Source organism: Hypomesus transpacificus, chromosome 26 (assembly GCF_021917145.1).
Source record: "Hypomesus transpacificus isolate Combined female chromosome 26, fHypTra1, whole genome shotgun sequence".
Classification (NCBI taxonomy): domain Eukaryota; kingdom Metazoa; phylum Chordata; class Actinopteri; order Osmeriformes; family Osmeridae; genus Hypomesus; species Hypomesus transpacificus.
The window spans coordinates 3,868,769-4,125,410 of NC_061085.1; the positions used below are offsets into that span (position 1 = coordinate 3,868,769).

Here is a 256,642-nt window from a genome sequence, read left to right on the forward strand (position 1 = left end):
CCGTTACACCTGTAATAACTTTCTGCAGCCTGCATTTCTGGAAATTAACGAGGGTAAAACCTTTTTAATACCTGACTAAATGAAATGTAATACCTTGGATGAAAATATGGACGTTTTTAAGACGTTTACATTTAAAGTTCAGAATTTAAGACTTTTTAAGACCCCGCGGGAACCCTGTAATAACGATATGCCTCGTGCACGCTTGCAACTAGCTGTACACGTCATACTTTGCGACAACCAGTTGCGAGCATAGATTTATATGGTTACGAGCGTGTGAGCTTATAGGCATTGCAGAGGCAGAATCTATGGGCAAAAGTCCGATAAGAATCAGAGACATGATGCAAACTTAACGGAAATGTATTCTGTCACTGTATAGTATTCCTTCCACTTGTTTTTTAGAAATAGGCTATAGGGCTAAATATAGGGCTATTCTAGATGGAACTCATCACATATGTTGCTTTTTTAATTCGTGATGAGTATTATTTCCAACACATTGTATCGGATGAAATAAACTGTTAACATGAACAGCTCCGTCGTTGTTCTCGCCAGGCAAAGAAAGCTTAGTTATTTTGGTAACCGAAATCTTCCATAATGCAGATTTACCATAGCTTACTGTCAACTTTATATTCAAACAAAATGCCACAAAATTCACACTGCCTTCAATTTATCATCAGTGTAGAAATGTGGCCAGTGTTGTATATGTTCATCCTACAAAACCAAACGCCTATTAATGGATATAACGTGATCTAACAAGAGAATAATGTAATAAATAAAAGCTTGAGAACTGTGTCTAAAATATACTTTATTGAACATTTGCCTTTGAAAGGGTCTTATTCACAGAACCATATCAGGGTTTTTCCTACATGAAGAAAATGTTGGCGCGCGCCAAAGCCGTTTTCCCAAGCGCCAATGACAAATCCCGAGCGCCAAAGGCAAAAAAAGTCAGCAATGAAGAAAAGAAAAAACCTGTGTTCATCACGCGTGCAATGCATGTCAGCGAATATGTTCTCAATAGTATGTTTCAAGTAGGCTACAGCCAAACCCTCATTCTGTTTAGATCAATAATAATCCAGTTGAAAAGCGTGTCTTCTCTCGTCTGATCAATACGCAACTGTGAGGTGCGCGAATGGACAAAGCGGCTACTAAACTGTCGTTCCGCTGCGAGGGCCAGCCCGACGTGCACGAATAGTACACCTGTAGCCTACAAATGCAAATTACATTTCCACTCAAAATGCTGACAAAAGTTTGAATTACGATTTCAAACGCAGCCTCCATTGGTATTCTTAACCTGGAATTATAACATATAGTGCAGTGTTTCCTCTATGGCTAAATTCCTGCCGCCACGGTATTAGAAATCAGGCTGTACAAAGATTTAGTCCGTATAGCCTATCAACAGTGATTGTTAGAGTGCATGTCGGAGAATAGCACGGACACGCGCTTCACACCGCAGTTGAGATTCCGTGTGTGCATCCTTGAGAACTGTAAATCGTATAACTTATGTTGTCAGTTCTTAAGCCCGTTATTCTATAAGTCTATAGTTCTTGCAAATTTAAATCAAGTTAACTGGTGATTTTCGTTGTTTGTATTCTTCCCCTGCAATAGCATCTGCTATTGCACATGTCTGTTGATTTGATAGAGATTGCTGCCCTTTCTCAGGTCTGTATTTCAGGTGCATTATTATGCTGAAGTAGTTTTAATTGATAAAAAGTGGGTTTATTGTTAATATTTGCTACAGAATGCTTAGCCTATCAAGATCAAATGAAGCAGGCAGTGTACATGCTTCAGAGTGGCCTACCTTAATCGATAGGCTAGGCTACTGACCATTTACAATAAGTTGTTACGTCAATTAATAATTGGCAGCATTTATGCCATTTAGAACATACTTTATAACTTTATTGCTTTAGGGGAAATAGGACGAAAATATGTGTGTGTGTGTGTGTGTGGGGGGGGGGGGGGGTGCAAAACACTTGGGAATAAATACATTGATTAGAAATAAGAAAAACAAAGAATATATACAGTGCCCTCCAAAAGTATTGGAACAGTGAGGCGAATTCCTTTATTTTTGCTGTAGACTGAAAACATTTGGGCTTGACATCAAATAATGAACGTGAGACCAGAGATCAACGTTTCAGCTTTTATTTCCAGGTATTTACATCAGGATCTGATGCACAACTAAGAAAATATCACATTTTGTTTGAATCCACCCATTTGTCATGTGAGCAAAAGTATTGGAACAGATATACTTAAAACATATTTAAGTGAATAAGACTTAATATTTAGTTGCAAATCCTTTGCTTTCAATAACTGCAGCAAGTCTGTGACCCATTGACGTCACCAAACCTTTGCATTCTTCCTTTTTGATGCTTTCCCAGGCTTTTACTGCAGCCTCTTTCAGTTGTTGTTTGTTTTGTGGGGTTCCTCCCTTCAGTCTCCTCTTAAGCAGGTAAAATGCATGCTCTATAGGGTTTAAGTCTGGAGATTGACTTGGCCAGTCTAATACCTTCCATTTCTTGCCCCTGATGAACTCCTTTGTTGTTTTGGCAGTGTGTTTTGGGTCGTTATCTTGCTGCATGATGAAGGCTCTGCCAATCAGTTTGGTTGCATCTTTCCTTAAATTGGCAGACAAAATGTTTCTGTAGACTTCCGAGTTCATTTTGCTGCTGCCATCATGTGTTACATCCTCAATGAAGATTAATGAGCCCGTCCTAGAAGAAGCCATGCAAGCCCAAGCCATGACATTACCTCCACCGTGTTTCACAGATGAGCTTGTGTGTTTGGGATCATGAGCAGTTCCTTTCTTTCTCCAAACTTTAGCCTTTCCATCACTTTGGTAAAAGTTAATCTTTGTCTCATCAGTCCATAAAACTTTGTCCCAGAATTTTTGAGGTTCATCTCTGTACTTTTTGGCAAATTCCAGCCTGGCCTTCCTATTCTTCTTGCTAATGAGTGGTTTGCATCTTCTGGTGTAGCCCTTGTACTTTTGTTCATGAAGTCTTCTGCGAACAGTAGATAGTGATACCTTCACTCCTGCCATCTGGAGGTTGTTGCTGATCTCACTAACAGTTGTTTTAGGGTCTTTCTTTACAGCTCTCACAATGTTTCTGTCATCAACTGCTGATGTTTTCCTTGGTCTACCTGTTCGACGTCTGTTACTTAGTACACCAGTAGTTTTCTTCTTCTTCAGGACATTCCAAATGGTTGTACTGGCTATGGCCAATGTTTCTGCAATGGCTCTGATTGATTTTCCATCTTCTCTAAGACTCACAATTGCTTGTTTTTCACCCAAAGACAGCGCTCCGGTTTTCATGTTGTTTTCACCTCTGAATACAGTCTGCATAGACAAAACCTATCTTACCCAATCTGAACCTGAGTGTAGACATTCAGTGGTATTTATTGATTGAATAATGTATGTAATAGGACACACCTGGGCAACAAAACACACCTGTCAGTCATATGTTCCAATACTTTTGCTCACGTGACAAATGGGTGGGTTCGAACAAAAAGGTGATATTTTCTAATTTGTGCATCAGATCCTGATGTAAATACCTGGAAATAAAAGCTGAAACGTTGATCTCTGGTTTCACATTCATCGTTTGATGTCAAGCCCAAATGTTTTCAGTCTACAGCAAAAATAAAGGAATTGGCCTCACTGTTCCAATACTTTTGGAGGGCACTGTATATACATATATTTTTTTTTTTTTGCACCAAAGACCCATTTTGACCCTGCATATAGGCTACAAAACGTTTCCATTAGATGTAAGTGGGAAGAGGCCCCAGGGAAGACCCAGGACACGCTGGAGGGACTATGTCTCTCGGCTGGCCTGGGAATATGGAGTTAGATTAGTTTCATAATTCAAACAAACAAACGCAACACGATTCAAACAAACTAAAAATTGGAAGAGACGATCTGATAGGCTGCTGAGGATATCTTTTAGAAAAAATGCATTTGTGGATCAAAGCGCGTCAGGAAAGTTCCAAAAATCCACACGAACGAATGCAAGGATTCACACCAACGAATGCAGGGATTTGTAACTTGTGTTTGTCAGGTTACAAACGAATGTAAAAGGGTCATTTATTTGTGAATTGCGTTACATTTGTGAATCACGAAATACATTTGTGAATCGTGTTACATTTGTTTGAATCGTGTTACGTTTGTTTGTTTGAATCGTGTTATGTTTGTATGAATCGTGTTACGTTTGTTTGGATCGTGTTAAATTTGTTTGAATCGTGTTGCGTTTGTTTGTTTGAATTATGAAACTAATCTAACTCCATATGGGAACACCTCGGGGTCCCCCAGGAAGAGCTGGTGGAAGTGGCTGGGGGGAGGGAAGTCTGGGCCTCCCTGCTTAGGTCGCTGCCCCAGCGACCCGATCCCCGGACAAGCGGCAGATGACGGACGGACGGACGGAAGTGGGGGTGAAACATAATCACTGAGGACCTTCATTGTCCCACAAAAGCAGTCTGGCTTGATGACACGATCAAATAAAGAATAATGGGTGTGTTTAACAAAAGCTTCTGAAGGCAAGACTATTATCATTTAAATATATATCATTTCCGATTGTGGTTAACAGTTAACGTATTAATCTTCGTCTTTCCTCCAGATACACATGTCAACAATATGCTCGCGCTTAACATCATATATTTGCCATCATGTCATGAACCTTTTTACGAAATATCAAATCTTTTTTTAAATAACTGGAATAAACTAGGCCTATATTAGCAACATTTCATGTATGTGTGACAATCATTTGCTAAACTTGCTACAACAAGGCAGTCAACTCAAGCCATTTCTCCCTGTGCTCTGCTATGGAAGAATTCGAATGGCACTGTGTAGATCTGAATAGTCAAAGGATATGGTTTCAAATACAATTTATTTAGATTATACAATTACATATGATTTAAACAAAGTACTTAAGTCTATGGCTCATTCAGCTCAATGTAAATCGGCTATCGGCCAATGTGAACTTTTGTGCTCGTGCCCTGTTAGTATCCGCAAGCACATTTGCAGACAATTTTTATTGACGTAGGCAAATAAATGGGGTGCTAGTCTACCCATTTCGGAGTGGTTTCAAACTTAGCAAAAATCAGGAACAATTATTCTATGAAAAAGCAAGTAGTATGAGCCAGGTTCGAGAATGGAACAAAAATTATTGGGGGAGATAGTTTTGTAAATGTTAACTGGAGTTAATAGAATAAAAACGACCGGAAGACACGGGAACCTAACCGTAAATGCAATACCACCTACATCCACCGGGGCCGTTGCTTCAAGCTGAGGGGCGAGGGGTGGGAGTCTGACTTCTCCCCAGTCTATTACACTTGGTGTCGATCAGGTCATCATATATCTCTGGCCACTGGATTGCATGGCTTGATGTTAACTTTTTAAGGCTCTTGGCATTTGGACAAATACATTTACGTTTCACTTGTCTATGCACAAAAGTCACTTGACCCCGGATACCCTTAAATAGCCTGACCAAGTGATCGGGCAAAACTAGCCTGGCTAACCGAGGTCGCTTTCTCAGGCAAATGACGAATGAAACAGGCTCAGTTAAAGAAATCCAAGATGCTGGCCATATTCATCAGGCTCATATCTACATTAGGCAGTCTATGGAGCTAAATCAGGGCTAAATGTTTTGTTAATTCGAAAAAGAAATCTTTAGTCGATTTTTAGATTCCAAACTTTTTTTTTACGGCTTCAATTTTTTTTGTTGAGTTTCACTTTATTTTATTTTTCAGTTTCATTTTTATTTAATTTTTTCAGACTTTTTGCCCCGATTTTGCGTAGGGGGCGTGGCTTCAACTCAGAGGCGGGAATTATTAGTGACAGCCAAACAAAGAGGCAGAAGACTCGGCAGTCGGCATGGCGTCCGCTCCGCCAACACAGTCTCACAGTGCGTGTCCACTGCAGCGACGCGAATTGCTTGCCATCGCTCGCCTTCCCACAGTTCACCATGCTCGGGGGCTTTTCAAACAGATTAATGTAGAATGTAGTTCTCCAAAGTCACTGTTGTAGTTGTCATAGCCAAGTGTGCATACTTGGGTTTACGTAGTTGCAACATCGATCAAAATACAACTTGTATACAAAATTCATAACTGTTTAATAGACATACACGTTGGCATGTGTAATTTTTTTTTAGTATATTCCTCAGTCTCTGCTAATCTGTCGATACGACAGGGAGTTCCAGTCGGGCTAGCTAGCTAGTTACCACAGAACGAAGTTACGTAATGTGACTAAACTGAATTTGAAAGCACAAGCACCCACAACTTCGGCAAACCTTGCACCATGCATCGTTTTTTGGTATTAACATCTCTGTACGAATACAGCTATGTATCGTACAGGGCTGGGTAAGCGGCCACACAAACGATTAGTTTCTCCTCCAACTTGAAACATAGAAAGCTAGAAATGTTTCCCATGGTTGCTACTTTACGAGAAACAAGAAAACATTCCGATTGGCCATCGCTAGCAAAAATCGCTCCTCATTTGCATAAAGCTGAGAAAATCTCAACTCTGTCGCGTCGCTACCCACAATGCACCACGCAAGCGATTCGCCTGGCTCCATAGAAAATGACTGGAAAACATGTTGTCGCTCGCATCGCGTCGCTGCAGTGGACACTCACTGTCATACTTCTGCGTATCCATGACACGGGTTTACACATCTATTTTGCGTGCCATATATACGCCAAATCGCTGTTTTGCGTGCAGTTTATACTCAAATTCCTAAAATCATTTCTATCAACAGAAACTGCGTCTCTATCACACGCAGAACTTTATTATCTCTTTATCCATTATACGTCATCCTTCAGACTCGGATTTTACGGAGGTTCACGATATCGAAGCTTCCAAATGTATTTTGAATACGTTTTTTGGGGGTAATTTTCACCTCAACCACCTTTAAATAACAACCAATAATTATTATTTGCCACCAACACCAAGCAGCATTCTTGTAAATATAAATAAGAAAAAAAGATAGGCACACAAACACAGGAAATATAAGATGTAGTCTATACAGGCCAGGTTCTTGCCAGCTATGAAGGGTGGGCTGTGGAGATTTTTAAAAATGATTTCTGATTTAACTCTTTATAACTCGAGACAACTATCATCTCAATATTTACCACACACGTCTAATTAGTGATTTCCGATTTGGCGTACATATGGCACGAAAAATAAATGTGTAAACCGGTGTCATAGATACGCAGAAGTATGAGACTGTGTTGGTGGAGCGGACGCCATGCCGACTGCCGAGTCTTCTGCCTCTTTGTTAGGCTGTCACTCATAATTCCCGCCTCTGAGTTGAAGCCACGCCCCCTACGCAAAATCGGGGCCAAAAGTCTGAAACTGAAAGAAAGAAAAACCTGAAACTGAAAATAAAAATAAGTGAAACTCAAAAAAAAAAAAAAGTCGTAAAAAAAGTTTTGAATCTGAAAACATGAAATTTGAACCTATGTGAAAATATGAAAGTGAAAAATGAAAATTAATAACTTATTAAAAATTTTGCCAAAATGTCACCGAAATTGTATTCAACCTGAGAAAGATATTGATACACTTATTTTTTCTTGGAATACATGGTTTTATTTGTAAAGTTTTCGACCAAAACGTACATTTTCAATGTCAAGCTTTAGTTTTTCGACTAAAGATTTATTTTTCGAATTAACAAAACATTTGGCCCTGATTTAGCTCCATACCAGTCCTCCCTGACGTTTCTGGTGTAGAATGGAGGGAAATACAACATTGTGCACACTGCCAGTGAGCGAGTCTGACTGAGGCTAACGTCAAAACAGTGTAATGGGGACACAGTCTCACTCAGATTGCCAGTTTTAAATAATCGGACCAGCTGGCTAAAAGCAGAATTCCCAAATCTCTTGAAAGCTGCCCTGCTTGACTTTTTAGATGTACAATTGACTGTAAAACTGTAAAATTATGAACTTTGTGACATGACGTGGGTGAAGATATGGTTGCCGCTCGACTATGCGGTCTGTACCGGGCGACATCCCCACTCAAATTTCAAGACTTTTGTGACCCAAATTAAAATTCTGATGCGAGAAATCAATGTGTAATCGCTTTCTCTCTTAAAGGCTGTCCTCTTCGACCTTTTTAAATCTAACTATTTGTATTATCCGTGTGGTCCTTTTGCCATTTTAAATGCTATCCTTTCCCGGTTTTCTGCAACCACGTTGCGGTCGCATCCCGAATGTTTACAAACAAATAATTGGTCTATAGGCGGTCACCTAGGGCGCCACTCAGAGGCCACTCAACAATATACACCGCGTTCCACATTATTATTTAAATTACACTTTGCTCAGATTTTCCTAAATAGTAATGCACAGTCAGTCAGTATCATTTTCAAGTCATCAACTGTTAGAGTATAATTCGAATTCTATTGAACAAACCTCCTAATGATAACAGTATTTTTTTCAAAAATAAAAAACTCAAAATGCAGTGTTCCAAATTATTATGCAGAATTTCAGAGTTTCAAGATTGTTGAAACTCTGTAGGTTGTAAAGAACAAAAAATTGTCATTTGTTGAATTTGCAGCATTAGGAGGTCATATTTACTGAAATCAAGAAAAGTTTGAATCAAAAACATCTTAACAGGTCAAGTTACATGTTAACATAGGACCCCTTCTTTGATATCAACTTCACAATTCTTGCATCCATTGAATTTGTGAGTTCTTTGATAGTTTCTGCTTTAATGTCTTTGCAGGATGCCATAATAGCCTCCCAAGGCACCTGCTTGGATGTGAACTGCCTTCCACCCACATAGATCTTTTGCTTGATGATGCTCCAAAGGTTCTCAATAGGGTTAAGGTCAGGGGAAGATGGGGGCCACAACATGAGTTTCTCTCCTTTTATGCCCATAGCAGCCAATGCCCCAGAGGTATTCTTTGCAGCATTACATGGTGCATTGTCATGCATGAATATGATTTTGCTACGGAAGGCACGGTTCTTCTTTTTGTACCACAGAAGAAAGTGGTCAGTCAGAAACTCTACATACTTTGCCGAGGTCATTTTCACACCGTCAGGGACCCTGAAGGGGCCTACCAGCTCTCTCCTCATGATTCCGGCCCAAAACATGACTCCGCCACCTCCTTGTTGACGTCTCAGCCTTGTTGGGACATGGTGGCCATTCACCAACCATCCACTACTCCATCCATCAGGACCATCAAGGGTTGCACGGCACTCATCTGTAAACAAAACAGTTTGAAAGTTAGTCTTCATGTAGTCCTGAGCCCACTGCAACCTTTTTTGCCACTTGCAAACCTCTTGAGCATCCTACATCTTGAAGTTTGCGAGACTCCAGAGGCACCAGCGGCTTCAAACACCTGTTTGCTGCTATTCAATGGCATTTTAGTGGCTGCTCTCTTAACCCTACGCATTTGTTTGGCAGAAATCTTCCTTATTTTGCCTTTGTCTGAACGAACCCGATTGTGCTGTGAATCGGTGACAAATTTCTTCACCGTCCGATGATCACGCGCAATTCTTTTGGAAATATCCAATGTTGTGATACCTTCACCAAGGTATTGCACTAGTTGCCGCTTTTCAGCAGCAGAGAGATCCTTTTTCTTCCCTATTTTGCCTGAAACATTTAGCTTGCTTAATAATGTGGAACATCCTTCTTAAGTAGTTTTCCTTTGATTGGGCTCACCTGGCAAACTAATTGTCACCGGTGTCTGGGATTGATTTCAATCATCCAAATAGCCCTGAGACACAATACCATCCATGAGTTTAATTGAAAAACCAAAAAATGAATGTTTATGATCCTTAAATACAATCTTTATCTCCAAAAATCGAAAACGGAAGAGGTACGTACCTCCTTGGTGTTATCAGAACATGCTAGCACAGTGAAGCGTTTGGTTAGAGTGTGTGTGTTCAAGAACTTTGAAGAACTAAATAATGAAGAGGCAAAAGCCATCTGGGGCGGAATTTAAGAAGAAAAGAAAGGAAGCGAAACGTGCAAAGGCGAAAGGTAAATCCTTAAATTCTGTTCTTAGCCTAGAATGAATTCCAGATAAGAAAACGTTCATGAATGCGTGAATTGCCCCGGGCACTTTAGTGGAGTTAAGAAGAAAAGATGTACCTTATCATTGAAAGTTTTCCTACTCCCTGTCACATAGTACTTTAAGGATACAAAAAATACATTAATAAAAGGGGGACCACGAGTGAAGCTCGCCTATCGCGCCAAATGTGCTAGGGGCCGGCGCTGCCTGCAAGGGTGGGAAAAATGTGTTTTCTCAAAAGCCCCGAATCTTTCAGGTAAAAATGTGGGTTGTAATTTCCGGAAAATCTAACAATATGAGTTCAACATAATGTTTATAGGCTGTTACATAAATCTCTAAAACAATTTTGCACTGAAATGAATGCAAAAATCTTGATTGAGCGCTATGTGTGCACGCATTAATGTGAAGTTCCGATTCACCTCACATAAAAACCTTGACTAGCTCCTAGTTTCGGGATAAGCCTCGAATGTTCCACAAATGGCTCGGCCACTGGTGGGTATGGGATGGTTTTGGCCATTACACTCCCGGGCGGAAAATGGGCCCCACTCCGGCCCTGACTGGGCTTATTCCTGTTGTGAATTAAAAACGGTTGTAGTGTGTAAGGGCATGATTAAACAATAGCTACCATAGTTTAAAAGTATTTTTGTGTTTGTTTTGTTAAAGCCATTCACATATAGGGATTCCCATGTAACGTTACCCATGCCACCCTGGCAAGACCTCTTGCCACCCCATGTAACATTTTCTAGATCCGCCACTGGTGGGGAGAGGTGAGGCGAGGAGAGGAGAGAAGAGGAGTGAGCAGAAGCGGGGTGAAGTGAGAAGAGAGGAAAGGAACAGTGAGGAGAGGAGGGGTGAGGAGAAGGGGAGTCAGCAGGAGAGGAGGTTTACAGGAGCCAATCTGATAGAGTTTTTAGGGGTCAGGGGTCTGTAAGGATGATTGGATCTCTGGTCCATGAAGGCCAGTGAAGACAGGTTTGACATAAAATTGATTGATTATTCAATAACTGCGTTGTGGAATTGATCCTAATGATTCTAAGGCAACATCAATGTATGCATTGCCCATGAGATGACATGCTAATAAAACATTTAGACACTAAGATCTGCTTCCATGTTGGCCAAGCAGTGTGACACTGACATGCACTCTTACAGGTCACGGTTTGAAAATTATTTTCCATCTCTGTTGATTAAAAATGTCACAGGACTATAAGAGCCTGACTGTAGATAATATAATAGCACTCAGCTTCTTTTTTCTCAGCTTAAACCTCGGCTTTGCTGGACAAAAACATTTGATCGGATTGTTTGTCTTCTGAGACATTCCATGACGATGATCCTGCTTTAACCCTGATCTCACTCAAGGTCACAGCATAGGGTCCCCTGCACTTCAATCCCTAGCCATTCCTTCAACTTCCAGCCCATCTTTGGGTGTGGCTTCCCTTAATCGGCCTTATTAGAAGACAGAGTGCTGCACCACGATATCTGATCCTCAGCCTGCTGCCTCAGCATTCCCCAGAGAGAGAGAGAGAGAGATGGCCAGTTGGAGAAAAAGCTCAGGTTTTTTGAGCACACGCTGGGATTTATGGTCAATTTTCATGTAAAAAAAACACCCAAGGTCAGACATTTTCAGCTGTGCAAACACCTATTTCCTGGTGACACAATAGCACAGAATGACATAAAATCTTGGAACCTTGAAGATGAGACAAAAAGGATGGGCATAGATTTACCCCCTTCACCACCCCTGATTTCCCTCGCTCCTGGCAGAGCTGGTATAAACTGGACTGCATTCACACCCCACTCCTCCTCTCATCGTCTCTCTACAACTGGTGGAAAACATACAGATGACTGTCCGCCACAGACGTTAGTAATGAGTCTGGATGAAGCCTGTGCCACTTTATTCTCTATCATCTCCAGGCGTCTGCCTTGCGTCTCGTTTTTTAAGTGCTGCAGGGCTACACCAGCATGTACTGCCTGTTACTGAGAGCACTTTGAAATGGTTGAGCAATGCCACCTCTGCACAATCAGAGCCAGTCTTCATCTGCAGCGTGGATCCAGGCCAAGCACCACTCCAGCCTGTCCTTCTGGCTGGATCCAGCACCACCAAGCCCCTGGCCACGGCACTTTATTGACTTATAGCTTCTATACACAGGGACAACTTCCTGGAGAGAAAACATACAAAACTTGATCACAACATGCAATTTTTGTAAACAAATATAATTAAAAAAAAATAATGTTGCAGTTCAGTGGCTGTATTGTGAGCCAAAACTTAGAAACCATTAGCTGCTACAATGGAAACTACATCAGATGCTCACTTCTCAAAAGGAATATGTCAGTATATACATCTATTTATTGTTGGTTGTGTAGTAGTCCATCATCTATTGTCAGGTTGGGCTAGGAACAGGCCATGTGCTTAACATTGCATCTCCTCTTGGAAGATTGGAGCAACAGCTCTCAGCTGGTCTCACATCCTGTCAACAAAGACACCTTGATGCAAGTCCTAAACGGTGACAGAAGCTCAAGCTACAACTCTACAGAAAACAACAGTGAGTAAACGTTTTAATAAATGTTTCACAATTAAAATGGCTGTTCACATGATTAGCGTGTTCAGAATCATTGGATTGCAGTTTTATATATGACTTTATGGCATTCTCATACAGACACAACATTTTAAAGGTCCCTTAATTGTAATACAAATGTGCAATTTAACCTTTGAGTTAGATGAACTTTCTTAAAATTCACCATATTATCTTAACAATAAAAACAAGGAATATTTGTTTTTAGATCATATTCAATCCACACTTTTAGAAAAGGGTCTACCAGTACAAAAGAGAACATTGCTTTAATCATCATAGTATTTCAAAGTACTAAGCATCCATAGGGATGTCCACACATAGTATTTCAAGATAGATATTCAATTAAATAAGTGATACAGTGATAGCAAAGCAAGCAAGTGCATTTACAAAAATATATTCCTATCGGAAGTAAACAGATAAAACAGGATCTATAGATGTGGAGTGTGGAAGAGGCATTTCTCCATTTCATGTCCTCTAAGAATCTTGTTCTTTTCGTGAGTGAGATATTTCTCTTTGAAACTGGTCGTGTTTTTCCCCATGTTTTCCATTTGTTATATTCGGCCATTTTCTCTCTTTTACGCTCCCTCTCTCCTTGTTTTTTCAGTGCCAGTCCTCATCATCTTCATCTTCAGCCTCTGAAGACTCCTCGCGGCTGCTGGCCTCTGGCCTTTCTGCCTCTCTAACTCTGTCTCTGGTCTGTCCCTCCTCTGCAGCCTCCCTCAGCGTAGCCTCCCTCACCTTGGCCTCATCTGTGGCCTCCCTCATCCTGGCCTCCTCCGCAGCCACCCTCACTCTGGCCTCCTCTTCCTCTCTCAGGCGCAGGGCGGCAGCCTTCTTCTCCTGCTCCGCGTGGCTCTTCATGTGGGCGCTGCGGCTCTTCACCTTGTAGAACACCCTGGATGGCCCCAAGGAACAAAAGTCAAATCAATCATGATAAAAAGGACAACAAGGAAATATATTTCTGTATATTTGACCATCTTTAATGAGTTATGCTCCAACAAAGGCTCCACACAATCAAATATCAATACTGTGCATTAATACTAGGAGTGTACATTTTGTTTTCAAATGTGAGTGGGACAGCTTTTTGGATGCAGCCATAAAATGTAATTTTATGAATAAATAGTGGGGGGGGGGAACAGGTTTGTCGTTTTCAAAAAGTGGTTGGGACATGTCCCATGTATAATGAAACCTATGCACCCGATTAACACATACAATGAGGAAAAAAACTTTATCCCCTGCTGATTTTGTACATTTGCCCACTGACAAAGAAATTAATAAGTCTATAATTTTAATGGTAGGTTTACTTGAACAGTGAGAGACAGAATAACAACAACAAAATCTGGAAAAACGCATGTCAAAATTGTTATAAAATTATTTGCATCTTAATGAGTGAAATAAGTATTTGAACCCTCTCAATCAGAAAGATTTCTGTCTCCCAGGTGTCTTTTATACAGGTAACGAGCTGAGATTAGGAGCACATTTACCTGTATAAAAGACACCTATCCACAGAAGCAATCAATCAATCAGATTCCAAACTCTCCACCATGGCCAAGACAAAAGAGCTGTCCAAGGATGTCAAGGACAAGATTGCTACAACTCGCTTCTCGCTGGTCTCCCTGCATGCGCAACCCGCCCTCTCCAGAGGATTCAGAATGCAGCAGCCCACCTGTCTTCAACACACCCAGACACATGTCACCCCGCTCCTCATCTCCCTTCACTGGTTACCAATCACAGCCCGCATCAGATTCAAGACCCTGGTACTGACCTTCCGAGCGGTGAATGGGACTACAGCTGCCTACATCCAGTCTCTCCTCCAGCCTTACACCCCCACCCGCCACCTATGGTCTTCTTTTGACAACCGCCTGGTGGTCCTCACCACGCCCGCTCCCAACCCAAGCTCTTCTCCTGTCCCCCCAATGGTGGAATCATTTCCCCACCTCCATCAGAGACACTGTCTCCCCACCTTCAAGAAAAAGCTTAAGACGCACTTGTTCTGGGAGTACAACAGTACTTCAAGATTTGTTGGATACGATGTTAGTTTATTTCCTCCAGGAACACAATGACACTTACTGAGGGTCTTGTTGCACTTGTTGGATAGTTGTAACTTGTTGGCTAGTTGTTGGATAGTTGTAACTTGTTGGTGTAGCAGAGCCAACAGACAAACCACGTACCGTCACACCTTTCCCCTACCCCTGACAAGGAGAAAGGGGGTTTTCCTCCTTGTCCTTATCTCCAGAGCAGGAGCTTCAAAACGTCTGGCCCAGCATGGGGTCAGAATGTAGACCAAAATGGCCTTACAGTATGGAGACAAAGGATTTTAAGGAAGAACTAACTTTTCTGGATTTACAAACATATTCTCAAGGACTACATGGCTCATGGACACTATTTCAATGACAGTAGTTGATTTGTTATAATGTATGCTTTCCCCTAAATGCTGTGTTGATATAATTTGATGTTTTAATGTAACTTCCTTTCCTGTTATGATAAATCAGTCAATCTTGATATCAAAATAATTTTAATCTACAAACTAAGCCATTTATTAATGTTGTATTGTTATATTTTGAAGTATAAGAAATACATGGACATTTGAAATAGCTGAACTCTGAAAAGTTATCAACTACATCATACCCATACGTCAATCTCAGGATGAACGCCCAGGTAGGAGAAACTGACCAATCAAAGAGTTCACTTATAAAAGGATACCCTTTCGCAAGGATTATAAAACCCTGACGTACAAGCAAACCTTGCTTTTTCGCAAGGAATCACCGGATGTGTTCGCGACACATCTGACCTATCCTTCTCTATCAGCAACTCACTGGACCACCAGGAACTTTAACGAAAGATTCCTTTGCTCTAATCGTTTGACAACGACGAACGGAACTTTGATTCTTCTTCTACAAACTGACAACAGTAACTTCGATATTGTTAAATTTCTTGTGAACATTGGCATATTGTGATTTATTTAGTTACGTTTAATTTTAGTTTGCAAATGATTTAACCTAACTTTCGTTAGGATTAGTTAACATAGACTCCCTCCATTGTTCTCCAGAAGCCTATCTCTCTCTCTCCCCTTCCCCACGCGCTCTCAACCCACCATCTTGTATTCCGCTCTCATCATAGTTTAGGACCTACTGTATACTGTTCAACTCAATTAACCTATAACTTCTCTGGTATTTGTTCATATTTACATTTTCTTAATTAATCATTGTTTATAATACTCGCGTTATCCCTCACGTTATCTGATCTGCTCTACTTTCATGGAATTCACTACTTAAGATTAGACTGATTATTACAAGTGCTATTATTCAATATTATTCAATAAGGTTTCCTCTGTCCCTTAAACAAATCAGAGGTGGTGCCCCTAAGAACTAGATACTTTATTATAAATTAAGTATTGCTAATCTTAACCGTGCATACCCTGCTACATTGGCTAGTTGTAACTGAGTTAACTACTTGTACTCGCTGTAGATTTTATTATTATTGCTTGCTTTCCTACAGGTACACTCTGGCACTTTTGGGGCTCATGTTGTTTAATTTGTAACTTGTTTAACTACTTGCTCTTACGTTTCTTCCCATTGGCACTTGGTTGATTATCACAGTGTATACTTCCTTCCTGCAATGTTTTTTCTAGCTATCTCGTTGTTTATGATCATTGACCAATGCACTTTTTAATTTTTATTTATATTGGGAAACCACAAAGACTGTGGCTCGAGATACCGCAAAGACTGTGGCTGGAAATACAGCAAAGACTGCAGCTTGTGTGTTTTGGATTCCCGCAAAGACTGCGGCTTGAATTTTGTTGAGTTACATTTTTATTTATATTGGGAAACCACAAAGACTGGGTCGAGATACCGCAAAGACTGTGGCTCAGTGTTCAGAAGGGTTTTATTTTGAGTTTTTCTACCTTTTCTTATTATTATTGGTGGCCACGCAGCGAAGCTGCGGAGCCACTTAAGTGTTTCTACCTTTTCTTATTATTATTTATCATCTTCCTCTCCCATTGGAGTCAATGGCAGCCCCTCGAACCGTATGGTCATGTTTTGTGCAATTTGGCACATTCATTAAGGACAGGCCCCTCTTTATCTACACCAAGTTTCATGTCTTCCATTTGAGGAATCGCCACCAACTGGTCAAAGTTGGACTTGTGTTTACACACGCAACCTTTGAACCGTATGACAGATTTTCAAAAATGAGGTACTGTTGGATTCCCTGGATCAAGACGGGTTCAATAGACCCTATGACATCAATTTACGGTTATATACATTTTCCGCCATTTTGAATTTTAAGGAAACACGTTTTTTCGCTTCTCCTCCAATTTTTGTCCTATCTTCCCCAGATTTGCACACATCATCGTCAAAACAACCCTCACTATAAATGTCGGAAGGATGTTTGATTTTCAAAACCGTTGGTCCGGTACAGCCAAACACAATCAGCAACAAAGCAACCAAACAGGAAGTTGGGTCAAATCTCAGCAAATCTTTTAGATATCAACACCAAACTTGGTGTGTCACGTGGAAGACACTACAACATGTTCCCATGTGCAAAGGCAATTTCATATCTTCAAAAATGATTGAAATGAAGGAAATATAATTTATCGCTAACGCTAAAATAATGCTTTACACATTTGCCGGTCCAAAACTAAAACTCTGATTCAATCACAAGTTCATATGAAGACTCTTGAGAATGTTTAGTACACAAATCTGACAAAAAGTTGACTGTAAGATGTAAAGTAGATTTTCGCGAATATTTTAAATATGCATGCTTGGCACATTTCTAGGGCTTTTTCCCCAAATCCTCTGTCCCTCTAGTCCTCACCGCGCATGCTCCAAATTCTCAAACACAAGGGGCCAGAGTCCCTTGACACACGCGTGAGCTTGGCGAGACGCACACACAACATTTCAGGAGATTGTGGACTGACCAAGCCCCCACTCATTCCATGGCCTAGTAGCCGTTCTAAGCCCCCACTCATTCCATGGCCTAGTAGCCGTTCTAGACTAGTAGCCATTCTGTGGCTTTTTTGGCCACAGCTAATTCTACTGTTAAAAGAAACAGAAGGTCTTCTTGTTCAGATCTATAAAGTTGAATCAACAAAACACAGCTTGGTCATTTTATCGTCTTCTTTGGCACAATTAAACTAAGGACTAGACTTTTAAGATAGCATGACCAAAGCAATTTGGTGAGGGAGGGTTCCTCCATAGACAGTTGGTGACAGAGAATTTCATACAATAACTTAAACAGTCTTGCATTAAGAGTAGAGTCAAAGAAATTGAATAAATGTGCTAATGGTTGTTGAAACTAATTGCTCTGAGTTGGTGCATGTCAATTTAGGCAAAAGTCCATGATTGGTGATATTTGACAACCTCAAACAGCATGAGTCTGCCACTGGCCCTAATGAAAAGGCTCTTGTCTTGATTTGCAATGTAGCCAGGGTTGGACTGGCCATCGGGAGACTTGGGAGATTTCCCGAACGGCCAGTCAAACAAACGGCCGCTACAGCCACGGCACTATTCAAGAAAACAAAATCCTAATAGTTTAGGCTCACTTTGAGGACGGCCTTAATACCATTCAACTGTTTAACTGTAGCAATCCAAAATCCAAAGGGTGGTGGTGGGCATTTCCCCTGTGTAAACTTGAACGGTGCAATTGTCCGTCCATTTTCCAGATCACGATTGGTAAAAAAATCAATCGTTTTCCGAGAAAAGCCAATTCGTTGGAGCTATTTTAGCTAACATCGTTGTTTCTTTAGCAAAGAAATGGAAAGGAAAAGAAAAGGAGAAAAACAACGGGCACTGCAAGCAAATGCTGCACAATGTATAGGTATAGAATACATGTTCACACCGTCAAAAGACGGAGATAGTTTGCAGCCCGAAGATGTGGCTGTGCCAGAGGCGCCAGGTGCAAGCTGCTGTATTTTCGACATTTAGAAAATTCTAATATCATTCCAAACCATATTGTTAAAAATGTTCTAAAAAAATTATACATTTGGTAATACTGTTACCCAATATATAGGCTATACATTTTAAATGAAGTAAAAGAAATGGCCAAGAGAAAAAGGCACTAATCTAAATATGCACAACATGTTTTGGGCTTTAAATAATAAATGTGGCTCAAATGCAATTGTCTTGATTTTTTGTTCTGTGTATTAAAGCAGGCACAGGTGACACAGGGAAAGAGATGGAGGCTGCTGTGGTGACAGGGTCCAGTGGAGAGACTATGACAGGTGCAGCACTGCAACTGTACACAAGAGTCAGTCTGTTAACTGACAGCACTACTAAAATCTAATATTTTCTGCCCATTCTGCACAGTTTCCACATCAGCACCCATTTCCCAGTTCCTCTATTCTGCACTACTACACTTTGAAACTTTCATGTAGGCCCATACTATAGCAGTTACAGATATACAACACAGATGAGAATGAATAAGAGATCATTTACATTTAGTCATTTAGCAGACGTTCTTATCCAGAGCGATTTACAGCAAGTACATTCTCCCCCGAGGCAAGTAGGGTGAAGTGTCTTGCCCAAGGATACAACGTAATTTGTCACAGCCGGGAATCGAACCAACAACCTTATGATTAGTAGCGCGACTCCCTAACCACTCAGCCATCTGATCTAATGGTATTGGGATGGTGTTCCACTGTTCTGCTTCTCTTTTTGGCTACTCATATTAAACATTTCTGGGCACCAGTGCTTTTGCCTGTTAGTGCCTGCAATGTGGGGAAGAAAACTAGGACAACAATAATGTTTAATGGAACTGGCCTTTCTAACAGTACAACTGGCCCCAGCTTGGCACCCTAATGGTCTAGAACAGGGGTTTTCAAAGTGTAAGACAGTGAGCCTCCCTTGAGAGAACATCAAGTCACGGGGCCTCCCCCATGTTAACGGGGTCATAGAATAATTTTTATAGGGTATTTCACACTGTTCCTTAAGGTGTCCAAATAGGGTATGTAACATTGGTTGGGCTGAAAATGTCCCGGGTGCTGTTCTATGCGCCCTAATGCACCCTGTGAAATAGCCTTTGAATAAAACGAGAGGGTTTCTTCTTTCCATGGTATGCGCATGAATATATAGATGAGCTGCGCGCTGATTGGTTGGTTTACAACGAGTGAAGCTGCGGAATCAAAGCGCAACATGGCCAACAGTAGGCCTACTCACTGAAACATCGAAGGTGGAGACTTGAAATAAAAACGTATAAATAAACCTATTGTGTCTGCACAACACTGTTTTCAACAGACTGACTAGACATCATTTGAAAGGATAACATTAGTTGTTTCCACTTCTGTTGTCGAGCAAAAGGGATTCACATAGGCAGTGCCGCCGCTCCCGCCACGCGCATTGCGCATAGGGCACCAAGTGCTGAGGGGGCACCAAAAATAGCATCAGTCATAATAATTATAATAGGCCTACAGATATTATTTTAGTATAGAAATATTAAGCTCTTTTTAGGCATGTATATCACAAAACAGCCAGAACAAGAGATATATTTAATTGCTCAAGAAAGTAACGAGGGTGCCCCCCCCAAAAAAACACTAAACTTCCCACGCTCCCCGTGGGTGCTCTTCCAGTGGTCATCAGTGGTCTGTTGGATTGCGCCTGACGAGGTTTGACAGTAGGCAAAAAGTCAACTGTTTGGGAAATGGCCTTGAAAAGACAGCAGGAGTAAGGAGCAGAGAAAAGAAAAAATAAACTGCAAGATGATGCCCATGCATCACTTGCAGGTAAGTCCTTTTAATCATTCTTAAATACGGGAACTGTGCTGCTAATGTAATGCTACACTTCGAACTAGCTGACGTTATTGCTAATGTTAGCAAACTCAAATAGGCCTGTTATAACTTAGCTAAATTGAGATTTTACTCTTAAACATGATATATGCATTTTTCAAGTAACTGACGCCAGCTAGCTGTTACTTTACATTATATTATGCTTTTATATAAGACATATCAAATAGTTTATAAATAGCCCCTAAGAAATAAAGGTGGAGAGCACCTTGGCTGCATGCTTTTAGTTTTGAATGTTTATAATTTTTTTGGGTATAAGATTCTTTGTTTGAATATTTGGTCTCTTTCTTTACTGATCCTTTTTCTTTGTATTTCTAAATTAATGCAGGGTAAAATCGTGAGATATGTAGGCTACAAGGAAGAGCACGTGGCCAAGGTAACTACAGTATAGCAACCAAACTATCGTGATTAGATATGGATATTAATTTCATTAATAATAAGAACACTGTGTTAAAAAAAATAGTTGCAAAGGGTTTGAAAAAGTTTATTTTGAACAGAAGTCCTAATACATTTACCCTACATTTAGTCATTTAGGGAGCCACTACTCTCTTACACTCAGACTCTCTTTATACAATCTCTCATTTTAATACAAATCAATAGGCTAATATGATTGATAATTAATTAGCCTACACGTCTATGCTATTTGTGCATGTTTCTGAAGTAAAAAAAAACGAACAAAAAGAACATTTATCTCATATCTATCACTTTACAAAACACATGTTAATGTTCCACCTCTAGGCTGGCTCTCTCTACTTAGGCTAGGCTAATGGGAGCAGTGAGTCTGCGTCTTCGCTGCACACAGCCGGTGGATGCGGGGCTGTAGTGACGACAGGAACAAGCGCATGTCGCCCTCGACCTGCAGCCTTGACCGGTACTTGGTTTTGATCATGGTCAAGGCAGAAAATCCGCACTCACACAAGTAAGTGGACGTGAATGGGATAAGTACTTGCATAGCCTTTATGGAGAGTGACGGTAACTCTGTCTCCACAGACAGCCAAAAGTGTGCAAGCGACACTTCACGGATCTTCTGTTGCAACTCCATGTTAGAGCTTAGGTCAAGTAGGGCCTCCTCCTCTTGGATGCTTAATCCATCACGGAGCTCTGCTGGGAAGATGAATGGATTTCCAACCCATTGATTCGCCTTGGTGTCTCCAAAATATTCCCGAAACTGCTCGAGATGCGCCCATCTCATCGCAGAGGATGGAAAACAGACGCGCATTCAGGGCGCAGGATTTGATCAAGTTGACTATTTTTGCAGCAGGTAGGAGTAAGGTTTCGCCGATGCTGTGGGGCTTACCCGCCTTTGCAATACGTAATGCTACCAGATATGATGCCTCAGTTGCCTTGCTATTGGTGGTGCTGAATGTTTCGACTGTCTTCTTCTGTTTGTTTAGTTCCTTTAACTTATTAGAAAAAAAACTCCAGCGGCTTTAACACCAAACCTTTGTGCTTGGTTTCCAGATGCCTGCGGAGTTTGCAGGGTCTCATGCTATCATTAGCCAGAACCTCTTTGCAGACCACACATTGTGGTTTTTGAACATCGGCTGGCCCTATCCAAGAAAATCCCAACTTTAAATATTCCTCATCATATTTCCTGCGCTTTCTGCTGGGTTCAGACATTTTTTTATCGGTAAAGTTGATGTCACTGCTAGCTAAAAATGTTTTGTGTCAAGTAGGCTATATGTCAGGACTGAGAGACTGATTAAATGACAATAAAATATGTATATATATTTGTGTATTCTATTCCATACATCTACAAAATGATTATTTTCCTGATAAAAAAGAAAAAAATATATATATATAATTTAAAAAATATATATTTGCCGCCTCCCCTGAGACGCATTGGCGCGCCTTCCCTGAAACTCTCTGGCGCCCCCCCTGGGGAGGCGCGCCTCACACTTTGAAAACCCCTGGTCTAGAACCTCCCATAGCTGCATTCAGGGTCGGACTGGGACTGAAAAACAGCCCGGAACTTTGAAACACAGACCGGCCCACCCCCCCACACACACACACACACACTTTCTGCCTCACTTTCTTTTTCCATACTTGTCTCTGTTTCTGCATCTGCTATTTGATGTTGCAAAAGAACAACAGTTAACTATATTCAATAATAACAATCAATTCAACAAACTAATTTCCATGTAATAACCCTGTTAAACGCATTATTAACGGCATTAACGCAAACCCATTTTAATGGCGTAAATTTTTTTAATCGCAAGATTAACATTCTTTTGGGCCTAGCAAACTTTTTCGTTTTTTTCACATGCTGTTGCGACAACTAATGACGTTAGAAAAACTACAACACCACACCGGATCTAGCTAGACCGGAAACAAAACAACAGGCACGCCGCACGCACTTGTTTGGGTTTGCGAGGCTAAGGAGTAGTAGGCTAACTTTACGTTTGAGTGGATGGCGAGGGCGAGACGCCGAAATGGATGCCAATAAGATCCTGAATGGAAAGTTTACTTTTAAAATGTTGCCAAATGGTTCCATTGACAAGACCAAAGTCATCTGTGTGTTTTGTCGTTGTGAACTGAGCTGTCATCGCAGTACGTCCAGTCTGAAATACCACTTGATGCCCAAGCACACAGCTGGTGCGAAATCTCCGTCCCCTCGTCAAAGCCAGGCGATTGCAATGTTGTTTTAAATTTAAAAAAAACATTTGCACTAAGCAATCCGATCCACTTTTCCATGTTGATAAGAGCATTAAAATGAGAAAAAAAAATGGGACAAAAGAGAAATGGGGACAAGGGAAAAGGGACATTTAGAATAGATAAAAATGTGCGATTAATCGCGAGTATTGATCAATACTGATACCAACGTTGGTATTGATACTATTGATACTTTAGATACTTGATTGATCCGCCCACCCCCAGAGCCTGTTTAAGGAGAGCCTGCCCACTCCCTATTAAGCCCCATTGTACCGAATTTTGTTGCAGTTCCACCAGAGTTCCACTGGGAGTGATCGCGGTCGAGTGCAAAATGAATGGGAGTCTATGCAGCTAAACGACTAAATTTGTCTTTTTCGCCTGATTGTCGTTGATAAATCTCAGATTTGATTGTAGTTTTTGTATGTTCAACATAGATTACAGGTCAAAAGTTGAATGAACGAGTACTTATGTCCTTTCAATTTCTTACAGGGTGAGTCTTTGTTGCCCATAACACGCTAGCATTCTGCTAACGAATGCTGTTAGTTAGTGAAGGACTGACTACGACCAGTGATCCCGCTTGATGGCATCCGAAGCAGAACCAGAATGTCAGAGCATTAGCAACATTAGCAACAACATTAGCAACAGGGCTCCCGACTAACTTTTTCCCTTGGTTGCACTGGTGTGCCTAACTTTTTTATTTAGGTGCACCAGCACAAAATTTAGGTGCACCCACATTTTTCCTTGCGTCGCCACAATTTCAAGGTCACCTTTTTTTCACGCTCCATATACATTCATGTATATATTCTGTAACTGATCTTAAACAAGAATAAGGTGTAGGTAAATATTGGTTTTATTTGAAGCACAATTAAAATAAAATTATTTTAAGTGCTTCACTGAGCTGCCAAACTAAAACATTGCAAGCAAAATAAAACATTTCAAAATAGAAAGTGCTACTGACCTAACAATTTCATGGCTCAAAGTCTTATAGCGGGTCCCTCCCTTGCTGTAGCATGCCCTTCAGATGGCCAACACCTGTAATTTGGCTTTCTTGCCCTTTGGCCTCGGCTAAACCAGCTTGCCACACTCTTCCCTAGCATCAAAATCCTAGCTCCATGGGTTAGCTCCATGGCCCAGCTCCGTAACTCAGGGGTGGACAATTAATTTTGACAAGGTGCCACATGACAAACTTGAAATGTATTGGAGGGCCGCATCAACAATAACTTGAACTTAATTCTGCTCACTATTCATTTTCCCCCATTGTAAAAAGCAGTAAAGTATATATTTTGATTAGCTGCTACTGGTTATCAGAAGAATAAGGATATTCTGTAAATAGTTATCTAAATATTTTACATGTTGGTCAACTAGGAAAAGACTATCTAAGTAACATTAAAAACTAAAATAATCATTACATCAGTGTTTCATTTTATTTGTAAATAGTTAATCTTCAAAAACACTGAAAAGTTGTTTTGAAGTATGTTAAAGATATGCAATTGATCAACTTTATACAAAAAAACTACTTTTTTTCAGTTCATTTTGTTCTGTGAGAGGAATCCAGTGGGTTTGACAAGTGCATCGAAATCTGGCTGAATGTCTGAGGTGGATATGCGAAGGACAGCTGACAGGTGATGATCCGGGTCTGCTATTTAACTAGCAAACCATCAGCCCGCGCCCACTGAATCAGTCAAGTTCTTATTATGTCCGCGTTAGTTTTTTTCTTTAGTCCCTTAGTGCAGATTCAAATTATAATCCTTCAACACAGCGACCTTAGCGAACTAAGGACACAGCTTTGACTTTGACCTCAGTAAACAGATACTTAGAAGTCCATGTCTTGTTAAAAACTCGACATTCTGTATCAACATTTCGCAGGGCTCTCAAGTTTTGAAGACAGGTGTGACATTCCCCCCCCCCCCGTCAAGGGGTCAAAATTAATTATTTGCTTTTTACCTGACGTCTTTGAAAGACAGCAATGATTAATGCATCCATGGCCAGGATATAATAATAAAATATTACATTATTTTAAAAGTCAAAAGAATCTGGCCTAATTACGTCCCGCACTGGGTTCGATCTTGCCACTAGTGACATCCCAAGGGCCGCCACTACCAACTACACCAACGAAAAGCTAGATATCTGGTGATGCGGGTGGCCTATTACTTACCTGAGGAGTGAGTTTCACCGATACACACCGGCTACATCTATGAACTACTTGTTCTGAGCAGCTGTTGTCAGTGAACAGGCTGTAAAACTGTTGGTTAAGAGACTTGTGAAAAACTAATGCTAATTATCTGGGATTTTTTTTTTAACAGCAGTCAAGTTGTCATTGTTTGTGTCAAACAAGTTGTGAATTTGTTGTAACATTAAAACAGGAGATCATGACTGTGCTCAAAGTGATGCTCCAGCGGTTTGCTTTGTAGGTGAACAAAACTTTCGGAAGACGTAGCAGAATCACGAAAAATGACAGGATATGCTTTTTTCCATTGGTTGTTGCATTAAATCTTACCGAGATACAATGGTGCTATTTTCCGATTGGGTATTGTATAGACCCTTTCTTTTTTTTGATTGGCTGATAGTGGCAGGCTCGACTAAGAACTCCAGGGGAGACGCGCTTGACTGCCGGTTCCATAGTGAGAGTGGGGCGGCCAGAGGAATTTTGGTTGGGTGCTGCGGCATATTAATTATATTATAAATAATTTTTTCTGTGACTTAAGACCGAAATAAGTGACTGTCACTCTCAATGCGTGACACTTGAGAGCCCTGCTTTCAATTTTCATTTTCTAGGGCTAACCAACAGCTAACTTTCCTGTCGGTAAGGTTACGCAAACGCACATATGTAAATCGCCTGATCACTAGTATTTCAGGACTACATATTTACTAGCTCTCAACACATTAATTTATTTTACATTTTTGATTTACCTCAGGCGGGCCGGATTGGGACAGCCTGTGGGCCGGTTGTGTATAATGTTCAGGTCTGCCATAACTGATTCTCTGGTGCTCAGGTCGTTATTTCAATCACACAGCACGGAGCAGTGTAGGCCTACAGGAATATCTGGACCACAGCCAATCAAACGCAAAGACCCGCCCCATCTCTGTCTCTGATTAGTTTAGACCACGATATGATCCAACCATGAGTGTGAGTTCCGTCAAAGAAGAAACAAACGCTTTGTTCCTGGAAAGGCAGCGGATGCGAGGAGGTTAGGTGCACCGGTGCGACCTCGGAACATTTTTAGTCGCACCCGTTCAAATTTTGGTCGCACTCGAGAGCCCTGAGCAAGCCAAAACTCTTTCTAGCATGTGTATTGACAGGGAGAACCTGTCAGCTGTGTTGTCGATGCCTTGAAAGAAAAGTAGAAGTAACCAGTCAAGCAGTAGCTCTGGTCGTACAATGTGTATGACGTCAATTACATTTTCAAAGGCTTTTTAGAACGGAAAGGCGACTTTAAAAAAATCTAACACTCAGCGGTGTGTATTTTTTTTGCCTCCCCTTTCGAATTCAGAATAAAAATTACTAGACAAAAGATGATATCCAGAGAAAAGTGGATTTTGAGGGGTATAGCCCCATAGACCTCCATTCATTCTGCACTCAACCGTTAGCGCTCCCATATGGAACTTGAGTGGAACTGCAACCAGTTCAGAACCCGGAAGTTTCCCGAGAGTAGGAGTTCTCCCTTTATTAGACATTCTTTGCCACCCCTACTGACTATGTAAAAGTATTGTCAGGCTGCTGTACCATCACAACCCTTACAAAAAAGAAGTATATTAAAGTATACTATAATATGGATAGTACACTTTTAGTTCACTTTTGATATACTTTTAAGTATGCTTAGAAAATAGTTCACTTTTGATGTACGTTTAAGTATGCTTTGAAAATAGTTCACTTTTGTAAGAAATATACTTAGAAAATAGTTCACTTTTTATGTACGTTTAAGTATGCTTTGAAAATAGTTCACTTCTGATATACTTTAAGAAGTATGCTTAGAACATTTTATAAATTTCTTCTGGAGTAGGATTTAAGTTTTCTATTATTATACAGCAAAAACAGTCCAAATAATTTTAAAGTACATTACAGGTTACATTTTTTAGATCCATCTCATTATAATTATTAATGTCTATGAAAATCTATTATGCATTGCACATTGAATCTTTTTTGGTATTGAAGCTGTAACCTTAATTACTGCCAAAACATTCTGAAGCCCTATAATCTTATACTAATTATTATCAATTGGAGTATTAATGGAAAAAACGGAAAAAGCTACTTGAGAAAGAAGCAGACAGAAGGGTTGCATTATGCATTGGAAGGTTATACTGTCAAACGGACTGTGGCTCATTGGCTAGTCAATTCTCATGATGCAGGGCGGTAAATCGTGTTAAATTTGCTGATAAGTTTGCTGTTTGTTAGAAATACAAACGTAACTTCATGAATTTAATTTTTTAAATGTGTCTGCTTAGAATGTAGTGTTTGGTTGCGTGGTAATTGTCATTGTTGTGCTGGTTTACCATTGTAACCATGAGTTAAATGATTGTTACATTTCATAAGAACAGCTGGATTCTTACTTCGTTAACACTTACCCAGTGAATAGCTTCTTTCAGCTTAAGGCCGAAATATGCTTCTGCGTCTCCGTATTCGTATGGGCGGGCGCACGGATACGGACGGATAGACTGTGTTTATGGTTCAGGCAGGAGGACTCAGTATAGTATTTACTTGATACTTAATTCACACGGTACACAACACATCATTTTTACAACTGATTTGGCATTATGATTCTGCTTGCATCGGCTCCCTGCCGCACCCAACGGAGACACAGTCTCGACCTCCGAGCAGAGACGCATTCCCCCTACAACAGGAAACACAGAACCAAGGGTGGAGGCCGGGGAGGCGGAGGCACCAGATTAACAGAAGCAACCTGTGTCGCACTATTAAGCAGAGTGCAGCAATATCCTGATTAAATAGCCCGCCCTGCTAAGAAGGTGTGCCCCTACTGAGTGATGACGCGCTGCCAGTGACGCGCTGCTAATGAGGCGCTATGTCTCGCGTCCCCCTGCATGAACCAGCTCCGCTTGTTTCCCTCGTAGGCTGTGGGTGCCGAAAACAATTCACCGCCAGAAGAGTAGGTGGCGCAACGTTTTTTTGTGTAGACGTCGTTGAGTGTTTATATACCTAGGTTACCGAGAAGTCGGAGCAAATTTACAAATTAGCCTTTTCATCAATAAAATACGCACATTTTCAGCAACTACACTGCCCATTTCTCGTCACATTTTAATTCAGATGCTGTAAAAACGTTACAAGCAATGGCAGTCAAAGGATTCTGTTCATCTTGCTATCACGGCATCCCCGCCCCTGACGCAAGCGGTACTTAATACTGACCAATCACAGCCAAGGGGGTCTCCGTAGCTCTCCATAGCTCTCCGTAGCTCTCCGTAGTTACGACGGATAGTTAGAAAATTCAGGAGGTGCACGTCAAGCTCTCCGAGGCTCTCTGAGGGCTGACGGAGAGCTCGTAGAGGGCGTTCCAATGTGTCCGTTTTTGAAAAACGCAGAAGCATATATCGGCCTTAAGAATCTGCAGTGACATTTTGCGAGGGCTCCGTTCTCGCTAAGTGACTTAAGATCTGAGGCGTTTAAGGGGCCCCTAAACATTTTAATACATTAGTCAGTAATGGTAAAATTAAATTTAGGAGTTTACTTCTTGAAGTACTTACATTAAATTAAAGTGCACTTGAAAGTATTGCAAAGTATACTTTGAGGCTCTTTATGAAGTATACTTCATGAAGTGAAAGTGCACTACACAGGTTACTTTAGAGTATTCCAAGATATACTTTTAAGTACTTGAGGAAGAATACTTGATGAACTGAAAGTGCACTACACAGGCTACTTTAGAGTATTCCAAAGTATACTTTGAAGTACTTGAGGAAGTATACTTGATGAACTGAAAGTGCACTACACAGACTACTTTGCAGTATTCAAAAGAAAACCTTGAAATACCCTATAAGTGTACTTTAGGGCTGTCCCCACTCAGTCGACTAGTCGATTTTCTGGTCGATATGCTCTTGGTCGACTAAGATTTTTTTAGTCGTGCCGTATGGCAGTGTGAGATCTGATTCCTGCTTGTGTCATCATTGCTGAATTAACGAAATGTTCTACCGAAATTGTAGATTATACGTATTATTTTAGACAAATAAAGCAACTCTCAAAATATATTATTTAAAGAAAAGGTGTTACTATTTACCCTTTCGTTAATCTGCGCTTTGTTTTGGTTTGGTATTTTGCACATGGCACGAGCACAATTGGCTGCAGAACTACAAACTCTACCATAGCCTACTTTGTTGGTGTTATTAGACAAAATGGCAAAGAAATCTGTGGAATTGGCAGCATTTCATTAAAGTACATTTACAAACTACCGGGTGACTCGAAAAACTTTGAATTCAAACTCTTCCAACGACGGTTTATTTTTCATAGTTCGACTTCGAATATGGTGTAGCCTAACACCTGAAAAACGTAAGTTGGCCTAGCCCTACTTCGCTCATGCTAACGCGCTGGATTGAAAAATGAATATGCCTATTATAAGATCCAAATCGAATGACATTAACTTCTCTGGCCAAGACAACAAAATCTTTCTCTGTTGCACCGTTCCCCACTCAGCTTCTACGTAAATTTGCATGCTGCAAGTTCATGCAGTGATAAGCGCGCTCTGATGATTTGCATGTTAAACAAACAATATTTTTTATTTGTAGTACATTGTAAGAGATACTAAATACCATCGGCATTCGGTTACAACAGGACTGGTGATACGAGTCTTATTATTACTAGGCTATTAGCGGCTGAATCTGCAATGTCCAGCAGCCATTGAGTCAAATCGCGAAAATGTTTGTATATGGTTTTTTGTGTGAAAAAAAAAAGCATTTCATATTTTGATTAGTCGATTTTCAGACGTTTTAGTCGAGTCTTGGTCAACCAAGGAAAATCTTAGTCGGGGACAGCCCTACTGTACTTTAAAGTGTACTAAATGACCTAAAAAGTGGGCCAATTCAGTTTACTTAGTACAAAAAAAGTATATAAATAAGTACACTGCTAGTATACTTTAAGTAACATGATAATAGTATACTTTTTATACTAAGTATACTTACAAAATAAACTTGAAGTATACTTCTTTTTTGTAAGGGATGTAGGGGTGGGCGATATGGCCAAAATCTCCTATCACGGTATGAGTAATTTTATATCACGGTTACGGTATATATCACGGTATAGTAATTGCAATAGTAAATATAGTCAATTTAATTAAGAAATTGTACTATATTACCATACCGTACTTCATCATCACACTTGATTATTTATTACAAACAAAAACAACTGCCTCACATGAGACAACACTTGAGTTAAAAACAAGACTCAAAGTTACTAGTACGAGCATTCCGATTGGCTGATGCGCAGTCATGCCATCCGCGTGGTGACCTAGTACTCACAGCGCAATATGGATCCGTAATGCCCTCAGAAAAACGAGGGGGGTTCAAAATAATTCCTTCGTTAATAATTTGTTACACAGAATTTTATTATATTAAATATTCATCCAAAATTATTCACACCTTCACAAAATCAACCACAAACAAATAATTTCTGCATATGCAAGTAGCAACGCTAGTGCTAAATAACTATTTAACTGGTCGGCTCCATAACGCCAGGTATGTAGCTAGTTCCTAAGACTTCTCCCCAAAAGAACGAAGGGCAACCTTCGATAAAGACATGTTCGTAGGTACCTAGCGAAAAGTAGCCTGAACTTTCCTAGATCTTAAGCTAATGCTGAATGCTCGCTGATATAGCTGTCTGTCTTATTAGAACGGCGAATGTATGCATCGTTGCTAACGTGTGCTGACGTTGTGACTATGTATGTGAGAAAGACGCGTAAGTGACAGAGAGGAGGAGGGAGAACAGGGAAAGGAAATGCAGCTGAAAGAATTCGCTGCATGTTTAACCTAAATAGTGTTAAAAAAAAATTACGCAATGCAATACGTGGCGGCCGGTGTTGATTCTGTGGCTCACCGCCATAAATTAGTCTGTGTGGGAAACACTGAAAAGTATACCGCGGTTGAAACGATATAGCCAAATCTCTCCCGGTAGACACATTTCTACCGTTGCACGGTATATACCGTCATACCGCCCAGCCCTAAAGGGAAGGTACACTTGCAAGCAGCTGGACATAAGCTCTACCTTGGTCCAGTTGACCGCATGTCTCGTCAGTTGTGTTTGACTGAGATTCTAGAGAGAGGTCAATTCAGAGTTCCAATATCCATGGTTTTTCTAACCAGTCCTGGGGAACTTTGAAAACACTGTTTCCGCATGTGGTATGTTTTTTGGGCTACTTCTAAACCTCATGCGGCCGCCGCATTTATGCCTTGGCGTAACCTGCGCTGGGAAAGAGCCAAAGGACATTATAGCAGTGGGGAACCTTCAGGGCCTTCTACGCCTTCAGGGAAGGCCTAAACAAATTATAAATAATAATATATTTAATTCTACTAATAAAGTATTCAATAAATAATTTTTAACAATTATATCTCATTTAATTTAATACAATACATTTTCTCTCATCTATGTTCTATAGTTAAGCTTACTGTCAAGTTCATGTCCTGAAAACATGTTATCCAATCAGAATCGTCTGTCTATATTAAGGCCCAGTTAGCTGTCTCATTCATTGGTTAGGACTTCTGGAGGATCCTGGAGAAGGCCAAGCTATGTTTTCTGGTGTGAAGAGTGACGGGCAAATTGACCAATCACGCTTTGATTTCAAGTGGGCGGGAGCAAAACAAAACATTTTAGGCCTTCATGAAGTCCTAATCTCTTGCAGAGTGGTGAGAGCGGTTGAGAGACAGAGGCAACGTCCACACTAGCCCGGATACATTTAGAAACGCATACATGTCTGCGTTTGCACCTCCCGTCCACACTAATACGGCGTATTCGGACACTGAAAACTGAGCTTTTCGAATATGCTCCCCTAGCCGGAGACGTTTGAAAACGCCGGGTTCGCGTAGTAGTGTGGAGGGGGTCGTCGGAGCTTTTCAGATACGATGATGTTCAGTTGCCATGACACTGGGGTTAGCTTGCGCTCTATAGCTATAGCTAATGTCAAGATGAACATGGAAGGTGAAAGAAATATGCTGCTCCATCTCTATAATTTATTTACCAGTTTAGTTAGTGTACTACTTCAGATACAAGTATTATCACTTAATAGATACGCGTTACTCCTACGCAGAAGGCGAGCGTTGTACTCGGTGTGCCTGAACAGATGTTATTGACGTTACAGTATGGTCTATTTGTTTACATCCGTGTCATCGTTAGCTACAGTAATTAAAGGATTGCACTTGTTTAACCCATTCAATTAATCGTATTGTAGCTTTTTTCCGCGATGATTTTTTTCTCGGCGGTGATGGCCGAGGTGAAGGCCCAGCTGTAGTACTCACGGTTCGCCACTGCATTATAGAATCTGTTGGATGATTCTATGAAAAGTCTAAGCCTCAGACTTTTGCCTGCAGCCTTGAGTAAAATGAAAGTTAACCTTAGCTAGGCATACTGGTATATAGCACTGTGAGATTCATACATCCTGTTTGTGGTCATGTGGCCAGTGGACAAATGAGGCACAAACATGCACACATACCTGGTACACTTCTTGCAGGGAAACACGCCCTCTGGTTCCTGTGGAGGTTTTGGGGGTGCTCGTCTTTTCTTTCCTACAGACTCTGGCCGAGGTTTGCATGGAGGAGGGGACTGGGAAGAGACCTTATTCACCAAACCCCTTTCTTTGAGCACTACCACCATTCCAGTCTAAATAAAAAGTGTTGTTCACCAACCTTTGTGCTTGCTACAGTACATTTTACAAACTGTTGAAGGTTTCACAAACTTTAAGCAGAACATACATTTAAGTCAAAACTGGGAAAATAATAACAAGTGGTAATAAAAATGACTTACGTTCTCATGGGCCTGTAGTGTGTCAGAAACTACTGTGCCATCTTGACTCTGCTCACATGACCCTTCCCACTTTCTGCTGTCCCCCTCTTGATGAGTCAGCATGGGATGCTGAGAGCTCTGGAACGTTAATTAAAATTATTATTATTAGGGTATGAGAAAGCCTATTATTATTGGTGGTATTATTATTATGTTGGTGCAATGGGAGTCAATGGCAGCCCCTAGACCAGTAATGTAAAAAGTTGTGAAATTTGGCTTGTTGAAACTGCAGAGAATTAGTAACTACCATACCAAACATGGCCCACGAGAGACAATAAGTGGCGCTACAGGCCATGTCCCAATATGTCAATTTTCAAAGTGATGCCATAAGTCCCAAAATTCTGAAACTTAGTAGATCATGAGGAACACAAGCCTCAAGAACCTATAACGGCCACCATATTCGAATTTTCTGTACAATAAAGATTTGTCCAAAACTACTTAATTGTTCTCCTCATGAACCGTAGCTCCGATTGACTTGAAGAACGGCCCTGATTTGTAGGACATGTGTTTTCCTATAGGGTGCAAAGCCATAAGGAATGTATAACAAAATTACCAAATTATTAATATAAGGGTTAATTTCAGCTTGTGGCACATATTTCATGTCTCCATAAATAAGTGCCATATTGACCTAGGGACTTGATGTGTTCCACACACGAGATAGACACCACAAATTGTTACCATGTGCAAAGGCAACGTCATATCTCCAAAATGATTGAATTAAAGGGAAATATACGTTTTTGCTAACGCTAAAATATTGCTTTACACATCCACTTTTCATTAACTGATTAACTAAAGTTCAGTGGAAGACTCTTGACAATGTTTAGTATACAAATCTGAGAAATAGATGAATGTAAGATGAAAAGTAGATTCATTGTGAGTATTTGAAATATGCAATGATTGGCTAATTGCTAGGGCTTCTTCCAATAAACTGTCTCTCTTGCTCCACAGCGCACACGTCAAAATTCTCACAGACACATCCTGGCCCCTGACACACACGCAAGCTTAGGGAGACGCAAACACAAGGCTTCTGAAAAGGGTGGGCCGACCAAGCCCCCACCCTCACTTCTTGGCTTTTAGCAAAAGCCCTTGTGGATCTTGGTGTTATTGCATTTCCGATTCTGTATGCAATGGTAAAAAGCTGGCCTGGCTGCCAGCCCAACTTCTCCCCGCCCACAAAAAAATTTGGTCGGGAAGTTGGGTCTGGAGGGTCTCGTTTTGGGGAACAACTGCAGAAAACCAGAATCTGGGCGTACCAATGAAATTGCCAGGGCGGGCTTTATACAATGATGGACAGATGATCAACAGTAACGTAATCAACAACGTCACGAAAGAGCTAGTAAAAAGCAATCAAAATCCTGAAACATTGATAGTATAGGCCATGAGTAACTACCACACCACAAATGGCCCACCATTGCCGATAGATTATGGCATTTCCACCCCATGAGTCTAAAATGTCTGAAACTTGCTATACATGCCTTATTTATCATGGGAAACCATACAGTGGTGACCCATACAGTCCGCCATGTACAGTGAACATTTTCAAAAACGTACTAATATCTTTTTATGAACCGTGACTCCAATTGACTTCAAATTCGGTGTGCATGTGTAGGCCACATGTGTAGTTATGCTAATTTGAGACCACAATAGACCAATTATCACCCTGTCAAACTTCTCCCTGGTCTTTACACTTGGAGTGTCGATCAGGTCATCATATATCTCTGGACACTGGATTGCAGGGCTTGATATTAACTTTTTGAGGCTCTTGGCCTTTGGACAAATACATTTACGTTTCACTTGTCTATGCACAAAAATCACTTGACCCCGATACCCTTAAAAAGCCTGACCAAGTGATCGGGCAAAACTAGCCTGGCTGACGAATGAAACGGGCTCGGTTAAAGAAATCCGAGATGCTGGCTATCTTCATCAGGCTCGTATCTACGCTCAGCAACCCAGTGCAGCTGTTCTTCGAAGCCATAGCAAGCCTAAAAAAGAATAGACTTTTCTATGTAACTGTAATCTGAAACCCCTAGGGTAAGAGACCAATAGTGTGAGAAATGCATAATGCATCTGTGACAAACAGTATTGTACCAATAGAAAAATTACAGAACTGATAAGGTTTTAATATATAAGACAAATGTTTGGAGAAAAATTCCAGTCTACTCCCGGGAACACACTCACTTGTTTACATTTACATTTAGTTATTTAGCAGACGCTCTTATCCAGAGTGACTTACAGTAAGTACAGGGACATTCCCCCCGAGGCAAGTAGGGTGAAGTGCCTTGCCCAAGGACACAGCGTCATTTGGCACGGCGGTAAATCGATCCGGCAACCTTCTGATTACTAGCCCGACTACCTCACCCCTTAGCCATCTGACACCCTTCGTTTAGTTAAGTTTGTGTCTGCATGGACGGATGAAGAAACAATGGGCCCCTGGGCCTGGAAGGGTCAAGGGCCCCCCCCTCACCGCAAAAAAAAAAAAAACATTTCTCTTGGCAATATTTTGTTGTTGTCAGGAATAATATTGATATTGTTGTTTAAAAACGCAAAAGTACTCGAGTAATCAACAAAATAAACATTTATATTACAAAAATATTTGATAGTTGTAACCATAGACTAGAGTGTACATTTGTAGCCCACATAACCCTTTCTCTTTCTTGAAAAATTACCATCATAGGCTTAACAATATTATATCTTCAATAAATAATGTGTGTTGGGTTAATAACAGTTAATAACAGTGACGATACGCCGAGGCTCTGGGTTATGGGCCCCGTGAGCTCATGGGCCCCTGGGCCCTGTAGGCCCGTTGGTTAATCCATCCCTGTGTGTCTGAATAAACTTTTGCATCAGACTGAGTTCCAGTTTGGACTTAGGATCTAGCCCTTCGCGACATTTAGAATTATTCTTCACTTCAAGACTTAGTATATTTCACAATAAAAGGGAACTTACAAAAGTATTTACATCATTTCAAACGTTGAGAAATTGATCAAACGTAGTACATATTTATCCACTCTTTCTTCCCACTACCATTATCTCTAATTCACTTTCCTGAGTCTCATGTGTGTTGTATGTATGCAAACTACTATAGTATGGGCCTACACATAAGTTATAAAATCATTGGACTTGTGTGGGGAAGGTTTGACAAGTGTGATGACTGTATTCTTCCGCAGATGCCATGGGCTTGGACATGGAGTTGGACCAGTTACTATTCACTGTGACTTGATGGGTGTGATCTGTGAAGAATGAATGGCACCATGCAATGGTGAAGGGTTGATTGTAACTGGTGTTGGAAAACATGTAGAATGAGCAGAAAATATTAGATGGCATTGTATCCTGTTGCCTCGCAACTGGTGGCGCATACACACGTAGCGGCTGGGGGCTCTCCAGACTGAGATTCTGTTTTTGTTTTTAGTAATTGTTTTAGTTGTAGTTTTAGTTTAGTTTTTAATGAAATAGCTGCTCAGGGTTGTCCCAATTATAAGATGTCATTGTTTGTAACTGTTTAGTTGTAGTTTAGTTTTAGTGCTACCGCTTAATTGGTTGCCATGGCGACATGTACACAGCTTGTACACAGCTTGACTGTCTACAGTAGCCAGGATCTCCTAAATATTGGAGTATGGATCGAACAATCCGTAAACAACGACTTTGCCCAAACACACAGCATACCGAAGGATATAGCCCGGACAGCGGGCTCTCCGTGGATCGTCATTCCCACGGGCAGGAGTAGGGCTTAAGAGGCGGCTAAATGAGAGGAGACAAAAGCGAGGCTGCCGAGTTGGCGTTTTCGCGCAGCTGAGAAGACGACCACACAAACTGCCACTTCTCAGTATCTTTGTCTCAAATGCCAGATCCATCGTAAATAAAATGGATGAGCTGAAGCTACAGATGGCAGCAAACAGACTGGTACAGGACTGTTGCACACTGTTGATAATGGAGACCTGGCTCCACTCATCCATTCCAGATACGGCTATCGAGTCTATATTTAGTGGCCAAGCCGCGAAGTGGCGAAGCCACCTTAAGGGTTTCTATGTATTCTTATTATTATTATTTGCTAATCTGCTAAATGACTAAATGTATTATTACACATCTGTCATGGAAGTCTATGGCAGCCCCAACCACATAGTCAGAAGTTGTGAAATTTGGCACACTCTTTGGGACCAGTCCCCTCATCAATTTCACCAAGTTTCATGTCTCCCATTCCAACCATCTAGCGCCACCAATGGGTCAAAGTTGAAGGTGTGTTTACACATGTTACTTTTGAACCATATGCCCCATTGTCCAAAATGAGGTATCGTTGGATTCCCTGGATCAAGACGAGTTCAACGCACTCTATGAAGTCATACCCAGTCATATAGAATCTCTGCCATTTTGAATGTTAAGGAGAAATGTTTTTTCGCTACTCCTCCTACAATTCTTTTTGAATCTTCTTCATAATTGCCACAGATGATCTTCAGACCAAGCCTCACAAAAGTTATCTCCTGGAGCTTAGATTTTCACAACTGTTTGTTAGTTACAGCCAATCAAATATAGCAACTGATATGGTTAAAGGGAAGTGAGGTCATATTTTAACGAATCTTTGATGCATTGACTCCAAACTTGGTGTATGCATTCATGACCCTGTTGTTAGAGGTCCAAAAAAGGTAGTGTCATTTGAGCTCTAGGGGGCGCTACAATAGGCAAAATTGTGTTTTGACCACTAACTGTTGATTTGTTTGGCGTATTTAAGTCATTCCTATGTCTCGTGATATCTTAGGAGATCCCGCGTCTGACGCATGTTACCGCGTGATACCAGACGAATTGATGAGGCCGCCATTTTGAATGAATCAATAAAACTTTTTTCCTTACTCCTACACAATGTATCCAATATTCACCAGATTTGGCACAGATTATCTTCAGACCACAATTACCTTGCCATGTAAAAATAGGACTGAATTACAGCTGTTTAAACTTGGGCCAAATCTGACCATGTGTGCCACAGGAGAAACGTCTTCCTTTTTGTATTCAGTAACTGTACACAGCAATTCCCAGCGCTGACAATGGCTCACTGGGATAAGACGGGCTCCGTTGAAGTGCAAGGTCGTAGGTTCGAATCCAGCCAAAGTCTCAGGCATGTCATGATACTGGTTTATCTGTTTAGTGAAGCCAGGTATTCGACAGTAGCTGTCGAGCAGTATAATCATAATGGCCACGATAATGTTTCATTCTCAGGGGATGTATACTCTTGAAGAGTCCGATTTATTGTGCTTTGTAGATATAGTGAATCTACATCTAGCCAGTGCATCGGATTTCTTGCATCATAACTTCTGAACAGATTTGTCATAAATCACAAGATTGGTCTTTTCTGATTCTACGTGGCATACCAAGTCGAAATATATCACATTGTCCCGTGTCCACCATTATGGGCGTCGGCCATTTGGAATTTTCATAAAAACATACTTTTTTGAACTCCTTGTTCGCCGTTGCTTCTATTTTCATGGACACGTAATCAAATCATTTTCACACTACAATCACCTTGATTTGTCAAAATATGACTGAATTACAGTTTTTTTATACTTGGGTCAAATCTGACAACGCTTCCCACAGGAAAAACGGCTTACTTTTTTTATACAGTAACTGAACACAGTAATTCCTAGCACTGAGAATAGCTCACTGGGATAAGACGGGTTCCTCTGAAGTGCAAGGTCATAGGTTTGAATCCAGCCACAGTCATCACGCATGTCATGATACTTGTTTATCTGTTTAGTGAAGCCAGGTATGCCACAGTAGCTGTCTAACAGTGGTAATGATAATGTTTCAATCTCAGGGGATCTATACTCAAGAAGAGTCAGATTTATTGTGCTTTACAGATGTGTTCTCTAACCTCTAGGGGGGCGATCCCATGTCTGACACATGTTAACTTGTGAAACCAGCCAAATTGATGCCGCCATTTTGAATTAATTAATAAAACGTTTTTGTCCTGCTACAAAATGTATCAAATATTCACCAACTTTAACACAGATTATCTTCAGACCACAATCACATTGACATATCAAAATAGGACTGAATTACAGCTGTTTAAACTTGGGACAAATCTGACAACCGCTTGCCACAGGAAAAATTCCTTTCTTCCTTATTTTTACGCAGTCACGGAAATCTGATTTCCAGCACTGAGAATAGCTCACTAGGATAAATTGGTGTCCTGGCAACGTCAACGTCAGAGGTTCAAATCCAGCCAAAGCTGACAAGCTTGTCACGTCTCTGATTCTCTGTTTAGCGAGACTATAAGCCACTGCAAAGAAAGCCAGGTAAACCGCAGTCACTAGATGTCGAAAGTTTCTTCTGGGTCATCTGACCTGCTTGGCCACCACATTACTGCTTGCAGCTATATTTTTTATTGTTTTTGTTTTATACTTTTCAACTGCACTGAGTCTGAGTTGCTACCTCAATTTCGTTGTACTTGTGCAATGACAAATAAAGATATTCTATTCTATCAAGGCCCAATTGGAGAAGAAGCCATAGGATATTTACAATTGTAGTAGGCCAATAGATCTGTTTTAAAAGTTCAAGGGGTGGAATTTGTTGGATATAAAGCCTGCACCCCCCACTCCAGAGACAGTTGGTGACAGAGAGGTGAAGACCATAAGTGAAACATAGTTTATTAAGAGTAGAGTAAAAAAAATAGAGGCTAAATGTGGATGCTGAAATTTAGTGCTCTGAGTTGGTGCAGGTCAGTTTAGGCAGAGGTATCCTTTTAAACCTCAAAGTTAAAAAAAAAATCTGATTTGAACAGACATTGGGAAAGTATGTGGGCAGAGCGAGCAGTAGTTCATAACCTATACACACTTCCTTTAGTAATGTGTCTCCTTACTTTCATAAAGTAATTGTTGTAAACTGTAAAAAGTAAACTGTGTCACTGTTCGGTGGCAGAAATAGCAGAAAACCAGGAAATATTCATCCACAAGTCATTTTTAAATTTTTAAAACTATGGAGGCATCTATTGCATAAACGTGTACACCCAAAAAATATTGGGCTAGTTTGAGCACTCGTTGGGCTGGACATTTTTGACGGACCTGGCAACCCTGAACACAGGTCTGATATTCCCAGTCAAAGCTTTTAAAGAATGGATCTCTGCACGATGGGCCTGACCAGAGCACAGGTGGCCGTACAGAACACCCTTCAAAGTTGTCACTTTTAAAAGGGTGGCATTTTGACCCCATTAGGCCAAGATGTCTGAAGGTTGGTATGCATGCCTTATTGCTCATGGGGAACAAAAAAGTATCAAGAACCCATAATGGATTTTTCTCTACAGTGACAATTTGTGAATCATCAAAAATGACTTAATCTGCCATTGCTCCAATTGTCTTGAAATGTTGTGTACATGTATGAAATACATGTATCATGTCAAGTTTGCAATGTTGAGGAGGAAACCACAATTTCTGCCTGCAGCTATATTTGTATTTTTACTTTTTAATTAAACATACTGAATAAAAGAACACATTTCTTACCATCTTAGCTTTTTCAAATAAAAACATGAAAAAGGTTAAAAACATTATTGAACCAATTACCTTGACATCCAAAGTTGCCTCTGTGATTTTCTCTGCTGGGGATTCAGGGGGGCCGTAGGTCAGACTTCCGTTGCGGCCAATCTTCACCTGCTTCTTATAAGTGTAGTAAAACTCCACACATTGTGTCACGCTTTTTGTCTGCACCTGTAAATACACACAAGCTTAGTTACCTCATACTGGCCTCTAAAGAGTTTAGTCAGGCTGCCAGGTGCAATACATGTGGCTATTATATGGCGTACCAGTTTCTGCACCATAAAGAAGTCCTTCCTGTAGGCAGATATACCTTTGTTGAAGTAGCGCTTCTCTGCTGGAGTCCAACTATCTGACCCTGAGGGTACATGAGTCACAGTACACTATGATTAAATCACATTACGGGTGTCTGAGTGTGTGTTTGTGAGAGTGAGTCAGTGAATGAGTGAGTGAGTAAAACACTGAGACACAGGGAGAAAGAGACATACAGTGCTTCCGGAAAGTATTCACAGAGCTTCACTTTTTCCACAGGGTGTTATTCCAAAATTGATTAAATTCATATTTTTCGTCCATTTTTTAATATATATTTTTTCGCAAATCTATTCAAAATAGAATGTATGCAAGTACTCACAGCCTTTGCCATGACACTCAAAATTGAGCTCAGGTCCATCCTGTTTCCACTGATCATCCTTGAGATGTTTCTACAACTTGATTGGAGTACACTTGTGGTAAATTCAGATGAATGGACATTATTTGGAAAGACACACACCTTTCTATATAAGGTCCCACAGTTGAAAGTGCATGTCAGAGCACAAACCAAGCCATGAAGTCCAAAGAATTGTTTGTAGACCTCCAAGTCAGAATTGTATTGAGTCACAGATCTAGGGAAGGGTACAGAAAATGTTCTGCAGCATTGAAGGTCCCAATGAGCACAGTGGCCTCTATTATCCGTAAATGGAAGAATTTTAGAACCACCAGGATTCTTCCAGGAGTTGGCTGCCTGGCCAAACTGAGTGATCGGGGGACAAGGGCCTTTGTCAGGGAGGTGCCCAATAACCCAATGGTCACTCTGACAAAGCTCCAGCATTGCAGTGTAAAGAGAGGAGAACCTTCCAGAAGGACAACGACATCTCTGCAGCACTCCACCAATCAGGCCAGTATGGCAGAGTGGTCAGACTGAAGCCACTTTTCAGTAAAAGGCACATGACAGCCCACCTGGAGTTTGCCAAAAGGCACCTGAAGGACGCTCAGACCATGAGAAACAAAATTATCTGGTCTTATGAAACAAAGATTGAACTCATGGCCCAGGGCCGGGGTGGAGAATCGGGAGAGTTCCCGGTGGGCCGCTTCACATTTGGGCCGGTCGAGGATTTTTTGTTGTTGACATTTGTCACGTTAATCTATCTCTTCTCTTAAAGTAGGCTACACACGTTCCGCATTCTGACACCTCAGCCTCTGCATGGGTTGTACTATGTGAGGGAGTTCTCCCCTCCCAAATAGAGTTGGTTGAGTCCATAGCCCGTCTTTTCCAAAAAGTATTCTCAGATAGGCTACCGATAGCTGGGCCGGGCGGCCCTACCGTAACGATACGCGTCAGGGAGGATGGATGGGAGCAGGGCCGGAGTGATGGCATCACTACACAAGGTTTTACCAATTGAAAAACGTCTGTTTATTTTACATAAAGCTCAAAAACGATTTTGCGCTCAAATAATGGCTCAAAGATGCTACCTGCTATGGCCTGAATGCCAAGCATCATGTCTGAAGGAAACCAGGCACCACTCATCACCTGGCCAATACCATCCCTGCAGCGAAACATGGCATCATGTGGTGGGGATGATTTTCAGCGGCAAGAACTGGAGTCAAGATTGAGGGAAGATGAATGTAGCAATGTACAGAGACATCCTTGATGAAAATCTGCACCAGAGCGCTCTGGACCTCAGACTGGAGCGAAGGTTCATCTTCCAACAGGACAACAACCCTAAGTACACAGCGAAGATGACAAAGGAGTGGCCCAGCCACAGCCCAGACTTGAACCCGATTGAACATCTCTGGAGAGATTTGAAAATGGCTGTGCACCGATGCTCCCCATCCAACCTGATGGAGCTTGAGGTCCTGCAAAGCAGAATGGGAGAAACTGCCCAAAAATAGGTGTGCCAAGCTTGTAGCATCATACGCAAAAAGATTTGAGGCAGTAATTGCTGCCAAGGTGCTTCAACAAAGTATTGAGCAAAGGCTGTGAATTCTTATGTACATGTTATATTTTCGCAATTTTTTGCAAATCTATTACAAATATTAAACAAAATGTTAGCACTTTTGTTGTGGGGTATTGTGTGTAGAATGTTTAGCAAAAAAATGAATTGAATCCATTTTAGAATAATGCTGTAACAACAAAATGTGGAAAAAGTGAAGCGCTGTGAATACTTTCCAGATGCACTGTACAGAGAGAACAAGAGATGTGGACAGAGAGAGACAGAGTTGGAAAGACGTGGGTTGTAATGATGTAGTCTGAACTGTTATTGTAACTGACATAGCATCTCCCCTTTCAGATAGCTTCCTTGTTCCTCATACACGTTTCACACTTAAAAACCGAGTTTCTCTACCTGAGTAGTGATAGTCAGCCAGGTGATGGCCTTCGGAGAAAACAGGTTCTTTGAAGAGCAAGAGAGCCAGTGCCTCCTGGGGAAACACAGTTCATCATCGGGAGCTAATCCGTTACAACAGTCAAGCTGTCATGTAACACAGGTGACATCAACATCAGTCGCCATGTCAGTCGGTTGAGGGTGAGCGACTGTACTTACAAGGACTTCTCCCCCACATTCATGCAGACAGTGTAGTGCTAGTTCCTGATTTGTGCCTCCACCGTAGAAAACACTTGAACATGCCAAGTTCATCAAATTGTCCACTAGAGGGGGAAAGTGAGCAGGGCAATGTTAGACTGCTGGTCAGGAAAGGTATGACAGGAACACCAAAAAAGGGTGTGGGGGAAAGAGGGAAGAGGTCAAAACTTTCTGAGCGTTGAAACTCCATGTCCCATGATTTCTGAGATAAGTTTACCTCTGTGCTGCTCCACGTGTGTGGTGTGAAGCTTCTCCATGGGAACCCAGACCAGGTCAGCCTTGGGCTGGTCCATCTGGGGGAGGCAGCGCTCACACAGCTCTGGAACCTCTGCTTGGTACTGCAGTCCAATGTTAATACGCCTGGAGAGTTACACACAGAAACACAGAGAGCAGGTAGGAAGAGTCTGAGGTACAAACATTATAGAAACCGCAATATTTCCCTGGTGTCTTCTACTTTGACGATTCAACACGTTAAGTGTGTAGGTGTTCATGCTACTATTTGTAGTGTGTATGAGGGCACTGATTGTGATGCCAAGAAAGCGCTCCAGCACCACAAGATTGGTTTCTAACACTCACGGCTCAAAGCTGACAGGTGTGGGGTCGGTAATCAAAGGTAGGACTGGAGGCGTGATGTCTGAGCTGCCTGGAAAACACAATGGACACAATGGACTTCTTTAGGACTTCTTCTGGCAAGTCCAGCAAGCCAAATATGAGGAAATAACAAAAGCAGGAAAATTGACACCCTGAAGATTAAGGAATCCTTAAATATTTTGGGGGGCTGACTACTTTATAAGGACAGTATGCAAACAGAAAAAAAACTGTTAAAACCCCACACTGATGGAACACAGTGTGATGAGATCTCAAACGCAGACATAACATACTGCTAAATGACTAAATGTAAACATACAGATAACTTGTACAGAAAGACAGAAGCCGAGGAGAATGCTATATTGTGAAAAAAGAGTAGCGTGACAATTAATAAATGGATTTGGCCTCATTATAATACTTTGGTCAGGGAACTTACAAGAACGCAGAAGACTGCGTGAGGTTGACTTGGGCAGGGGTGGTGGGGGCAGGCTCTGGTTGCCAGCAGCGATTGAGGACAGAAAGGTGGAGAAGTAAAGTCCTGAGCCATCGCGCACGGGGGAGAGGATAGGTGGCGGGGTGTAGGGGGGTAGAACGAGAGGGTGTTCCATCATACGAATTGGTGAGCGCAGGTGGCTCTGGTAGGGGGTTATGCTGGAGTAGACGGAAGGGGCAATGAAGGTGACCGGTTTGGGAGGTGGGATGAAAAGGGGCTCGGGGCGGGGCCGCCGTTTGGACTTGGACAATTTCCCATTGTCGTCCTGCCCTGCGTCACTCTCCGCATCCTGGTTGAGTGAAACAATGAGACAGGGGAATTCAAAAATTATTCCAGGAATGACAGCAGACAATGTGAAAACAAATATAACAGTTGAGTGGCAGCAGGAGTGAGTAGAGTTAAGGTGATTGGGGGGTAAACTGTTGCGTACTGCTGGCTTTACATCATCAACCAGTCAAGCTATGATAAAATGACTATAATTTTCATCACAATCATCAAAAAGTCTCACTGTTTTGTTGAAAAAAGCTAGTTATTCTATGGTGATTAGTTGGTCCCTGGTCCTGCTGCAGTCTTGTACATACCTGACCGAAGATATCAGACAGAGAGTTCCTAAGTGAGCGACGACGAGCCACAATGACGGACGGCTTGTGTTCAGGCTGGGGGGGAAACGGGTCCCGCTGGGCCGTACGGCTATTGTGCCAGGAGACTGGGGGGTCAGTCTGACCCACTGGCACAGAGACGGGGATAACCAGGGGCACCATGCCAGGCTGCCGGCCATAGGCACCATCCTCCTGCTGCACACATAAAGGAGATATAGTTAAACACAAGGTGAGGTGAAAGACCAAACTAAGATGAGCTACAGAAGAGGAAAAAGAATGGGGAGATGAAGATGTTGCATAATCACAGGCAAACACCACTTTTTATGAATGTATTTTGCAATCTAAACACAAAATGATAACATCTTCTCAAATGTCATTAAACATTTTAAATTGAAACCTTATTTACATAAGTATTCTGTTATATTCACTTATTTCAGTACTTTGTAAAAGCTCTTTATAAAAGCCAAGAAAAAACTACTTTGAATGTAGCTACAGATTCAGCTGGGATGAGCTAACCTGACTCGTCAGATAGATTGTTACACATCCATCTGAGAAGTTGTCCTTGGAAACTGTTTAGAAAAGGCTAGGCACTCAAAGAATACTTGGTAAGTGACTGGATGTTTGTCACCGTCTATCACAGGTGCCAGTATTTCCTCATGGGACACTGATTGGTAGAGATGTGCCTACCAGACCAATATATCCCATTCTGTATTTTTAAGAAGAATATTCCTCAGATCTTCTCAAGCTCTGTCAGATGGGGGTGGAGAGTTCTGGTGAACTAAAATTTCCCGGGCTCTCCATTGATATATATGAAATAACTGTGCAGGTTTTGGCTGGGCCACTTATGGAAATTGAAACTTGTGATGAAGGCATTCCAGCATTGTTTTGGCTGTGAACTTCAAGTTGTTCTCATTCTTAATCTGTGCCCTTGCCTGATAGTGTGTGTGCTGGCTTTCTTCAAGGATTTCTCAGTTTGGTTAATATCACTCCCTCAATCCTGACAAGTCGCCTAGTCCCTGTCCTGGTAAACATTTCATAGCAGGATGTTTCCACCATCACACTGCATCGTACCGATGTTCTTGGGTGATAAGTAGTAGCTGGGTTTAGCCAGATATGCATCGATTTTGCAGATATCGCTCTGCATTTTTTTTATTAGACAGGATCATTTTTTCTTTTTGTTCTCAGAGTCCTTTAACTGCCAGAGAATAATTTCCCTCTGGCTCTTAGATCTTTAAGTGTTGTTTTGGCTAACTTCAAGCAGGCTATAATTTGTCTTTGAGTCAGAAATGGCTTCTGTCTAGCCACTCTACTATAAAACCTGGTTGATGGAGAGTTACAGTACAGAGATACTCACCTGGCATATTGGTTAATAAATCTCAACCATCACTGCAAAGGAACTCTGAATGTCGGTTTGAATAGTCTTTGTATTTTTGGTCACATTACTGATAAAAAGCCTCTCTTTTGCCCAAGCCATACTGCCAACTCAAGTAAGAATCTTGATGATTCAAAATGTTCTCCATTTCACAGTGTTGGAGACTCTTCATATGAATTTACTTTCAAGGAACTGGTGCAGTGTTTTGTTTTTTTTACCTTCGCAAGTTTTATGGCCAGACACAATTGTCTCCTGCAGGTGAATGAGGAGTTTTTGAACTTCATGGCTTTGTCTGACATGCACTGTGGTCTGTGGGGCCTTATTTAGATAGTGTGTGCCTTTTTAAATGTCAAATTGCTCCAGAGACAACATGGTTTGTCAAAGGAAATAAGGAAAATATATAGTTTAAGTTATTTGGAGAGTCATTGCAAATGATCACAGTATTAAATAAGGCATTTCCTTATTTTTTTATTAATTTGAAGACATTTCAGAAAAATTCTGAATTCTGTTCATATTGTGGTGTATATTGCATAAATGGACAGGATTAATTTTACACTATAACACAACAAAATAGAAAGTGGTAAAGGGGAGGTGTTTCTTTCACCCTCAAACTAGTCCAGTAGGCCAGCATAGCACTGGTGATTCAGGCCTGGATTGTGAACAAACAGTTGTAGGCCTGTTAGGAGCCAGTTGTGTCAGTCAGGGAGTATGAGCCTGCCTCTGCAGCCCCTCCCTAGTTCTGCTGAACTAGGGAGGGGTTGGGGAGGATGTAAGGAATGTGGAGGTGTGGAGACATGCAGCTGTTCAACATTGTACCCAGCACGGCCTCTCTCTGCACACAGTTCAGTTCCTTACCTCCCTCCCTAAGGTGAATTGTTACTGGACAAACATGAAATTGCAATTTATTTATTGGACTCAGGCCGAAAGTATTGCAAAGCAGCTATTGTGTTTTTGTTAAAGAGAATGCAAACTACATATGTAGACTAACTACTGATTCGAATGGATGCATTCATTGTGTTGGGTAGATTTGACTTTCCTTAAATCCTGGTTCGCAAGGTCAGGCAACTCCTGTCTCTTAGCAAAAAAAGTAAGGAAGTAAGCAAATTAATATACCCTCCCAAAAGTGAGATTTATCTAATAGAAAAGCTGTTTTTCAGGTTGCACCAGTTGGCTTTCCAGTGAATAGGGAACTCACTGTGTACGACCATGTAAATCCACTCATGCATGCAGATGTTTAACACCACTAGTTAGCTAACTGTAAACATCTCTGACTTAACACCACCAGTCTGCTATATAATCTGTAAACTTCTCTGATTTACCAAAAAGTCAAGAAAACAGACCTCACAAAATATGTTATAAATCATGGGGAAGTCCTGCATTGAAACCATGTTCTTCCTTATGTAGGAGGAACAGAGCTTTGTATGCAAGCTGCCATATTTAAGTGTGACACAATCACTTGCATGGTTACAGGACCCAACAACTCTTCAGGAAAAAAAATTGAAAACGTAAAAATATGCCAAATATGCTATTTGTGTAAAAACATAAATGACGGAAATTAGTACTTAAGCTAAGTCTGATTCGATTAGCATAAGCATAACAGCAACAAGGTGACGTTACTCTTAGAAATAAAAATGACAACTAAAGACTTTGGATTTACCTTGGCCATTTTGGCAGGCTCCATCTCTGAGGCCTTCTGAGCGAGAGTTTCCAGATTGATTTCTTTCGATGCCCTCCTCCTCCTGCGTGTGCTCTGAATAACGCCCCGTGGTGCTGCATGTGCCTCCCCAGCATTTACCCCGTCTCCCCCCCCAGCCACCTGGCCATTCTGGGGGGCCAGAAGCTCCCTGGAAGCCTGGGTCCAGGGGGCCATAGTGGGCTGGCCACCCAGTGGGGATAGCCCATCCCTGGACAGTCGGCGAGAACGACGAGGGAGAACCTGATGGGCATCAGAGGGCTCTGCAGAGTCTGGGGACACCTTCTGAGGGATTGAATCAAATGTGACTGAGGAGTCACTAAACTGGTTCTCCGTCTCTATTGCCTGCTCCTGGGTGTCAAGTAACTGAACATTCTGAGGGGGTGGGCTGGTGCTAGTGAGGCAGCTCTCAGGGGACTGATAACTCATAAAGTGTTGGTTTTGGTGCTGTTTTTGCTGAAACTGTGGTTGCGGTACTTCCTGTTGTGGTACATTGTGTGGTTGTTGTTGTTGCTGCAATTGATGCGCCTGTTGTCTTTGCTCGTGCATTTCCTGCTGACGATATTGTTGCATTTGTTGCAGCTGCTGCTTTTGCATTTGTTGCTGTTGTATTTGGTGTTGTAACTGTTGATGCTGCTGTTGTTGATGGTGATGCTGCTCCTGCAACTGTTGTTGCTGCTGCTGGATTTGGTGCTGTTGCATCTGTTGCTGAAGCTGTAGCATGTGGTGTTGGGTTTTAGGTGGATCACTGTAACTTAGGTTTGGCATACCCTTGTTGCCCTGGTACACCTGATAGTATGCAGATGGAAGGTGCTGCTTCGTAGGTCCAAATGCCAGCTGGAAGGGCTGCAGCATGGACCCAGGCATGTGAGGCTGAGCCTGAATGTCCACACCCTTATGGCCCTGTTGGAAGGCCTGAAGATGGGCTTGTCGCATTGCTGCATTGGCTTGCTCCCACTCCAGACCTCTTGCCTGGGCCTGGGCAGCCTCTCTGTACACCTCCAGGGATCCTGAGGCTTGCTTTTCTCCCCCAATCTGCAGAGCTCCACCATCATGCCCCCCCTTTGGGAATGCCATCTGGGTCCTGATGTTGTTCATCCCTCCCATGTAAGAGCCAAAGTTTTGGCCCCAGGTCTGCACAGGGGCTTCCTGAGACCAGCCAGGGGCCTGTGTAGGGTCTTGGTGCATCCATTTGGCAGTGGACTGGTAGTGTACACGCCCTTGGGGCCCCTTCTCTGGGTTGAAGACAGCTGTGCTGCCTCCAGAATCCACGTGAGTTGAGTCCAGAGCAGGAGGGCCCATGCCGTAGAAGACGTCCCCTGCATGTTGCATGGGTTCCTTCACAGCTGTAGCCCTCTGTTTAACACCCTTGTCCATATTCAACTTCTGCTGAGGAGGAAGACTCATAATGTCACTAAGAAACAACCACCAACAAACAAGTGATGGAGGGGCCTTTTCAGCCTTTATCACTTGATTAAAGAGGTGAAAGACCAATACAATCTATGAGCCTATACTGCCCCTGTCTGAACAAGAATATATTGGTTTCTTTGCTTAATTGTGTGAACAGTGAGATTCAGGAGGAAGTCCAACAGGAAAAGGCAGAGGGTGGGCCCACACACCCCGCCTCCCGAGGTCAGATCTGTAGGCTGCAGCAGTGCTTGATCCTCCTGTGACCCTCATTCGTCTACAGCACCCTGAGAGAGAAAATGAAAATACATTAGTATGGAAGCACCAATATGTTTAATGCCATGGCCTTTGCAGAGACACATGCCACAAACATGGAAATCATAATGAAAGTAAAAGAAAAATATATGTATACATTACTCCAGCCTAAAAGTTGTTTTCAAACTGTAGAACACAAAAGCCAAAATAAACAAAGTGGATATAGATATGTAACGCTACAGCTATATAGCCAAACATAGAATACAATGCTTCCTGACAAATGGTAACAGAATCATTGCATAGGTTTAGATACTTATTTAACAGGTTTCAAATGCTTATTGTGTATGTTTGCGAATGCACGTGCCCCCGAAAAAACATTTGTATTTTGGTCAACACATACCATGTCAATGTCGCATTGTGCATTTGACAGCGAGTTCCTTGAAACTACTTAGCTCGATCGGCCAAACTCGACTGCATGCGACTCCATAATGAGATCATGCGCAACAGATGACATACTTCGACAACTTTCTTCGGCTGAGTCTAGAGTAAATACATTTTTCACTGAGAGCATTAAACGCAGGGCATGGTCCCTCGAAAATGTAAGATCCGAAAACCAGTTTAAAAAAAATGTGTACAACTACAATGTTGCAAAGTTGCACATTTCCAGGAAAACATGTCCACAACTTTTGTCCTCGCAACAATTTACAGCACGTACATAAACCAGTGATGTCGTCATAAGTATGAAAAGTGCGACTTGTTTAAGCGAAGACACATTTGATCACAGATTTGAGTGCTGTGTGCACCAGTTCTTACTGTATTGAGCAATCGATTTGATCTATTCAGAGCTTTTGTAAATCTAACATGCTGCGGAAATACTTTGAAGTTCTAATGCCCATGAATACGATATGCCTCACCCTTCAACTGTTCAACTTCCGTCCTTCTGTTATCCAATCCGGTTGTGTTAAGCCAAGCTCATCTCCATATCCGTGTAACAAATTATCTTTTACAACGTGTCTACTTGACTCCACAGAAGAAGCACTGTAGCTTACAAAGTACTGCTGAGTCGTGGCTTGTTACACTGTTTGCAATTATTAAAATCAGAGGGCCACATTTGCTACAATTGTTGAACCAGTGCGGGGAGGATCTCTTGGAATGGATGGTTAAGTTCTGGGGGCTTCCCAACATGTACCCTGGGACTTTCCCCAATGCAGTGGCATTACTATTGAAGTGACATTTCATAGGGACCCTAAGATAAGGGTAGTCTATAGTCCCTATTGATTAAGTTACCGAACATTAACGGTCGAACAGTGTCAAAATGAACTACCTCAATTTACCAACGTGTCAATGCGCCAAGCGTTGCAGCGGTACTGGACTTGCATATAGGATCCAATCCCCATCCGTCGCAGTTTTTTTTTATGAGATGAGGTAGGCATATCTCACTATTACGTAGACTCTCTATTTGGTTAAACATTGTGCATGGTGACAAACCAGGCGTGGGCATCCTCTCAAATTCTGCATGGATCTCATCATGCAAGGTACTTTATGGCATGCAGAGTGATCAGTCAATGCAAGGAGGAGTTTTTGCTCGTGACGTAACCGTTGCTGTGTGAATGAGAGAAATATCCCATTCTGTAGCCTGCAATAGAGCTATTAGCTAGTTAGCTAACTAGCTAAACATTGTATTGACACATACTATGGACATTTCAATTAATTTACATTTTGGTTATTCCGCTAGCCCAAACAGTTGCAATGGTCCAATATAGCAAGGTAGGTACCTAGTCCTGAGGTCTTCATGGCATTTTTGTCTTGCCAATGCCAGTTCAGTTACTACACAGCTGGCTGAATGGTACTGTACAGTAGACTATATCGACTGAAAATACCTAGCTAGCTATGTACTGTGACGTTAACAATACCACATTGCCCTCGTCAAGGAATTTACAGACATAGCTCTAACATGTTAGTTACTATTCGATATAATATTAGACAAGTAACTCGTTATAATTGGCCGACTAGCTATCGTTTGGCTAGGCTACCTAGTTAGCTACTGTAGCATAGGTTTGCTAGCTAGCCAATCCATCTAGTTTGCAACCTAATAAAGTGACAATTAGGTTTCTCGCTATTCAACATCGGCTAGCGTTTTGCTAAATAACAAGCAACTGACTTACGGTAGTGTCTTTGTATTTGATCAACCTAGATTGAGGCAACATCGAGAGTACAGTACTATTAGTACAAGTTAGCTGACAAATAGATACCTAGCGTGTCAGTTAGCTAACGAGCTAGCTAATTTGCTATGAATATAAGAGGTAGATCTCAGTTGTAAAGTCAAAATAACGTAAACTTTTATGAAATCCATGTGTTCCTCCTTGTGTATGACATATATATTAATCATGCTGTTTAGGTTTAGCAGTAGTGTATAAATCAAACTATTGTGTCAATGCAGTAAATAAGCACAGCATTGACTTGTATTAAATCCAGCCAGCAGCCTTTATTTTAGCTGAACGATGGGGCTGTTCATCGTGTTCTCTAGACTAGTTCATATTTTACAAAGGAGAATGATTTATTGTATTGATTTATTATGCAATGATTAGACACTAAATTGTTAATATTTCCATTTGTACTCAATTGTCTGCTTTTCCCCTGTTTTCAGTGAGAAGCCTGCCTCACTAATGCCAGGTGCAGGCCATTGTTGGGAGCACTCGAAGCACTCAGGATGAGTGGGGCTGTAGAGCAAACAGACATCCTGTCAGTGGCAGACGTGGTCCGGGAGAGATGGAGGGTGGTACGTACATGGCACCGCCATGGTATGATTTCACTCTTGACACATCTTTCTTCTTATCCAGTTTGCAAACTTCCTGCTCTCCTTGGTGTTTTGCAGGTGAAGAAGATTGGGGGAGGAGGGTTTGGGGAGATCTACGAGGTTCTGGATCAGCTGAACCAAACCAACGTGGCCTTGAAGGTGGAGTCTGCTCAGCAGCCCAAGCAGGTCTTGAAGATGGAGGTGGCCGTGCTCAAAAAGCTTCAAGGTAAAAACGATGTGCTATCTCCAAACACTGTGTAGCATACAAATTCATGTCTTATTATGCTTTTTTCTCCCTCTTGTGTGCAGGCAAAGATCATGTGTGCCGCTTTGTTGGTTGTGGACGCAATGACCAATTCAACTATGTGGTAATGGAACTCCAGGTAGGAACTCTATAACTATAGCTGTCTCTCTAGACATGGCTAGTTTGTTGTTACCAGACAGGGTAATGGTGGTATGGCAAGTGGCAGGTTTGTTTACTTGCATATCCAAAATCTGCAAAGGATGAGCAATATTCATATAAAGTAAATGAGATCTCCTCACTCAACATAATGATTTGGTGCTGAAGGGGCGGAATTTAGCAGACCTGCGCCGAACCATGACCCGTGGTACCTTCTCAGTCTCCACCACACTGCGACTGGGCTGGCAGATGCTGGAGGCCATCGAAAGCATCCATTCAGTGGGTTTCCTACATCGTGACATAAAACCGGTAAGCAGATAAGAGTTTAGACAGTGGGGAGACAAGGGGCTGATGACTTCTTCAGCAGCTGAGACTAGAGTGACCTTTTCCCTGCTTATATAAAACCCCAGTCAAACTTTGCTATGGGACGACTGGCCAGCACATGCAGATGCTGCTACATGCTTGACTTTGGCCTGGCTCGTCAATTTACCAACTCCTGTCAGGAAGTCCGTCCTGTAAGTATTTCAACTTGGCTTTGAGGATTGTCCGTTTAATTGTTGCCATTTTGTGGGTGACTAATAGAAATAAAAGTACATTTAAACTTTTTTTCATGATTTTTATTTCTCAAGACAATAGTCTCTGCTTCTCTTTTAGCCTCGTCCTGTGGCAGGGTTCAGAGGAACCGTGCGCTATGCCTCGGTCAATGCACATAAAAATAAGGTAAGTCTGGGTAATTTACACATCTCACCATTAAAACTGCCACAACATTAAATGAGAAACGGCGTCCGAAATTCTTGTCTGAACATCTGTGCTTTCTTGCCTTCGTCAAGCTCAAATTTGATTGACAGTAGTTTCACAATATAAGCCAAGGAGGAAAACCTGTCTCCCACAATTGGCTAGAACAGGAGTGCTTTAAGTAGCAGGCTGCTCCAAAGACGATGTTGAAAAATATAAAGTGGCGGGCTGTGCATTTCACGCCTAGGTCTTCAGAGACGTCATACTTAAATACATACTTACCTAAATTAATACACCTCATAATAGCATCAATATCACACCACAGCTCGAGAATCCATTCAGAATCACACTTACACATTACATAACCTTAATAGTCGAGCAACACTTAATTTCCAGAGCATTTAAAATCAATAAGCTTGCATTCACAAGTAAGAGTAGGAAACTAAGATCACGGATACCGTCAAAACTCAAAAATAAAAGGTTATTTTAAGAGATGAGTCAAAAAGTTTGTCCACCAAAAGTACGCTATGTGAGCTTAAACAAATTTGTCCAATAAACTGCGCATTGTCGCCGTTTCATATGTCACAAACGAGACGAAAATAAAACAAACTATTAATTGAAAATCTAAGTAAACAGATTATTTGTTTCTGAGAATATATGCAACAGCAAAACAATTTAACATGTTATGCGCCACGTTATTTACATTATGAATTGCAGATGATGCAAATTTATGTATTTATTTTTAGAGTGCTTATCCAATCACAGGATGCGTACATGTAAAGTTCAGCGTATGACCTTCTAGCTGGTATTGGTTTACGCAGACTTGAGATCTGATTGGCTATCGCAATTGACCGTCTTCATTCACCCTGCAGCGCACGGGAGCCTGCTCTGTTGATTCTTAAGGCCTCAGGCAGATTTCATAGAACCTGACAACACAAGCTAGCTGAATTATGATTGGATAAAAACTCTACCGTAATATACAACACTGTCAGCAGCTCAACCAAGTGGATATAATGAAGAGAACAGACTACAGAGAATATGTGTTGTTATTAGCGTCAATGTATTTATTGAATTACATTAAGATGGGGGGGAATTATGAAGAAAAACATTTTTTGTTTAGGCCAGCAGAGAAGGCCTTGCAGGCCCTGACGACCCGCCACTGAAAATATATATATTTCGATTTTAACTTGGGTAATTATTGAATCCCCCCTTACCATTCCACTCTCTGAAACACTGTGCTGGTACCATTTCAATGCTATGACAAAGTTCAAAGTTACGTGCCCCTAGATAGTTTAGTTCGTTAGCTATGGTTGTTGTTGAAATGTCGGTAGTCATACAAAAAATTATATCACTGGGACAATTGGCATGCCTCAAGAAAGAGGCAGTAGACACGCTTGTGTTCCATGCAACAACAAAAAACGCATTTGAAAGACATCACGAGCACCTCCCAGTAAGGAAATGCATCTTTATTTGTTTGCTTTTGTTAATCATTTTATTATCATGAAACAAAATGTTTTTTAATAATGTCTTGTCTTTTGTTTGTTTGGTTTCAAGCGGGAAAAAAAACAGATTAGAATATAAAATCGGGTGTGGTGTGAAAAATTCACGTTTGATTTTTTAGACCAAATTTCCCTGCCCTAGCTTACACAACATGTTTATAGTGGACAAAACTTACCTTCTGTACCTTTTTAAGGAGAGATCTTTGAAGAGAGACTGGGAGTGCACATCTGTGTTCTCAACTGTACATTATCTGGTTTCGCAGGAGATGGGCCGCCATGATGACCTCTGGTCTCTCTTCTACATGCTGGTGGAGTTCATGGTGGGACAGCTACCATGGAGGAAGGTCAAAGACAAGGTAAGAATTGGTGAAAAAAATACTTAGGCCGAATCCCAATATTCCCCCTTACCCCTTCCCCTTAATTTACCCCTAGCCCTTGGCCCTCGAAAGTAAGGGGTAAGGGCTACATAGCCCTAGGAAATGGGACGCCACTTGGTTACAGGTACGTCGTCTAGCACGTATCGATATCTCCAAAGCAAGTAGTGTTTTGCACTGATATTAAACGAAATTCGCTGCTAATGGAGTTTACTTAAAACTGTAGACATGCTAGTCAGAGAAATGCGGGACTGTTGTGCAATTCAAACCTGTAGCATTAGCGTACCAAACTAGCGATTTTTTGAACGTTTCGATTTGGAAAATGGTTGCAAATATATATGTTCAGGACTGTGTATAACACAAAACAAGACTTTCATAATTTTGTTATCAATTAATTAAGCCGAAAATATTACATTTATCGGATTCTCTGGATGATCTGGCCGCCATTTTTTGCCGGTCGCGCACGATTCACATAGCCCTAGGTTTCAAGTAAGCTCCCGATCATACTTGGTTTTAAGGGGTTGGTTTTAAGGGGGCTTTACATTAAGGGGTTACCCCTTAGTCTTAGCCCCTACCCCTAGCTCCAAAAGAGTATTGGGACACCACTAGCTCTCACGGGAATGCACAAAACTAAGGGGAAGGGGTAAGGGGAAGTATTGGGATTTGGCCTTACTCTTGGTAAATGTGCTCAGCAGATTGTTTGTGTTTATCTTTTTCATCTTTCTTGTCCTTATTTGACCTGTCCTCCTCCTAATTAGGAGCAAGTGGGTAATCTAAAGGAGACCTATGACCATCGCCTCATGCTGAAACATCTCCCGTCAGAGTTTAGCATCTTCCTCGATCATATCCTGACCCTGGATTACTTCACCAAGCCAGACTATCAGGTACTTTATCAGTCACGCGTAATTCATTAATTCCCAATCTGTTAGCCAAAAAAGTCTGTTTTATCTACAGTTGCAGGTAGAAGTATGTGAACCGTTTGGAAAGACCTGGATTTCTTTATAAATTGGTCATGAAACATAATCCTGTCACAGTCACAAGGGGCCTCATGTATAAAAGATTGCGCGGCTTTCATACCAGAAGATGGCGTACGGCTGTTGTCGATCTGCGTCTGATGAGTATCATCTTAATTTCGTACCAGGGTCAATTCTACATCAAAATGGAGAGCAGTGTTTGAAAGATATGGCGATTGCAAAAACAGCCAGCGGGTCAGCATATTTTTGTGATTTGTGTAGAACTTGGAATTTGAGTGAGACCGCGTCTTGTTTTGACGTTAGCCTCAGAGTCACAGACTCGGCTCACCCTCTGGCAGCGTGTAGTAGTAGGCTACGCAGTGGTTCTCAATCCTCGGGACCCCCTGCCCTGCACGTTTTAGATGTTTCCCTCCTCAAACACACCTGATTCAAATGAATGGGTCAATATCAGGCCAATTTATTTGAATCAGGTGTTTTGGAGCAGGGAAATATCTAAAACATGCTCTCAAAAGAAACGTTCTCATTTCTGGCGCTTTCAAACAATCAGTGAAGTGTGGCTAGCAACAGCAGCTAGCTTGCCTCAAGCAAACTGCTTTTGAATTAGCCATGTCCCCCTAAATTGATGTCAAACTTTTTTACGTTTTGGGGGGCTTATTTTCAGTTAGCAGACGGTACTGTTTGAATCGCAATTCAATCTGAAATGCTGCCAGTGACAACGTTGTTACAGTAGCTTGTTTCAAAGGGTGTTCGCTTGTTTCAAAGGGTGTTCTTAATGAATGATGCAATATGAGTAGGCTAAATGCTTGAAAATATCACTAGAAGGGAAAACGGACCCACATGCAACCGACGCAAACAAGCACACCTGTACCCTCTCTAGTTTAAATTCTAATTTTACTTAGTATTGCTAGTTTATGTACCCTTAGTATAGTTAGACCACATATTTAAATCTAAGATTCCTATATGTTTATTGTATGCACAGTGTTTCTTCTAGGATTTTTTGGGGGGCAGTGGGGGCAAGTCTTTTCAAACCCCCCCCCCTATATTTCGGAGCAGGTTAATGTAATAGTCTAATAGCTAATGTAATATTACACATATTGTTGTCCTATTTCCCTTAAAAACATTAAGTTAGGCTACTTAAAGACACCTTACACTCATGAAGTATGTTCTAAATGGCATAAATGCTGCCAATTAATAATTGATGTAACAATCTATTGTAAATGGTCAGTAGCCTAGCCTATTGATTAAGGTAGGCCACTCGGAAGCATGTACACTGTCTGCTTCATTTGATCTAGATAGGCTAAGCATTCTGTAGCAAATAATAACAATATACCCACTATTTATTAATTAAAACTACTTGAGCATAATAATGCACCTGAAATACAAACTTGAGCAAGGGCTGAAGTCGCTTTCGAATCGACATGTGCAATTCTGCTAGTAAGGGAAGGATACAAACAACGAAAATCACCAGTTAACTGAATTTATTTGCAAGAACTATAGACTAATACAATAACAAGCTTAAATGAACTGACAACATAAATTATACGACTTACAGTTCTCAAGGACGCACACACGCAATCTCAACTGCGCTGTGAAGCGCGTGTCCGTGCTATTCTCCGACATGCACTTTAACAATCACTGCTGATAGACGGCCTAAAATTTTGTACTGCCCGATTTCTGATACCGTGGCGGCAGAAATGTAGCCGTCAACATTGCGGAAACACTGATGCACCTTCCTGCCAAAGCAAATTCCTTGTCTCTGCAAACTTTCATGGCGAATAAATCCCTTTCTGATTCAATGGAATAAAATGTACCTTCTGAAGTGGCCTAGTCAGTCCTGACCTCAGCCCGATTGAGATGCTGTCATAACCTCAAGAGTGCAGAAACTGTTTTGTGAGGAAGAATGTTCCAAAGTTCCTTCTGACTGTTGTAGAGGTCACATCTACAACTGAAGGAAATGTTTACTTGATGTTATTGCTGCATAAAAGGGTCAACTAGTTATTGAATCCAAGGGTTCACATACCTTTTCCAGCCTGCCCATTGAATGTTTACATGGTATGTTGTATAAATACAATAACATTTATAATGAGCTTATCAGTAGTTTAGTAGTGTAAAGTAGTTTGTCTACTATGACTTTGTTGAATATCAGATAAATGTAATCGCCAAGTTATGCAGAAATAGAGGTAGGTTTAAAGGGTTCAAATACTTTTTCTTGCAGCTGTACTGGCATTTACTTTGTACTATCCGTGCTCAACGCTGTTTATTTTGCCTGTTCTTGATGCAGCTTTTGATGTCCTTGTTTGAGAATGCTATGAAAAGCCACAGCGTGTTGGAGAATGACCCCTATGACTGGGAGAAAGGTGATACTGAGGATATACTGACCATTACTGCCTCAGTCACCACGGCCCAGCAACTCACCCGCCTCACACCAGCATACCTGGGGTCAGTACTGACACTATCACACACAAGTAGACCTGGGGTCAATAGTGATACAATCACTATGAGTATACAGAAATTGGATGGATTTGTTTTGAGGCTAAAGAGATTTGTAACAGTGTATCTAGCTCACTTTTTCCAAGAGCAATGCATTGTTTGGAATCTTAACTAAATTCCTTAAAAAAAGTTTGGAAACGTTTTTTCGGTCGATTATTCCTCAAGTTCAATAATACCAATTGGTTTTGTATTTTATATCATTGGAAAGCCTGATTAGTCACCTTTAGAATGAGGCACAACTTGTAAGGATTGTGAATTCGTGAAATGAGCAACACAGCTAACCATGTGGGTAGGAGCCCAAAAAAGTGCCAAAATCCTCTGCAATATTCTTCTGTTGGTATTCACTCTCGTTTTGAGTTGCTTGGTGGATTGTATGACTGCACTCTCCCACAGTAATAAGGAAAGAACAACACATATTGGCAATTTTTACACTTTATTCATTATACACTGTCAGGGACCTCAGTAGCGTGTGGAAGATCCATACGCAGCCACAACAGCTTGGCACCTCCTCCTCATGCTGGTCACCAGCCTGGTCACACACTGCTGTGGGATGGCATCACATTCCTCAAACAGGATTTGTCGTAAGTCAGCCAACATGTTTGCGTTGGTCACTCTGACACATACAGCACGCCCAAGCTGATCCCACTTGAAGCTCAAAACGAGAGTGAATACCAACAGAAGAATAATGCATGGGATTTTGGTAAATTTCTTTGGGCCGCTATCCACACGGTTAGCTGTGTTGCTCATTCCACGAATGCACGATCCTTACAAGTTGTACCTCGTTGTAAAGGTGACTAATCAGGCTTTCCAACTATATAAAATATAGTACCAATTGGTATTATTGAAGGGAAGGAATAATCGACCAAAATGTGTCAGAACTTTTTTTGAGGGGTTTATTTGATTACTTTACCTCCTGAAAGTGATGCCACTGGTCAACTTTAGCTGAATCAGCTGCCATCTTTTCCTTAATTGACTGGTTTCAAATGTTTTTCAGTTTCATCATTGGCCAAATCTCTTCTGTCATTGGTTAAATCCTTAGAACAATACAGTTGAATCCACATTTTCTTCAGACCAACTGTCTCTTTCCCCCAGGTGACAAGAACTCTTTCAGGTCACCCAGACTTCACGTTTCCTAGACTTCATGTCTCCTAGTTAGGTGTTATAAAACTACAGGTGGCATCTCTACCAAATGAGTCGAATCAACATACATTGTATCAAGCTTATTAACCAACTGTAAACTTCTCCTAAAACACATTCATTGTACATAGGCCCAACATTTCTTTCACAGATGTGTGTCAAGTAGGGCTGTCCCCACCAATGTTGTAGTACTCGAGACCGGTCTTGGTCTCGAGACCACATTTTGAAGGTCTTGTCTCGGAATCGGACAAAGAGGACTCTTATTTCAGGACCACAATAATGGGAATATCACTAAATTTCTTGTGCATTGTTTAATTTATTTGTTAATAGGCCTATCATTACTGTTAGTGGATTCAAAACGTCACGCTTCAAATGCAACCAATAACTTAACTAATTTCTCATTTGAAATGACCCATCACCCCTCCTTGCACATAAAAAATGAATGAGGGAGATAGGTGAAACAGTGGCTGTCTGGAGATGCTGGCCAAATCTGTTAGAATTAGATTTGGTTACCTGAACCACAAAGAGTTTACAATAACTTCCAAAAGAAAACACAGCTTGTGTAAATTCTGCAAAGAGACACTCACTGAGACGGCTGGGACTAGGCCTACATCAAACTTGTACCGGCATTTAGAAAGAAAACATAAAAAAAAAGGTAAGCTAGGCGTAATTGGCGCCTGCAAAGATAGCTACCTAACGTTTGCAATCTGCCTCTGTACCAAAACTTTTCCGAAATATCTTCCCCCATTACACAAAGAGATTTAGCGAGTATTAATACTGAATGTTTCAGGGCGTTAGTTTCAGTTGCTTGCCAGATTTAGTTTGTGATAACGAGCCAGGCCACATAAAGCTATGTAGCTAATAATGCATATAACGTTTAGTTACACCAACGTTAAGTCATGTCAGCTTCATACCTCTCCCGACTTAATAATGTTAAGTTAAACGCTGCTGTACTGCGCTCCTTCACTTGGGTGAGAGAGACGTGAAAGCAGAAACCGAGTAGCCAACTAATGCGCCTCTAAGAAAGAAAAAAAAACACAACATATTAAATAGGCTGTTTTGCCTGGCCATAAGCACATGGCACAACTTTAAGAGTGCACATTTTTTGTTTATAGTAACTTACAGATCAGATCTGCAACTTTTTACCTCGTCAAACCCTACTGCTTGTGTATTTTGAGTGGTCTGGTCTTGACCCGGTCTTGACCTGCCTTGGTCTTGTCTCAGTTTCGATACACTCTCTGTCATCATGACTTGGTCTCGGTTTAGTTGGTCTTGACCACAATACTGGTCCCCACTCAGTCGACTAGTCGATTGTTTGGTCAATATGCTCTTGCATGGTCGACCTAAGAAGTAAGTTGGCCTACTTTGCTAATGCTTGCAAACACTCATGCACACAAGTATTTTTTATTATATCGGCATTTGGTAACAACAGGACTGGTGACACAAGGCTTATTATTAGTAATAGCTAATTTTATTGCGGCTGAATCTGGAATGTCCAGCAGCTAGCTCAACATTGAGACAGATCTGAAAAATGTCTGTACATTTGTTTGTCTAGTTGTCAATCACCCTTCTTACGTATGTATTTCTTTCAGATTATTTCTTAAAACAGTGAGGTAAAACATCACACAAAATGGTTTGATGAAAAACATTGTGACATTTATAGAATAAGAAAAAACATTTAAAATTTAGATTAGTCGATTTTCGGAAGTGTTCAGTCGAGTCTTGGTCAACCAAAGATAATCTTAGTCGGGGACAGCCCTACTGTCAAGCCAGCTAAGCCTTTTCTAGAACAAAAACCTGCAGTGTCAGCCAGATCCCTCAAATGCTTGCTACTCTAATTTACACCAAAGGAAGCCGCGGAATGACCTTTGTCCGTGTGTGTGTGTGCGCGTGCCCCCAGCATGGCCAATGCGTCTGTGCTCCCTGGGGAGCTGCAGAGGGAGAACACAGAGGACGTCCTGCAGGGTGAGCGGCTCAGCGACGCAGACAACTGCCCCCCCATCCCCGCCCAGAACACCCAGGGGGTAGACGTGTGGGAGGAGATGGACCGCAACCGCAACCACAATCAGACCCAACCTATCGCCAGAAAGGTTAGAAAGTGCACCGACAGAGGGCAGTTAACACACCAGATGTTTTTAGTCCGGTTTACCCCCCTCACCATGGTGAAACACAACATCTGAACCAGGAAGCTATTTAGTTCTCTGGAGGGACTAGTTCAGCTGCAATACCTTGGCCATGCTCAACACTCCTGGGACCAAACTGGATTACTACACTGTTTAATTTCTGCCATCTAGTTAATTACATTTCTCATTTTTGTGGCTAAATTATTTAGGGAATAGGAGATACAATTTGACTTGACAGATCCATGGAAACTGAAAACAACCCCTGCAGATGGATGCCCAAACCTGCAGTTTTTTTTGTTAGAGTTACTGTTGTTTTCCAACACATTTCTATGAGCTGGTCTTTCTCACAGGGTGTGAGTGAAGATGAGCACAGTCAGAACCAGGGGAACCAGAGCCCCAACACAGGCTCCATCCAGAGCTCTCCTCGCCGGGTGCGCTCTGAGACCATGTTCCTGGACCGGGCAGCCCCGCTCCTCAGGAGGATGAGGCACAGCCAGAGCCTGGCGTTTGAGAAGAGGCTGGCCCCCGAGCCCAAACCCACCATCGAACGCTTCTTGGAGGCCTAGTCAGTACCAGAATTGCTCCCTCCTCTGATATACTCCACAGCTTCTCTGAAGCCATTGTCTTCTGCTGCTTAAACAGCTCTAGTTAACACATTTGTTTACTGCAAAGCTGTTTTTATTGAGGCCTGCAGCAAGTAAAGGCTCAAAAAAGTATTGTCAGTAGCAGTAATGATGATTAATATTGTGCTAATGTATGGTGTTGGACTGCAAATGGACTGGTAACACAACTGGATTGTGTGTTTCATATAATCGCTGGTCTCGTTAATGGACCTAACTTGACCTGTCGTGCGATTTGTTTCTCCAGTCTTGGTAAGCAGCGACTGAGGCTGTCCCAGGAGAGAGAGAAGTCCATCCCTGAGAGGACTGTAGGGGAGCAAGCAACCTTCTGTAATGAGGACCGTCCAGTGGCAGGGACCCCCGCTCTGGAGGAGGATGTGGGCCCCGTACCCCTGGAGGGAGACTCCCAGGAGTGGGTGATGCTGGAGCTGGAGCAGAAGCCCCAAGGAGAAGCCCTGGGAGAGGACCCGCCTTGCCTCCCGGAGGCAGCTCCTTGCAGCCCCGTCCTGTCCCACATGGCCATGCCCTGCACCTGGTTGCTGGGCCACCGCAGGCTGCCAGGCATGCTGGGACAGATGCCCTCCGTCCTCCCTCGAGGACGAGCCCAGCTGGAGCAGGTGAGAGCATGCGTCACGCAGTGTGATAATGCTTCCAAACAACACCTTGTTTGGGTGATCCTTTGTGTTCTTCTTTCCCCTTGTTAATCTCTGGGGATGTGTTTCATCCCCAGTCTCCACACACTCATCTTCCCCAGTCCCCAGTACAGGAAAAGAGCGCTGCCATACCTCTGGAGGCCCCATTCATGGAAGCAGCCCCAGCAGAAGGACCAGGGGAGGGAGAGGTGGTGGTGCCAGCCCCTAGCCCAGTGCCAAGCCTGGCCACAACCACCCCAGCTCACCTGCCCACAGACCAAGAGAGTGACTCGGGCCTACCCGACCGCTCCTCCGAGCCCAACCAGCACCCCAGGGCCAAGCCATCTGGAGAGGCTGCCTCCCCTCCTCCCCCCCTGCTCAGGTGCAGGGACTCCCCTGCCTCCCCGAGGTCGAGCCGTATCCCGGTACGGGACGCCCACGCCCCCCCTGACCCCCTCGCCCGGGAGCTCACAGCCGAGAAGCGCCATCGCTGGAGCAGCCCCCTCCCTGGCTCTCCTACCCACTCCCCCTCGCCGTCCCTGTCGTGTGACAACCTGCCCTGCGCCCTGCCCCGGGACCGGCTCTCCTGCTCCGACTGGCTGGGAGAGGAGCCCCTGTCCTTCTCCTCCTCCTCCGGCAGCAGGAGCAAGATCCCGCGCCCCGTCAGTTCTCCCCTTGCTCCAGAGCTGGCGGGCCGCTTCCTGCCTCACCCCCCTCCTGGGAAACCTCCCACCCGGCCAGCTGTAGACACCAGGTAGGAGCACCACTGGACAGCTCTGCTTTTATATCGTTTCCACCTCATCAGAAGGCGCATCTACAACTGTTATTATGATTTGTAGTTAATGATTGTCCTGGTCCAAGTTTGTTAATGCGTAAACCCCCCCCCTTCATTAGGCGTCGCCGGTTCCGGGTTCGTGCCAGCAGCACCAGCGATGCAGACTTCCTGGCTAGCCTAACCCAGCTGATGCAGGAGCGGGCCGTGTTCAGCCCTCCGCCTCGCCCCCGCAGCTCCTTCAATGCCCTGCAGCGATCCCTCAGCTCCTCCCCCTCCCGCCAGGAGCTCCACCAGGGAGGGGCCTTCCCGGGGCGGAGCCACTCCCCCTCTAGCCTCTCAGGGTCCCCCCCTCCCAGGGGCTTGTGGGGGGCCGCACTGGGTCACCGAGGGGGGGGGGGCAGCCACGAGGGGAAGGGCTCTGGCAAAGTGAGCCGATGACTGGATAGATGGAGGGGGGGTTGTAGTACAGCAACTAACATGATGCTGTATCTTGTCCATGTATGTACAGAAGGCCGTTTCTGGCCCAGCCTCATGGAAGCATGTGTAAATACCTTATCTACTCAAGGGAATGTACTGTATGAATTGTAAAATGTATGATAAAAAAATTATTTATTTATTTATTTGATGGATGTTTCTCAAAAGTACTTGACAATGTGGCTTGATTCAAGGAATGACTCAAACCTGCAAATTGCCAACTCTTCTTTATCCCTGTTATCTTAACACTACATACTGTAAGACCAAAAAGATCTGTACTCTACAATATTTGAGGGATGTAAAAAAAATATTATAACAACTGCTGCGGTGTAGATATGTATCATTAGAACTAAAGAAAAACTGTAGAAGGAGAACTGAAGGGCAAGTAAGTTGCATTCCATATGAACTTCACTATACAAACATCAGCATTATTATTAAGGATCAGGGCATGTAGTCTAATCTAAACTTAATTAGTTTACGCAGAAACTAGTAGGTAGAATGTAATGTATTATTCTGACGTATCTAGAAATATATCACACATTCTAGCGTATTAGCAATGTATTTGTATGGTTTTATTTGCTAGCAAAAGATAAGTCATCAAAACACTCGTGCTGAAGTGTAAGTGCATGGATATCATTGCAAATGACTTTGATTTTGTTTTTAAAAAAAAATATCATTTGTACAGTGTTGGCTTTATCTGTGTATTTTTTATCAACTGGTCCATATCAAATATATTATCATGCAGACCAGCGAACGATGAGTCTTTTTCTAATCATCTTATGAAATTCTTATGACATTCAGAATACACTATGTTTAAATGTATTAAATCCTCTAGAAAAAGTTCTGGCCCTAACATACATAACATGTCCAGTCCTGTCTGCCCTGTATATAACCTCTTTATCTTGAGTCCGAGCCTATGGAATAACCGCCATTTATTTAGCTGGACTGTTATTTTTACCATTTCAGTATGAGCGGAGTGTTAAGTACCAGAGCAGTGATGTCTGGAAGTGTTGTTGACTGCATTTTTGAGGAACAATGCTTAAGGTAGTGAGTATGTAGTTCCTGTTGGATCATGGTTCCAGTCTTAGCTGGTAGTAGCCTGACGGAATCATTACTGACAAAGAAAATAAGAGGACGTACAACCCAGTCTAAACTTCAAGGCTGCAGAATTTCAGACAAAGACATACTATTTCATGTGTGAACCGGTAATCATTGAGCTCCACATAAATATGATGCATACAAAGAGCATGAATATTGATGCCAAGGACTTTGTAAATGTTGGCTGGTAGTGTATTTGTTTTGTACTTATTTATTTTGTTCTACTTATAAGATCAAAAATACAGACCAGTAACTGTTTAGATTTTGTATTTCTCATACAATACTACATGAAAAAAAGTTAATTTTATACAATTATTTTTGCTTCCCATTGTTACAGCTGGATTGACACAAACTGACATTTGTATTCCAAGATTAAACAATTCATACAAAACCTTTCTTTCTCAGAAGTTCAATAGACACATTTCCCCAAAATGTATTCACTGACATAATGACATCACTGACTGAGCTTGGCAACATGATAGATGTCCAGACTGTAGCTCTGCATGTGATCTGGATTCTCCTTGGCTCCAAATCTTGTTAAAGAAGTTACCAATTTCACACTCACTGATATTTTCACCACATACTAAATCTGAAAATGGATACTATCTCTAGTGTAGATATAGAGATAACCAAAGCAGTGTGGTCTGTGATGCGATACTTGCACAGCCTTCTTAAGGTGAGATGCTGCTGGTTTGTCTTTGCTGTAAGCTTTCTGAGCTGCAGGTCTAGAAGAGAGGGGCAGACTGTCTGGGATCGTCTGGCAGCACACTGATGGAGTCTTCTGCCTTCCCACAAAGCAAGCAGAGCATTGTGTACTCCTGGAAGAACAACACATTATTTACAACGTCATCCATTTTTGTGGTAAAAGCATCCATGGCTAAATGGAACAGTACAGGATATTGAAAAATGTATACCGTATACATGAAGTGGCTTCAGAAAGTATTTGCACCTAATCACTTTTAGCACCTTTAATTGTGTAATATTTATTTTCCCCACAGTCATATACACTCAATTACCCATAATGACATAGTGAAAACATGTTTTTAGACATCCATCCATCATCTGCCGCTTTTCCGGGGGTCGGGTCGCGGGGGCAGCAACCTAAGCAGGGAGGCCCAGACTTCCCTCTCCCCGGCCACTTCCACCAGCTCTTCCTGGGGGACCCCGAGGCGTTCCCAGGACAGCCGAGAGACATAGTCCCTCCAGCGTGTCCTGGGTCTTCCCCGGGGCCTCTTCCCAGTGGGACGTGCCCAGAACACCTCACCAGGGAGGTGTCCAGGAGGCATCCTTATCAGATGCCCGAGCCACCTCAACTGGCCCCTTTTGATGCGGAGGAGCAGCGGTTCTACTCTGAGCCCCTCCCGGATGACCAAGCTTCTCACCCTATCTATAAGGGAGAGCCCGGACACCCTGCGGAGAAATCTAATTTTGGCCGCTTGTATTCTTAATCTCGTTCTTTCGGTCACTACCCTCAGTTCATGACCATAGGTGAGGGTAGGAACGTAGATCGACTGGTAAATAAAGAGCTTCGCCTTTCGACTCAGCTCCTTCTTCACCACGGCGGACCGATGCAGAGCCTGCATCACTACAGCCGTTCCCAGCAGACCCTCACATTACATTTGGGCCTGCCAGGCCTGACTGGCGTCTTCCCCCACCATCGTAGCCAACTCACCACCAGGTGGTGATCAGTTGACAGCTCCGCCCCTCTCCTCACCCGAGTGTCCAAGACATTCGGCCTCAGATCCAACGACATGACTACAAAGTCTATCATCGAACTGAGGTGTCCTGGTGCCAAGTGCACATATTGACACCCTTATGCTTGAACATGGTGTTTGTTATGGAAAAACCAAGTCTGGCACAGAAGTCCAACAACAAAACGCCGCTCGGGTTCAGATCGGGGGAGCCGTTCCTCCCAATCACGCCCCCTCCATGTCTCACTGTCATTGCCCACATGAGCATTGAAGTCCCCCAGGAGGACGAGGGTATCTCCGGGAGGAGCGCTTTCCAGCACCCCCCCCCCAGAGACTCCAAAAAGGGTGGGTATTCTGCGCTGCCGTTTGGTGCGTAAGCACAAACAACAGTGAGGACCCGTCCCCCCACCCGAAGGCGGAGGGAGGCTACCCTCTCGTCCACCGGGGTGAGCCCCCAACGTACAGGCGCCGAAACGAGGGAAAACAAGTATTCCCACCCCAGCTTGACGCCTCTCACCGAGGGCAACTCCAGAGGAAGAGAGTCCAGCCCCTCTCAAGGAGACTGGTTCCGGAGCCGATGCTGTGCGTTGAGGCGAGGCCGACTATATCTAGCCGGAACTTCTCTACCTCGCGCACCAGCTCCGGCTCCTTTCCCGCCAGAGAGGTGACGTTCCACGTCCCTAGAGCTAGCTTCTGCAGCCGATGATCGGACCACCAAGGCCCCCGCCTTCGGCCGCGGCCCGTCTCACACTGCACCCGACCCCCATGACCCCTCCTGCGGATGGTGAGCCCACTGGAAGGGGGTCCCACGTTGTCTCTTCGAGCTGTGCCTGTTTTTAGACATTTCAACTATTCATGAAAAATCTGAAACAAGTCTCTCATTACATAAGTATGCAGACTTCTTGCTGTGGCACAATTATGGTCGACTGCATCTTGTTTGCTTTACTTATTGTTGAGATTTATCTAGAACTGGATTGAAATCCACCTATGGCAAATGGAATTGTTTGGCTATAGTTTACAGAGTCACACACCTGTGTATAAGGTCCAACAATTAACATTGCATGTCAGACAGGACCAGAACCAAAACAAAGTCCAAGGAACTCTGTAGTCCTCCACAATCAAACTGTAGTGATGCATAGATCAGGGCAAAATATATAAAACCATTTCTAAAGTTTTAAGTTTTCCCAGGAGCATAGAGGCCTCAATAATAGTATCATTGAAAAAGGTTTTAAACAGAAGATTAGAGCCACCAGGAAACTGAGTAACCGTGCAAGAATGGCCTTGGTCAGCGAGGTGACCAATAACACAAGTCCTTCTAAGACAGTTTTAGAGGTTCTCTGCAGAGATGGAGGAACCTGCTGTAAATCTCAGCACTTTTGTCAAACAGCAAGCAGCAAGTTTGTCAAACAGCATTTAAATAATTCACGAGGAAAATTATTCTCTGGTCTTTGGGCAGAACCATGTCTGGAAAACTCAGGCACTACGCATCACCTGGCTAACACCATCCCTATGATGAAGCATGGTGGGGGCAGCATCATTCTATGGGGTTGCTTCTCAGCACTAGGGACGCTGGTCAGAACTGAGGGAAGGATAAACACATCCAAACATAAAGAGGTCCTTAAAGAAAACTAGCTTGAGGGTGCCCGTAACCTTAGACTGTGGCAATGATTCACTACAGCTCGAGAGTGACCTGAAGCACGCAGCCAAGACAACACTGTGGCTTTGGGACTAGTCTCTGACTGTCCTTGAGTGGTCAAAACCCAGACCTAATAGGTAATGGAGTGTAGATTGATAGACAATTGTACAATTATTATTATTTATTACATTAATAAAATTGCAATTTTATCAATGTATAATTTAATCTCACATATAAATGTGCTGAAGTGAAAGGGTCAAAACACTTTCTGACTTCCACTGTGTGCATGTGTCATATGTAGTACAGTGTTGTTGTTACACTACGTCTTGTAGCAGACCGTTCCTTGGCATTCATTATTAATTTGGCACTGTTATACAGTTAGAACTGTGCACTTCCAGCCTTTGATTTATCTAGTGCACTTACTTCATCCACTTCTGATTCTTACTTAAATGATCGCAACTTTTCTGTGGAGGTTGGCAACTATTTATTGTCTAATGCACCAGTTCTGTATGGGGTTCCAGAGGGCTAAATTCTGGGTCCTGTTTTATTTTCTTTATACATGCTTCCTCTGTATAATTTTTGGGGAAATATAATGACTCATGTCACTGCTACGCAGATGATACTCAGTGTTATGTTCTTTTACATCCAACGGATGTTTCAAGTCTACGGTGTTTGTTGGATTGTTTTAGAGATGTCAAGAATTGGATGTCAAGACAATTTCTTTGAGTTAAACAAAGCAAAGTCTTAATCTTTGGCCCCTCTGCTTCTACAGAGATGGTTGCCAGTAAACTAGGACCTCTATCTGGGAACTTTCATACACATGTTATGTAGGTGTTACTTTTGATTCTGCTTTGACTTTTGATAAACAGATCAATGCTGTGGTCAGAAGCTGTTTCCATCAACTAAAGAATATAGCTGTAAACAAAGTCATTTTTACCATCCAAAAATATGGAGTCTGTAATACATGCTTTCATTTAATCCAGATTGGACTATTGCAATGTGCTGCTCCACAGCTCTGGAATAATTTGCCACTTAACATAAAAACTGCATCAACATATGATGGTTTTAAATCTCTTCTTAAAACTCATGTATTTATTGTTGCATATGGCCATAGGTAGGTACAGTGATAAAATGTTTGTGCAATGTCTGTGATTGTGTCTTGTGTCCTATTGTGTTTTAATTATTCGTTATTGTACAGCACTTTGGCTAACAGCTTTTATTTTTAAATGTGCTTTATAAATCAAATTGACTGACTGTGTTACACTGCATGAAAGCTGCAAAATGTACATTTGGTATTAATGTTGTAATGTTTGAGTAAGAGAATCTGTCTGTCCTGTGACAGGTTTGCCTTTCCATACTGTGCAACTGTCCTTACCTGATATTCGTCAACCACAGAGAATGTGTACTCATGCCGAGCTATCACGTGTTCACAATTCTTACACACATCTGTAAGACAGAAAAGGGTTATGCAAAGATAATAGTATCATATATAACCATTTTAATACAATAAGGTAAGTATTTGCTGCCGGCACTACATGACTACAAGACTCACGGTCATAAGTGACAATCTCCTCTCCATCCTCTTCTTCTGTGGACTTATTACTGATCAAGACAAAGTCCCTCTGGTGGCAGTTGGCACAGGCCAGGTAATTCATCAGATAGGAACCATTCTCCAAACAGATGCTTCCCTGTGTTTGTGATAAAGATAGTCAAGCTGGTGAACTGATACAGTAGGCCTATATTATGTCCCAGAGTTATAAATTGTAAGTTTATACACAAAGTAGGCTTTTAGAATTGACCTAATCAGTGCTGGGGAAGATCCCATGATATTCTGATATTTTACGATCTACGAATATTGTAGTGGAGCTATTGAATGAGTTCTAGCACTGGGCACGAGCACTGTATTATCTCTGTGTTCCCCCCTGTGTGTCGGCCAGAACACCACTAAAGGCCATGTAAGAATAAATGAGCTCAGAGGGTTTATTACTTTCTTTCTTATTCTTCCTTGTTGCATCCGTATGTGTATGCCTGTCTGTCTGTCTGTCTGTCTGTCTGTCTGTCTGTCTGTCTGTCTGTCTGTCTGTCTGTCTGTCTGTCTGTCTGTCTGTCTGTATGTATGTATGTATGTGTGTATGTGTGTATGTGTGTGTGTGTGTGTGTGTGTGTGTGTGTGGTCTCCTATAGAAAAGGATAACAAAGATACACTGAAAAATAGCACAACATGCTGTATATGTCCATATGCATTATATTATCAGCTTACTTTTAACGTTAATCATAAACTAAGAAATACAAAATGGCTTCAATTATAACTTAGCCTAAAACAGGTTTACAATCTAACACGGAGAGCTAATGAAATAACTCACCCTGTCAGGGTATTCTTTCTGTACACAACCATTGCACATATCCCCCCTTTAGCGGAATAATTAATTAAAAAGATCTGTGAGTCGGCTACGGTGTGACAGTTTGTATTATTACTAGTCTAGCAGAATAATCATCACTAAGTAGTATTCACTTCCGCAATGTAACGATCCGTTCTTCTTCTCAGGCTCTGGCATAGATTATATCGGGAGTCGGTCACACCCTGCTGAAGGTACCTATGCCGCCACCTACAGTTCAGTGAGTGTGCGGCCAGCAGCCGATCACACCCATAGAGTTAATGTAACTAGAGCAGTGGTTCTCAAACTGTGGTACGCGTACCAATGGTGCAGAGCCATAGACAAAGAGAGTTGCGACACTTCCATAGACTCCCATTGTTATCGAGGAATGCGGAAGTAAAGCGTGTCCCACGCAACCTATAGTTCCAAACATTGTATTTTCCACCGTTGAACCCCATTCATTTTCAGTGTCTCCGAAGTAAGTTAGCTAGTAAATTGATGAAAATCATGAATTTTTTCATATTTCAACCACCACATATCATTTGTTATTAGTAGTATTTCATATAGCCAGCTGTAGAGAAAATGTATCGTAAGATTATAGCTTGTTAGATTCTAAATGCAGTTTGCGCTAGACTATGGGTCTAGTATCTAGAGCTAAGCAACACTTTTACTGTAGCTACCTAGAGAGCACGTGTATCATAACCAGAAGATCGTTGGTTTATAGTCTGTCAAATTAGTTATAGTTATTGGTGTTCTTTGGCATACAGAGTTTACAGAATCTGCTCTTATTAGCCTATAGTACATCTGATTAGAGCTAGCAACAATGAATTGCAGATTAAAGCCTTGGGTCCCATATTGTCTAGCAACGCTCGGCAGGAATTTCAGGTCCACTCAATAGCTAGCTAGTTAGCTCAACTAGATGCATCTACTACTGCGGTCTAGGGTTTGTGAAAAGCAGACATTTAGATCACCTGCTCACTACAAACAAAAGGAGTGGAAGAACACTGGACATATTGTACAATAAAATGTTTTATTGAATTGCAGTTGGTTGCCTTGTAAATTCTGTTCTATTTTTTTCTATTGAACAGTTGCTGGTGATCATGGTTAGATTCAACTTGCATCAAGTACTACAAACATAAGTGTTGTTAATGTGGTAAATTGTAGGTGGGCTGATGAAGAAGAAAAAAAACAGTCGAAGGTTAAACGTTAAGTGGAACAATATAGGCTACTGCTAGCATAGCCATTTCTAGCTCTGCTTCACAATATTGCGTTATGTACTTTAAGTTAATGTTATACATACATGTTAATAAAGTAGCATACATACATGATACAACACACCAGTAACCAATTGACATTGTGTTAATATACCGAAAATATCCGTGAATCGAGATGGTGCTGCTGTCTGTCCCGCCGAAAACCATTCACACAGGTTGACAGCAGTGTTGTTGTTTTTTTTACCACAGCGAGCTACCGGAACCACGTGACAAAAAAGCTCTAGCTTTTTTCCTGCGTTTCACTGGCAGTGAGTGTTCACAATGTTGTAGTTCACTCTATTTTACACCAAAAACGTCAGGGAGGACTGCCTTATGTAGATACGAGTCAGCTGAAGATAGCCAGAATATCAGATTTCTTCAACCGAGCCTGTTTCATTTGTCATTTGCCTAAAAAAGCGACTTCCGTTGGCCAGCTCCATTGAAAACCATTCAAAAAAGTTGACAGCAGTGGGGCTTTTTGGAACTACAGCGAGCTACATGAACCACGTGATCACGTGTCGGCGAGATCAAAGCGTGTCGCAACTCTCTTTTTCTATGGCTCTGCACTGGTGGTACGCGGAGGAATATCAGAAATATTTAAATACCTTAACTATGATATCATTGTAATGTGATTTTAAAAAGTTTTGCCTTCCCTATAATATTTTTGTTTCGAAAACAAAAATAAATGTTGCGCTACCTGACGGTTCTCGCGTAGTGGCGCATGCAAACATCCACGATAGTTGCTGCGCGAACTGTGTAGCTCAATAGGGCAGGGCTCCAGACTGCGACCAAATGGTTGCATTTTGCGACCAGTTTTGAGACAGTGCAAGCATTGTACACAAGCATTCACGCATGTGTGACCTACAAATTTGGAATTTATTGAGTGTGCTCAACGTCAGCACACGGTAGCAACAATGCATGGATACGACGTCCTTGTACAGCGATATCAACGAGCCCCCAGCATTAGTTGCCTACCGTAGCTAAAAGTCTTGGAAAGTTTAGGCAATTTTTCACTAGGTTCCTACGAACATGTCTTACGTAATCTGCCAAACTGGTGGGTTTCCCATCGTTCTTTTGGTGAGCAGTCTCACCAGCCCTTCTCATGGAGCCGAGAAGCTAATACTTATTTAGCATTAGCGTTGTTAGCTACTGTTTCCCTGCCTGTGTTTGCCTGTGTTATATTAACTCTATGGTGTTTGTGCTGTTACGCTGTTATACTCAGAAAGTATCGTGTCGTGGTGTAGGAGGACTGTTCGAAAAGCGCTGCATCATACATTTAAGTTATTTAGCTAAGACTTGCATGTACAGTACGTAATGTCACATTAATTAATGTATTTAAACTCAAGTTTGTGTGGTGCGTCGCTGTATATCAGTTGTAAAACTGTCAGTAAAAAAACTGACCCATATGCAACCGACCCAAGCACACACCACAATTTCCCCAGAAATTGGGTACAATTTCCCCCTCTCTACATTAATAATTGCATTGCAGATTGATATAAGGTGTACCCCAAAATGTTCTGCTTGCGCTCCAAAGATATTCAGTCCGGGGCTACTGTAATCCTAGTAAAAAAAGTTTGTCTGGATCCCAATAAGGTATAGCCTACGCTACTGGATATTAACGTTGGTCATGAAGGTGGTACTTGGAGAGTCAAATATTTTCTGAGGTGGTACGGGGTCTAAAAAGTTTGAGAACCACTGAACTAGAGTAAGCTACTTTTGTCTTCCAAGATGGCGTCCCCATTCATTTCTATGAAAAGTGCTCAGTGGCGCAGTGAGGCGAGATCGCGAGACTGGACGCGGCCATCTTTCCACTTCCGTGTCTTCCTGTCTAACTTTAAACAGTGGCTCTTTTTTTCCCTAGCTCCGAGAGCTCATGTAAATCGTCTATCGGCCAATGTGAACTTTTGTGCTCGTGCCCTGTTAGTATCCACCAGCACATTTGCAGGCAACTTTCATTGACTAAGCAAATAAATGGGTTGCTAGTTTACCCATTTCGGATTGGTTTCAAACTTAGCAAAAGTCGGGAAAAATTATTCTATGAAAAAGCTAGTAGTATGAGGCAGGTTCGAGAATCAAACAAAAATTATTGGGGGAGATAGTTTTGTAAATGTTGAATGTAGTTAATAGAATAAAAACGACCGGAAGAGTCGGAAACCTAACCGTACATGCAATACCACCTACATCCACCGGGGCCGTTGCTTCAAGCCGAGGGGCGAGGGGTGGGGGCTTGATCACACCCCGTCAACCCGAGGGTTTTCACTGACGCGTCATCAGACCGGAAGTCGCCATCTTGGAGGCACTCCGCATCACAACAAAGCATTGGGACTGAAGTATATCCCGAACGTCGTCAAGGAAAATTGTGAATTATTGCCGTGTTTCAGGTTGTACAAATAGGACACATCGTGAAAAACATTTGGTATATTATAGACTTCCAAAAGTTATTAAAAACCAGGGAAAGGAATGCCAGAGATTGTCAGAGGAAAGGAGGCGCTTGTGGTTGGCAAAGCTCAACCAATATCTATGAGGGAAAAATCTTGACAACATACGGATTTGTTCGGCACATTTCTTGTCAGGTATTGTGAAATGTTTATTTCAGCGGCTCAAAACACATTTTCTATTGTAATGATAATATTTTTAATAGTAAATAGTCAAAACAATGACTGCTTTTATTGTTTTTACTGTGCGCTTATTTTACTGTAAAGCTGACATTTACATAATATAATTCATATCAAACTACTGCATGTGTATGGGTTCGGCGAGAAAACCATGTAGTTAACAGTATCGGGATATCCAACTGAAGGCAGAATCACCGGGTCGTCACGGATCCAAGTAGAGGGAGCTAACTGGTAGGGATCTGCACCGCCAATAAATCCTAATTTCTCAAAATATCGACCCTTTTCTTGTGGTCCATGTCCTTCCCAATATGCCTTTGGATCTTGGACGCGTTTTGATGACCATTTCGGTCGTTTAGACATGGCTAAAGTTGTACCAAAGAGTATACAATATACGTTATTTGGTTGTACTCCGTTCAGTTGTTTAGGCCTACACCGAGTGCCTCCAATATGGCCGCGCATCAGGGTTAGGTTACCACCCAGAACGTGACGTCGGTGAAAACCCTCTATTTATTAATGGAATAGACCAATTATTTGTTTGTAAACAATCGGGATGCGCGCGCACTGTGGCTGCAGAAAACCGGGAAAGGATAGCATTTTAAATGGCAAAAGGACCACACGGATAATACAAATAGTTAGATTTAAAAAGACCAAAAGCGTTGAGGAGGACATGCCTTTAGGAGAGAAAGCGATTACCCAATGATCTGTCGCATCAGAATTTTTATTTGGGTCACGAAAGTCTTGAAATTTGAGTGAGAATGTCGCCCGGTACAGACCGCATATAGTCGAGCGGCAACCATGTCTTCACGTCAAGTCACAAAGTTCATAATTTTACACTTTTACAGTCAATTCTACATTCCACAAAAAGTCGAGCAGGGCAGCTTTCAAGAGATATGGGAATTCTGCTTTTAGTCAGCTGGTCCGATTCTTTTTCTGATTTGTTTAAACTGGCAATCTGAGTGAGACTACATCCCAGTTACACTGTTTTGACGTTAGCCTCAGTCAGACTCGCTCACTGGCAGTGTGCACATGTTGTATTTCACTCCATTCTACACCAGAAACGTCAGGGAGGACTGCCTAATGTAGATACGAGTCTGGTGAAGATAGCCAGAATCTCGGATTTCTTTAACCTGTCTGTTTCATTCGTCATTTGCCTGAGAAAGCGACCTCCGTTAGCCAGGCTAGTTTTGCCCGATCACTTGGACAGGCTATTTCAGGGTATCGGGGTCAAGTGACTTTTGTGCATAGACAAGTGAACGTAAATGTATTTGTCCAAAGGCCAAGAGCCTCAAAAAGTTAATATAAAGCCCTGCAATCCAGTGGCCAGAGATATATGATGACCTGAAGGACACTCCAAGAGTAATAGAACGGGGAGAAGTTCGTCTTTTGCAACCCACATGCGCAGTTGAGCCTGCTTGACAGTTGTGTGACGTAGGGTGATAATTGGTCTATAGCCTACACCTAAACGGTTGATGGGGCCCGGCAGGCCGACGGTCCCCAAAATATGGGATGCCAGTTTCCTCATTTCCAATTTGTTTAAAACAAATGGGTAATTTGACATATTTTGACCTGCAGAAATTGAATAAAATGACCGGGATAAGCCGGGTGCCACAACGGAAATGCAATACCGCCAAGCTGCAAAGGGTTGGCCTGATTACCTTAGATTTTGTTGATGATGGAATCAAATAATTGTGGTGTTTTCTACTTGTTTTTTTCTTGATATTGGTCTAAAGGAATGTAGCCTTTTATGAAGAGATAAACCTTACAGTTATAGAGGGTTTTCACGGACGTCACATTCTGGGCAGTAACCCGGATGCGCGGCCATCTTGGAGGCACTCGATGTAAACAACTCAACGGAGTACAACAAAAATAACGTATATTCTACACTCTTTGGTACAACTGGAGCCATGTCTAAACGACCGAAAAGATCACCAAAACGTGTCCAAGATAATGACATGTAGGCTTATCTTATCTTATGAAACTAACTCAGATAGTGTACAGTGTACATGGCAAACTGGGGGTCTTTGAAATGAAAAGAAAAACACGATTGAGTGTCACTTGGCTACACCTTGAGTATTGCAATGATATCATACAGTTAGGTTGATTTAAGACGCTATTGCATTACTTACTTTGGCCTTCCCAACACAACGGTCGTTGAGGACTTGGTACTGCATCTCCCTCACCCATCCACACACCATCTGATTGTAGGCCTCCAAACCTTTGTAAGCTTTAAGATCTTCCGCTGTATAAGGGCTCGGCGAGAAAACCAGGTAGTTCACAATATCTGGATATCCGACTGAAGGCAGAATCACAGGGTCGTCACAGATCTAAGAAGAGGGAGCTAACTGGTAGGGATCTGCACCGCCAATAAATCCAATTTTGTCAACTTATCGACGGTTTTATTGCGGTCCAAGGCCTTCCCTGTATGCCTTTGGAACTTGGACACGTTTTGGTGACCTTTTCGGTCGTTTAGACATGGCTCCAGTTGTACCAAAGAGTGTAGAATTTACGTTATTTTCGTTGTACTCCGTTGAGTTGTTTACATCGAGTGCCTCCAAGATGGCCGCGCATCCGGGTTACTGCCCAGAATGTGACGTCCGTGAAAACCCTCTATTGCTCCAAACCATAGCCTGCTTACGTTGAACAGAAAGGGGTGGAGTTATACTGTCAACCATGGCGCTGATCTAGTTGAGCATGTGCGGTTTAGCTAAACGGGTAATGTATTATTTTTGGTTTGTCAAGTAACCAGTGTCTATTATTTACATGTCAACAAGACTAGGAAAAGTTATAATTGAGACACAACTGAACATTTGTAAGCACATTTTGCAATCTATCCTTGCAATCCAAGTTATTCAAAATAAGACTGAAACTTAGCGTTAGCTAACGTAAGGTTTGTGAGGTATGTTTTGGATGTGCCTTTCTTGCAATGATTCAATTGTATTTCAACATGTTTGTCATTCAACCATAACAAGTCGCTCTAAATGTTTCTCTACAACCTTGTCAATGTTACAGATGACCTTTTAGAGTTAAGAATGGCTAACGTTACCATGAAAAATCCTGCCGCAAAGAGCTACTGTATGCTGTGCAGAATGTCTTTCAACAAAACAGTAAGAAGGCAGCTAACTACTTCACCCAGTTGGAAGTAGTATTGTTGTTATTTAAGTGAAAGACTAAACTTTATGAATAATAAAAAATATGTTTGTATCTTACAGAAAGCACATAAGCATATGCAGAGCCTGAAACACCACCGGGAACTTGAGGCTGTGACGGGCACGTAAGCTCCTGCGTTTGTTTCCATCCTCAATTTCCATTAACATCTAGGCCGTTTTTTCACTGTCAGCTGTAAACATATTAATGATTTTTTTGGGCAACTGAATTATGAGTTAATGTTGACTGTTTGATGGTGGGAAATGCATCCTTCCTTCTCCTTAACTTCTACAGGGACTATACTCATGAGTGCCAGGCTTGTGGGACAAGCCACATTGGCCTGAAGTGCTATGCAAGACACATATCTACACCCAAACACAAAGCCAACATGAAAAGGTTGTTTCTGAAAAATAAAAAGCCCATCTTTGTTGAGTGGACCCTGGACAATGACACCCTTTCAAGAATCAGGATACGCAACAAAAAACTCAGACTTTCACAGTAGGGGCATGGTTTTTCATATGTTCATACAGAGCTAGTTATGTGGTTTTGTATTTTGTCCGTCAAGGCATTTTGTTTAATTTGAAAACAAGTTGTGATTCATTGTTTGTCTTTTACTCCAGGAAAAAGAAAAGAAACAAGACAAAGAAGCACAACTTGCAGCAACAAAAGACAATGAAACCGGCATCAGCAGAGGAGCGACAGAAGAACATTAACCCTGGACAGAATCAAAAGCAGGTGAAAAGACAGCAACCTCTGGTAAAGACCCAACCCAAAACTGCAACAAGTCAGCCTGAGCCGAAGGGTCAGAATAAGGAGAACAGGTTAGCTGGAAGACTTGGGTGGCTGCTGCCTGGATACCCCAGCACAAACCAGCATCATGGTGGTGGAAAGTCTGTTAAACCGGAGAGTCTTAGCCGCAATAAGCAATCCCAGGCCACCCAATCAACAAGCTCAAAACGAAAGGGCCATAATAAATCCATTACTTCAGGTTCTTGCAACAACAAGTACCAGAATAAATTCACCAGAGATGACGACAATGAGAGGTTTTCATTAGCAGGCAAGCTTGAAAAAGAAAAAAAGAACCCCCAAGGAGCTAAACCAGTCAACCACACTCCAAACAAGTCAACTATGTCCATCAGCAGAGACATGTGTCATTATAGTAGCTTTACTGGTAGTGGCACAGACCTGGACTACACCAATGATGACTTGCCTGAAGCTGGGTCCATAACATTTCATACGTGGCCCGTGCCGAACATTCCGGAAAGAGCCCCGGACTCGGGGGAGAGTGCACTCAACACCCCTGTGTCTACCTGTAGATTACATGACCCTAACCCAGGCCATTCCCAGGTTGAAGACAAAAACATGGGTCCCATACGGAGTGAGGATGTCACTGTGATGCTCCACCAGATCAGGAGGGCCCTGGGGAGGAGGGATCCAGCCAGGGCCTCCAGTGAAGCACAGACTCAGCCGCACAGAGAAACGAATACAGAGCTGTCAAAGGCAACTGTGGACCCCATGTCTGACACAAAAAGGCAGATTAGCGGGGATAGTGCAGCCCAGGGCAGGGTGCCAAGATGCCGTACCCTGGAGCTGCCCCCCTCCCTTAGCAGACATATTAGTGAAGCAGGGCCTCAGCCCAACCTCAACACGGCTTGTAGGATCCGGAACGCCAACGAATCATGGAAGGGCCGGGCAGAGAAGGAGGCGGCGCTGAAGCCCACCATGCAGAAACTGCTGAGCTCGTCAGGCTCCCAGAGGAAGGTCAACTGTAAGATGTACCAGGAGGCCACCAGAAAAAACCAGGAGACTGTCAAAGGCATTCCCAGGTGAATAAGTCAATCGGTCTGCCTCACAGTTGGCTGAGAAGCTTTCATAGACTGAACCAGTGAACTGAGTGTGTGAACAGCAAAAAAGGGATTCAACTTAATTTCACTTCAATCTTGTTTCAGGTTTTGTATTGAGCTGGTACATCATCTCTCCAACTCAGAGGGCTTGACTGTTGACGAGGAAATTCCCCTGTCTCGGCACTATGACCTGTCTCCTCCCCCTGCCCAGACATCACCTGACGGAGAGGGAGAATCCGGGGCCCAGAGAGTGGAACAGCCCAGCGTAGCCTCAGGGTTCCCTGTCTCTCTGAAGGCAGAGTCTAGCTGGGGTCATGGTGACGATGGAGTAGTGGTCCACAGAGCTAGGAAGAGGTGTAACACTGTGGGCAGGATGGTGTGTGTGTATAGAAATATATATGTGTGTGTGTGTGTATAGGCCCACAGCAACATTTACAACAGAAACGTTTTTTGCCCGTTTGCAACAGGATAGCGAACTACCTGGTGTATCTGCTGACCACAGCGCAAAAAGACAGAAAGGGAAATTAAGGAAGGGTATGTCCATATAATGTTTCCCTATTGTTGCTAATGTTAGTTAGACATGTCTTTAGGTTAGGCCATTAGGACAGTGCTAGAAGTATTGCCTACAGTTACTTGGTGTTTAGACTGTAGTTGTAGCAGCACAAGCTGCATCTGTCTAGAACAGTGTGTGAGACTGTCCCTGGTGGCTGTAACTGATGAACTATACTGTGCAGCAGACTCTGGCCAGGTGGATCAGCTCTTAGCCGTGTCTCTGAAGGAGGAGGAGCTGAGCCGGTCCATGCTGGCTGTGGACGTTTCTCTCATCCAGGCCCGCAGCGCACTGCAGGCCGCCTACACGGAAGTTCAGCGGCTCCTGTTGGTCAAACAGCAGGTGCGCACAAACCTCCTTTCATTTAGCAGATGCTCTTATCTTATCCTTTCAAGGTCACAGCAGTGTGACCTGTGTTTTGGCACAAATGTTTTTTATTCATTCAGTTTATCTAAACGGAAGCCCTTCCTCCAGGTGATTGGGGAGGTCAGTGGTCTGCGAGCCAGGCGTATTGAGATCCTGCAGGGGATGCAAGGTGAGTGTTGGGAAGGCAGGAACATTTTCTGGGAAGCACCGTCTTTTAAAATGTATTTTTCAAAAAAGAATGACAACGAGGCACGATGGTGATTTCTTGTCTTCCACCTCTGATCTGCAGTTGGATACTCTGTGGTGACTAGCAACGACGACACCGCTACAGCACTGTCGACCCACAACTCCCCTGCTCCTGTGCTGTCAAACCCCTACATGGTCTCCTCCATCCTGCCCCCCATTGCTTTCTCTCCTCCCCTTTCCACCCTGACCGCGTCCCTGCACCCGCTGGGCCCCTTGCCCCTATCCTTGCCCCCCACAATCAACCCTGACCCCCAAAACCTTTCCCTCGACAGCTTGCCAAGTCAGATATTGAAACAGGCGAATGTTTTCCCACCAAGTCTGGAAACAGGTAGGAGCTGTGGATTATTTCTGCTCACATCTCTATGCTAATAAAACTGAATCCATAATCTTCTTATTTAATCACGTGTGGTTTCAGTTGCTGTCATTCCGAACCTCCAGAGGGCTATCCAGTCTCCGTCAGCACCCATAACCACACCGGTTCCACCCAGTGTTGCCCAGCAGATGCCTCCCACTGCCCCATCAGACCCAGCCTCCCCGCTAGTCAATCTGCCTGCAGTGTCACCCCCTAACAACCAGAGGGAGGTAAATGTCACCGCTGCACCAACTGTCTCTAAGTCTGTGGATGTTCGAGATGACAAGTTGAGGCTGGAGATTAAGAGAAGTTTGGAGGATTCAAGTTCAAGCGACTCCGAGGAAGACCTCGAGGGGCCCATCAAGGACTCTGTGGCCTCAGAGTCGCTAGAGGACAGCGACTGTTCTATCCAGATTGTGGAGACAACCTCAGCAAGCCGCATGGAGGAGGTAGTCGCCATCGAAGACTCCGACAGCGAGGATGACCGTGGTTCCCCTGCTCCTCCCCAGGCTAGCTCCACCCCTCGCGGGCCCCTGGAACTGTCCATTGTGGAAGTGAGCTCCTCCAGCACCCAGACCAGAGCCCCTCCAGGACTCCTTAACAGTATCAAGCAAGACCCCCACAAGACGGGACCTTCAGATGGAGAACCTTCTCTGGGTTTTTTTGAAGGCCACACAGGTCCTGTCCATGGACTCCAGATTCACGAAGGTTTGCTATACACATGCTCCGGAGACAACACAGCACGGGCCTTCAACTTACAGGTACTGTCCCCCACCCCTGCCATGTATCCCAGTCTAAAAGTATGGAACTTTGTATTACTGAATAATGTTGATGAAATGAACTGAATGGATGGATGAATTGAAATGGTCTTTTCAGAGCAGGCAGTGCCAGGCTGTGTTCGAGGGCCACACCAACAAGATCAACTGCCTGCTAGTGTCGTCTCTGCCTGGTCTTCCGTCTCGCCTCTACACGGGCTCCAGTGACCAGACCGTCCGCTGCTACAGCATCAAAGTACACAATCAGCACGCCATTGTGCCTGATATTTCTGTCAGAGTTTAGCGTGTTCAGTGTTTTTGCATAATTCCCATCTTTCGGTGACCCGGACTGCCTTTTCTGTTTTCGGCTCCTCCCAGTCTATGAAGTGTCTGGAGCAGATTTCACTGCCTGACCGGGTGCTATGTCTGCACACGGCCTGGAAGATTCTCTACGTGGGGCTTGCCAATGGATCTGTGGTCAACTTCGAGTTAAAGGTCAGCTCGAAGCCTCGGTGCCCATTTCAAATCTCATCAAAATGGGGGGTTTCTTTCAAAACTCTTGTCCTCTCTCGTGTTCTCCTTCCTTTCCTGTCCTTATTCCTCTCCCTGCCCCCCTCTCCATCCCTGTGTCCCTTGTCCCCCCTCCCCTCATTGGGCCGTAGACGCAGAGGGAGCTGGATGTGTTTGAGTGCCACGGCCCCCGGGGGGTGAGCTGCCTGGGCACAGCGCAGGAGGGCTCTCGCCGAGTGCTGCTGGTGGGCTCCTACGACAGCAGCATCAGTGTCCGCGACGCCCACAGTGGCCTGCTGCTCCGCTCCCTGCAGGGACACACCAAGACGGTTCTCTGCATGAAGGTAATGGGCATGACCTTGAATGTACTCTGAACTATTAGTCTGACTGGGGGAGGACAAGTTGTCGTATTCTTAATTAATGTTTTTATTGATGCTAGAAACGACACCCAGGTACCTCCTGTGGTACTGTAGGGGGATGTTAAGGATATCCTATACACATTTGAATTATCTTGTAAAACTAAACTCTAAAACTCAAGTGTTTTGTTTCAGGTGGTGAACGATCTGGTCTTCAGCGGCTCTAGTGACACGTCGGTCCACGCCCACAACATCCACGTAAGGCTCTTCTAAACGCCTCTTACTTTTCCTCTCAATTCCTGCCCCTTCCCCTCTCAACCCCTCCTCCTCTCAACCCCTCCTTTTCTCCTGTCAACCCCTTCCCCTCTCCTGCTGGTGGGTTGAAGGACATTCTCACATAAATACACTTCTGATATCATATGCTGCAAAATGTTACCCTGTCAAGATGGGTTTGTCCATTTTTTATTTTCTGTGGTTAGAATGGAGAGCTGGTACGCATCTACAAGGGTCATGGCCATGCAGTGACGGCATTAGCCATCTTGGGGAAAGTGATGGTCACAGCCTCTCTGGACAAGCTGGTGCGAGTGTATGAGTTACAGGTAAGAGCCTTGTGATGGTTTGTTCACATAGCATCCAGAGGTGCACACTAAACAAAACCTATGTTGAGAAGCCAAGCCCTGTTTGGACAGTCACAAACCAGTCTGACCAACAGTTTTTGCATTTTTCTCACTGTTGGTATGAATGTGATCTCACTAAATCCACATTGCCCACCACTCATTTAGCAGATGAATACACTTATAAGTGTTGGAGAATGATTAAATTGTTGTGTGCGTGTGTGTGTTCCTCCCCCTCTCCTTGTCTAACCTTTTCCCTCTCTACCCTCTCCCTGTCTCCTCCCAGTCCCATGACCGCCTGCAGGTGTACGGAGGCCACACAGACATGGTGATGTGTATGGCCATCCATAAGAGTGTAGTAAGTTAATGAAAGGAACTACCCCCCCCCCCCCCCTTATTATTAGGATTATGGTTATTAGTATTGTTTTCTTTGTTATATAAAATTGTCATTGACACAGAGTGCTCCTACATGCTGCTAGAATATGGATCTTATGTACAGCCAATGTTTTTGTGTACTCTAGATCTATACGGGCTGCTACAATGGGACTGTACAGGCGGTGAAACTCAACCTGATCGAGAACTATCGTTGCTGGGTAAGACGCTCTAATCTGTCCCTTCCCTCCACTTCTCTCTTAATATCCTGATGTGTATGGTCCCCGCTTGTCCAAAAAACAAACTGGTCACTCCAATGAAATGGGTACATTCGGGATAGAACTTTGAGGTGTTTCAGAAGAAAGCGTTAAAGGAACCACCACAGTTGATAATATGTTCAACGTTGTCGTCCTGACCGTGGCAGTGGCAGGGCTGCTCTCTGATCTTTGCCGTGGCGGACCATCTCGTTCAGCACCTGCTCTCTGACCACAGTAATGCACAGCTGCAGAATGTCAAGTGCCGCTGGAAGTCCTGTGACGCCTTCTTTTCTGCCAAACAATCCTCGCTGAAAGTAAGGCGCCTGGTTTCATTTATTGTGAAAACAAGGGGATACAAGTATTTGAGTTCTCTGGTGCTGTATGTTGTCATAGCTCAGTAGCACATCTCTGGCCTGTCCCACTTACAGGAGCTGCCTGGACACATGCAGAGCCATGTGAAAAAGGACAGCAAGCTGGAGACCTGACCAGGCCAGAAGGGCTGTCCCTGGGAGGGTGGGGATAGAGAGGGAATAACACAAGTTTTATTATACAAATTGTAAATGATATATCCAGTTGTCAAGTTCAATAACTTTCTTTTGAATATTCATTTGGAAATAAAGAATGCTAGTGCTTTAATTTGATCAAATTCCAAGACATTGTTTCCATTATCATTGCTTAATTTGAAAATAAATTGGAATTTTGGAATATTTAAACAAGGAATTGGAGTTATCTGACTGCATCAGAAATGAGTTCACTTATCAACTGTACCTCTCCAGCTGACACACAATGCTGCAGCAACTTACTGGCAATGTTGCTACAACGCTGGCTGTCATATAAGGAGTTAACTTACGTTGGTATGTCGCATAACCTGCTTTCTGGAATACCCCCCTGGTTATAATGAAGTTGAGCCTAAATATCAAGACCTACACCATCTGTTCTAACTCAACACATAACAGACCCAACACACCGGCACGGAAACACACTAGATCTAGTGATAACAACTGGACTAAATATCAATAACATCTCTATAACTGATCTACCCCTCTCAAACCATCATTGTGTACTTTTTAATGTGGAAATTATCCTAACAAAAACCACAAAAGAATTCTTAGTCCAAAGAAGATATTTAGACGATACAGCTATGATTACATTTTCTGAACAATTTGCTCTATATGAACAAACTAATCATGATTGCTCTCTGAATGAAATGGTAGAGAACCTCAATGATGCACTATTATCTGTGTTAGACTCTGTTGCACCACTGAAAACCAAAAAGAAGTCCACAAGCAGAACCTCCCCATGGCTGAGAAATAAACATGTTAGTGAAACTAAAAGAAAATGCCGTGCAGCAGAAAGAAAATGGAGGAAAACAAAGATCACTATTCACTACAATATCTATAAAGATACACTAACCACCTACAACAAAACCATCCGTCTAGTGAGGAGAGAATATTTCTCCAACATTATTACAGAAAATGCCAGAAACTCCAGAGTTCTTTTCTCCACCATTGACCAGCTGCTAAAAACTGTCCCTGCCCCCCCGCCATCCTCAGCAGTTAAATGTGAAGAGCTTGCTTTGTTCTTCAAGAACAAATTAACTTTGATCAGAGCTAGTACTAGTAATAGTGGGGTCGAAACTGACATCAGTAGATTCTGCAACATAACCATGAGCACATTTACCTGTATCACACTAAGTGAACTTTCAAAAATTGTCAGTGAATCTAACTCCGCAAACTCAGATATTGATCCTATACCCACAACATTCTTTAAGCGAGTGTTTGATAGTGTCTCATGTCCGGTGCTAGAGATTATAAACACATCCCTTAGAATTGGCGTCTTCCCAGATGCCTTCAAAACAGCTGTTGTAAATCCCCTATTAAAGAAACCCAAATTGGATTGCAAACAGTCTACTTGCAAATTACAGACCAATATCAAACCTTCCATTTATTAGTAAAGTACTTGAAAAGATCGTTTCAGTCCAACTAAATTCTTTTCTTGAAGAAAATAACATTCTGGAAGTCTCGCAGTCAAGTTTCAGGAAATATCACAGTACTGAAACTGCGCTCACTAAAATAATTAGCGACCTCAGACTAAACTCTGATGCAAATAAAGTCTCTATCCTTATCCTTTTAGATCTCAGTGCAGCATTTGATACCATTGATCACAACATCTTAATCAATAGACTGGAAAAACTTATTGGGTTCACGGATAGTGTATTGAACTGGATGAAATCACATATCACAGGAAGGAAGTTTTATGTTAGTTTAGGAGACCATAGATCTAAGAAACATGAGAACTGCTACGGGGTTGCTCAAGGAAGCTGCCTAAGTCCATTACTTTTTTCTCTTTATATGTTACCACTCGTGAAGTTAATTCATGCTTTTATATCCAGCCGGCTGGACTACTGTAACGCACTTTTCACTGGTCTTCCCCAAAAGAACACTGAAAGACTACAGCTCATTCAAAATTCTGCAGCTAGATTATTAACCAAAACTAAAAGGAGAGAACACATTAGTCCTGTCCTAGCTACTTTACACTGGCTCCCTGTTACCTTCAGAATTGACTAAGATCCTATTCCTCACATGCAAAGCTCTACACGGACAAGGACCTAGCTACATTGCTAACTCTCTTATAAACTACACACCAGCTAGAACACTGCGATCATCAAATGCAGGCCTATTAGAGGTCGCCGGAAGCAGCCATAAGAAGATTGGTGATGCTGCCTTTGCCAATTACGCCCCATAACTATGGAACAAATTACCCATAAATAACAGAGAAGCAAATACGCTAGACATTTTTAAAAGACAGCTTAAAACCTACCTTTTTACCAAAGCATTTAACAAATTTTTATCTCAGAAGGGCCTTACAACTGGTAGTAGTTATATTATTGTTTTTATAGATTTGCTTTGTATTCCCGCGAAGATTGCGGCTTGTGTTTGACTTGCACTATTGCATATGTGTTACATTTTATCAATCCGGTTGAGTTATTGTATTTTTTTTATTCTGTAATTTTTATTATTATTATTATAATTTTACTTTATTTTAGTTTTTTATTTTATTTTAATTGAGAAACCACAAAGACTGTGCAAGAGTGCATGTGTTTTGTTATATGGTTGAAAACTGCAAGTGCAGCTCAGATCTAAGACGGATTCGAGAGACCGCAGATAGAGTGCGGCTTGTCTGGGTTGTTATGTGTGGAAACTGCAAGTGGCAGCTCGGGTCTAAGACAGATTCGAGAGACCGCAGATAGAGTGCGGCTTGTCTGGTTTGTTATATGTTTGGAAACTGCACGAGGCAGCTCGGATCCAAGACGGATTCGAGAGACTGCAGATAGAGTGCGGCTTGTCTGGGTTGTTATATGTTTGGAAACTGCACGAGGCAGCTCGGATCCAAGACGGATTCGAGAGACCGCAGATAGAGTGCGGCTAGTCTGGTTTGTTATATGTTTTAGATCTATTAATTTTATCACTTGTATTATTGTTTTTGTTGATTTTATGTAAAGCACCTTGAGCTGCAATTCCTGTATGAAATGTGCTATATAAATAAAGTCTTTCTTACTTACTTACTTCAGTGGTGTAGTCTACGTGATACGCAGGTATACACCGTATACCCACTAGAAAAGTCAAGGATTTCCGTATACCCACGTACAAAGGCGCGATGATACGTAACAACATCGTTTTGTGACAGAACCTTCTCGCTTTTATTCATGCAGTCTCCCCGTCTGTATTGTGAATCTGTGAAAATTGGATATTTGGGATTTTCGTTGCCGTGCCCTGGACCTGACGTGAAGTCACTTAAAGATACTATGCAAAGTTTTGGCTTAAAAAAATACGTTGTTTGGCTGTCATTCTTTGTGCGTTCTTTCATTTCTCGCAACTACGTACAGTTTGAACCACGTTTTACGAGATATGAAACGTAAACAGACCCAAATAACTCTACTTCAGTGATTTCAAAAGTATGTCGGGTCGGGTGATACTGCAGCTCCCACAGTCTGAGATCATGATGACCCGATCGTAAACGTTACCACAGAAAACCAGCCAGAAAATTCTACCGCAACGTTACTGTTACCTTGTAGGCTAAATATCAGTAACTTACATATGATATCGTATGTGTGTGCGTGTGCCTTAGTACAGCAGTAAACAGAATACAACGTTTATATTTCCTTGTTTCAGATGATGAGAGAGATGGTGAGAACTCCTGGCCAGCATTGTGGACTAAAAGTCAGGCTAGAGTTTAAAAACAAGCATCCTTGGTGACATTTAGTCATTTAGCAGACGCTCTTATCCAGAGCGACTTACAGTAAGTACAGGGACATGGTTAGAGTGGAGGGACGGAAAGTTAGGAACAGTAGATATCAGCACACACATGCTGACATACAACCGCAGTTTGTCTATGGAAACGTCACAGTTCTTAGTGTGTGGGGTCAGGGGCGATTCTAGGATCAGACCTTTAGGGGTGCCCAATGAGAATGTGACATGAATACAGTGCCTTGCAAAAGTGCTAAACGCCCCTGCTAATATAAATCCCTAATTTCACTGGATAACAATTAATACATTTATGTATTATTATGCAAAATATTGAATTAATTAAAAAAACTAATGATGTCCCTTTCTTCATGACCTACCAGCATCAAATGATAAAAAACATTTAGTATCATTTTTAGGGGTGCTGAGATGAAATTTAAAATGGTCTAATATCGCACTGTGTGGGGTGTCGCTCTGGGACAGGTGAGTATGAGATTGGGAGGGGAAAATCACAGCATACTCACTACAAAAACATAGACTATACCACTGAGTCTGTTCCAAAGAAGAAAATATCTAAAATAGCCCTGCGTCTACCATTTCCGTCTTGAATTTGGGAACCAACAGATATGGTGTCTTGGGATTGTAATGTACTTGTAGGCCCAGTTTTCCAGAAATGGATTTAAGCCTAGTCCTAAAGTAAGACAATTCAATGAAGATCTTGGTTGAAAAGGTTTTTAGTTTAGGACTAGGCTTAATCCATGTCTGGAAAACTGGGCCATAGAGTGCAAGAAGGAACAGAAGGCTTGTTCTAATCTATGGAGAGAGATTTGTTAGGAGTAAAACTTTAGTTGAAGTTTCCTCCGCATTTTGCATACTCACACATTCCTTGTGCCTCTAAGAAAGGTGGTGGTGTTGCTATGATTTTAATCCAGATTCAACCTCAGCCTGAAATCTATGAACACCTTCAAAACATTGGAAATAATCAGCATGAAACCATTACAAACCAAGGTTTATAAAATACCTTTGTTATTGTTTGCTCTGTAGGTAGCGTTTGTTTCTGTTTTGATTTTGTTACATTGTCATAAAGTATTGATTATCTTACTATTTTGATCATAAACGATGTTTTCGCATTTAAAGTTCCTTGTCTTTGTGCCTGCTTTCTGTCACGGCTGGCTGCAAGGAGGACCCAAAAGCGGGGTGCGGAACTGAAAGTTTATTAAAGGATAACCGAAATCTCACAAGTTAAGTTCTGGAACAAAGACAGAAAACAATCCGCAGAAGTCAACTCAAAAGGGATGATCCGAAATACGTATACTTTGTAGTAGCGGAAGAATGACGGTTTATTATTAAACTATTTTGTTTCTGATTGTTTTTATTGATGAAACCATATCAAATATATGTAGTAACAATTTTAGAAAAGCAATAAGCCCCGCGAGTCCGTGGTTTACGCTGATTTTAGAACAGGTAAGGGTTTACGCTGATTTTAGAACAGGTAAGGGGTTCCTACCTGTTCTAAAATCAGCGTAAACCACGGCCTCTTGGGGCTTATTGCTTAAACAAATACCGACGGGCCGAAAAGGACCCAGACGCGATAAACGGAACTTTTTGGAACATTCTGAGAGCCTTATAATAAATGCACAATATCAAAACTCAAGCTTGTCTTGTGAGGCAAATTTATTCAATCAGAAAAAAACGTTTGGCGCACGCATGGCTCTCCCTTATCCTCTTTCACAGAATATGATTTAAGTGTAAACGGTGAATGGGACTTCTACTTTGATGCCCATAGAGATTGGGAAAGCAAAGGAAGTTTGGAACGTACACAAACCGGGCATCGTTGACATAGCATCTGTCAAATAGATACAGCTGTCAAAGTATAACGTTAGTTAGCTATTTTCCTGATCTTAGCAGTTAGCCAGGGGGTCCCATTATCATCCACCCAACCACTTTCAATGGAGAAATGTCAGTTTGACGCTGCGCAAGGCAGATGCTACATACGGTTTGAGAGCGTATTTAGATACTCAAATCTCAAAGTAAGAAGATGTAATTTGGTGTGCAGCAATATAAGATGTGTAAATATCGATAAGTTACTTTCTTTTGTTGCTGCTGCATATAGGGTTGCCACCTCCAATGTGGTCAAATAAGGGACGCCTTGGCTGTGGCCAATGTCGGGGGGAAATATTTAAGCGGGGGTCTGGGGGTTGTCCCCCAGGAGATTTTCGGTGTTAAATACTTCATTTCTTGCATTCTGGTGATTGTTTTCTTAACCAAATTGTGCCTTTTAATGCATCAACTTAAATTCCTCTGCCACTCTAAACATAACATTAATGCAGACGCTCTTATCCAGAGCAACTTAAAGTAAGTACAGGGACATTCCCCCTGAGTAAGTAGGGTGAAGTGCTTTGCCTAAGAACACAACGTCAATTTGCACGGCCTGGAATCGAACCAACGACCTTCTGATTAATAGCCCAACGCCCTAACTGCTCAGCCATCTGACCCATGACTAAACATAATAATAAACTGGCATCTGTGCAATTTGAAGAGTTTTCTTTCACAATCCTATACTGAATCCTATACTGGAAGTCTACTGTTGAACAAAATATGAATCACAGTTAAGTTTTTTTGGATTGTTTGTGGGGGCTTTAAGGATTAAAACACCAGATCCTGGACATGTGAAATTTGTTTGGTCTGTCAAAATGTACTATTTAGTTTGGAAGAAGCAAGAAACCATTGATAAACTCAAAAATAGCAAATGACCTGGTTGACCACCAAAGACCACTATGATGGATATTTAATTTATTTGTGAAATTAAATTAACAATACAATTAGTTGTGAAGATAAATGCATCAAGCTGATCAGAACAACTGTTAAAAGAGCAGGGCTCCTTTAAGAGATCGAGGCAGGAACTTGATTATTAGAATGCCAAGTCATTACAATCATCATCGACGTGCTACACGTGGGACTATCTTATTTTGATTATCAGAATGACAGGCAGTCACTGTTACTCAACGTCATTGTTACCATGTCTCGTGAAACTCTTGGTTTTATGATATTATTTCTCATGTAGGAGCATGTGAAAACGTAACATAAGCATTAGAGTAGGTTTAGCACGAAAATACGGGACATATTGCGTCCCGTATTGACTCAGTACGGGACGGTAAATTGTATTGTTCAATACGGGACGGTCCCGTATTATACGGGACGGGTGGCAACCCTAGCTGCATGTCTTCTTTCAGAAATTAACGGAAGAAACGGTTGTGGACGATAATGGGGCCCCTTAAACTGCGTGGTACAGTAATGCATTGTTAGCTATACCCAGATAGCACACATACGTCGGGCCGACGTCGGCTTAAGATCGAAACGTCGTGTTCTATTCATAACGTCGGATAAGCATCGGCAAATGGTCGGATTTATTCTCATCTCTGTGCTCTATTTCAAACGTCGCAGATACGTCGGCTCATCGTCGGCTCATCACTGACTGTTTCAGGAAGAACGTTCCATTATGCTCATTCCGTGTTGTATTGCAAACATATCTAGAACCAGAGACTCGCGAGTCAGAGGCGTTCACTTTTTAAACCGTCATTTATCTTCTCAAAGAAGGAGCAGTCGTCGTTAGGTAAGTAAATGTAAGTAGAAAAATATCAAAACGTTATGCGATAAGTGGCCTATGCCTACAACAATGTGTAAAGTTACTGTAATGAGCTAGGTTTGAGTGAACGTTGTGCTACAGAGCTAGCGCAAAGGGACCCCAACCGGCCAGGCTAGTTCGACACTGGTCAGACATTTTACAAACATTTACCCACTAACTAGAGCAAAATAAACATACACTATACATGTTATGTCAAAGTGTTGTATTGTAATAAGTAACCTAGGCATACAGACACATAGGCTAATACATTCTGGTTTAACAGTGATATGTCGGATTTTGTTTCTTCTAATTTCGGCAGTTAGCTACTGTAACCATGGCAGTCAAGACAGTCAGAGGGCGGCGCAGACCAATGGAAGACGCAGAACTGTAGGCAAAGCTGTATATTTATGTTTCTCTGTTCCGTTGATCTCTCTTTTATGTGTTGGAGTTCTTTTAAGAGCTTGATGACAACATCCAATCTGATAATAAAAGATCGTTAACTTGAATTGTGTCTCTTCATTACCCACACACAGAAAATCCAGGTTGAATGAAGTAGCTAGCTACTGCTAATAGCCTATTGTATGTTCATTTGCTAAGTGACATTTCCAACCGTCTCATACTTCTGCGTATCTATGACACGGGTTGACGCATCTATTTCGCGTGCCATAGATACGCCAAATCGCTTTTTTGCGTGCATGAATGGGATGTGCGTGCAGTTTATACGCAAATTCCTCCCATTCATTTCTATCAGCAGAAAATGCGTCTATATCACACGCAGAACTTCAACAACTCTTTATCCATTTTACGTCATCATCCAGACTCGGATTTTACGGAGAGTCACGATATCGAAGCATCCAAATGTATTTTTTAAACGTTTTTGTGGGGGAATTTTCACCTCAAACACCTTTAAATAACAAACAGTAATTTGTATTTGCCACTAACGCCAAGCAGCATTCTTGTAGCCTAAATATAAATAAAAAAAATAGCCTATGGGCACACACAGGCAATATAAGCTGTAGCCTATACAGGCCAGGTTCTTGCCAGCCATGGAAGAGTGGGCTGTGGAGATTTAAAATAAGGTTTCTGATTTAACTCTGTTTAACTCAAGACAACTATCATCTCAATATTCACCACACACGTCTATATCGATTTGTGATCTTGGTCAAATCCGACTCTGGGTGATGACGTAAAATGATAAGAGTTCATGAAGTTCTGCGTGTAATAGAGACGCATTTTCTCTTGATCGACATGAATGGGAAGATGTGCGTGCAGTTTATACGCGAATTCCTCCCATTTATTTCTATCGGCTGAAAATGCGGAAAAATGCGGAAGAATTTTCTTATATCCTTGAATATTGTTCAACCCCATTGATTCCTATCATTGATAATTCACCAATAAGATGGGTTAATGTTATGTCCATCCAGTTTTTTGAAATTCTGCATTGATTCTGAAAAAAATAATGAAAAAAGTTTCGAATTTGTATCGGAAAATCTTCAGTCACCGTGGTTAGACGATCTATGATTTATGTATTTATTAAATAGGATTTTCTTGTATTTATTTATACTTATACACTGTTAATATGAAGAATTTATATCTCAAAATGAACGTGAACCTGACCGGAAGGTGAAGAAATTAGTTTTACTAGCTGATTATAATTATACAATTGCCTGTTTTAATCTTGCCTTTATGCATGCACTGTACAGCACCGGAGAGAGATTAGTTGTAGTAAGTATATAATTATGGGGAATTATAGTTATGGGGAAATGCACTTAATTAGCGAAGTATTAAAAAAGGTAGGACAAGGACACGAGAAAGGATCAACGCATTCGTATTGGAACAACCCCCAGAGGCTGCCCTGTGAATTTTACCGCGGTAATTCTTCAGTGCGTTTTCATCCCTCTCCCGGCAAGTTAACACAAATATCTTGCTCTGATTCTGGCATGCAAAATTGTGTTTTGAGGATCGTGCATGTTTTATCTTTAATATCAAAAGGAACAGTGAGTGTTTGTCAATGTTAAGATTATTCGCATTTATGTATATTTATTTACAATCAAAATGGGATATTAGCTAGTGCTAGCCAGGCTAGCTAGCTTGCCAGTTTCCCCTTTAGTTTATTTGAGCGGGCTAATCTCCTTTTGAGCGGGCTGATCTCCTGGAATATACAATTGTAGGCCATCTCAATTGGCAGATCCAGGCTAGGGTTTACCTTCCTTTTCAATAATACCGTATCTTACTCGCAAATCAGTAATGGAACTTGTAGATTTTAAATCAATTTAATCAGTGAAGAACATCTTAAGGTCTGATCTTTAGATTAGTTTGCTATATCCATTGCAGCACACTTTGTAATCACTTGTTTTTACCTTTCTTTGCAGCTCCAGTACACTTACCTTGTCCCTACACCTTACCTTTGACCTCCCATACAAAACCCAACGGCTCTTTTAAGAGCCAAACATCTCATCTTTCTCATCGTTTTGAGTGAGTCTGGGCCAGGTTTTTATTTATTATTGCAGTAGTCTAAACAATTCATTTTCTAAAGTTCCCTTTACCTGGCTAAAGGACTAACAATATATATTTTTTTAAACGTCTACATGCATGCATGCTGTCCCATGTTACTGTTGCTATAATATTTCACCCAATTTGAGTGTTAGCCTTTTGAGTTATGGACAATAGGCATTTATTAAAAGACATATATCCCATGGGTATGGGTTAGTAGAGGCCTACTAAAGCTACCATTAGGTTCCGACGGCTTTTATCACCCATTTCGGCTAACGAATGTTGGTATAGCCCTTTGAAGCAGCGGGGTGAGGAGACACCCCTTTGAATCACCCAGAAAATACTTGTTTTCTGATGATGACCGCTTCTTACATGGCTACTTCCAAATGTGTAATGTGATACACTAAGTGAAAGCAGACCTCTCAAATGAGGTCCACTAAAAAATGTCAACCAAATGAATATAAATTATATATAATGTATACTCAACTTAATGCATTTTACAAATACAATTACACAACTGGCAATGTGAATTTTATGCACACACAAAATGACACATTATTATTGGGTTATTTCGCTGCCTAGAAATTAATATTCTAATCACTTAAAAAGAAATAGTCTAGAAATAATTCCTACTTTCTTTCTTTTTTGCAGAAACACCTAGAATGTCCAATAACTCGCTAGAAGCGGCACTTCTTCTTGGTGATGTGTTCCTTAACCAGATACAGGTAAACTGAATGCGTCTTTAAACATTATATTATATCATTATATTTTTTGGGTTTGGCGAGATTGAAAAATTGTACTCCCCAACACGTACACACACTCACCAAACATGAAAGGATACTTTCTAGTACATGTGTTCCAACGTTAGTGTGTCATAACCTAAATCAAGTCTATTATAATTTTAGGAACAAAACCAAATCCCGCCTGCTAAAAAGGGCAAACCATGTCGCACAACTGTCCAGTGGACGGAAAGGGACAGCAGTGTAAATGTTGGAAGGCCTCAACGGAAAGGAACCACAAAATCTTCTGGGAATGAAAGGCAGGCCTTGAATCCTGGTGAGGTGGTCATTTGGGCATTAACATTTTGTGTAAAGTTCCATGTGTTTTAAAACACAGCCCTAAAACACATACATATTACAAAGTAAAAACACATGTGGTTAGCAGTCAATCAATTTCATGCAATAGTCTATATTGGATGTACCCCTATAGTATTAGAACCTGATGTAAAACATCTACTCATTGTTCATAGATTGACTAAATGTACTGTACTTCTGTCATTGTATTTTGTTTCCAGTTTACGACACCAGTGTGGCCACCTTTCAGAAAGATTTTATTCTTCAAACAGAGATCGGTAACTACTAACTATACTTAAACAGGCTGGCTGTGGACTGTGTGTTGTTGTGCCCAAGCTTACTGTGTGTGTTGATCTGTGTGTATTTGCTCCCCTCTGCCGCATGCAATACAAATACAAATATTTGCTATAAATGAGATCCTGGTTATCAGCCAGCATTAGTTGTTCTATAAAATATTGAAAACAATATCTGTGATCTTAATCTTGTTTTTTCCTTAAATGAAGCTTCACTCATTGAAGAACTGGGGCATATTTTAAACAATGAGCCAGAAGAATTATCTTCAGCCATGACCTGGCAAAAAAGGCAGGCTATGAGCCATGAGAGATGGCAGATGGCGAGGGAGGCCATGGTTGGAAATGTATTGGCAGCTGAGCATGTGAAGGACTGCATCTGCCAACACTGCCAAACTGAAGAGGCTGTTATAAGGTGCAGAGACTGTCTACCTAGGCAGTATCTCTGCACCAAATGTGATGGAGAAGTTCACCATCACCTACCTCTCCACAACAGGGACTCCATGGTTTGTGGGTTTTACAAGCCATTGAGTCCAACCACTGCAGTCAAGAGGCATTCACAGGCCTATCATTATTCTGAGCAGGGTATTTGTCTTATGTGTGTCATACTTTGCAAGTGAACATTTCCCATACTGTAAATATTATTTGTTTATGAATGTAAAAAGCAACTGATAATTGTGTTCTATTTGTAGTCCGACTTCTCCCGGTACTTTTGCCCCAGAGCATTTGCGCTTGCCCAGCAAGTTCATGCCGGATGATCAGTGGCAAGTCCATCATTCTGATAGGAATGAATGGTAAGGTGGTTGTTTTCAAGCAACTTGTTGTTCCTTAAGGCTTGTCTATGGTGTATGGTATATAATGCATACTTAACAGATTTTCTAACTCTTCCATCAGGACGCTACAACCTCACCCTTCCAGCTATGGAGTGCTCCGTCTGTTTGGCAACATGGGCAGTTGGGCTGAGTGATCTCCTTATGTCTGGGTACTGGCCAGCCTCTGTACATTTTGAGACCGTGTACGAGGCTGGGCTCTTCAGGTCTTTCTTGGACTTAAAGCTTTTGGCTCCAGGAGTCTTACGTCAAGCATTCCTAGGGATTTCTGTGTACGGCAAAAAAAGTAGGTAGGCCTTTAGCCTCAGTCGTAATAGATATGTACAGCTGTAATATACGGTTTTGTTAGTCATCATGTGTAATTTCACATAATTAAACACATATTATACGAAACTATACGATTACTTCGTTCTACTAATGTTCGGAATCTCGTCTATTTTAAAGAACGACAGTTAGCTATCTGTGACAAGTGGCCTTATATTAGAATATAGTATATATTATATATTTGAATTAAGTAGGCTATTCAATAAAGCAGTAACTACTGTATATGATTACTGTGCGATTTGGAAACCTTAATATGTAAGCCTACAGTAAGAACAGACTTTGAATGCTTGTCAAAATGGCCAGCAAGTAATGATCCAAAACAGCTGTCAGCACACTTGACTGCATTGTAGTATTATTGTCAAGATGTGCAACTTATATGTCAATGGCAATAATGCAATAGAAACATTCATTTTAAATGCATATTTTCCCTACTCACCCACCATTATACTTACAATGTAATTGTTTAGTTCAGTGTTTCAGATACAGTATTGTTTCACATTTCTGAAGCATTTGACAAATCCTTAACCTGGCCATGGTCTTCTCATGACCTGTGTCAAGGCTCTATCCAGCAAGAAACTCGTCCACCAGGGCCACATAAAACCTTTTGGAACATGCCACAAGACTGTTGTAGACTTCTCTGCTAGATGTCAAATGGTTTACAGTCTCTGTCTTGCCCATCTGGATGTCTGTCAGCAGAACACTTTTCCTACGATATATGAATATAGACCTTACCAATGCAGTTATAGGCTATACAGTCTGTCTACTTTACAAGCAAGTGTAAAAGCATATAAGTATGTGGTCATGTATGTAATGGTAAGAATAATGTGGTATTGGAAGCCATTGACCGGCTCCACTTCTTCAACACAGGAGGCACTAGATTAAGCTCCATCCTGGGTTCTGCTGTTCCATCTAACCGCAATAATATTGGCGTTAACTGTCTTAAATTGTTTGAGCACATTGTATGGCCCTTTGCCAGGTTTAGGCACTTAAAACAAACAACATTGCAGTGTGGATTATTGCCTTTTTTTTAACTTGTATTTTACTACAGTGGTCGCTGTTTTAGTTAAGCCTATGTTGTTGGTAACACATGATCAGGTAAAAGTCAGGTAAACAGACGCACAATTGAGTTTTCTGCCAAAACTATGTTTGGCTCCATTACAAAACTAGATAGTTCATTGTGGTATTGCATTCTTTATCAAAGAACAGACTTTAGCTAGACTGCTCCTTTGGTAAATGTTCTTATTTCTTAAGTTGCCCTATCTTGTCAGTGTAATGTTAGTCACAACATATCTTAACCATGAAACCAAGTTTATTACGAGAAAGGTAACATCTGGAACTTCAGTCATCCATGCCACATTAACAGACAGTTAGGGTCATCTGGACATTACCCTCAGGCTCCCAAGTGGGTGGCCAAGTCTTCTTACTGAAAATAAAATACACAATTAGAAATTGAAGAATAAATAAATTGGTAGGATAAAATAATAATTGAAAGTCCAAAAATTGTATCTTACCATGATGGACAAGGCAACCAATGCACCTTAACCTCTTTGTGCCCCTTAGAAATGAGTGAAACACAGAATAAACAAGACATTTTATGGATAATGAATGGCTAAATTACATTACATTTTGTAATTGTAAGCAACTGTAAACATAACATCATTGTATATACATTAGGGTATAAAACATTAAAAGATATATTTGGTTGTATGAAATGCAACTCGGAATCCATGCCAAGCCCCCCCCCCTCCCCCCCACACCTGAAGCAGAGTCAGCGTGACTTTTTATAAGCACACACACCTGAAGCTATGTTCTTTTTTATTTGTTTGTCAGTCATCTACCTCATCCATCACACCAAACTACTTTCATCTATCAAAATATAATTTGTAAGGACAAAGACCAGGGAAATGCAAAACCCTAATGTGTTTAAAGGACAGATCAGCTGATGCACTGGCAGGGCAGTAATTTGGTTCTTTCACAAAAGTACCAACACCTTAATATGTTAATTGAGACATTAAAGAACTGAATACAATACAGGTTAGACAGAGCTCCATCTACGGCAGTGGTCACCAACCTTTTTAGGCCAAAGATCACCGACCTTTGCCTTGGTGACCCGAAGATCTACCTATTGAGGCGTTGAGAGACAGAACAGACTCCAGACTGAACTTACAACTTAACTTTATATTTGGCCTTATTGTAATTGAATGAAATCAAACACTTTGTGAACAATATGAACAAGAAAAAACACTTTTGCAATGAGCAGGCTGGATATGAACGGTTTTATTTATAAACTGAAGTTACAACACAACACTGACAAATTTCTCATGTGACAAGTCAGTGTGATGGCTGTGACTGAACACTGTCTGTGAGTGCCTTGTAGTTTGGCTCATAAGCAGAGACAGCCAGTCTGAGGCAGTCTGTGAGGTGTCTGTCAGTAAGCCGGCTCCTGTACTTGGATTTGGTGATTTTCATCTGTGAAAATGCCATTTCACAGAGGTAGGTCGATCCAAAGTAGGCACTCACTTTTAGTGCACATGCACTGAGGAGAGGAAACTTCTCTCGGCTGACAAGTCCCCAAAAGTCACTGTCCCTTGACCTGGCTTTCAGCTCAATGTCATTTTGCAAATCAAGCATCTCCATGTCCACTCCACTTGGCAAAGCAAATGCTTTCTCGAATTGGTCTGCAACCTCCTCTGTATTAATAGGCAGGAATGGGTTTGAAAGAAATACAGCAATATCCTTCATGATTTCTAACTCACCAAAACGTCGACTGAACTCCGCTGCCAGTTTGTCCAGGTGCACACAGTACTGCTCAGGGTGAAAGTCAGAAGAGTCTTTGATGGACTGTGACATTTTTTCCAGGTTTGTAAAGTGTGTCAGCGTCCCTTTCCTCAGATTCGTGGTCCAGACACAGAGTTTGGCCTTGAACGCATTCACTGCGCTGATCATGTGGAGGAGGTGCCGGTCTTTTCCCTGGAGTTCGTGGTTGAGCGAGTTCAGTTTTCCGGTTAGGTCCGTCAGAAACCCCAGGTCCAGTAGCCACGCATCCGTTGAAAGTTCCTCGTGCTCCTCGTTCCTTTTCGACAGAAACGTCTTAATCTCAGGCAGCAAGTCAACAAATCGCTGCAGCACTTTTCCGCGACTCAACCACCTGACATCAGCATGCAGAAGCAGGTCTCCATACGCCGAATCGAGCTCATCCAATAACGCCTTGAATAAGCGATGCTGAAGCGCTTTTGCTCGAATCGAGTTTACCACTTTGACCACCAGTGACATGACATGAGAAAAGTCCACAACTTTCCCAGCCAAGGCTTGCTGATGAATCACACAGTGATACTTCATGAAGTCGGGGAAATCCGGATCATTACGGCACAGTGCTATAAAACCAGCGTGCACACCGCACATTGCCGGTGCCCCATCGGTAGTGATTGCCACCAGTTTCTGAATGGGGATGTTCTTTTCACGGACATAGCTTTGTGGATAGCAGTCTTTGAATTTCGGATGGTTAGTGTTGTGGTGCCGCTCCAAATTCCCTCGCTTAGACAGTGCCTGTGGCTGGTGGCACAACATACACACACTCTTGTCTTTTACCAAGGTAAAGATGAATTCCTCCTCCCATTCATGATGGAAACTGTAGTTTTTCGCCCTCTTTCGTGGTGCCTCTGCCATGCTTGCTAACACTATGTGGACAACACGGCCGGGTAAATAAACAAACCAACGGCAACCACGCCCACAGGTATCCTGGGATAGCAGGTCTCTCAAAGGTCGTCTTCGGGAAAAAACGCCCATTTATTCTGTCGGTGAATTGCTTTGCAACACGCACAGGCCAATATGCAAATCCAGGTACAAGAGAACGCGCGTTCAGTTTAAGAATCCTCCGCGTTCATGAATTAGTCGGAGATCAGTATTTCTGAAATTATTTTGGAGATCGACAGGGAAAGTCTCCGAGATCGACACGTCGATCGCGATCGACAGGTTGGCGACCTCTGATCTACGGCATCTGATGTCAGGCAGTCAAGTTCTTGTGCTTTTCACTACCATATAAAAATATTTTGAGCATCAACTGTATCTTTGTGAATTAACCAAACATCAAAAAGGTAATGAACAGTATTTCAGTTTTAATGTGGGATTGGTGTCTTTTGATTTGTGTTTTTTTACTAACCTTTCTTATACGACTCATCGACACAGATTCCACTGGGAAAACGTCCAGTGATCCATGGAATTGGCACTCTGTCAAAAAAATTATACAATAAACATACATATACTCCACACACAGTAATTAATAATGCATGAATACAAATATGTTTTATATGGCTTTATTGCTTATACAGTCTTTTTCCTACCTTTGACTTTTATGTCCCTCTTAGTTTTGCCCTGTTTTTTGGCAGAAACATTTACAGGTGACTTCCTGTAAAGAAAAGTATAATTGACACCTAAATTATAGCAAATCGAACTAAAGTTTTTCGAAATTGTACTTATGCACACTAGGGTATATTACACTTTAACATTGGGCCCATGACTTGAGATGTCTAAATATAATTATTCTTTGTTCTTCTGTAGACTGACGATATTTCCTATTTTGGCACTCACCACTCATCCTTTTGTCCTCTCTCTTCCTCTATATCTTTCTCTGCAGCTCCTGACTCTTTTATATCCGTCTGTCTCTTTTCCTCTACATGTGTATGTGTCCCTCCAGCTTCCTCTACATTCCTCACCACCATAATCTCTTTTCTTTCTCTCTGTCTTATTTCTCCCTTTGCCTCTACATTCCATTCTAAACCCAACTCTGTCTGTACATTGTTTCTTTGTTTATCGTCCTCGATTGTCATCTGTTCTCCCATCTCCCCCTTTTCTGCCTGTCTTCCCTCCTCTACATCCTTATCTGTGACAATCTTTTCAACCTCTCTTTCCTGCTGTCTTCCACCTTCCTGTACATCCATTTCTATTCCAGTCTGTATCTCTTTCTCTTGCTGTTCTCTCCCCTCCTCTAAATCTATCTCCATCTCCACCACCTCCCCACTCTCAACTACATCTCCCCTTCTGTCGTCCTGTCCTGTTTCTTTGTCTGTTTCCAGAGTAACACCTTTGAAGAATGATTTAACAGTGTAAATAATATACAAATAACTAGAATGATAGATTTTCTCAGAAAAAATGCTATGCTAAAGCTTGTGTATCTCTTATGCTTTCACATGACCATATACTTATAAATGATCGATTACTAAATGTAACAAAGTGCCAATACAATACCTTGTAAAATATGCTCGAATAGGATTAACACCTTTTCCAACACCCCATGAGCTGCAGCTGGCATCTCAAACGGAATGTGGAATTGTGCTCTCCATTTTGAACGGCTGTATTTCCCCCATAGCAGGAGAGGGAAGTAGCCAAGGGCCTTAAGTTTTTCCATCTGAAACATAAGAAAAATGTCAAAAACATAAACTGTCTTTCGAGGTAGAGGAATGTTTGGCATGCCTTTGCCATGCACACAAATTGGGAATGCAGAGACACATGTATAGTTACACTATTGCCTGTCATGCAAGTACAAACTGGAAAACCGTGACAGACATTTTGCACATTAGCATATTCAGTAACAACCCATAACCATATTTGGCATATTACAGATAACTTTCTTACCATGATAAATGAATTGTCCAACACCTTTGTTTGGTTCCTTGATTTTTTTGTTGTTTGTGCCCATTCTTTGGCTTGAGCACGGAACTTTAATAGCCGGACGGTATGCCGCAGCTTGAAATCAAGCAGCTTCCCACACTGTAAGAGAAACAGGAAGACAGTGAGGCAGGAGGGTTAAAACCAAAAGGCATCTTAACTATTAAACATGATGAGAAGAGTGTAGATTGTGTACACAATCACCTTGACACAACGCCGGTTGCCACAATTCACACTAATGTGACAATGAGGGCACTTACGCAAAGTTGAACCAGGCATTCTAAGAACTGCAAAGGACAATAAAAAAAAAGTTAAAGGTATCAAACATAAACTTTGAGATAGTCTCTGCTAACCCATGGGATATATGTCTTATAATAAATGTCTATTGTCCATAACTCAAAAGGCTAACAGTCAAATTGGGTGAAATATTATAGCAACAGTAACATGGGACAGCATGCATGCATGTAGACGTTTAAAAAAATATATATTGTTAGTCCTTTAGCCAGGTAAAGGGAACTTTAGAAAATGAATTGTTTAGACTACTGCAATAATAAATAAAAACCTGGCCCAGACTCACTCAAAACGATGAGAAAGATGAGATGTTTGGCTCTTAAAAGAGCCGTTGGGTTTTGTATGGGAGGTCAAAGGTAAGGTGTAGGGACAAGGTAAGTGTACTGGAGCTGCAAAGAAAGGTAAAAACAAGTGATTACAAAGTGTGCTGCATGGTTATAGCAAACTAATCTAAAGATCAGACCTTAAGATGTTCTTCACTGATTAAATTGATTTAAAATCTACAAGTTCCATTACTGATTTGCGAGTAAGATATGGTATTATTGAAAAGGAAGGTAAACCCTAGCCTGGATCTGCCAATTGAGATGGCCTACTATTGTATATTCCAGGAGATCAGCCCGCTCAAAAGGAGATTAGCCCGCTCAAATAAACTAAAGGGGAAACTGGCAAACTAGCTAGCCTGGCTAGCACTAGCTAATATCCCATTTTGATTGTAAATAAATATACATAAATGCGAATAATCTTAACATTGACAAACACTCACTGTCCCTTTTGATATTAAAGATAAAACATGCACGATCCTCAAAACACAATTTTGCATGCCAGAATCAGAGCAAGATATTTGTGTTAACTTGCCGGGAGAGGGATGAAAACGCACTGAAGAATTACCGCGGTAAAATTCACAGGGCAGCCTCTGGGGGTTGTTCCAATACGAATGCGTTGATCCTTTCTCGTGTCCTTGTCCTACCTTTTTTAATACTTCGCTAATTAAGTGCATTTCCCCATAACTATAATTCCCCATAATTATATACTTACTACAACTAATCTCTCTCCGGTGCTGTACAGTGCATGCATAAAGGCAAGATTAAAACAGGCAATTTTATAATTATAATCAGCTAGTAAAACTAATTTCTTCACCTTCCGGTCAGGTTCACGTTCATTTTGAGATACAAATTCTTCATATTAACAGTGTATAAGTATAAATAAATACAAGAAAATCCTATTTAATAAATACATAAATCATAGATCGTCTTGCCACGGTGACTGAAGATTTTCCGATACAAATTCGAAACTTTTTTCATTATTTTTTTCAGAATCTATGCAGAATTTCTAAAAACTGGATGGACATAACATTAACCCATCTTATTGGTGAATTATCAATGATAGGAATCAATGGGGTTGAACAATATTCAAGGATATAAGAAAATTCTTCCGCATTCTTCCGCATTTTCAGCCGATAGAAATAAATGGGAGGAATTCGCGTATAAACTGCACGCACATCTTCCCATTCATGTCGATCAAGAGAAAATGCGTCTCTATTACACGCAGAACTTCATGAACTCTTATCATTTTACGTCATCACCCAGAGTCGGATTTGACCAAGATCACAAATCGATATAGACGTGTGTGGTGAATATTGAGATGATAGTTGTCTTGAGTTAAACAGAGTTAAATCAGAAACCTTATTTTAAATCTCCACAGCCCACTCTTCCATGGCTGGCAAGAACCTGGCCTGTATAGGCTACAGCTTATATTGCCTGTGTGTGCCCATAGGCTATTTTTTCTTATTTATATTTAGGCTACAAGAATGCTGCTTGGCGTTGGTGGCAAATAAAAATTACTGTTTGTTATTTAAAGGTGTTTGAGGTGAAAATTCCCCCACAAAAACGTAAAAACGTAAAAAATACATTTGGATGCTTCGATATCGTGACTCTCCGTAAAATCCGAGTCTGGATGATGACGTATGAATGGGAATGAAATGAATGGAAGGAATTTGCGTATAAACTGCACGCAAAACAGCGATTTGGCGTATCTATGGCACGCAAAATAGATGCGTCAACCCGTGTCATAGATACGCAGAAGTATGAGACTGGGTTGGACATTTCAGATAGATAGTGAAATATTTGCTGTCTGAGAGATCCAAACTAAATAAATAAATGTATAGTTAAGTCGAAATATCTGCGAACGGCCGGTTGGTACAGTTTTGATTCATCGTCCAGACATCGTCTGGAGGTCGGTTTCGATCAATTGCCGACGTCTCGGCGACGTCTTGCCAATGTGCAAACGATGTCCATACGACGTTGGGCCAACGATTATTGTATACGTCGGCCCGACGTCGGCCCGACGTATGTGTGCTATCTGGGTAGCAAACAGTACAATACCTGTCTCTTCTGTGCACCCTCCTTCACCGGCTGGTCGTAAAAGACTAGTAAGTTTTGTAAGTTTGGCATTTAATTCAGATTTTTTTGGGGGGGAATGCCGATTTTGGGCACCGCTTTCAAATGTGCGTTTCATTTTTCCTATAGTTAGCTACCTATTTGCAGCGGGCTCGCCGGTCTGTTTGACCACCTGACCTGCTTCGTCATGTCACTTACCTAGCTAACAAAGAAAGCACAATTAAATATACTTTTCTTCATTTTCATATCACCTCTGGAAACACAGACAAGACAATAAGAACATAGTGTGCATCCCATGTAATTCAAATTGGATAAAAAAAAATAAAAAACTGGAGACCTCCCATGAGGCCCCCCGTCCCTGCGAGGCCCCCCCGCGGTGCGGGGGCTGCGGGGGTATAGACCAATTATATGTTTGTAAACATTCGGGATGCGCGCGCAGCGTGGTTGCAGAAAACCGGGAAAGGATAGCATTTACAATGGCAAAAGGACCACACGGATAATACAAATAGTTAGATTTAAAAAGACCTAAAAGGTCGAGGAGGACAGCCTATAGGAGAGAAAGCGATTACCCATTGATCTGTCGCATCAGAATTTTGATTTGGCTCACGAAAGTCTTGAGATTTGAGTGAGAATGTCGCCCGGTACAGACTGCATAGTCGAGGGGCAACCATGTCACAAAGTTCATCATTTTACAGTTTTAAAGTCAATTTTACATCTAAAAAGTCGAGCAGGGCAGCTTTCAAGAGATATGCGAATTCTGTTTTTAGCCAGCTGGTCCGATTATTTTTCTGATTTGTTTAAACTGGCGATCTGAGTGAGACTGCGTCCCCGTTACATTGTTTTGACGTTAGCCTCAGTCAGACTCGCTCACTGGCAGTGTGCACAATGTTGTATTTCACTCCATTATACACCAGAAACGTCAGGGAGGACTGCTTAATGTAGATACGAGCCTGATGAAGATAGCCAGCTTCTCGGATTTCTTTAACCGAGCCTGTTTCATTCATTTGCCTGAGAAAGCGACCTCCATTAGCCAGGTTAGTTTTGCCCGATCACTTGGTCAGGCTATTTAAGGGTATCGGGGTCAAGTGACTTTTGTGTATCGACAAGTGAAACGTAAATGTATTTGTCCAAAGGCCAAGAGCCTCAAAAAGTTAATATCAAGCCCTGCAATCCAGTGGGCAGAGATATATGATGACCTGATAGACATTCCAAGTGTAATAGACCGGGGAGAAGTTCGTCTTTTGCAACCGACATGCGCAGTGTAGCCTGCTTGACAGTTGTGTGACGTAGGGTGATAATTGGTCTAATTCTTTACGTCCAGGGAAGGGTAAAATGGATTGGAAGCAGTGGCAGCTGGTGAAAATTATTCTAGGTGGGGCTGTGAAATATTCAGTCAATTCGGTAACCATCCTAATACAATTGAACACAAACTGCATGATACAAGTTCTCTGAGAAATAGTAATTATGTAATTAATGCACACCGGTAGAGGCAAATGTCCACATTTGTGGACTATAAATATCATTACACTCATTTCAGAAATATTGAAAACCATGGACATCTGGGCACTTGAGCCACTCTGCCTGGTATTATTAGGAAACACAACTATTACTGTAAAACTAAATATTAAGGATTTATAAATGAATTTAACACAATCAATTATCTTTGATAGAACGTGCCTGTTCTTATCCACTTCTTCGTTGTTTCTCCTCACCTCAATCCGGTGACCTTCGTCCAGTTGCAAGCGATTGTCTGTGCCTAGCATGGCTATCTTGATTGTATACTCCATGGCTGTGTCTACTACCGCGCACTTTATGAAGTACACTGCAATACAGTGCCCTGCAAAACAATGCACTTACATATTCAGTGCACTCTGTTGCTGATAAGTGCTGTCTCGAATGTAACACTGCTACGTTAAACACTTGGTGGAAGTGACGGACGCAAATCTGCTCGCCACACCCGCAAAACCTGCCAAAATGAACGCGCCTCTCCACTTAAGTGGAAAAAGCTGCCGAAAGGGCTCTTCCTTTTCCGCTACATAGCCAAGATGGCGCCCGTTTAGGGCGAGTAGTGTCCATCGTTGTACACTGTTTTTTTGGACCGTTTGCAGTGCGCCATCCAGGTACTTTCAGTGCACTGAATTATTCTGGTTTTGTGAGTGAAGTGCCCTAAGCACTGAAAGTCAGTGCTCAAAGTGCACAAGTGCGCGGTAGTAGACACAGCCCATGTGTGCCTTTGTGCGCTTGTTTTGTTTTCTCAGATAAATGTTCAATATCCTTAACTCCTGTAACAGTCCATGCTGTATCTGTTCCGAATGTTATAAAAAGCAAATACGGGAAGCAAAATAAGGCATTGACATGACTGCATCCAGCTAGCCAGGCCTTCCTGTTGTAGCTTACCAATCGTGGGAGAAACCTCTGTGTATGATTTACCTTTACCCTTTTCGCTTGCCTGTTGTGTAATTTTGATGTCAGGTTGGGCCAATCTTTAATTTTTATTTTCTCCACTAAAGTTCTCCTCTCGAAAGGATTTTGGAGAGGATATCTGACAGAATTTGAGAAATGAAAACGTCTGAAGTCCGGTCCGGAGTCATTCATTTTCAATAACATTAAGTAGGCCCTACAGTCGCAAAATCACTTATATAGCTACTTAACTCTGCTTGGGGCGCTAATTACAGAGCCCTTTATGCATAATTTTTGAGGACGCTGATTGGCTAAATATGTGTTTCTTGTTAGCAATGGTCAGCAATTCACCTATCACCAGCAGGTTGCTAGGCGTTTCGAGGGCGCTTTTCTAGCGCCCCAGGGGCCTGTACTACGAATCAAAGTTTTGGCGTTAGCGAGGTAACTTCAGATTCAACCCAGGGTTTTCTGTACTACGACGGTGGATCACTTGGTACCGGGGTAGATCGCCATGGTAACACATGCTGAACGGCTAACCTGGTCGGGAGCAGGATAAATTGGAGATCAGAGATCAACCGGTATAAAAACCCTGCCCATTAACTAATTCTTATGGAGTTAGATTAGTTTCATAATTCAAACAAACAAACGCAACACGATACAAACAAACTTAACACGATCCAAACAAACGCAACACGATTCATACAAACATAACACGATTCAAACCAACAAACGTAACACGATTCATACAAACATAACACGATTCAAACCAACAAACGTAACACGATTCAAACAAATGTAACACAATTCACAAATGTATTTTGTGATTCACAAATGTAACGCGATTCACAAATAAATGACCCTATTACATTCGTTTGCGACCTGACAAACACAAGTTACAAATCCCTGCATTGGTTGGTGTGAATCCCTGCATTCGTTGGTGTGAATCCCTGCATTCGTTGGTGTGGATTTTTGGAACTTTCCTGACACGCTTAGATTCACAAATGCATTTTTTCTAAAGATATCCTCTGCAGCCTATCACTTGTTACCGGGGTAGATCGCCATGGTAACACATGCTGAACGGCTAACCTGGTCGGGAGCAGGATAAATTGGAGATCAGAGATCAACCGGTATAAAAACCCTGCCCATTAACTAATTCTTATGGAGTTAGATTAGTTTCATAATTCAAACAAACAAACGCAACACGATACAAACAAACTTAACACGATCCAAACAAACGCAACACGATTCATACAAACATAACACGATTCAAACCAACAAACGTAACACGATTCATACAAACATAACACGATTCAAACCAACAAACGTAACACGATTCAAACAAATGTAACACAATTCACAAATGTATTTTGTGATTCACAAATGTAACGCGATTCACAAATAAATGACCCTATTACATTCGTTTGCGACCTGACAAACACAAGTTACAAATCCCTGCATTGGTTGGTGTGAATCCCTGCATTTGTTGGTGTGAATCCCTGCATTCGTTTGTGAGGATTTTTGGAACTTTCCTGACATGCTTAGATTCACAAATGCATTTTTTCTAAAGATATCCTCTGCAGCCTATCAGATGTCTCCAATTTTAGCCAATCACCGGAGAATGTCTAATATGGGTAGACGGGCTCTGCGTTAGCCTAGGAAACACGGAAAATGACTAAACATGAATCCTGCCATTCTCAACAATATTCAATCACGTATGATCATCGGTTTAATAAGATTAAAAAGCAATATTTCACCTACATGCTACCAGACGACATTGCTCGTGATCTGAAGGAGACGATGTCCGTCATTAGGGCAGGTTGTTGAAGTCCACATAGACACGTTAATGTGATTGGCTACAATTGGAAGAGACGATCTGATAGGCTGCAGAGGATATCTTTTAGAAAAAATGCATTTGTGAATCTAAGCGCGTCAGGAAAGTTCCAAAAATCCACACCAACGAATGCAGGGATTCACACCAACGAATGCAGGGATTCTATGGCAAGCCGTTTTAACATTTAATCACTGAATTCTTGATATCCAAAATTTGAATTTTGGATATCAAGAATTCAATTTTGGATATCAAGAATTCAATTTTGGATGTCAAGAATTCCAATTTTGGATATCAACTATTCGAATTTTGGATATCCAGAATAGCATTTTGGATATCAAGAATTCAAATTTTGGATATCAAGAATTGCATTTTGGATATCCAGAATTGCATTTTGGATATCCAGAATTCGAATTCTGGATATCCAGAATTGCATTTTTGGATATCAACAATGTATGCTAATGACTTTCATGTGGGCGGTAGTAGGCAGGCTACGTAAATTCTGTTTGCGAAGGCGTAACATTTTCTACGCTAAGAGCGTTGCCCACTGCGGCCATTTTAGACTTTGCCATCCGTTGGCGTTCGGTTTAGTTCAACATTGATTTTGAAAATGCATGAAGTTGGATGTTTTGAGACTCCAAAAAACGTAACCATTGTCCTAATCTTTATGAATGCATTGTACGTGTAACATACTTATCTGGGTTTAGTTTAAATTCCACTAAATTGGCAGAACTACGCCATCTACTGTTCAAATGTGGATATCAACACGAGTAACATACGCTCGAAAATGTATGAGACTATACCACCCAATACTTTGAAGCACTACTGGCATACATTAAGCTTTCAATTATTTGTAATAAAACTACTAAACTTTCCTCTTGGAGCTATAGATGCTAAACCATCCAACACAATCCAAAACCAGCTCATTTGACATAAGTAGGCCTATGTTGTTCATGTGGGAGGGAAAAGGCAGGCATTGTGTTTTGTTATTTCACAAATATGTTGAAATGATGCAGTTCATAACAAAAGATGCAGTCATTAATTCATAGGACTGGCATTTCCAATGGATGTTATTAAGTGCTTTGAGCGGCTAGTCAAATCATTCATCTGCTCTTCGCTGCCCCCCACCCTGGACCCTATGCAGTTTGCACACCGGTCCAACAGGTCTACAGACGATGCCATCGCTCTGACTATGCACACCGCTCTCTCCCACCTGGACAAAGGGAATACGTATGTGAGGATGCTGCTGTTCATTGACTACAGCTCAGCATTCAACACCATCATCCCCTCCAGACTGGTCTCCAAGCTTTGGTGGACCCGGAACTAAGCACCTCCCTCTGCAAGTGGATCTTCCACTTCCTGACGGGGAGGCCACAGGTGGTGAGAATCGGTGACCGCAACTCATCCGTACTGATCTCCAACACAGGCGCCCCCCAGGGCTGTGTGCTCAGCCATATCCTGTTCACTCACGACTGTGCGGCAACGCACAGCTCCAACCTCCTTGTTAAGTTTGCTGACGACACAACCATCGTGGGCCCCATCTCTGACAGTGACGAGTCAGCCTACAGAGAGGAGGTTGACACCCTGACATCATGGTGCCAGGACAATAACCTCTCTCTCAACATCAGCAAGACCAAGGAGATGATGGTGGAGTATAGGAGGCGGCAGGAGGAGGAGCATGCACCCCTACTCATCAACGGATCTGAAGTGGAGAAGTCAGCTGGTTCAAGTTCCTCGGGGTGAACATCAGCAACGACCTCACCTGGTCTGTTCACACGGACAAGGTGGTCAAAGCGGCCCGTAAACGCCTCTTCTTCCTGAGGAGACTGAAGAAGTTTGGTATGGACTAACTTTTACAGATGCACTATTGAGAGTATTCTGACTGGTTGCATTACAGTGTGGTATGGGAGCTGCACAGACAGGGACCGCAAGGCCCTACAAAGTGTGGTCCGTTCCGCTGAGTTCATCATCTGCAGGAAGCTCCCAGCCCTACAGGACACCTACCACACACAATGCCTCAGGGAAGTTGGCAGGATTCTAAGAGACTGTTACCACCTATACTTCAGTTTCTTTACCCCGTTGCATTCTGGCAGGCGTTACCGCAGCATTCGGTCGCGCACACGCAGACTGGACAACAGTTTCTATCCAAGGGCCATCAGGCTTCTGAATGGACATTGATATGGACATTGATTCACTTCATAATAGTCACTTTACACACACTTCAGCTACTGTTTGCACTATCAGTAACATTGCATGACTGCATTTCACTGTACTTCGCCATCGGCTCCTGAATGGACATTGACATGGTCATTGATTCATTTTTACTAGCTACTTACACACTGTCATTTTCAGCTACTGGTTGCACTATCAGTAATATTGCACTATTGTACTTCACTTAGTTTAGAATAGGTTTATAGGGTTAGCAATAGGTTATTATGTGTATTTAGGGTTTAGTATATTGTATTTTTATATTTAGGAGGTTTACTTATTGAAGCTAAGCATAGATGTAATTTATGTTCTGTGCTATGCTAGGTGCTTACGTTGTCTTGTCTTAAGAATTTCAGTGCCCAGTCTGACCTTGTGTTGTTCTGTGCATTTGACAATAAAATACACATGAACAAGTTACACTGGTCCAGGTTAAAACCGCTGCCCAGATTTGAAAATGCAGTCTGGTATTCATCTTTCTCACAAGCAACAGAAAATGCCTTGCTTTTGCCTTTGCCATAAATGTCAATGAAACGCCTGTAGCAAGTGGAGTGAAACCCAGTGTCTTCAGGAACACTGTCAAACTCATCTTCAAGACAACGTTTGTATGTTTCCGCTGATTCTCACCCTGCGAGCCAAGCCACCGTATGGCCCCGTTTCTGAATGTATCCCACCGTGTGCAGGTAAAATACTTAATTTTTCTTTCTTTATGGACGTGAGATACATATCGCATTGTTTAAAATCCTTACCACATAGTTTTGAAGGTCTGCCCTTAATTTCCTCGTTTTCGCTACTTGATATTGACGAGATTGATTGAGAAAACATCTTGGACCCTTTAAATGTTGCCACTTAATCGGTCTAGCGGTAAGCATGTGATGATTTCCTCATCACCCTGTACACCAACAGCTGCACCTCCAGTCATCCGTCCGTGAAACTCCTGAAGTTTGCAGACGACACCACCCTCATTGGGCTCATCTCTGGTGGAGACAAGTCTGATTATAGGTGGGAAGCAGACAACCTGGTGACCTGGTGCAGCCAGAACAACCTAGAGCTTAATGCTCTCAAGACAGTGGAGATGGTTGTGGACTTCAGGAAGAACACAGCCCCACTCACCCCCATCACCCTGTGTGACTCCCCAGTCAACACTGTGGAGTCCTTCCGCTTCCTGGGCACTATCCTCTCCCAGGACCTCAAGTGGAAACTGAACATTAGCTCCCTCACCAAGAAAGCACAACAAAGGATGTACTTCCTATGGCAGCTGAAGAAATTCAACCTCCCAAAGACAGTGATGGTGCACTTCTACACAGCCATCATTGAGTCCATCCTCAATTCCTCAATATTTGTATTTTATATTGTATTTTAGATTGTAAATTGGCAACTTATATTTTACTTATTGTATATTTAATTTTAATTGTATTCCACTTATTATTGCTAGTTTATGTATCCTTAGTATAGTTAGACCACATTTTTAAATTTAAGATTCCTATATGTTTACTGTATATGTTTACTTTCATGGCGAATAAATCCCATTCTGATTCTGATTCACTCATCATCAAAATATAATTACGCGATGAAAGAACTAGTGCTGACTTTAAACATTAATAAAAAATTAACTGCAGGATTCCACATGGAAAACTTTTTTTCTCTTGCTCAAAACCAATAGGTGTTTTTATCAGAATCAAAGGAATATAGTGCCCCATATATGGGAACGGAATGAAACAAAAAACAAACTTTTTTTCTCTTGCTCAAAACCAATAGGTGTTTTTATCAGAATCAAAGGAATGTAGTGCCCCATATATGGGAACGGAATGAAACGAAAAACGGCTTCACCTTACGGCCTAAATGCCTCTTCGCTCAATTGGATAGACCTACAACCAATCAGAGCAATGTCATATGTTGTTTGTGGAAAACGAATTCAACCCAAGCGCTCTTTCGTGATGTTGTTGATTACGTTACAGTTGATCATTTGTCCATCATCGTATAAAGCCCGCCATGGCAATTTCATTGGTCCGACCAGCTCCTGGTCTTATATAGGCTGTTTATCAATCCACGTTTTTTTTCCGTTCTTGTGTTCTTGCAAACTCGTTTGACGTCATCTTTTATTGCCCAAGTACGGTTCCGATCCAAAGAACACAAGTCACCAAGAAAGCCAAAAATATCCGGTAATGTTCCTGATCCGCCCCTTTTATCGAGGATGCATCGGATGGTGACTTGACCAGCGAGAACGCTTCTGATTCCCCAGAAGTCATTGCAAGATGTCAAGCGAGGCAGACAAACCTCACAACTGTAATTTTTTACTTTTCATATTTCAGCTAAACGGTACTTGTAAATCAGCATCTGAATTAAAATGTGACGAGAAATCGTCAGTGTAGTCGCTGAAAATGTTCTTATTTTATTGATGAAACGGCTAATTTGTAAATTTGTTCCGACTTTTCGATAACCTAGCTAGCATCTCAGTGCAGACACTAGTTAACATTAGGTACTGTAAGTTAGCAAGGGCTACAGAAAATGTAAAATTACAGGTAGAGGGACCATTTTTTAGCTTTGTTATTTAGTTTAGTCTAGGAAAACCCTAACCATCTCAATTCACTCTCCGTCCTTACGTCCTTGCAAGACCATTCTCGCAAGGACGATGGCAAGAACTTTCTTCAAAAGAATGTACTTGCGTTCTCAGCGTTTTTCGGATTGATAAATAGCCATAGTTTGTCCCCAATACGAGCCCCTCCAGACCCAACTTCCCGACCAATTTTCTTTGTGGGCGGGGCTAAATTGGGCTAGCAGCCAGGCTAGTAACCTTATGCTCATGAGTTCAAATCCCCAGTCAGCCTATTGTTGTTGGCCAACTACATGAAGTAGTTTTGCTCTCTTGTCCAACTCTTAATCTTCAACAATGTACATTTTAATAATATTTTCCCATCTTGCGGAGGAACCCGCATCGCTGCTTGCGGCTATATTTTTCTTGTTGTTCTTTGAATTAGTGAATTATTTTAAATACAATTAAAATCATTCATTATTTCATTATTACACAATCATTTAATTTATATAGTCTATAGAAGTTATAGCTAGTGCCGCCCATGTTGAGATATCAACACCAAACTTGGTATGGAAGGTTTTTGGAAAAGGGTGGGCTGACCAAGCCCCCACCATCACTCCTTGGTTTTTAGCTTAGGCCCTGGTGGACCTTGGTGCAGTTGCATTTCCGATTTTGTATGCAATGGTAAAAAGTTGTCAAAGTTCTGAAACATTGAAAGTATAGGCCATAAGTAACTACCACGCCACAAATGGCCCACCATGGCCTATAGGTGGCGCTACAGGCCATCCCCCTATGGTCCATTTTCAAGATGATAGAATTTCCACCCCATCAGTTTAAAATGTCTAAAACTTGCTATACATGCTTATTTATCATGGGAAACCATACAGTGGTGACCCATACAGTCTGTCATGTACGGTGAACATTTTGAAAACTTACAAATATCTTCTTATGAACCATGACTCCAATTGACTTAAAATGTGGTATGTATGTGTAGGCCACATATGCAGTTATGCTAGTTTGGGACCACAAGAGCTATGGAAATACATGTCTGTGTCAAGTAAATTTTGAAATAGTTTGCAATGTTGAGGAGGCACCTGCCATTGCTGCCCGCAGCTATATTTATTATTATTAAACGTTATTACAGGCTCAAGGCCCACATGGTAAAAAGTTAACACAAAAAAACAAACAATACATACAAACAATTCATTAAATAGAAATATGCAAGGAAAGAAGACTCATAAACTTAAAAGTAAGATTCCTCAACAAGGCCATGAAGGTGGTTAGACCCACAGAACAGCTCAATGGCTGAAGTACTCCTGGGTTTCTTCAGGAGTATCCTAAGACAGTCATTATAGGCTACTTTCAATTTACGCAAGCTCTCTTTCTTGTAATTCACCCAGAATGGAGCTGTATAGAGAGGGTTGCAGTAGGCTCTAAACAAATTAATTTTAACGTTGAGTGTACAGTGGTGGAATTTTCTAACCAGCATGTTAGCTTGGACATAGAGCAATCTCCTCTGTCTGAACATGTCGGCATCGTCCTCCAATGTGTCTGTAATAATGTGCCTTAAGTATTTGGTACTATTGGACACCCCCAGAGTTTGCCCAGAAAGTTGAAAGGCAGGGAACTTATTTCCGCCTAGATTTTGTTTTGAAAACAGAGGCCTGAAGAGGTAGAGGTGGTAGGTATTAGCAGGAAGACAGAATTGGACCACAGGTTGAAGCCTTACCCAATTCAAATCAAAAGTCAAACATAATACCACAATATATTCATATTTGACACATGTTCTTATAAAAGTAAATCCAGGCGTTTTCTAAAAGGGCCTTTTGGAGACTCCGGAATGACCCTTGAAACCAAGGTCAAATTCTTAGTTGGATTTTTCTAAACTTTATGTAAATGAGGAGCATGAAAACGCCAGCGATGGCCAATCGGGTTGGTTTCTTGTTTCTTGTAACGTAGCAACTGTTGGTCATGGTAAACTTTTCTAGGTTTGACAATTTCAAGATGGAAGAGCAAATCATCGTATGTGTGTCTTCATACCCAGTATTGCAGGGCTCTCAAGTGTCACACATTGAGAGTGAAAGTCACTCATTTTGGTCTTTAGTCACGCCCTCACGCCACACATTGTATTTGTCACGCAGATTTTTTTTTTTTATAATATATTTTTTATGCTGCAGCACCCAACCAAAATTCCTCTGGCCGCCCCACTTCAGTTCTTAGTCGAGCCTGCCACTTATCAGCCAATCAAAAAAAAGAAAGGGTCCATACAATAGCCAATCGGAAAATAGCACCATTGTATCTGGGTGAGATTTAATGCAACAACCAATGAAAAAAAAGCATATCCTGTAATTTTTTGTGATTCTGCTACATCTTCCGAAAGTTTTGTTCACCTACAAAGCAAACCGCTGGAGCTCGAGCATCACTTTGAGCACAGTCATGATCTCCTGTTTTACAGCATGTTACAACAAATTCACAACTTGTTTGACACAAACAATGACAACTTGACTGCTGTTAAAAAATGTTTCCCAGATAATTAGCATCAGTTTTTCACGAGTCTCTTAACCAACAGTTTTACAGCCTGTTCACTGACAACACCTGCTCAGAACAAGTAGTTCATAGATGTAGCTGGTGTATATCGATGAAACTCACTCCTCTGGTACGTAAGTAAAACGCCACCCGCATCATCTATTATCCAGCTTTTCGTTGGCGTAGTTGGCAGTGGCGGCGCTTGGGATGCCAGAAGTGGCAGGATCTAACCCAGTGGGGGACGTAAAGAAGACCGGTTCCTTTGACTTTTAAAATAATGTAATGTTTTATTAGTATATCCTGGCCACAGATGTATTAGGGCCTAATCATTGCTGCCTTTCAAAGATGTCAGGCAAAAAGCAATTAATTAATTAATTTTGACCCCCCGACGAGGGGGGGGGGGGATTGAGAGAGAATGTCACTCTTGCCTGTCTTCAAAACTTGAGAGCCCTGATTGTATGATACGTCTATGTTCGATTACAGAGACGTAAACAAAAAAATTATGCCTGGTGCAGGGTTGCTGAGGTTGTCGGCGTCCCTGCTGTGTTGTATTTTGTACTTTAATTTAGTTTCTTTACATTACGTAACTTTTTTCTGTGCTAGCTGCATAGTCTAGCTAGCTCACCCGGCACACGATTGACATTCAACGCTGAAATGCTGGCTGGCAGCCACTCGCTATCCATACAGTGAATGTGTAAAGGCAAGTCATAATCTAGCGATTGATTTGCAGAGATCTTTCACTCGGCCTAAAAAAAGTGTGGAAAAAGATAAGCTATTGTGTGCTGAAGATAAGATCATGTCAGATCTAGAAAGCGTATCGGATTTTTGCTTAATGTGTGTAAAAGTTGTATTTTGTCTCCACATTTGCCATGACATTATACGAACTACAACAGTGATTTAAGAGAATAACAGCTCTGAATGAATCTTTCTGAAACGCCCCCGAGCGTGGTGCACTGTGGGAAGGCCGGCGGTGCAGAGCGGTAAAAAACGCTGCAGTGTGAACGCACCACTGCAGCAGGGCGCGCAGAGCGGGGTGTCGGCTTCCAATTCATTTTCAATTAAACCAGGCGTTGACGCCCGCGTAGGGCATTGTGGGAAGGCGAGCGGGGCGTCGACGCTCGCGTAGTGCATTGTGGGAAGGCGAGCGGGGTGGCAAAAGTTATATTTTTCTCAACTTTATGTAAAAATGAGGAGCGTGAAAACGCCAGCGATGGCCAATCGGGTTGGTTTCTTGTAACGTAGCAACTGTTGGTCATGGTAAACTTTTCTAGGTTTGACAATTTCAAGATGAAAGAGCAACTCATCGTATGTGTGTCTTCATATCCAGTATTGTATGATACGTGTATGTTCGATTACAGAGACGTAAACAAAAAAAATGATGCCTGGCGCAGGGTTGCTGAGGTTGTCGGCGTCCCGTTGTATTTTGTACTTTAATTCAGTTTCTTCACATTACGTAACTTTCTTCTGTGCTAGCTGCATAGTCTAGCTAGCTCACCCGGCACACGATTGACATTCAACGCTGAAATGCTGGCTGGCAGCCACTCGCTATCCATACAGTGAATGTGTAGTGGCAAGTCATAATCTAGCGATTGATTTGCAGAGATTTTGAGTAATATAATAAAAGGTTACACATGTCAACGTTTATGTCTGATGCATCTTTTTTCCAATCGGAACAAGACCCGTTACATAGAGTGCGGGTGGCATTTAATATTTCACTCGGCCTAAAAAAAGTGTGGAAAAAGATAATCTATTGTGTGCTGTAGACAAAATCATGTCAGGTCTAGAAAGCGTGTCGGATTTTTGCTTAATGTGTGTAAAAGTTGTATTTTGTCTGCACATTTGCCATGACATTCTACAAACTACAACAGTGATTTAAGAGAACTACAGCTCTGAATGAATCTGTCTGACACGCCCACGAGCATGGTGCACTGTGGGAAGGCCGGCGGTGCAGAGCGGTAAAAAAGGCTGCAGTGTGAACGCACCGTTAGTTCTACAGACCATTACGACGCTCTTCTTGGCATTATATTGAACATCAAAATCAACCCCATAATTAGAGCAGATGTTAAGCAGCTGTTGAAACCCACTGCTACTAGGGGATAGTAAAGCTAGGTCATCAGCATACATAAAGTGGTTGACCAGGGAATCACAACCTGTTCTGCATCCCCCCAGCTGCCTGGAAAGGTCGTCCATATAGATATTAAACAGGGCTGGGGATAATATACTGCCCTGCCGGACCCTGTTACCAACTTTAAAAGGGGTAGATAAGATGCTCCCCCATCTTAGTCTCATGCTCTGGTTTGCGTACCAGTAAGCTAGGATGCGTACTAAGCTACTGGGCACACCCCTAATCTTGAGCTTATTAAACAGCTTAAAGTGGTGGATGCAGTCAAATGCTTCGGATGCATCAATAAACCCTACAAGCATAGTAGAGCCCTGCCTTCTATATGTGTCAACTACCTCTTTAAAATCATAAATACATAGGTCGTTACTACGCTTGGGCTTAAAACCAAACTGTCAGTGGTGGTTAAGTATTCACTCATTCTGTCAAGGACTAATCTTTCTAGCACTTTTGAGAGAATACTGGCAAGTGCTATGGGTCAATTGGTTATCAATACTGACTTTTTCCAGCCTTGTCTTTGATAACTGGGAGAAGAACTACTGACAGCATAGAGCCTGGCAAAATACCATGAATCACCATCCCAGTAAAGCAAACAGACAATAGCACTGCCAACATGGGGCCAGCTAACTTTAGGTGCTCTGCTGGGATGTTGTCCAGGCCACTAGCTTTCTTTCCTGCAAGTTGCCCAATGGCACTGAGAACCTCATCGGGGTGAAAACAAATACTTTCCTCATCTATTTTGCCAACATGATAAGGCTCATATTTAATACAATTGAACAGTTCTGCATAATGCTGCCTCCATAGGTCAGCTATTGCCACTACATCAGTTACCCCCTCTATGCTGCATGGAAGAGCTGCTGTAGCCCTATTAAGGGTTTTTACCTCTTTCCAGAAGCTATTGATGTCCTTCTTAAGCAAATTATCAGCCATAGAATGAGCACTCAGCACATGCTCTTGTCTGTTTATATAGTGCAGAGCGTATTTGGACTTAGCATTCATTTTCTTTTTATAATTAAGGTCCGGTCCCTGCCTGGGCCTACCAGCTCCCTACCAGCATTGGCCTCATTATGATGGCTAGCTACAAATGTATTCCACCCTGGCTTGATGTTTCTTCTTCTTATTTTCCCACCCTTAAAAAAGTATCAAAATGTTCGTCTTGGTCCCGATTGAGTTGCTTGTATTCGTGCAAACGTTCTGTTTGACGGTTTAGGCTTGAATTATTTTGTTTGTGGCAAAAAATGCCTTGTGGGGCCAAAGGGAACTTGACGTTAGCAACAACGCGTTAGCAATGACGCATTAAGGCGGAATTATACTACTCCGACTCCGTTACGGACAGACAGGATTAGTTGAATTTATAGTACTCCGAAGGCTGTGGGTGCTGAAAACAATTCACCGCCAGAAGAGTAGGTGGCGCTGCACTGTGATTTTGGCTAAGTTATCGAAAAGTCGGAGCAAATTGACAAATTAGCCGTTTCATCAGTAAAATAAGAACATTTTCAGCAACTACGCTGCCCATTTCTCGTCTAATTTTAATTCAGATGCTGATTTACTTGTACTGTTTAGTTGAAATATGAATTGTAAAAACTTACAGCAATGGCGGTCAAAGGATTCTATTCGTCTTGTTGGTCACGGCAACGGCAACCCTTCCCCCGCCCCTTACGCAAGCGGTAATACGGAGAAATCACAGCCAAAGGGTATCCGTAAAATGACGGACGGACAGTCAGGAAAATCAGGAGGTGCACATAGAGCTTTCTGAGGGGCTTGGAGAGGGCGTTCCACATCGGACAGGGCGTTCCCTGTGTCCGTGACCGTGAAAACGGAGTAGTATATTTCCGCCTTTAGCAACGACGCATAGATACGCCGTTCCAATAAGACAGACAGTCACAGCGATATCAGCAAGCCCTCAGCCTTAGTACCGTAGCTAAAAGTCAAGGAAAGTTGAGGCAACATGTCACCTGTTAGACAAGTGGGTTCCCCTTCCTTCTTTTGGTGAGCAGTCTCACAAGCCCTACTTACCCGGCGTCATGGAGCCGACCAGGTAAATCGTTATTTAGCACTAGCATTGCTACCTGCATATACCTACAGATGGCAGCTGTGCTCCGACTAGATTCAGACCTAGCCCCGGTAAATTGTAGAGCTAGCTAACTACTACACTTCTGCTGTGTGGGAATCGAATCGCAGGAGCAAACCAGTCGAAGGGGGCACAAAAATACAAGAGCACACTGTTGGAAATGTTTGAGCAACATTGTTATACAGTCTGAAAAGAATATTGCTTAGTGTGACATTTTTGTGCTTAGGGAGAGAAGCACTGCACGTCCGGTGACAACCATGAGACGGAAAGGTGACGAAATCCTAGAGTAACCAGTGCCACAGTATCGTTGGATTCAGGGTAAGAATAAAATTTTCCTATCCACTCTTCTCTACAACAAGTCAGCAAAAAGTGTAATATCTACTGAGACCTGTGATGTATCATTGAAGTAAATTGATATTTACCATAGTCTGTTACACATTACAGTGACGTTAATAGGATATTTTCTACCGACCACTGAAGTTCCAGTGAAGTAAATATTGATACTCTGGCGACAGTCTGTGAGTAAAGACTATAGGAATAAATAAACTCTGTGTACACGTTAAAGATAAAATAGTTTGTAGAACTATCGTATACTTGTTGTGAAGGGGGAAGGGGGGAATTTGAAAAACACGTTAAAAATAAAACAGTACTAACATAGTCAATAGAGAATAATATACCCAATGAGGATTAATTGTAAAATAATAAATATTGCGATTCTTTTGTAAATATGAGTAATTGTTTTACATATTGTAAAAGGAAAATGTGAAATACTTAAAGATATGGATTTTTTGGGGGGGTTAAATGGTGAAATTAAAGTTTTTGTTTGAATCTGAATTCCGTTAAAAGAAAAAGTGAGGAAATGGTATCATTGTTTTTGTTTTGCAACTTTGTTATACGTTTGTTTTGAAACATTAGGAGTAAAAGATGAGACAAGAACAAAATAAAATACACTGGGATAATATAGTGAGGAGAATGTTGTCGCTTATGTCTCAAAAGTGTCTTGAAGAAGGCTGACATGATTCTAGTTGCAAATTTGCCAGTCCGCTGTCTGTTGAACAATGTCTGCTACAATTGCCGGAAAGACAGCTGTTGGATCGGAGAGATCCAGGGTGCAGGTTCGTTGGATGAATTTCCTCCTGTAAATACAGAGAAGGGGCCTTCTGCTCTTTCTTTTGCAGAAATCTCTGATGTCCCACTGATGAAAGAGCATTCAGTAAGTTAACGTTTTCCTGTTATTATTCTTTCAATTGGTGAAAAGAAAGAAATTGATGAAACTACAATGTTGTTGATACTTGGAGCCTGGTCTTTGAGTGACATTCTTAGGACAGCACATGAGATATGAGAGGAGAAAGGAAACTAGAGAGGGTACAATTTCTGGGGAAATTGTAGGGTGTACTTGTTTGCGTTGGTTGCAGGTGGGTCCGTTTTCCCTTCTAGTGATATTTTCAAGCATTTAGCCTACTCGTATTGCATAATTCATTAAGAACACCCTTTGAAACAAGCAAGCCCCCTTTGAAACAAGCTACTGCAACAAAGTTGTCACTGGCAGCAAGGCTGTAGCCATGGAGTCAACATTGGGGGGGACAAATATTTTTTTTTTATGATAATTTTGGACAGCATGGGTGGTTGCCTGTCGTATCGTAGCACATTTATATTTTTATATCAGTACATTGGGGGGGACATTTTGACCAGATTTGAATATTGGGGGGGATGTGTGTCCCTCAATATGTATTATGATTACGGCCTTGACTGGCAGTATTTCAGATGGAATTGCGATTCAAACAGTACCGTCTGCTAACTGAAAATAAGCCCCCCAAAACGTAAATAAGTTTGATATTAATTTAGAGGGACATGGCTAATTCAAAAGCAGTTTGCTAGAAGCAAGCAAGCTGCTGTTGCTAGCCACACTTCATTGATTGTTTGAAAGCGCTGTAAATGAGAATTTCTTTTGACATATTTGCGAGATGGGTATGGCTGCAGCCTGCCGCCTCCCGTCTCATGCCCTCCTGTCTCATGCTCTCCCGTCTCATGCCCAAGATGGAGTTAAAGGTAAGTTCGTGAGCACGTTTGTTGCAATAAATTGAAAAACTTGAATTTGATTTTTTTTTTATCAATATATTATTTGCTGATTTCTGGATGTTAGTGTTCTGTCCCTGATGTCAACGTATATTTGATGAAACCTGCGATGACCTTCATTTAAAACTGCATCAGCATTTTATGTTGACATTTCTTAGCGAATATTAGCTAACGTAACCTAGAGCAATTTATGGTTGCAGACTTTGATGGTTTCTTTTTGTGATTTTCCTTAAGGTACACATCAGAGTCTTTAAAAATAAAGAACACACCGCAGGTGACAAAATGCACGGTGTGCTGTACCGACCATCATTGTCCCCCAACCGTCGTGGTTGTGCCTAACCTTAACCTCGACCTCTGCTACAACTCCTGGCCATTTAAAAGAAGGGTAACAGTGATACTAGTCTGTAGTTCTGGAGGATGGCAGGGTAAAGGGAGGGTTTGAGTAGAGGGTTTTTCAGTTCTTCGTTTTGATGCAACTTTTCAACTTTGTGAGGTTGCTATATAGCCTTTCAACATTCCCTCTTGCAGGGGAAATGAGAAGAGAACCGTTTCATTCTACACTTCACTCTTATTTTTTTGAAGTGTAAATGAGCAGAAACAAATGTGTGCTTTAATATTTATGCAATATTCATGAATAATAAGTATGCATTTTAAAATGTGTAAAATTGAAGTAAAATATCTGACCCATCTGCAACCGATGCAAGCACACCCCATAATTTCCCCCAAAATTGTACCCTCTAGTTTACAAGTATATTAGTAAAGAAAATAAACAAAGAGCAAACCCCCCCCCCAAAAATGTAAATACTTATTACTAATAACAGCACGATCAGACCAATCTGATAATGCATCAACATTAACAATACATTTCCAACAGTAAATTGAACAGTATACATTTGAAGGTATGGGAGAGGAACACCCCGCCCCCTTCAAAAGGCCTATTTTTAGGTCTGGTATATGAGAGAAGTGAAGGCAAAAGTGTGTGTGTGTGCAAGGGGTTCGGTTTCAGTGTGTTCCCAGCATGTACCGGAACTGAGAGTAAGAAGGAAGACCAAGTGAGGCGATTCAAAGTCAAAGCTGTTTGGCAAGCCCAGTCTCTGCAGTTTTTGCTTTGCACTTTAATTCATTATACTTTGAACTAACTCTTAAGGTAGAACTGGGAAAGCTGAGGGCTCACCCAAATAAAAGTGCTGGCTCCAATAGAAAATTTTACAATGTCAATGGCACTGGAAACCCAGGCATCACCTGAGACTAAGCAAGACTATCTTACCACATCCACCAACTACTCTGCCATTCTGAGCAGAAATGAAGCTGTTAAAGATGCCAAGAGGTTGAAGAACTTCTTGGAATTGCGTGACAAATATGTGAGAAAGAAGGTGCTGTTTGAGGACCCTCTGTTCCCAACAAATGACTCTTCTCTTTCCCCTACTTGCAAATTCCCACTCAAAATTGAGTGGAAGCGCCCTTCGGTGAGTACCTGAATTGTACTTTGCAAATGGCAAATAAATGTAAGAGTAAGACTTGTACTTGAGTAAGAATGCCTCTAATTGTATCATGGCATCTGTACACCGATTTAGAGAAGAAAAGTGTTCAGTTGTTCTTTACCTGGATTAATCAAGGTGTGGCATATAGCATCACACATCTACCCTAACAGTAACTATCTATACAGCTATCTATACAACAATGAAGGGAACTGCCAGGAGCCTATTTAGCAGTAAACCATGCAACCAACATATTCTTAAAGAATAAATTCACTAGTATTGAGCGGGATTTACCTGCCAGACCAAAAGACAGCATATGAGAAATTATAGAAAATACTTTTATTTACCCATCAATTGCCCCATAAGACACTGGGAGTGTTTATGCTGAATGTCTATCAGGACATAGTTGTGGATTATCACATTCTAGACTTGCAGGCAGCTGACTTTCCTTTTCCTTTGGGCAGTAGCCAGGAAGCTGACAGTAGGAGATCTGGGATAACCAGTCACACAATGATCAGTGTTTTCAGATAGTGTCCTTAACCAGGCTTTTCCTTTGGTATGCCAGTGTGGTTTCTCCAGTTGGCCACATTAGTATGACATTAGTCAACACATACAGTATAGTGTCTGTGATGAAAACAACATGGAAGATTTTTGACAGCCAAGTTGGACAACAATGTCGAAAGGTTCCAACCAAAGAGTTTTAGTCAGAGCTAAATCCAGCCAACGATTTTGCCAGTTTGCTCTCCTGTCCCTAAGTGACTTCTCAACTTCAGCTTCTCAGCCACAGCTGACATGAGTGCTGCTGACTCAACAAAATACCGTGTCACTGATCCTATCCATTAAGAAATGCACTGCTTATGCTAACATTTAGTAGACTGTCATGGCTTTGGCTTCTTGCATACAAAGAGTTGATGCTAAACTTCACATAGTATTCACAAGATTGTTAATCAATTAGCCATAAGGTTGATCAGTCAGCTATTGGTCAGATGTATGATTTGGGACATTTCAAAAGCAAAGTTTTGGCAGAGTTTCATGGTGTGAAGAAATGATCCGTTGCAAGAGGATCTTGATCAAGTGCTGACTCACAAGTAAAACCTAATTGAAACCTAAGCATATTACTGAATGCAGTTAAGACTGACATATTTCTAATTGACACATTTCTAATTGATTTGTTGCCCAGACACCTGTCACCCTGGTACAGTAGCACCGCAGCTGTCATTGGTCAAAAGTCAGTGGCCTGTGGGCTGAATACATTTAGCCCAAGCAGCAAATCAAGGGGGCATGCCTCAAAACACACATCATACACACTATGAAGATGAATGGTAGCTGATGCATTTGGGCTGGAAAAAGTGAGCATATATTTTTTGTTTTTTGGTGACTATTTGGTGTTGCTGCTCTTGGTGCCACCAACATTTTAAGCAATCTGTTGTAGGTTTTTTAACAATAATTTTCAATAAAAGATAAGGAGGGCTTAGCCCTCTTAGCCCATTTACACCAGCTGCCCCTGCCTATATGCTACCATGAACAGGATCCAATCTAATGACCATAATTAAGCCGATTAGACGTATCTAATTCAGACCTTATTTTGTCTATCAGGTTCAAATGTAAACTAACTTTTGAAGAGTTTAGCGTATCTGGCAAAAATGGCAAAAACTGTGAGAAGGGTCATCTCTATATTAATGTCATGTTTCTGGGTCTTGAATACTCCATGGATTCTGACTAGCAACAGGTGCTTGCAAAAAAAGAGATCCCCTGCAGTTGCCTTGGTTGCACATACTACATACTCTTCTGTGCAGAGAGGGCAGCTGGCCCGAGGTCGACACAGCAGTAACGGTCAAGTTCCCTTCTCCTTTTTCAGCTGCAATGCTATAGTTTGCTCCTTAAGGACGACAAATAATGCAGTCCCCTTCAGGGTGAATACATTATGTGCCAGGCTACACATAATATGTTGTGCCAGCCCCTCCTCATATTCTTTATAGAGCTAACACTGTTGGCATGAGGGTCTCAATCTGTCAAGCAGATCTTTTAATAGTGTGAGACGATGACTGTCGACAGTGTTTGTGGCTTCATCATAACCTATTCTATGAAGTTGGTGTGGTAAGGCCTTGTGTTGTATGCCTTGTGTTGTATACCTCCCGAGCCCCCAAACATAACTACACATAAAGGCTGTAGCTATCACTAAATGGATAAATGCTGTATATCAATTTCTATGCTATTTTACCCAGCTATATTTGTTCACATGTATGGGTTGCAGAAATAGATCACCCTACATCCAATGTATATATTGTAGGAAAATTATCTACGCCCAAAACAAACTTCAATCATTAAGCTTATGTACGTTAATGCAGTAAAGCGTATGATTTTGTAACTATTATGCTTTTATGTGCCAGGGCATTACCTGTGTGGAAGAAAGTCGACCATTTCCACCAATAACAGAGAATAATGAGGCTCTGGGATTTAATGGGGGCCAAGCAGCGAAGCTGCAAAGCCACCTATTGTGTTTCTACCTTTTCTTATTATTAGTGGCCAGCAGCAAAGCATACATGTAATGCTGCCTGGATTTAAAACACTTTTGTTGTTGTTCTGGTTTTAATGAATGTGTTTTCAGGAAATTTGTGACAACCCCCAGTTCATCATTGATGGAGCCAATAGGATAGACATCTGTCAAGGAGACCTTGGTAAGTATTATGCTTTACTGTGATTAAAAGCTGAAGCTTCATGCAGGCACTGACAATACATGCATACATAAACATCAGCATATAGAACAGCTACCATTAAACTGTGAGAACTTTGCTTTGAGGTACTATGTTCTGTAATAATCCTTGAATAAAAACAGAAAAGGCAATCATGTAAAATAGGAAACAAGACAGTTTGTAATTGTAGGAGGTTTAATTATTGTCCAAACAACCAAAACGATTCCCCATTTGACACCATGGGTTAAATCAGAGCAAGAATGGTCAAAGTGAGTTAAATGAAATAGATATTACAACATTTCAAATAAATGAAATCAATTACAAGGCAAACATGTTACAAAGTTAAGGTTTACAATCTTACCTCTTCTACCTTGATTACAGCTCAGGAGAAAAAATTGAGACCAGTGCACACTGAGACAATTCTCAACTTACAGAATTCTCGTCAGAAAGACGTCACCCAGTGCTTTTCTGAAAAGACGTAGGACGTGTTCACACTCGACTTCTTTTTTGTTGTTGAAAAAAGCGCTGCCTTCAGCGCCTTTGAGTGCCTTTTGAGCGCTTTCAGTGCGAGAATTCAGTAACCTGAACGGGAATCATACATTCTAGAGATACATTATTATCCATTATTTTTCGTTGGATACTTATTGATAGCTAACTACCATGGCGAATAAAATGCAATTACTTGCTTTAGCTTTGGCATTTGAGGAGCCATAGCCTGGTAACTATGGTAGAAGGTTACTAGGGAAGGTACACGCGTACCCACTCTCCTCGTCCTGATTGGTCAGCTGTCAGAAAGGCACTTGACGTCACCCAGCGCTTTTCTGAAAAGTTGAGAAAATTTTACTCAAAAAGGCGTCGGACTCTGCACTTTTTTAGAAGTTTTTGAAAGGTGGCCGCTTTTTAAAAAGGCGTCCGCCTTTTTCCTTTTCCCATAGGGTTGCATGTAAAAAAGGTGCTGGCAGTTGAAAAAATAAGTCAAGTGTGAACACGTCCTTACGCCGTGGCTACACCAAGTGCGGAAATTCTGCCTTGCGGACGCGGTGTGGACTCAGCAGAGTTCTAATCCGTTGTAAGCAATGAGAGTGGCTACACGAGACGCGGAAACTGAATGTACCCGCCGACAAAAAAATTGAGAAAGAGACTTGCTTCTATTTTTATTATATTCCGCGAGGTTTGCGTGGCCCTGTTTACATAGTCTGCTAATACATCTATGAAATGTTATGAAAATTATTATATATTTTTATGTAAATAATGAAGGAAGCAATAAATCTGATTATTTCCCAAACCCTCGAGAGCTGTTTCCATAGAGATTTAACGTTTCTAACCATTTTAAAGTTGCTTTTTCTATTTGAAGATACAGATACAGTGATAGTAAGTAGATTTTCAAGTGTTAAATAGTAGCCTAAGTAAGATAGTTAACAGTGTTTATAAAATGAATAAAGACAGCAAAACGTATTCATCTTCAGTGTAGCCGGTTAAACAAAAGATCCGCTCCGTGAACGTTCTATTTCCGCACGGCAGAATTTCTGCACTTGGTGTAGCCGTAGCGTTAAAGGGAACAAATAGTGACGTGGAAGACTCGACAGGGTTTTCCATAGTAACAAGGGAGTCATTTATCAACATAAATACTTTTATTTGTCTGTTACATTAAGGCGACGTGTGAATAGCTTTTTCCTTTAATCTAGGCTACCTCCATCTTTTAATCTAGGGCTACATCCATCTGTCCATTCTCTGCGGGTGTGGTCTGACAAGGATGCCCCGTCTTTGCTAACATCTCCCTCCCTGCCCTCTAACGTGATTTCTGTTTTCATTTAATTTAGTTTAAAATGGCTTTTCAATTAACCACTTTGTTCACCTGTCTACCATATGAGTTACAGAGGGGATCCACATTATCAGGACGTTTTTTTCACCTGATATAATGTGTACCCCCTCCCCTAACATGCAAAGGGTCTGTCCTGCCATCGTGCTATTATATATATGTGCATAAAGTTAAAAGATTGAAAATAATGAAACAAGTTCTGAAAAAGAGACAGTTTCCTTTGATTCAATTTTATATGATGGAATTTGCAGAAAGAATAGAATTAGGCTCAAAGGTCTATTGCTTTATAGCGTATTCAGGTTGTGCATCATGTTTTTGAAAAGTAACTAAGTAAAGTAACTAATTACTTTTGAAAATAAGTAGTCAGTAAAGTAACTGGATTACCTTCTTGGAAAAGTAATCAGTAACAAATTACTTTTTCCAAGTAACTTGACCAACACTGGGTGTGAGACCCATCAAGTAGAGAGTATGTCCAGCAACTCAAGATTTTAGAATATGAGAGGTGGGGCAGGATGACATCCAGCCTTACCCAATGAATAAAACATTTTACTTTAACTTATTCTACACAATTTCACTATGGTATTGTTTGTGGAAACATTGGAACCAATGTCTATATGTGTCAATCACTGTAAACTTGTGAAATGCTGAGATTGTGTGCATATTTATGTTTCTGTACTGTATTTTATTCTATATGGATGTGTCTGAAATTAAGTTAGATTGACTCAACTGGAGGATCGAGGAGCTTGAGGCATTCCTGAAGGGTGGATGTGAAAATTGAGACGAGTCTACTCATCAAAGTAGCTTATGTACCGTTGAGGGAGTAGTCTCCTGCCAAAGTAAATTCCTTGTCTGTGCAAACTTTCATGGCGAATAAACACCAATTCTAATTCTGATTCTTATGCAGTAAAGTGCGTGTGATGCAACTGGTGGTTAAGTAGTTGGTTGATTCGGTGACACATACAGATTCCTGGAATTATAGACAGAATGATATTCCCATTGTGGCTCACTCATGCAGTATTATTTGGTCCTTTGGAGCTTTGCATTATTTTGTACTGTTCATTGCCTACATCACTGACAACGGTGTTCAACCTGAGACCAAACTAGTGCACAGTGCCCATGATGCAGTTGGTGATTAAGATGCCAGTGAAACACACAAACACAAATTACTTGAACTAGAGAGAGTGAACAGTGCCCTTGATCAAATTGGTGGCACACACACAAAGATCCTTGGAATTACTGTATAGATACGGCACAGTGCCCATGATAATGTCAGTGACACACAGATTTATGGAATTATATAGTGCATGCCCGTGATGCAGCTGGTGATGACAGTTATTCTCAGTGGCTTTGGTACCTATATTTCTCAGAATTTTATTCAACATTTAATAGCCAATTCCCTGGCCTGAATTCATCCACTGCAAACATTTACCATATTCTCATATATATGTATCTTTTACATACTATTTGAAAATAAAAGTCCCGCTTTAAAATAATGCATCTTGACAGTTTGGATGATTTCAAATGGTCATTTATTATCACACTAGCATTTAATTATCACGGCGAACAATTACACTGCACTGAACACTGTATGATTTTGGCCACAATTTGGTTGTCTTTTGGTTAATTTAGTAGTTTTAGAATATGTTAAGGATTGTGTAACTGGGTAGTGGAGAATAATACAAGGTTAAATATTGGACCAAGTTATTTGTAGTTTAATGTAATTAATGATGCAATCACAAGATACACAATGAAAACAACACACCAGGATGTTCGTTGTCTAATACAATGAATCAGTCGATGATGCAACAGCAGTCTCACAGAAATAGTCTCAGAATAGAACAAACGAAGGCCTTCGTTGAGAAAGTGGTTGTGACAGAGAGGGAGTGACTTTGATAGATGATTGGTCAGAAGACCATAGGGCGGGGATGAGATAGTCCAATTAAATGTCCAGAGTGTTGGGGTGGCACAACGTGGGCAGTCCAAGGATCTGGTGATGTTTGGAGAGGGAGGGGGGCGGAGAAGACCCACAGGTCCACTCAGGGAGGGGGGCAGACAAGACCCACAGGTCTGAGGTAATCAAAGGGAGGGGGGGGTCGTGTCTCCAGGAGAAGGGGTGAGGCAGACCAGGCCAGGGTCAATGATGGATGGGGGAAGGTGGGGCAGGGTCTCCAAGGGAAGGGAGGCCAGGGTCGATGATGTATGGGGAAAGGTTGGGCAGGGTCTTCAAGGGAATGCAGGTGGGGCAGGGTCGATGATGCATGGGGGAAGGCGGGGTAGGGTCTCCAAGGGGAAGGGGGCCTCAGAACAGAGTATATCCAAAGATAAAATGTCGGGTCAGACCGGCTGGCCTTAAGCAGAGAAGAGTTACAGTCCCAGCATTACCTTATCTCCCAAGTTGACACTCTTACTCCCAAGAGCAGAGAGGCCCTATTGTGCTCGCAACAGTCTCCCCTATTGTGCTCGCAACAGTCTCTGAGTGTCTCAAGCTTGCCTCCTGTCTGACCTTAGCATGCTTGCACACACACCAGAGTTACATTGACGCACAAACTTGCTGCACAGATACATCTCAGCACGGCCCCACTTGCACAGAAGGAATCCTGTTGCATGATCTCATAGGTTCTTTATTAAACAATTGATCACAATTGGATACATGTTTTAGTACTAAGCATTACGTGACATGTGTATACATACATATAAGAGGTTGTGATTGGTATGGCAGCATTTATTAGCAGTATGTTATCATTCCTTCACAAATCCTAAAAGATAATTAAAATCCTAAAAGATTCCTATAATCCTAGGATAAAATCCTAGTCATTGATCGCTAGTTTGATATGTTCCTCCGACCCCCGATAAATGGCCGTTGTGATCAAATTTAGCCTCCGATTAAATTCTGACAGTGTTAGAAGATGTTCTTCTCCTACGACAATTGTCAAATCAAAAACCAATAGGAATGCAGAACCTGTTGACGCACTTGGTGCGACAACATCAAACCACCACAGGCAAATAACTTATATTGACAAGAAGTGAAAGCCAATAGAACGTTCCATTCCGGTAAAGATCCGGGGCAAGATGGCGGAGTGAGCGGCTGTACTTTTTGGAGCTCGTCATTACTAGTCCAAATATCTAACAGGGCTTGACATTAACTTTTTGAGGCATTCGTCCTTTGGACAAGTACATTAACATTTCACTTGTCCATACACAAAAGTCACTTGTCAGGGTAAAGATGTATCATTTTATTTAAAAAAAATTATTGTGTTGACGTTTCTAGTTAGCTAGCGTCGGCAGTGATGTACCTAGCAAGTGTTAGCAGCATTTGTATTGGTTAAATGTACATAGTTAAATATCTGCTAATATTCAACTGTAAAGTAGGCTATACACCAGTGGCGATTTTTAGGTCAAGCACCCCTAAAAAAATAATAAATACAAAAATATATTATTCTTTATTATCATTTGAAGCTGGTAGTTCATGAAGAAAGGGACATCCTTAGTTTTTTCATTAATTCAATATTTTGAATAATAATACATAAATCTATTAATTGTTATCAAGTGAAATTAGGGATTCATAGTAGCAAGGGGGTGTAGCACTTTTGCAAGGCACTGTATTCATGTCACATTCTAATTGGGGGCTGAGCACCCCTAGAGGTCTGATCCTAGAATCGCCCCTGCTCACTGGCTATCACGCCAAACCTTGTACTTCTCACGCTGAGAAGGCAGCCAACCAAGTAGTCCTGCTAACAATGTAAACAGTAATAGACAAGGTGCAAACACTTGAACCCCGTTCAAGTGTTTAGCATTAAATTAGCTGCACGGTCTGTAGAGATTTTGGGGCAAAGCCACTTATTTTGTGTTTTGCTGATGCAGAATTCGGTAAAATGAAATCGGTAAAATAGACGTACTGATTGGAACATAACGTGAAGTAACATAGCATTTTATTTTGTTTGAGTTTTAACTTCAACTCTCCAGTGGGACAACTTGCCCTACAAAAAATCAATTTGTCCCGGAAAAGCGGACAAGCCTTAATGTAGAGCCCTGTCTAATTTGACATTGTTGATTGCCCACTTTATATCATTAGAATGAATGCACAAAAAATTATGAAGCTGGCTAAATTGAAACTGGACCTCAAAGGTCATAAATTGTTGCCCCAACGTCAAAAGAACAGAGGAAAGTAGCGAAAAAGAGCATGGCTATTCAATGGATGCAACAATGCTAAGCAAAAGGGAGCGTGGTAGCGACTTGGCGCCATCGACACCAAGTAAGACACCTGTGGGAAAGAAGGCGAAGTCAATTGAGGAAGAAGGGAGTAATGATGTCTCTAATAAGGCTATATCGGAGGCTATTTTAAGCCTTGAAAAGAGACTGGATAGGCAGTTGGCCGAATTAAGCGAGCGGACAAAACAAAGTACCGCCAGGATGGCTAGTTTAGCGAAGGCAGTCCAGTTTAACGCGGAAGAGTTGAAATACTGTAAAAATAAAGTTAGAGACTTGGAGTACAAAATCACCGACTTCAAACAGAATGTTGACTTGATGAGAGTTAAGGAACAGGAAAGATACAGAATGAGGTGGTGTCTCCGGGCAAAAGGCTTGGAAGAAAAAAAGGATGAAAACATCAGAGCTCAAATTGTCCAAATCCTGGGAAAGATCGTGCCAGAGCTGGGGGCTACAATGGAAGATGCAGTTGACATGCAGTGCATAGAGTTGGAAAGAAGATGGACAATAAGACCAGACAAGTCATCATTCTGTTTGGCCAAGGACGGATGCTGCTCTCCAGACTCTCTGAGATGGGCATCACTGGCACTGCACTCCAGTGGATCTCATCCTACCTGTCGGGAAGATCCTACCAGGTCTCCTGGGGAGGCAAACTGTCAGTCCAGCTCTCCACTGGCGTCCACAGGGCTCCGTCCTTGGACCCCTCCTCTTCTCTCTGTACACTACCTCACTTGGACCAATCATCACCTCCCATGGCTTCTCCTACCACTGTTACGCTGACGACACGCAGCTGTACCTGTCGTTCCCCCCCGACCGATCCGAGGATCTCAGCTAGGATTGAGGCCTGCCTCACAGACATCTCCGCCTGGATGACCGAGCACCACCTCCAGCTGAACCTCGCCAAAACAGAACTTCTCATCATCCCGGCTAAACCCTCCATCTCCCACGATCTCTCAATCACCCTGGGATTGACAGTCACAATGACTCTTGCTTAGAGACTTGTAGGGCTGTCAACGAATATTCTAAATTCGAATATATATTTGAATGTAAAAAAAACAAAAACACAACCGCAGCGCGTCTGTCTGCTTTGCGGGTGGGCGCGCGCCTCAGCGTCACTGCTGACAGTTGACTTGCGTGGAAAATGGCAGAAAGTGCAGAACCCAGCTTGACCACAGAGAAAGTGATTGTAACCCAAATAAATCTAAAGAGTGATGTCTGGAAATATTTCGGATTTAGGTCAGTTGATGGTACACTTGTTGAGCCTACAGCTAAAGTAGTGTGTAAACTATGTAAGCTAGAGTTAGCTTACCATTCAACAACTAGCAACTTGAGGCTACATCTTCATGTTTACCACAGCACAGCTCGCTCGGAGCGTTCAATGTCAGTTCTATACTGTAAAACTTTAATGTTAAATGTAGCTGCAAGCAGCAATGATGTGTCCAAGCCGGTTAAGCAGGTAAAATGAACGAAAAACATTTTTGACATCCTCAGAACAGGGTTCTGAGTAAATGCAGCTTTGAATCCATCAAAGATTTGCTGATATACGACCCAACTTCCTGTTTGCCGCAGATTTTGATTGGCTGTACCGATCAAACCGTTTCGAAAATTTAAAATAATTTTGATAGTTTGTGGGGATGAGATAAGATTAAAAAAATTCAGATTCCTTTTAAATTTCTGCTTATCAATTTGATTCCTTATTGATTCTCTTATCGATTCTTTGTGGGCAAGGGGGAAAGCACAACCGGGTTTATTGTTGGAATACTGTTTCAGCTTTCAAAGTACTGTTCTTTGAATCTTTATTCAACTTCTTCTATGAAAAGAATTCATTTCAGCCTAGACCGTACAACGGATGTAACGTTAAATCGAATTCAACCAACGCAATCGCTACAGTACCAAGACGAACAGTCTAGTATGTAGTACAATCTACCGGGGCAGCTTCTCCACACAGGGCTTATCGCATTCTGCCTTGTTACTGACAATGATCGCTACCAATGACATTTTTATGAATGAGGGATTTCCCCCTAAATAAATGTCAAGCTTATTTACGTTAAAGGGGGCATATTTTCAGTTAGCAGATGGTACTATTTGAATCGCGATTCCATCTGAGATAGCTACTGCTGGTACAGTACAGTAACGTTTTTTAAAAGAAGCTTATGAATCAATGCAATGAGTAGGCTACTAATGCCTGAAAATATCACGAGAAGGGAAAAACTTACAATGATGTTTAAATCATAGAGATTAGGTAATTTTTTACACCGGTATATTTAGCCAATTTAAAACCTGCATGTAAGTAGCCTAATGTGTCACATTAAAGAGTTGTCTTAATAACAGCCAGCTAGACCATATACTAGACGCTTAGCAGAAGTTTGTAGCCATATAGGCCTATCTATATATATAGGCTACTTGATTTGGCTGCAAGATTCGCTGATTTTGGGTGTCCAAGATATGAAGGATTCTGATCTGTAGCAATAGTCTAGCCATGTAGCTAAGCCTTCTCCGGGAAGAGTGGATTTTCGAAGTCTGGAAGAGAAATTTAGGCTAGTGCTACTTGCCCCACTGCACTGGACAAGTTATTAAAACTCAAATAAAATGAAATGCAATGTTAGGCCTACTTCACGTTATGTGCCACTCATAGGCGACGTCTATCGATTTTATTTGACCGAATTCTGCATCAGTAAAACACCCAAAAAGTGGTTTCGTCCCAAGATCTCTACAGACCGGCTAATTCAATCAAGCAGCGCTGCAAGACCCAGTGAAATTTATATCCTAGCTAGCGGTTTAGGCTGAAATGAAGTATTTTCATGAACAGACAAAGTTTTGACATTGACAAAGTTGAGGCTGTGGCAATGAAGTTAAGTAACAACTTTGTTGCAGGAGCATTCTTTGTCTACGTTGCGAGCTAACAGTGTCCGGTAGGCTTCTTCGCTATAAATAATGATGACGCTATAAATAATGATGTTAAACCGAGACCATAAGCCCTCAAAGAAAATGTAAGGTCAAAGAAACAAAAGAAAGGTTTGAGGTTACTCTGAAAATTATCAATACTTATCAATAGTTTTTTAAGTAGTCTAATCAATGAGCCTGCGCTTGCCATCATTACTCAAATGATGCCATTTAGGGCAGTAAAATTACAAAATAGAACGGAAGTGTCTCAGAAATAATAGAGAGCTATTTGTCTTCAAGGCCAACCAATGGGAATATTGTGAATAAAAACAACACAGACACAGGGAGCAAATAAACAGGCAGATGTTAGCCTTGCATTGTTTGAAAAAGAAGAAGCGGGAAGCCAGCTAGTATATAATAGGCAGATGTTGGATGTTGGATCATATCACACCATGGAAAACCAAAGTCGTCCCCACGTCTGGATCGTTGGCAGCTCGTTGATCTACTGGCTTGCGCGGCACGCGGAGGAGGTCGGACTATACCCCGACCTTGCACTGGAGTGCCATATTGAATGGGTAGGGGTGAGGGGCATGAGGTGGGCAGACCTTGTGCCTAAGCTCCGTGAGAAGCGTGGCATGCTTCCCAGCCCGGACATAATGGTGCTCCACGTCGGTGGAAACGACCTCAGCCAAGTGACCAGGCTGGACCTGACGAGGCGAATGAAGCGAGACCTGGGGGCCATCATGGAGATGATCCCAAACACTCTGCTGGTGTTTTCGGATATCCTGGAACGCTGCGTCTGGAGGTATCAGAGGAGCACCAGCGCTTCTGGTATCGACAGGGCAAGACGTCGAGTCAACGCAGCGGTGTCTAGCTTCCTGGCCGACCGTGGGATGGGGAGCATTCAACACCCCCAAATACGACACGGTTTCGTGGGGATGTACCGACCCGACGGTGTCCACCTTGATCACGTTGGAAACAATGTGTTCTTGGGAAACATCCAAGAGGTCTCCGACGACTCCTGTGCTAGCCACAGCACACACAACAACGGCTCTTTTAAGAGCCACCCATAATGTAAAAAAAAGAGCTATTAGACCGTTCAAAGTGCCATTGTAATTTTACAACCATGGGGTCTTACAGGGTTAAATGGTACCATCTTTACATCTTTGAAGTGTGTCATAAAAAGCGGCGTCACGTAGGCTAGGCATTGCGAGCTCAGCTCACGGTGTAGGCCATACGGTAGGCTACTCCATATAGCGAGCAACTCTACATTCATACGTCTCTGAGCTTGCTTTAAAATAACAGAAAACATTAATATATTGACGTTGATAGGCTACATTTAGATGCTCTTATGAATCAAAACGTCCTACCACTTGAGAAATACGGTCCTACACATAATTAGACAAATGCAATATTAGATGTCCCATAGCCTACAACCTCATAACCAGGTGCAACAGTTGCCTCGAGAGGATTAAGGAGTTGAAGAAGCAAATGCTGTGTCTTCCTCTTGTTGGGCAACCAACAAGTTGTTTATATCTGATTACAATTTAATAAGTTACCTAGCGCTGCATCTTCATGAGCTACATTTGGCCTCCTCCTTACCAGTATCACCTCACCTCCATCTGAGTGATACATGTAATTTTTACTAAATTATTATCAAGGGAACACAATGGTCAGAACTGCAGTCATACATTTAAATGCTTTTTGAAATATTTAAACACCAGGAGACTATGGGCAGCTGGGGCAGCCACAAGCACACCCTCACAATTTCCCCAGAAATTGTATGCTCTCTAGTTATTATTAGGGGCCAAGCAGCAGCGAAGCTGCTGTGGCACCTATTGTTTTTGTTAGTTTTATTATTATTAGGGGCCAAGCAGCAGCGAAGCTGCTGTGGCACCTATTGTTTTTGTGATTTTTATTATTATTATTAGGGGCCAAGCAGCAGCGAAGCTGCTGTGGCACCTATTGTTTTTGTGATTTTTATTATTATTATTATTATACTTAGGACTAGGAGTCTATGGCAGCCCATAGAACCGATTGGTGCGAAGTTTTGAAATTTGGCACACTGATTTGGAACGGTCTCCTGATTATCGTCACCAAGTTTCATGTTGATCCCTGAAGCTCTATAGCGCCACCAAGGCGTCAAAGTTGGAGGTGCGTTTACGCCCACAACTTTTGAACTGTGAGACCATTTTTCTTAATTGAGGTATCATTGGATTCCTTGGATGCAGACGATTCGATTGAACCCTGTGACGTCATTGTCGTCATGATGGTTTTTACGTCATTTGTATTTTAAGAAATTGCTACTTTTTCAAACTCGTCCTAGGCTGTTGCTCCGATTTTCATGAAAATTGCAACAGATCATCTTCAGACCATGCCGACAAAAAGTTATCAAAATGTCATCGATGAGTCAAACCGTTCACGAATAACGCACAAACGATTTTGACAAAGAGGACGCCAAAGCGGACTTGAGGCCTTGACTCTGCGACGGTTTACCGTATGGAGTCGAAACTTTGGAAATGTCATCACGAGCATGCAATCTAATCATTTTCTTACCACAATAACCTTTATATGTCAAAATATGTTTGATTTACAGCTGTTTATACTTGGGTCAAATCTGACAAAGCTTGCCACGGGAGAAACGGCTTCCTTTTTTTTATAAAGTAACCGAACACAGCATTTTCCAGCAACGAGAATAGCTCACTGGGATAAGACGTGCTGCTTTGGAACGCAAGGTCGTAGGATCGAATCCAGCCACCGTCGTCAAGCATGTAGTGACACTGGATTATCTGTTTAGCGAAGCCAGGTATGCTACACTAGCTGTCTAGCAGTATAATCATAATGGTAACGATAACGTTTCATTGTCAGGGGATTTTTGGTCAAGAAGAAGCGGATTTATTGTGCTTTGTAGATATAACGCTGCTACATGTAGCCAGCGCATTCTGTCTCAAAATGACATGAATGTTATTTATGAAAATGTTGCTTTTTAGCTACTGAATTTCCATATCGAATGATGCTTGGCCCCTTTGAATGCTGCTTGCAGCTATATTTATTATTATTATTATTATTATTATTAGGGGCCAAGCAGCGAAGCTGCGAGGCACCTATTGTTATTGTTAGTATTATTAGGGGCCAAGCAGCGAAGCTGCGAGGCACCTATTGTAATTGTTAGTATTATTAGGGGCCAAGCAGCGAAGCTGCGAGGCACCTATTGTAATTGGTAGTATTATTAGGATTCCTCCGTCAGGAGGAAACCTATTGTTATTGTTAGTTTTATTAGGATTCCTCCGTCAGGAGGAAACCTATTGTTATTGTTAGTTTTATTATTATTATTATTCTTGTTCCATGGAAGTCAATGGCAGCCCCTAGAACACTTCGACAACTTTTTGTGAAATTTGGCACACTCATTAAGGACAGTTGATTCTATACCTACACCAAGTTTCATGTCTCCCATTAGACCACTCCAGCGCCACCAATGGGTCAAAGTTGGACTTGTGTTTACACACGCAACTTTTGAACCGTATGACCCATTTTCAAAAATGAGGTACCATTGGATTCCCTGGTTCAAGCCGAGTTCAACGCACCCCATGGCGTCAATTTCCGGTTATATAGATTTTCCGCTACTTCCGGTTTTATCAAAAACCTTTGAAAGCCTACTCCTCCTACAATTTTTGTCATATCTTCTTCAAAGTTACCAGAGATGATCTTCAGACCAAGCGTCACAAAAGTTATCGAAAAGAATTTTGATCCTCACAACCGTTTGTCCGGTACAGCCAATCAAATTCATCAGAAAAGCCGCCAAACAGGATGTGAAGTCCTGTCTCAGCAAATCTTTGAGATATCAACACGAAACTTGGTATATCGATGGAAGACACTACAACATGTTACCGTGTGCAAAGGCAACTTCATATCTCCAAAAATGATTGATATAAAGCAAATTGAACTTATCGCTAACGCTAAAATAATGCTTTACACATCAGCCAGTCAAAAACTGATACTCTGATTCAATCACAAGTTCATATGAAGACTCTTGAGAATGTTTATAACACAAATCTGTGAAAAAGTTGACTGTAAGATCAAAGGTCGATTTTTGGTGAATATTTGAAACATGCTTGCTTGGCTAATTTCTAGCCAAATTTCCAATGAATGTCTCCCCTCCTCCTGCCCGCGCGTGCTCCACATCCTCACACACTCAGCCTTAACTTACACACGCGCGGGCTTGGCAAGACGCACACGCAACATTTCAGGAGAGTGTGGGCTGACCAAGCCCCCACTCATTCCTTGGTTTCTAGCCAAGGCCTTGTGGATCTTGTAATCTTGGATCTCTTAACAAAAGCTGATCTTTTTAGTATTGCATTTCCGATTTTGTATGCAATGGTAAAAAGTTATACAAATCCTGAAACATTGATATATATATATGTATTTATATATATATAAATCTTTATTTCAGACGCCAAGTTCCACATAAAATAACAGACATAGAGCTATAAAAAAGAGAGTAAAACGAAAACATAAAACATAGATAATACAGTGCATAAAAAGTATGAAGACTTTTGTGCCAATGTAGTCTTAAGTTCCAAGTAATCGATAGCAGCTCTTTAGAGGGTTGACCAGGGCCTCTACTATTCAGTTCTCAGACTTGTCCAGTCGACACATGAAACCATACATCAGTTGTCTCAGGAGTGCCTTACAGGTTGGTACGTGCTTAGACAGAAACAACTGACCAGCACTATGCCACCTAGGCACATTAAGTAGCAATCTAAAAGCATCATTGAAACCATACATCAGTTGTCTCAGGATTGCCTTACAGGTTGGTACGTGCTTAGACACAAACAACTGACTAGCACTATGCCACCTTGGCACATTAAGTAGCAATCTAAAAGCATCATTGTAGGCTACTTTCAGTATCTGTATACTCCTTTACCTGTACATAGACCACAAATGAGCAGTGTACAATGGTGTTATGTAGGTTCTAAACAGGGAACATTTAACTGAATCTGAGCACATAGAAAACGTCCTTAATAACATACTGGCCTGAGAATATATTTGACAGCGCTGTTGATACATATCGTTGTCATCTGTCCAATCATCAGAAATGACATGGCAGATATTTTATTTCCTCACAAACACCAAGGGGACTGCCAGATAAATAAAAGGTAGGGAAGGTTAATTTCCTGTCCTGATTACTTCTGACTATCATTATGTGGCTTTTCTTTGCATTATATTTTATATCATGATCTAAGCCATACTGAGAGCACACCCATAGCATCTGTTGCAACAGGCTGAGTGGAACCAGATAATCTGCGTACATCAGATGATTGACAATAGATTCACCAACAAGACAGCCTGTATTTGTCTTATTCAGCTGGCTTGATAAGTCGTCCATATCCATATTAAACAAAAAGGGAAATCAAATTCCTCCTTGTCGAACTCCGTTACCAACATGGAAAGCAGCTGATACAACATTGTCCCATTTAACATGAAAAGTTTGATTTGCATACCAGAACACCAAAATCCTCACAAGAGGTTTAGGGAAACCTCTCGCTATTAGCTTCATAAACAGTTTTTCATGACAAATTCGATCGAAAGCTTTGTAAGCATCAATAAAGCATAAAAATACAGATGAATTAAGACTTGTGTACCTGAGACAATCTCCTTCAGAGCATAGATACAGAGATCAGTACCATGTTTTCTTTTAAAACCAAACTGATTTTCTGCAGTCAGAATATACATTTCCAATTTCAATCAAATAATTCTCTCAAACACTTTAGACAAGATACTGGCCAATGCAATGGGTCGATAGTTGTGTAGCCCGGGTGGTAAACATTTCTGTTGAAACAATCCTATTACATAAATATAAAAGTTTGAATACATAATACTTAAGTTCATAGTTTAATAAATAGACTTTAAGGTTTGAGAGTATGATTTTGATTTGATGAGAAATGCATATTGTTCATGTTTTACTGAATACAGCATTTGGAAATGTATATCTGTTGTTTAAAAAACGCATGTTAAAATGTACCGGTTACAAATATGAAGAGAGTAAGATGAATGTTTTGTGAATCTATGTTGTTGCTTTAATTTTGATTATGATGTTAAGCCAATCCGGTTTGAGGTCAAAGGGCAGGGTAACACGGGAAGTTGGGGTAGATGAGGTTGGAGTAGAAAAAGACAGAGCGAGCGGAGGAGTTGGAGGGAGAAGAAAATTGTAGCGTACGGTAAAATACCAAGAGTGAAGATTTTATATTATCATTAGTGGTGTTATGTTTATATTGTTGGGTGAATATCTCAACCAACAACAATAACCCAGAAAGAGGAGTTTGGCTGTTGGCGGTTTTGGATAAAGCACGGGCTTTGCCGCCAGACTAGCGACAGCGAGTGCCAGGTTGGAGCCGGTGGAGGTCGGGATTGTCGTCGTCCTCAGTCTTCTTCCTGAGTTGGTTCGTCTCGTAAATCCACGAGAGTATTTGGTCGGTCTCTCCTTCACCTGCTGCCGCCCTTCTGCCGCAGTGCGTGTGCTACCGCACTGCTGATCCGAGGTACCAGCTCCTTGTTATTTTGTGCCATCCTGGCGAAACAGCCATTTTGTTTACGGCTACAACGCACACGAGCTACACTCAGGCCTGCACCGTAGAACTGTACTGAATTAAGGTATTCGTGTAGTTAGCATTGCCGGCTAGTTTGTATTGTGTGTCCATGTGCATTACGATGTCATGTAAATGTTGAACCAATAACTGAAGAACTGATTTTTTGTCTGAAGTAAATCTTTCCTGTTTTTGTTTAACAGTTGGTTGTATTGTTTTTTTCATATGTTAAATTGGTTTAAGTTAGTAACAATTACTAACGAACTCAGGTTAGCCACCTCTCATTACAAATCCACCAAACTAGAGAGGCGCTACAGTTGTCTATGCTGTTCAGTTTACCAGCCTTATCTTTAACAACAGGCACTAACAGTACTGACATAATAGAGTTCGGTAGAACACCATGAACCATAATTCCAGTGAGACACATGGCTAGAAATGGACTGAGTCTATAACTGGCATTTTTTAGATGCTCTGCAGAAATGGAATCCATACCACAAGCTTTGTTGTTGTCTAGCATGTGGATGGCATCATAAATATCTACTGATCTAACTATCAAGTCTGCAGAGATACCTTTATATTGATTATCAATTCTCACTGTGTTACTTTGAACACAATTAAATAGTTTACTGTAGTGCTCATGCCATAGATCAGCAATCTTCTCTGGACAACTAACCCCTTTGATATCAGAAGGGAGGGGAGTTCTGTTATTATTTATGATCTTGACCTCCTTCCAGAAGTCAGTAAGATTGTTATTCTGCATCTTTCTGGCCAGCGAGTCTACTCTCATTGTGTTTTCATTTCTCTTAATGAAACGAGTGCATATTTAAATCTAGCATTTGTGAGGTTTTTGTTATCAAGCAGCACTCCCTGTCTGGGTCTGCCTGCCTCTGACCAGACTCTAAAGGCTTCTCTAGCAGCAGCATGTTGCTCAGACACAAACTCATTCCAGACAGGCCGTGCGTTAGGGACCTTACTCTTGTGATTAATAAAAGGTTCACTGGAAGCATAAAGACATTTGACAATATCATCATACATGGCACAGAGCTTTTCAGCATGATGTTAATCCTTGCAGTTCATATCCGTGCACATTAGGGCATCCCTAGAAAATGCAACATCACTATGTAAGCTGTCAGTTAATAGAGAATATCTGTGCCGAACCTCTTTGGTCAATTTTGACCAGTCCAGTTTTCTTGGGGGGCCAGCAACAAGGGTACAATCTCAACATTTAGCAGCATAGCAACTGGTATGTGATCAGTGGTGGCCAGCCCATAACACATCTCTATACTTTCCAGTGAGTCATGAGCATCGGCTGTGGTTACAATATGGTCTAGCCAGGAAGTTGTGTGCCACGTTTCACTTATATAGGTAAAACTTGTATCAGGCAATAACGCTTGATATAATTAATTTAGTTTCATTACAGAACTGCTGCAGATGTTGTGCGAATAAACGCTTATCTGACATTTCAGCATTAAAATCACCCATGACATAGACACAACATGAACTATTGTCCTCTATGAAGGACTGAATAAAAGCTAACCTGTTCTGAAATTCATCCTCATGGTCATAGGATTCATATGGTGTGTACACATTTACAATAGTAAATTTATTTTCATTGTGATTAAACTCCAACCCAATAGCCCAGTCAACGTTAAGCCACACCACCTTTACCGTTGGGTCATATTTTATGTTCCACAGTATAGCTACACCACCAGCTATCCTCCCACAAACCATTCTCATGCTGAGATTGGTAGTGGACTCTCCAGCACTATGAAACATCTTGTGTAGGGAGTTCAATTTGTCCAGATCTTGCTTGGCCATCCAGGTTTCTTGAAGGCAGACAATGTCACTCTCGTCCAGCAATGTGTCCACCACCAAACGTCTTGATCTATCAGCAGCAGTATGTCCTACTCGGAGGCCACGAGCGTTGTAGGATACAACCCGCATTAATGATCTACCACGGACCCATCAGGGCAGCTGGCCGGTGTGTCTGTCTCCCTGGTCTCTACATATAGGCCTACATTCATCCCAGCATCATGACTGAGCTGAAGCTCGGTACCCTGAGAGTGGGGGGTATGCTCTGGTCGAGCTTTTTTGAAAGTATAGACCAAGGGTAATTACCACACCACAACTGTCCCACCATTACCCATAGGTGGCGCTACATTCCACGCCCTAAAGCACAAAGGCTTTCTGGAATGGATAGGCTAACCAAGCCCCCTCCCTTCACTCCTTGGGTTGAAATAAAGGCCCTTGTGGATCTTGATGGTATTATATTTCAGATTTGGTATCCCATTGGTAATTCTGCAGCATAGATTTTTCTATACAGTTCCAATTTGTCAAGAATATACATTTTTCAATGGTTCGCAATGTTTGGAGGAATCCGCCATTACTGCTTGCAGTTATATTTAGGATTCCTCCGTCAGGAGGAAACCTATTGTTATTGTTAGTTTTATTATTATTATTATTCTTGTTCCATGGAAGTCAATGGCAGCCCCTAGAACCCTTCGACAACTTTTTGTGAAATTTGGCACACTCATTAAGGACAGTTGATTCTATACCTACACCAAGTTTCATGTCTCCCATTAGACCACTCCAGCGCCACCAACGGGTCAAAGTTGGACTTGTGTTTACACACACAACTTTTGAACCGTATGACCCATTTTCAAAAATGAGGCACCATTGGATTCCCTGGATCAAGCCGAGTTCAACGCACCCCATGGCGTCAATTTCCGGTTATATAGATTTTCCGCTATTTCCGGTTTTATAAAAAACCTTTGAAAGCCTACTCCTCCTACAATTTTTGTCATATCTTCTTCAAAGTTACCAGAGATGATCTTCAGACCAAGCCTCACAAAAGTTATCGAAAAGAATTTTGATCCTCACAACCGTTTGTCCGGTACAGCCAATCAAATTCATCAGAAAAGCCGCCAAACAGGATGTGAAGTCATGTCTCAGCAAATCTTTGAGATATCAACACGAAACTTGGTATATCGATGGAAGACACTACAACATGTTACCGTGTGCAAAGGCAACTTCATATCTCCAAAAATGATTGATATAAAGCAAATTGAACTTATCGCTAACGCTAAAATAATGCTTTACACATCAGCCAGTCAAAAACTGATACTCTGATTCAATCACAAGTTCATATGAAGACTCTTGAGAATGTTTATAACACAAATCTGTGAAAAAGTTGACTGTAAGATCAAAGGTCGATTTTTGGTGAATATTTGAAACATGCTTGCTTGGCTAATTTCTAGCCAAATTTCCAATGAATGTCTCCCCTCCTCCTGCCCGCGCGTGCTCCACATCCTCACACACTCAGCCTTAACTTACACACGCGCGGGCTTGGCAAGACGCACACGCAACATTTCAGGAGAGTGTGGGCTGACCAAGCCCCCACTCATTCCGTAGTCTCTAGCAAAGGCCTTGTGGATCTTGTAATCTTGGATCTCTTAACAAAAGCTGATCTTTTTGGTATTGCATTTCCAATTTGTATGCAATGGTAAAAAGTTATACAAATCCTGAAACATTGATATATATATATATATATATATGTGTTTATATATATATAAATCTTTATTTCAGACGCCAAGTTCCACATAAAATAACAGACATAGAGCTATAAAAAAGGGAGTAAAACAAAAACATAAAACATAGATAATACAGTGCATAAAAAGTATGAAGACTTTTGTGCCAATGTAGTCTTAAGTTCCAAGTAATCGATAGCAGCTCTTTAGAGGGTTGACCAGAGCTTCTACTATTCAGTTCTCAGACTTGTCCAGTCGACACATGAAACCATACATCAGTTGTCTCAGGAGTGCCTTACAGGTTGGTACGTGCTTAGACAGAAACAACTGACCAGCACTATGCCACCTAGGCACATTAAGTAGCAATCTAAAAGCATCATTGAAACCATACATCAGTTGTCTCAGGATTGCCTTACAGGTTGGTACGTGCTTAGACACAAACAACTGACTAGCACTATGCCACCTTGGCACATTAAGTAGCAATCTAAAAGCATCATTGTAGGCTACTTTCAGTATCTGTATACTCCTTTTCCTGTACATAGACCACAAATGAGCAGTGTACAATGGTGTTATGTAGGTTCTAAACAGGGAACATTTAACTGAATCTGAGCACATAGAAAACGTCCTTAATAACATACTGGCCTGAGAATATATTTGACAGCGCTGTTGATACATACCGTTGTCATCTGTCCAATCATCAGAAATGACATGGCAGATATTTTATTTCCTCACAAACACCAAGGGGACTGCCAGATAAATAAAAGGTAGGGAAGGTTAATTTCCTGTCCTGATTACTTCTGACTATCATTATGTGGCTTTTCTTTGCATTATATTTTATATCATGATCTAAGCCATACTGAGAGCACACCCATAGCATCTGTTGCAACAGGCTGAGTGGAACCAGATAATCTGCGTACATCAGATGATTGACAATAGATTCACCAACAAGACAGCCTGTATTTGTCTTATTCAGCTGACTTGATAAGTCGTCCATATCCATATTAAACAAAAAGGGAAATCAAATTCCTCCTTGTCGAACTTCGTTACCAACATGGAAAGGAGCTGATACAACATTGTCCCATTTAACATGAAAAGTTTGATTGGCATACGAGAACACCAAAATCCTCACAAGAGGTTTAGGGACACCTCTCGCTATTAGCTTCATAAACGGTTTTCATGACAAATTCGATCGAAAGCTTTGTAAGCATCAATAAAGCATAAAAATACAGATAAATTAAGACTTGTGTACCTGAGACAATCTCCTTCAGAGCATAGATACAGAGATCAGTACCATGTTTTCTTTTAAAACCAAACTGATTTTCTGCAGTCAGAATATACATTTCCAATTTCAATCAAATAATTCTCTCAAACACTTTAGACAAGATACTGGCCAATGCAATGGGTCGATAGTTGTCTATGCTGTTCAGTTTACCAGCCTTATCTTTAACAACAGGCACTAACAGTACTGACATAATAGAGTTCGGTAGAACACCATGAACCATAATTCCAGTGAGACACATGGCTAGAAATGGACTGAGTCTATAACTGGCATTTTTTAGATGCTCTGCAGAAATATAATCCATACCACAAGCTTTGTTGTTGTCTAGCATGTGGATGGCATCATAAATATCTACTGGTCTAACTATCAAGTCTGCAGAGATACCTTTATATTGATTATCAATTCTCACTGTGTTACTTTGAACACAATTATATAGTTTACTGTAGTGCTCATGCCATATATCAGCAATCTTCTCTGGACAACTAACCCCTTTGATAACAGAAGGGAGGGGAGTTCTGTTATTATTTATGATCTTGACCTCCTTCCAGAAGTCAGTAAGATTGTTATTCTGCATCTTTCTGGCCAGCGAGTCTGCTCTCATTGTGTTTTCATTTCTCTAAATGAAACGAGTGCATATTTAAATCTAGCATTTGTGAGGTTTTTGTTATCAAGCAGCACTCCCTGTCTGGGTCTGCCTGCCTCTGACCAGACTCTAAAGGCTTCTCTAGCAGCAGCATGTTGCTCAGACACAAACTCATTCCAGACAGGCCGTGCGTTAGGGACCTTACTCTTGTGATTAATAAAAGGTTCACTGGAAGCATAAAGACATTTGACAATATCATCATACATGGCACAGAGCTTTTCAGCATGATGTTTATCCTTGCAGTTCATATTCGTGCACATTAGGGCATCCCTACAAAATGCAACATCACTATGTAAGCTGTCAGTTAATAGAGAATATCTGTGCATAACCTCTTTGGTCAATTTTGACCAGTCCAGTTTTCTTGGGGGGCCAGCAACAAGGGTACACTCTCAACATTTAGCAGCATAGCAACTGGTATGTGATCAGTGGTGGCCGGCCCATAACACATCTCTATACTTTCCAGTGAGTCATGAGCATCGGCTGTGGTTACAATATGGTCTAGCCAGGAAGTTGTGTGCCACGTTTCACTTATATAGGTAAAACTTGTATCAGGCAATAACGCTTGATATAATTAATTTAGTTTCATTACAGAACTGCTGCAGATGTTGTGCGAATAAACGCTTATCTGACATGTCAGCATTAAAATCACCCATGACATAGACACAACATGAACTATTGTCCTCTATGAAGGACTGAATAAAAGCTAACCTGTTCTGAAATTCATCCTCATGGTCAGAGGATTCATATGGTGTGTACACATTTACAATAGTCAATTTATTTTCATTGTGATTAAACTCCAACCCAATAGCCCAGTCAACGTTAAGCCACACCACCTTTACCGTTGGGTCATATTTTATGTTCCACAGTATAGCTACACCACCAGCTATCCTCCCACAAACCATTCTCATGCTGAGATCGGTAGTGGACTCTCCAGCACCATGAAAGTTCTTGTGTAGGGAGTTCAATTTGTCCAGATCTTGCTTGGCCATCCAGGTTTCTTGAAGGCAGACAATGTCACTCTCGTCCAGCAATGTGTCCACCACCAAACGTCTTGATCTATCAGCAGCAGTATGTCCTACTCGGAGGCCACGAGCGTTGTAGGATACAATCCGCATTAATGATCTACCACGGACCCATCAGGGCAGCTGGCCGGTGTGTCTGTCTCCCTGGTCTCTACATATAGGCCTACATTCATCCCAGCATCATGACTGAGCTGAAGCTCGGTAACCTGAGAGCGGGGGGTATGCTCTGGTCGAGCTTTTTTGAAAGTATAGACCAAGGGTAATTACCACACCACAACTGTCCCACCATTACCCATAGGTGGCGCTACATTCCACGCCCTAAAGCACAAAGGCTTTCTGGAATGGATAGGCTAACCAAGCCCCCGCCCTTCACTCCTTGGGTTGAAATAAAGGCCCTTGTGGATCTTGATGGTATTATATTTCAGATTTGGTATCCCATTGGTAATTCTGCAGCATAGATTTTTCTATACAGTTCCAATTTGTCAAGAATATACATTTTTCAATGGTTCGCAATGTTTGGAGGAATCCGCCATTACTGCTTGCAGTTATATTTATTATTATTATTCTTGTTCCATGGAAGTCAATGGCAGCCCCTAGAACCCTTCGACAACTTTTTGTGAAATTTGGCACACTCATTAAGGACAGTTGATTCTATACCTACACCAAGTTTCATGTCTCCCATTAGACCACTCCAGCGCCACCAACGGGTCAAAGTTGGACTTGTGTTTACACACGCAACTTTTGAACCGTATGACCGATTTTCAAAAATGAGGTACCTTTGGATTCCCTGGATCAAGCCGAGTTCAATGCACACCATGGCGTCAATTTCCGGTTATATAGATTTTCCGCTATTTCCGGTTTTATCAAAAACCTTTGAAAGCCTACTCCTCCTACAATTTTTGTCATATCTTTTTCAAAGTTACCAGAGATGATCTTCAGACCAAGCCTCACAAAAGTTATCGAAAATAATTTTGATCCTCACAACCGTTTGTCCGTTACAGCCAATCAAATTCATCAGAAAAGCCGCCAAACAGGATGTGAAGTCATGTCTCAGCAAATCTTTGAGATATCAACACGAAACTTGGTATATCGATGGAAGACACTACAACATGTTACCGTGTGCAAAGGCAACTTCATATCTCCAAAAATGATTGATATAAAGCAAATTGAACTTATCGCTAACGCTAAAATAATGCTTTACACATCAGCCAGTCAAAAACTGATACTCTGATTCAATCACAAGTTCATATGAAGACTCTTGAGAATGTTTATAACACAAATCTGTGAAAAAGTTGACTGTAAGATCAAAGGTCGATTTTTGGTGAATATTTGAAACATGCTTGCTTGGCTAATTTCTAGCCAAATTTCCAATGAATGTCTCCCCTCCTCCTGCCCGCGCGTGCTCCACATCCTCACACACTCAGCCTTAACTTACACACGCGCGGGCTTGGCAAGATGCACACGCAACATTTCAGGAGAGTGTGGGCTGACCAAGCCCCCACTCATTCCTTAGTCTCTAGCAAAGGCCTTGTGGATCTTGTAATCTTGGATCTCTTAACAAAAGCTGATCTTTTTGGTATTGCATTTCCGATTTTGTATGCAATGGTAAAAAGTTATACAAATCCTGAAACATTGATATATATATATATATGTATTTATATATATATATATAAATCTTTATTTCAGACGCCAAGTTCCACATAAAATAACAGACATAGAGCTATAAAAAAGAGAGTAAAACAAAAACATAAAACATAGATAATACAGTGCATAAAAAGTATGAAGACTTTTGTGCCAATGTAGTCTTAAGTTCCAAGTAATCGATAGCAGCTCTTTAGAGGGTTGACCAGAGCCTCTACTATTCAGTTCTCAGACTTGTCCAGTCGACACATGAAACCGTACATCAGTTTTGTCAGGAGTGCCTTACAGGTTGGTACGTGCTTTGACAGAAACAACTGACCAGCACTATGCCACCTAGGCACATTAAGTAGCAATCTAAAAGCATCATTGAAACCCTACATCAGTTGTCTCAGGATTGCCTTACAGGTTGGTACGTGCTTAGACACTAACAACTGACTAGCACTATTTCACCTTGGCACATTAAGTAGCAATCTAAAAGCATCATTGTAGGCTACTTTCAGTATCTGTATACTCCTTTTCCTGTACATAGACCACAAATGAGCAGTGTACAATGGTGTTATGTAGGTTCTAAACAGGGAACATTTAACTGAATCTGAGCACATAGAAAACGTCCTTAATAACATACTGGCCTGAGAATACATTTGACAGCGCTGTTGATACATATCGTTGTCATCTGTCCAATCATCAGAAATGACATGGCCCAGATATTTTATTTCCTCACAAACACCAAGGGGACTGCCAGATAAATAAAAGGTAGGGAAGGTTAATTTCCTGTCCTGATTACTTCTGACTATCATAATGTGGCTTTTCTTTGCATTATATTTTATATCATGATCTAAGCCATACTGAGAGCACACCCATAGCATCTGTTGCAACAGGCTGAGTGGAACCAGATCATTTGCGTACATCAGATGATTGACAATAGATTCACCAACAAGACAGCCTGTATTTGTCTTATTCAGCTGGCTTGACAAGTCGTCCATATCCATATTAAACAAAAAGGGAAATCCAATTCCTCCTTGTCGAACTCCGTTACCAACATGGAAAGGAGCTGATACAACATTGTCCCATTTAACATGAAAAGTTTGATTGGCATACCAGAACACCAAAATCCTCACAAGAGGTTTAGGGACACCTCTCGCTATTAGCTTCATAAACAGTTTTTCCTGACAAATTCGATCGAAAGCTTTGTAAGCATCAATAAAGCATAAAAATACAGATGAATTAAGACTTGTGTACCTGAGACAATCTCCTTCAGAGCATAGATACAGAGATCAGTACCATGTTTTCTTTTAAAACCAAACTGATTGTCTGCAGTCAGAATATACATTTCCAATTTCAATCAAATAATTCTCTCAAACACTTTAGACAAGATACTGGCCAATGCAATGGGTCGATAGCTGTCTATGCTTTTCAGTTTACCAGCCTTATCTTTAACAACAGGCACTAACAGTACTGACATAATAGAGTTCGGTAGAACACCATGAACCATAATTCCAGTGAGACACATGGCTAGAAATGGACTGAGTCTATAACTGGCATTTTTTAGATGCTCTGCAGAAATGCAATCCATACCACAAGCTTTGTTGTTGTCTAGCATGTGGATGGCATCATAAATATCTACTGATCTAACTATCAAGTCTGCAGAGATACCTTTATATTCATTATCAATTCTCACTGTGTTACTTTTAACACAATTAAATAGTTTACTGTAGTGCTCATGCCATAGATCAGCAATCTTCTTTGGACAACTAACCCCTTTGATATCAGAAGGGAGGGGAGTTCTGTTATTATTTATGATCTTCTGGCCAGCGAGTCTGCTCTCATTGTGTTTTCATTTCTCTTAATGAAACAAGTGCATATTTAAATCTAGCATTTGTGAGGTTTTTGTTATCAAGCAGCACTCCCTGTCTGGGTCTGCCTGCCTCTGACCAGACTCTAAAGGCTTCTCTAGCAGCAGCATGTTGCTCAGACACAAACTCATTCCAGACAGGCCGTGCGTTAGGGACCTTACTCTTGTGATTAATAAAAGGTTCTCTGGAAGCATAAAGACATTTGACAATATCATCATACATGGCACAGAGCTTTTCAGCATGATGTTTATCCTTGCAGTTCATATCCGTGCACATTAGGGCATCCCTAGAAAATGCAACATCACTATGTAAGCTGTCAGTTAATAGAGAATATCTGTGCATAACCTCTTTGGTCAATTTTGACCAGTCCAGTTTTCTTGGGGGGCCAGCAACAAGGGTACACTCTCAACATTTAGCAGCATAGCAACTGGTATGTGATCAGTGGTGGCCAGCCCATAACACATCTCTATACTTTCCAGTGAGTCATGAGCATCGGCTGTGGTTACAATATGGTCTAGCCAGGAAGTTGTGTGCCACGTTTCACTTATATAGGTAAAACTTGTATCAGGCAATAACGCTTGATATAATTAATTTAGTTTCATTACAGAACTGCTGCAGATGTTGTGCGAATAAACGCTTATCTGACATGTCAGCATTAAAATCACCCATGACATAGACACAACATGAACTATTGTCCTCTATGAAGGACTGAATAAAAGCTAACCTGTTCTGAAATTCATCCTCATGGTCATAGGATTCATATGGTGTGTACACATTTACAATAGTAAATTTATTTTCATTGTGATTAAACTCCAACCCAATAGCCCAGTCAACGTTAAGCCACACCACCTTTACCGTTGGGTCATATTTTATGTTCCACAGTATAGCTACACCACCAGCTATCCTCCCACAAACCATTCTCATGCTGAGATCGGTAGTGGACTCTCCAGCACCATGAAAGTTCTTGTGTAGGGAGTTCAATTTGTCCAGATCTTGCTTGGCCATCCAGGTTTCTTGAAGGCAGACAATGTCACTCTCGTCCAGCAATGTGTCCACCACCAAACGTCTTGATCTATCAGCAGCAGTATGTCCTACTCGGAGGCCACGAGCGTTGTAGGATACAACCAGCATTAATGATCTACCACGGACCCATCAGGGCAGCTGGCCGGTGTGTCTGTCTCCCTGGTCTCTACATAAAGGCCTACATTCATCCCAGCATCATGACTGAGCTGAAGCTCGGTACCCTGAGAGCGGGGGGTATGCTCTGGTCGAGCTTTTTTGAAAGTATAGACCAAGGGTAATTACCACACCACAACTGTCCCACCATTACCCATAGGTGGCGCTACATTCCACGCCCTAAAGCACAAAGGCTTTCTGGAATGGATAGGCTAACCAAGCCCCCTCCCTTCACTCCTTGGGTTGAAATAAAGGCCCTTGTGGATCTTGATGGTATTATATTTCAGATTTGGTATCCCATTGGTAATTCTGCAGCATAGATTTTTCTATACAGTTCCAATTTGTCAAGAATATACATTTTTCAATGGTTCGCAATGTTTGGAGGAATCCGCCATTACTGCTTGCAGTTATATTTATTATTATTATTCTTAAGACTGGTTGTCTATGGCAGCCCCTAGAAGCGCTTGGTCGAAAGTTGTGAAATTTGGTACACTCATTAGGGACAGTCCCCTGGTCCAAGTCACAAAGTTTCATGTCCCATACTTTGGCACTCTAGCGCCACCAACGGGTCAAAGTTGGAGTTGTGTTTACACACGCAACTTTTGAACCGTATGTCCCATTTTCAAAAGTGAGGTACCATTGGACTCCCTGGATCAAGCCGAGTGCAATGCACACCATGGCGTCAATTTCCGGTTATATAGATTTTCCGCTATTTCCGGTTTTATCAAAAACCTTTAAAAGCCTACTCCTCCTACAAATTTTGTCAAATGTTCTTCACAATTACCAGATATGATCTTCAGACCAAGCCTCACAAAAGTTATCGAAGGATATTTGATTTTCAAAACCGTTTGTCCGGTAGAGCCAATCAAATTCTGCAGAAAAGCCGCCAAACAGGAAGTGAAGCCATATCTCAGCAGTTCTTTGAAGCAGTGACACCAAAGTTGGTACGCCTACTCGGAACCTTATTCTAAGGATGTCCTCCAAAAATTGTGTCATGTGACTAAAAGGGGGCGTGGCCGGAAGCATAAACGTGTTTTGGCTAATAACCGTTGAAGTGTTTAACTTAATAAAGTAATTTCTTTGTCTGTTGATGTCTTGTGAGATATCAAGCCTGGCCATTGATAACTTTTCATAATAACCGAATTGATGCGGCCGCCATTTTGGATTTCATGGAAAAGTGTAAAAACCTTTTACACGCCCCAAATGTTGTCCAATGTTTACAAAATTTGGCACAGATGATCTTCAGACCAAGCTTCACAAAGGTGTCGGGATGGATTTTACATTTTCAAAACCGTTTGTTCGGTAGAGACGATCAAAGGCGGCGGCGAAGCCGCAAAAGACACGTGAGAGCGTAACTCAGCAACCATTTGTGCGATTGTCACCAAACTTGGGTTCCATTGTTCCCACGAGGAGCAGAGGAGGCCTGCGGTGTTATACCAGAAAAAAACACTGTAAACAATCACTACTTTGGAACGCAAACAGATATTTCAACCAAACTTGGCGTGTTGCATGAGTGCAACAGGTTGTTGTGACTTAATTGTTGCGCAAGTGCTATGGAGGCCTTGTCCTGCTCTGGACTGCTTGGCCCCTCCATTGCTGCTTGCAGCTATATTTGGTGGCCAAGCCGCGAAGCGGCGAAGCCACATAAGTGATTCTACCTTTTCTTATTATTATTATTATTACACTTCTTCTGTCATTGGAGTCTATGGCAGCCCCTAGAACCGTATGGTAAAAAGTTGTGAAATTTGGCACACTCATTAAGCACAATCCCTTCTTTATATTCACCAAGTTTCATGTCTTCCATTGGAGCACTCTAGCGCCACCAACTGGTCAAAGTTGGACTTGTGTTTACATACGTAACTTTTGAACCGTATGACCGATTTTCAAAAATGAGGTACCGTTGGATTCCCTGGATCGAGACGAGTTCAACGCACACCATGGCGTCAATTTCCGGTTATATAGATTTTCTGCCATTTTGAATTTTGTGAAAAAACGTTTTTTTGCTTCTCCTCCCTCAATTTTTGTCAAATCTTCCCCAGAATTGGCACACATCATCATCAGACCAACCCTCACAGAAGTTATCAAAGGATATTTGATTTTCAAAACCGTTTGTCCAGTACAGCCAATCAAAATTGGCAACAAAGCAACCAAACAGGAAGTTGGATCATATCTCGGCTAATCTTTAAGAAATCAACCCCAAACCTGGTGTGATGACTCGGAACCCTCTTCTGAGGCTGTCCAATGAATTTGGTGTCACGTCATTACTGGGCGTGGCCGCGGGAAGCAAAAATGTGTTTTGGCCAATAACTGTTGATTTGTTTGCCTTTATTAAGGAATTCCTTTGTTTCATGATATCTTGGGACGTCCCGTGTGTGACCCATCATCATTTGTGATAATAGCCGAATTAAAGCGGCCGCCATTTTGAATTCATTGAAAAATGTTTTTTCTCTACTCCTCCTACACATGTTGTCCAATCTTCACCAAATTTCGCAGTGATTATCTTCAGACCAAGCCTCACAAAGGCCATCACATGATTGTTTGATTTTCACAACCGTTTTGCCCGGTACAGGCAATCAAAATGTGCAATTAAGCCATCAAACAGGAAGTTGGGTCGTATCTCAGCAAATCTTTGATGGATTCACACCAAACTTGCTGCATGCACTCGGAACCCTGTTCTGAGGATTTCTAAAGTGTTTTATGGGTCATTTGACTGCTTGGCCACCACATCGCTGCTTGCAGCTATATTTGGTGGCCAAGCCGCGAAGCGGCGAAGCCACATAAGTGATTCTACCTTTTCTTATTATTATTATTATTACACTTCTTCTGTCATTGGAGTCTATGGCAGCCCCTAGAACCGTATGGTAAAAAGTTGTGAAATTTGGCACACTCATTAAGCACAATCCCTTCTTTATATTCACCAAGTTTCATGTCTTCCATTGGAGCACTCTAGCGCCACCAACTGGTCAAAGTTGGACTTGTGTTTACATACGTAACTTTTGAACCATATGACCGATTTTCAAAAATGAGGTACCGTTGGATTCCCTGGATCGAGACGAGTTCAACGCACACCATGGCGTCAATTTCCGGTTATATAGATTTTCTGCCATTTTGAATTTTGTGAAAAAACGTTTTTTTGCTTCTCCTCCCTCAATTTTTGTCAAATCTTCCCCAGAATTGGCACACATCATCATCAGACCAACCCTCACAGAAGTTATCAAAGGATATTTGATTTTCAAAACCGTTTGTCCAGTACAGCCAATCAAAATCGGCAACAAAGCAACCCAACAGGAAGTTGGATCATATCTCAGCTAATCTTTAGGAAATCAACCCCAAACCTTGTGTGATGACTCGGAACCCTCTTCTGAGGCTGTCCAATGAATTTGGTGTCATGTCATTACTGGGCGTGGCCGCAGGAAGCAAAAATGTGTTTTGGCCAATAACTGTTGATTTTTTTGCTTTTATTAAGTGGTTCCTTTGTCTCATGATATGCTGGGACATCCCGTGTGTGATACACGATAACTTGTGATAATAGCTGAATTGATGCGGCCGCCATTTTGAATTCATTGAAAAATGTTTTTTCTCTACTCCTCCTACACATGTTGTCCAATCTTCACCAAATTTCGCAGAGATTATCTTCAGACCAAGCCTCACAAAGGCCATCACATGATTGTTTGATTTTCACAACCGTTTACCCGGTACAGGCAATCAAAATGTGCAATTAAGCCATCAAACAGGAAGTTGGGTCGTATCTCAGCCAATCTTTGATGGATTCACACCAAACTTGCTGCATGCACTCGGAACCCTGTTCTGAGGATTTCTAAAGTGTTTTATGGGTCATTTGACTGCTTGGCCACCACATCGCTGCTTGCAGCTATATTTATTATTACGTTTCTTCTGTCATTGGAGTCTATGGCAGCCCCTAGAACCGTATGGTAAAAAGTTGTGAAATTTGGCACACTCATTAAGCACAGTCCCTTCTTTATATTCACCAAGTTTCATGTCTCCCATTGGAGTACTCTAGCGCCACCAACTGGTCAAAGTTGGACTTGTGTTTACACACGTAACTTTTGAACCGTATGACTAATATTCAAAAATGAGGTACCGTTGGATTCCCTGGATCGAGACGAGTTCAACGCACACTATGGCGTTAATTTTCGGTTATACAGATTTTCTGCCATTTTGAATTTTGTGAAAAAACGTTTTTTTGCTTCTCTTCCCTCAATTTTTGTCAAATCTTCCCCAAACTTGGCACACATCATCATCAGACCAACCCTCACAGAAGTTATCAAAGGATATTTGATTTTCAAAACCGTTTGTCCGGTACAGCCAATCAAAATCGGCAACAAAGCAACCAAACAGGAAGTTGAATTATATCTCAGCTAATCTTTGAGAAATCAACACCAAACTTGGTATGATGACTCGGAACCCTCCTTTGATGCTGTCCAATGAATTTGGTGTCATTTCATTACTGGGCGTGGCCGCAGGAAGCAGAAATGTGTTTAGGCCAATAACTGTTGATTTGTTTGCCTTTATTAAGTGATTCCTTTGTCTCATGGTATCTTGGGACGTCCCGTGTGTGACCCATCATCATTTGTGATAATAGCCGAATTAATACGGCCGCCATTTTGAATTAATTGAAAAACGTTTTTTCTTTACTCCTCCTACACATGTTGTCCAATCTTCACCAAATTTCGCAGAGATTATCTTCAGACCAAGCCTCACAAAGGCCATCACATGATTGTTTGATTTTCACAACCGTTTGCCCGGTACAGGCAATCAAAATGTGCAATTAAGCCATCAAACAGGAAGTTGGGTCGTATCTCAGCAAATCTTTGATGGATTCACACCAAACTTGCTGCATGCACTCAAAACCCTGTTCTGAGGATTTCTAAAGTGTTTTATGGGTCATTTGACTGCTTGGCCACCACATTGCTGCTTGCAGCTATATTTATTATTAGGGGCCAAGCAGCGAAGCTGCGAGGCACCTATTGTAATTGGTAGTATTATTAGGATTCCTCCGTCAGGAGGAAACCTGTTGTTATTGTTAGTTTTATTATTAGGATTCCTCCGTCAGGAGGAAACCTATTGTTATTGTTAGTTTCATTATTATTAGGATTCCTCCGTCAGGAGGAAACCTATTGTTATTGTTAGTTTTATTATTATTATTATTCTTGTTCCATGGAAGTCAATGGCAGCCCCTAGAACCCTTCGACAACTTTTTGTGAAATTTGGCACACTCATTAAGGACAGTTGATTCTATACCTACACCAAGTTTCATGTCTCCCATTAGACCACTCCAGCGCCACCAACGGGTCAAAGTTGGACTTGTGTTTACACACGCAACTTTTGAACCGTATGACCCATTTTCAAAAATGAGGTAACGTTGGATTCCCTGGATCAAGCCGAGTTCAACGCACCCCATGGCGTCAATTTCCGGTTATATAGATTTTCCGCTATTTCCGGTTTTATCAAAAACCTTTGAAAGCCTACTCCTCCTACAATTTTTGTCATATCTTCTTCAAAGTTACCAGAGATGATCTTCAGACCAAGCCTCACAAAAGTTATCGAAAATAATTTTGATCCTCGCAACCGTTTGTCCGGTACAGCCAATCAAATTCATCAGAAAAGCCGCCAAACAGGATGTGAAGTCATGTCTCAGCAAATCTTTGAGATATCAACACGAAACTTGGTATATCGATGGAAGACACTACAACATGTTACCGTGTGCAAAGGCAACTTCATATCTCCAAAAATGATTGATATAAAGCAAATTGAACTTATCGCTAACGCTAAAATAATGCTTTACACATCAGCCAGTCAAAAACTGATACTCTGATTCAATCACAAGTTCATATGAAGACTCTTGAGAATGTTTATAACACAAATCTGTGAAAAAGTTGACTGTAAGATCAAAGGTTGATTTTTGGTGAATATTTGAAACATGCTTGCTTGGCTAATTTCAAGCCAAATTTCCAATGAATGTCTCCCCTCCTCCTGCCCGCGCGTGCTCCACATCCTCACACACTCAGCCTTAACTTACACACGCGCGGGCTTGGCAAGACGCACACGCAACATTTAAGGAGAGTGTGGGCTGACCAAGCCCCCACTCATTCCTTGGTTTCTAGCAAAGGCCTTGTGGATCTTGTAATCTTGGATCTCTTAACAAAAGCTGATCTTTTTAGTATTGCATTTCCGATTTTGTATCCAATGGTAAAAAGTTATACAAATCCTGAAACATTGATATATATATATATGTATTTATATATATATAAATCTTTATTTCAGACGCCAAGTTCCACATAAAATAACAGACATAGAGCTATAAAAAAGGGAGTAAAACAAAAACATAAAACATAGATAATACAGTGCATAAAAAGTATGAAGACTTTTGTGCCAATGTAGTCTTAAGTTCCAAGTAATCGATAGCAGCTCTTTAGAGGGTTGACCAGAGCCTCTACTATTCAGTTCTCAGACTTGTCCAGTCGACACATGAAACCATACATCAGTTGTGTCAGGAATGCCTTACAGGTTGGTACGTGCTTAGACAGAAACAACTGACCAGCACTATGCCACCTAGGCACATTAAGTAGCAATCTAAAAGCATCGTTGAAACCATACATCAGTTGTCTCAGGATTGCCTTACAGGTTGGTACGTGCTTAGACACAAACAACTGACTAGCACTATGCCACCTTGGCACATTAAGTAGCAATCTAAAAGCATCATTGTAGGCTACTTTCAGTAAAACCAAACTGATTTTCTGCAGTCAGAATATACATTTCCAATTTCAAACAAATAATTCTCTCAAACACTTTAGACAAGATACTGGCCAATGCAATGGGTCGATAGTTGTCTATGCTGTTCAGTTTACCAGCCTTATCTTTAACAACAGGCACTAACAGTACTGACATAATAGAGTTCGGTAGAACACCATGAACCATAATTCCAGTGAGACACATGGCTAGAAATGGACTGAGTCTATAACTGGCATTTTTTAGATGCTCTGCAGAAATGCAATCCATACCACAAGCTTTGTTGTTGTCTAGCATGTGGATGGCATCATAAATATCCACTGATCTAACTATCAAGTCTGCAGAGATACCTTTATATTCATTATCAATTCTCACTGTGTTACTTTGAACACAATTAAATAGTTTACTGTAGTGCTCATGCCATAGATCAGCAATCTTCTCTGGACAACTAACCCCTTTGATATCAGAAGGGAGGGGAGCTCTGTTATTATTTATGATCTTGACCTCCTTCCAGAAGTCAGTAAGATTGTTATTCTGCATCTTTCTGGCCAGCGAGTCTGCTCTCATTGTGTTTTCATTTCTCTTAATGAAACGAGTGCATATTTAAATCTAGCATTTGTGAGGTTTTTGTTATCAAGCAGCACTCTCTGTCTGGGTCTGCCTGCCTCTGACCAGACTCTAAAGGCTTCTCTAGCAGCAGCATGTTGCTCAGACACAAACTCATTCCAGACAGGCCGTGCGTTAGGGACCTTACTCTTGTGATTAATAAAAGGTTCACTGAAAGCATAAAGACATTTGACAATATCATCATACATGGCACAGAGCTTTTCAGCATGATGTTTATCCTTGCAGTTCATATCCGTGCACATAAGGGCATCCCTAGAAAATGCAACATCACTATGTAAGCTGTCAGTTAATAGAGAATATCTGTGCATAACCTCTTTGGTCAATTTTGACCAGTCCAGTTTTCTTGGGGGGCCAGCAACAAGGGTACACTCTCAACATTTAGCAGCATAGCAACTGGTATGTGATCAGTGGTGGCCAGCCCATAACACATCTCTATACTTTCCAGTGAGTCATGAGCATCGGCTGTGGTTACAATATGGTCTAGCCAGGAAGTTGTGTGCCACGTTTCACTTATATAGGTAAAACTTGTATCAGGCAATAACGCTTGATATAATTAATTTAGTTTCATTACAGAACTGCTGCAGATGTTGTGCGAATAAACGCTTATCTGACATGTCAGCATTAAAATCACCCATGACATAGACACAACATGAACTATTGTCCTCTATGAAGGACTGAATAAAAGCTAACCTGTTCTGAAATTCATCCTCATGGTCATAGGATTCATATGGTGTGTACACATTTACAATAGTACATTTATTTTCATTGTGATTAAACTCCAACCCAATAGCCCAGTCAACGTTAAGCCACATCACCTTTACCGTTGGGTCATATTTTATGTTCCACAGTATAGCTACACCACCAGCTATCCTCCCACAAACCATTCTCATGCTGAGATCGGTAGTGGACTCTCCAGCACCATGAAAGTTCTTGTGTAGGGAGTTCAATTTGTCCAGATCTTGCTTGGTCATCCAGGTTTCTTGAAGGCAGACAATGTCACTCTCGTCCAGCAATGTGTCCACCACCAAACGTCTTGATCTATCAGCAGCAGTATGTCCTACTCGGAGGCCACGAGCGTTGTAGGATACAACCCGCATTAATGATCTACCACGGACCCATCAGGGCAGCTGGCCGGTGTGTCTGTCTCCCTGGTCTCTACATATAGGCCTACATTCATCCCAGCATCATGACTGAGCTGAAGCTTGGTACCCTGAGAGCGGGGGGTATGCTCTGGTCGAGCTTTTTTGAAAGTATAGACCAAGGGTAATTACCAAACCACAACTGTCCCACCATTACCCATATGTGGCGCTACATTCCACGCCCTAAAGCACAAAGGCTTTCTGGAATGGATAGGCTAACCAAGCCCCCTCCCTTCACTCCTTGAGTTGAAATAAAGGCCCTTGTGGATCCTGGTGGTATTATATTTCAGATTTGGTATCCCATTGGTAATTCTGCAGCATAGATTTTTCTATACAGTTCCAATTTGTCAAGAATATACATTTTTCAATGGTTCGCAATGTTTGGAGGAATCCGCCATTACAGCTTGCAGTTATATTTATTATTATTATTATTATTCTTGTTCCATGGAAGTCAATGGCAGCCCCTAGAACCCTTCGACAACTTTTTGTGAAATTTGGCACACTCATTAAGGACAGTTGATTCTATACCTACACCAAGTTTCATGTCTCCCATTAGACCACTCCAGCGCCACCAACGGGTCAAAGTTGGACTTGTGTTTACACACGCAACTTTTGAACCGTATGACCCATTTTCAAAAATGAGGTACCATTGGATTCCCTGGATCAAGCCGAGTTCAACGCACCCCATGGCGTCAATTTCCGGTTATATAGATTTTCCGCTACTTCCGGTTTTATCAAAAACCTTTGAAAGCTTACTCCTCCTACAATTTTTTCATATCTTCTTCAAAGTTACCAGAGATGATCTTCAGACCAAGCCTCACAAAAGTTATCGAAAAGAATTTTGATCCTCACAACCGTTTGTCCGGTACAGCCAATCAAATTCATCAGAAAAGCCGCCAAACAGGATGTGAAGTCATGTCTCAGCAAATCTTTGAGATATCAACACGAAACTTGGTATATCGATGGAAGACACTACCACATGTTACCGTGTGCAAAGGCAACTTCATATCTCCAAAAATGATTGATATAAAGCAAATTGAACTTATCGCTAACGCTAAAATAATGCTTTACACATCAGCCAGTCAAAAACTGATACTCTGATTCAATCACAAGTTCATATGAAGACTCTTGAGAATGTTTATAACACAAATCTGTGAAAATGTTGACTGTAAGATCAAAGGTCGATTTTTGGTGAATATTTGAAACATGCTTGCTTGGCTAATTTCTAGCCAAATTTCCAATGAATGTCTCCCCTCCTCCTGCCCGCGCGTGCTCCACATCCTCACACACTCAGCCTTAACTTACACACGCGCGGGCTTGGCAAGACGCACACGCAACATTTCAGGAGAGTGTGGGCTGACCAAGCCCCCACTCGTTCCGTAGTCTCTAGCAAAGGCCTTGTGGATCTTGTAATCTTGGATCTCTTAACAAAAGCTGATCTTTTTGGTATTGCATTTCCGATTTTGTATGCAATGGTAAAAAGTTATACAAATCCTGAAACATTGATATATATATGTATTTATATATATATAAATCTTTATTTCAGACGCCAAGTTCCACATAAAATAACAGACATAGAGCTATAAAAAAGGGAGTAAAACAAAAACATAAAACATAGATAATACAGTGCATAAAAAGTATGAAGACTTTTGTGCCAATGTAGTCTTAAGTTCCAAGTAATCGATAGCAGCTCTTTAGAGGGTTGACCAGAGCCTCTACTATTCAGTTCTCAGACTTGTCCAGTCAACACATGAAACCATACATCAGTTGTCTCAGGAGTGCCTTACAGGTTGATACGTGCTTAGACAGAAACAACTGACCAGCACTATGCCACCTAGGTACATTAAGTAGCAATCTAAAAGCATAATTGAACCCATACATCAGTTGTCTCAGGATTGCCTTACAGGTTGGTACGTGCTTAGACACAAACAACTGACTAGCACTATGCCACCTTGGCACATTAAGTAGCAATCTAAAAGCATCATTGTAGGCTACTTTCAGTATCTGTATACTCCTTTTCTTGTACATAGACCACAAATGAGCAGTGTACAATGGTGTTATGTAGGTTCTAAACAGGGAACATTTAACTGAATCTGAGCACATAGAAATTGTCCTTAATAACATACTGGCCTGAGAATATATTTGACAGCGCTGTTGATACATATCGTTGTCATCTGTCCAATCATCAGAAATGACATGGCCCAGATATTTTATTTCCTCACAAACACCAAGGGGACTGCCAGATAAATAAAAGGTAGGGAAGGTTAATTTCCTGTCCTGATTACTTCTGACTATCATTATGTGGCTTTTCTTTGCATTATATTTTATATCATGATCTAAGCCATACTGAGAGCACACCCATAGCATCTGTTGCAACAGGCTGAGTGGAACCAGATCATTTGCGTACATCAGATGATTGACAATAGATTCACCAACAAGACAGCCTGTATTTGTCTTATTCAGCTGGCTTGATAAGTCGTCCATATCCATATTAAACAAAAAGGGAAATCAAATTCCTCCTTGTCGAACTCCGTTACCAACATGGAAAGGAGCTGATACAACATTGTCCCATTTAACATGAAAAGTTTGATTGGCATACCAGAACACCAAAATCCTCACAAGAGGTTTAGGGACACCTCTCGCTATTAGCTTCATAAACAGTTTTTCATGACAAATTCGATCGAAAGCTTTGTAAGCATCAATAAAGCATAAAAATACAGATGAATTAAGACTTGTGTACCTGAGACAATCTCCTTCAGAGCATAGATACAGAGATCAGTACCATGTTTTCTTTTAAAACCAAACTGATTTTCTGCAGTCAGAATATACATTTCCAATTTCAATCAAATAATTCTCTCAAACACTTTAGACAAGATACTGGCCAATGCAATGGGTCGATAGTTGTCTATGCTGTTCAGTTTACCAGCCTTATCTTTAACAACAGGCACTAACAGTACTGACATAATAGAGTTTGGTAGAACACCATGAACCATAATTCCAGTGAGACACATGGCTAGAAATGGACTGAGTCTATAACTGGCATTTTTTAGATGCTCTGCAGAAATATAATCCATACCACAAGCTTTGTTGTTGTCTAGCATGTGGATGGCATCATAAATATCTACTGATCTAACTATCAAGTCTGCAGAGATACCTTTATATTCATTATCAATTCTCACTGTGTTACTTTTAACACAATTAAATAGTTGACTGTAGTGCTCATGCCATAGATCAGCAATCTTCTCTGGACAACTAACCCCTTTGATATCAGAAGGGAGGGGAGTTCTGTTATTATTTATGATCTTGACCTCCTTCCAGAAGTCAGTAAGATTGTTATTCTGCATCTTTCTGGCCAGCGAGTCTGCTCTCATTGTGTTTTCATTTCTCTTAATGAAACGAGTGCATATTTAAATCTAGCATTTGTGAGGTTTTTGTTATCAAGCAGCAATCCCTGTCTGGGTCTGCCTGCCTCTGACCAGACTCTAAAGGCTTCTCTAGCAGCATCATGTTGCTCAGACACAAACTCATTCCAGACAGGCCGTGCGTTAGGGACCTTACTCTTGTGATTAATAAAAGGTTCACGGGAAGCATAAAGACATTTGACAATATCATCATACATGGCACAGAGCTTTTCAGCATGATGTTTATCCTTGCAGTTCATATCCGTGCACATTAGGGCATCCCTAGAAAATGCAACATCACTATGTAAGCTGTCAGTTAATAGAGAATATCTGTGCATAACCTCTTTGGTCAATTTTGACCAGTCCAGTTTTCTTGGGGGGCCAGCAACAAGGGTACACTCTCAACATTTAGCAGCATAGCAACTGGTATGTGATCAGTGGTGGCCAGCCCATAACACATCTCTATACTTTCCAGTGAGTCATGAGCATCGGCTGTGGTTACAATATGGTCTAGCCAGGAAGTTGTGTGCCACGTTTCACTTATATAGGTAAAATTTGTATCAGGCAATAACGCTTGATATAATTAATTTAGTTTCATTACAGAACTGCTGCAGATGTTGTAAGAATAAACGCTTATCTGACATGTCAGCATTAAAATCACCCATGACATAGACACTACATGAACTATTGTCCTCTATGAAGGACTGAATAAAAGCTAACCTGTTCTGAAATTCATCCTCATGGTCATAGGATTCATATTGTGTGTACACATTTACAATAGTACATTTATTTTCATTGTGATTAAACTCCAACCCAATAGCCCAGTCAACGTTAAGCCAAACCACCTTTACCGTTGGGTCATATTTTATGTTCCACAGTATAGCTACACCACCAGCTATCCTCCCACAAACCATTCTCATGCTGAGATCGGTAGTGGACTCTCCAGCACCATGAAACATCTTGTGTAGGGAGTTCAATTTGTCCAGATCTTGCTTGGCCATCCAGGTTTCTTGAAAGCAGACAATGTCACTCTCGTCCAGCAATGTGTCCACCACCAAACGTCTTGATCTATCAGCAGCAGTATGTCCTACTCGGAGGCCACGAGCGTTGTAGGATACAACCCGCATTAATGATCTACCACGGACCCATCAGGGCAGCTGGCCAGTGTGTCTGTCTCCCTGGTCTCTACATATAGGCCTACATTCATCCCAGCATCATGACTGAGCTGAAGCTCGGTACCCTGAGAGCGGGGGGTGTGCTCTGGTCGAGCTTTTTTGAAAGTATAGACCAAGGGTAATTACCACACCACAACTGTCCCACCATTACCCATAGGTGGCGCTACATTCCACGCCCTAAAGCACAAAGGCTTTCTGGAATGGATAGGCTAACCAAGCCCCCTCCCTTCACTCCTTGGGTTGAAATAAAGGCCCTTGTGGATCTTGATGGTATTATATTTCAGATTTGGTATCCCATTGGTAATTCTGCAGCATAGATTTTTCTATACAATTCCAATTTGTCAAGAATATACATTTTTCAATGGTTCGCAATGTTTGGAGGAATCCGCCATTACTGCTTGCAGTTATATTTATTATTATTCTTGTTCCATGGAAGTCAATGGCAGCCCCTAGAACCCTTCGACAACTTTTTGTGAAATTTGGCACACTCATTAAGGACAGTTGATTCTATACCTACACCAAGTTTCATGTCTCCCATTAGACCACTCCAGCTCCACCAACGGGTCAAAGTTGGACTTGTGTTTACACACGCAACTTTTGAACCGTATGACCCATTTTCAAAAATGAGGTACCATTGGATTCCCTGGATCAAGCCGAGTTCAACGCACCCCATGGCGTCAATTTCCGGTTATGTAGATTTTCCGCTATTTCCGGTTTTATCAAAAACCTTTGAAAGCCTACTCCTCCTACAATTTTTGTCATATCTTCTTCAAAGTTACCAGAGATGATCTTCAGACCAAGCCTCACAAAAGTTATCGAAGAGAATTTTGATCCTCACAACCGTTTGTCCGGTACAGCCAATCAAATTCATCAGAAAAGCAGCCAAACCGGATGTGAAGTCATGTCTCAGCAAATCTTTGAGATATCAACACGAAACTTGGTATATCGATGGAAGACACTACAACATGTTACCGTGTGCAAAGGCAACTTCATATCTCCAAAAATGATTGATATAAAGCAAATTGAACTTATCGTTAACGCTAAAATAATGCTTTACACATCAGCCAGTCAAAAACTGATACTCTGATTCAATCACAAGTTCATATGAAGACTCTTGAGAATGTTTATAACACAAATCTGTGAAAAAGTTGACTGTAAGATCAAAGGTTGATTTTTGGTGAATATTTGAAACATGCTTGCTTGGCTAATTTCTAGCCAAATTTCCAATGAATGTCTCCCCTCCTCCTGCCCGCGCGTGCTCCACATCCTCACACACTCAGCCTTAACTTACACACGCGCGGGCTTGGCAAGACGCACACGCAACATTTCAGGAGAGTGTGGGCTGACCAAGCCCCCACTCATTCCTTAGTCTCTAGCAAAGGCCTTGTGGATCTTGTAATCTTGGATCTCTTAACAAAAGCTGATCTTTTTGGTATTGCATTTCCGATTTTGTATGCAATGGTAAAAAGTTATACAAATCCTGAAACATTGATATATATATATATGTATTTATATATATATAAATCTTTATTTCAGACGCCAAGTTCCACATAAAATAACAGACATAGAGCTATAAAAAAGAGAGTAAAACGAAAACATAAAACATAGATAATACAGTGCATAAAAAGTATGAAGACTTTTGTGCCAATGTAGTCTTAAGTTCCAAGTAGTTGATAACAGCTCTTTAGAGGGTTGACCAGAGCCTCTACTATTCAGTTCTCAGACTTGTCCAGTCGACACATGAAAACATACATCAGTTGTCTCAGGAGTGCCTTACAGGTTGGTACGTGCTTAGACAGAAACAACTGACCAGCACTATGCCACCTAGGCACATTAAGTAGCAATCTAAAAGCATAATTGAAACCATACATCAGTTGTCTCAGGATTGCCTTACAGGTTGGTACGTGCTTAGACGCAAACAACTGACTAGCACTATGCCACCTTGGCACATTAAGTAGCAATCTAAAAGCATCATTGTAGGCTACTTTCAGTATCTGTATACTCCTTTTCCTGTACATAGACCACAAATGAGCAGTGTACAATGGTGTTATGTAGGTTCTAAACAGGGAACATTTAACTGAATCTGAGCACATAGAAAACGTCCTTAATAACATACTGGCCTGAGAATATATTTTACAGCGCTGTTGATACATATCGTTGTCATCTGTCCAATCATCAGAAATGACATTGCCCAGATATTTTATTTCCTCACAAACACCTAACCACCAAACACCAAATCTAGCATTTGTGAGGTTTTTGTTATCAAGCAGCACTCCCTGTCTGGGTCTGCCTGCTTCTGACCAGACTCTAAAGGCTTCTCTAGCAGCAGCATGTTGCTCAGACACAAACTCATTCCAGACAGGCCGTGCGTTAGGGACCTTACTCTTGTGATTAATAAAAGGTTCACTGGAAGCATAAAGACATTTGACAATATCATCATACATGGCACAGAGGTTTTCAGCATGATGTTTATCCTTGCAGTTCATATCCGTGCACATTAGGGCATCCCTAGAAAATGCAACATCACTATGTAAGCTGTCAGTTAATAGAGAATATCTGTGCATAACCTCTTTGGTCAATTTTGACCAGTCCAGTTTTCTTGGGGGGCCAGCAACAAGGGTACACTCTCAACATTTAGCAGCATAGCAACTGGTATGTGATCAGTGGTGGCCAGCCCATAACACATCTCTATACTTTCCAGTGAGTCATGAGCATCGGCTGTGGTTACAATATGGTCTAGCCAGGAAGTTGTGTGCCACGTTTCACTTATATAGGTAAAACTTGTATCAGGCAATAACGCTTGATATCATTAATTTAGTTTCATTACAGAACTGCTGCAGATGTTGTGCGAATAAACGCTTATCTGACATGTCAGCTTTAAAATCACCCATGACATAGACACAACATGAACTATTGTCCTCTATGAAGGACTGAACAAAAGCTAACCTGTTCTGAAATTCATCCTCATGGTCATAGGATTCATATGGTGTGTACACATTTACAATAGTACATTTATTTTCATTGTGATTAAACTCCAACCCAATAGCCCAGTCAACGTGTAGCCACACCACCTTTACCGTTGGGTCATATTTTATGTTCCACAGTATAGCTACACCACCAGCTATCCTCCCACAAGCCATTCTCATGCTGAGATCGGTAGTGGACTCTCCAGCACCACGAAAGTTCTTGTGTAGGGAGTTCAATTTGTCCAGATCTTGCTTGGCCATCCAGGTTTCTTGAAGGCAGACAATGTCACTCTCGTCCAATAATGTGTCCACCACCAAACGTCTTGATCTATCAGCAGCAGTATGTCCTACTCGGAGGCCACAAGCATTGTAGGATATAACCCGCATTAATGATCTACCACGGACCCATCAGGGCAGCTGGCCGGTGTGTCTGTCTCCCCGGTCTCTACATATAGGCCTACATTCATCCCAGCATCATGACTGAGCTGAAGCTCGGTACCCTGAGAACGGGGGGTAGGCTCTGGTCGAGCTTTTTTGAAAGTATAGACCAAGGGTAATTACCACACCACAACTGTCCCACCATTACCCATAGGTGGCGCTACATTCCACGCCCTAAAGCACAAAGGCTTTCTGGAATGGATAGGCTAACCAAGCCCCCTCCCTTCACTCCTTGGGTTGAAATAAAGGCCCTTGTGGATCTTGATGGTATTATATTTCAGATTTGTAATTCTGCAGCATAGATTTTTCCAAACAATTCCAATTTGTCAAGAATATACATTTTTCAATGGTTCGCAATGTTTGGAGGAATCCGCCATTACTGCTTGCAGTTATATTTATTATTATTCTTCTTCTTAGGACTGGGTGTCTATGGCAGCCCCCATAAGTGCTTGGTCGAAAGTTTTGCAATTTGGCACACTCATTGGGGACAGTCCCCTGGTCCAATTCACAAAGTTTCATGTCCCATACTTGGGCACTCTAGCACCACCAACGGGTCAAAGTTGGACTTGTGTTTACACACGTAACTTTTGAACCGTATGACCCATTTTCAAAAATGAGGTACCATTGGATTCCCTGGATCAAGCCGAGTTCAATGCACACCTTGGCGTCAATTTCCGGTTATATAGATTTTCCGCTATTTCCGGTTTTATCAAAAACCTCTGAAAGCCTACTCCTCCTACAATTTTTGTCGAAACTTCTTCAAAATGACCAGATATGCTTTTCAGACCAAGCCGCACAAAAGTAATGGTAGAGCATTTTGATCCCCACAACCGTTTGTCCTTGAGAGCCAATCAAAGTCAGCAAAATTGACACCAAACAGGAAAAGAAGTCTTATCTCAGCAGTTCTTTGAGGCAGTGACACCAAATTTGATATGCCTACTCGGAACCTTATTCTGAGTATGTCCTCCAAAAATTGTGTCATTTGACTAAAAGGGGGCGTGACCGGAAGCATAAAAACATGTTTTGGCTAATAACTGTTGAAGTGTTACCTTAATAAAGTAATTTCTTTGTCGGTTGATGTCTTGTGAGATATCAAACTTGGCCATCGATAATATTTCAAGACAACCGAATTGACGCGGCCGCCATTTTGGATTTCATGGAAAAGGGTAAAAACCTTTTGCACGCCTCAATTTCTGTCCAAGGTTTACCAAATTTGGCATAGATGATCTTCAGACAAAGCTTCACAAAGGTGTCGGATGGATTTTCAATTTTCAAAACAGTTTGTTCGGCAGAGCCGATTAAAAGTGGCGGCGAAGCCCCAAAAGACACGTGAGAGCGTAACTCAGCAACCATTTGTGCTATTGTCACCAAACTTGGGTTCCATCGCTCCCACGAGGAGAAGAGGAGGCCTGTGGTGTTAAAATAAACTTTGAACACTCAGTACTCTTGAACGCAAACAGACATTTCAACCAAACTTGGTGTGTTGCATGAGTGCAACAGGTTGCTGTGACTTAATTGTTATGCGAGTGCTATGGAGGCCTTGTCCTGCTCTGGACTGCTTGGCCCCTCCATTGCTGCTTGCAGCTATATTTATTATTATTACACATCTTCTTCTGCCATGGGAGTCTATGGCAGCCCCTAGAACCAAATGGTCAGAAGTTGTGAATTTTGGCACACTATTTGGGACCAGTCCCCTCACCAATTTCACCAAGTTTCATGTCTCCCATTCCAACCATCTAGCGCCACCAATGGGTCAAAGTTGAAGGTGTGTTAATACATGTTACTTTTGAACCATATGCCCCATTGTCCAAAATGAGGTATCGTTGGATTCCCTGGATCAAGACGAGTTCAGCGCACTCTATGACATCATACCCAGTTCATAGATTCTCCGCCATTTTGAACGTAAAGAAAAAGCGTTTTTTCGCTACTCCTCCTACAATTCTTTTTGAATCTTTTTCATAATTGCCACAGATGATCTTCAGACCAAGCCTCACAGAAATCATCCCCTGGAGCTTTAATTTTCGCAACCGTTTGTTAGTTACAGCCACATCAAATTTATGTGGCTGAATTGATGTGGCCGCCATTTTGAATATAACGTTTTTCGCTACCTCTCCTATAAGGTTTGTCCAATCTTCACCAAATTTGGCACAGATCATCTTCAGACCAAGCCACACAAAATAAATCACATGTTTTTTTGATTATCTAAACCTTTTGACTGGAACAGCCAAACAAAGTCGTCAACCAAGCCACCATAAAAGAAGTGAGGTCATATCTCAGCAACTCTTTACTGCATTGACACCAAATTTGGTATAGGGACTAGGGACACTGTTCTAAAGAGGTCCAAAATAGGTCGTGCCATTTCACCTCTAGGTGGCGCTGCAATCAGCAAAAATTTGGCACCATTTATCTTCAGATCAAGCCTCACAAAAGACATCACATGTTTTTTTGATTTTCTACACTTTTTGACTGGAACAGCCAATCAAAGTCATCAGCCAATCAAAGTCGTCAACCAAGCCACCATAAAAGAAGTGAGGTCATATCTCAGCACCTCTTTACTGCATTGACAACAAATTTGGTATAGGGACGAGGGACCCTGTTCTAAAGAAGTCCAAAATAGGTCATGCCATTTCACCTCTAGGTGGCGCTGCAATAGGCAAACATTTGGCACCATTTATCTTCAGACCAAGCCTCACAAAAGACATCACATGGCGTTTTGATTTCTGCAACCGTTTGTTAGTTACAGCCAATCAAATTGAGCAACTGATCCGGAAAAAGGGAAGTGAGGTAATATCTTAGCCAAGCTTTGATGCATTGACTCCAAACTTGGTGTATGGACTCAAGGCCCTCTTATTAAGAGGTTTGAGACAGGTAGTGTCATTTGACCTCTAGGGGACATTACAATAGGTAGGATTGTGTTTTGACCAATAACTGTTGATTTGTTTGGCGTATTTAAGTAACTCCTATGTCTCGTGATATCTTAGGAGATCCCGCGTCTGATGCATGTTAACGCGTGATACCAGACGAATTGATGAGGCTGCCATTTTGAATGAATGAATAAAACTTTTTTCCTTACTCCTACACAATGTATCCAATATTCACCAGATTTGGCACAGATTATCTTCAGACCACAATCACCTTGCCATGTAAAAATATGACTGAATTACAGCTGTTTAAACTTGGGCCAAATATGACCATGTGTGCCACAGGAGAGACGGCTTCCTTTTTGTATTCAGTAACTGTACACAGCAATTCCCAGCGCTGACAATGGCTCACTGGGATAAGACGGACTCCGTTGAAGTGCAAGGTCGTAGCTTTGAATCCAGCCAAAGTCTCAGGCATGTCATGATACTGGTTTATGTGCATCGGATTTCTTGCATCATAACTTCTTAACAGATTTGTCATAAATCACAAGATTGGTCTCTTCTGATTCTAAGTGGCATACCAAGTTGAAATATATCACATTGTCTCGTTTCCACCATTTTGGGCGTCGGACATTTGGAATTTTCATAAAAACATACTTTTTTGAACTCCTCGTTTGCCGTTGCTCCTATTTTCATGGACAAGTAATGAAATCATTTTCAGATTACAATCACCTTGATTTGTCAAAATATGACAGAATTACAGCTTTTTATACTTGGGTCAAATCTGACAACGCTTCCCACAGGAAAAACGACTTACTTTTTTTTATACAGTAACTGAACACAGTAATTCCTAGCACTGAGAATAGCTCACTGGGATAAGACAGGTTCAGACGTTGACTCTGAGGTGCAAGGTCATAGGTTCGAATCCAGCCACAGTCATCACGTATATAATGATACTTGTTTATCTGTTTAGTGAAGCCAGGTATGCCACAGTAGCTGTCTAACAGTATAATCATAATGGTAATGATAATGTTTAAATCTCAGCGGATCTATACTTAAGAAGAGTCAGATTTATTGTGCTTTACAGATATGTGTCCTCTAACCTCTAGGGGGGCGATCCCATGTCTGACACATGTTAACTTGTGATAACAGCCAAATTGATGCCGCCATTTTGAATTAACTAATAAAAGTTTTTGTCCTACTCCTGCTACAAAATGTATCAAATATTCACCAACTCTAACACAGATTATCTTCAGACCACAATCACATTGACATATCAAAATAGGACTGAATTACAGCTGTTTAAACTTGGGACAAGTCTGACAACCGCTTGCCACAGGAAAAATTCCTTATATTTTTACGCAGTCACTAAAATATGATTTCCAGCACTAAGAATAGCTCACTAAGATAAATTGGAGTCCTGTCAACATCAGAGGTTCAAATCCAGCCAAAGCTGACAGACTTGTCATGTCTCTGATTCTCTATTTAGCGAGACTATAAGCCACTGCAAAGAAAGCCAGGTAAACCGCAGTCACTAGATGTCGAGAGTTTCTTCTGGGTCATTTGACCTGCTTGGCCACCACATTGCTGCTTGCAACTATATTTATTTTAGTGTATTCCACTTATTACTGCTAGTTTTAGTATAGTTAGACCACATATTTAAATGTAAGATTCCTATATGTTTATTGTATGCACCTTCCTGCCAAAGCAAATTCCTTGTCAGTGCAAACTTTCATGGCGAATAAATCCCATTCTGATTTTGTTTTGTGAAATACAACCAAACTTTATAACGCTTCTGCCTAGTTGCCATGTTTGCTGCAGTCTGAATAAACTATAAAAGTTTGCGCATGCGCAACGCCACAGAGAACCATTAGCAGAATCGTTAAATAATTTGGCTGACGATTCCAAGGAATTGGTTCACTGGAAACCGGTCCCTTGCCAGGACACCAATTTATCCTTCTCCTAGTGAGCTATTCTCAGTGCTGTAAATTACTGTATTGAGTTACTGTGTAAAAATAAGCAGTTTTTCAACTGGCAAACGGTTATCAGATTTAGCCCAAGTTTAAACAGCTGTAATTCAGTCCTATTTTGACATGTCAAGGTGATTGTGGTCTAGGGAAAAAACTTTTTATAAAATGTAAAATGGCGGGATCGCCCCCTAGTGGTTAGATGACACAACCTTTGGTGGTCCTCTTTGGAACAGGGTCCCGAACACCTGTACCAAGTTTGATGTCAATTCAGCAATTATTTCCTGAGATATTATCTCACTTCCTGTTTTGGCGGCTTCATCGCCGACTTTGATCAGCTTTACCGGAAAAACAGTTTTGAAAATCTAAAACCATGTGAAAACAATGGTTGCTTATTTCAGCGCCACCTAGAGGTGAAATGGCATGACCTATTGGACCTTATTAGAACAGGGTCCCTAGTCCTTATAAAAAGTTTGGTGTCAATGCAGTAAAGAGGTGCTGATATATGACCTTACTTCTTTTATGGTGGCTTGGTTGACAACTTTGATTGGCTGTTCCAATCAAAAGGTTTAGAATCAAAAAAACATGTGATATCTTTTGTGAGGCTTGGCCTGAATAGGATCTATGCCAAATTTGGTGAAGATTGGACAAACTTTATAGGAGGGGTAGCGAAAAAACGTCATATTGATTCAATCAAAATGTAAATTCGGCCACATCATTTTGATTGGCTGTAACTAACAAACGATTTCGAAAATCAAAAACCAAACGATAATTTTTGTGAGGCTTGGTCTGAAGATCATTTGTGGCAATTTTGAAGAAGATTTGACAAAAATTGTAGGAGATACGAAAAAACGCTTTTTCTTAACATTCAAAATGGCGGAGAATCTATATTACTGGGTATGACGTCATAGAGTGCGTTGGACTCGTCTTGATCCAGGGAATACAACGATACCTCATTTTTGAAAATGACACATGTGGTTCAAAAGTAAGGTGTGTAAATATACTTTCAACTTTGACCCATTGGTGGTGCTAGAGGGTTTGAAATGGAGACATGAAACTTGGTGAAATTGATGAGGGGACTGGCCCCAAAAAGTGTGCCAAATTTCACAACTTCTGACACTACGGTTCTAGGGGCTGCCATAGATTCCCATGGCAGAAGAAGATGTATAATAATAATAACTAGAGAGCATACAATTTCTGGGGAAATTGTGAGGGTGTGCTTGCGGCTGCCCCAGCTACCCATAGTCTCCTGGTGTTTACATATTTTAAAAAGCATTTAACTGTATGACTGCAGTTCTGACCATTGTGTTCCCTTGATAATAATTTTGTAAAAATTACATGTATCACTCAGTTGGTATCGCTCAGTAGGTAACTTAGTAAATTGTATTCAGATATAAACAACTTGTTGGTTGTCCAACAAGAGGAAGACACAGCATCTGCTTCTTCAACTCCTTAATACTCTTGAGACACCTGTTGCACCTGGTTATGAGGTTGTAGGCTATGGGATGTCTAATATTGCAGTTGTCTAATTATGTGTAGGACAGTGTTTCTCAAGTGGTAGGACATATTGATTCATAATCAATATATAAGCATCTTAATGTATCAATGTAAATATATTAATGTTTTCTGTTATTTTAAAGCAAGCTCAGAGACGTCTGAATGTAGAGTTGCTCGCTTTAAAGAGTAGGACACAGTGAGCTGAGCTACATGACGCCACTTTTTATGACACACTTCAAAGATGTAAAGATGGTACCATTTAACCCTGTAAGACCCCATGGTTGTACAATTACAACGGTACTTTGAACGGTCTAATTGTTCTTTTTTTACATTTTGGGTGGCTCTTAAAAGAGTCGTTGTTGTGTGTGCTGTGGCTAGCACAGGAGTCGTCGGAGACCGTCTTGGATGTTTCCCAAGAACACATTGTTTCCAACGTGATCAAGGTGGACACCGTCGGGTCGGTACATCCACACGAAACCGTGTCGTATTTGGGGGTGTTGAATGCTCCCCATCCCACGGTCGGCCAGGAAGCTAGACACCGCTGTGTTGACCCGATGTCTTGCCCTGTCGATACCAGAAGCGCTGGTGCTCCTCTGATACCTCCAGACGCAGCGTTCCAGGATATCAGAAAACACCAGCAGAGTGTTTGGGAACATCTCCATGATGGCCCCCAGGTCTCGCTTCATCCGCCTCGTCAGGTCTAGCCCGGTCACTTGGCTGAGGTTGTTTATCCCGACGTGGAGCACCATTATGTCCGGGCTGGGAAGCATGCCACGCTTGTCACGGAGCTTAGGCACAAGGTCTGCCCACCTCCCTCACCCCTACCCATTCAATATGGCACTCCGTGCAAGGTCGGGGTACAGTCCGACCTCCTCCGCGTGTCGCACAAGCCAGTAGACCAACGAGCTGCCAACGATCCAGACGTGGGGACGACTTTGGGTTTCCATGATCCAACATCTGCCTTTTATATACTAGCTGGCTTCCCGCTTCTTCTTTTTCAAACAATGCAAGGCTAACATCTGCCTGTTTATATGCCGCCTGTGTCTGTGTTGTTTGTATTCACAATATTCTCATTGGTTGGCCATGAAGACAAATAGCTCTATATTATTTCTGAGACACTCGCGTCCTATTTTGTAATTTTACCGCCCTGAACGGCATCATTAGAGTAATGAGGGCAAGCCCATGCTTATTAATTACTTAAAGAACGTTATGTTTCATTATGCAAGATAGAGGAGCGTAGTTAAAGGATTTAGCAGTTTTATTATTACATTAGCCTATTTTATTAATAATTTTCTGAGTGACCTCAAACCTTTCTTTTGTTTCTTTGACCTTACATTTTCTATGAGGGCTTAGTGGCCTCGGTTTACATCATTATTTATAGCGACATCATTATTTAAAGGGAAGAAGCCTACCGGACACTGTTAGCGTGCAATGTACAAAGAATGCTCCTGCAACAAAGTTGTTACTTAGTAACAATTATCCAGCTAGACCATATTCTAGACGCCCAGAAGTTTGTAGTAACAAAGAATGCTTGTGAAACAAAGTTGTTACTTCCCCTGCAAGAGGGAATGGTGATCAGCAACCTCATAGTTGAATCAAAACGAATACATTTGGCAGACAGGTGTAAAAATGGACCTAATTGTCAGTAACAAGGCAAAATGGGATATAGACCTAGCGTAGAGAAGCTGCCCCGGTAAATTGTAGGCTACTACTACTGTACTAGACTGTCTTGGTAGAGATTGTGTTGGTTGAATTTGATTTAACGTTACTTCCATTGTACGGTCTAGGCTGAAATGAATTATTTTAATGAACAGATTGTCAACGTTTAGGCTGTGGCAATGGAGTTCAGGTTAGTAGTCACTAATCAGATAGTTTCACTTGTTAAAATACTTTTGATTTAAGTAAAAGTAGTGCCAAACATGTGCTGCCGTTTCAAACAGTACTGTAAACAGCCGTGGAGATGTTTTTGTTAGCTACAGTACTAGACTATAGGCTACAACGTTGCAGTGAGCTACACTGGTTTGAAACCACAGGTAATGATAATTTCACTCAAAAATCATTTACTTGTAATCTAATGGCATAATAAATCCTACAACGAAAATTTCTTTGTGAGGAATGTTTATTTTAACGATTGAAAACAGATGCATAATAGACCACTGTAGTATGTGTTGCCCGGGCAACAGAGGCTAATGTCATGATACTTCAGTGAAATAGTAGCCGACTGTTTCCGAAAGTAAATGTACTTCCTAAATGATATTACTTTATACTGTACATTGCACATCACAATTGTGTGTCATATCACAAAGTAAAATGAGCAAATAGTTATCACCCAGGCCTCTTTGCTTGTGGCGTTTCTGAAGCTGCCTTGCAGTAAAGCAGTTAGCCTAGCCATCTCCCAGAAGTTAACGAGCTGCTAAACTAATGTTCTGCTAGAAATAGTCACGCGAGTTTTCGTGACGTTAGTGGCGTCAGTGACTGTGGCTAGCAAGTTACCCACCGTTAGCTTCACTTTTCGCCACAAAAACGTTGAAACCTCCTAAACTGTGCAACGGAACGTAAATCCAAATACAAGCAACTCAATCGCTACCAAGACGAAACGTTTGACACCTAGGTTGTCTATGTAGTCCAAATATTGACTAAGTTTTAGGGGGGCAAAAAGAATAATAATAATAATATATATGTGAGATAACAATGGTTTGTGCTCGCCGAAGGCCAGCACACCCCAACTAGAGAGGGTACAATTTCTGGGGAAATTGTAGGGTGTGCTTGCTTGCTTCAGTTGCATCAGACATAAACGTTGACATGTGTAACCTTTTATTATATTACTCGAAATCTCCGCAAATCAATCGCTAGATTATGACTTGCCACTACACATTAACTGTATGGATAGCGAGTGGCTGCCAGCCAGCATTTCAGCGTTGAATGTCAATTGTGTGCCTAGACTATGCATCTAGCACAGAAGAAAGTTACGTAATGTGAAGAAACTGAATGAAAGTAAAATACAACACACCAGGGACGACGACAACCTCAACAACCCTGCGCCAGGCATCATTTTTTTGTTTATGTCTCTGTAATCAAACATAGACATATCATACAATACTGGGTGTGAAGACACACATACGATGAGTTGCTCTTCCATCTTGAAATTGTCAAACCTAGAAATGTTTACCATGACCAACAGTTGCTACGTTACAAGAAACAAGAAACCAACCCGATTGGCCATCACTGGCGTTTTCACGCTCCTCATTTACATAAAGTTGAGAAAAATCCAACTTTCGCCGCCCCGCTCGCCTTCCCACAATACCATACGCGAGCGTCGACGCCCCGCTCGCCTTCCCACAATGCCCTACGCGGAAGTCAACGCCTGGTTACATTGAAAATGAATTGGAAGACGACGCCCCAAATAGTATTCAAATAGTACCGTCTGCTAACTGAAAAAAAAAGTCCCCCAAAAAGCAAATAAGTTCAATATTAATTTAGGGGGACATGGCTAGTTCAAAAGCATTTTGCTAGAGGCAAGCTAGCTGCCGTTGCTATCAACACTCGACTGATTATTTGAAAGCGCGGGAAATTATAAAGTTTCTTTTGTAAGGGATAATTAAGTAATAAGTCCCAAGAGGCCGTGGTTTGCACTGATTTTAGAACAGGTAAGGGGAGTTGTTAGGCACGACGCAAAGCGGAGTTTTCGCCTGTTTTGCTTATTTCCCCGATAATGACCGGCGTTCTATACATTATCCCGCTTATTACACGGCTACTCGCCAACAAAAATAACTTAACACAGTGTGTCTTTTTACAATGTATTTGTTACCATTCGTATTTTTGATCAGCAGAGAAATAGTTCGCCAAAGAGTTGAACTTCATAGACATTATTTAGGCTTCAAAGCAGCTGACGTCGCTAAGCAACAGAGTACGCTGGGGTTGAAAAGTTACCGGACTACTTGCTTAGTGCTACGAAAGACGTGAATCCGAGGCAAAAAGGCCACTTCCCTTGACAGCGGTCAAATATGCATAGCAACGGTCAAATATTACAAAATTGTTCACCGCAGAAAGTTGGGAAGCCCCATTCAAGTGAATGGAGCATTCTACAGCATTAAAGAACAGCCGTGTAATAAGACATAATAAAGTTTAGCCATAGCTGTGGCATTGAAGACAGTACTGTAGCCACAGGCGTCAGCAGCATTTTGAGAGTGGGGGGGAGACATTATGCGGGGGTTCTGGGGGTTTCTCCCCTAGAATTTTTTTAAAGATGCAATTTCCCGCATTCTGGTGCATTTACCACAACTATTTACCATAGTTGTTATACATACACTGAGGGGCTGGACATAAAAATATTTTGAAAACTAAACTTCACAATAAGCAATGGGACATCTTCAACTACCTGTCACCTTTCAGCACTCACCTCAGCAACAGAGCTGTCTCCACTGCCCCTGCATGCTGCCCCTGCCTCTGACTCACTCTCAATCTCTACCACCTATATCAGGAGACATGGAGATGCATTGAGCATTCTTTCATATTTATAATAATAAGCTTAATGTAGATTCATATGAAGATTTCTGAGATGTAAATCATGTTATCAGCATATAAAATTCACAATTGGTATAGGTTTAGTAACCTAATAATTATGTAGGCTACATAAAGAAAATAGCATCTCCCTAAAGCATGACTGGACAGTTCAGAAATGATCAAATTTGTGTTCAAACCTGTAGTCTTTTCCACAGATCACATCCTTAGGATGTAAGCTTTCAGAAAATACATGGTTTAGGTGGTTGAATCAGCTTCCCTAAATGGCACAGCCCAAAAAAGTATCAGCCATATAGCCTACTCCATTTACCAATACCGAATTTATTATGCATGGACAGCATACTAATATGGAAATATGGACGTGTCTCTTGTCTCATTAGATAACATCCAGAGGGTATAAGCTTCCAGAGGATATATGGTTTTAATGTTGAATCAGTTTTGCCTTCATGTTACAGACTAACATGTAGCATAAAATTCTGCGAATTAACAAAATTGCAAGTTGAGCAAACTTATATAAATTGGGAGACAATTCTGAAATAAAGGTTTTTTTCTTCTTTTTTCAGTCGTTAGAAAAACTAGCATGTTAGCCAAGGTTAACTCCAGATTAGCTCACGGTTGTTATGGCAATAAAAAAAAACGGCAATTTCTTTTGTAGCTTCTTGGAAAAAAACATCCTCTTTCTGCCTGAAACAGACGCCTAGGTCTGAACACGGCCAAAAGCACAACATATTTCAGACCCAGATTAAGAAATCAACAAATGCTGTTCCACTTGTAATAGGTAAATAAAGTATGGTATTGCCTAGTGCTAGATGTAGGTAAAAAGCTTGCTTATCTAGCTAGCAATAATCATAATGTTTGCAAAAGGATCTTTGTGACTTAAATAATGCTATTATAGTCAGAGAATGTCTTATTAGCAGGGTTCATACACATTTTGACCAACGGATTTCCATTACTTTTCCATGCCTTTTCAATGACTTTAAACCAAATTTGCATGACCAAACTTTTTGTGAAATCTTGGTGTATATGTTAAAAAGTTGTATTACACGGCTGTTCGTAATACTGTAGAATGCTCCATTCACTTAAAAGGGGCTTCCCAACGTTCTACGGTGAACAATTTTTTAATATCTGAACTTTGCTATGCATATTTGACCGCTGTCAAGGAAAGTGGCCTTTTTGCCTCAGATTCACATCTTTCGTAGCACTCCGCAAGCAGTCCGGTAACTTTTCAACCCCAGCGTACTCCGTTGCTTAGCGACGTCAGCTGATTTGAAGCCTAAAGAATGTTCAACGTCTATGAAGTTCAACGTCAAACTATTTTTCTGCTGATCAACACTACGAACTGTAAGTTTTTTTTTGGCAAGTAGCCGCGTAATAAGCGGCATAATGTATAGAACGCCGGTCATAGTCAGGAAAATAAGTCCCTTACCTCTGCAGTTAGGACTTCATTTTTTGTCACAGCATCGGTTATCGACCCTTGCTGCTAGGCGTAGCAGTGGACCTCGCTGTGGTGAGAAAGCCGGTAATGGGTTCTGCTGTAGCTTTGCTAGCAGCACCCATCACCGGGCTGCTGTAGCTTTGCTAGCAGCAGCGCTCTGATGTTTGCAACCTTTGGAATGGCTAGTTAATGCCGCCTCTCCCATGTTTGAAATGTCGAATGATTTTCCACCACACAACCGACATTTTGCTCGTCCCGGGTCTTTGTCTGTTTAATGTATCTTTCCATTTGTAGCCAAGCATCGTTAAAGCTACACTTTCCTGGCATTTTAAATTATCCCTCGCGCTTCTCTGAGTTACTGTTGCTATGGCCATCTAACTTTTCAGTTAGTATAAGAGCGTATGCCTGCTTATATTTTGAACGTATTTCTTTTAAACGCATGTGAATTATTTAAAACTCAGCGTAAATGAACAACATGAAAATATTATAACAACTTTCCATGACTTTTCCAAAACTTTTGGGATTTAATTTTTTTCAAGCACTTTTCCAGGCCTGGAAACAACCATTTTTTAATTCCATGACTTTTCCAGGTTTTCCATGACCGTACGAACCCTGTATAAGGGTGCTTTGGCCACTGAAGGGAAAACTGGGCAACTTTGACTTACTTTCCTCTTCCTCAAAAAAAACCTCCTTATGTCCATCTCGTCTGTGGAACAGTTATGTCTGAAGTGCTAGCTACAAGCGCGATGCGTCGATCAAAGAGTATGGGAGTTGAATCTGCGTGCTTGATGCTTTTTTTCTAGAAAACGTGGAGTGGAATTCTATTGCTATTGGTATTCTCCCTACTTATAAAGTGGAACGGATTTGATTGTGAAGCAATGGAAAGATCGCTGGACTAGTAGACCAGTCATACACTAATATTTTGATTGCAAATGTGGGGGGGTCCAGACAACAAGTTACATTGCGGCGACGCCCATGACTGTAGCCTACTACTACACACTGCCAGAGGGCGAGCCGAGTCTGTGACTCTGTGGCTGACGTCAAAACAAGACGCGCTCTCACTCAAATTCCAAGTTTTACACAAATCCCAAAAATATGCTGACCCGCTGGCTGTCTTCACAATCGCCATATCTTTAAAACACTGCTCTCCATTTGGATGTAGAATTGACCCTGGTAGGAAATTAAGTAAATACTCATTAGACGCAGATCGACAACACTGTTGTCGACGAGTGTCAACATTCATTGACAACACTGTTGTTGCTGCCGCAATCGTCAATTGAGGCTGACGGGGCTCACGTAGCAAACAAATCAACGTTTTTGAAGCAACCTACATTAAAATATCACCACCTGGCTGTCTTCACAATAATCATACCGTCATAAAATGTCCCTCTTTCAGTTTTTTTCGTGTAAAATTGAACTATAGAATTAGCTACTAAAAACACTACTATGACGCTTTCTAGCATATGGCTGCCGCCTAAAACGTTGGGAATTACCCCCATTCAAGTGAATGGAGCATTCAGTATTAAGAACAGCCATGTAATATGACATAATAAAGTTTTGCCATGGCTGTGGCATTGAAGACAGTACTGTAGCCTACTACTACACACTGCCAGTGGGTGAGCCAGTCTGTGACTCAGAGGCTAACGTCAAAACAAGACGCAGTCTCACTCAAATTCCAAGTTTTACACAAATCACAAAAATATGCTGACCCGCTGGCTGTCTTCACAATCGCCATATCTTTAAAACACTGCTCTCTATTTGGATGTAGAATTGACCCTGGTACGAAATTAAGAAAATACTCATTAGATGCAGATCGACAACACTGTTGTCCACGAGTGTCAACATTCATTGACAACACTGTTGTTGCTGCCGCAATCGTCAGAGGCTGACGGGGCTCTCAAGTAGCAAACAAATCAAAGTTTTTACAGCAACCTACATTAAAATCTCACCACCTGGCTGTCTTCACAATGGTCATATCTCATAAAATGTCCATCTTTCTGTTTTTTTCGTGTAAAATTTAACTATAAAATGAGCTACTAAAAATACTACTGTGACGTTTCCTAGCATGGCTGCCGCCTAAAAGACTAGGCGGTCTCACGGACGACCCGCACTCGCTCAATTTACAAAGACTTTGACGACCTAAATCAAACATCCGAGATTGCAGTTCCACTCGAAATCGCTTTCTCAACAAAGCTAAATGGTTGGGATTTTTTGGGGTGGTATTTTTAACTCTTAATCCAAGCTCCATTTTGAGTGCTAGAACCTCTCTATCACGTTGTATCTATGCGTCGTTGCCAACGTGTGTTGACGTGGTGACGTAGCTAGCACAGATTACCCTTTGTCGACTAAAGGCACTTTGTCGACACAAAAACGTTGTAACCTCCTAAACTGTGCAACGGAACGTAAATCCCAATACAAGCAACTCAATCGCTACCAAGACGAAACTTTTGACACCAAGGTTGTCTATGTAGTCCAAATATTAACAAAGTTTTAGGGGGGCAAAAATAAACTAGAAAAGGCTGTTCCTGCGAAACAGCAGTGAGAATGCTGAAAACCTGAATTGGGATAGCTGACCATGCTAAAAAAGCTGAAAATTGAAAGTTGTAAACTGAAGCTTCAAAGCGCCCGAAAGGTATTTTTAATAGGGGCTGGAGCTGGACGAAGGCATAAAACTATAGGAAAGAGAAGAAAAAATGCTAAACAAAAAGTGACGAAAATCAGAAAGAAGAGAAACAATGCATACAAAAATTCAAATTTAGCAGAAAATTATTTGCTGGAGTTTTAAAAGACCTAGGGCCGGTTGCACAAAGCACCTTAAGTTTTTTCCTTTAGTATGACACTTAAGGGTAAATTTCTCCTTAGCTAAGGGATTTACTTAAGGGGGTTGCACAGAATCCCTTAAATGGTTTCCTTAGCTAAGGTGAAACGTTAAGGGATTGACTACAGAAATATCATACAGATAACTTAACTGTAATGTCCAAAAAAGAGATCACGCATTTCAGGAGGGAGTCCAACAAAACTGGTGAGATCAACTTTACTTGTAGGTGTAGCTTACTGTAGTTACTACACAGTAACGTTTTGTAACATTTACTGTTACAGTAGCTATTCGAGGTAGACCAACCGACCCGTAAATACATAGCCTTCATGTTTAGACTGCAGCAGCACAGTAGCCTATACAGAGTGCTATAAAACAACTACATTGACATAAAATACATTTTGTTTGGAATACATTTTCAGGTGGTGGTCCACCTCCAAAACCACTTTCAGATGAGGCAGTGATGGTAGCAAACATCATTGGTAGCGACTCACCTACTATGTTTGGGATTACTGGCGGAGGAGAGAGCGGTGGTCAATTGGAAAGGTAGCGAGTCATTAGTTTATGCCTAATTCATGATATTATTGTTAGGGGCATGACTGTGAAGTAAACCACTACAACCCTCTTCAGTGAGCCAGATGATGAAATCATCGAAAATAATGATGCAAGTAACGTTGCAAACGCAACGACTGTCCGGTGTTGCAGCCCAGGGAACCCTCACCCTCGGACACGAAAAGTATCAAAGTAAGAAGATATCTAACAAAGTAGCTTATTCAGTTATCGAATATAATTCTTCTTGAAGTGTAGTTAAAGTTCACATAGCCCTAAATATCTTTACCGTCTTATATTACCTTTGTGCACATCGGCTATAATGTTGCATTATCGCATATCCCCTCTTTTTTTCATTGCAGAGAAACCGGAGATCCTACCATCTTATCACTCCAAAGGGAAGTTTTGCTTCTCCAAAAACAAAAATTAGAGATACAAATTGAGAACTTGAACGTGGAGCAGAGAAATTTGAACATGCAGAATATTTTATTACAGTACAAGATGAGCAAGCTCCCTGAAGAATCCTTAGGCGTAACATTAACTGTTATGGAAGAATAGCCATATTTACAACAAAATCAAAACAAAATCAAACAAGATCAAATAATTAACTTTCAATAAAAAAACACAATTTGCCTATTAAATGATTCATTCATTTGTGTATAGCCTGTCACATTTAGCCTAACTGAAGAAATTGTTCACTATAGCCAGGCCATTGTGCAACGACGTTGGTGATCTTGTTTACATGATTACAAACTAACTGGACGTTGATTGAATGTACATTTTTTCTATTTACAAATTGGTCTTCATATTGAACAGGCGCTTGAATCCTTATGTGGGTCCCGTCTATCACGCCGCATACTCTCGGGAAACCGGCAACATGATAGAAGTGCGCCACTATCTCATCCTTTTCTTGTTGAGACGGGAACTTAACTACGGTGTTCAGCAGACGGGTAAGACCGTTAGAAACTCTATGTATGACGCGGGACACCGTTGACTTGTGTACACGAAATACCTCTCCCATTACCGACTGAAACGATCCCGTTGCATAGAACCGTAGCGCAATTAAGAGCTGCAATACGGCTGCAAGAGCACAGCTGCGGAAAGTTGAGTGACCCAACTGTAAACGGTTGGACAATTCGTAAATTGACTGCCGGTCAAATCTATAATTCAAGATCAATTGCTCATCATTAAGTGTATCCATTGGGTTTTTCGCGCTCACGGAACACTCTTCTTGAGATAGGCCTACGTTCATTTATATCCATAAACTCGGCCATGTTGCGGATTAAAAATGAACTAGAGGTACCTTAAGTTTTCTTCCTTAGTTTGGTTGCTAAGGTCTTTCGTGCAACGCTTTAACGAACTTTAAGGGATTCCTTAAGTATAAGAAGAAGTTAAGGAGAAAACCTTAAATACTTAAGGCAACATTTAAGGAAACCTTAAGGAAAATACTTAAGGGTGCTTTGTGCAACCGATTACATTTTAAGGAAACCGTAACTCTGACTTTAAGGAAAATCTTAACCTTAAACCTGAAATGTATGTTAGAAAGGACCTGCAGCAAGATGAAGGCAGAAAAGTACAGAAAAGAGAAAAAAAATGCAAAGGTACTGGCAGTTGGAAGATAGTGCTGTGAAAAGTAATTTTGAAAGGACCTGGAGCAAGATGAAGGCAGAAAACAGAAGAAAAGAAGAAGAAAAATGCAAAACAAAAAGGGGAATATTTCAGAAAGATGAGCTGCAGGAAAATGTGAAAATTGAGCAGAAAACCAATTGCTGAAGTCTGGGTTAAACGAATTTGAAGGTAAAAGGACAACACTGGAATGACTTGAACTTGCTGGAAAAACGTAGCAACCGTTGGTCATTGGCAACAAACAGGCAACATTTCTAACCTACAATCTAGGTATCAGGTTCAAGACGGAGGACAAAAACTAATCATGCGTGCGTGCCTGCACACCCAGTCCTGTTCAGACACTTCATTTAAGATGACATCAAAATAATAATTTATAGTGCAGGGTTGCCGATGTTGTCGTTGTCCCTGGTGAGTTTTTTATACGTAAATAACAAGATCATGCTACATCTAACCAGTGGATCATTTCTTGCAAGTGTGTCAAAGTGGTATGTATTAACACCGTAGGCTTGAATAATAACCGAAGGCGTGAAGCTAGAGAGGATGCAATGGAAGATTTCCTACATAAGCTAGATGTACAACTTCAAATTGAAAACGGAGAAGATATTTAGAGTAAGGACAAGTTACTTTACATATGTGTTCAATATCGTCAATTAACAGTAAAAGCTTTCCAGTTACTTAGTGTTTGTTTGTAGGATTATCGCCAGCTGCAGCAAACACTTAGCGTTACCCCAGCCCTGGTTTGGCTGTTCGTGACGGTCAGCTATGACAGTCGCGCCTCGATTTTTGCAGATTTCTGTAAAACTTGCAACAAAAAAAACAATCTAGCTAGATTATGTACACTTTAAGCTCAATGTACATATCTTGTTTGGTCGATTGTGGAAAAAAAGTTGAACCGTTTTTAGTTATGGAGAGCCATCGCGCTAGCTCGATTATGAGAAATTTAGCTAGAATCCACACCTCAAACAAGTTAACCTAGACGCAAAACTGTACATCCAATCCCAAAAAATAAGGATATTTTCAGAGACCCAAGACTCTGCCGATTTTACCCACCTCTCCATTGAAGTTAGTGAGATAATTTTAAAGGCTGCTCTCGCTTCAAAGCTCATGGCTGAAAATGTGTAAAACTATATAAACATTAGAGGAATTTGTTCGACAATTTAGTTGGATATCAGAAAAAGAACAGTAAGCACTCTGCTTGCTGCTCATTCATAAAATTCAAGAAAGAGCTAAATTTTTCATGTATTTCAAACTGTCACGATTCAAAATTGGATGCGGGCGATCTGGTGCCCATGGGCACCGTGTTGGTGACCTCTGGTGTAGTGCATAGTCCATTGGCTGCTCCTGGTCAGCTTTGGCTCCCGCATTAACAGTAGTCACTAGCACAGTCGTCCGTATCTTCTCAGTATTTATTGTGATCCTGGGACCTTCCTGGGAGATATAGCAATGTTCAGCTGAGATCTGCACCGTGTCAATGACGACCTGGGGATTCTCCTGGCAGGCGTATGTGCTGAACTGCTGCAAAAAGGTGTCAAGGTCTTGCTCACAGTTGGTCTTTGAGTTGTTAAACATCAATCCTGTAGCCACAGCCCGGTATTCACACTCAAACTGGACTGTCAGGGCCAGGGCTTAAAGTATTCCGGCACCGTGCTGGATGTCCTGCGTGCGGCCTTGAGGAAAAGATGGCTGAGGGAGTTGGGCTCGAAATCAGAAGGTTGCCGGATCGATTCCCCGCTGTGCCAAATGACGTTGTGTCACATGACTTGCCTCGAGGGAATGTCCCTGTACTTACTGTAAGTCGCTTTGGATCAGAGCGTCTACTAAATGTAATACTGGAAAATAAATGCTGCCATTGAAGATAAGTCTGTCTGTGCAGTTTCTTTCCACCCCCCCACCCCGCCCCCCCAAAAAGTTCCAGCTCAGGATTTATTTTCACTTTAACCCCTGCAGGGTTGTCACGGTTACCATCACGAGCTGAAGACACACACACCACACGTTACAACTTAAAATAAAGAGTTACAATAAACCATGCAATGCAAGGTACTGAAATACAATACTTATTTTTAAGTACCCCTAATGGTTGAGTAGGCATTCTCAAGGCAGTCTTGATTCAAGCGATTTGTCAAAGGTAGGAAACCTGGAGACGTTCACGGAGATCACACAAGATCATTTTCAAGCACACAATGTTGTGCTGCCACCCCCTCTACACATGGGATCTGCTTGGTTCCAGGGTTAGCATGTACAAGCTTCAGGCGGGGAACCACTCCATACAATTTTCCAAGAATGGGAAATGGGCGGATGCATCTGAGAGAGCAGACTTCAGCTTGTGGGAATCCTTGAGCTGCTTGGAGTTGAAGCAGTTGAATATGCCATCAAAGTTTTCACAGAATTTGGCGGCTGCCATGTAGTTCCTCTGCGCCTGACCTGTGAGCTGCTTTACCTGTGCCAAGGTCTTTATCCCCACAGCAATGGAGTGGCTTAGGACCTGAGTAGCAAACTTTATTCTCATAAAAGCAAACGGTGGGAGATGCACATGCTTCTTAGTAAGACGGCAACACTGTTTGCTGTCGTAAGTATACAGATCCTCCAGAATGGTCCAGAAGATGTGATCACCATCCAGTGTGAACCCGCTGCTGCGCCAGTTGTTGCGTATATTCTTGATCAGATGTGGTGGATCCCAAAGGCAGAACACTCTGACAGCATCTACTTCAAAGTACAACTTCTCCTTTTTTACACCAAGACGAGCAAGCATTGAACGGTTACCAGAACCCTGGTCACAGATGAAGACTAAGGACTACAACCCAGCCTTCCTTAGCTCACAAATGGCCTCTAACAGCAATGATTGAAGCCGGGTTTGTGGTATGGGCCCACTAGTGAAGCAATATCCGAAGAGTTGCTTCCAGTTCTGGAACAGCCCTCTTTCCATTAATGCAGAAGCATAGTTGGCAACATATGGAGTACGCTGACCTCCTCAAAACCTTCAATCTTGTCAGCAGACTCATTATAGTGGGCTGCCTGTTTGACAGACATTTCATCAGTGATGATGGCACAAACCATATCCATGGGATTTGTGGTCTCCATAGCCTTCTTCATTGTGGCAAGAATGTTGTGGTTAAAGCAAGGTTTGAAATCAACAGACTTCATAAGCTTCTGCAGTGTGCAGACAGATGGCATACAAAACACTTTAAACAGTAGCCTGTAACACCTTGGACTGGCATGTAGCAGAGACGGATGGGAAGAAAGCTTTGTCCTGAATGGTCCACCGAAAACCATGAGCCTTGAACCGGGATACGCGTACCCCTGGGGGTACGTGAAGGCTGTCCAGGGGGTACGTGAGATTTTTAAAGGGGCGATTGACTGGGTTTTTGGGGTATTTCACACTATTCCTTAAGGTCTCCGAATAGGGTATGTACATTGGTTGGGTTGAAAATGGCCCGGGTGCTGTTCTATGCAAAAACGCAACACGGCCAACAGCAGCACTCACTGAAACACCGAAGGTGGAGACTTGAAATAAAAACGCGCAAATAAATCTATTGTGTCTACACAACACTGTTTTCAACAGATTGACTAGATATCATTTGAAATGATAACATTACTTGTTTCCACTCCTGTTGTTGAAGCAAACTGGATTGACTTAGGTGGGTAGAACGTTAGGCTACAGCTTAGCAACCAAACCATATCGTGATTCTACTCGGCTTGAGTTAGCTAGCTCTAGATATCTTGCTGCAAAATAACATGACAAAGATCTGGACAAACATGCATCGTGAATTGTAGATTTACATAACACGGGTTATTTATTTGAATGAAACACAGTCAGGAACATGAAACAACATTAGCCCCATTGCCAATAAACTACTAGGCTAAATTATCACCAATCATCATAGAAACGTATTTAGCATTCTACCTGGTATGCTATATACAGGACACGTTAGTATTGCTAATAACTGTTAGCACAACATCATACTGTCCTTATAGCTTGCGGTTGCAATGAGCATACGGTCGGAACAGCACCTCTTTCCAGGTTCAGCTTCCTAGCAAATCCTTCTTGAAATTGTCCAAGGTTGTCAAAACTGTCTTGGGTGAAATGTTCAGAGCAAATGAATGATTGAGTGTCAAACTTCGCCGGGATCTTCTCATAGACAACAGCAGCCATGCCTGTTGAATGTTTGGCTCCTTGGGAAGACTGAGTGTTAGCCTTCCCTGTACAGCCTGGAACACAGCATTTACGACCGTGGTCCATTTTCAATATCCTTGTTATAATTCAAAACGTTCTTCTTTGTAATTCCTTATAAGTAGCTTACACAGAGCAGCGCGCTGCTAAACTAATATCGGAGATAGACGCTATCTCAGGCTGGTCTGGATGTAAATTTTGGGGCGTGACAAAGATACAGACCAGAGCCAAAAAGGGCGGTCCCCCGTCCTACGTCACACCGGTGGCTTTGTTGAAAAGCTAGCGTTTTACAGCCAAAACATTTTCTTTTTGAGATTTGCATAGGAAAGAGGTGTCAATGGACTTTGATATTCACTGTATGTTAATTTTAACCACCGAACTGTCGTTATTCAACTATGACAAGGTAAAATCGATTTTGCAATCTATCGGCCCTTTAAAGAACTACATTTTATATTGCCTCAAATATACTTTTGTCTGTGTCGCGTATAAACCACTTTACACGCTTCACTACACATTCTTGGGTGTTAAGCAGTACACCCGACACATTTAAACTTCACGCAGTGCCCGGTTCACAAGATAATCGAGCCACAGACCCACACAGATTCCTGGCATCATTGTATGATGATGAGTAAGCACTGTCCAGCCTCTCGTGCAGAATACTCTGGCACTAGCTTAAGTAAGGGGAGAGTTTTAGAGACTGACAGCTGAGAAAAAAATCAAGGAACACATGCAGAAGATTGTCTACAGGGCTTAGCCATGTTAGGTGGAAAATTGGATGGGGATCAGTCAGTCATCTGTCTTCATACATCCAGTCTAGTCAACAGTAGATGCATGGACCATTTGAAACAGCCTACAAGGCATACTGTATATGTGAGCACATTTGTGGTTTCCATGAGGGCATTCACTTAAAAATGACATCGCTGGGAACTTACACTCCATGATCTCTGTAAAATAGAGATATTTCTCTCAGCAGCTTTCCATTTCTGGGTTTCAGAGCCAGCATGTACAGTAAGTGAATTTCAGTATTTGATCTGTTGTTGACAGGTGACTGCTGGCTGCTGGCCGCCATTGCATGCCTGACACTAAATAAGAAGTTGTTGTATAGAGTTATCCCTCCAGACCAGAACTTTACAAAGAACTACGCTGGCATCTTTCATTTCCAGGTATGGCCCTCATCCCAAACCCTCAAAGCAAATTAGTAGTATCAAAATACTTTTTTGTTTATTAATACGTTCTGCCATTCTTTGAACAATCTTTTGAAATATGTTTAAAACAATATAGATAAATCCTTTCAATTGAAGCACAAACATCCTGTGTTTGCCGTTCTTCTGTCCCACCAGTTCTGGAGGTATGGGGAATGGGTAGATGTGGTGGTGGATGACCGTATCCCCACCTGTAGAAACAAGTTGATGTTCACCAAGTCTGGCAGGAAGAATGAGTTCTGGAGTGCTCTGCTGGAAAAGGCCTATGCCAAGTAAGTTCCTGTAATTGGCCCATTTTGTCTACAACATGGCATCACTACATCAACCTTTTTTCCTCAAATAAAGACCCAATTTCAAAGCATTATTACTACAGTACCCTGATGCATACAACCCTCTGGTCAGATTGAATGGCTCCTATGAGGCCCTAAAAGGAGGGAACTCCCTGGAGGCTATGGAGGACTTCACCGGGGGAGTGACTGAGTTCGTTGACATGTCTGAGGCTCCCAAAGACCTCTACATGGTCCTGAGGAAAGCTCTGGACAGAGGTTCTCTCCTTGGTTGCGCCATAGATGTGAGTATTCTTAGCATCCACTTGTGTGCTAAATGCAATTTCATATTCTGCAGGGACACTGCTCAGCAAACTACTGGATTCAAACACCTAAGTACTCTTAATTTTACTTCAAATATCTGCCTTGGCTGATGATTTCTTTTGTAAATCTTACTGGTCAGTTTTATCACTAATCCCGCACAATCTCTCACATATGTGTAGCAGTAAGCTACCAAACCCTGTAGAAACTGAGCCCAGACAGACTTTGGAGTTTTACAGTTATACTTGGTCTTGTGTGGTCTAGTCTAGTATCCAGTAACTCATTGTTGTCAGACTGGACTATACTACCTACTGGGAAATACTACACTTAGCAAGGCTTATTAGACTGTATTAGACTAGAGCGTATTTGTCATGATGTCATATTATCCTTTTCCAGGTCCAGCCACAGGAATATGAAAGTAAAACCAAAACTGGACTGGTCAAAGGTCATGCCTATTCTATCACAGCTTTGGAGGAGGTAGGGAAATTACTGTGGGTCTTTTTTTTTTACAAACCACATGCTGTAATTGGGTGTGCTTGCCACACTCAACCTATATTCACAAGGCACAACCGATATTCCCTCTCATATATACTGTATTTATTATTTATTTCCCCAACCTAACTCGCCCCTCAGTTTTTTTGGACTACATAGACAAAATATTCATCTTCATGATTGCGTTGCTTGTATTGGATTTGATGTTCCGTTGCATGGTTCAGGCTTATTTTAAGTTTTTGTGTAGAAAAGTGAAGCTGACAGTGGCTAACTAGCTAGCCACAGTCACTAACGTCACAAACCTGTGCGCTTGTTAACTTCTGGGAGATACATAGCTATAGACCAATTATCACATGTCACCAATTGTCACACGACTGTCAAGCAGGCTCAATAGCGCATGTCGTTTGCAAAAGACGAACTTCTATGGAGAGAGATATGTTTCAAAAGTATTTGTAAATGCAAGGACCATGATCCACAAATGTTTCACGATTTACAAATGTGTTTTAAGATCCACAAAAACAAAATTCTTACTCGTGATTTGTAAGTTTGCATTTACATAAATGTGCTATGATTTGTACACATAGATGGCCATTCGTAAATATATAGTTTGTAATTTTCTTAAAATACTTAACATTTTGTGTGTGCATTTATCATAGTCTGTCATTTGTAAATCTGCAATTTGCGTGCGAAGTGTTGAATCTGCATTTGTGGATCGCCCAATACACGCGTGCAATCCTTCTTCCAAGTATGTAATTTTGAGACAATCTTTTCGGTCTTTTGCGATCCACACACAAATAGCTTTTTGATTATACAGCTCCCATATACTTTGACACTAGGGTTTTCCTGACATCATTGGAAAGGTAACATTCTAAAAAAAAATCACAAAAGTGTCAGGGTGAGTCTAGAACTTACTGACAGAGAAACAGGCTAAAATGTCTAGAATAACTCTATAACAGTTGTATGCCTACTATAAACCATATTATGCTTTGTGAGTGGGCTTAGTTTAATCATGAGTGTCTGAGCTGTCATTTGATGTGTCGCATGAGCATATATTTAGAAGATTTAATGCTTTAAAGTTTAAAAAAACGTTTATAAGTGGAGGTAAAATCAACGTTACAGGGGACAAAGTGTGCCATACTTGGTACAGTGATTCTTGAAAAGTGCTCAGTGGCGCATTGAGGCAAGCGAGAGCGCGAAACCGGGCGCGGCCATGTTTCCACTTCCGTGTCTTCCGGTCTAGCTTTAAACAGTGGCTCTTTTTTTCCCTCGCTCCGAGACCTCGTGCACACTTGCAACTAGCTGTACACGTCATACTTTGCGACAACCAGTCGCGAGCATGGATTTATATGGTTTCGAGCGTGTGAGCTAAGGCAGAATCTATTGGCAGAAAGTCCGATTAGAATCAGAGACATGATGCAAACTCAACGGAAATGTATTCTGTCACTGTATAGTATTCCTTCTACTTGTTTTTTAAAAATAGGCTATAGGGCTAAATATAGGGCTATTCTAGATGGAACTCATCCCGTATGTTTATTGCTTTTTTTCTTTGTGATATGAGTATGATTTCCAATGCATAGTATCGGATGAAATAAACTGTTAACATGAACAGCTCCATCGTTGTTCTCGCCAGGCAAAGAAAGCTTAATAGTTATTTAGGTAACCGAAATCTTCCATAATGCAGACTTACCATAGCTTACTGTCAACTTTATATTCAAACGAAATGCCACGAAATTCACACTGCCTTATCATCAGTGTAGAAATGTGGCCTGTGTTTTATATGTTCAACCTAGAAAAACAAACGTCTATTAATGGATATAACGTGAGATTATTGAACATTTGCCTTTGAAAGGGGCATATTCATAGAACCATATATACTACAAGACGTTACCATCAGATGTAAGTGGGGGTGAAACATAGTCACTGAGGACCGCAGTCTGGCACGATCAAAAAAAGAATAATGTGTGTGTTTAACAAAAGCTTCTGAAGGCAAGACTTATATTATTTAAATATATATCATTTCCTATTGTGGTTAACAGTTACAATATTAATCTTCGTCTTTGCTCCAGATAGACATGTCAACAATCTATGCTTGCGCTTAACATAATATCTTTGCCATCATGTCATGAACGTTTTTACGAAAAATCCAATCCGTTTTAAAATAAACTATATTAACAACATTTCATGTATGTGTGACAACGATGTGCTAAACTTTCCACAACAAAGCAGGCAACTCAAGCCATTTCTCCCTATGCTCATTCAATATAAGTCTATGGCTCATTCAGCTCAATGTAAATCGGCTATCGGCCAATTTGAACTTTGGTGCTCGTGCCCTGTTAGTATCCGCGAGCACATTTGCAGGCAACTTTTATTGACGTAAGCAAATAAATGGGGAGCTAGTTTACTCATTTCGGATTGGTCTCAAACTTAGCAAAAATCGGGAAAAATTATTCTATGAAAAAGCTAGTAGTATGAGCCAGGTTCGAGAATCGAACAAAAATTTTTGGGGAGATAGTTTTGTAAATGTTGACTGGAGTTAATAGAATAAAAACGACCGGAAGAGTCGGAAACCTAACCGTAATGCAATACCACCTACATCCACCGGGGCCGTCGCTTCAAGGCGAGGGGTGGGGGCTTGGTTTAAATACTCCTCTGGCTATTTGGTGTTTTAAAATTGTCCCACCAGCTAGCTGTTCAGCCAGGTCTCACCCAGAATCGCCGCTCTATGTTTGGTTTAAACCGTCTTCTCTGCCTTGTCCCCCTATCGTTCAGGCACACCGAGTAGGCTACAAAACTCGCCTTCTGCGTAGGAGTAACGCATAGGCTATTTATTAAGTGATAGACTAATACTTGTACCTGAAGTACACTAACTAAACTGGTAAATAAATTATAGAGATGGAGCAGCATATTTCTTTCACCTTCCATGTTCATCTTGACATTATAGCTATAGAGCGAAAGCTACCCCCATAGCAACTGAACGTCATCGTATCTGAAAAGCTCCGTGGACCCCGTCCACACTAGCCTACTACGCAAACCCGGCGTTTTCAAATGTCTCCGGCTAGGAGGGCGTATTTGAAAAGCTCCGTTTTCAGTGTCCGATTACGCCGTATTAGTGTGAACGGGAGGTACAAACGCAGACATATGTATGCGTTTTTAAAGTTACTCGGGCTAGTGTGGACGGGGCCTCTGTCCTCTGTAACCGTCTACATCTAGAAACTAAGCTGCGTGGTGCAGGGAACATCTCGTGATCAGACATTGGGTGTATTCGACTCCATGCAGCGCCGTAGCCGGCTGCAGCCTACAGATTGGAGAAAGAGTTTATCATAGCCCAATATCTACATAAAATGACAAATGTTCGACTTTACAGAGCCGTTTATAACTCCTCCCCGACTGCAAGCGGCAACTCTCGCTGGTCGTTGCATGCAGCCGATGTCGAATGCACCTATTGGTTTACAGAGCGCTAGATTGGCTTTGCAAAAAATTACTTTGATACGGAGCGTTCCATTAATGGAATGACGCATATGAAATGTCGCTCGATCACGTGAATTTGATCGTGGGAAGCCGAAATCGTGATCGTGATTAAAATTCGATTAATTGTGCAGCCCTATGACTAAGTACATTTCTAAGCTTCTTACCTTCATTGAGAAAATCTTGGAACGCAGAATCGCTTAGATATTTCAATTCTTTTTTACACCTTGATACTGAACTTTAACCAGCATGATGAAAGCTGTTGGTCAAGAAAAGAAAAAAATACTGATTATGACATTGTTAATAGTAAAGAAGTTCCCGTGAGCACCCCACAAATTTTACATTAAAGTAAAATTACGGCAAATTAATTCGTATCTACTATCATGTAGTAGCCTATATGTCCCTGTACTTAATGTAAGTCGCTCTGGATAAGAGCGTCTGCTAAATGACTAAATGTAACCAAGGATGCCTGTTTTTAAACTCTAGCCCGACTTTTAGTCCACAATGCTGGCCAGGAGTTCTCACCATCCCTCTCATCATCTGAAACAAGGAAATATAAACGTTGTATTCTGTTTACTGCTGTACTCATGCACACGCACAGACACACAATATCATATTTATGTTACTGACATTAAGCCTACAAGGTAACAGTAACGTTGCGGTAGAATTTTCTGGCTGGTTTTCTGTGGTGACGTTTACGATCGGGTCATCATGATCTGAGACTCTGGGAGCTGCAGTGTCACCCGATCCGACATACTTTTGAAAACACTGAAGTAGGCTAGTGTTATTTGGGTCTGTTTACGTTTCATATGTTGTTATTTTAAAACTTAGTTCAAACTGTACGTAGTTGCAAGGAATGAAAGACCGCGCTAAGAATGACAGCCAAACAACCTCTTTTTTTAAGCCAAAACTTTGCATAGTAACTTTAAGTGACGTCACGTCAGATCCAGGGAACGGCAACGAATACCCCAAATATCAAATTTTCACTGATTCACAATACAGACGGGGAGAATCTATGAATAAAAGCGAGAACGTTCTGTCACAAAACAATGTTGTTACGTACCATCGCACCTTTGTAAGAGGGTATATGGAAATCCTTGGCTTTTCCTAGTGGGTATCCGGCGTATACTTGCGTATCACGTAGACTACACCACTGCAAGATTGTAACCAAATGTATGGGCATGGCTGTGAGCAAAACAACTGCTGCAATGCATTTAAATGTAGCCTAATGTAAAGCTTTTGAAACAACGCAGCAATCAAATTATTTAATAGATGCTGTGAAAGAAAATTCTAGCTGTACTGTGTAGATTTGAATAGTCGAAGATGGCAGTTTCAATACAATTTATTTAGACAATACAATTACATATGATTCAACAAAGCTTTGCTGATCAGCCATTAACGAAGGAGGTGCTATCCACATAGATCGTTCGTAAGAGTGATAGAGAACTATCATACATGCAATGCCTTATACAGGGTTCATACACATTTTGACCAACGGATTTCCATGACTTTTCCATGCCTTTTCAATGACTTTAAACCAAATTTCCATGACCAAACTTTTTGTGAAATCTTGGAGTATACGTTAAAAGGTTGTATTACACGGCTGTTCGTAATACTGTAGAATGCTCCATTCACTTAAATGGGGCTTCCCAACGTTCTGCGGTGAACAATTTTTTTACATTTGAACTTTGCTATGCATATTTGACCACTGTCAAGGGAAGTGGTCTTTTTGCCTCGGATTCACATCTTTCGTAGCACTCCGCAAGCAGTCCGGTAACTTTTCAACCCCAGCGTACTCCGTTGCTTAGCGACGTCAGCTGATTTGAAGCCTAAAGAATGTTCAACGTCTATGAAGTTCAACGTCAAACTACTTTTCTGCTGATCAACACTACGAACGGTAACAAATAAATTGAAAAAAGACACAGTGTTAAGTTATTTTTTGGCAAGTAGCCGTGTAATAAGCGGCATAATGTATAGAACGCCGGTCATAGTCGGGAAAATAAGCCCCTTCAGCCCACATGACCTCCGTAGTTAGGACTTCATTTTTTGTCACAGCATCGGTTATCGACCCCTGCTGCTAGGCGTAGCAGTGGACCTCGCTGTGGTGAGAAAGCCGGTGATGGGTGCTGCTGTAGCTTTGCTAGCAGCACCCATCACCGGGCTGCTGTAGCTTTGCTAGCAGCAGCGCTCTGATGTTTGCTACCTTTGGAATGGCTAGTTAATGCCGTCTCTCCCATGTTTGAAATGTCGAATGATTTTCCACCACACAACCGACATTTTGCTTGTCCCGGGTCTTTGTCTGTTAAATGTATCTTTCCATTTGTAGCCAAGCAGTGTTAAAGCTACACTTTCCTGGCATTTTGAATTATCCCTCGCGCTTCTCTGAGTTACTGTTGCTATGGCCATCTAACTTTTCAGTTAGTATGAGAGCGTATGCCTGCTTATATTTTGAACGTATTTCTTTTAAACGGATGTGAATTATTTAAAACTCAGCGTAAATGAACAACATGAAAATATGATTATAACAACTTTCCATGACTTTTCCAAAACTTTTGGGGTTGAATTTTTTTCAAGCACTTTTCCAGGCCTGGAAATAACCATTTTTTAATTCCATGACTTTTCCAGGTTTTCCATGACCGTACGAACCCTGCTTATATACCCTTTAGATCAAATGGCATTTTATAAGGTCAATCAATCAATGTAGCAAACTCTGGGATTGGCTAACTCAACTTAGTGACAGTTTGAAACAATACATCTCCATAGCAATTGTACCACTGTTCTTTGATATCACAGCTCTCTCCAGAGCAGTAGATAATAAAGCCACAGGGGTTGGCCAGCCAAATGGTTAACTGTCCTTGGTGTGGTCATCTTCAAACAATACTTTTAATTAACACAAACAATGAAACAGGACACAGTCCTTCTAGCCAAAGTTCAGAGCAACTACGTCAACAGCCCCTTACACTGACCAGAGGACAGAAGGCCATAGAAGATGCTTCACCCATCCCCCAGGGCAAGCTGCCCACAGAGCCATCAGCACCTCACATTCCTTTTAACTCAACTTAATTATCTTCCCTTCCTGTTTCTTACCAATGAACATAGAAGCTTATAGATTTCATACACATACATCTATGCATATGACCAAAATGTCTACCACAATGCATCTTTCTAATTGCCATTAGATAGGAGGAAAGATTACGAGTGCACAACATATTGTCTAAGTTTTAACGCGTTGCATAAAGCTTGAACCAAAGACCCTCGATGAAAAAGTTGTTACAATTTATTATTACAGCACAATTTGTCACTCATACATATGCAGCATATTTGCAGTTTATGGCTAATAGCAGAGACCAGGGGCCGGTTTTTCAAAAGTAATCTGATCAGATTACGGCTATCGGATTGGATCAAATCTTGAAAATTGGTATTTCAAAAGAAAAAAAGGATTCAGAAATTGGATTGGATCACGTAATTTAATCTTGTTGTTGATCCGGATCAAACCTTGAGTTTGGGTTTTTCAAAACCTTTTGGTAGGATCGGGATCATTTTGATCCCAAAAATCAGGATTAAATTGATCCCAGCAGGAGGGTGGATTCATGGAGGATATCAGGTAACTAAACTTGGTTAGTTAAATAATACAACATTTATTTACATTTCCATTTATGCATTTAGCAGACGCTTTTATCCAAAGCGACTTCCAAGAGAGAGCTTTACAAAAGAGCATAGGTCACTGATCATAACAACGAGGTAGTCCCAAACATTGCAAGCAGCCAAAACATGAAGCATACATTGTGAAAAAACTAAACAAGTGCCAAAAGGGAAGACCCATAAGAGCATGCAGTTATACAAGTATACAAATTAAAACAACATGAACCACAAAAAGTGCAGGACTGTACCTGTGGAAGAACAATCAATAGTAAAAATATTTCACAGCGAGTACAAGACTTAACTTCGTTATAACTAACCTACAAGAGCAAGTCACTCAATAAGAGTCATTGTGATCCTGGAGGAAACTAACAACAGGTCTAACCAAGCATTCCTAAGTGCCATTGTACTCCCGGAACAAGTGCGTCTTGAGCCTTTTCTTGAAGGTGGGGAGACAGTCGGTGTCCCTGATGGAGGTGGGGAGCTGGTTCCACCATTGGGGGGCCAGGCAGGAGAAGAGCTTGTGTTGGGACCTGGCAGTCTTGAGCGGTGGGACCACCAGGCGGTTGTCTGAGGAAGACCGTAGTTGACGGGTGGGGGTGTAAGGTTGCAGGAGAGACTTGATGTAGTCGGGTGCAGTCCCGTTCACTGCTCGGAAGGTCAGGGTCTTGAATCTGATACGGGCGTTGATGGGTAGCCAGTGGAGAGAGATGAGGAGCGGGGTAACATGGGAGCGTCTGGGTAGATTGTAGACCAGGCGGGTCGCTGCGATCTGAATCCTCTGAAGAGGGCGGGTTGCACATGCTGGGAGACCAGCGAGCAGCGAGTTGCAGTAGTCCAGCTTGGAGAGGACCATTGCTTGGACTAGCAGCTGGGTGGAGTGCTCAGACAGGTATCTCCTGATCTTCCGGATGTTGTAGAGGGTGAATCTACAAGACCGGGAGACTGCGGCAATGTGGGCCGTGAGGGAGAGCTCGTCATCCATGGTAACCCCAAGGTTCCTGGCAGAGGATGAAGGGGTCGCCGTCGCCAATCCCAGGGTGATTAACAGATCATGGGAGATGGAGGGTTTAGCCGGGATGATGAGAAGTTCTGTTTTGGCGAGGTTCAGCTGGAGGTGGTGCTCGGTCATCTAGGCAGAGATGTCTGCGAGGCAGGCCTCAATCCTAGCTGAGATCCCCGGATCAGTCGGGGGGAACGATAGGTACAGCTGCATGTCGTCAGCGTAGCAGTGGTAGGAGAAGCCATGGGAGGTGATGATTGGTCCAAGTGAGGTGGTGTACAGAGAGAAGAGGAGGGGGCCAAGGACGGAGCCCTGTGGGACACCAGTGGAGAGCTGGCGAGGGCCTGACAGTTTGCCTCCTCAGGAGACCTGGTAGGATCTTCCCGACAGGTAGGATGAGATCCACTGGAGTGCAGTGCCAGTGATGCCCATCTCAGAAAGTATGGAGAGCAGGATCTGGTGGTTAACCGTGTCAAAAGCTGCAGAAAGGTCCAGCAGAATGATGACGGATGACCTGGAAGCCGCTCTGGCAGACTGGAGGGCAGTGGTGACTGAAAGAAGGGCAGTCTCTGTGGAGTGGCCAGTCTTAAAGCCCGATTGGTTGGGGTCAAGCAGGTTGTTCTGAGAGAGAAAGTTAGACAGTTGGTTAGATACAGCACGTTCAATTGTTTTTGAAAAGAAGGGTAGCAGTGATACCGGTCTGTAGTTCTGGAGGACGGCAGGGTTAAGGGAGGGTTTTTTGAGTAGAGGGGTAACTCTGGCCTGTTTGAAGGCAGAGGGAAAGGTGCCGGAGGTAAGGGAGGAGTTTAGGACATGGAGAAGAAAAGGTATGATGGAGGGGGAGATGGTTTGAAAGAGAGGGGAGGGGATAGGATCAAGGGGACAGGAGGTGGGGCGATGAGAGAGAATGAGGTCAGAGATCTGCCTCGGACAGAGGAGAGAAAGAGTTAAGATATTTAGTTGGGTCAGTCGTGGAAGGTGAGAGGGTAGGAAAGGTGGGTTTAGGGAACCGACTGCTAATGTCGGCGACTTTTTTCTCAAAGAAGGAGGAGAAGTCGTCTGCTGTCAGGGTGGAGGGAGGGGGTGGGGGAGGTGGGTTAAGAAGGGTGGAGAAGGTAGAAAAAAGCTTGTGGGGCTTTGAAGCAGAGTTAATTTTATTCTAAAAGTAGATGGTTTTAGCACCAGTTATGTGAGAAGAGAAAGATTTAAGGAGGGAGTGATACTTATCAAGGTCCAGACCGTCTTTTGACTTGCGCCATTTCCTCTCAGCTGCCCTAAGGGTGGACCGCTCTTCACGAATAACATCCGTAAGCAACGGGCAGGAGGGAGAAGATCGCGCAGGCCTGGTTGACAGGGGACAGAGAGACTCAAGAGATGCAGTTAAAGTGGTTAACAAGGAGTCGTGGCAGTATTAGTGGGGTGGGACGAGAACTCGTCAATGGGAGGGAGGGAGGATGTTACAATAGAGGAGAAATGGGAGGGGGATAGGGAGTGGAGGTTGCGGCGGAAAGTTACAAGGGGAGGGGACGTAGGAGGGGTTGGAGGGAGAGAGACAGAGAATTGGATAAAGTAGTGATCAGAAGTGTGTAGTGGGGTTACAGAGGTTAAGTCAGTGATACAGTTAAGTGTCAGGACGTGGTCTAGCTGTTTGCCTGCCTTGTGGGTCGCCGGTGTGCTCAGCAGCGTCAGGTCGAAGGAAGTCAGGACAGACAAGAAGTCGACGGCCTGCGTTCCTTTGAGGTGGATGTTGAAGTCCCCAAGGACTATCAGGGGGGTTCCATCATCCGGGAGGACGCTGAGGAGCATGTCCAGCTCCTCCACAAAGTCGGCTAGCGGTCCTGGTGGGCTGTAAAGAACAATTAAGCATGCTTTGATAGGATCAGTTAGCATAACATAATGATGTTCAAATGATTTGGCAGTAACAGGGAGTGGTGTGGATGTGTATTTTATGTGTGGGGTGTTAAGGAAGAATTCGAGTGGCACTGTGTAGATCTGAATAGTCAAGGGATATGGTTTTAATACAATTTATTAGACTATACAATTACATAAACAAAGCTTTGCTGATCAATCACAGCGAAGGAGGTGTCATCTACACAGGTCGTTCGCAGGAGTGATACCAACCATCACACATGCACTGCCTTATATAAACTTAAGATCAAATGGCATTCTATAAGGTCAATCAATCAATGTAGCAAACTCTGTGATTGGCTAACTCAACTTAGTGACAGTTTGAAACAATACATCTCCGGTGTGTCCCAAAGTTCTTTGATGTCACAGCTCTCCCCAGAGCAGTAGATAATAAAGCCACAGGGGTTGACCAGTCAAATGGTCAACTGTCCTTTGTGTGACATCTTCAAACAATACTTTTAATTAACACAAACAATGAAACAGGACACAGTCCTTCTAGCCAAAGTTCAGAGCAACTGTCTCATTGACCCCTTACAGTAACCAGAGGACAGAAGGCCATATAAAATGCTTCACCCATCCCCCAGGGCAAGCTGCCCACAGAGCCATCAGCACCTCACATTCCTTTGAACTCAACTTAATTATCTTGCCTTCCTGTCTCTTACCAATGAACATAGAAGATTATAGATTTCATACACATACATCTATGCATATGACCAACATTTCCATTACATTTCCATTCTTTTTTTTTTTTAAACAACACCATAATTCAAACAGTGCATTGAGAAAAATAAAAATCAACATCAAAATAAGTATGCAATGCAACTCAGTAAAAAACATCCATACCGAATACAAACATACATAAAGCAAATGTATTCCCATCAATCTAAACATACCCTTATATTTAGAACATAAGAAGCAAACACATTAATATCTTCTTCTGTAAATCTATCATACTATCATTCACATTGACCTCTTCTTCCATCTTCAGTTGGCTATAGGCAATCTTCTTTCAGGCAGTGTAGTCTAGTCGAACCAATTGCAAACGATGATCAAATTGCTCGCAGCAACTTTCAAAGAACTGCACTATGCGCACAGACTCTGAGTTTTCCTTGGTACTACGCAGAACGCGCATCCTCTCCTTCCGTCTCCAGGCAAGGCGCACGCTCACAATGGTTAGCGTGTATCCACGTTGCTCTTCCCTCGATCCTAACCGCCGAATTAGTCGTCAGGAGAATCTGGTATGGCACCAGGACTTGCGTTTCAGGTCCTTCACCACGATCCAGTCCCCTGGTATCAAATTATGCAGCGGTCCAGTCACCGGAAGAAGAATAACCTCCACCTGCCTGTGAATCTCACACAAAGTACACTACAAAGGGTTGCACAGTGATAAACAAGCACATTCTCACAAAGGTCAGTTAAAAAGTTAACTGACTTCTTGTCGTCCGACTTCAAGATCCCATTTTCTCATTCAACTGAAGTAATTGACACAATGTTGACTCCTATCAACTCCAAAATAACTTCCTTTAACCAAGTGTGACCCATTATCATTATATATCCTCAAAGAAAAATCTCATTGAGGAATAATCTAAATTACCAAAAGCTTGACCACTGAGCCCAAATCTGCCTGAAATGTCTAAAACTTCTTCCAACAACTTCTTCTATCAATCATCAACAATCATTAAACAGTATCACTTCTCCAAAATGTAACTCTAAAAAATCCTTCTATCAATACTCAAATAGTTTCTCAAACCTTAACTTTGAAGCTTAACGTGTTAAATTCCTTTTCCCATATTACTTGTTCCACATATGAGTCTGACAAAATGAATATGCATTCATTACAAATGCCCTTGTATGTTAAAATTAATATATCACACAAACTGTATAGGCATGATCTTTCCATGTGTTAAGTGAGCAAATTCTAAAGATAAATGTGTTATGCAGACCATACAACCTCCATTTCATTCTCATATCCTTCCTTTTTCCAAAATGCATTTTCTTGTGGATTAGTCCAAATCTCCATTCCACCATTGCTTTCTCCATTTGTCTGCTGCATTCTGTAATTCTTGTAAAATATACTCAAACAAAACACAATTCTCACTCTGGGTTAAATACAGTCAAACATTTTCAACTTAGCAGTATTTCATCAAACCCCCACAATCTTACCACAGAGCCAAACTTCTGACACTAAAGTCATAAAACCATAAAACCCCCATAGTCACTTTCTGTTTGGACCAGTCAGTCATCAGTCAGTCATAAATTACTAAACGTTATCTCTTCCTCTCTAAGAAGCCTACGCTTCCCTTAAAGAATCTGTGACAAATATTGCAACAAAGTCACACAACAATTTTCCTCGAAAGACTCCTGTAAACCCAAATTTGTTAAGTTAAGCTTATCAGAACATGGCAACACCATCTCAGCACTTCCTGTAAACATATGTCAACATCAAAAACATATTCTAGTTAGTTCATCATTGCTTGCAGGCAATCTAGAAACCTTCTCCAGCTAGTTTCAGCACTAGCATTTCTCTGTGAAATAATCATCATTGTTAGAGTGAATCCCACATTTGCATACAGCAAGTTGTTCTACAGGTGAAAATAAGAAACTCCCTGTTACCATACCTTTCCCAAATTCATATGTAACACCAATTAAGTATTAACTATCAGATAATGTGTTTAACTCTTTTCCCTTTTATGAATTGACAAGCTTACACTGAAGCAACCAACTTTTGAACGAATCTTTAGAGAATCAAACTATTTTAGAAAACATCCAAATTAAGAATAACCTCAACTTTTAATCTCTTATTATCTTTTCTTAAAAACACTTTATGAACCGTTCAAATTACTACCTTTATATTTGAGATTCTCTTCTATTTTTCTGTATTTAAATTCACCAAATCAAATCTCTCTTTGTCCAAGACATTAGGAAAACCATCCACTACCCCAAATCAGAATTTAATCTGCATGATTCCAAAATGAAACATAAATCTTAGCCAAATTTATACCCCCTGTATATTTCTATATAGGTTAGATAGGTAGAGCTTCATAACTTGCTTTGGCTGCAGTCCAAAACAGGCTAATTAGCACAAACCATCATAACCACAATTTATCAGACATAATGAGTCTTCCCAAATCATTTCAAACCCAAAAGTTATAATAACCCTCTTAATGCACCAATACCGCAATAAAACATCCTCATCACAGCCTAACTGTTCATCTCAAACATTGTGACAGGCTCTGATAAAACACCTAAATAAAACTTAAAACCATATTACAATCAAACTCAAATAAAAGTACATTGTAATAATTTTCTCTTTCTCATTTCAAAACCAAATTACATCCAATACTCTATCAAACTCTTAAAAACCTTAGATTTTACTTTTTTTTACTTAAAATGTTTGCCCATATACTTCTTCAAAGCATATGCATAGTTCCTTTTTCTTTTTGAACCTTTAAATTCACAATTTAACAAAAGTAACATAACCCCATAAAACAAAACCTTGTTCTTTAACTTTTCAAATGTCTTATCAAAGCATGTAATAACATAATAGCATTTAACAACATAAACTGAAATTTCCGTTTGAACACATAAAAACTCTATAAACGTTTCAATAACCTTGGATTGAAATTATTCGAATGAATATCACTTTCGTTGCCAAAACTGGCCTTTACCAATTCTGACCCAAGAACCGAAATTTTGCAGCGCAATAGCCTACTAATCCAATATCGATTCAAGCTCATAAGATAGAAACTCGGTCTGTACATGATTTCCAAATCAAAAGTATGCCAACTCACAATATTTTCTTAACTTTGACAAAGAAACAGAAACACACATGTGTTTCAAACCAATACATTTCTATTTTCAACGTCAAATTCTCTTTCAGATGAGTGTATTTTTTTTTTTTTCTCTCTTTTTTATCACTCATGATGCTGTGGGCCACTGCACGCAGAATAAGCCGTTAGACTCAAGCGCATGTGCCTCTTTTCAAATGGAGAATTCAGCCAAAGAATTAACATTAGCATTTTCAAAAACAGACTGTCTCCATCCTCAAAACAAATCAGACAGATGTAAAATCCAACATCAAATATCGAACGGTTAACACACAGTTGTAAAACAATATAACAACCCAATTGTCTCTCCTCTACCAACAATGTCATAACCGATAAACATCCATAAGAATCTGAAGAGAATATAACAAAGTATCTCCCAAGTGTTTCATCTGTGTACGTGTGTCAACATAGAAGCCTTCGTCACCAGTTCGGACCTCAACTTCCGGTCACAAATTTGCGAGTTTGCCCCCAATTTCCAGAAAACTTTCAACAGTGATGACACATCTCCGTACATTCACGTCCATAATGCTCAATACACCCAGTCAAACCACACATTTTGTGCTCAACATAGATTGACCATTCCTATCCAATCGTGTTGGCCTAACTTTGTGTCTTCGACTTTCCTACATGTGTTTCAACCACATTTAAACATGTTCTGCATTCACTTTGATCAATCGTAACTCAGTGCTGTCCCTCGAGACAGAAGCAATACCACCCAAGCCTATAACATTCTTAAACTCGTTCAGGGACTCAAACCCTTTTGTACCGGAGGGGACTTTAACTTCTCCTTCTTTTGAATAAGTACCCTATAGGCAATAGTGCAAGTCAAAGCACAAGCCGCAATCTTTGCGGGAATCCAAAGCAAATCTATAAACAAATTCCAGGATCCTGCTTTCTTGACTTATCTTAGACAACCGTCTGTCAGAAAACACTTCAGTCGTAAGACAAATGTCTGACCTCAGTTTCTTCTCGCTTAGCCAGCAAGACCTAATGCGCCTGCGCATCCACCCGCTAACCACTACGGGCTACGGATGAATACCCACCGCAAAGTTTGTCTGCGGAACAGCCATAAAATTTGAATCGTGAATCTGTGTGGAAATAGATGAAAATTTCCCCACACTATCTGTTCTAATATCTATTTCTCTTTGACTCTACCTGCCTCCATACAATTCTGAAAAGCCATCCAACCAAGCTTACATCTATTATTTTCCAAATCGTGTAACAATTTCTCTCTGCACAAGCTTTCAATTTCACAACAAAATGACCCCACACTCCGAAATCCACATATATCAATCCATATTTGCATTTGCAATAAACTATCGTTACCATACTTTTGCTTCATGTAATCGATGTTTGGACAGGTTAATTCTGCCTCCAGACCATCTTTAGCCCTATTCATTTTCGAATTACAATCCATATTTGAACACATTGAACCAACAATAACCAACGAAGGAACATAAAGACACAATTACCCCCTTCCTTTCTTTTTTTTACTCTCAAATTCCGATTTCACAACTTGTCAATGAACATATACCCTTACCGAATAGCCTACAATCGTAAATTACAAACGTTCAAACCAAAATAAAAAATTATTTAAAAGTTTGATTTTTGTAATTTGTAGATATAGCTTTTACGTTGACACCATTAATTACTACCCATACTTCTTTTAACCTCAAAAAACATAACTTGCAAGTAAAACAAAAATGAACACGCGCGTTTACAAACTCACTTTGAAATTTCATAGGCCTATACTTCCTAACTTCTTTTCTTTTTTTTAACTCAGCTGGTTACCAATTCTCACAAGTATACTTTTCCACTTCTCTTCTGGACTTAGAAATCATGTAGCGCCTTAGTAATAAATAAGAACTGTTATGACCACCATAAGCCAATACAACTTCTCAAACTATCACCAATCCAACATATTCTAATCCTTAGGGTCTCCAAGAAAAACATAACACGATATCACATGTGAATTTTTTCTCCCTCTGTGTTGTTTCGTCAAACACACGACCTCTATGTATGTCCGTCGACACACTCTGCAGATTTGTTTTTTACGACTCTCACGTAAAAGATAGGTTCAACAACCTTACCTCATTAATTCGTACGACTCACACGTACAGGACACTGTTCCTCTGACACTGCCCAATTACTAACTTTTAACCGAATTATTGACAATAGCCTATAACCATATTTAGACAATTCAATATCACACAGTGACCAAAAAGAATATCTCACCTGTTTCTTTAAGATCCCGCGTCAGCAACAGCGCAACCAGTAAAACTCCCCTAGAATCGGCCCCGCTGTCTCCGAAAAATTTTGGAGGTTAAGGCAGCTGTTCCAGCCGGACTGATCAAATCGCCATCAGAGGGAGAAGTCTGTTAAACGCTGAGCAGACGAGGATTCCGAGTTCCGGCACCAAGTGTTAAGGAAGAATTCGAGTGGCACTGTGTAGATCTGAATAGTCAAGGGATATGGTTTTAATACAATTTATTAGACTATACAATTACATAAACAAAGCTTTGCTGATCAATCACAGCGAAGGAGGTGTCATCTACACAGGTCGTTCGCAGGAGTGATACCAACCATCACACATGCACTGCCTTATATAAACTTAAGATCAAATGGCATTCTATAAGGTCAATCAATCAATGTAGCAAACTCTGTGATTGGCTAACTCAACTTAGTGACAGTTTGAAACAATACATCTCCGGTGTGTCCCAAAGTTCTTTGATGTCACAGCTCTCCCCAGAGCAGTAGATAATAAAGCCACAGGGGTTGACCAGTCAAATGGTCAACTGTCCTTTGTGTGACATCTTCAAACAATACTTTTAATTAACACAAACAATGAAACAGGACACAGTCCTTCTAGCCAAAGTTCAGAGCAACTGTCTCATTGACCCCTTACAGTAACCAGAGGACAGAAGGCCATATAAAATGCTTCACCCATCCCCCAGGGCAAGCTGCCCACAGAGCCATCAGCACCTCACATTCCTTTGAACTCAACTTAATTATCTTGCCTTCCTGTCTCTTACCAATGAACATAGAAGATTATAGATTTCATACACATACATCTATGCATATGACCAACATTTCCATTACAGGGGATAGAAGCAACCCTGTCCCACCACCCCGCCCAGTTGAGCGGGGTGGTGGCACAATACTACAAATTGAAGTCACTTACTTAGTCAGGAGACAGTCACGATGTACACTCAGTAGGACACTATTCGCTCTGAATCTGGTTACAGAAGTCAGGGCTGTTTAGCTACTTTCAACAATGAACCCTATTTATGTAAACAAAGGCCAGGGTCTCACGCAGCGGCAAGTACCCTGAACTCGATCTCTAGCTAGCTACTTTACTTAATGGCCTGGATAACTGCTGTTTATCAGCCTTACCCAGACACAAGATTTAGCAAAAACACAACACAATACTACAAATTGAAGTCACTTACTTAGTCAGGAGACAGTCACAATGTACACTCAGTAGGACACTATTCGCTCTGGGTTATCGCACTATTTATATCATGCATTTTACAGTATTTATATTTATTTATCAATTTCACTTGAATTGTTCAACAGGAAGTACATAAAGTAGGTAGGCTATGTAGGCTAGCATCCTTTCAGTACAGCAAATTATAAATTATAAATATTTCGGCCCCATAAAATAATCCCCTAAACAGCTGGCAATATTGAACTCAAATAATAAATTCTGTCTTTGTTTATCAAACATTAACCACACTGACACAATCATCAGTCATGGACTTATCAAAAATAGTGTCTCCAATGGGCTCAGGTGCATCAGGGACGTCATCACAGAGAGGGACTTTGAACCTGGTCGAGATGTTGTGTAATACAATGCAAGCAAGTATTATGTTGCATGCTTTCTGTGGTTCCACTCTCAAGTAGTTAAGGCATGCAAAGCGCCTCTTCAGAACGCTCAATGGTGCATCTTGTTTTGCAATGAGCAGTGTTGAAGCGTGCCTGCTCAGGCGTGTGTGCAGCCAGAAAAGGGGTCATCAGCCCCCAATATGATACCATTTGGTCGGTTGGTTTGGAGCTCTCTATATAGAGCGCTCTCCCTCAGGATGCGTGCATCATGGACAGACCCAGGCCACTTCACAATGCAGTTTGTGATGAGGAGCTCAGCGTTGCCCACAAGTTGAACATTGATGCTGTGTCTCAGCTTTCGGTTTACAAACTCCCACTCATTCTCATGAGGTGCTTGTATGTGCACATGGGTGCAGTTGATTGCTCCAATAATATTGGGCATATTCCCCAAAAGAAAAAAATTCTGCTTGGCCTGGATGATCTGGTAGAAGGCCCATGAGGGTAAATCTCTGTGGGATTTTGGGGGTGACATAAAATAAAGGATCTTGCTTGAAAGCGATTTGCAGTTTAGAACTAGGAGTCTAGGACTGCAAAACCTTTTAATTAGGATTATACCCAAGTTTAGGTATCTTAATCCATGATGTTCATCATACAAATCTCTTGACTACTGACTATTACCATAGAACGTCTGCTGCAGAAACCCATATTAATTACTATAACCCATACTGTCACAGTAAGTAAATCTAAAATGATGATTTGACATATTCATTAATTAGGCTGGCCAATGCAGTTGAAACACTTTTCAGAACATCACAAACAGCAGATTTTTCCACACCCATGTATGAGTGGACTGCCTGTTTCCAAGACATGGATAATGGAGGGGGGATGTTTATATGTTTGTTTGCTGTTCCGTTCAGTCCTACTTTCTGTTCAAATAAAGCATATTGAAGTGACCCCACACTATTCTACCTGTTGTTCTTTACATAGCTAAATTGTGATAGTCCCATTTGGACCACAGGTAATCCATATTTGGTAATCCTGAAAAGTTAGAATCCAGATCAGAGTAATCCAATCCCACATTGCTTTGAAAAACCATCATGAAAATCAAATGGATTACGTGATCCTGGATAGCAGAAAAAAAGATTTCCAAATCTGGATCAGTTTGATCCAGATTAAAACTTTTGAAGAACCATCCCCAGGGGCCTATACTACGAATCAAGATCAACATGCTCTGGATTACTTTCAGTTACCCGGTTACGCAAAGCCTTACGGTGCGTGTCCACTACAGCGGAGCGGGCGGCGAGTGGGCTTCGGATTCCAATTCATTTTCAATGAAACCGGGCGTTGAAAATGGATTGGAAGCCGACGCACCACGATGCGAGCGACAACATGTTTTCCATTCATTTTCTATGGAGCAAGGCAAATCGCTTGCGTGGTGCATTGTGGGTAGCGACGCAAAGCGATCAAGTTGAGATTTTCTCAACTTAATGCAAATGAGGAGCGATTTTCGCTAGCAATGGCCAATCGCAGTGTTTTATTGTTTTTAGTAACGTAGCAACCATGGTAAACATGTCCTGTATGATACGTCCCTGTATTTGTACAAAGACATTGACAAAATAATTACTTTGTTCTAGCTAGTTACAGTAATAGCCCTGCTGGAACTCCCTGGTCGTAGCGACAGATTAGCAGAGACTTTGAGTAATATAATAAACCGTTTTTACACATGTCAACGTGTATGTTTATGAAACAGTTTTGTATTTTGTATGTAAACCCAAGTCTGCACACTTGGCCATGACAACTACAACAGTGATTTTAGAGAACTAGCTACATTCTAAATTATCTGTTTGAAACGCCCCCCAGCGTGGTGAACTGTGGGAAGGTGAGCGATTAATTTAAATCATTATAATAATCAACCTTTTAAAGAACAATTCCACTGCTCATCTTACTGGTATGATGTTGCACCGATGCACCTGTGCACCGGTTGCTTTTCGCTTGGACATAACTTGCGTTCCTGTTGCTTTCCTAATTGTGTCGATTCTGACTGCACACGTCACTGCTGTTGCGTGCCCTCAAAAGGAGCTGCCGGGTGTGTATGTGTAACCGGGTGGCGCTAGGACCCTGGAACTTCTGGCTAACTCACAGCAGTGATAGTTTAAGTAGTGGTAGGTATTGGAGGCAATTATTGCTGTGTGGGTAACCTAGTGCTTTAGGCATCGGCACCAAAGATTCAGCGAAACGCCTCCTTAGTGGGATATTGACTGTGGACCTCCGAGTGCGGGTTCCAAACGCATCAGCGGTCGGGTTTGAGTGCCAACCTCACAGTTTTTCCCACATTTTTAAAAGTTTATCTTTTGTTTTCAAAGTGTTTGATTTGAGGAGTGGTTTATGTGTTTACCTTGTGTGCCTTGGCTTACCGTGAACTATTTTTATAACGTACCATTACATACCATTTGATTTTACTATTGTATATAAAATAAAACTTTGTATACTTTTGATACCACAGCCTCTGTACAGTTCATTTGATCTTTCACAAGTCTTAGATATAGTATTTCCAACTAGGGTCTCTCACCCCATCTGTGAGAGACGCGTAGTCGAACCTCCCCGCCACATATGGCGTAGTCGGCAGGATACAGAGTCTGTGGTATTTTGTTTTCTTTCGTTGGTTTACCTATTTTGTTGTAATATTCGTTTTGTGGGAAAAACTGTGGTGGTCATCTGGGGCCTCATCGCCCCTGGACATCCTTCGTGTGGACTTTGGTGACTGACATCCAGTGGACATCAGTACTCTACTGGGCGCTGAAAGACTGTTAGTCATGTCGGAGGACAATGTTTAGGAACAATTACGAGCTCTTGCCGAACAGGTACGACAGCTTTGAGCTGAAAACAGCCCCCTGAGAGAGAATGGTGGTTCTCAGGAAGACGGTTCCGCCCCCTCTACCAGTGGTACGCCAGCTGCTGTTTCTCCACAACCGGTATCTGAGCATTATGTATTTGTTCCTAGAGAGCGTAAAGCCCTATATTTTCTGGCAAACATTCTGGTGACCTGATGTCTGTTGAGGACTGGATTGAGGAGGCTCGTAGGTGTCTATCAATTAGACGCATGCCTCCAGCTGAGCAAGCTCTGTTTTTGTTGATCATTTAGACGGGGAAGCAAAGGCTGAGATGAAATTTCACTCCGTTACAGACAGGAATACCCCAGATAAGGTGTTTAACATTCTTGTAGAAAACTATGTATGTTCACAAGTGTATGTTCGTATACAACAAGTTTTACTTGCGAACACAGAAAGAAGGGGAATCTGTTACAGAGTATTCTCATGCACTTAAGTCTCTTATGGACATTGCTATTCGTAAGAGTCCTGAGGGGTCTATACCTAACGCTGAACGCACTTAACGTGATCAGTTTGTAGAACATCTGCGTAACAACATGCTTCGTAGACATTTAAAAGACAAAATGGTTGCTTCTCCTACAATGTCTTTCATGGATGCTCGTCGTGCAGCCCTGAGTTGGGTTGATCGGGGTAAACTTATGAGTGACCAAAGGGCTCGAGCACATTCTTGTGATACCTATGTGAGCAATGAGGCAGATGCTAACGTTATTGTTGCTAAACCTGATGGGGAGATTGCTGAGGTGAAAGAGGTCTTACGTCAGCAACAGTTACAGCTTGATGCCTTTTTGAAACATTTGGGTGCCTCTGGGCCCAGTGACTGAGGGAAGGGCCCTGCTAGGCCACATAGGTTTCGGCCTGATGGTAAGCCAATTTGCTCCCGTTGTAACCAGGATGGTCATATCGCCAGGTTTTGTTCTGTTGATATAAATCGTCACTCTGGTCCAGACCCTAGAGCAGGCCCCAGAACATTCAGTCGGAGTCAAACCACAGGAATAGCATCTAGTGCTATGCAGCCGTCGGAAAACTAGCGCCTTCTGGTGTAGGGAGCCAGGCATCAGAAGGGGGTTTGGATGCTCCAACCATATTTCATCTCAACATTCATCTCAGCTCATAGGGAGTTGTCCTATAGTTGAAGTTGGTATGGGGGATGTTGTAGTCCCCTGCTTATTAGACACCGGATCAATGGTTACTACTATTACCAAGGGTTTTTTAAAGCAATATTTTCAGTTACAGGGGGTAGAGCAGCTGCAACAATGCAAGTGGTTACAACTTAAAGCAGCTAATGGCTTGGAAATTCCTTATGTTGGTTATGTAGAGCTAGATGTTAATGTGTTGGGCAAGACCCTACCAAAAATGGGTGTTTTAGTAGTAAAAGATTCCCCAGATTTATTTGCTCAACAACAAAAAAGCAAAGTGCCTGGTTTACTTGGGATGAACATCATCCGCAGTTGCTATCATGAATTGTTTGGTCACAATGGCTTTGTCTTTGATCCTCTTTTTGCACAAACTGTTAGCCCTAACTGGGAACAAGCACTGACCTTATGCCATAGCATGAAAACATTATCAGAGAGAGGTTGTATTGGCAGGGTCAAAGTCCAAGGTCCAGCTATGTGTATCCCTGCAGGATCTTTAAAATGTATCACCACAGCTTGTCCTCAGGTATCTAGGGCCACCCTCCCCTTTGTATTTTTGGAGCCCTTGTTTAGGGAAGGTCAACTTCCTGCAGGCTCTCAAAGGCTTTACTTGCAGTTCACAATGGTCAGGTCACCCTACCTGTTGTAAATATAAGTGTGCGGGATGTGTGGCTTCAACTCCATACTGTCTTAGGTGAGCTCCATGTAGTTCAGTTAAGGCAAGAGAGAAATTATATTACCATTCAGGAAGGTGGGGTTCAGGGCCAAATAGCTGTTGTTCAATCACAGAGGGCATCCACCACCCCCCTCCCTGACCCGTCAGCTCTTTCCTGGCCTACCCTTACTTCTGAGCAAGAGCAGGAGTGTAGGACTTTGTTAGAAAGGTATTGGGGTGTGTTCAATCAAGGAGATTGGGACATAGGCTGTACTCGTTTAGTGGAGCATGAAATACCTTTATTGGATGAATTGCCTATTAGGCAGCATTACCGACAACTAATCCCAACTCGGTATGAACAGGCCAAAGCTCACATATATGAACTGTTAGAAAGAAAGGTGGTTTGACCAAGCTGTAGCCCTTACTCTTCTCCCATCATAATCGTGCAGAAGAAAGACGGTGACATACGGCTGTGCGTGGACTATCGGCAGTTGAACGCAAAGACCCGAAAAGACGCTTATCCATTGCCACGGATCGAAGAGTCCTTGGACGCCTTGACAGGTGCCTGCTGGTTCAGTAGTCTAGACTTGGCCAGCGGTTATAACCAAGTTTCCATGGCGGAGAAAGACAAGGCAAAGACTGCTTTTTGCACACCTTTTGGGTTGTTTGAGTTCAACCGTATGCCTGTTGGACTTTGTAATGCTCCCAGTACCTTCCAGAAGTTGATGGAGTACATATTTGGAGATCAGAGCTTTCAAACCCTCTTGCTGTATTTGGATGATATCATAATTTTGAAGAAATGTCACTTCTTTCAGCAGGAAGTGAAGTATTTAGGCCAAATAATCTCTGCCACGGGAGTGGCAACCGACCCAGATAAAACCACGAGAGTCTGGTTAGGACCTCCTTAACCTTTTCGGTCTTTTTAAATCTAACTATTTGTATTATCCGTGTGGTGCTTTTGCCATTATAAATGCTATCCTTTCCCGGTTTTCTGCAACCACATTGAGCGTGCATCCAGAATGTTTACAAAAAGAAAATTGGTCTATTGATTAGGGGTGTGCAGTAGGATCGCATAGAAGTCAAGCTATAATTTTAGAATGCTACGTACCTGAATGTTTATCAGACCACCCAGGTAAAAAAAAAATATGCTAAGTATACTAAATCTTAGCATACTTGAAGACTGATTAATCATCAGTATACTTCAAGTTATTGAATGATTAGTTAATTTGAAGTGTGCTATTTTGGAACAACTAATCTTGTACTAAGTATATTTTAGTTGTAATTAAATTGTACTAAAGCTCAATTTCAAGTGTATTGTGTACTTTTATGTGCTAAAGTGGAACAACTTCAAGTATACTTAGTACACTTTAAATATATGGACATAGACATATTTTATGTGACAATTTTTAAAAAGTTATTAATATTAGCGTGGATTTAATGCTACTTTCCAAGATGAGGAATTTATTTGAGTTTTATTTAAAACTTCATTGAAAAAGTAAAGGCTGTGGAAGTATACCAGACATTAAGATACTCTGGTGTCTGTTTGAGGTTTTACATTCCAAAAAATATTATAAAAATCGACATTTTTCAAAATGGTATGGGTTGTTTTCACCCGGTCCCTAACATGATGCTGCAAAGTAGCGTCTTCTGAATGTGAGACAAATGTCAAATTTAGATTCACCTCGGTCAATTAACACTAGGGATGGGTGGATCGATCCTAAAGTATCGATATTTTTGATACTGGCATTGGTATCAAAAGGATCGATTCTCAATGTGAAATATCGATCCTACCTGGGATTTCTTTTAAACAAGTGATTTTAGAATATTTTTATAATAGTAAGACCGTATACTATAGAAATTGACTTAAATAAGAACGTTTTTTTCTTCCGCTGTGTCTGCTTATCATGAGTTCATCAGCGGTAGCGCGCCGCGCTCTCTCACTCTCATTCAGTGAAAGCACACTGCATAGGCTCTGTAGCTAGAGGAAACAAACGATTCGTTCCTTTCCCGAATCGGTCTTTCTACGAGTCTTTGGATCATTTATCACGTGACCCGCATTGTATTTTTTAGTAGAGGAAACAGTTTCCTTATTCCCTTTCGTGTGGCCGCTGTTTTAGTAAGACGTGAAAGAATGATATTCGCTCAAGTCATCATACTGACTGGTTTTGTTATTTTCACTTTACATTTACACTTACCGTTTAGTGCAGTGTAATTGTTTGACGTGATAATTAAATGCTAGTGTGATAATACATGACCAAATCATACAAACTCATGATACATTATTTTAATGCAGGAATTAATTTTGAAATAGTATCTGCTGGTGCACATGTCATGCACTAACCTACATGAGAATATCATACCTGTTTGCAGTGGACGTATAGCCCCCCCCCCCCCCCCGTTGAAATGAACGAATGACTCGAAAAAAGATTCGTTAATTTTACTGAACGAGATTCAAAGAAGCGAATCAGTAAAATGATCCGAACTTCCCATCACTACTATTGCAGTTTATTCAATATTAAGAGGCAACACAGACGCGTAATGCCCATTGCAGTTTATTCAATATTAATAACGATGGCTTTCAGAATGCATTATAAAATTACTAAAATAAAATATTTAAAAGAACTATCGGTATCGATATCGACGATACTGGTCTTGAAAGTACTTGGTATTGGATCGAAAAAAAGAGATTGGTATCGCCCATCCCAACACACTGTTTCGATGTATTTAGTGTGAAATGCTCCCACACCTTGGATGACTTGGGTTGTACTGATTTCTCTGCCTCCGCCATGTGTTTCAGAACAACGTTACTCAACAACGTCTCTCCGATGGCCATTCCTCTACCTCCGCTCCACGCTCAACTAAACTTTTTTTTAATACTCAAACATTTATGCGACATATTTAGTGGCGTAATAATCGCGCGACACAATGAATCGATAATGACATTTGTTGCCAACATTTTTAATAATCAATTTTAATCTATTTGTTGTTGCAGCCCTAACCATTTTATCTAAAACAAACTGACAAAGAGCTCGGTTACACTACCAAAGTTGTAATGTTAGTAATGTTAGCGATGCTAGCATTAGCTTGCTAGGTAGCCTATAACATTTCACTGGGTCTTGCAGTTGTTTGATTAACTGAAATTATTGTGAAATGTTACGTTCTACTAGCCATTTGTCTACTTTAGCAAGTCTGTATTTCCAAGCCCTGATAGTGTAACTGAGACGACACAGAAAATAACTCCTCATTCAAGTAATAAGCCAACGTTCAAGTGTTGAGCATTAAATAGAGATCTTGAAAGAAGCTACTTATTTGTTCTAAAACCGGACTATAAGCCGCTTTGAAATAGAAGCAACACAAGCACAAGAAAACTGTAAAAAAATTACATTTAGTCATTTTTAGTCACTCTACTACACACTAGAGTGCAGCAAATGTATACCAGTACACTGAAGGCTGAATTAATGAAGGGACTTCGATAGTACATTTACATTTAGTCATTTAGCCAGAGCGACTTACAGTAAATACAGGGACATTCCCCCCTAGGCAAGTAGGGTGAAGTGCCTTGCCCAACGACACAACGTCATTTGGCACAGCGGGGAATCGATCCGGCAACATTTGGATTACTAGTCCGACTCCCTCACCGCTCAGCCATCTGACTCCCTCACTCACTAGTAACTGAAAATATCCCAAAATGTCAGCAAACGTTTATTTTTAAAGTAAGCTTTAAGTGCATTGTTACAAAGATTATTTTTAGCATGCATTTTAAAATATACAAATAATATGTTTAAAAACAAAGTTCCAGTTGTCTAGAAATTACATATACGTTTTACTTATAATATATATATAGTATATTTATTTTATAATATATTAAAAGTGTGTTCAAAGTATTAACGTTAAAATTGGAAAGAGCACGATGGTAGTATACTTATTATATATTCACAGCAGTACACTTTTTCTTTGTATATTTAAAATGTAGTATTTCAAATGTGAATATGCAATAATTTTGAATTCATTGGGTGTGCACAATGTCAGCACATGTTAGCAACGACGCATAGATACGAAGTTCTAGTAAGACAGCGATATCAGAGTTCCTTCTGCATTAGTACCGGTGTTATGTCCCAACTGGTTCCCAATTTAAGAGAGGCAGCTAAATCTTTTTTTGCGTCATGGACATCCATATGGACGTCCATAGACTGACGGCGAAGGCTGCTGATCTTTGCATGGATGGACGGACGGCGATGCTGTTCAGAGTGCCGTCCATAGAGGGAGCATATATTTTGGACGGCGATGGATTAGCAGGGACGTCCGTCGCTAGGGGGAGCACTTATCATGGACGGCGTCATAGCCGTCCATATGGAGGTCCATAGAATGACTTTAGCAGGCTGTTGAGCTAACAGAACTGCCGAAGGCTACCATAGCATGTAGCTAGCTACATTAACTTTGGATGACTCAATCTTTTGTCAAGTTAATTTGTATGAATTGCATGTTAGTGTAGGCCATATATTTACGCCTTTATTAATTTTTTTACACAATCAGCAGTATAATCTCATGACAATATAGACTTGAAAAACAATGTTATGGTTTGGGTTTGCTTAGATATAGGCTACATATATTTTAATTATTTCGAGAATTGTTAATAAAGACTCATTTAAAATGTTAACATTGTGTTATGACCCTATGAAATACATTGCCCTTTAGGTCTTTTAAACCGTCAGTTTAAAGTGTTTTATGGGTGGATTTGGAGCCACCAGTCAGTAGCTCCAATGTTGCGCACGAACTTTGCGCACGAACGTTGAGCGGAGACAAACGCAAAACAACAAACTCTCACTTTGAGCGGAGACCAATGCAAAACACAATACGATGTATTAAGACAAACCAAAGCCGTCAAAGGCTACCATGAATGTAGCTACAGCAACCGTGGATGACTCAATACGTTTTGTCACGTTATTTTGTATGAATTGCATTTAAGTGTAGGTTAATTTACGCCTTTATTTTTCACGTACAAAAGAAGACCAATCAACAATAGAATCTCATGACAATATAGACTTGAAAAACAATATGTTATGGTTTGCCTAGCCTACATATTTTAATTATTTCGAGAATTGTTAATAAAGACTAATTTAAAATGTTAACATTGTGTTATGACCCTATGAAATACATTGCCCTTTAGGTCTTTTAAGCCGTCAGTTTAAAGTGTTTTATGGGTGGATTTGGAGCCACCAGTCAGTAGCATCCTCGGTTGCTGTAGCTACATTCATGGTAACCTTTGACGGCTTTGGTTTGGCTCCAATCGTATTGTGTTTTGCGTTTGTCTCCGCTCAACGTTCATGCGCAAAGTTCGTGCGCAACATTGGAGCTACTGACTGGTGGCTCTGATAGTGGCTCTGATAAAAAATAATAAAGTAAATATATGGCCTACACTAACATACAATTCATACAAATTAACTTGACAAAAGATTGAGTCATTCAAAGTTAATGTAGCTAGCTACATGCTATGGTAGCCTTCGGCAGTTCTGTTAGCTCAACAGCCTGCTAAAGTCATTCTATGGACGTCCATATGGACGGCTATGACGCCATCCATGATAAGTGCTCCCCCTAGCGACAGACGTCCCTGCTAATCCATCGCCGTCCAAAATATATGCTCCCTCTATGGACGGCACTCTGAACAGCATCGCCGTCTGTCCTTCCATGCAAAGATCAGCAGCCATCGCCGTCATTCTATGGACGTCCATATGGACGGCTATGACGCCGTCCATGATCTATGCTCCCCCTAGCGACGGACGTCCCTGCTAATCCATCGCCGTCCAAAATATATGCTCCCTCTATGGACGGCACTCTGATGGCATCGCCATCCGTCCATCCATGCAAAGATCAGCAGCCATCGCCGTCAGTCTATGGACGGACGTCCATGACGCTCTCAGAGATTTAGCTCCTACTGCAATTTAACTGGTTCCCCAGCTGTGCGTACAACTATCAGTCTGCCTCTATCACCAGATTCGTCACAAATTCACAAACATATTACTGGCGATTTTCAAGTCGGATCTCATATTTGTTGCGGAAAGTAGGCCTATGGGCTACGTGCGCACTACATTAGACTACCATTCGCAACAAAATAAATGGAGACAAAATAAAACATTTGAAGAGTTGGATGAAGTGGGATTCGATTGCACTAGAGCAAAAATACGTGCACACGAAAGGCCGTTGTTTACACCGCGAGCTATACCAGCACTGAAAAGGTAACTAAATGGTTACGTATTTGTTAACTACGTTGGGCTTCAGGTAACAATTTGATTTGGCTTCTTCTGAATCAACTGGTTCCCATAGACAATACCCGAATGTAGGCTACTAATCATGTATTTGGGGTTGTTTGAAGGCAATAGGCGTATTTACCACGACATCAAAGCTCCTTCTGACACCACATATTAAAAATTCATACTAAGAACGTTGCTGCTAACCCAGACAATACGATCAAAATACGCGTAACACAACATGGAAAAATGTGTTTCCTATGCAATTTGTGTTACCTATGGCTGAGTGTTTCTTCGCTATATCTTTTGAAATCAATTCATTTCATAATTGTATATTCTGAACAAATGTAGTGAGCACTTCATTACAGCCATTCACACCCTAATAAATGGAAGCTAAGAAAATAAAAGACTCCAATGGAATTTGATCCCACAAGCAAATATACATGCATGGTTGAAATCCGTTGCATTACACCGCGAGCTACTGAAGAACATGATTAGATCAGTCACAAATTTGTTAACTACGTTGGCCTTTAGGCAACATGTTGTGGTGTCATTAAGGGTCTGTGATATCGTGGTTAGTATGGCTATTGCCTTGAGTCAACTCCAAATACGTGATGAGTAACCTACATTCGGGAAGTGTCTACGGTAACTAGTTGATTCAGAAGAACCAAAACAACATGTATTTTTTTTGCTCAAGTCATCATACTGACTGGTTTTGTTATTTTCACCCCCCCCCCCCCCCCCCCCCCCCCCCCCCGTTGAATGGAACAAATGACTCGAAAAAAGATTAGTTCATTTTACTGAACGAGATTCAAAGAAGCGAATCAGTAAAATGATCCGAACTTCCCATCACTATTGTGAAAATGTGACGAATCTGGTGATAGAGGCAGACTGATAGGTGTACGCACAGCTGGGGAACCAGTTAAATTGGGAACCAGTTGGGAGGTAACACCGTAGCTAAAAGTCTAGAAAAGTTGAGGCTATTTTTCGCTAGGTACCTATAAACCTAGCTAAAGGTCTTGTAAAGTCAATGCTATTTTTCTCTTGGTTCCTACGAACATTACTTAATCTGCCAGACAAGTGGGTTCCCCTTAGTTTTTTTGGTGAGCAGTTTCACGAGCCTTTCTTACCCGACGTCATGGAGCCTAGCAGCTAAATACGTATTTAGCACTAGCATTGCTACTTTATCCCTGCTTGTGTTTGAGCTGTTGCGCTGTTAAACTCACCAAGTATCCTGTTGTGGGGTCAGAGGACTGATGAGACTTGCATGTACTGTACGTAATGTCACATTAAATAATGTATTTAAACTCAAGCTTATATGGTGCGTCGCTGTATATCAGCTGTAAAAATGACAGTAAAAAAAACGGACCCATCTGCAACAGACGCAGGCACACCCCACAATTTCCCCAGAAATTGTCCCAGGGGCGATTCTAGGATCAGACCTTTAGGGGTGCTCAGCCCCCAATGAGAATGTGACATGACTACAGCAGGGCTGCCAACTTTTCCAAAAACCTTGGCGTGAGATTTGGTAGCCCCCCCCGGGCGAGCTTTTGCGGGTTTCACTCCCCCCAAAGGCAAGTTTACACGGCTGCATAGCCGCGGGAACATATTTTATCAGGGGGGTGCTGGCGGGGGCTTAATGTTGCGGGGCGGCAGGGAGGAACTGGGAGTAAAAATTGGCCCTGGACTTTGATCCAGACCAGCCCACCAGAACTGGCCCCCATATACGCCACCACAGCTGCCCTGCTAATGCAAGCATAGTCTGTGTTCAATGGGATGCGAGTTAGGGAGTTCAATCTCTTTTGAGCCTTTTGGCCTTTATTTGAGCGCAAAATAGTTGAGCTTCATGTAAAATAAACAGCCGTTTTTCAATTGGTAAAACCTTGTCTAGTAAAGGTGATTTCTTTGTCTCTTAATTTTTCAGCCCCACCCTACGTTTCTTTCCCTGGTTTTCCATAGTTATTATTTTCCCGGTGCTCCCGAATGCCAGTCCGCTACTGCGGAGCTGTGCCACGGTGGTGGATTTTTAAGTCATATCATTTTAAATTCTCGTGCTGTCAGGGGGTGCTGCAGCCCCCTCGAGCACCCCTAGTTCCCGCGGCCATGCACGGCTGTTTGCGCGTCAATGTTGCTTCACTCGGTTAACCTGCGCGTCGTCCGTTAATGTTTACAACTTTAGTTTGGCTACTTGTTTGGCGTTGCCTTTTCAGCGTGAGATATACAAGGTGTGGCGTGAGAGCATGAGAAATGGGTGAAATGCGTGTGTCACACGGCGAAACCGTGAGAGTTGGCAGCTCTGCTACAGTGCCTTGCAAAAGTGCTAAACGTATACCCCCTTGCTAATATAAATCCCTAAATGCACTGGATAACAATTTATACATGTATGTATTATTATGCAAAATATTGAATGAAAAAACTAAGGATGTCCCTTTCTTCAGGAACTACCAGCATCAAATGATAATAAACAATATATTAAAAAATATATAATTTTTAGGGGTGCTGAGATACAATTTTGGGGTGCTTGAGCACTCCTAAAAAGGGTCTAAAATTGCCACTGAATTGTACCCTCTCTAGTTACATTAATAAATGCATTGCAGGTCAATATAAGGTGTGCCCCTAAATGTTCTGCTTGCGCTCCTAAAATTTTCAATCAGGGGCTACTGTGCTCCAAGTAAAAAAAGTTAGTCTGGAGCCCTGCTCTAAAGTATACTTTTTTTCACCTGGGTACCTTAAGTTAGAATCTTGCAGTCACAATAAACAGTGGATCTGAGACATTTTGCAATCAGTTTTTTATATTATGTTTATGTAGTGTATTTGTGAGTGTAGCCTACACAATGCAGATAAATAAAAGGGAGTCCACCGGATTCACAGTTTAATAAAGGACCGTCATTGCATTGCTAGACACGTGCTGGAAAAAACAAGTTAGCAATGTGAATAAATTAACACTGTTGGTTATTCAAATATAATGAATCATTATTTTATGAAAATTTTCCAAATAACACTGTATATAATATGGTAGGAGGGTTAAACTTGCTAGCCATAGGATAGGCTACAAAAGGAATGAACCATTTTGTATGCATGAAAGACGGCATCAAACCACTACATATGTAGAGCAGGCTGAGGAAACAGCATCAGGTCAGGAAAGGTTCTAATTAGGTTCTAATTAATGTCAAATTGTCAATTCATTTGGAGTCATCAGCATTGCTGTTTTGTTTTAGGATGCTCAACCAATCATATTTATTCAAGAATGGATTATTGTATTATTTATAGGAAACTCAGAAACCCAGTAAAGATGCTGTTAGGTTTAACAAGTTTAACTTTAGAGTACTATAAACGCAAGAGGCTATTGTCTAAACTAAACGCAAAAAGAATCACAATCTTCTCAGTAAAAGTTCACTTTAGTGGGGGGGTGTCCCCACAAAATCTGAGACCAAACCTATGCCCTTGCAACCGACACAAGCACACCTCACAATTTCAACAGAAATTGCACCCTTCTCTAGTTTCTTATTGCATTAATGCAACACTGGAACATTATAAACTAGCTTGACACATACATTACTGACAGAAAATCATTTTTCTTAGTGTAACAAGGTGACAAAGAACACCATGGTTCATCTGATACAATTAAGGAATCCTTGGGGTGTGGTCCTATGGAATGGGCCGTGGAGTGCAAAGTAAGCAACCTGATTTACATTTGTTTTTGTAAAGTAGCTCTGCATAACAGTAAAGGATCCTGCATCATTTAAAATGATTGTGCCAAGTCATTTTGTCATCTTCACTTGCAAACCGTCCAATAGAGCAGATGACTGGTCCAGCATTTCCAGAGCGGACAAAGACAAGCTGAAGAAGCAGACTGCGGAAGACAGCGAGTTTTGGTGAGAAAAGACCTCTAAAACTGAAACCTTTTTCCAAACATCCTCTACAGAATGTCCCTCTACAACCACCATTTCACTCTTGTAAGTGAAGATACCTGCAGGTGACATTACTGCTAAGAAATGTCAAGTTCCCTTCTGTCTTGCTATGTAGGATGTCCTTTGAAGATTTCCAAAAGAACTTCACAAAGATCGAGATCTGTAACTTGACCCCAGACAGTCTGATGGGGGACGAGATCCAAAGTTGGAAGGTGGTGATAAACGAGGGTCGCTGGGTGAGAGGTAGCTCTGCCGGGGGTTGCAGGAATTACCCAGGTAAACCTACACATCCTGCCCCTACCATTCAATTTTGATGCCTGCCTAAAAACAATGTGAATGTTTGAAAATGATAGGAATAGGGCGCAGAGAGGAAACATTCAACATCTGCTCACTGCTAGAAACTATTAACAGAAAGTAAACTACAGCTCTGATATTCAACAATTGGCTTGGGTCATCTATAGACTCTCCAGATGAAAAGTATCAGCATGTGCAAACAGTGTTTTATACCTGCAGGCACTGACAGAAAGTTTTGTAGCATGTTGTTGGATCTCTGGTGATTATCACCCTTTTCGAGTGTGGCTGTCAGCACCATTGTGACTAACACTGTCTGCCCTCCCAACAGACACGTACTGGACTAACCCCCAATATCGCCTACGTCTCTATGAGGAGGATGACGATCCTGAGGACGGCGAGTTAGTGTGCACCGTGGTGGTGGCTCTGATGCAAAAGGGAAACCGCCAAATGGGCACTAAGCTCTTCAACATCGGTTTCTGCATCTACGAGGTACAGCCATACATGCCAAATGACATGCCAAAGCCAAATGACATGCCAAAGCCAAATTCCAAACGTGCCATGCAGGGGTTGTTGCTAGACATAAAGCTCTACTGGAACACAGGCCCCTCCTTATTCATATCACTTTATTTTCTTCCATGCTGGCTGCATACAAGAAGTGCGCAACACAATGCACACAATAGTTCCCTTGCTTAATCCACTATACGTACAGTTCAGGAACATAAGTTTGAATATAGCTTTGGCATGGACATCAATAGTTAATGCATCTTAATTAGTGCTGTCAAACGATTAAAATATTTAATCGCGATTAATCGCATTAATGTCATAGTTAACTCGCGATTAATCAATTAATCGCACATTTTTATCTATTCTAAATGTCCCTTGATTTCTTTTTGTCCCATTCTTTTTTCAATTTTAAAGCTCTTATCAACATGGAAAAGTGGTTCGGATTGCTTCGTGCAAATATTTTTTTATTGAAAACAACATTGCAATCGCCTGGCTTTGACGATGGGGCGGAGAATTCGCATAAATCGCATCAGCTGTGTGCTTGGCCATCAAGTGGTATTTCAGACTGGACGTGCTGCGATGATAACTCAGTTTACAACGACAAAACACACAGACCACTTTGGTCTTGTCAATGGAACCATTTGGCAACTTTTTAAAAGTAAACTTCCCATTCAGAATCTTATTGGCATCCATTTCGGCGTCTCGCGCTCGCCATCCACTCAAAACGTAACGTTAGCCTACTACCAGAGAATGTCTAATATCCGTAAACGGGCTCTGCTACTACTCTTTAGCCGGCTCGCAAGCCAAACAAGTGTGTGTGTGGCGTGCCTGTTGTTTTATTTCCGGTCTAGCTAGATCCGGTGTGGTGTTGTAGTCTTTCTAACGTCGGTAATTGTTGCAACAGCACGTGAAAAAAACTACAAAGTTTGCTAGGCCAAAAAGAGCGTTAATCGCGCGATAAAAAAATTGACGCCGTTAATTTGGGTTTGCGTTAACGCCGTTAATAACGCGTTAAACTGACAGAACTAATCTTAATGCAATTTTTTCCCAATAATTTGAGTGCAAATCCAGTTTTTTGAGCTTCATGTGATATCATATTTTTGACTCATGTTGTTACTATGCTTGAGTCTAAATAAGATGATCGGTACATTTTACATTTATGCATTTATCAGACGCTTTTATCCAAAGCGACTTCAAAGAGAGAGCTATACAAAAGAGCATAGGTCACTGATCATAACAACGAGGTAGCCCCAAACATTGGTAGGCCTATTACTTTGAGGGTTTTTTACTTGTGTGTGCCGCTGCAGTGGCTATTATAGGAATAACAGAAGAGTGCGCGGACATGGAATTCTGCGGCACGCATCAGTTTGTGTTTCGGTTAAACTGCGTTGATTGGGATACTTCTTGTTTTTGGAATTCATCTAAATGAATACACTGACTAATAAAGTAAATTGTTAAAACTTGAGATTTTACTGGGGCACAGCAGATTTATACTGGGGCTCCTGCCCCTGAAATAATGATCTCTAAGGTGCTAGTGATTTTACTGTGCTTTTCTGTCTGTTCATATTATTTTGCACAGGTGCCCGAGGAGGTATGATCCTGTGGAATGAGGACCTTGATGTGGTGATTCTCTCACCTGTATCCAGAGTGCTGTTTATGTGTTAGCCTCTGCCTCTTAATGGAAAGCTACATGACTTGTAGCTCTGGCTGCTGCCGTCTTACTGTAACATAATGTGTCTACATGTTTCTTTTCACTAAGTAAGGTCTTCAAATCCTCTGAACATAACCCATAAATACACATGAAAACAGAATCCTAAATGTTAAAAAACGAGCCCTGTACTTACGCATCCCCCTCTTCCCATCTTTCCACTTCTCTTCCTGTTCTCTCTCTTTACCGGCCTGCAGATGTGTGGTAGCAGACAGCACCTGCAAAAGGACTTCTTCCTCTACAACGCCTCCAAGGCTAAATGCAAGTCTTACGTCAACCTCCGTGAGGTGACAGACCGCTTCCGACTTCCCCCCGGGGAGTATGTGATAATCCCCTCTACTTTTGAGCCCCACCAGGAAACAGAGTTCATCCTCAGGGTCTTTTCAGAGAAGAGAAGCATGTCTGAGTAAGAGTTTGGTGGAGGTGGGAGAAATATTTAGCAGGATAAAAAGTGTATGTGGGACAGTAATCAATTATATTGATTGGTAATTATATTTGAGTGTTAAATACTTGTGCGTGATCACATCATGTTTGAGTATTGGTCTGTTTTTGTGTACGTAAATGGATGAGGGGACGATAACAGTTAAGTCTCTATGGTAGACAATAGCAATGTACTGAAAACATTCTTCCTTATTTCTTAGGGAAATGGGAAACACCATCGAGGATAACAGTGTACTGGTGAGAAAGTGGATCTGTCTGTTTTCCCTGCACCTGTGCTGTTCACATTTCTCTTTCTACCATCTGTATCTCTACCATCTCATGTCCAGCTGCTTAACTTCTGTTCAAGTAGGAGTTCTTAATCTGTTACAAATGTGAAAGGTGTTGGTTTTCGAATTACTGGCTTATTTGGACTGAAATAGAATTATCCATTTCTTGTAAACACCTTTGTTTGAATAATTGCGGTCCGACTACGATCCGATCGACACCCCGAGATAACTCGATCCGAGTCGGTTGATAATTTGGACATCGCATGCTTGTAAACGGTGAATTGGACTATGAACGGAACTTTGCGTCTTTGCGCATGCTTGAGATCCCGCCGCCCTCACTCCCAGGTCATGACCTGGAAGTCGAAAAAGACAATAAGTTGTCGCTGCCGGGAGCCGGCCAGGCAGAAACACACAAACAATGCGAGCCAATAGCGCCGTTTGCATTCGTAGTACTTTTATTGTCATCATGCACGAAGAGGGACGTAGCTTCACCTTGTTCTCCGTTCGCCGTCTTTCTCGAAATGTTGATGTTGATAGTGGTGAAGAGGTCAAGCGGAAAGGGCTGAATCACCACTAGTTGTAATGAAAACAGCGCCATGTATCGTACTGGGATATGACATGCTTTCGGCCAATGATTCGGTTTATTCACTGCCATATATATTCGGATAATAGCAGTTGCCCCAAAAATTCGCATCATCCGAATGAAGCTAGATTCGAATTTATACCATCATGTACACGCAGTGCCTGTTACAAATGAAGGTCCTTGAAAATTGTCATTTTCATGTCATTCTTTTTCTTCCATGTCACTGTTTTCCATTCCAACCTCTTGTGCAGAACGGCAAAAACAGTAAAGCAACATATGAGGTAATGCATTTGTGTGTGTATTTGTTAAGAGGTTGCACACTTCAGCGAGGATAACTGCCTAAGCCTTAGCCTTGATTCTGTCTTTTCTATTCTGTCTCAACTCCATGACCTCCTACATCATCTCTTCCTACTGCCCTTCCGGCTCCATCCCCTGGCCGAGGCTTTTGACACTTTGACCTCTTCTTCTTTGACCTGACTCCTTTCTGTTCCAACTTCCCTGCACCACACAGCCCATCCTCTTCGTGTCAGACAGGTCACAGACCAATAAGGAGATCCAACAGTATGACATTGAAGTAGATAAAAAGAAGAAAGAGTCAAAAGACAAGGTGGTTTTCAATTTTCCCTTTGAAAAAAAAAAAAATTGTGTGTGCGGAAAAATGCGTGTGGAAAATGTTTATCAAGTCAGGTGCACAGTACACTTTCACAGAGGTCAAATATTAAAAAATATTCTGGTAATATTGCAAACCAAACAACGCTGTTGGTTATATTGTAACCATAGCACAGTTTGACCGTTGACCTGGTATAACTTCAGGTCACGGACTGGGTTGAAACCTGAGCTGAACTAGCCACACATCTGCTGACTGACACTTAAACAGTCCCATCAAATAGAAAACAGTTTCTAAATGTCAGTGGCCTTTGCACCTGTTTAGAGGTGTATGTATTGACACATTCACTATCATTGGTATGTGGTTCTGCCTTGTTGTAGAGTTAGAGTAGAGCCGCTGTGAAGGGGTAATGCACATTACCATAACAAACAATTAAACTATAGTTTCAGTGTCAAAGGAAGAAAATACCATGGTTCCAATATCAGAAATGAATGCTTCACACTAGTCTGTTCACCTCATCCCCATTCCCTCTGTCCCTATCTCTCATCCTTTCTCTCTCAGCCCAAAGTACAAACACCAGTGGAAAGTGAGCAAGACAAACACTTCAGGGCCATCTTCCAGCAGATTGGTGGTAATGTGAGTACTGTACCAGAGCTTTCTGAAACAAAGTTGGACTGGGGCAGGTAAATGTGTTCAACATCTTTGTAAAGAACAGAGCAAAACCAAGATGTCTTATTGTGCAAAGCTTGTTTTTCCTTCTAGGATATGCAAATCTGTGCCAATGAACTCAAGGTGATCATGAAGCGGGTTCTAGAAAAATGTGAGTGCATTTCAGTTGAGCATTCCTTCCCTCGTTCCCTGTGTGAATGTACTGGACTGATTCTTGTTTCCCTCCACAGATAATGAGATGAAGACAGAAGGGTTCAGCTTGGAGAGTTGTAGGAGCATGATTGCTCTTATGGATGTATCATTTTTGTACATTGTACCACGTGAATACATGTTTTATGACTCAGAAGTTCCTGCCACAGTTACTCCCTGTCATCTTGCTTACCACTTACTACTGGTCATTTATAGTGGGCATATGGGAAAATCTATGCCTGTGTATAATGTAGACTGAGTAGCTTTCTTGGCTTGAGTTATCGTCCTCAGTTTCTGCTTTTAGACGGATGGGACAGGGAAACTGAATTTAAATGAGTTCAAACACCTGTGGAACAAGATTAAACAGTGGCAGGTAGGAAGAAAGTCTATCTGTTGGAGCATTATGTACTGTGTACCCGTTGTGTGTCAGAGGCCTTGGGGGGATCCCAAGGTTGATGGTTGGAGGGTAACTAATAGCATGTGACTACCCAAATAAAAGATGTTCCTATCTTACCTACCTAACTATGGATAGGCATTTTTGTCAATGTCTCAAAAATTGAGTACTCAGGGGGCACATATGACATGAAAAAATAACACTGCTAATGCTGCATCAATGTTATTGAAAAAAAAACATCTGAAATAGAATAGCTGCATGAGGTGAAACTGAGTATGTGAATTAACTCCAATAAACTGAAGCCCCTTCTATGACGCATCCTATGAGATTAATCAGATGTCCGAGTTAGGCTACACAACATAAATGTAACATTACAACTTGTATCTGCACAAAAGGATGCAACTGCAGTTAGGTGCTATAGCCAGAACTCCCATTCTGGCTCCCATTCTGGATGCGCTCTTCTAACATGTGCTGAAACACAGGCAAGTAAAGCTAAAATAATTCACTAGGCTACATTCTATAGCTAGTGTTCTCATGATGTTATGTATATGGCAGATTACATTACAGTATTTTCATCTATTTTGTCTAAGTGAAGCCAGACATCACTGCACAACTTTGAAGCCATGTTTCTCTCTGTTCTTCTGTCTGAACGTTATACCGCATGCTTCGCAAAGCTAACCAATCAGAGCTCAAGCTGCCGCCCGAAATTGAGCTATAATAACCATTCAGAAAAAAAAGAATAAAATGTATTTTCAAACTCACATGATCATTGCTTTTATAATCGATCGTCGCTGTCATGTTCAGGTACTAATGCCCATCCCTAAACCTAACCTGCTGGAAATCTGCTGTGAAAGGCTTAATCTTTGGGCTACAGACAATTTATCCTCATAACAAATAATTACAGTTTTTGTTGTTTTTCTCAGTAATAAAGTTTTAAAAAGTACATAATTTCATTACCATCTGTTGAATGGCACTGACAACCTAAAACTCATTCGCAAACGTGATATTAAAACCTAATAATCAGGGGAATTCTGTTCTGCAGATGATTTTCATGCGCTATGATAGAGACAGATTAAATTCCATCAGTAGCTTTGAGATGAGGAACGCTGTCAATGATGCAGGTAAGAAACCACAAAGGACATGATTTACTCTCCTCCAAGATCTAAATGTGCCATCATCGTCCAGCTACCGTTAAATACAAGTAAAGCCTTTGTCATTACAGGCTTCCGTCTGAACAACCAGCTGTACAACATCATCGCAATGCGCTATGCTGACGAACATCTCAACATCGACTTTGACAGCTTCATCTGCTGTTTTGTGAGGCTTGAGGGAATGTTCAGTGAGTATACACCAGAATCAAGATGGTAAACTAAATGACCCACAAATCCTAGATTTGTATGGTTTAGGATGTTGATGTCTGTGGTCTTCTTGCAGGGGCGTTCCATGCCTTTGATAAAGAAAAACGCGGTACAATCTCACTCAACGTTGATGAGGTGAGCCCAACCACAGACGTCACAACAAAACTAAAGGACTAAAGGGATATGTAAGGATCCATCTTAACTTGTGTTTTTTCCAAATCTGGTTTCCCTCTCTTTCCACACAGTGGCTCCAGCTGACCATGTATGCTTAGGACTCCTTGCCCCCGAACTGAACAGAAGTGTTTCCTGCTTACCCATGACAAAGTTTTTACCATAACTGCATGTGCCTCCTCCTCCTATAATCCCTTACCTCAGCCCTCATCTCTATGTGTCCAAGTGCTCTCTACTTCAGCTCATATAAGGAGTCAGATGGCTGAGCGGTGAGGGAGTTAGGCTCGCAATCAGAAGATTGCAGGATCGATTCCCCGCCGTGCCAAATGACGTTGTGTCCTTGGGCAAGGCACTTCACCCTACTTGCCTCGGGGGGAATGTCCCTGTACTTACTGTAAGTCGCTCTGGATAAGAGCGTCTGCTAAAATGACTAAATGTAAAAAAATGTAAAATATAAGCACGTCACACTGAGCTTGTTGTCTAGCAAGAGGTAAGCCTGGTACACATCCTGGTGAGGGCGTGGCCCCCACAGACAGATTTAAGTAGGAGTCCCTTCAAATATCAAAGATCCGTGGGACTGGAGTGCCATAGCTGTGTAGTGTTATAAATGTACAATCTTAATACATGTGTATATTACATTACACAGTACAAGTCTGGAGAAGTAACATTTATGCAAAACTTAATCTCAGAATTAGGGCAATGACTTAATGTGTAGTTTCAACATATTCTGAATAAAGACATTTGGGAAATAAATCATTTGATGTATATTTTACCCCAGCAAGTTTTACAGCATGAACATGGGAACGTATTTAATTTTATTGTTGACAAATGAACAATACCCATAGTATATACATAGAGCATGCTCAGTGTATAACCTACTAGAGCATATTAAGAAGTAGGATGTCAGGCTCTGTACTTAGGAAGTGGCGCCCCCAGAAATTTTTCATAGGGGTGGCCAGATGAGGCAAGGGAAAATCTTGGGGTGGCACACCAAAATCAAAACACATAATAATAATTTAGAAAAGTGTCTGTCTCAAAAACGCCTAGACAAAAAGCGCATATGGAATTTAACAGAGCTGTACTGGCGTACCATAGCTAACAATGGGGTTTTAAGTGCAATGTTTAAAAAATATGCTCTTGGTGTGATTGGCCCGAATTGCCTAAGTTAGTAAAAGGCTACTCTTTAGACTGAAGTAACCTTTCGTTTGTCTAAAATAGTTAGCAAAGTAAGACAAGTAGGGGCTAAATCCGTCAGAGCGTCATGAACGTACATATGGACGTCGTCGCTAGGGGAAGTCTTTGAATGGACGGACGGCGATGGCGGCTTGATCTTCCCATGGACGTACGGCGATGATGTTCAGCGTGCCGTCCTTGATAAGCATGAACTGACGGCGATGACAGATGTTGAGAGGGCCATCCCTGATTAGCATGCATCCGTCGCTAAGGGGAGCCCAGAGCATGGACGGAAGGCGTTATTTAGTTACGTTATTTGGTTATAAATGTTATATTCATTACCATGCTAACAACACCAAATGCAATAATAATGTATTTTCTCAGTTTTATTTTTAATTGAAATGTTCTTCATTTCCTTGTGGGAATTTTCTTTACGCAAAGTTGTCCTGAGGGCAGAAACGGTTTTGATTGGTTTAATCTGACTACCAATCACAAGAGGAGAGAATTGTAGATGCGGGGCCACCATTTTCAATCTTTTTCAATCTCAACAACGTGCCATCAGTTGTGCGCAGACCCACACCCCTCGCCCCTCGGCTTGAAGCAACGGCCCCGGTGGATGTAGGTGGTATTGCATTTACGGTTAGGTTCCCGTGTCTTCCGGTCGTTTTTATTCTATTAACTCAAAAAGTCAATATTTACTAAACTATCTCCCCCAATAATTTTTGTTCCATTCTCGAACCTGGCTCATACTACTAGCTTTTTCATAGAATTATTTTTCCAGATTTTTGCTAAGTTTGAAACCAATCCGAAATGGGTAAACTAGCACCCCATTTATTTGCCTACGTCAATAAAAGTTGCCTGCAAATGTGCTCGCGGATACTAACAGGGCACTAGCACAAAAGTTCACATTGGCCGATAGATGATTTACATTGAGCTGAATGAACCATAGACTTATATTGAATGAGCACAGGGCACAACTAGTAGTAAGTTAAGCAAATGGTGATCACACATACATGAAATGTTGTTAACCTCTTCTTGTTCTTGTTAAATGTGCCTAAAAACGCCTAAACATTATACCCAAAGTAAATTGACAGCTGTTCTTTAACCATTTGGAGTACATGCATGTAAATGGACTCTTTTGAAAGCTGACACTCTGAAGTTATGTTCCTTGTTGTCAGGACCCCTGTCAGTCCTACTGGTGTTGAGTAATAGAAGCTTGAACACAAGGAAAGTGAAAGTTTCTATTTCCACCTAGATTTTGTTTTGAAAACAGAGGCCTGAAGAGGCCTAGAGGTGGTAGGTATTAGCTGGAAGACAGAATTGGACCACAGCTTGAAGCCTTACCCAATACAAATCAAAAGTCAAACATAATACCACAATATATTCATATTTGACCCATGTTTTTATAAGAGTACATCCAGGCGTTTTCTTAAAGGGCCTTTTGGAGACTCCAGAATGACCTTTGTAACCAAGGTCAAATTCTTAGGATAAAAAGGTATAATTGACATCTCTAATGAAAGGTGGTACTTAGAACTATCATATATAACAGCTAAATCCCTCATTAGTATTACTGAAACACAAAAACTGAAGCATGAACACATTGGAGTGCTTTATCTGATTCCCAGGATTGGCGCACAAAGAACACTGATTCTATCAACCATATTGCGCAATCAACTTTTATTTTGAAGGCTCCACAACACCTAGCAAATGGGGTATTGCCATTTACAGCTAGCGCTAAGCTACAAGGATAACTAGCTAATTTCAGAGCCAGTCGAAGCCAGTTAGAAAAAATTGTGTAAAGGGGGCGGGGGGGGGGGGGGGGGGGGGGGGGCGGGACGCACAGACCTGGTTGGCTTTAGAGGGCTGTCACCGGGGCATGGAAGCTCCTATTGGGTCAAACAAGGTGTCAATCGATAGCTCAGCGGCCATTTTAAGACTATCCCCGCGTTTGTACTCTACCCACATCATCTCCTATGAGCGATTGTGCGTGAGAGACTGAAATAAAAATTATTGGCAAAGGAAGAATGAAGCAACAAGATCCTGGCTATGTGTGGATATAATTCACTGTTCGGACAATTACTCAACATGGTTAGATACTTTGGACCTTTGGGAATTACGCAGAAGAGGTTTTGATGGGTTGTGTGCATACCTGGAACATTCCGAAGTAATGGTAGGTAAGTCAAACTTTTTTCTCTGGCATTGTGAAGGAAATGTTACCGGACAAAGACGTTGACGGTACTTACTGTTGCGAGTTGAGCTTGAATTGGTTTATTTCAATGGAAGCACAAGAATCGTAGCTTTCCAATGATGTATCATTTGTGTAGCCTTCTAAAAAATATATTAGTTATGATTGAGTGCGTTGTTACTGAGGGAGTGGGGGCAGCATTTCTGTATCGCGGGCGATACAGGAACGTAGTTTATTCCTGTTATTTTAAAACAGATTTGATATTTCGTAAAAACGTTCATGACATGATGGCAAATATATTATGTTAAGCGCGAGCACATTGTTGACATGTTTATCTGGAGCAAAGACGAAGATTAATACTTTAACTGTTAACCACAGTCGGAAATGAATATATATTTAAACAATATTAGTCTTGCCTTCAGAAGCTTTTGCTAAACACACCATTATTCTTTTTTTGATTGTGTCATCAAGCCAGACTGCTTTTGTGGGACAATGAAAGTCCTCAGTGATTATGTTTCACCTCCACTTTCATCTGATGGAAACATCTTGTAGTCTGTATGGTTCTGTGAATAAGCCCCTTTCAAAGGCAAATGTTCAATAAAGTATATTTTTGACACAGTTCTCAAGCTTTTATTTATTACATTATTACCAAATCTTGTTGGATCACGTTATATCCATTAATAGGCGTTTGGTTTTGTAGGATGAACATATAAAACACAGGCCACATTTCTACACTGATGATAAATTGAAGGCAGTGTGAATTTCGTGGCATTTCGTTTGAATATAAAGTTGACAGTAAGCTATGGTAAGTCTGCATTATGGAAGATTTCGGTTACCAAAATAACTAAGCTTTCTTTGCCTGGCAAGAACAACGACGGAGCTGTTCATGTTAACAGTTTATTTCATCCCATACAATGCGTTGGAAATCATACTCATATCACAAATAAAAAAAGCAACTTATGTGATGAGTTCCATCTAGAATAGCCCTATATCTAGCTCTATAGCCTATTGTTGAAACATAAGTTCTGTACGTCTTCAGTCAATTTCTCAAGATGTAAAAACAGCACTGGAACTCAGCAGGATTGATGCAAAGTGTTTTATTGGTTCTCAGGTAACAAAGATTGCCAATAGAACGTGAGCTTGATCCCGGGATCAGACTGAAGTTTTCTCTGGACAATTTAACTTATACAGTCTTCTCCCCATTGTATGTTAATATGGTATGATATTTGTTGGTTTCGTAGACATTAGGTAATCTTACCAAGCGGGTCCCTTGTCTCAGGGAATTCAAAACAGGTACTTTTCCTACATAGACACTGCTTGAAATTAGGCTTTTTCTGACCTTGAACAGCCAGCTGCATTAGGTTTCTGGGCGTAAGGCCACAAATATGTCTCATAAGTTACAGTTATGCATCCTGGTCCTTTATGAAAGCATACACATGCTCCTCTCCCCCATTCATCCTTTAATTATTGAAACCTTGTATTTTGGGTGATATCTTATATATATAAGATAATGGTGATATATATCTTATATCACCATTGTCTAGGGATAACAATAATCAGCCAACAGCTTTGCATCTGGTTTCCAATAATATAGCATGTACTACAAAGGTGATCACAAGTTTCATTGAATCCATAATCATTACATCTTCATAATTACAACAGTATGGTGTTTTGTCCACAACACTATTTCTAAAAAACAAGTAGAAGGAATAGCCTACTATACAGTGACAGAATACATTTCTGTTAAGTTTGCATCATGTCTCTGATTCTTATCGGACTTTCTGCCCATAGATTCTGCCTTAGCTCACACGCTCGTAACCATATAAATCGATGCTCGCGACTGGTTGTCGCAAAGTATGACGTGTACAGCTAGTTGCAAGCGTGCACGAGGTCTCGGAGCTGGGGAAAAAAAGAGCCACTGTTTAAAGCAAGACCGGAAGACACGGAAGAGGAAATATGGCCGCGCCCAGTCTCGAGCTCTCTCTTCCCTTACTGCTCTACTGAGCACTTTTCATAGAAATGAATGGGGACGCCATCTTGGAAGACAAAAGTAGCTTACTCTAGTTATATGAACTATGGTTTCAAAGTAAGTATGTAAAAACAACAATTTGAGTCATTTTCTCAAATGGTGCAGCTATGTGTGATTTTTTTTTTTTTACCTGCTAGTGCTATCAACATTGTTTGCCCATACATGTTAACCAGAAGCGCTAGCTAAGCTAGCTAGTGAAGTTGATCGGGTGAGCTAGAAAGCTTGTTAATGATATGGCAGGTACATTTTCCAACGAATTTGCGCTATTTGCTTGTTGGTAATAAACATTTAAACTGTTATCCATTGTATTTGATGTTGTTGGGTGTCACAAAACGCAATATAATACGAAAAAGTAGCTACCTTTTGCAATGATTTTTCTTTCCCCCACAATGCATTGCATGACGTCACGTTGGGGAGACAACAGACAAAAGTCTGCTTTGAGACCATTGAAATCGATTAGAAAAAACACTAGGCTGGTACCAGAGCATGTCTAATATGGGCCTTGCTAATACCATCAAAACGTGGTATATCTAATTGGAAAGATGTTTACAACGTCAGGGAAAAACTTAATTTTGGATGATCTTGGGGGGATTTTACAGGTGGGACTGGCAAATTATCATGCTAGCTATGGGCTAGCTATGGGCTGTCTTTTAGATATAGATAGAGCTAAATTTACCCGGTAGTCTACTTATCTGAATTACAACGACATGATTGTCCGCGACAAGTGGATTTGTAGGGCAAGTGGAAAAGAATGTACTTGCTCCACTGGACAAGTTTAAACTCAAACTAAATTAAATGGCATGTTACATCCACTGGCCAGCTTGCAAATACTGAGGAACGCCTACCGAAGTTGAGTTAACCAATGTCGTTAGCGATGCTACAGTAGCTAATGTTATTTTGCTAGCTTTATACAACATTTCACTGGATCTTGCAGCTGTTTGATTGACTGAAATTATTATCAAATGTTATGTTCTACTACTAGCCATTTGCCTACGTTAGCAATACAGAGTATTTCCAAGCCCTGATAATGTAACTGATAAGACGGAGGAAATAATTCCTCTTTCAAGTAACAAGCCCCCGTTCAAGTCTAATTAACCGAGGTGAAGTTAGTTTCATATTCGACATTCGACATTCGTCTCACATTCGGAAGACGCTACTTTGCAGCGTCGAGTTAGGGACCAGGTGAAAATTACCCATACAATTTTGAAAAATAATGACTTTTATAATATTTTTATGACTATAAAACCTCAAACAAACAGCAGAGTATTCCAACAATGTCTAGTATACTTCCACAGCCTTTACTTTTTCAATAATGTTTTTAAAAGAATGATAGAAAATCACTAATCTCTGAAAATAGCATGAAATCCTTGCTAATCTCAGTAACTTTTTCAAACTTGTTTCAAAAAATCTCAAATATACACCAGATTATTCTAGTAGTATCTGGCCTAGTTCCACACCTTTTACTTTTTCAATGAATCTTTTTTTTTATGATAAAAAATCGCTAATCTCTGAAAATAGCATGAAATCCTCTCTAATCTAAATTTCTTCTTTTTCAATCTAAATTGAAAAAGCTTGTTTCAAAAAGCTTGTTTCAAAACATCTCAAATACACACCAAATTATTCTAATAATGTCTGGCCTACTTGCACACCCTTACTTTTTCAATAAAGTTTTGAATAAAATTCCAATTAATCGCTAATCTCTGAAAATAGCATGAAATCCTCTGAAATTTTATAGAAGACGGGTAATCTTGTCATACAAGAAGACAGGATCACATCCACCCCAACGGTTCAATTGACAGTCTCAGCTGTCAAGACTTAGGTAAAACACTTTATATGTAAGGACACACAGAGAGAGAGAGAGAGAGAGAGAGAGCTCTGATGTAACCCCTTGACACACCCCATCACTTGGAGTATCTGCCTGTCAGAAAAATTTAAGATGTAACTTTTTTACTCTGTATAAAATGATACTGTGTTCAGCATTCCTTGTGTGCAAAGAGAGGCCTACTCCCAAACCTGGGCTAGATGGAGACGCAAACTCTGGTGACCATTTGCTTGACACCTATATAGTTGACACCAGAACCAGAGATTCAACTAGGGTTGATGACGCAAACACTCACACACACGCGCGCCAGGTCTATGCAAGGGAGCCAATGAAAGAAGAGTGTGGAAGAAATTGGGATTTCCTATGTGCTTACATTATTCACTTAGCAATAGAACTAGTCATTGGATACTAGTTAGTACATTCTCATGTAAGCTTGCTATTAATAAGAGTAGATTGTGTCTATGTGTCAGGATTAATAGATGTTCGGGATCAGGAGAAAGTACTGGCTAAACGTTCCTTGTCATGACTACAAGGAGAGTTCCAACTATGAACTCTCTAGTCTAAGATTTGTCATGTGTTGGGAGCAGTGAATCTCTTTCTCTGAGACTGTTGTAACGTCATTACTTCCTGACTGTCACAATCTATGTTTACATTCTTGTGCCCTATAAAAGATGGTCCTCAAGCTTTCAGAGCTGAGAGAGACATGACTGAGACCTAAGCCTGGTGTTGTGTTGTCATTTATTGTCAGAGATCTGGTTTTCTTTGTTTGGCAAAACTCATTGCCACAACTTGTGCCACTGTGTTTAAATGCACACTTAAGATTAAAAAAACAAAAGAAAAACAGGCAATGAGAATAAGCCAAGGCCGTAATCATAATATATATGGGGGGGGACACATCCCCCAAATATTCAAGTCTGGTCAAAATCTCCCCCCAATATATTGCTATAAAAACATAAATACATACAAAAATGTGGTACGCTACGACAGGTAACCACGCACGCTGTCCGAAGTTATCATAATACATTTAATTCGTCCCCCCCGTTGTTGACTCCATGGCTACGGCCTTGGAATAAGTTACAGTGACCATGGTTCTGCCACCTTATATTATACTATCAATGTATTTGACGCACGCACTTCTCATCTATAATTAATGGGCGATTTAATGTTGTAAATCACTTATGGCAATGAAAACTTGAAATGACAAACGAGAATGCGAACTCTCAACCTTTTGTATGTTGCTCTACGATTAAATCACTTTCATCACAAAACGTCTAAGAATATAACATCTTAATAAAGACATAAAAATATAGAAAGGCGGATGTTTATGTCTTGGTTCTGAATTGAGTGCACGACACAAGGACGCAAGAAGGGTATATGGTGTGTATTTGAGATTTTTTGAAAGAAGCTTGAAAAAGATATTGATAATAGCGTGGATTTCATGCTATTTTCATAGATTAGCTATTTTCTATCATTTTTTAAAACGTTTTATTGAAAAAGTAAAGGGTGTGGAAGTAGGACAGACATTGTTAGAATAATCTGGTGTATTTGAGATTTTTGGACACAAATCAGGAAAAGTTATTGAGATTAGCGTGGATTTCATGCTATTTTCAGAGATTAGCGATTTTCTATCATTTTTTAAAAAAGTTTTATTGAAAAAGTAAAGGGTGTGTAAGTAGGAGAGACATTGTTAGAATAATATAGTGTGTATTTGAGATTTTTTGAAACAAGTTTGAAAAAGATATTGAGATTAGCGAGGATTTCATGCTATTTTCAGAGATTAGCGATTTTCTATCATTTTTTTTTAAGTTTTATTGAAAAAGTAAAGGGTGTGTAAGTAGGAGAGACATTGTTAGAATAATATAGTGTGTATTTGAGATTTTTTGAAACAAGTTTGAAAAAAATATTGAGATTAGCGAGGATTTCATGCTATTTTCAGAGATTAGCGATTTTCTATCATTCTTTTAAAAACTTTATTGAAAAAGTAAAGGGTTTCGAAGTAGGCCAGATATTATTAGAATAATCTAGTGTGTATTTGAGATTTTTTTAAACAAGTTTGAAAAAGTTATTGAGATTAGCACGGATATCATGCTATTTTCAGAGATTAGTGATTTTCTATCATTCTTTTAAAAACATTATTGAAAAAGTAAAGGCTGTGGAAGCTCTACTCTACTCGTATTCAAAAAAACAATGGCTATTTAGGACAGTGTAGTCTAATTTGCATATTCAGCTTTTCTTCATGGCGGTTTAGTCTCATCTGGTCCCAGGGCAGAGACCATCGTTTCCTGCAATTTTGTCTGAGGGCAGGTGAATCTCCTGGTCACAAGGCAAAAGTCGTATTCAGGGCAGGGTGTCAACTGTCTTCTCTGGTCTCAGGGCAGGTTGTCTGAGGGCAGGTGAATCCCTCCTGGTCTCAGGGCAGAAGTCATATTTTTCTGTCAACAAGTGTTAGCAAGTTGTATGAAGGTAACTGTGAGGTTTAAAGTTCAAGAACATTATGTGCTAGAGTTGAATGGGCAGTGAACCACCCATCACTTCACACAGCTGATATAAGAACCTTTTGTAAATAGTCTGGCTTAGCGGAAATGTTGATTTTCAACTAGGCGGACTCATCAAATGGCATCATCAGGCACTTTCACATGCAAATCAGAACTTTTTTGGAATGACTGAATCTCGTTTCTGTCCTTAACAGTCCTTACTGCCATTTAGTTTGACACAAATATTTGTTGTAATGCTTTTGCACTGTGTATTTATAGAAGAATGTCTGGCCCTTGCGGATTGTCAATTACATGGGTTTTAAGGATTGTGAAACTGGGTAGTGGAGAACAGGGCCGGCCCAAGCCTTTATGGGGCCTTAAGCAGAATTTATTTGGGGGCAATGTCAGGCCAAATACTGTCCTAGGGCCAAATAGTGTCCTACCTGACGTCACAATGCCGTTCCGAAGCAAGGACGCGTGCTAGCAGGAAACTGTCATGGTTGCTATACTGGTTACTAGGTAGGAAGTTTTGTATTAAGGCTTATTCAAACCAGCTTATTTTACTCTACTATTTAAAGTATTCACTCGTTCGACATTCCCGAGACAGCAACGCGCGCAGGTAGAATACTACACGTTTTGCCTTCCCGGTCTGTTAAAATTGATGCTAAATAAGTATTTTTTTTTACGAAAACAACTAGCCAGCTAGCACCAGCTATATAACGAGTGAAAACTTAAAATAGTAGAGTAAAATAAACTGGTTTAAATATGCCTAAATACAAAACTTCCTACCTAGTAACCAGTATAGCAACCATGACAGTTTCCGGCTAGCACGCGTAGATATCTCAGGAATTTAAGGTCGGCATAGCGACGGATGAGTCCTTGCTGCGGAACGGCATTGTGACGTCAGGTAGGACAGTATTTGGCCCTAGGACACTATTTGGCCTGACAGTACCTCGGCGTCGCCGTATTTCTCCAATTAAATGTATTAAATATCCTTTTTTCTATCATTTTTGGTGCGCCGTTTATTCGAGGGCGGCGTTTAATCGAAGAAATAGGGCTATGGTATTCTAGGCTAGCTGCGCTAGCTAGCATGCTAACGTGTTAGTTCGCTACATTAAATGTTCTTAGAACAGTACGGTCTTCTAAATCACTGATTAAGCAACAAATAAATGTCAATGTTAGTTAGACTAGCTAGCTCTCTCATCTGCTTTTTATTAACGCTAATTTGCAAGGAATGCAAGAACAGCTAGATAGCAAAAACACCTAGACTACCTACTGTAGCCTGAAAAACTAGTTTAGCTTGCTAACGCAAGAGCACTTGCTTCTCCAGTTCTTTCAATAGATAATCCAGACAGGCGTTAACAATAGGCTAGAGTCTAGACTGCTATTTGTTTTCTGGCTATTTTTTCGTAAGCTTCCCTTCTAATGCAGCCTAACAGCTAGTCTATAACTAGTTAGCTAGAGTAATTTGCTGAGTAAGGTATTGTAGTGTGCGGAGAAAACAGACAGGACTCAGGACACAAGAGGCAGAGAGCACGTTGTCAAGTTGATAGCTCAAAAGCCCAGATATATTTTCGAACACGCCAGCTACCCGGTCAGACTACGGTGGCCCTGAAGTGCAAATGACACCCCCTAATATGAGTACTTCCCCCAAATGAAAATACTCCCCCCCAATACGAGTCAACACCCCCCAAATCGGATGACTTGTTCACCTCCCCCCTATACAAAAACGCGCTTCCCCCCCCCCAATACGAGTCAACTCCCCCCAAATCGGATGACTTGTTCACCTCCCCCCAATACAAAAACGCGCTCCCCCAAATGGAAAACGACATTACATTAACTCAAAAACACATTACATTAACTCTGAACGGAAAGGGTAGGTACTACACTTTAGCGCTGATTGGATGCAGTAGGCTAACTGACAAGAAATAAAAAATTGATTGACAGAAGTACAAAATGCAATAGCCTGATAGAGTTACGTGCACCAGGACATTTATTTGGGTATGGAAGCATGTAGCATAGGCTACGTATGCAAAAGCATAAATTGCAGTGTTAAACGTAAACATCGATAGCCAAACAACTAGTCCACGTAACTCTGTCATTATCATGAAATTAATCGTTTTGATTGGAAGGAAAGAGGAAACATTAATGTTCACAATTCAGAGTCATTACACTACTCTTTATTTTAATCAGGGTCATTCCTATGAATTAATCCTAGATCTGCTGTTAACGTTTCACAATATAAGTAGCCCATGCGCACGCTAAAAACGCAGTTGAAGGAAGCAGGACTTTTCAGAAGAGACTAATAGTCCACTACAGAAGAATGAAATGCCACAATGACAGAGTAACGTGGACCAGGATTGTTGTTTGGCTCTCGATTTATACATTTAACACGAAATACTTCTGCCTAAGTAGCCTACTATTTGCTACACTCTTCGATAGCCAAACAAATGTTCTGGTGCACTTAACTCTGCCAGGCTATTGCATTTTGTACTTCTGTTGATCAATTTCTTATTTCTTGTTAGTTAGCCTACTGCATCCAATCAGCGCTAAAGTGTAGTACCTACCCTTTCCGTTCAGAGTTAGTGTAATGTCGTTTTCCATTTGGGGGAGCGCGTTTTTGTATTGGGGGGAGGTGAACAAGTCATCCGATTTGGGGGGAGTTGACTCGTATTGGGGGGGAGCGCGTTTTTGTATTGGGGGAGGTGAACAAGTCATCCGATTTGGGGGGAGTTGACTCGTATTGGGGGGGAGTGTTTTCATTTGGGGGATGTACTCATATTAGGGGGTGTGATTTGCACTTCAGGGCCACCGTATCAGACGCATTCAAAACCAGAAATCCCCCCCGAGTATAAGTATATATACGGGAAATATATAACTTTTAAAGGTTACCAGGCAGTGGTGTGATAATATAGGATTGTGGGGGTGGACAATGACATCACTAATCTTGATTCCCCGCATGAGAACTAAATCTAATGTATGCGAGTGAAGATGGGTAGGTTTAAAAACCACCTGAGTGAGACCTGTGGAATCCATTAGAGCAGTAAAGGCCTTACTTAGAGGATCTTTTGGGTCATCCACATGAATGTTAATATCACCCATAATTAAGATATTGTCAGTATATGTCACAAGATCAGCACTAAAATCAGCAAATTCCTCTAGGAAGAGGGAATATGGGCCAGGGGGCCGGTATAGAGTAACTATACAAAATGAGGAAGGGGGGGCAACAGTAGTAGAATTAGTCCTTTTAAAAGTAGTTGGTGGTTTCATGCAAATTATCTCAAATGATTTAAAGGTATTTACAGATTTTAGGCTGAGGTTGAAGCTAGCTTTATATATCATAGCAACACCACCACCTTTCTTTGAAACATGAGGGATGTGTGAGTACGCAAAATCCGGAGGCGATGCTTCATTCAGGGGGAAACATTTGTCAGGTTTTAACCAGGTTTCGGTGAGTCCAACCAGGTCCAGGCTGCATTCAGACATCAGATCATTAATCAATAAGACCTTTGTGGATAGAGATCTGATGTTTAGGAGCCCAACATTCCAGTATGGGTTTTTGGCAGCTTTAGACGTAGATAATACTTCTGAAAGGGTGGCACTGTTATCAGAAAACTTAGTAGGGTGAGCAAGGTTGAATACATGTTAAATTGGTATAATTCCTAATAATTGAGGGCCGGTATTTGGAAAAAGGGCGGGGGACCGACACCGTCTCAATGGGAAAAAACGACATCAGCAACCACCCTGGCTACACTACAAGCTGAGCTATCGGGGCCCCAACAGCTCACAACATGCCTATCAACATACCTATCCGACTCTCTAAGAGACTGTGGCTAAACCCTGTTCTGAACAAAAGCGAGCCAACCAGCGGTTGAGAGAGACAAGCCTGCTGTAGATCTCGTCAGTGGCCAGAGACTATTACTCGATGCCGACTCATCTTTTGAGCAAGATCACATGCCCAAGCTATATTAACCTTCGTGACCTCTGACTGCCTCAGCCTAACATCATTGGTGCCGACATGAATGACAATATTCCCATACCTCATACGTCAGTCCGTGCGCCATGTGCCTTAGATTGGGCATTTGCCTTAGCCCTAGTGCTAGCCAGCACCCTAAGATTAGCTTCTATGTCGGTAGCTCTGGCCCCAGGTACACAGTAAACTATCGCTGGTTGCTCGAATCTAATGTTACGAGTGATGGAGTCACCGATCACTAACGTCTGAGGAGTTCCACTCCCACCATGCTGCAAAGGTGAAACCGGTGGGTCTAATCTTGAGTCCTCCCTCACGCTAGGACTCCCTGTCTGTGATGTTGCGCCAGTCACATCTAAAGTTACTAGCATACGTTCTTCCTCAAGCGACTGAACGCGACTCTCTAACAGAGTCAACCTTTCGAACAAAATGACACATGTAGGACAATGTGAGTGGGTGTGAGACATTATAGTTAACTTACGTTAATAGTTTAAGCCAGCCAAGATAATTCGTCAAGAGTGTTGAATTGGCTAGTTCAACAGGAACAGTAGCGTCGAGCTCTAAATGAGACAGTAGATGTATAGATTAAATCGGTAACAACAAAATAAATGACTAAATGAAGTAATATATAATATATAGCGATTAACAAGAAAAATCATTAAAAAGGTTTGGGAAAGTTTGGAGCAGCTCAGATGCAGCGCGGTATGTCGTCAGACAGGAAACGGAATCAATCAATCAATCAATCAAGAACACTCTGAATCTGAATCAAGTCCAAATAATGGATGTTGCACCGGTCTTTTTCACCAGCTTTCGCTTTCATCCATAGCAACTCAAGATGATTAATACGATAATGCGTTGCAGCTCGTCTCTCTAAATCTCATGGGTAGCTTGCGTCCTACATGCTTTATCGTGATAGTGCAATAGAATTTAAATCACTATCGTAGGCCAATTTTGTATCGTTTATGTTGCATATCGTTTATATCGCCCATTCCTAGTGGATAATAATGCAAGGTTAACTACTGGACTAAGTTATTTGTGGTTTAATGTAAGTAATGATGCAATCACAAGATACACAATGAAAACAACACACCAGGATGTTCGTAGTCTAGTAAAATGAATCAGTCAATGATGCAACAGCAGTCTCACAGAAACCTAGTCTCAGAATAGAACAAACGAAGGCGTTGAGAAAGTGGTCGTGACAGAGATCAGAGAGAGTTCTGCCCCCACCAAGTTCCGTCTCCCTGTCCTTGGGAGACAGATCTTGTACCCCCCAGACAGGGAGGATTCTGATAAGAGATTGGTCAGAAAACCATAGGGCGGGGTAGTCCAATTAAATGTCCAGGGCGTTGGGGTGGCACACGGTGGGTAGTCCAAGGAACTTGTGATGTTCGGAGAGGGAAGGGGTGGAGAAGACCCACAGGTCTGCTCAGGGTAGAGGGGGCGGACGAGACCCAGAGGTCTACTCAGGGATGGGGGGCGGACGAGACCCACAGGTCTGAGGTAATCCAAGGGGGGGTCTCTGGGCAGGAAGGGGGGTCGTGACTCCAGCAGAAGGGGGGTGGGGCTGACCGGGCCAGGGTTGATGATGTATGGTGCCAAGTGGCGCAGGGTCTCCAGGGGAAGGGGGGTGAAAAGGGGAAGCAAGGGGGGTAGGGTCTCCAAGGGAACGTGACCTATAACAGAGGATATCCAAACAGCAAGTCAGACCAGCCGGTCTGACTCGTGTCCCAGCATCACCTTATCTCTCATTTTGACACTATGCTCTCCAGAGCTGAATAGCCCATTGTGCTCACACCAGACCCTGAATGCCACAAACTCGACTCCCACGCTGGCCTGCTTGACCTCAGCATTCCACTTATTTAGAATCATCTTGGTGCCTGAACCCATTTGTTCTTTAATGAATCAATTGATCACAATTGGATATGTATATATTAGTATGAAGCATACATGACATGTGTGTATACATATACATATGAGGTAGTGATTGGTATAGCAGCATTGATCAGCAATATGTTATCATTCCTTCACAGTATTCCATAGCGTGTAAAGTGCACAGGGTGGCCACGGGTCCTTAGAAAGGCTTAAAAAGTCTTAAATCACTTTTCCAAAAAAAAAGTATTAAATTGTCTTAAATTCCTATTGGATGGAACTTAAAATTTGTTTGTGTCATGTCACTGCGAAAATGCAGGCAATCTGTTCTGTCAGGTCAGTTTTTTTTTCAGCTGCGTTGTCTATGGTTAGGTCAGAGCGTAGCCTACTGCGCGGATTTTGATGACGTAAAGATTCGGCAATACAGCAATGGTTGATAGCCACTCAATTTAGAAACATGGGAAAATGAAAGTTCAATTATAAATGGCTTGAAAAGAACGAGCATTCTTGGTTAAAGGAGACATGAAATGCTGTTTTTGGATGCTTTTATATAGGCCTTAGTGGTCCCCTAAAACTGTATCTGAAGTCTCTTTCCCAAAATTCAGCCATGGTGCAGAATTATAGCCACTACGAGTAGTCCCACAATGAGCTTTCCTCAGAACGCGCCGTTTTGGTGTCTGTAGCTTTAAATGCTAATGAGGAGGAGAGGGGCGGAACATGCGCTTATGTTTACAACGGATGTATCGCAATGGCTCGTAGCCCCCGTTGCTGTAAGATGCCTCGAATTTAGCCATTCTCATCTGATCACCCTGGTTTGCAGAGGTGCACACTCATAGTCATTTCAATGAAGAGAAAGGCGGATATCGCACGCCATAACAGCAGAACAGTTATCCAAATAAGAAAGAAGTGTACAACACTCGCGTTACAGCGTTTGTATTCACACACACACTTGATGCCATCTATCTATACATTAGCAACAGTAAACTCAGCTGTCAGCTGCAGAGCTAATGTTACAGCCACATTCTAAGGGTAGCAAGCTAGGTAACCATATACAGTAAAGCAACAAAATTATATAGCGTTAGTTAACTTACTTGTCCAAGGTTTGTAGCTTGACCAAGGACAGTTAGTAATGATCCAGAATTTTATTTCAGCAAGGCCAGTTTTGTATTGGCTCAAGTTAAGGAAACAGTTGAGGCTGAAATGTTTGGCGCAGACATACAAAACTTTGTGAAGTTGTGTCGGCGCAATTCCAGCGAAAATCAAATTAAGATACTGGTTGTGCAGAAGCTTGGATGAAGGAACAAAAAAAATACTTTTGTTTTGATTTGTATATCCAAGCACTGAGCAACTGTTATATGCTTCGTTTGTTTGCTCACCATGATGTCTCTCCAGGAAAAAACGATATTGCTCTAGCCCTTGCACGGTGGTAGCTCAGTTTCTCATGGGCGAGATGATCTGGACGGGCAAAGCAGAGAGAGGGGAGGTAACTTTCCCCCTATCTACGTCACTAGGGGGAGATTTTCAAACAGAGCAATTGAGCCTTCATTTTGTCAAAGGCGGAGAAGAACACGCAGGGCGTAAACTTATCAAAAATTCTAGCCACTGGGGGACCAAAAGCAGGCTAGGGGAACTCATATTAATGTTAAATAACTTCATTTTATGAGGTTATTTAACATTTTCATGTCATGTCTCCTGGTTGGTGCCTGGAAATGCTTATGAAGTGAACTGCGTGTCGGAAACATTTTCAAACTTGGGACAATGGGGATCAGAGCGATGGAATCTCACGTGCAGAGCAAAAACACAGAGACTACGAAGGGCACGCCAAAAGCCTGCAAGTGCTAGTTTCTGCTCCAACATTTCCATCGCTAGCAACGATGTCAACGCTACAATGGTGGATGTTACAGTGGGTGGCAACTGCATAGTAGAGGTGCGCAAAACCACTTTCCGGCAATCATGATTTTCTGTGATAGGGACCCATTTATGGAATAATTTATCAACTAAAATAAAAAAAACACAAACCGAACTGAAAACATTCAATAGAAAGGTGAAACACTGGCTGAAAGAAAACCAAACATGTAGCCACTAAGTCAGGTCCATAAAGGCAGGAGCACAAAGTGTATCTCTGTTGTCCCTGTTGTAATTTATTGTGTTGTTACGTCCCTCTTTTAATGTATTGTGTTGTTACGTGATGTGCTGTTGTGTGTAATGTGGCCATGAATCTGTGAAATGTTGATATACTAATATATTTCATCTGCTGCATGATTGTGTAACTCACACTATGCAGTAAATTGTATTTGGCTAACTTTTTTGAAAGGTCTGACCAGGGACTGGGGTTGCAAATTAGCCTATTGGCTAAAAACCTTTTATGCAACACATCTACAACATTATCTATGTATGTTTTAATGTGCGCTGCATTGTCCCTGACAGAAACAAATAAATAAAAATTACAATAGGAAATCCAGAGCCAACAATGCCATCTGACCTCTGAGCTAGGGATGGGCATAATTAATCGACGATCGATTATCGATCATTAAGAATTTAGTCGATGACATTATTTGTTCATCGATAAAACCAATGCGTGTTCTGTTGCGTAGTGTGAGTCTTGAAGGAATGCAATGGATTTCGCTATGTGGCAGCAATTAAACATTTTACCAAATGAAGCCAATGTTTGGAAAAAAACGCCACAGGCCTACTCAGTTACCGGCGAGTTTCCATGTATTTCAAAAGTAAACATGAAGATGTCATGGCGAAGTGTAGCGTGAGACCATATTGACTAAAAAATTACTTTGTTCACTGCCAACACTGCAAAGCTGAGTATAAATACAACTCCTCCACGACTCAAATGTTATACCAGTTGAAGAACGTACATCCGACGGTGCATCATGCTATCGGTGCTAGCACGGAGGATCTGCGATGCACAACGAGCAGAGAAAATTACCCAACGGATCTGCAAGTCCATCGACATGGATATGCAACCCTTAAGTATTGTTGAGGGCGAAGGTTTTTATGAAGCTTTGTTAAGTAGCCGGAAAAAAACGAGGGTCAGTTGTGTTTGAGCACAGGCTTCTAGCTGTCGGCTCCGCTTCTAGGAGTTACAGAAATAGTTGTTTTTCTAATTTTAATATAGCCTATAAATAGTGAATTTTAATATAAAAATGTTAATGATTAATTGAAAATCGATCGTTACTTCTCCCGACGATCGATTAAGACAATTTAGTCGAATGCCCATCCCTAGTCTGAGCAATTACACACATTTAGTCAATGTTCTTAAACTGAAACGATTATTGTCATTTTACTATACTGTTCATTTTGAACAGACATCAGTGTTTATTTGGAAAGATAACTGTATATTTCCACTTTTGATTTGCATTTCCATTGTAAGTTTGGTCTTAAATTTCATTTAGAAGTGGTATTAAAAGGTCTTAAATTTAACTTGTTTATACCTGTATACACCCTGAGTGCATCTTCAGTTTTTTGAATGACCGTTTTCAACTGTGTGTTCTCCAAATGGTCCACTTCCCAGAGGTTTGTGAGATAATCAACTGTGACCATATAGTAACAGCTCAGTCCCTATTTTTTCCCAGGGACGTTCTGGCGCTTTGTGTAGTCTTATCGTCTCTTTCTGCTGCTTCACACCCCATGCAGTACAGGTGCTACACTGTTCGGCCATATGTGAACTGGTGGAATCTCACCATGCCAAAGACCACCACAAGCGCTCCTTCTATCTGTGCATACCTTTTTTTTGTCTCTTTCAGGGCTCTGCTGGTGTATGCTATTGGTTGTCCCCCCTGCATCAAGGCTGCTTCTAATCCATTCTCTGAGGCATCACATTGTAGGACGAGTGGCTCTGTTGGGTTGTAGTATTTTAGCACAGGGGTCTGCGTAATGGTATCCTTAATTTTATTGAAAGCCAGCTCCTGTCTCCCTGACCACTCCCATTTATTCATTTTACATTTAGTTATTTAGCAGACGCTCTACTCACTCCCACAGTGAGTCCTTGTGTGTCAGCTGTCGCAGTGGCTTGCAGAGCTTCATGGCATGGCTGCAGAACTTAGGCTTACCATGCCCAGGAAGTGCTGCACCCCCTGGACATCTGTAGGCCTAGGCATCTGCCTGATGGCTGTCACTTTTCCTGGGTCCACTTTCAACCCCTCTGATGTTAGCAGGTGGCCAATGTAGGGCAGCCGGAGCTGTAGCTTCTCCAGGTTCAGCTTGATATTGAGCTTCCTGAATCTGTCCAGGATAATCCTCATATTCTTGTCATGGTCCAGAATCGCTGTTTACATTTACATTTATGCATTTAGCAGACGCTTTTATCCAAAGCGACTTCCAAGAGAGAGCTTTACAAAAGAGCATTGGTCAATGATCATAACAACGAGGTAGTCCCAAACATTGCAAGCAGCCAAAACATGAAGCATACATTGTGAAAAAACTAAACAAGTGCCAAAAGGGAAGACCCATAAGAGCATGCAGTTATACAAGTTACAAATTAAAACAACATGAACCACAAAAAGTGCAGGACTGTACCTGTAGAAGAACAATCAAAAGTAAAATATTTCACAGCGAGTACAAGACTTAACTTTACCGTTATAACTAACCTACAAGAGCAACAAGTCACTCAATAAGAGTCATTGTGATCCTGGAGGAAACAAACATCAGGTCCAGCCAAGCATTCCTAAGTGCCGTTGTACTCCCAGAACAAGTGCGTCTTGAGCCTTTGCTTGAAGGTGGGGAGACAGTCAATGTCCCTGATGGAGGTGGGGAGCTGGTTCCACCATTGGGGGGCCAGGCAGGAGAAGAGCTTGTGTTGGGACCGGGCGGTCTTGAGCGGTGGGACCACCAGGCGGTTGTCTGAAGAAGAATGTGACAGGTGGGGGTGTAAGGTTGCAGGAGAGACTTGATGTAGTCGGGTGCAGTCCCGTTCACTGCTCGGAAGGTCAGTACCAGGGTCTTGAATCTGATACGGGCATTGATGGGTAGCCAGTGGAGAGAGATGAGGAGCGGGGCAACATAGGAGCGTCTGGGTAGATTGTAGACCAGGCGGGCCGCTGCGTTCTGAATCCTCTGAAGAGGGCGGGTTGCACATGCTGAGAGACCAGCGAGCTGCAGTAGTCCAACTTGGAGAGGACCAGTGCTAGGACTAGCAGCTGGGTGGAGTGCTCAGACAGGTATCTCCTGATCTTCCGGATGTTGTAGAGGGTGAATATACAAGACCGGGAGACTGCGGCAATGTTGGCCGTAAGGGAGAGCTCGTCATCCATGGTAACCCCAAGGTTCCTGGCAGAGGATGAAGGGGTCACCGTCACAGATCCCAGGGTGATTGACAGATCATGGGAGATGGAGGGTTTAGCCGGGATGATGAGAAGTTTTGGCGAGGTTCAGCTGGAGGTGGTGCTCGGTCATCCAGGCGGAGATGTCTGTGAGACAGGCCTCAATCCTAGCTGAGATCCCCGGATCAGTCGGGGGGAACGACAGGTACAGCTGCGTGTTGTCAGCGTAGCAGTGGTAGGAGAAGCCATGGGAGGTGATGATTGGTCCAAGTGAGGTGGTGTACAGAGAGAAGAGGAGGGGGCCAAGGACGGAGCCCTGTGGGACACCAGTGGAGATCTGGCAAGGGCCTGATAGTTTTCCTCCCCAGGAGACCTGGTAGGATCTTCCCGACAGGTAGGATGAGATCCACTGGAGTGCAGTGCCAGTGATGCCCATCTCAGAAAGTCTAGACAGCAGGATCTGGTGGTTAACCGTGTCAAACGTTGCAGAAAGGTCCAGCAGAACGATGACGGATGACCTGGAAGCCGCTCTGGCAGACTGGAGGGCAGTGGTGACTGAAAGAAGGGCAGTCTCTGTGGAGTGGCCAGTCTTGAAGCCCAATTGGTTGGGGTCAAGCAGGTTGTTCTGAGAGAGAAAGTTAGACAGTTGGTTAGATACAGCACATTCAATTGTTTTTGAAAGGAAGGGTAGCAGTGATACCGGTCTGTAATTCTGGAGGATGGCAGGGTTAAGGGAGGGTTTTTTGAGTACAGGGGTAACTCTGGCCTGTTTGAAGGCAGAGGGAAAGGTGCCAGAGGTAAGAGAGGAGTTTAGGACATGGAGAAGAAAAGTTATGATGGTGGGGCGAGATGGTTTGAAAGAGAGGGGAGGGGATAGGATCAAGGGGACAGGAGGTGGGGCGATGAGAGAGAATGAGGTCAGAGATCTCTGGCTCGGAAAGGGGAGAGAAAGAGTTTAGACATTTAGTTGGGTCAGTCATGAAGGGTAGGAAAGGTGGGTTTAGGGAACCAACTGCTAATGTCGGCGACTTTTTTCTCAAAGAAGGAGAAGTCGTCTGCTGTCAGGGTGGAGGGAGGGGGTGGGGGAGGTGGGTTAAGAAGGGTGGAGAAGGTAGAAAAAAAGCTTGTGGGGGTTTGAAGCAGAGTTAATTTTGTTCAGAAAGTAGAGGGTTTTAGCACCAGTTATGTGAGAAGAGAAAGATTTAAGGAGGGAGTGATATTTATCAAGGTCCAGACCGTCTTTGGACTTGCGCCATCTCCTCTCAACTGCCTGAAGGGTGGACCGTTCTACACGAATAACATCCGTAAGGAGATTGGAGAAGTGATGCAGTTAAAGTGGTTAACAAGGAGTCGGTGGCAGTGTTAGT

The 256,642-nt window shown here is 41.5% G+C and overlaps 6 protein-coding genes across 18 annotated transcripts; 4 read left to right on the forward strand and 2 right to left on the reverse strand.

The window, feature by feature from the left end:
* Window positions 1-12,525: 12,525 nt before the first annotated feature.
* Window positions 12,526-50,582, reverse strand: mideasa (mitotic deacetylase associated SANT domain protein a). Of its 2 annotated transcripts, none has more exons than XM_047049687.1 (13): window positions 50,129-50,582; window positions 48,031-49,760; window positions 44,984-45,196; window positions 44,346-44,691; window positions 43,898-43,964; window positions 43,539-43,681; window positions 43,283-43,386; window positions 43,085-43,160; window positions 40,754-40,842; window positions 40,515-40,658; window positions 32,938-33,054; window positions 32,627-32,748; window positions 12,526-13,454 (listed from the first exon to the last, which is right to left on the reverse strand). In XM_047049687.1, exons 2-13 carry the CDS (start codon window positions 49,471-49,473, stop codon window positions 13,160-13,162), a joined length of 3,159 nt encoding a protein of 1,052 aa, XP_046905643.1. In that variant the 5' UTR covers window positions 49,474-49,760; window positions 50,129-50,582; the 3' UTR covers window positions 12,526-13,159. The 2 variants fall into 2 exon arrangements, with proteins under 2 accessions (XP_046905643.1, XP_046905642.1); XM_047049686.1 differs by having other exon boundaries at window positions 32,627-32,793; window positions 50,129-50,581.
* An 83-nt stretch (window positions 50,583-50,665) lies between these two features.
* Window positions 50,666-66,247, forward strand: ttbk2b (tau tubulin kinase 2b). 3 transcript variants are annotated; one of them, XM_047049689.1, is made up of 15 exons: window positions 50,666-51,263; window positions 52,376-52,507; window positions 52,604-52,751; window positions 52,835-52,908; window positions 53,094-53,234; window positions 53,336-53,440; window positions 53,580-53,645; window positions 55,423-55,515; window positions 56,292-56,417; window positions 58,789-58,946; window positions 62,035-62,224; window positions 62,608-62,822; window positions 63,125-63,494; window positions 63,608-64,263; window positions 64,404-66,247. In XM_047049689.1, the coding sequence occupies exons 2-15, from the start codon at window positions 52,439-52,441 to the stop codon at window positions 64,720-64,722; spliced, it is 2,730 nt and encodes a 909-aa protein (XP_046905645.1). In that variant the 5' UTR covers window positions 50,666-51,263; window positions 52,376-52,438; the 3' UTR covers window positions 64,723-66,247. The 3 variants fall into 3 exon arrangements, with proteins under 3 accessions (XP_046905645.1, XP_046905646.1, XP_046905644.1); XM_047049690.1 differs by lacking the exon at window positions 50,666-51,263 and adding an exon at window positions 51,293-51,495 and having other exon boundaries at window positions 63,632-64,263; XM_047049688.1 differs by lacking the exon at window positions 50,666-51,263 and adding an exon at window positions 51,294-51,495.
* Window positions 66,047-71,777, reverse strand: churc1 (churchill domain containing 1). Its single transcript, XM_047049691.1, has 4 exons — window positions 71,547-71,777; window positions 70,736-70,871; window positions 70,559-70,629; window positions 66,047-66,674 (listed from the first exon to the last, which is right to left on the reverse strand). Exons 1-4 carry the CDS (start codon window positions 71,583-71,585, stop codon window positions 66,582-66,584), a joined length of 339 nt encoding a protein of 112 aa, XP_046905647.1. The 5' UTR covers window positions 71,586-71,777; the 3' UTR covers window positions 66,047-66,581.
* A 6,271-nt stretch (window positions 71,778-78,048) lies between these two features.
* On the forward strand, window positions 78,049-85,505 carry znf106b (zinc finger protein 106b). Of its 2 annotated transcripts, none has more exons than XM_047049781.1 (20): window positions 78,049-78,138; window positions 78,436-78,530; window positions 78,636-78,697; window positions 78,865-79,068; window positions 79,191-80,396; window positions 80,520-80,790; window positions 80,882-80,948; window positions 81,149-81,306; window positions 81,439-81,499; window positions 81,620-81,904; window positions 81,992-82,689; window positions 82,805-82,939; window positions 83,062-83,178; window positions 83,346-83,537; window positions 83,745-83,807; window positions 84,029-84,148; window positions 84,450-84,521; window positions 84,685-84,756; window positions 84,960-85,106; window positions 85,221-85,505. In XM_047049781.1, exons 2-20 carry the CDS (start codon window positions 78,456-78,458, stop codon window positions 85,275-85,277), a joined length of 4,062 nt encoding a protein of 1,353 aa, XP_046905737.1. In that variant the 5' UTR covers window positions 78,049-78,138; window positions 78,436-78,455; the 3' UTR covers window positions 85,278-85,505. The 2 variants fall into 2 exon arrangements, with proteins under 2 accessions (XP_046905737.1, XP_046905738.1); XM_047049782.1 differs by having other exon boundaries at window positions 78,057-78,138; window positions 81,152-81,306.
* Window positions 85,506-94,816: 9,311 nt separating this feature from the next.
* On the forward strand, window positions 94,817-97,813 carry LOC124487495. The gene is made up of 7 exons (XM_047049873.1): window positions 94,817-95,136; window positions 95,806-95,879; window positions 96,060-96,210; window positions 96,449-96,505; window positions 96,731-97,102; window positions 97,210-97,311; window positions 97,412-97,813. Exons 2-7 carry the CDS (start codon window positions 95,817-95,819, stop codon window positions 97,639-97,641), a joined length of 975 nt encoding a protein of 324 aa, XP_046905829.1. The 5' UTR covers window positions 94,817-95,136; window positions 95,806-95,816; the 3' UTR covers window positions 97,642-97,813.
* A 3,828-nt stretch (window positions 97,814-101,641) lies between these two features.
* On the forward strand, window positions 101,642-234,861 carry capn3b (calpain 3b). Of its 9 annotated transcripts, none has more exons than XM_047049565.1 (26): window positions 101,642-101,765; window positions 121,931-122,022; window positions 122,883-122,917; window positions 127,867-127,936; window positions 193,564-193,682; window positions 193,860-193,993; window positions 194,124-194,292; window positions 194,705-194,785; window positions 226,971-227,062; window positions 227,186-227,263; window positions 227,415-227,575; window positions 227,922-228,082; window positions 229,677-229,688; window positions 230,003-230,211; window positions 230,447-230,483; window positions 231,347-231,376; window positions 231,607-231,702; window positions 232,264-232,338; window positions 232,465-232,522; window positions 232,602-232,666; window positions 232,865-232,933; window positions 233,350-233,436; window positions 233,997-234,075; window positions 234,177-234,293; window positions 234,389-234,447; window positions 234,558-234,861. In XM_047049565.1, exons 3-26 carry the CDS (start codon window positions 122,903-122,905, stop codon window positions 234,582-234,584), a joined length of 2,100 nt encoding a protein of 699 aa, XP_046905521.1. In that variant the 5' UTR covers window positions 101,642-101,765; window positions 121,931-122,022; window positions 122,883-122,902; the 3' UTR covers window positions 234,585-234,861. The 9 variants fall into 9 exon arrangements, with proteins under 9 accessions (XP_046905521.1, XP_046905520.1, XP_046905513.1 ...); XM_047049564.1 differs by lacking the exon at window positions 101,642-101,765 and adding an exon at window positions 121,537-121,671; XM_047049557.1 differs by lacking the exons at window positions 101,642-101,765; window positions 121,931-122,022; window positions 122,883-122,917 and adding an exon at window positions 124,708-125,246.
* Window positions 234,862-256,642: the final 21,781 nt, after the last annotated feature.

What these genes read in the sequence shown, in the direction of transcription:
- mideasa (XM_047049686.1), bottom strand. Translation starts at nt 49,473, where the DNA reads ATGAGTCTTCCTCCTCAGCAGAAGTTGAATATGGACAAGGGTGTTAAA. An exon ending in GGCTGACTATCACTACTCAG is followed by an intron (nt 40,843 to 43,084) that starts GTAGAGAAACTC and finishes ATGTACCCTCAG; the next exon opens with GGTCAGATAGTTGGACTCCA. An exon ending in AGGCAACTTTGGATGTCAAG is followed by an intron (nt 33,055 to 40,514) that starts GTAATTGGTTCA and finishes TTAACGTTCCAG; the next exon opens with AGCTCTCAGCATCCCATGCT.
- ttbk2b (XM_047049689.1), top strand. Translation starts at nt 52,439, where the DNA reads ATGAGTGGGGCTGTAGAGCAAACAGACATCCTGTCAGTGGCAGACGTG. An exon ending in ATGTGGTAATGGAACTCCAG is followed by an intron (nt 52,909 to 53,093) that starts GTAGGAACTCTA and finishes TTGGTGCTGAAG; the next exon opens with GGGCGGAATTTAGCAGACCT. An exon ending in GGAGGAAGGTCAAAGACAAG is followed by an intron (nt 55,516 to 56,291) that starts GTAAGAATTGGT and finishes CCTCCTAATTAG; the next exon opens with GAGCAAGTGGGTAATCTAAA.
- churc1 (XM_047049691.1), bottom strand. Translation starts at nt 71,585, where the DNA reads ATGTGCAATGGTTGTGTACAGAAAGAATACCCTGACAGG. An exon ending in AGAAAGAATACCCTGACAGG is followed by an intron (nt 70,872 to 71,546) that starts GTGAGTTATTTC and finishes TCACAAACACAG; the next exon opens with GGAAGCATCTGTTTGGAGAA. An exon ending in CTGTGGTTGACGAATATCAG is followed by an intron (nt 66,675 to 70,558) that starts GTAAGGACAGTT and finishes TTGTTCTTCCAG; the next exon opens with GAGTACACAATGCTCTGCTT.
- znf106b (XM_047049781.1), top strand. Translation starts at nt 78,456, where the DNA reads ATGGCTAACGTTACCATGAAAAATCCTGCCGCAAAGAGCTACTGTATG. An exon ending in TCCTGTTGGTCAAACAGCAG is followed by an intron (nt 81,307 to 81,438) that starts GTGCGCACAAAC and finishes CCCTTCCTCCAG; the next exon opens with GTGATTGGGGAGGTCAGTGG. An exon ending in TGGCCATCCATAAGAGTGTA is followed by an intron (nt 84,522 to 84,684) that starts GTAAGTTAATGA and finishes TGTGTACTCTAG; the next exon opens with ATCTATACGGGCTGCTACAA.
- LOC124487495 (XM_047049873.1), top strand. Translation starts at nt 95,817, where the DNA reads ATGTCCAATAACTCGCTAGAAGCGGCACTTCTTCTTGGTGATGTGTTC. An exon ending in TGTTCCTTAACCAGATACAG is followed by an intron (nt 95,880 to 96,059) that starts GTAAACTGAATG and finishes TTATAATTTTAG; the next exon opens with GAACAAAACCAAATCCCGCC. An exon ending in CATTCTGATAGGAATGAATG is followed by an intron (nt 97,312 to 97,411) that starts GTAAGGTGGTTG and finishes CTCTTCCATCAG; the next exon opens with GACGCTACAACCTCACCCTT.
- capn3b (XM_047049557.1), top strand. Translation starts at nt 124,992, where the DNA reads ATGTCAATGGCACTGGAAACCCAGGCATCACCTGAGACTAAGCAAGAC. An exon ending in AGAAAGAGTCAAAAGACAAG is followed by an intron (nt 231,703 to 232,263) that starts GTGGTTTTCAAT and finishes TTTCTCTCTCAG; the next exon opens with CCCAAAGTACAAACACCAGT. An exon ending in ACAAGATTAAACAGTGGCAG is followed by an intron (nt 232,934 to 233,349) that starts GTAGGAAGAAAG and finishes TCTGCACAAAAG; the next exon opens with GATGCAACTGCAGTTAGGTG.